Genomic DNA, 239,035 nt, shown 5'->3' with positions numbered 1-239,035 from the left:
CAATAACCCATCCCTTCCCCTCCCTTGCCCCTGCTGAGTGCTGTCGGTCAATCCCGGCATTCCAGAAGGGCACAGAGTGATTGGCAGAGTTCAAAGGATGCCCTTGACCCCGGGGGGCATTGGGCCATCCAGGTGTCCTTTGTCCCTCCCCTCCTGTCCCTGCCTGGTGGCTCCCGACCCCTTCCCTGCCCCTCTCCCCGGGGTTCAAAGGAGCAGCAGCCACGGGCTCAGGGAGTTCTGTTGGAGCTGCTGCTGCATTCAGAGGCCTGTGGGCCAGAATAAAGCTCTGGATCCAAACCCTGCATCAGAACCGACTCCTTGCCTTCACCATCGCCTTAAAGCTTCTCTGGCAAAGGTGAACCTGAGCTCCTGAAAGCCTGGACTTGTCTCCAAGCACCCAGCTACAGCACCCAGCCAGCCCAAAGTGTCTGTGGGGTGAAACACCACACACCAGCCAGCCAAAATTGTCTGTGGGGTGAAACCACCACAGTTGCCACCCTTGGTCAAGCAGCAAGGGCCAGACGAGCCCAGGCATGTTCCATCCAGTAATATTGGTATTTAATTCCAATATATTGGTGCTTCAACAGTGGTTTAATATCTCAACCGACCCCAAAGGTTCAGTACCCCTGTCTGATGTTGGAGCATCCCCATTGTGCCCACACCAAGAGCATCCAGGCAGGAATGACACCGTGGGCTCGCCCAGCAGCAGGGACAGAGAGCTGAAGCTGCCGGCCTGGGGTTGAGCTCCTCTGCCACTGCCTGTCACAGACATTTCTTTTATGAAAAATCCTCTCTCAGGATTTTTCCTGCTGAAGCTGAGAAGTTTCAGCAACAAGATGTAAACAATAGGTTATCTGCTGCTGTGGAATGCAACAGGTCAGTCTGGATTGGCCCAGTTTGGATGTTTAGAAATCATGGCCAATCCAGAACTGAGCTTGCTCGGACACAGTCCGAGAGAGCGGGGTTTGTTATCATTCTTTACTTTTCTATTCTTAGCTTACCAAGCTTCTGAAAAGCTCTCCTGCTTTTTCTTTGTAGTATAGTTATAGTATATGTATATATCATAAAATAATAAACCAAGCCTTCTGATCATGGAGTCAAAGATCTTGTCTCTTCCTTCACCCAAGAACCCTTGTGACCACCGTCACAACTCCCGGCGTTTATCCTGTGAAATATTGATGGGCTGTGATTCATCCCCGGCAGGGAGGAGGTGGCAGCCACGTGTGAGCGTCCCTGTGCCTGTCCCTGCACACACACACACACACAGATCCCCACAGGGATGTGCCCAAAGGCATCCCCAGCCCTCCAAAGCCGCTGTTAAAGCTGCTCTGGGGGATATTTTGGACATTTTTCTCTGTTCTGGTGCTGGCATCTCATTAACCACAGGCCAGGAGCGAGCTCAGCCTCACTGCACCGGGCTCTGCAGTGCCAGCAGCAGCCCTGTCCTGGAGCTGGGGTCACCAGGGCTGCCCAGTTCCACACCAGTGCCAACCAGTTCCACACCAGGGCCAACCAGTTCCACCCCAGTGTTAACCAGTTCCACACCAGCGCCCGTTCCACACCAGGGTGCAGTCCAACCCAGAGCCAGTTCCACACCAGTACCAGTTCCACCCCAGGCTGTTACCAGGGCCCCAGTTCCACACCAGGGCCAACCAGTCCACACCAGGGCCAACCAGTTCCACCCCAGTGTTAACCAGTTCCACCCCAGGGCTGCCCAGTTCCACACCAGGGCCACCAGTTCCACACCAGAGCCAACCAGTTCCACCCCAGTGCAGCATACAAGGGCCAACCAGTTCCACACCAGTGCCAGCCAGTTCCACACCAGGGCCAACCAGTTCCACCCCAGGCTGCCAGTTCCCAGGTGCCCAGTTCCACACCAGTGCCAGCCAGTTCCACACCAGGGCCAACCAGTTCCACCCCAGTGTTAACCAGTTCCACCCCAGGGCTGCCCAGTTCCACACCAGGGCCAACCAGTTCCACCCCAGGGCTGCCCAGTTCCACACCAGAGCCAACCAGTTCCACCCCAGTGCCAGCCAGTTCCACACCAGGGCTGCCCAGTTCCACACCAGTGCCAGCCAGCCACACCAGGGCCAACCAGTTCCACCCCAGGGCTGCCCAGTTACACCCCAGGGCTGCCCAGTTCCACACCAGAGCCAACAAGTTCCACACCAGTGCTGCCCAGTTCCACACCAGGGCTGCCCAGTTCCACACCAGTGCCAGCCAGTTCCACACCAGGGCCAACCAGTGCCACACCAGGCCAGCCAGTTCCACACCATGGCTGCCCAGTTCCACCCCAGTGCCAACCAGTTCCACACCAGGGCTGCCCAGTTCCACACCAGTGCCAACCAGTTCCTCTCCAGACTGGTGCAGCCCTCCATTTTTACCACCCTGCTCCTTGCACATCCAAGAGATGGTGACACCACCACGGTGAGCCCAGCGAGGGCGGCCTCGAGCGGCGCCTCTTCATCCCCAAATCCCTGATTTCTCCTGCTGGGAGAATCCACCAGAGCAGCCCCTTCCCCTCAAACCCCCCTGGTTGGCTCCATCCCCGCCCCCGCCCCAGCTCAGCCTGCTTTAATTGGTTCCAGCTCCTGCAGGCTTGGAAAGATGAAAAGCCCTCGACGGGAGAAGTGTGGAGCGTTCATGGTTTATTAATGGCCAGCCGTCATTATTTTACCTTTCAAGTGCTCGGGCCGTGGCGAGGAGGGAAGGAGAGGGGGGAAATCCGTGTGAACTTCCCCTGGGTGATTTTCTGCTCCTTCCCCTGGGTGCCCCCACGAGCCCGAGGGGCTGCGTGGCAGATGGATGGTGGCATCCCGGGAAAACAGCGTGGGAGAGGCAAACAAAGGGAGCAGCAGATGCCAGGAGCCTCCAGTGCTCCATCACCGGGCTCAGCCACCCCAGCCCATGCCGCAGACATCTCTTTGTGAAAAATCCTTTCTTTAGGATTTTTCCTTTCGAGAAGCTGTGGCCTCAGAAACAGACGTAAACAATAGGTTATCTGCTGCCGTGGAGCGCAACAGGTCAGTCTGGATTGGCCCAGCTTAGATGTTTATAATTAATGGCCAATCCAGAACTGAGCTCTCTCGAACAGAGTCTGAGAGAGCGGCTTTTGTTATCATTCTTTCTTTTCTATTCTTAGCTTAGCAGCTTCTGGAAACCTCTCCTTCTTTTTCCTTTTAGTATAGTTATAGTATATGTATATATACTATATATACATATACTATAACTATATATATGTATATAATAATAAATCAAGCCTTCTGAAATATGGAGTCAGATCTACGTCTCTTCCCTCATCCTGAAAACCCTTGTGGCCACTGTCACAAGCCCCTCTGCTGAGCACAGCTGGGTGGAAATCTATCTGCGTGCCCAATCCCCACGTTTGCTGTGCTGCTGCAGCTTCCATCCGAGTGCTGGGTGGGAATTATAATCCCCAAAGGGCTGGGCTGGGAGGGAAAAAGGGATTTGGAAGGGCTGGACCACTCTGAGATGCTCCCAAAGCTCTGATGGACTCATCCCAACCCCACCATGAATAAAAATCGAGGAGAGGACACAGAGCAGCACAGGGCAAGGTTTTTTCAAATGTGTTTTGTTTTTTTTTTTTTTTTTTTTCTTTTTATTGGCATAAATAATTCATACACTGTCACCTCACCAAACACTGCACGAGAAACCACGGGAACAAATGGCTATCCAGGTCTGCAGGTCCCAGAGATTCGCACCCAGCCAGACAGCGGAAATTAGAAATTACTTTCTTCAAGTGTAGAAAACGTTAGAAATGTTCCTGTACAAATTTACAGCGGGGAGAATCCATCGTGCCTTTCTCAGAAATTCCTTTTTTTATTGTTTTTTTGTTTTTTGTTTTTTTTTCCTCAGTGGTTTGTGGGGGTGATTTGTATTTTTATTTATTTCTCACCAGCTTCTTTTTTTCCGGAGGTGGTTTTTTTTTTTTTTTTTTTTTTGCAACGACGACAACAAAATATATATATATATATATATTTATATTTATATATATATTTATAAAAAGAAAAAAGGGGGTGGAGGGAGGAAAAGGGGAACTGAAAATCAGCTCATTCTGCAAACTACCACGGAGAAAACGAAGCAGGCCAGCGAGTTCAGTTGGAAACTGTACAAGATTGAGGTCTGTATATATCTATATACATACATATAGAGATATGTATATATATCCATATATACCTTATGTACAAGGCAATGGAACTTGGGAATTTACAGGGACCTGAAATTAAAGGCAGCGCTCGCAGCTGACCAAGCTTCCCCCCCAGCAAGAGTTTCTGTTGGCAACAAAAATAAATAAATTCAAATAAACTCACAGAAAGTCAAGTAAATTTAAATAAATTCATAGAAATTCAATTAAAGTCAAATAATTTAAAATAAATAAAGGGTGAAGAAAGGAGGAAGGGCTTGACCCAGGGCACTTGGGGGGCAGAGAGGGGCTCGGCACAGAGCCCTTCTCCTCACACAGCCAAAGAGGCCGAGTTCCAGGCACCAGCTCTTCCATAGAATCCTAAAATTGGCACAGGAGGGGTTGGACTGGGCGTTGGGAGGGAATTTTTCCTGGTGAGGGCAGGCACAGGGTGCCCAGAGCAGCTGTGGCTGTCCCTGGAGCCCCGGCAGTGCCCAAGGCCAGGGGCTGGGAGCAGCCTGGGATGTGGAAGTGTCCCTGCCATGGGGTCTGAGGTCCCTTCCAACCCAAACCATTCCACAGTTCCATGCTCTAGGAAAGGCTGAGCAGCTCCTCCACCTCCAAGACATTCAATTCTGCCTCCATCCATCCCAAATCTGCACCATCCCAGCTCCTGCCACGGCCAAAAGTCACGGGGGCCGAACTCTGAGCTCGTCATTCCCAGAAACTGCCTGGTCAGGGCTCAGCGAGGGTTTGGGAATTTGTGGGGAAAGGGAAATAGAAGGAAAAACCAGAGCAGGGAACATCCTTCAGCAGCCAAAGGGGGACACAGAGCTTTGGGGCCACCTCTTCCCCCTCTGGGAGAGCCCACACGGCCCAGCCCCAAACGTGGTGACCCCACCAGCACCAAAATGCTGGAAAAATCCTCGGGCAGCAGCAAAGTCAGGGAGCTCTGGGAACAGACGGGAGGCGATGGGAGGATGGAGCGGCAGGGCTGGGCCAGGAGCAGCCCCGGGGCTGGGGGCGGCTCCTGCATCCCAAAGGCGGCGCCCAGCTAAGCCTGGCTCGGCTGGAAACAGCCCCGGCTCTGGATGGACCCTGTCCCTCCTTCAGAGCTCCCATCAGAGCTCTTGTGGAGAGCTTCTCCTGCATCCCCTCCCTGCTGGAGCGCTGGGTGTTTATAAACTGGGCCAAAGGAAAAACAATTAAATATCCTTCACAAAGGCAGAGTCAAAAACCAAACCCCAACCAACAACAACAACAACAAAAATAAGATTTGTTGGTTTGGCGGGTGGGGTTTTGTTTAAATAATGAAGATTTTAAAAATAAGGAGGAATGGTGGGAATAACGTGGCAGCCTGAAGAACTGGGGTGGAAGGGAAGGAGCTGCTCCTCGGAGCTCCTTTGGGATAAGTCCAGGACAATCGATCCCATTGTGCTGTGCCTGTGGCTGAGACACCACAGCGAGGGGAGAGGGGAGGAGGAGGCTGGAGAGCAGGGAGAGGTTGGCTGTAGGAATATTTAGCTTCTTCTAGATGCCCAAAATTCAGTGGAGAAGGGTGTGGCCAAGGGGGAGTGAGACAGGATGAGGCTTGAAAGTGAAAGAGGGCAGAGTTAAATGGGATATTGGGCAGGGATGTAATTCCCAGAGCAGCTGGGGCTGCCCCTGGATCCCTGGCAGTGCCCAAGGGATCTGGATGGGTTTGGAGCACCTGGGACAGTGGGAGGTGTCCCTGCTATGGCAGGGGTGGCACTGGATGAGCTTTGAGGTCCTTCCCACCCAACCCATGCCATGGTTCTGTGGCTGAGGCTGCAGCCCAGCGAGGCCCTGACACCACAGGGGAGCCCACCCCACACCCAGCACTGCTCAGTTCATTGTTCCCTCCACTCCTGGCCACAAAATCCATCAGGAATCTGCCAGCAGCTGCGAGACCCCGCTGGGGACACCAAGGTGAGGGCTTGGGACACGGGGAGCAAACCCACAATGACCCCAAGAGAGACCTGGTCCCTTCCACCACAGATCCACACAACACCCATCACCCCAGTGATGAGCACCACCCTGGGGTCACCTTCCTCCTCCCTCCAACACCTTCCCCTGTCTGCTGCTCCCCTGGGAATCCACACCAGCTCAGAACCCAAACCCACAGAGCCAGCAGGACCCCGCTCCCTCTGGATGGGGTCTGGGGATGGTGACACCTCCCTGTGCCCCCCCCAGCACCCAAAACCTCTGGGAAGGGGATTTTGGGCCTCCCCCAGAGGGCAGGAGCAGCACAGGTGAAGGCATTGGTGAGAGCTCAGAGGGACCCCGGGGTTTTAGTGCAAGGTTGGTGGCACGTGTGTGCAGAGGGACACCTGGGGGGACAGGGACACCTGAGAGGGATCAGGGACAGCACAGGCTATGGGTGCTGCAGGCTGGGCTAGGGTGAAAGGCAGGGAAGAGCTGGGATGAGAAGCTGGGATGAGCCCTGACTCAGGAACCCCTGATTTGCCTGCATTAACCCAAATGAGGGCTCAGCCTGCCCATCCCACTCAGCCTCAGCCCCTAAAGCCATCCTGCCCCATCCCAGCCCCCTGCACTGCCTCCCATCCCGAAAACATCAGCAGGAGACTCCTCCAGATCCTTCTGGGGGCTGGATCCATCCCTCCCTGCTCCTGCCCGCCCTGGAATTTTTCACACGTGCACGCGTGGGGATTTTAATACCCCCACAATTAAAATCCCATCTCATCCCAGCTGCAATTAAGTTTCTAATGTTCATTTACTTATGCTAAAGCGCTCCCAACACCAGCGAGGAGGAGCTGGAGCAGCAGCCAGACAAACCAGGGCTGGCTGGGTTTGCAAAGCCTCGTCACGGCTCCAAATTAAAGCGAACTGAGACTACAATTGAATTATCTGGGATGGTTCCTGTCAAGCAATTATGCTGCATGAGAGCCTGGGAATGCAATTTGCTCTCATCTGACAGCTCATCCGAGGGGCTGGAGGGCCCACCCGAGCTGGGGGGGTGGAGAGGGAAACGCCAGCACGTGGAATTCAGGTGGAAACAGCAGCTCCCAGAGAGAATTTCTGGGGAAACTCTGGGATTTGGCTGATGGGAGATGAGGAAAATGGTCCTGGGCATGGCTGAGATGTCCCAGAGTGGGGCTGGGAGCTGTTCTGTACAACCAGAGCCTGCCTGCATGCCCAGCTGCGGGAATGAGCCGCAGGAGAGGGGATGGATCCCAATTCCAGCTGGTGCCCAGCCCCAGAGTGTCGCAAACATCTTTTATGGAAAATCCTTTCCTTAGGGTTTTTCCTCCTGAGAAGCTGAGAGGCCTCAGGAACAAAATGTAAACAATGGTTATCTGCTGCTGTGGAATGCAACAGGTGCATCTGTGATTGGTCTCGTGTGGTTGTTTCTAATTAATGGCCAATACAGTCAGCTGGCTCGGATTCTCTGTCCCAGACAGAAGCTTTGTTATCAATCTTTGCTATTGTATTCTTAGCCAGCCTTCTGATGAAACCTTTTCTTCTATTCTTTTAGTATAGATTTAATGCAATATATATCATAAAATAATAAATCAAGCCTTCTGTAACACGGAGTCAGATCCTCATCTCTTCCCCAATCTGAACCCCCTGTGAACACGGTCACACCAGAGCACCCCCAAACCCGGGATTTGGGGAATGAGGAGCAAAGGCAGGAGCGGGGCAGGGATGGAGAGCAAGGGGGCAGGGCCGGCTGATGAGACACACCCCGGGAGCAGCGGATAAATTAACAGGAATGAGGAGACGGATAAATTAACGGGAATGAGGAGACGGATAAATTAACGGGAATGCGGAGCCGTGTCCCGCCGGCAGGGAGACCCGCGGGGGGACACGTAAGTGGGAGAGGAGCCACTTGTGAAAGGTCAGCGCTGCCCGCGGAGGGGCTGCGGGGGCAGCGGGACAGATGCATTTCCCCGCGGGGAGCAGCTAATGGCAGCGGCACTCCCTGGCCCCGCAGGATCCGGGCATAAAACTCATGAATCAGAGACATTCCCCCTTTTTTCATGACAAAACCGCAAAGGAATAAATAAAGGGAATTAAAGAAACCCGCAGAGAACCGAGAACGAGCCCTCCCCAGCCGCGCATCGCCGTGAGCGCTGGATGGGGATCAGAGGAGCCCTGGGGATAAACTGAAGTCATTGTCCTGTGGGTCAGTCCTGCTCGGGGGGTTCTGTCCCCAGAGCCCCCGCTGTGCCCGGGGAGCCGCCCGCTGTCCCCATCCCAGCGCAGCCGGGGCTGCTCCGGCTCCCGGAGCATTCCCGGGATGCAGAAACGCCGCGGGGGAAGATCCCGGTCCCGGCTCGCTGTCGGCCCCGCTGCTCCTCCGTAGCGCGGGGTGGGAAGCGGAGAGGAAGAGGAGACCCGCTGGGGGAGGAAGGCACCGTCCCATAACTCCTCCCGTCACAGCCTGGAGGGGACACAAGGAGCAGAGTCAGCCCTGGGGAACGTGCGGGTTTGCGGGGAAGATCTTTGGGAAAATCCCCCTGGAAGGGCTTTGCCACGGAGCTGATCCCAAAAGCAGCGGGGGAAGCCCTTGTTAGGAAAATTAATCCACAAACAGCAGAGGTTTATGTCCAAAAAGGAGACAGAGGAGTCCCTTTCTGGCTTTATTTGAATAAAGGGAGAGGCCATGGGGCATTCCCCTGGGTTCTCTCAAATTTTTTCTCCCTTTTTATCCCAATTTCCCAGCCACATTTCCCTTCTCCCTTTCCCCATTTCTGAGGTACTTGAGAGGATCAGACCTCCCAAAACTCCTGATCCCAAAGATTTCCCTCTAAGGTATAACCCTCCCTTTTAATTTTTAATTCTTATGGAATTTAGGGGTTTTTCTTCCCCATTGTTTCTTTCAGCTCTCAATATCCAATTTCGTTTATCAGCAAATCTAAAGTTCATTTGTAAAAGCAAATCTCTTTTTCCATTTGTCAATCAGTGGAATCCTTCCCATTGTTTCTTTCCTCCTCCAGAGCTGGTTTTATCTGCCAGCAGGCCCACAGCTTGTTTGGAAAGACAAATCTGCTATTCCTCTCATCCTGTGCCTCCCTGCCATCCCTGCCCGGCTCCTGGAGCATCACCCAGAGTGAAAAGGGGCTCCTTGGGTACCACTCCCATCCCTGTGCATCCAGGATCCCACGGGGTTTGTGCCCCAATCCCTTGGATGCAGGGATGGCAGAGCCTGGGGTACCACAGCCAGCTCATCCCTGTACACAGCCGGCATTCCTGCACCTGACAGGACCCAACAGGAACCTTCCAGGACCTAACAAGAACAGCCAGAGCCGAGTCCCTGTGGAAGAAATCGGCTGCCGTGGAAAGCCGAGCTGGAACATCCTGATTAGCACAAGATTGGGCCGGTAATTAACAGGGAGCTGCGGGGCAGCCCCAGCCCGGGGCGGGCAGAGCGTGGCTCAGTGACTGCAAAAAACATTCCCAAAGCCAGCGGAGCGATTCCGCAGCTGCCTCGGGGCCCGGCATCCTCCAGCGTCCCCCGTCCGGCTGCCGGAGCCGCGCTGGTGCCTGCTTGGAGCGTGGCTTGGGAATTAACTCCGCTCCTGATTAGCATCTCCCGTTCCGGCTGCTTTGGGACCCTCCCGGCAGCGCCAGGGGACTGGGAGTGGCACCAGGGACATTCCAGACACTCTTGGAGCCGCCCAGATAAGGAAGAAGGGCAGTTTGTTATCAGGAGCGGGAGAAATCAGCATCTCCCACCCTCTGTAAGGACCAAGATCGGTCCTTGAAGCCCCCAAGATGTCCTCACTTCTCTCCCTGAGCTGACATCTCCTCCCCTCCATCCATTCCCATTTCCAGCCTCCGGGGATGCACGCTGGGAGCAAGAAAAATCCCCCCCCCCGTGAATGCCACCCCCGCACGGGCGAGGTTTTGGTTCTGTTTGTCACAACATGACAAATTCCGGGGAGGAAAATGAGTTTCTAAGTGATTGCTCTGCATTTTGCCTGCTGTTCCCAACAGGGCAGATTCCAAAATCCCAACTGGGGAGCCACTGCTGCCGTTTCCTGCAGCACAGGGATGTGACTAAGCCGAAGCAAGGGAACAGAGCAGGATTTGGCCATGGGAGAAGAAGGGATCAGGCTGGAAGCTGCCATGGCTGAGGGTCTGGGGAGGGTCCCTGGGCAGGGCATTCCCCCAATCCATGGAATGTGGGAATAGGGCAGGGATGGGGACTTACTCTGCCGACTTCCAGAAGTGCCCCGGGTGGGAAAGGCGGCGGTTGCGCTTTGGCAGTTTCTCCAGCATGTCCATGAGCTTGGTGAAGGTGGGCCTCTCCTCCTGCTCGTAGGCCCAGCAGAACAGCAGGATGTCCTGGAGCCACAGGGAGAGCACGTCAGGAAACCCAGCCAGGCCCTCTCCCAGCGGGAATTGGGACAGGCCCTCTCCCACCACAACCCTCGCCCCCAAGGAGCCCGTCTCCATCAGCACATCCTTGGGAAGGGCTGGCATGGAGGGAACGTGTCCATCCCATGAGGACCCACGTCCATCACTGAATTCTCATGAAGGGCTGGGATGGAGGAGACAAATTCATCCTATGAGGACCCACCTCCATCAGCACGTCCTTGCAAAGGGCTGGGATGGAGGAGATGTGTCCATCCCATGAGGAGCCATCTCCATCACTGGATCCTTGGGAAGGGATGAAATGGAAGGGATGTGTCCATCCCATGAGGAGCCATCTCCATCACCACATCCTTGGGAAGGGCTGGGATGGAGGGGATGTGTCCATCCCATGAGGAGCCATTTTGATCACTGGATCCTTGGGAAGACAATCCCGTTTCCATCACCGAATTCTCATGAAGGGCTGGGATGGAGGAGATGTGTCCATCCCACAAGGATCCCATTTCCATCACCAGATTCCTGGGAAGGGCTGGGATGGAGGGGATGTGCCCAGCCCATGAGGAATCATTTCCATCACTGGATTCTTGGGAAGGGCTGGGATGCAGGGGAGGTGCCCAGCCCATGAGGAGCTGTCTCCATCAGCACATCCTTGGGAAGGGCTGGCATGGAGGGGACGTGTCCATCCCATGAAGATCCCATTTCCATCACTGAATTCTCATGAAGGGCTGGGATGGAGGAGACATATTCATCCTATGAGGACCCATCTCCATCACCACATCCGTGTGAAGGGCTGGGATGGAGAGGATCTCTCCATCCCATGAGGAACCATCTCCATCACTGGATCCTTGGGAAGAGGATCCCATTTCCATCACTGAATTCTCATGAAAGGCTGGGATGGAGGAGATGAGTCCATCCCATGAGGATCCCATTTCCATTACCAGATTCCTGGCAAGGGCTGGGATGGAGGATATGTCCATCCCATGAGGATCCATTTCCATCACTGGATCCTTGGGAAGGGATGAAAGGTGCCCGAAGGACTGTCTCCATCAGCCCATCCTTGGGAAGGGCGGCATGGAGGAGTGTCCATCCCATGAAGATCCCATTTCCATCACTGAATTCTCATGAAGGGCTGGGATGGAGGGAACATATTCATCCCATGAGGACCCATCTCCATCACCACATCTTTGGGAAGGGCTGGGATGGAGGAGATGAGTTCCATCCCATGAGGACCCATCTCCAAACTGGTCTTGGAATGAATGGGATGGAATAGCACCATGAGGCTGTCTCCATTTCTGGGTTCTTGTCAAGGATTAGGATGGAGGAGATATGTCCATCCCATGAGGGTCCATTTCCATCACTGGGTCCTTGGGAAGGGATGAGATGGAAGGAATGTGCCCAGCCCATGAGCACATTCCACAAACCTGGGTGGGATGGGGGACTATCATCCCAGAGACACCCAACACATGGAGGGGGATGAGAGAACGTGAGGACCCACTCCAAACTGGTTTTTGTAGATTGGGAGGAAGTCCACCCAAGCCCATTTCAACTTGGGAACCTGATGTGCAGCGAAGATCGATTTCCATCACTGAATTCTCATGAAGGGCTGGGATGGAGGTGACGTTTCCATCCCATGAGGAGCCATTTCCATCACCACATCCTTGGGAAAGACTGGGATGGAGGGAATGTTTCCATCTCATGAGGAGACATTTCCATCACTGGATTCTCAGCAAGGATTGAGATGGAAGGGACGTTTCCATCCCATGAGGATCCCATTTCCGTCACTGAATTCTCGTGAAGGGCTGGGATGGAGGGGATGGAGATGAGTCCATCCCATGAGGATCTGTCTCCATCACAGGATTCTTGTTAAGGATTGGGATGAAAGGGATATGTCCATCCCATAAGGACCCATCTCCACCACTGGATTTTTGGGAAAGGCTGGGATGCAGGGGATGTGCCCAGCCCATGAGGACCCATCTCCATCATGGGATCCTTGTGAAGGGTTGAGATGAGGAAATGTCTCCATCCCATAAGGAGCCATTTCCATCACTGGGAAGGACTGGGATGGAAGGGATGTGTCCATCCCATGAGGATCCCATCTCCATCACTGGATTCTTGGGAAAGACTGGGATGGAGGGAATGTGCCCAACCCATGAGGCTCCCATTTGCACCCCCACATCCTCACAAAAGGCTGGGATGAAGGGGGGGTGTCCATCCCACGAGCACCCATCTCCATTCCCACATCCTTGGGAGGGGCTGGAGCAAAGGGAACGCTTGAGCTGAGCTCAGCAGCAGGACCAAGCCTGGCTGGGTGAGATCAGCAGACCCAGAGGGTTTTCCAAGGGCCCCACCAGCCATGTCCCAGTCCATGCACACCCCCCACAGGGCCCCACAGCACCTACCGAGATCTCCTTGCCCATCCCGATCTGGCTGAGGTTGGGCTTCATCCCCCTTCCCACCTGCCAGATGATTGCCTCCGCTGGCTGCGTCTTGAAGGGCCATTCCCGGGCGTGCAGCTCGTACCAGATGGTGCTGTTGGGAGACACTGGGAATCAGACATGGAGCAGCCAGCAGGGATTCGGGATGGGGTGTGACCGTGTTCACAGGGGTCTTAGGATGAGGGAAGAGACGAGGATCTGACTCCATGTTTCAGAAGGCTGATTTATTATTTTATGATATATATTACATTAAAACTATACTAAAAGAATAGAAGAAAATGCTTCATCAGAAGGCTAGCTAAGAATAGAAAAAGAAAGAATGATAACAAAGGTTTGTGTCTTGGACAGAGAGCCCAAGCCAGCTGACTGTGATTGGCCATTAATTAGACACAACTAACATGGGCCAATCAAAGATCTGCTTGTTGCATTCCACAGCAGCAGATAATCAATGTTTACATTTTGCTCTTGAGGCCTCTCAGCTTCTCAGGAAGAAAAAATCTTAAAGAAAAGATTTTTCATAAAAGATGTCTGTGACAATGGGGAGGTGTCCAGACACTGCGCCCACATCCAGCATCTTTCCCTGGTCCAGAACCATCCAGGAGACGCTTCATGCCAGAGGTGCTCCTTGATACAGAGGTGTCACCTCTCCCATTTTCCTGGAGCGAGCCCTGATTCCCACCAGGGGAGATCCCAGCCCGTGGGAAGGAGGACAGAGGCTGAGGGAGGCCCAGGCAGAGCCATCCTGTGCCATCAAGGGGGATTGTCCCACTCCCCATGGAGCAGCTGAAGAGAGGATGGTGGGGATGCAGTTGAAGAGAGGATGGTGGGGATGCAGTTGAAGAGAGGATGGTGGGGATGCAGTTGAAGAGAGGATGGTGGGGATGCAGCTGAAGAGAGGATGGTGGGGATGCAGTTGAAGAGAGGATGGTGGGGATGCAGTTGAAGAGAGGATGGTGGGGATGCAGCTGAAGAGAGGATGGTGGGGATGCAGCTGCCACTCCAGCAGAATTCCGGGAAGGGACGAGCCCAAGAATTCACTTTCACTCCAGCTTTTCCCTTTTTCTCCTCCAAAAATCTCTCCAAGCTCCAAAAACCCGTGCCATGACCCATCCCAGGTGTCCTCACCAGGTGATGGCCACGTGAAGCCCCGGCCATCTGCTCCTGCTCTCATTGCTAAGCCAAATCCTCTTTTCCATGAGGAATCCCAAATCCAAGGGAATATCCCAAAACAAGGGCATCACCGGTGGGCACCCCTGTGGTTTTCCGCCCCCGCTGCTGCCTGGAAGTTTTGCATCATCATTTTCTGGCACCTGGAGCCTGGATGAGCCTGGATTCCCACAATGCCAGCCCCATTGTCCAAGGCAAATTCCCTGGACCTGCTTTTCCCTCCCAGGGATGCCCTTGTGACCACTAAAAGTATCAAAACCCAGGGTTAAAATGACACCAGGGTGGAAAAAATCTGTCTGATAAATGAAAGATTCCTCCTGGTTAGGGAAGCTCCCCGATTTTGGGAATTGGAATTCTGATTTTGCACAGTCTGGCTGGAAATCTCAAGAAAAAAAAAAAAAAGAATAATGGGAGAATTGTGTGGGTGCAGAGGAATGGGGGGCTTGGGCACAGGACAAAATCCTCAGGAAGAACATCCAAGCACCCTCAGATTGGATTTAACACATCCAAGGCATTAATTCCAGTTTCTCACTGGGAGTTTTTGTCATCTTTAAAAGATTTTTTCCTCTTGCTCTCCCTGATCCCAAAATCCCTGGAGGGAAGCGACCCCTCAGGATCATCCCTGAGCCTCCCAGGCTTGATGGAGGGCAGCAGAAGCAAGAAGGAGGGAAAACGTGGGGAAACCTTTTCATCTTTTCAGGAAACTCACGCTTTCCATAAGGGCAGAGCTTACAACTGAGGGAAAAAAAGGGAAAATTACGTCTCCCCACCCACTCTCACTTAGTTGGATACGATCCTTTAATTACCTCTTTATTTCTGTGCTGAAGTTGTACCTCAGGGAGGGCACAAAATAAAAGAGCCAGACCCTTCCAGCTGTAATTAGTACGGGTTTGATGGGAATATTGCCTTGGATAACGGGCCCACGCTCCCTAATCCCACAGCCTTTGAGGTATCCATGAGAAAATTAATCCTCTGGGTAAAGAGGAAAGGTTTTGGGAAAGGTTTAGCGGGGTGGTATTGGGCTCGTGCCCTCAGGGAGGTTTGTGGGCAGAACAAGGGCAGGAGCAATGAGCTGGTTTGCTGAGGAAAACTTAGGAATTCTCATTTTCTTGGCTTTTGGCAACTGCTCGTAGAGCTGGCACCACCATCAGCTCCCTGCAGTGGCTGGAGGGGGACATTGGGGTGTCCAGGGGCTCCAGAGCTGTGTCCCCAACCTTTGACATCTCATCTCCATCATCCAAGCACCTTCTCATTGGCACCTGCCCCAGGAGGGCACAGGGGAGAGATGATGCCAGGCTGGCATTCCCAGGATGGTCTGGATCCCATTGCCTGGAGCCGTCCTGATTTGTGGCCAAAAGATGAAGATTTTGTAATTTAGAGAGAACTGGGGCTGCCAGAGCTGTGTCCCCAACCTTTGATATAACCATCATCCATCATCCAAGCGCCTTCTCATTGGCACCTGCCCCAGGAGGGTGCAGGGGAGAGGTGATGCCAGGCTGGCATTCCCAGGATACTCTGGATCCCATTGCCTGGAGCCACCATGGCCATGGCCAAAAAAGGAAGATTTGGTAATTTAGAGAGGATTGAAGTGTCCAGCCCCCAGAGCTGCATCCCCAACCTCTGACATCTCCATCATCATCATCCAAGCACCTTCTCATCAGTTCCCACCCCAGGAGGGTGCAGGGGAGAGGTGATGCCAGGCTGGCATTCCCAGGATACTCTGGATCCCATTGCCAAGCACCACTCTGGTGCAAAACAGGAGGATTTGGTAATTTGGGGAGAATTGGACTCTCCAGGGACTCCCAGACCTGTGTTCCCACCCCAGGCTGGCATCCTCAGGATACTCTGGATCCCATTACCCAGAGCCAGCCTGGTCTAAAACAGAAGGATTTGGTGATTTAGGGATGCTTTCACTCAGAATTTCTCAAAGCAGGAAGGTTCTCCCAGCCCAGCAATGGGAATTCAATCCAGCAGCGTCCCTTGGATTTGGGGCAAACCAGGACCACCCTCATCCCCTCCTGAGCCCAGAGCAGCTCCCACCTGACCCAACCCCGCCAGATCCCTGTCCCAGGACTCACCCCAGTGCAAAGACATCCGAGTGCTTGGAGAAGGGCAGCTTGTCCTCCTCGGTGTCGGGCGAGAGCTGCCGGATGATCTCGGGGGCCAGGTGGCACAGCCAGCCGTTCTGGATGCGCAGCTTGTTCTCCCTCCTGTGGGACACGGAGCCGTGGCTACAGCGGGGCACAGCACCACCACAGACACAGCTGCCCACCCTCCTCACAGGGATTTGAACCTGGTTTTAGCCACGTCAAGGTCAGGTTTTAACCATGCTCTGAGAAACGTCCCTGACAGGCAGCAGGACAAAATCCAGTGGTGGTTCCTGCCAGGACATGGAGCTGGAGCTGTGGGTACCTCGGGGAACAAGATCTCTACATGCTCAGTGAGCAGTCCCCAACTTCCCACACTTTTCCCAAGGTTTTTAAGCCTGGTTTTCCCCACGTCATCCTTGCAAAGTCAGGTTTTAACCCTGCTCTGAGAAATGTCCCTGCCCAGGCAGCAGGACAAAACTGGGGCTCAGGATGGTGCTTTAGGGGAACTTTGGCTCTCCCAGGCTGGTGATGGGGATTCAGGGTCTTGCTGGGGCTCCTGCTGTGCCCTTTGCACCAAAACCCCTTGAAGGAGCACAGGGGGATGAATTCCCCCAGGGCCCCACTGTGGCTGGAGCAGGAAGTTGCACTGGGCACCACAAAGTGCCTCTTCTGACCAAACCATCCTAAAGTAACAGCCTGGACAGTGGTGTTTTCAGCTGTTTGGCCCCAAAACAGCCCCTCCAAGTCCAAGCCTCCAATGGCACCTCCCAAGGGAGCAGCCTGGCTTTATAACAACCCCTCATTTCACCTCATCTGTCCTTCCTCCACATCCCCAGGCTCCCTCTGCCTGGGATAAATCCATTGGAATCCTTTGGCCAATGGCTGAGGATGGCATTGGTGACTTCTCCATCCTTTACATCCTCCAGCAGGCACCTGGGATACACTGCTGGCTTCAAAATCCCGGGATCATCGGGGGTGGTGACACCTGAGGCTGCTCCATGGTGTGTCTGAGCCCAGGCTCAGCAGCAGCAGGGAACAAACCTGTCCCACATCACCTTGGGCTGGCTCCTGCCAGGAATTTCTCCCTGTTTGTGCTTGGAACCCTCCCAAAGATGGGGATGAACAGGGCTAAGGGGTGGCTGTGGGGTCATCTGTCCTCCTGAATGTCAGCCTAGGGCTAAAATCCCACAGGAAACCATCCAGGGATGGGGTTCCACCTCAAAGCTGGCTCATAATCCCAAAATGGCACAATCCATCCAAAAAGCCATCCCCATTCCCAGTCACAGGTCTGGCTGTGACCAGAGGGACCCCCTCTCTATGGAGGGACACTGCCACTCCAGGAATCACTGATGAAGCCTCCTGGTCCCCTCTGGGGTGTCCCTGGCTCCTCTCCATCCTCTCTGTCCCCTCTGGGGTGTCCATGCCTCCTCTCCATTCTCCTTATCCCCTCTGGGGTGTCCATGGTTCCTCTCCATCCATGCCTTGTCCCCTCCTCTCCATCTCCTTCTTGTCCCCTCTGGGGTGTCCATGGCTCCTCCCCATCCATGCCTTGTCTCCTCTGGAGTGTCCATGGCCCCTCTCCACCCTCCTTGTCCCCACTGAGCCCAAGGACATTTAAATAAAGGAGGAATAAATCTGATTTGAGCAGGATGAGACCCCAAGTCACCAAATCTCTGCAGGAAGTGTTTTAACCCCAGCGAAACCAGTTGAAGAAATGTCACCATCCTTAACCTGACCTCCAAAAATTTGCTTCCTTCCCAAGAGATGTTTTTCCAAGCCTCTAAGGAACCAAAATTGGGATTTATCTCCTGTCTTCGTCTGAGAGACACCAAAACCAGCAAAACCCCACCCTGAAAAGGGGAGATCAGACCTGCAGACACTTCTTGTTCCAAAATTCATGGTGGCTGTGGATCCCTGCTCTCCTCTCAGCTCTCCTCCAGCAGAAAACATCTGCTACCAGCAGCCCAGGGCACAAATTTTCTCATTTTCTCCATTTTTCCCAGCAAAACTCTGCTCACTTCTCTCCAGCCTTGCTTTCCTGGCCATCTCCTGGATTCTAACCTCACAAGGGACATCCCAATCTTGGGCAGAGGTGGCCACACATCGGCCACCTCCTCAGAAACCCCATTCCCCCATTTCTCATTCCATCTCTGGAGCATCCCTGACCTTCACAGCAAAGATTCCTGGCAAAGCTTGGGTGGTTTTGCCCAAATCCTCATTCCCTGCTGGAATGAGCTGTCCCTTCCTCCTGGCAGGCCCTGAATCCCCAACTCTCCACCCAGCTGCCAAACCAGAGGCAAATCCCACTTTGGACCTCAGCAGGAGATCCTGATTTCCTGGCTTTCCAAAGTTTTTGTGCTGAAATCCGTTGATATTCATCCAGGCAGAGTGGAAAATCTGGGAGTGTGGGATGGAGAGAGGCGGCCACTGCCGTTTCCTTTAATCCTTTGAAATCATCACTGGGAAATTGGGGAAAAATTCATCATTTCCAAAGTGCTTTTTATCTCCTGAGCATCTTTGCCATGGAGATGGAAGGACCAGGAGAAAACTGCCCAAGCTTGGGCTGTGCTGCTCCCAACACAAAAGGGTTTAGAGGCAAATCCAACACAAAGGATTTAGTGGGAAAGGTGGAAAAGTCAGCAATGTTCTTATTCCCCACTTGAAAAAAAACCTAGAAAATATAATTTCTGTTCTTGCTTCCCCACTTCTGTTTCCTTTTTCCACCCCAGCTTTGCTTTTCCTCCATTCCACAGCAGCTGGAACTCTTTTCCTGCCATTCCTACAGCTGGAAAACCTTCCCAAAGCATCGGGAAAAGAAATTTAATAAGGAACATTTACCAAAACCTTCAGATTTAAGCCCTCCGAGACCCCAAAATGTCACAGTGTTGTGAAAGTCCCAAGCTTGGCTCTCATTGTCCGTGTCCTGCTCCATGCCCAGCACAGACACCATGGCCAGATGTCTGTGATTCCCAAAATGTCACTGGAGTGGGGACAGCACAGGGATGGCATCACTCGATCCAGGCAGGGGATGAAGCAGATGCCAGGGATTTATAACGATGGAAAGGGAAAAGCCAAGGCATGAACCAGCCCTGCTGCCACAGGAGCATCCCCTGGCTGGCTGCAGGGTGGTTTGGCCATGGAAATGATGCATCCCATGGGAAGAGGTTGGTCCAATCTGCCTCTCTGAGCCAAAATTCCAGAGGGTCGCACACTGCATCATGTCCATTCCTATGGATCAAAACCAACTCCCTTCAAACAGAGCAGCCCCACAACACTCAAAGGCCTCTTGAGCTCCTGTCTGCCGAGGCTGGGGACACAAAGAAGCACTCGGAGGGGGATTTTTTGGGATTGTTCCCCACTTTGGGGCACAGGGAGGAGCCCCAGTGTGTCCATGCCCTCCTACCTGCCTGCCTGGAGAACCCCGGAGATGCTGAAGAGCCCAAAGTCGGTGATCACCACCTTGCCATTGTCGTAGAAGACATTCTTGGACTTGAGGTCCTTGTGGAGGATGCCCTTGGCATGCAGGTATCCCATTCCCTGGTGTGGAACAGAGAGAGGAAAACACCCCGAGGTTACACGAGCAGCACAAACGGGCGGGATAACACCGGAGGGGCAGCATTCCCGTGGGATCCATAAGCCACCACAGCACATCCAGGTGGCATTCCCCTGGGATCCATGAGCCACCACAACACATCCAGGTGGCATTCCCATGGGATCCAGGAGCCACCACGCATTCCCATGGGATCCTGGAGCCACCATGGCACATCCAGGTGGCATTCCCATGGGATCCATGAGCCACCACGGCACATCCAGGCTGGACCACGTCCCCGAAGAGCCCTGCAGGAAGGGAAAGTGCCTGGAAGGGATGGGCTCCTGGAGGGAGATGGCACTGTGGAGTGAGTGTCCCAGCTGCCACAGCGCCCGCTCATCTTCCTGATTAATTGATTCCACAGGAAAAATGAGCGGCAAACCCACCCGGCAGCCACTTCCCTGGAACCCTCTGCTGGGAAATGGATGGTGATGATGTTTCTGCCTCTGTTTTTTCGGGGGCTGGCAGAGGAGGGTAATAAGTCACCGCTCCCCACAGCCCCACCGGCGCTTCCGACGGCCCCATCCGCCTGGAAACGGGCGCCTCGCAGGAGTCCTGCCTTAATTCCTTCCCCCCAGGAAAAACTGCTCGGCGGTTAATTAAAATTAGTGCTAATGAGGCACAAAAAGGCCATGGGTGGGAAATCCAAACTCTCCTGTTTAGCCTCGGCAAATCAAGCAGACTGCCGGCAGCTCCGCGTGGCGGATGTTCAGCTCCGCGGGATCATTCTGGGAACGGGGAGGGGGATAAAGCACATTTATCCCAACTTCAGCAGGGATTTTTATGCTGTCCCACTTTTCACTCTCCTAAGCAGACTCGGGGAAAACTTGATCTGCAGGATGCTGCTGAAGGATCAATGCCCAACAGGCTGGCAAACTGTTGCTTAAGAGGGAATATTGGTTGTCTGGCACTGGAAAAAGGGGGATTTATTAACTGGAATTCCATGGGGATCCATTCATCCTGTGTCTCATCTTTTCATCTATCATCATTAACCATGCAGGCTGTGCGAGAAGAATTTATTTTTAAGCTGGTGGCTGATGTGGAGCCAGAAGCCCAATCCATATTCCACCATCTGGAAAAAGTGGGAAAACAAACAGAAAAACACCCCAACCCAGCAAGATTTGGGAGTTTCACTGCACCCCGTGGGGAGAAAATCCTACAGAGCTTCTGCCAAGGGATGCTGGAGGAAGGAAAGGATTTGGGGCTGGATGCCAGGACCGTTCCAGGCACCGGGATTAATTAGGGGTCTCCAGTTCCCGGCACATGAAATAATGATGAGGTTTAAAAATCGGCTTTCAAAGTCACTGTCACCTCCAGAAAGTGCCAGGGTGGAGCAAGGAGCAGCATTCCAATGTTTCCTTGGCCAGGTGCAGTGCAGGGCCCTGAGCATCCATGGATGAGCCCCAGTGCCACGGGAATGCTCTGCAGCCCCTTCCCATTGTTTGAGGGTGATGGGACCCCAGAGCAGCACCAGGACCTTGCTCCCACCTGCTCCCACATCCATGGAGCTCATCCCCGTGGAATCACCAAACACAGCCCGGTCTTTGCTGAAGGAATTTCTCCGGGCAAACCGCAGTCCCTCACCTCGCTCCCTGCAGATCCCACTGCAAATTCCAGCCCTGCCACCTGGGATGATCCCAGAGGAAATGCTCTGTGCCTGGGAATGCCTTCCTTTGCTCGGCTGTGCGCAAAGCCAGCTCCCTCTGCCGGCACCGCTCCCGGCAGGAATCTTCCTCCCCCTCCCGAGGATTTCAGGATAACCTTGCACCCACTAATCCAATGAGCCGAGCAGCTCTCCCATCACATTCCAGGACTCAAAGGATAAAATCAAACAGCTGCTGTGACTGTGCAGCAAATCCAAAGCCTCCGGACCATGCAGCTCCAAGCTCGCCCCAACCAAGGTGTTGGGATTTCCCTTCCCGACACCCACCACTTCCAAGTCCCCCAAAACACCTGCTGGAGATTGGTGGGGAAAGGTGGGAAGGCTGGGAAGCTGCTGCTCCTCAGCAGGAATGGGCCCTGTGGTTGGGTCATGGCTTTGGGGCAGGGCTGGGCTCCTCCAGGAATTCCCTTTGGCACACAGGGAGAGCCTTTGGAGCTCTGTTAATTCCTCCAGGGATCTGGGGTGGGTACAAAACCCCTCTGCCTCTCAACACCACCGACTTGGAGGTTTCCAACCTGCTCCCAACAGGCACCAGCTGCAGAAAACAAGGATGTCTCAGCCTCATCCTCGAAACCCACACGGAGCAGGGAACCCACGCAGGGAAAGGGGCTGAACAGAGCTGTTATTCCTGCTGGGAACATCTGGAAGGCAAAAGCCCTGAGCACAAAAAGGGGGGGGAAATACAAGGCTAGACTGTGATGCTTCAAATGTTTGCTCAGCAGGAAAAAATCTGTGTCTAAAAGGTGGAAAACATGGATCAGAAGTAGGAATTCAGGAGGGAGAGGCTCTGGGCTGCCTCCGGCACCCCCAGCTCAGGCCATGGCTCCAAGGTGGATAAAGGTTCAGGCTGTGCTCACCTGGAGAGTCCAGGAGGATTGAAGGAATTTAGACATTAAAGTTAAAACTGGGTCTAAATAAACACAAACCAGGCAATTTATTAAGGACCATCCAGAGAAAATGCACCGCCCAGGAAATATTGCTGAACACAATCTGCTTTTAAACTGGGTTTGAATAATTAAGGGGGGGCTAAGAAGGTCTGCCAGAAAACCTGATTTTCTCCTGTCTTCCCACAGTTACACGTGGGATCAGCTCCAGGTTTGGGCTCCAGAGGGGAAATGTTGGCTGACCTTGAACAGGGCACGGGGGCACTGTCACAGCTCCCATGGCAGAGCACGTGCCAAATATTTCTGGTGATAAATCTGTTTGGAATCGCAGCACAACCCCGTTCTGGCAGGCAGCTCAACACCTCAGTGCTGCTGCTGACATCCCATGGGAAGCTGTGGGGGCTCAGGACCCGAATTCCCAGCCACTCCACCCTGCCACGGGAGGATCCTGCCCGGGATTGTTTGTAGGGACACGTCTGAAGTGTGGAAGATACACTTAGAGTCATCCCTGGGAAAGGAAAAGCGTTTTTACCTCTGGAAAATGTATGTGAGCTTGGCCTTGTGGCACAATGGCATGGATTTCTCAAGGAGCCTCGGCCCTGGGAATGTTTTATGGGAATACTGGGAATGCTGGAAGTGTCCAAGGCCAGGCTGGATGGGGCTTGGAGCAACGTGGGATAGTGGAAGGTGAAATGTAATGAGTTTTAAGCTCCCTTCCAACACAAACCATCGCATGATTATTCCTTTTTTTTTCCCAAGAGGAGAGGAATACCCCACCAGGAACTCCCCCACAGCAGCAATGCTGGATTTAAACACCTGAAATTCCAGCAGGAATTCCATCAGGAAGAGGAGCAGTGGCCAGGATGAGCCCCCAGGCATGGGGAGCCCATGGGATTTTAAAACCAAGGAGTTCTAACCTGCCCAGAATCCTTGGATTTTAAAACCAAGGAGTTCTATCCTGCCCAGAATCCTTGGATTTTAAAACCAAGGAGTTCTGTCCTGCCCAGAATCACCTTGGATTTTAAAACCAAGGAGCTCTATCCTGCCCAGAATCCTTGGATTTTAAAACCAAGTTCTGAACGAAAAAAATTGAATTTTAAAACCAAGTTCTGTCCTGCCCAGAATCCTTGGATTTTAAAACCAAGGAGTTCTATCCTGACCAGAATCACTGGATTTTAAAACCAAGGAGTTCTGTCCTGACCAGAATCCTTGGATTTTAAAACCAAGGAGCTCTAACCTGCCCAGAATCCTTGGCTGCTCCTCTCCTGCTCCCCAGAATGACTGGAGTGGGCTCTTGGCCGGGTTTTTTGCAGGATCCAGACCCCACCAGACCATACCTTCACAATTTCTTGTGCTATCTGCCTCGTCTTGTTGACATCGAGGACAATTTTGGCGTCCCTCACCACGGAGTAGAGAGTCCGTCCTTTACACAGGCTGGAAAAGGGAAAGAGAAGTTACAAACCCTCTTGGAGAAACAGCCCCAAATCATAAATAAATAAATAAATAAATAATCACAGGATTCGGGCCAGATTTTGGCCCCCTGGCTCGAGGCAGGTTGAGGATCCCGCAGGGAACCGGGGGCTCTCCCAGTTTGGCACTGGGAGGGAGCTCTCAGTGGTCCTGGTGTGACCTGGTGGCACCACTGTGGTGCCACAAGGGACAGTCTGGGCTGGCCCCTGGCTTTTCCCTGTGTCCCAGCCCAGAGCAAACCACCTGGGCCTCCCACCTCTGAGCTTTTGTGCAGAACTGGCCGTGGCTCCCCCTTCCTCCTCCTCCTCCTCCTCCCTCGGGATCCAAAGCTCACAGATGTAAAATGAGTCAAAAGAGGAAAGATAGGGAGGGGGAAAAAAATCCCCCAACCCAACCCCATGCACTGTACAATGTCCTCCAATTTTCCTTCTCGTACCAATTACAGTAAAATCTATTTACAGAGCCTTAATTACCAAAGGCAGCTGGATGGGGGGGGGGATGGATATAAACCAATTAAAAATATATTGACATTTGAATATCATAATGGAGGACGTGGGTGGCTGCTGCCTCGACTCCCGCCCACAAAAAAGAGCTTTTTTTTTGCTTTTCTCTATCCGCCCACGCTCATTCCAGGCAACTTTGGAAAGATGAGACTGGATACCTGTGCCTGGGAAATAAAACACTCAGCACACAGCTTGTTAAAGAGGTTTGGTGGCTGCAGATGTTGATTTGATTCTGTTCTGGTTAACAAATTTAAAATTCTAGGGTTTCATTCCACTGCTGTCCCCCAGCTCGGCTCCACTGCTTTCCCCTCTCCCAGTTCCTCCTGCCCTGGGAATTCCAGCATGCACTGGTTTGGATTCAACCCCTGGGAGAGGTTTTGTCCTTTTGGGGTGAAAATAATCACAGAATCATAAAAGAGAATCACAGAATGGTTTGGGTTGGAAGGGACTTGAGGGCCCATATAATTCCAGCCCTCTGCTATGGGCAGGGACACCTTGGATGGGGCTTGGAGCAACGTGGGATAATGGAAGTGTCCCTGCCCATGGCAGAGGGTGGAATGGGATGAGCTTTAAGGTCCCTTCCCACCCAAACCATTCCACGAGTCCATGAAACCCAGAAGAACCCCAAACTCCAGAAGCTCACGGATGCAAAGGATCCTTCTGCTCCACATCACTCCATGGGCAGAGAGCAGAATTTTCAGGACAAGCAGTGAAACAGGAACGGGATCAATCCCCACATCCCACAGGTTTTGGAAAGACAACAGCACCCTTGCAAATATTTCCTCACTGGGAGCATTAGGAATTGTCCTGCTGGACACAAGTGAGCTGCAGAGGGGATTTAGGGCAGCGAGTGCCTCCTCAGGGATGCCTTTCCTTGCTCAGGTGTCCCAGCACCTCCCTGAGCACCCCAGCTGGATTTATCCCCGAGGCAGCTGCACTCCCTCTGAACCATCTTCCCATCTCCTGCAACACTTGGACTGCAGTCAAATAAGAATTTGCTGGAGATCAGGATCCGAGCACTTGGAAATCAGCGATAAAATCCTCGGGTTTCTGTAACCGGAATGAATCAAAGTGTGCAGAATAATGACGGACATGAATTGTCCTTCCACCACCGCGTGTTTTCCGACACTAATTTGCCACATAAACCCACCAAGCCGTAAGCTCTGCCACACAAGAGCCTTTTGTCACCTCCATGACCTGCCTGCACACACAGGAGTTCCCCCAGCCCTTCCCAACCCCTGGAAAACATGTTTTCTCCCAGAGAAAACCTTTATACAGCCAGTTGCCTGTGATCTGAACTGGTCACAAATTGACACTGGAAATGCAGTGAGTGGATTAGCACTGGAATGGGGCTGGATTCCAGCCCTACGGTGAGTTAAGATCAGCTGTTTTCCTGGGAAAGGGTTGTTTAGAGGAAAATCCTCACATTTCTGCTTATCTGAACTGCTGATATAACCCCGAGAGCGGAGCTTGCAGCCCTTTGCTGGTGAGATTCCCATCTTTCCACTTCATTTACAGGATTTCCAAATCCTTCCCAGCGGATGGAGCCGCTGCAGGAGGACAGCCAGACCTGGGGTGGTGGCACCAGGACATGTCCCTGTCACCACTGCTCCTCAGACCCTGGCAGAGCCATCAAAGCAGCCCAGGTGCTTCTCCCCTCCCCTGGATGAATAAATCCAAATGAATTCACCGAGCACCCGCCACTGGCACATCCGATGTTTCTTGCTGGATAAGGAGCTGCCAACGTGGAGATAAAGCCTGGTTGATACCTTTTATGCAGCACCTGAGCCCATTCAGCCACCACCTGCAGAACCTTTTCATGGCACAGCTCCACAATTCCGCTTCTCCTCGTTCTTCAATCGCTCCCCATTCGGGCAGGACAAAGAGCGGCGCCCGGGGCACGCTCGGAGTCTTCTGCCTTTCCACTTGGAGAGGTCCCTGCTGAGCCCGGCTTTGAGGGACACGGCTGCGGATGACAAGGCCACAAAATGCCTACGCTCAACGCCAAAAACAAGGCAGATAATTTGCATCTTCAGATGGATCCTGGGTTATTCAGCACTGAAGTGAAAATTCATAAGAAATTCTCGTCTTCTTCTCCCAAACTTCTCCATCCCACCTGGCGGCAGAGCAGGTTGATGACACGTGCCTCGGTGCCACAAGGTGACCAAACAGCATCCAGAGTTGAGGGGTGGCTGGGACAGAGACACAGAGATCCTTCTGGGAGTCCTCAGGTGTGCACCTCATCCCATGGCATATCCATATCCACATCCCGGTGCCTCTCCCGGCATCAGGATGGGCCCAGCCCCATCCTGCTGCAGATGTCACTCTCAATTCAAAATGAGTTTTTGAAGTGTTCAGCCAAGCAAGCCAAATGCCAAATTGCTTTATAAACACTCTGCATTCCCAACGTGGGCTGGAGACATCAGCAGTGGGAGCAAAGCCAAGGCGGCTCGCAGAGGAACAATTTGGGATGAGGGAGGAAGAGCTGGAGCGCTGCCTCTGGGTGTTTGTGCTGTTCCGTGAGAAAACAGCCTCATCCCTCTTCCATCCCTGGGGGCTTTTTACCCCTCTCTGCAATATTGATAGTCATCAGCTCTGCACTGGTGGCCAACACCTCTACATTGGTGGTTATTGTCTCTACATGGATGGCCATTACTCCTGCACTGGTGGCCAACTGGTGGCAATCACCTCTACACTGATGGTCATCACGTCTACACTGATGGCCATCACCTTTACATTGACGGCCACCACCTCTATACTGATGGTCAATGTCCCTACACTGGTGGCCAACACCTCTACATTGGTGGTTCTTGTCTCTACATTGATGGCCATTACTCCTACACTGGCGGCCAACACCTCTGCTTTGACAGCCACCACCTCTGTACTGGTGACAATCACCTCTACACTGATGGTCATCAAGTCTACGCTGATAGCCACCACCTCTATACTGATGGTCGATGTCCCTACACTGGAGGCCAACGCCTCTACCTTGATGGCCACCACCTCTATCCTGGTGACCATCACCTCTACAGTGATGGTCATCACCTCTCCATTGATGGCCAACACCTCTACACTGGTGGACATTACCTCTACACTGATGGTCATCATCTCTACACTGATGGCCATCACCTCTTACCTTGATGGCCACCACCTCTACCCTGGTGGCCACCACCTCTACAGTGATAGTCATCACCTTTACATTCATGGCAATCAATAAATCAATGGCCAACACCTCTCTATTGATGGCCACCACCTCTACACTGGTGGTCATTGTCTCTACGCTGACGGTCATCACCTCTACATTGATGGCCACCACCTCTGTACTGGTGGCCATAACGCTGCATTGATGGCCAACACCTCTGCAAGGATGGAGATTCCATCCTGGCCCCTGCTCAGGAGCAGGGATCATCCCAAGCCAAGAGTTGCGGGGCACATTCCACCACTCCAGGAGCTTTGTGCTTCCCTTCCCTCTTCCCATCCACATAAACGCCCATTCAATTAAAGAGGTGATAAATGCCAGACCCCGGGAAGTTCATGCCGGGGTATGGATTTATAGGGAAGCAGCACGGATACCATGGAGACAGCCAGCACTATAGACCCAGGGGAGACACTGGAGAAGAGAGCGAGGTGGGGAATTAATAAAAAATGCTTTAATATAAAAATACCTCTGCTCCCAGGTTACATCTGTGCTGGAAGAAAAGACACGGCAAAGGACGCTTGGATGCTCCCACATTCCCCAGCAGTTTACCCACTTGGAGGTTTTCATGGAAAAAGGATCCTTTGGGGAATGTTAAGAAAGAAACAGCAACAGGAACCACTGAGCCAGGACTTATTTGATTTCATTTGAGCAGGACCAGAGAGGGAAAGAGGGAGCTCTGCACATTCTAGCATGTTCCTGACTTATTTAGGAAGTTTTCCAGCTGCTCCCATATATTGGCTTGTTTTTCTCTTTTCCCAGCATCTGGCAACGGTGCTTTTGGAACTCAACAGCTCCTGAGGTGTTTCACACAAAGGAAAGTTGAACGAGGCTCTAAGAGCAGCAATGGGAGAGCTTTAGGTTCATTGTTATCTCGAGGTTTTGTTTTCCTCTAAATGGATAAGGAATTTCACCCCCTTGATTCCCTGCCAATGCCAGAGCCAGCAGTGGCAGCATACAGGCTGAAATTCCTCAGCCCTCTACATCCAAACTCCACGACCACAACCAGGGAGGAAAAATTAGGATACGAGGGAAAATTTCTTCACTGAAAGGGTTGTCAAGCCCTGGCACATCCCTGGAGTCCCTATCTCTGGAGGATTTGACAGCTCTATGCGGTTGTGGCACCTGGGGACACGGATCAGTGGTGGCCTTGGCAGTGCTGGGGGAATGGTTGGAATTGACGATCTTAAAGATCTTTTCCAATCCAAACAATTCTGTGCTTCTATGGAAGCAGCAGCCAAAACTCAGTGCCAGAAAAGGCGTGACCTGAGCATCCAGCAGATCCCAGCCCCTCCAGGCTGGAAATACTCATCCCATCCAACCCCATTCCAACCGAACCCAACGGGAACCCAGGGAATTCAATTCCTGCCATGTCAAGCAGAGCCCATGTCCCCATCCCAGAGATGGGAGAGACCCTCCTGCTCCTCATGGAGGAGCCTCTGCAGAGCCAAACCAGCAGGAGGAAACAGAAAAGCCCTGAAGAGCCAATGCTCCCCTCATCCCGCTATCTCCAGCCGATGGACGCACCGGTTTTTGACGGATATTACTTAGGCAGCAAAATTTTCCTGCCGGCAGCTGGCACACGAGATAACTACAGCCAAACCACAAGGGCTGCAGGAGGAGGAGGAGGAGGAGGAAAAGGAGGAGGAGGGGGATCTGCCTCCCCGAAAAGTAGCTCCAACTCCATCGTCGCCTCGGAAAAAAACAAGTTCTTTGGAAAAAGCCAACTCCATGCATTTTTATTTGGAGGAAATAGAGGAGACGAGCTCTTCTCCAGCTGCGGGGAGAAGAGCTCGGAGCCAGGTGAATGCAAAGCAGCCCCTGGGGCTTAGCTAAAGCCAGGCTTGCAAACAAGTCATCCGAAAAAGCTCCATGCTCCAGGTGCCACTTGCTGCTTTTGGAACGGACGCGCTCGGAATCGGCTCCGAGAGGGAGGGTTGGGTGCACAGGGATGAGTGGAGGTGCCTCGGCCTCCTTGTCTCTGATATATTCTCTGCACCTTCTTTTCAGGAAGAAAAATAAATTGTTTTAAAAACCCTTTTGGAGAAAGGAAAGAAACTTTGGATTGAGCCGGCTGCTTCCCTGCAACCCGGCTCCACTTTGGAATAGTAATAATGATTATTATTAATAAAAAGTTAATGCTGCTGTGGCAGGAAGGATCTGTTTCTTTGGCTAGGCAGGGTGCCAGCACATGGATCCCCCACAGGCAGCCCTGCTCTGTCCCAAAGAGGATCCCAGACACTGAGGATGCTCAGAAAAAAATCAGGAATGATGCTGGGATGTCACTCAACAGGGATGGGAAGAGCTGGCACGAGCGGAAGGGCTTTTTGGGACCATCTCTCAGCGGGGCACTTAATCAAAGGCATTTCCTTAAATCCCTTCCTCTCCAGCACAGCGAATCCCGCTGTGTTAAGCACTTTCCCGGAGAAATCAGGGCCAAACCAGCAATACTTCCATGGCATTTGGAAACACTCTTAAAGCACAAAGGAAAACTTTCCCCCTGGAGCATCCTCCACGTTAAGGAGCCGCCGGCGGCGGGGATTTGATGCTCCAGTGGGTAAGGGAAGCTCAGCCAGCCCCGACGTTTCCACATCAAACACAGAGGATCAAGCTGCTGCTTTTCCCCATTCCCAACCGTCCTCCTGGCTCGGGATATTCCCTCCCCAAGCTGCTGCCTGCTGGTGGAAGATATATCCAGGTTTAATGTATATATTAATTCACATATCGACTTTGCCGTTGTCAGTCGTTATCAAGATTTATCCGGGCTGATGGCCTGGCATCGATTGGCAGGGAGTGCATTCCCACGGGTCAATCCATTCTGATCCACAGCCTGGCATGAAGTCGATCCCTATTTATTATATGATCTACGAGCTCCATTAACTGCCAGGGAAGGGAATGCGGCGGAAAAGCAGGAAAAGGGAAAACAACAGAGGCAGAGGAGAAGGGTCTGGCTCCCAAAGTGGGGGTTTGAATGTGGATGGGGTTAGGGGAGGCAGGAATCCACGGGTTCCCTTCCCAAAATACAGCTGGGGGCGGGGAGAGACGGGCAGGACCTGAAAGGCACTTTGGAAATGCTCCGGGATCAAAGCATGGAATGGGAAGGGAAGGGAAGGGAAGGGAAGGGAAGGGAAGGGAAGGGAAGGGAAGGGAAGGGAAGGGAAGGGAAGGGAAGGGAAGGGAAGGGAAGGGAAGGGAAGGGAAGGGAAGGGAAGGGAAGGGAAGGGAATTTGAGTGGGAAGGGACCTTACAGATGATCTCATCCCACCCCTGCCATGGGCAGGGACACCTTCCATTATCCCAGGGTGCTCCAAGCCCCACCCAGCCTGGCCTGGAATGCTTCCAGGGATGGGGCAGCCTGTGCCAAGGCTGCACAGGGATGAATCTGTTCCCAAAATCCCATCTAACCCTGCCCTCTGTCCATGGGAAGCCATTCCCTGTGTCCTGTCAGTGCATGGTTCCAGCCTGGCATGGAGGAAAACAAGGTGGCAACTCTGTGCCTCAGTTTCCCTCCCACTGAACAGGATTTAGAGCTTCTCCTTCAATTCCCAGCACAGGAAGGATGGATGGGAGGATTCACTTTAAGTCCACTGAGGAGGAAAATCCAATTTCATAGAAACCTGCAATGGTTTGGGTTGGAAGAGACCTTAAAAATCCTCTCAATTCCTACCCCTTGCCAGGGGCAGTGATGCCACTCAGGTTGCCCAGGGCTCCATCCCTCCTGACCTTGTTGTTCCTTCAATTTGTGGTTTGTTAAAGCTCAAAGGACAATTTGGATGCCCTGGAGGGGACAGGGAGCTGGCTGCAAGCACCACGGAGCATCCACAGGGACAAACCAGACCCCCCAATCTGTTCCATCTTAAGTGCCACGGCTTCCACTCTTCCCCTTTCCTCCCATCCTTGAAATCAGGTTAAATATCCCCAGCTTCCTGAGCATTAAGATTTACAAGCCCCAAATCCTTCCCAGCTGGGCTGTGCCTGGAAAGGTCAGGAGATCTGGCACTGGGAGAGGCTAAAGCTGAGCTTTGTCCAGAGCTCTTCCGTGCCCAGAGGGAACAAGGTCCAGGGATGGGAGAGCATCCCCTGTGAAGGGCTTCTTCCTCCCAGCAGCAGAGCCAAACATTAAATATTGGCAAAATCCAGTATGGAAATCTATTATAAAATCAAAGTAAACCCCAGTATTTGGTCCATGCACTGAAGTTATCCATGAATAAACAGCAGAAGTGCCTTGGATATTCTCCCCATCCCTCACCCTCATGTCTTCCCTATTAATTAGTGCCAGGGAATGTGTTCCTGTCATTAAAACCTGTTTTCCACAGAGAAAAAAGAGCAAACTCTCATTTCATCTTCAGTATCTCATGTAAGGACAGGGACTGGGTTTACCTCCACCCCCCCACCAGCAGCAGCTCCAGGGAAGGGTTTAGGAGCTGCTCTCTCTCCAGCAGAAACCTTCCAAGTTCCTCTGCTCCAAAGGCACTTTCAACACTTTTTTGATTTAAATTCTCTTTACACAGTTCTGCCAAGGTCAGGTTAATTCCTAATGCTCCTCAATGTTCTCCTTGGTCTCCCCAGCAGGGACATAAATCATGGCCACACGGCCCTGGTGGCATCACCAGTGGCACCCTGGGAAGTTGGAGTCACCCTGGTGTGACAAGAGAGGGGTCAAACCCCAGACTCTTTGCACAAGCTGTGAGAGCCACATTGGAGATTTTAACTAAAAACCCAAGGAGTCCTGAAAAAGCTGCCCCAAATCCCCCTCACAAGCCAGGGTGAGCTCAAAACCCAGGCAAACTCCAGCTCAAATCTTCTCCCAGCCTGGATAACCTCGCTCCCTTCTCCCGGACAGCATTCCCGACCACCAGGAGCCCCAGGGAGCTGCATGCAGTGTGCTGATCCCCTGCTTCCATTACAGACCCAAGGAAGCATCAATAACCATTCAAATCCCCCCTTTTTTCCATCAGGATGAACACGCAGAATCCTAAAATGTGGGAGTCTCTGCTTTCATGGGTGGCTGGAGCCATTTCATCAGGATTAGGAAAGGACTTTATCCTTGGAAGGCCCCTTGGGTTGCTGAGGCTTTACCTCTGCCCCTGCTCTGGGGGCCAGGAGCCCCAGGGAGCTGAGTTTACCCAGGCCTGGCTTTGTCACGCTCCCTAGCAGCAAAACCAACTCGTTATTCCAACAAAGGGAGTTTTTCCAGCCGAAGACTCCGCTGCCGTTTCCCGCTCAAAGCACCGAGGCTCAAAGCGCCCTCTCCTGCTCCAGACTAATTAAGATGGATGTTAATTGTCCCCAGTGCTCATTACCCAAGAGAAAACCCATTAGCAGCTCTGATGGAACCGTTCCTTGCGCTCGCCACCTCCCACTGCTGAAAAATGCTGGATTTCTGCTTTTCTGTCGCGTTAAGAGACAACTCAGGAGTCATGGAATGGTTGGAGAGACCTTAAAGCTCATCCAGTGTCACCCCTGCCATAGCAGGGACACCTTCCACCGTCCCAGGCTGCTCCAAGCCCTGTCCAACCTGGCCTTGGGCACTGCCAGGGATGTAATTCCAGGGAATTCCATTCCAGTTCCTCCCCACCCTGCCAGGGAACAATTCCTAATTCCCAATATCCCATCCAGCCCTGCCCTCTGGCAGTGGGAGCCATTCCCTGTGTCCTGTCCCTCCATCCCTTGTCCCCAGTCCCTCTGCAGCTCTCCTGGAGCCCCTTTGGGCCCTGCAAGGGGCTCTGAGCTCTCCCTGGAGCCTTCTGTTCTCCAGTCTCAATCCCACTGTTTTTATCATTGATGAATACATTAAACAGTGCTGGTCCTATTTATCCATAAAAATGATTAATATAGAGAAAATCAGATTTTTAACCCCAACAATCCCACCCTCAGCCAGCTGCTGCCTCAGTTTCCCCTTCCATTTTTTCCCCCGGTGGGCCGTGCTGTTTGGATGGGGAAATTTCTTTGTGCTAATGAGACGATCCCTGAATATCACAGGCAATCAGGAAGGAAAACGTCGGCATGGGGAAAAGTAAAAATAAACCCGGCTATAAATAACCAACCCCCTTCCGGCAGCGCCGGTGGCACGGCGTGGTGAAGCCCCTTCCCAGGGACACACAGCTGCTCCCAGACGTGCAGGGAAAGGGAGATTTCTGCAACAGCCACAAGGAATTGCTGGGATTTTGTGGAAAAAACGGCCTCGAGTGGCCACTTGTGGGCTCCCAGGGGAAAAGTGGTGGCCTTTTCCTCACACACACAGAAAGTCCTGCCCTGGGAATGGGCATGGGGAAGGTGAGGAAATCCTGATATCCTGGGTTCATAGCCATAATCCCCTCCTCAGACAGCTGGGAATGATTTTCCCCCACTCCAAGCAAAGCCTGGTTTAAAGTTATTCCCATAAACCCATGAGGAAATCTTGGGTTGCTTTGGGAATGTCCCATTGGAAGAGTGATGCTCCCCCAGTGGCACCTCCTGGACCATTCCCAATAACCTACACCATTCCCAGGATCCTGGACATTCCCACACTGTCCCCTTCCCACCTCATTCCCTACAACACCCCAGCAGCAGCTCTCATGGCAGAAAACCCCCCAGGGCTGTCACATCCCTTAGGAAAAACCTGAAATGTGGATGGGAGGGAAGGCTCCACATGGTGAGAAGGCTTTTCCCCACACCAGAGACTTCCCAAAAATGTTCAGCCAAGGATGGACCAGACAAGGAGTGCCAGCACAAGGGCAAGGAAGCGTCCTTGGATGTAGGGATTAGGTCAGACGTTAGGAAAAGTTTTCCCCTGTGAGGGTGGGCAGGCCCTGGCACAGGGTGCCCAGAGCAGCTGTGGCTGCTCCTGGATCCCTGGCAGTGCCCAAGGAATGCTGGACAGGGCTTGGAGCCCCCTGGAATAGTGGAAGGTGTCTCTGCCCATGGCAGGGATGAGCTTTAAATTCCCTTCCAACCCAAACTATCCCAAAATCCTGATTCCTGTGCTGTCACAGAACAGAGGAACAGAGCTCAACAGGAAGCTTCAAAGCAGGAAAATTGTGTTTGGAAGTGACTTCCAGGCTATGGGATATGTACTCACACCATCCCAGGCTTCCCAAAAACCCTCTGAGACTGAGCTGAGCCCCACTGATTTTCCTGCACCCCAGAAATCCCAGCAGGAGAAATCAAACAGGTTTCCAGTTCCAATTGTCAAATTCTCATGGAATGGTTTGGAATGGAAGGGACCTTAAAGCTCATCCCATTCCAGGTGGAAGGGACACTTTCCACTGTCCCAGGCTGCTCCCAGCCCCAATGTCCAGCCTGGCCTTGGGCACTGCCAGGGATCCAGGGACAGCCCCAGCTGCTCTGGGCACCCTGTGCCAGGGCCTGCCCACCTTCCCAGGGAACAATTCCTGCCCAAAATCCCATCTATCCCTACTGTCCTTTGGTTTAAAGCTGATACTGGTCCAACTTTCAAAGGATGCAGATAAAAGTGGGTTGCAGGAACAAGCAAATGATGCCTGGGAATGTTGTGAGCTTGGGTTATATTTTGGGCAATTTAATACATTTACATTTTGACCTTAAAAAACAAGACCAAGTGCAGCTGGAAGAGGAACAGGACGAGCAGAGCTCCACGTTCCTCACATTAATTCACCAGGTTGCAGCAGCACACAGACTGATTTTGTCCAGCTGTCAAAAATGGCACCTTTCTGCTTTTACAGAAAGACCCATTCGAATAGAAAACAGAAGAGAAAACATTCCAGGGCTCAAATTAAAAAAATAAAAGAATAAATTTTTTTTAAAAAATCAAGGAATAAATTTCCCAGGTTTTGCTATTGAATAGCCCTGAAAAGCCAAGCAAATGGGGGCTGCAGAGGGACGGGATGGCGGCGCCGCCTTTTCCTTCGGGAACGTGCTGTGACACACGGATGGGGGCTCTGACTCATCCATCAATACATGTGTTTGCACACTTTCCCAAAAGCTTTTGGCCTGGAGCTACCCAATAGATGGAAATGCTGTGGAATTTTCCCCAGATGGCTCCTTTTTGGTCCTTGAATAAAAGGCGTCGTTTTTTCCAGTCGCCAGCTGGGGAGAGCCGGCCCCGCTTTGGAGTCACCCTGATCCCAGAGGGTGAAACCCCCGAGGCAAACACCATCCATGAACCCACCCAAGCAGGGATGAGGTAACACGAATTTGGGGTGAAACCCTTTTGTTTTGGACAAAGAGGGAGCAGAGCACCTGCAGAACCACCCCGTCTGGGATTAGGGACTGGGAGGTGCCACTTTCAAGGGAAAATTAGGGACATTAGGAAAAGATGATGCAATATTTCATCACTGGTCGCTGTTGGAAGCGGTGCCATTCCATTGCTTTTTGAAACGCTGCCAGGAGGAAAATTCAACCTCACCTTGGAGAAACTTCTCTGGGAGAAAATAACCCGGGGTGGGATGAAAAGCAGGACTATGTCCAGTCCATGGCTGAAAACATGGTCAGGAGGTGAAGGAAATCACAGAATTCCCTGGAATAAATGCATTTCCCATGACAACAGCTGCTCTGGGAGCAGTTGCAGCCTCTTTGCCTCCAGGCCAGGTGGAATTTTTTGCCCAGCCAAGCATGGATTACACTGGGAGACTCTGTGCTGCATTCCCATTGGGATTGTGGGTGAGGGCAGGTATTTGGGAATGCCTTGAGACCAAGAAAGCTGTGGAGGTGTTGGGTGGTCTGGAAGCCCCCAAATCCCACCTCACTCCCCTGAAAGTTGTAAGGAGCCTCCCAGACTTCCAGTGACTAAAGGGGCTCCAGGAGAGCTGGAGAGGGACTGGGGACAAGGGATGGAGGGACAGGACACAGGGAATGGCTCCCACTGCCAGAGGGCAGGGATGGATGGGATATTGGGAATTAGGAATTGTTCCCTGGCAGGGTGGGCAGGCCCTGGCACAGGGTGCCCAGAGCAGCTGGGGCTGCCCCTGGATCCCTGGTAGTGCCCAAGGCCAGGCTGGAATAACCTGGGATAATGGAAGGTGTTAAAGCTCTGGATTGGCTTTAAGGTCTCTCCCAACCCAAGCCAAACCATTCCATTATTCCAATATGTTTCCTGTGCCTGGATAAACAAACCATTCCTGTCCGGAGCTCCCCTCCTACAGAAGAATGACCTGCCTGGCCATACCTTTGGATTTGCTGTGTCCTCCACACCACAAACCCCAGCACGTGGAGAACATGGAGAACATCCCTTCCTTAGGGGAGAGAAAACTCAACCTAATGGCAAAGTTGGACTGGAGGAAAAACAGACAGGGGAAAACGCATTTTTTGGACGGGGAAAACAAATTTTCGTCCAGAAACAAACGGCCCCAACCTGGTGATGATGGCGAGATGGGGAGGGCTCATGCAGGCCCCCATGAAGAGCACCACGTTCTCGTGCCGGGTCTGGCGGTAGGCCATGACCTCCCTCTTGAAGGCCTTGAGCTGGTCCTCGTTGTCGCGCTCGATGTCGATGAGGCGGATGGCCACCTCGCCGTGCCAGCGCCCGTGGAACACCTGCCCGAAGCGGCCCTTGCCGATGAGCTCGCCGATCTCCAGCTGCTCGAAGGGGATGTCCCACTCCTGCAGGAAGATGCTGGTCTGGCTGGCCTTGCGCGGGAAGTTGCGCGCGGAGAGCAGCGACAGGTTCATCTCCTCGAAGTCATCCTCGGACTCCTGCACCTCCTCGGCGCCTTCCTCGTTCTGTGGTGGGCAAAGGGCATGGGGAACAATAAACCAGGGAGGAAACTGAGGGAAAAACCCCACTGATCCAACTCAGACCCAGAGGAACCAGGCAGGGGCCTCCCAACACCAACAGAGCAGCCCCGTTCTGCACAAAGTTGGCAGAATCCCAGATTTCCATGGAATCCTTTAGGTTGGAAAAGCCATCTGGGATAGACTACAAGCCTTCCCCAGGATGGCCAAGGCCACCACAAGCCCATGTCCCCAAGTGCCACAGGCACAGGGCATTAAATCCCTCCAGAGCTGGAGACTCCACCGGTTCCCTGTGGAGACATTTAACCCTATCCTGGGGCTAAATTTAAGATTGTGACCCATCAGAGATCTAATTAATTTGTCTTAAAACAGTTTCATCCTCCCCCGGCTGAGCCGTGCTCTGTTAATTCCTATTATTCCCAGACCCCTTGATGGTCCATTTAGGCTTCGTACAGGATTTACAACACCCCTTTAAAAAGTTCCATCCTCATCTTCCCTCTCCCTTCCTTCCCTCCCACTGCATTTTTAATGCCTCCTAAAAAACCTCACTGAATTCCAAACTCGAAGCCCAGGAGGGTCCCTCTCCATGGGGTGGGGACACGGATGCCTGGACTTTAATTCAATTATCAGCAGTTCCACTGCACAGATGGGAAACGTCTCCATTTCCTAGGAAACGTGCCCCAAGATATCCTTAAAACCAAGGCCCATTAAGCACAGGAGCCATCTCACCTCCGAGGTGGGCTCCACTTCAATTTGAAGCAATGGGTTTCCTTCCAGGCTGTTAAAAGAATTATGGAATTAACACCGTGGAAAAACACTGGGATCTGGGGAGCAGTCCCTCTTCCTGCCCCGGGGATAAAGGGATCAGAGAGGAGAAGCTGTCACTAACCCAGGGAAAGGGACAGATTTATTCCCCCCCACTGACTCTGACCACACTCGAGGCGTTTTCAGGGATTTCTAAGAATTTTTGGCAACAAACTTCAGCCAAAGCAGAAGTGCAGAAGGAAAGGAAAGGAGTTTTTCAATCATTTTGGAGAAGTGGAGGGTTCAGAGATCCTTTTTCTGCAGTAAAGCACCCAAATCTGACTGGTTTTCCAGTTCTTTTCCTTCCCTGTTCACTCAGCACCTCCCACCCCCATGTCCATGATTGGGGGCTGCTTCTCCCGACAATTAACGGGGAATTAGGGAAATTCTGAATGAGGGATCAGCTGGAACAGCTCAGGTGCTTTCAAACTTCATACAAATATATTATAAATTATCATTATTAATCCCTTCCCAGGGGAATTATGCTCCCCAGGCCACTTAGACATGGCAACCCTACAAGTCCTACCCCACTCCACGGCCACTAAAGACTGTAAATCCCAGGATCCTACAGAAAAGGAGTCAATCCTGGTATTTTGGGCAGCTTGGGAAGCCCAAGTGGCTGCAAAACATCTCCATGGATGGGTGGTTTGCAGGAGCAGCCGGCTCCTCATCACTATCCCAGGCACGAATTCCTGTCTCCCAAGGATCCAGAGATGTTTAACCCAGCCAAGCCCAGGATGGCTCCCACGGGATGTTTTCAGTGGGGGAGAACCAGAGAGAATCACAGATTTTGGATATTGAAAGCTGTTCCTCCCCAAAAATCCTATGTCTTGACACCTTCATTTAGGCAGGGAAAAAAAAGGCTTTGGCTTCACCATTTTTCCATGAATTCCCAAAGGAGAGCGGTTCCATTCTTTGCTCCACTGGATCCCCGGTGGAATTTGGAGAGTGTGGATGAACCAGCCACAAACTGGGGCCAGACCTGGTCCCTTAAGCCCCTGGCTTGTGAATTTTTTCCAAAATGGCCTTTTGAGAAAGGATCAGGAGGGACAGAGAGGTGGAATGTTGCTGCTGGAGCAGCACAGGCTCCAGGACATCAAGGCATGATGGATTTGGGCTCAACCTGCTGGGGAGGGATGGTTCTAACACTGATAAGATGCTGCTTTTCCCAACTTTCAGCCTGAAGTTTATTTGGCTTGAAAATATTGGAAGTGGCGAAGATATGCTGGTTATCTCCTTTTAATTTCATTATAATCCAATTATAATTTAATTAATCGCTTGGGCTTTTTGGACTGAAATCCATTTTTTTCCCTAGCAGTGAAGAGCTGTGAGTTATAAATTAACCCTTTGCCCTCCCTCTCAACCTTCCAGAGCTCTGGGGTTTTTACCAGGACCACCTGAGCCCCCAAGGCCAGGGGAGCACCCCGGAGGATTTGGGGTGCAGAGGGAAGGGGATGGGAAGGGGGAGTCACTCACATGGGGTTGGAGGTGACGGGGTGCAGGACGACCTGTGGGGCTCGGGTCGGCGTCTCAGGCACCACATCTGGGAACAAGAGAGAGGAGTCAGAGACCTCTGGGGGCATCCAGGGGAGTTAAACCCCACCCTGCACCCCCAGGTCCCATTTAGTGACACCCTGAGGAGGGCTGGGGGTCACTTAGGGCCGCCCAACCCTGCAGCATCCACAGGCTTTGAGGAGAAATCCCACACCAGCACGACCTTCCCAGCACAAATCCAGGGGTTTGGAGAGCTGGCCATGCACCCATCCCCACCAGGAGAAACGCCAGCATCCAAGGAGAAACTTCCAGAGAGCCTTACCCATGCACCCATCCCCGCCAGGAGAAACCCCAGCATCCAAGGAGAAACTCCCAGAGAGCCTTACCTGGGAAAATGAACTGCTGCTTGTACTTGTAGTAATGGGAGGCTGCAAAAGAGGAACAAGGGTTCAACACTGACCTGTGGAGCTGGAAAAGCTCCAGCCTGTGCCCAGTTCTTCACCAGGAAACCTCAACCCCAGCTGTGTGAACCCCTCCTGCCTGTGTGATCCAACCTCTCCCACTTCCATATCCCCATATGGAATATTCCATACTCCAAAATGACACACAGGATGCCCAGGCCAAAAAATTAAGACTTTTGCTGGGTTATAACTTGAATTTTCCCTCCACATCTTCTCTTCTGCACCATTTGGAGAGCGTTGATGTCACCCATGAAGTCATTGGTGGGGTTTGGACACCAGTTAGCCAGCAGGGTTAGAGTCCTGGACCTCAGGTGGGGTTTGGGAACCTCTTGGCGTCATGGACATGCCAAGTGATGGGTTTGGAACTGCTGCCCGTTTGGGCCACATTCCACGCTTTTTTCCCTTGCTTTGAAGCCATGTCCTTCCTGGAAGGAGTTCCAGAAGCCATGGTCCAAAGCCAGAGCTCAGAGAGCCCCTGGGTGTTGGGAACTTCCACTGGCTCCCATCTCCAGCCCAAGGATTGATCCAATTCCATGGGAAGGCAGGTCATTAGTGTGAAGAACTCGGAGCTGCTGAGGCCACCAGAAGTTGGCAGCAGCTCAGAAGTCACCTTCTTATCTCCAAGACCCCAAGGGCAATGGCTCAGCTTCCCCCCTCCAGCTCAGAGACCCCAAAGCCCGACCTCAGCCCTGCAGCAGGACCTGAGCCAACATCAAAGGAGCCTGGGAGGTAATTCCAGCAGGAGGAGGTCACCATGTCACCATTTCCAAGCTCAAATCCTAATCCCTGAGATGATCATCCTGATGGGATAAACTTCCCAGCTGGGAAGATGAAAGCCGGGTAAGTCCTGCTTTGGATCCCATTCTGCTCCTGACAGGAATAAAACAGGGACCAAACACAGAGATGCCAGGGTCTGATCCTGCCCTGCTCTGGCTCTGCCAGCTGGGAATGTGTTCCAAGTCCCCCAGAGGGGGGTGAAATCCATGAAATAATGTCCCAACAAACCCCACAGGGAGAAGTGCTGCAGAAGTGACCTAGGATGGGGTTACCAGAGGCTGGATCCCCCCAGAGCCAGGCAGGGTCTGGGGCTGGCCCAGCAGGGGGATTGGGATGCTGAGACACCGGGACACTTCAGCTCTGGATGAACTCCTTGGGCTGGGTCACACAAACACGGAACTCACACCGTGTCCTCCCAGATCTTGGAGGCTCCACGGCTGTGCCTGGTGAAATCCTGACCCTCTGGATGGGTCACACCATTCCTGGGAGTGCTCAGGGCTTCCTCACACCATTCCAGGATCCTGCCTGAATCCCAGGCACTCTGGGACTGCCGCCTCTCCGTGCACACAGGACATGATGGGTTTGCTGGGGGGGTTTCCCAGCTTCTGGAAGCGTTTGTTGTTGCAGTGATGGATTCTGCCAGGCAACTTCCTCCTCATCTTCCTTCTTCTTCTCCTCTTCCTCTCTCGTTGAAGATCGCTCAAGATGGAGGCACACCACAGAGCATGAAGATTCTGCCTGGTTCCACTGGAGAAGCCATCCTGACCCTCCTTCCAACCACACCAGCTCATTAATCCTGGGATTTTGGGGGTGCAGGACCTCATCCTTCTGGCTGGTCCAGCAAGGAGGTCATGGACCAAGCAGGGCCACCGGGACAGCCAGGAGTGCCTCAGCATCCCAGAGATCTCCTCTTCCCTCACCAGCCCTATTTTGGGAGCAGGTGGACACACTTCCAGGAGTGATGCTGAGCCATTCCTTCCTGGAAGGGACCTTTCCTGGAGCAGCAGGACATCCCAAAGGAAGCCAGGAGGAGCTTTTTGGGCCATCTTCCGTAACTTCTGTGTCCTGCAGCCACCACAACCTCCCTACCTCTCCCACCATCCCTGAAGAGATGGAGCTCCTGGGGCAGATGGATCCCAGGTCCAGATTCCATGGGACAAACCACATCAGACATTCCCAGAATCATCTGTCACCCCACACACACTGCCAACCTGTTGGGGACCCATCACCCCAAAAACACGTCAGAGTCAAGTTGTCCTCATAGAGGGATCAGCCCCTGGGTTCTGTTTGCACCTGAGGTGAAGCGCCTGGAAATCCATGGGAGAATGGAAAATCCATGGAAAAATGCAAAATCGATGCCTGGAAAGGCTTTGTAGCCTCAAGAGCAGCAGAAGTTGGGCTGGCTCCAACCTTGGAGGATTCCAAGACTGGATCAAGCCTTGGGCTCTGACCCTTCTTCAAGCAGGAGGTTTGACCAGATACTCCCCATCTGAACTATCCAAAACTCACCTTTTCTCCTCATTTCTACTTCCACCTTCTCCCCAGCCCGGCGCAAACCGAGGAAGGGAATTAGGTTGAACTGTCCCACATCCCAAGGACACCCCAGGACATGAGTCCCCCCCGGTGGGGACACGGGGAAGGGGTGGCATTACCTGGCAGGTTGAACTGCTTCTGCTGGCGCGGGCACTGCGGGGAGGGGTGCAGCGGGGACGGGGGCGTGGCGCTGGGCGGCAGCGGCGGCGCCGGCGAGGACGGCGTGGACGACGTGGTGGACGAGGGGTTGCTGCTGGAATCTGGCTGGTAGGGCACCGGAATGTGGTCCTGAGGGACACGGGGAAGGAGGGAAAGGAGAGGAGGCGGTGAGAGCAGCGCTGGTCGGTGCCACCCTAAGGTGCAAAGGACCCCGGGTGACAAAGGACATTGTGGCATTCACGTTCTCTGAAAAATCCTTTCACCCAAGATTTTCCTCCTGGGAAGCTGAGAAGCCTCAGAGCAAAAGGAAAACAATTCTTATCTCATTTGCTTCTCCTGTGTTTTGCTCATGTGGAATGTGTTTGGGGATTGTTTGCCCACAGGCGATTGTTTCATTGGTTTCTGCTGTGAGTTGTTTTCACTCATTGGCCAATCAGGGCCAAGCTGTGTCAGGACTCTGGAAAGAGTCACGAGTTTTCATTATTATCTTTTCAGCATTCTGTAGGTATCCTTTCTGTATTCTTTAGTATAGTTAATTTAGTATTCTTTAATATAATATAGTATTATAAAGTAATCAATTAGCCTTCTGAGAACATGGAGTCAGATTCATCATTCCTGCCCGCAAATACAATACGACATCATCCCACCCATTTCTCCCAGAAATCCTAGAAAACACCCAGAGCTTTTTCCAAAGCTATTTGTATTCCTCAAGGCCATTTCCCACCATAAATTGGCTCCTTTCCCACCCAGCTGAGGGTGCCACAGATCTCCTGGCTCTGCACAGCCACGGCCACCAAAGTCAGAATTGGGACCACCACCTTGGGGCTCAGTCCCCGGGGACAACAAAGTCCTGGAAGTTCCTGATGAGGTCCTTGGAGCTGAAGCCCAGGGCCTTGCAGGGGGATCTGGAAGGAGCAGCCAACGCATCCCAAGACATTCCTCAGCATTCCTCGACTCTTCCCAGCCAAGGCCATCGCTTTTGGGTGCACACTGGGGTTTGTGGGAAGGGACCACAGAGAGCCAACAGGCAGGAAAACCTGCTTGGATGTCCTACATCCCAAAATGAAAATTGAGGCCAGAATTTCTCCCCTTGCTGCCCAACTTGGAGCCACTGAACAGGGTGTGAGCAGTGCTGAGCATTCCCATCCCCACAGAATTTCCCTCCAAGGTTAAAAAATCTGCACGAGCCTTCTCCGGCAGGTAATTTTGTCCTAATTAATTAATTCTTAAATGAGCTGGGCTTTCCAGGAAAGCCATATTGGTCATCAGTCCATGCTCAATAATCTTGGTCAGGTAAATTCTTTTTAAGCAACCAGTGAAGGTCAAAACAATAAGATTTCACAGGGGGCTGGAATTAGAGGAATTTAAGGTCTCTTCCAACCCAGGCCGTTCCATTATTTTATTCAGGATACCTTTAAAGAAATGCTTTTAGAAATACCAAAGTAAGAAGGGGGCCCTGCTGTAATAAGAATATTTATAGGAGAAATTTCAGCTGGAGTAGGAATGCTCAGGACAAAAGCACCACCCAAAAAAACCAAAACCAAAGCAGATCGCTACACCAAGAAACTCCTAAAAAGATTTAGGTTTAAAATCAATCTCCAGGAGTATCTTGGTACCCAGACTTTCCCCAGAGCCAGAAGATGCTGAGGGCTGGAGGAGCTCAGCCAGGCTTTGGGAATTCAGGATTTTGCTGATCCATTCCCCCATCAGGTCAGTGATATCCCTCTTTCTGAGCACTTCCAGCCTGCCAACCCCTCACCCTGCCCATCCTCCAAGGAATTTTCCACTGGAGGCCAACAGGCTTTAAATTCCATCAGCACCAGCCCTGTGATGGGTTTATTGTATCAAGGCAGAGCAGGAGTGAGCCGGGTGCTCTGTCAGGTCTGGCTTGAGCAGCTTCGCCGGGGACAATCCAATTCCAGGCTGGTTTTATTTGCAACAATAAATTTGTTATTTATTAAAGCCTCCACTGGGAGCAGAGACCTCAAACCACCCCAAATTCAGCTTGGACCTGGAGACAGAGAGGCCACAATGGAGCAGGAGTGGGACAGCAGGATCCAGGCTGTTCTGGAAGTGCTGATCCCATTTTATCTTTAAAAGAAATAACTTCATTGGATACATGTCCAGGGAAGGGGCTGGAGCCCCAGGAGAGGCTGAGGGAGCTGGGAAGGGGCTCAGCCTGGAGCAAAGGAGGCTCAGGGGGCCCTTGTGGCTCTGCACAGCTCCTGACAGGAGGGCACAGCCGGGGGGGTCGGGCTGTGCTCCAGGGAACAGGGACAGGAGCAGAGGGAACGGCCTCAGGCTGGGCCAGGGCAGGCTCAGGGTGGATTTTGGGAAAAATCCTTCACTGAAAGGGTGGTCAGGCACTGGCACAGCTGCCCTGGGCAGGGGTGAAGCCATTTAACAGCCATGTGGATGTGGCACTTGGGGACATGGAACAGCGATGGCATTGGCAGTGCAGGGGGAACAACCAAACTCAGTTTTCTTAAAAGGTCTTTTCCAGCCTGAAGAATTCCAAAGGTGTGGATTGCACAGAATGGAAATTTGTGGATATTTGGGCGCAGGAGGTCCTGTCCCTGTGGCAGGGTGTGCGCACGGGGGGGCTCGGGGCTCACCTTGTTGAGTTTGTTGGTTTTGGGGAGCGTTTGGCTGACGTGCAGGTCCGAGTAGCGCGGGGGCTTCCTCAGGGGGTTGTTGATGTCGCAGGGCACCGACTCTGTCCGGACTAACCTCGCTGGGTTCAGAAGGGACAGAGGGAAAAGGGGGTGGAGAGGAGGGGAAGAGAGAGGGAAGGACATCAAAGCTCAGCTCCCTGTCCCAGGGGTCGCCCCGTGCTTGCAAACCGCTCTCCAAAGCGATTCCCGCCGCACTTCCAGCCTGGGATGGCAGCTGAGCTTCGGGATCCTCCTGCACCCCGGCCACAGCCAACCCCCCCCGGGGTGTGAGGCAGCAATCTGGGGGCTCCAGCAGCTGCCACGGCCCCTCTGTGAGCCGGGGCTCAGCCAGCACAATCCTGTTCCTTGCTGGAGCTTTTTGGGGTGAAGGGAAGGAGCCGGCTCAGGACACTCCCAGCAGGGAGATTACTGGGGGAAAAGCCAGCCTGAAGTTTGGGGCGTTCAGGAACGGTTTAACTCCAAGATAATGGATTTAAGAGCTGGGTTTGGGGATTTTCTGGGGGAGTGGGGAGGTATTTCAGTGATGCTGAGGCCACCCCAAAGCCATGCTGCTCCTAAAACACACAGCGGGCAGCTCCGGCTCTTGCAACATCACAGCCCTAAATCCCAACTCCTGCCCATCGCAGGAGCCCCACTGCCCCTTCCCTGCCTCCCGGGCAGGGTTTGCAGCAGCTCCGAGCCTGACGAGGGGGGGTCTTCAACCGCTTCCACCCAAACTTGCTGCAAGCGAGGGCGTGGGGTGGGATGGGGGCTGTAAAATCGCCCCCTCTGAGGTGCCACCAGCACAATGCTTTTTCCCGGGATTAAACCAAGGAGCGGGTTTGGGGGGATATTTATCAATTTAACACAAAGGAACAGCTTTAAGAGCTCAAAATTCAAGGCAAGAGCGATTCCCTCAGGCAGTCGCGGTCCTCTGGCCAGCAAAGGGAGCCAAAATCTGGAAGAAAAGAGGTGGGGAAGCGCCGCCCCGCCGTCCTGCTGCAGGGTTCTGCCTGTCTCTGCGCGGATTTTAGGCCGGGCTCTGTATCCCGCAGGAGAGCGGGATAAGGCAGCTCCAAAAAGCACCACGAGCATCCGCAGGGCCACGGCCGCGTCCCCGGCGCGGGGACCCCGCATGCACCGGGGGGGTTCGGGGTCCCCCGTCCGCCCTGAGCTCTCGACAGAAGCAAAAAGGCGAAAACCTGGTTTGGACTTACCCCGTGCGGTGGGGAATCTGAAAAGAAAAGGAGGCAGGGGGAGGGTGGGTGGAAGTGGTTTGCAATGCAAATCTGCCTCGCCCCGACCGGCTCGTCTCCCTACAAGCGGAAAAAACGGTGGGTAACATTTCCCCGGAGAGCCCAAGCGGTTCGGGAGCCTCCGTCCCGCCGGGGACCCCGCCTGGGTGCGGCTCCCGAACCCCCGGGGAGCTTCCGAAAGTTTTACCCCAAAAAAAACCCCATCCCCGGAGGCTGGGCGCGGGGAGCGGGGGGGCCTCACCTCCGCGGTGGATGATCAGCAGGTGACACGGGGGGGCCTCTTTGGTGCATTTGTTGTGGCACTTGAGCCTGGCAGGGGACAGAGAGAAAGGAGTGAGGAGGGAACGTGGATGGATGGAGGGACAGGATAAAGGGGGAGCTTCTTCCCATTGCCAGAGGGCAGGGGTAGGTGGGATGTTGGGAAGGAATTGTTCCCTGAAGCTGTGGCTGCCCCTGGATTCTCGGAAGTGTCCAAGGCCTGGGACAGTGGAAGGTGTTCCTGCCCCTGACAGGGGTGGAATGGGATGGGCTTTAAGGTCCCTTCCCACCCAGGCCATTCTGGGATCCTGTGATGGAGTTTTTCCCTCCTTTTCCCCTTGGGAAAGTGGCTGGATGCAGGGCTTTGGTCCCTCACTCAGAGTGAGCCCTCCAGGCTCCCTGCTCCCCATCACTCCCAAGCAGCAGCTCAGGGATGGGGAACAGTGTGGGATGCACATCCTGGGCAGTCAGGAGGAGCTGCACACCCCTGGGAAACACCTCCATCCCAATGGAGCAGCACAGAGATTCCCAAACCTGGGGGCTCTGTCCCTTTCTGGGTCAGCCAGGCTTGAGGACACCCCAGATTGTCACTTCTGCCATGGCTGGCTGCAGTGAAAGGAGCAGAGTGCAGGGTGTGCTGAAGCTGGGACAGGATGAGCTTTAAGGTCCCTTCCAGCCCAAACCATTCCATGGTTCCATGGAATCCCCGTTCCCACCATCCTGCTGCTGGATGCTTAACTAAATTCAGGAGCAGCAGAGGGGGGAGAAGTGGCTGCCCTGCTCCCTGATGTGTCCCCCTGTCATTGTGCCCTCCTCTCCTGGCTTTATCAGGGACATTTAGCCAAAATCAAGGGACGATTTACAGCCTCTGGGTATTCTGCAGAGCTTTTCCCGGTTATTTTCCCATAGCCAGGGGCAGGAGTCTGGAGGGCTTCACCCCCGGGTCATGCATATAGGCATAGGCAGACTCCCAAATCCTTCCCATTCCTCCTTAATTAAGGATGGAAACGCATCCCCAGCTCACGCTCTGCCAGGCCGGCAGAAAGCCATGGGGGAAAAGGGAAAAGAGAGGAAAGGATTTATCAAAACAAGGGGAAATGATGGGGGAAAAAAAAAAAAAAGAACGGCAGCTTCAAGTCAATGAGCTGGGTAATGAAAATTCAGGAGCTGCCCGTGTTAGCTTTTATTACAAAGCTGTTCCTAGAGGGAAAGGCAGGAATTAATTTGGTATTTGAGGCTTGGGGGGTTTGGGGTCCGGTTGTTTGCTTTACCTGTTGGTTCCCCTCTGCTTTCTGGGGAAAGCAGCGCTGCGGCAAGGCTGGAAAAAAAACTAAATGCCTTGTGTTCACTGCCAACTTTGGACTGCCAGGAAATGGATTTGTTCTTTTCTGTGGGATTACAGGGAGCAGGATTTGCACAGCATCCCTGATCCTGGTCAGGGATCCCTCCTCCAGCACGGAGAGCTGGCAGGAAAAGCCTCCAGTTCCTTGAGCATGGATAGAACGGGAATCACCCCTTTAAAATCCCTGTGTTCGATAACATCCCTTCCAGAAAAGCCCCACCAGCTGCGGAGTAACCGAGCGCTTCTCGGCAGGTTTAAATCCCAATTTACCAACTCATCAGCGCTTAATCAGCGGCAGCAGCGATCGTTCCCGCTCCGTTACCCGCAGACAATCGCACATTCCCCAGCTCCCGGCCCCGGGAAAGGCAATCCCGGCCCCGGGAAAGGCAATCCCGGCTCCAGCAGCACTTCCCCAAACGCTGGTGGCCACATGGATCTGTCCAAGGCCGGGCTGTGGCGGATTTGGAGCAGCTGAAGCAGCCCCAGGCTCTGCCTCGCTCTTTCCCCACTCCTGTCCTGTTTTATCCCCTCTCTTTGCGCCATGGATTAATTGATTTGGCTCCTCGGCGTTACAAGCCTGGCAGGACTCAGAGGTGCCCAAAAGTCGGCAGAAATAGAGGTTACAGCCCAAAACTGTGGGCAAAACCCGCCTGGTGCCCAGAGCTATCCCTGCCTGGTCCTGCACATAATTCCACTGGGAATCTCCATAACGTGGGCATCCAAAGCCAGGCTTGGGGAAGGGGCACTGTCAGGATCTGACTCAGAGCTCTGGAGCGAGCAGAGCCGAGCTCTGGCGGGCACATCCTCCCCGAGGAACCTGATGCCATCCCAGACACCAGCCCAGCCCTGCTTTGGGGTGTTATTCACCCAATTTCACAGCTCATTAAAGCTTCCTGTGAGGATGAGCTGGCGAGAGCCTGGCTGGTCTCTCCATGCCCAAATCCCTGCTCGGCTCCCCCGGCAGAACCCCGATTGTCCCGTCCCGGTTTGAAGGAGTGACACAAACAGCTCCAGCACGGCGCCATACTTGCAGTTTTTGCATTTTAAGCCGAACAACATTCCCTTCCCGCAGACGGTGCAGGTCTGAGACATCCAGTACTTGGTGGAAAACCTGTGGAGAGAAACACAGAGGGAGAGCTGAAGCCTCACCCATCCCCTGAGCTCTGCTTCATCCTCTCTCTGCCGCCCTCAAACTCCGCTGCAGGTGTTGAGGAATTTTTCTAGGGATGCCAAAACACAACCCCGAGCCTTCCTTTGGTTCTGGAAGGTTGTTCCAAAGGGAATCCAACCCCAACTCCCTGTGATTCCCACCCCAGACACCCCCAAACCCCCTGCCTGTCCCGGGGACCAATGTTTCCAGCTCCCCATCAAACGGCAGCACTCTTCCCGCTGCTTTTCCCTCTTCAGGGAGATATGGAAGGGTTCTAATCCAGAGATGGGGAATTTGCTGAAGGCTGGCAAGGTCACAGATAACACACAGATTTATTGATAGCAGCTCGAGCCTTATCTAAACCAGATCTGAACTGAAATGGAATTGAAATGGGCTTGGAGGACAGCACAGCCCAGCACGGAAAAGAGGGGGAATGTCCCCAATTGCGGTGTCCTGGAGCGGAGATGGGAAGGGAGATGCCCATCCCTCATCCCCCAGCACGGGGAGGGGCCCACCTGTGTTTTATGGAGTTTCCTAAATCCCGCCGAGGGATCTGCGGGGACCAGCGAGGCACTGACAGCGTATCTGCAGGGAGAGACCAGGGAAAACAGCGCTGGTAACAACATCGAGAGCTGGCGTTTGAGGTTTTGGGAAGGGGAGCAAAGGATGTGCACAACAAATGGGATTTTCGTGCTATTTCCCCCTGGAATGCCTCTCTGAGCTCCCTGCAGGAAAGCAGGAGAGCTCTGGGATTTGTGGGGCTGTGGGAATTGGGGGTTTCCTGTCCCAGATCCCATTTGGGGTCTCCTGTCCCAGATCCCATCACCCAGTTTGGACCAGGGAGGGGAGAGGAGAGGGTGCACCCATGCGCAGGCAGGGCGGGATCGCAAAACTTCTGGAATCACGTCAGGATGCCCAAAGAGGAAAGGGAAAATGAAGCTGGAGCAGCCTCATGGTCAGTTTTTAATAAGACATCACGGCTTGAGGTGGCAGCTGAGGAAAAGCTGAGTGCCAGCCACTCCAAAGGTGATTCCATTCCTGTTCCAGGGGAAGAACAGAGTTAGAAGTGGTCCCACGGCTCTCCTTCCAAGGGAAAAACAGGGAGAGGGATAAGGACAAAGAGGGAAGTTCTCTGGCAGTGCTGGAGCAGGAAGGCAATCAGCAGCATGGCCATGCTTGGATTCCACAGTTCCACACCCTCCTTCAGCCTCGGCAAGGGTGGAAAAGCTGCTCCTGCTCCTGGCCACGGGAAAGGTCCTGCCCCGCAGGATGCCCAGCCCCGGGAGCGGATCCATGCCCGGATCCAAGGCTGGATTTTCACTCAGGGATTTGAGGTTTCCCGGGCACCGGTGGTGGCTCCCGGCTGTTTGCTCAGAGTGCCAGCAAATCCCTGGCTAAACAGGCGCTGGATATTAGCCCAGGGAGCGGGGAGAGCCGCTGTTTGCTTTCATATCCCATTTTAATATCGCGGCAGGCACTGGGCTCTAATTGCACTTGGCGGCTGAAGGTTACATTTACATCCCTCCCCCGGGTTAGAAATGCTGGGAGCAGCCCAGGCTGATCCTGCTCCAGCACCTCCGACCTGCAGCAGCTCTGGATCCTTCTCTCCTTCTGGTCATTCCCCAGGCAGAGGCAGCAATTGAGATGTCAGAACCACACCAGCATGGAATGGTTTGGGTGGGAAGGGACGTGAAAATCGTCTCGTTCCCATGGGCAGGGACAACTTCCACTGTCCCAGGCTGCTCCAAGCCCCAGTGTCCAGCCTGGCCTGGCACTGCCAGGGATCCAGGGGCAGCCATAGATTCTCTGGGAATTCCATCCCAGTCCCTCCCGACCCTCCCAGGGAACAATTCCTGCCCAATATCCCATCCATCCCTGCCCTCTGGCAGTGGGAAGCCATTCCCTGTGTCCTGGCTTTATCCACCCCTGTAAAAAGTCACTCTCCCTAATCTTTATAAGCTCCCTTCAAAGCCAAGGAGGGGAGTTCATGTCCCCAGCTCCACATTGCCAATATTTTGGATATTTTCTCACCACTCTTTGTGACAACTCACCCTCCACTACTTCCACCTCCACAACATCACAGGGATGAGAATTTGGGCCACAAATCCCAGAGGTGAGTGACCCCCTCCATGCCCAGCTTCCCTGAGCGTCATTCTCCCCTCACTCAATCCTGTTAGAAAACTGAGCTGTCATCACCCCTCCCTCCAACGCCGCTCCCTGAAGAGCCAAACATCCCTGGCCAGAGCAGCTCTTCTCCCGGAATTAAATTACAACCTCCACGTTATCAGCCACAATTTATTCCCACCAACTTTCGGCTGGCCTCAATTAAATCCTGCCAGCCCGGCGAGGGGGAGAGGGGATGGAGGCAGCGGCGGCTGCTGAGCCTTTTAATTACTTTCTAAATGGGCTCGCTGCAAAAATGTATTGAAGTGTAGCGGGGATTTTTGACCTCGTAACATAAATGAGCCCGACGTGACTCACAGCTAATTACCTTCATTAGCGGCAGCGAGCCACGTAGGATCGCGGCGTTTGACAATAGAGCCGCTGTGGGCAGGAGGGAAAAGCAGCGGAGCGGGGCAGGAGGGCAGGGAGAGGAGCCGGGGATCAGCCCCGAGGGGTCGGGGGGCTCTGGGGTTAATTGGGGAGCTCCCCCTTTACCCGGATTCCTGGCAGGGTTAACTCGGGAGGATGCTCAGGGGGAGAGGCAGCAGCCTCCCCCCAGGACGGGAGGAATATTCTCATTGAACCCCCCTACATTATCACAATTAGCGTTAATTACAAGGGGGAAACCCCCATGAGCAGGTCTTGGTTCAGGGCGGGACGGTCGGGCTTTGTTGTGGGGACCTTGTGATGGAGAAGTGGCCGCGGGATCGGATGATGCTCTCAAGCTTTGAGGCGTGACAGCGGCTGCGTCTCCCCCATCCTCCCTCTCTCCCTGTTCCCTCCCTCCAGCACCCCGGAGCTGCCCCCGTGCCAGTGATTATTTATTACCTTTATCACCAGCAGCCTCCTGCCTGCCTCAAAAACCCAAATTCTCCGGCCATAATTCCCCTCACCTCATTCCCCCCGCTCCGAGCTGGCATTTCACTGGGCACAAGCGGAATTTCTCAGGGGGGCACCCACTGAGCAGCCCCATGGAGACTTCCCCCGCTCACCCACCCCGTCCCTGCCTCCCGAGGCCTTCCCAAAAACCAAACCCCGCTTCCCGATGTGACAGCCCAGCCAGGGAGCGCCACCCTCCTTCCGCCACCGCCGTGTTTTCCTTCGCAAAGGTCAGGGCTCGGCTCATCCCAAAATCAACAGCCGCGCTTGATGGGATCAGCTGTGCCGGCAGCAGAGCCGGGAAGGGGAAAACCGACCGGGGGACAGGTGACAGCCACCTCCGGCGTGTCGCTGACAGGCGACACGGCAGCAGAGCCCGGGCTGCCCGCTCCCCGGCGGTGACAGGCAGCTGTGACAGCTCCTGAGTGGCACCCGGCGCCTCGGAGGTGACGGGGACGCGGCGGCGCTGCCCCCGCTGCTGTCCCCGCAGAGCCGGGCTGCAGCAGACCCCATGGAGCTTACGAGAGCTCCATGGAGCATTGAGACTTAACAGAAGGAGCTGTGAGTCATGGTGAGACAGCAAAATAAGTTCCTGTCTTCTACCCCTCTCCCCATAGCTTATCTCTGTAACCCCATAGGTCGCTTTTCCCCTAACCCTTACTATTGGACAAGTTTGGATCTCCCTATACCCCATAAAAAGGGGCTGGTTTAGCCCATCTGACAGACGAAGAGCTGTCGCTGGAACCCTTCACAGATCCCTCAATAAAGCATCGCTGTGGAACCACCAGGACTTCTCCTTCTCCTCTCTCACATCTGCTTCTGCCTCAGCCAGAGGTGCCCTAGTGAGCAAGCAAAGAGCTGGAATCCTGGGAGAGCTGGTGATCGCTAAAGAGCTGAAATCCTGGGAGAGCTGATGATCACTAAGGAGCTGGAATCACTGAGCTTGCTAAGGGTAGCCACAGCTGCGAGCTGACTGGGGATTCGGGCACTCTGTCTCCCAGAGGGACTGAGTTATCCGGACTGTCCTGCATCGCTCGGTGATAAGGCCAAGATCGGGGTCTTATCACCAGGTGAATTCCAGCTGGGCCCCAGCTGGGCTGCCTGGGAATGTCCTGCATGGAAAAAGCACCTGAGCTTCCCCATTTTGTTATTTTGGGGTTGCGCCTTCCTTGGGGTGGGTGGGGATGTCCTCAGAGAACCCCAAAGCCTCCCCAAGGGTGTTGTAAATCAAAGGTGACTCCAGCGAAGGGGAGAGAGAATGATGCATCTGACTCCATCATCATAAGGCTTGATTTATTATTTTATGATATATATTATATTAAAACTATACTAAAATAATAGAAGAAAGGATTTTATCAGAAGGCTAGCTCAGAATAGAAAAAGAAGGAATGATAAGAAAGGCTTGTGGCTCAGACAGAGAGTTCAAGCCAGCTGACTGTGATTGGCCATTAATTAGAAACAACCCCATGAGACCAATCACAGATGCACCTGTTGCATCCCACAGCAGCAGATAATCAATGTTTGCATTTTGTTCCTGAGGCCTCTCAGCTTCTCAGGAGGAAAAATCCTAAGGAAAGGATTTTTCATAAAAGATATCTGTGACACAAGGACACCTGGAGCATCTTCCAGGGGTGGCAGTGGTGCTGAACCCCAGGGTTGGGGACTCTTTTGTCACAATTGTCCCTTCCTCGTCTCATGGCCCCTGTCTGGATGGCAGGGAGCTGGTGGGAGCGTGTTATCCATCACAGAGACAGCCTGATCAACAAACCCTCCTTCTCCTACTATGTAGGAAATGGATTTGTAGAGTGCTCAGAAAAGACCATAATCCAACACTACTACAGCAAACACGTTCCCATTATGAATGGGACCGAGAAAATCAATGGAAGTGGACTTGGTAAGAATCCCAGGATGAGTCACTGCAAAGCCAAGAGATGGCCAGGAGGCTTTGCACTTATCCCAAACATCCCAAATGTCACCAAAATGCTCCCAAGGTGGGTGAGTCCCATGGAGAGATTAAGAGGAGACACCAGGGTGGAGCCTCTTCCCAAAAGACTTCAACAGCAGAAGAAATCCAGGATCAGGAATATCTCCACCACCAGGTGAAAATCCCAGTCCAGAGACAAATCATAATATCCATGGAATGGTTTGGGTGGGAAGGAATCCTAAAGATGATCCATTCCCACCCCTGCCATGGGCAGGGACACCTTCCACTGTCCCAGGCTGCTCCAAGTCCCATCCAGCCTGGCCTTGGGCACTGCCAGGGATCCAGAGGCAGCCCCAGCTGCTCTGGGCACCCTGTGCCAGCTGCAGTGACAGAGTTCCAGTGTCTCAGCCTGTGGCAGTTCCAGGGACACTGTCGCAGTGTCTCCCACCACCCTGGGTTTACTTCCCCATGGTCCCAGCCAAGCACCCCAGGGAGATGCTCTGCAGCAAAATCCCTTCATGAGACATCCCAGGCCTTGCTCGTGCTGCTTTTAGGGCCAAAATAGGATGGGAGAGATCCCAGAGCAGCTGCTCCAGCAGCTTTCCTTCCCCAGGACAGAAATCCGTGCAGGATTCAAGGTACAAAGGCATCACCTGCTCCCTCCATGAGTGCACATGGCAGATATTCCACATGGAATTTGGGACGTGTCCCTGTCTGTCACCATCACATTTTCTGAAAAATCCCTTTGCCCAGGAGTCTTCTCCTGAGAAGCTGAGAAGCCTCAGGGAAAAGGAAAACAATTCTTATCTCATTTGCTTCTCCTGTGTTGTGCTGGTGTGGAATGTGTTTGGGGATTGTTTACCCACAGGCGATTGTTCCATTGGATTCTGCTGTGAGTTGTTTTCACTCTTTGGCCAGTCAGGGCCCAGTTGTGTCAGGGCTCTGGAAAGAGTCACGAGTTTTCATTATTATCTTTTCAGCATTCTGTCTGCATCCTTTCTGTATTCTTTAGTATAGTTTAGTTTAGTACTCTTTAATATAATATAGTATCATAAAATAATAAATTAGCCTTCTGAGAACATGGAGTCAGTTCCTTCCTTCCTTCCTTCCTTCCTTCCTTCCTTCCTTCCTTCCTTCCTTCCTTCCTTCCTTCCTTCCTTCCTTCCTTCCTTCCTTCCTTCCTTCCTTCCTTCCTTCCTTCCTTCCTTCCTTCCTTCCTTCCTTCCTTCCTTCCTTCCTTCCTTCCTTCCTTCCTTCCTTCCTTCCTTCCTTCCTTCCTTCCTTCCTTCCTTCCTTCCTTCCTTCCTTCCTTCCTTCCTTCCTTCCTTCCTTCCTTCCTTCCTTCCTTCCTTCCTTCCTTCCTTCCTTCCTTCCTTCCTTCCTTCCTTCCTTCCTTCCTTCCTTCCTTCCTTCCCTCCTTCCTTCCCTCCTTCCCTCCCTCCCTCCCTCCCTCCCTCCAACACAAGACCTCTCCAAGTGGGCGGTTGGAATGGGATGGCCCTGGAGGTCCCCAAGAAAGGAGATTCCCTTTGGGAATTCCCCTCCTGGAGGTGGCTGGGGCTGGGACAGCGTTAGGGAGAAGTGTCCCCCCAAAACCCACCCCAGCACTGGCAACGGGGTGACCATGGAGAGGGGACATGGGTGGCACTGGCTGCTTCCCCATGTCACCTTCAACACCGCTGTCACGTCCTTGGGTCCAGCGTGGTGCTTTCCAAAGGAAAAGCTGGATTTAGGGCTCTGGGAATCCCACCCCAACCCACTGGACATTTTCCTGGATTCCACCAAACCTTCCTGAGGTCAGCCCTTCAGGGGCTCTTCCAGGAGCTGGGGGGCTCAAGGAGCCCTGGTGGCATCTCAGCACTTGTCACTTGGCCATGCCTGGCTGGGATCCTGCTCATGCTCAGCACCATAAACTGCAAATTCCTCACTCACAAAGCCAAGGGGAAGAGGCAGGACTGGGGTTCAGGAGAATCCCCCCAGGGCAGAGCAGCAGCACAGTGGGTGTGATGGAGGTGTCACACAGGACTGGGCAGGGAGGGGACATCCCTGGAGACCACATTAAACCAGTTCTACATCTTCTGAGGGGCAGCTCGGTCTCTGCTCCCTGTGACAGTGAGAGGGAATGGCTGGAGCTGTGCTGGGAGGTTTAGGTGGAGATCAGGGCAAGGTTCTTCCCCCAGAGGGTGCTGGCACTGCCCAGGCTGCCCAGGGAATGGGCACGGCCCCGAGGCTGCCAGAGCTCCAGGAGCCTTTGGGCAGCACTGCCAGGGATGGACAGGGTGGGGTTGTTGGGGGGTCTGGGCAGGGACAGGAGCTGGATCAACGATCCCTAAGGATCAACTCAGGATATTCCATGATCCTGAGATTCCCCCAGCCAGATTTGCTGGAGGAAGAGGCTCCTTCTGCAGCTCCCTCCAGCCCTCTGTGAAAATCCATTCCCATCAGGACAAAGGGATGTTAAAAATCAGAGGGAAGCATCCCAACCCTCTCCTGACCCGGGCCAGGGATGACTCAGATGGGGACGTGCTCCTGCCAGGAGCAGCAAGGCTGTGGAAAAGAAATCATGGAGAGGCAGCCAGGGAGGGACAGGGCCTGGCTGGGCTCCCCTCACCCATCTCCAGCTGACAACAACAACAATTTTTGTGTTTCCGTGCTTAGGGAAGTAATTCCACAGCAATCCAGAGCATCTGGGTGCTGCTGTGCTGCTCCCACAGGAGGAAAAGGGAATAGGGATTTTTAGAAAAAACCATAGGGATGGGATACTGTGGAGAGCTCAGCTGCTGAACCACCACAAGGATGGGGACAGGGAATCCTTGGGATGCAGGGAGGGCTTGGAGCAACCTGCTCCGGTGGGAGGTGTCCCTGCCCATGGACTGGGATGAGTTTCAAGCTCCCTTCCAGCCCAAATCATCCCATGATTCTGCTCCCTACAAACAAACAAACATCCACCCTGCTTGGTGTAACTCCCACACAGATGTTGATCCTGCATGCAAGGACCAGTGTGGAAGAGGTTTCACAGTGACTTCTGTGAGCCAGAGAGAAGTTTGGTAAGAGGATCCATGTTTACCCCTGAAAGAATTTCCTAACAAGGTCATTGACAAAGAAACCAAGAAAGAAAGAAGGATAAATAAGAGAAACCTGCAACTGCCCGTTCCAATGAGCATTTTGTCTGTCCTGACCAGTGAGTAAACTTGTGAGCTTTGTGAGAATGTATAAAAAAAGCATGCATGCTGTAATAAAAACAGGTTTGAAGCCCTGTTCATTCCATGATTCTGCTCCCTACAAACAAACAAACATCCACCCTGCTTGCTGTAACTCCCACATGGATGTTGATCCTGCAAGGACCAAACAGTGTGGAAGAGGTTTCGCAGTGACTTCTGTGAGCCAGAGAGAAGTTTGGTAAGATGTTTATCCCTGAAAGAATTTCCTAACAAGGTCCTTGACAAGGCAACCAAGAAAGAAAGAAGGATAAATAAGAGAAACCCGCAACTGCCTGTTCCAATGAACATTTTTTTTTGTCTTTCCTGACCAATGAGTAAAGTATAAACCTATGAGTTTTGTGAGAATGTAGAACAAGCATGCATGCTGCAATAAAAACAGGTTTGAAGCCTTCTGCAAACGGAGTGCGCTGCTTTGCATTGTCTCCATCTCAACCACGACAAAACAGCTCTGCTGATCCCCTCCCAGCAGGGATCAACCAGCTGGGGAAACCCAGCTCCCTTCCAGCCCAGAAAACATTCCCAGCAGCCAGGGAGGTTGGAGGGAATGAGAGGAGACACCTCTCTGGCAGGGTTAGTCACTGCCAGCCCATCACTGCCCATCGTGTCCCTGCCACGTCCCATCAGGATGTCACAGCACGGCACAGAATCCAACACTGAGCAAAACTAATCCAAGGAGACACTCCAGGGGGGCTGGCAATGGGGTTTGGTCCGTGCTTCCTGCTCTGTTGGTCTGGCTGTGAGCTGAGCACAGACAATTCCATGTGGGAAACAGCGAGGCAGAAATGTCCCTCAGTCACAGACATCTTTTATGGAAAATCCTTTCCTTAGGATTTTTCCTCCTGAGAAGCTGAGAGGCCTCAGGAACAAAATGTAAACATTGATTATCTGCTGCTGTGGAATGCAACAGGTGCATCTTTGATTGGCCCATGTTGGTTGTTTCTAATTAATGGCCAATCACAGTCCAGCTGGCTCGGACAGAGAGTCCAAGCCACAAGCCTTTGTTATCATTCTTTCTATTCTATTCTTAGCCAGCCTTCTGATGAAATCCTTTCTTCTATTCTTTTAGTATAGTTTTAATGTAATATATATCATAAAATAATAAATCAAGCCTTCTGAAACATGGAGTCAACATTCTTGTCTCTTCCCTCATCCTAAGACCCCTGTGAACACCATCACACCTCTCACTCCAGGCAAACCCAGAGCTGGGTGTTGGAAATCTCTGGGAACAGCATGGTCTGCATGCAGAGCTCCTGCCAGGTGCCACTGTCCCCAAAGGCAAAGGGACAGGGGGAAAAGGACAGCAGGACTGGCTGGATGAGCCCTCAGTGACCCCAGACTGCCGGGAAAGGGAAAGGGAAAGGGAAAGGGAAAGGGAAAGGGAAAGGGAAAGGGAAAGGGAAAGGAAAAGGAAAAGGGAAGGGAAAGGGAAAGGGAAAGGAAAAGGGAAAGGAAAAGGAAAAGGAAAAGGAAAAGGAAAAGGAAAAGGAAAAGGAAAAGGAAAAGGAAAAGGAAAAGGAAAAGGAAAAGGAAAAGGAAAAGGAAAAGGAAAAGGAAAAGGAAAAGGAAAAGGAAGGAAAAATATCTGGCTGTAAACCCTCTGGCTGCAAAACCTTCTCCAGCCTGCTTCTTGAGCAGAGGGAATGAGTGGAAGACCCCAAAACAAGCCAGGAAGACATTTCCAGAATGGAAACAGGGGAAAAATCCAGGGAAGGGAGGGTGACAGAAACCCAGCCTGGATGTGGAGTTGGAGGAAGTTTTAGCTGAGGAACAAGAGGCAAAGGGAACTTGGCAGGGAATCACACCCAGCAGCTGCCACGTGTTTCCTCCAGGGAAGTTCTTCTTGGGCCAAGAGCCACGCCTGGCTTGGAAAAGTTTCAATCCCTGTGGAATTAATCCCAGCACTGGTGTGGGACCAGGAAATGAGGGTCAGGCTGTTCCTTCCAGACCTGGGTGAGCTCATGGAGCCAAACCCAGCCGGTGAGTGCCACCACCAGCATCTCCTGGGAGAGGACAGAGCCCTGCCAGGTGGGATCAGGGCTGGCTGCTGGGATCAGCTCCATGGGGTTTGCGCCAGGACTGGCTTCCTAAAACTCCACATCCAGCAAGCGGGAGAGGTTTAAATACAGAGGGGAAACCACAAAGGTTTACAAAGCAGCCCTCAGATGGTGGCATCCAGGCAGCGCCACCAACCCAGACAGCACAAAAACCTCGTGGCCTTCCCAAAAAACCAGAAATAATCGAGTTTTTGGGGCTATCTTTGCCCAGAAGCACCCACAGATCTCTAAACACCAACACGAGGCACCTCCACGAGGCCTGGCCTCATTCCACAACGCTCAACCAACGTCCTCCAAACCATGGACTCTAAAACTCCCCAGTTCCCTCCTCTGCTCGGCATCTCCCACCCCTGGGCAGAGGGATCCGAGGGGCACTCACTTGCAGAGAAGGTGGCTTCGGTGTGGACGGGCGGGGTGGAGGGCAGGAAGGGCGGGTACCCCACGAAGAAGGAGCGCAGGGAGCGCTCGGAGAGCAGCGGGGAGCGCTGGGCTGGGATGTTCTCACAGCTCCCCACGCTGTTGTGGATCTTGAGGTTCAGGGGCTTGTTCTTCTTCTTGACTCTGGGAGGGAAAAGAGGAAAAAGGAGGGGAAAAGTGAAGGGAAAGGAGTTGGGGATGGGCTGGTGGCACCCGCAGGATGGGGGTGCTGCTGCATCATCTCACATGTGATAATTAATGCAATTTCCTCATGAGAATTCCCAATCCCTCCCCGCCATCAAACAAAGGCAATTTTCATCAAGGAACGTTCCAGAGCTTTTCCTCTTGAGAACCTGGGTGAGAAAAAAAAAATCATTGGGTCCAAAAGCTCGTCATCCTCAGCCTTGCTGGCCTTGTCAAATCCCCTGAATGGTCACATTTAAATGTCACTACATCAAATAAAGGGCCCAAGCAAGGGCGGGATGCAGTGAAGAATGTGAGGGAACCCAGGAGAGTCTCAGCTTGTCAAGGCACAGGGCCGTGGTGTGGACAACCCAGAAGTCCCTCAGAAATGAAACTCTGCAGAGCAGGGGGAGGAGTCGCCCGCCTCTCCCTCCTGTCCCATTTTTCCACACTGGGACAAGGCCCAGTGTTGTTCTGCTGGCTCAGATGGTCCCAAAGCTGCACCAGACTGGAAGGGTTTGGGATGCAGAGTGACTCTGGCAGCTCAGATGGGCCAGGCTGCAGGATCCTGGCACTCGGAGCTGCTCCGGCTCATCCACTCCCGCTCCGGCTGCCACGGAGTGAGGAGCAGAGAGAGCCCTGGGAAAGGCAGCTCAGCCCGCTGGGGATCTGCAGAATCTGGGACAGAGATCCTTGGAGAACATCCTGGCAGTGCAACACCTCAAGGATTCCTGGAATGCTCCGTCCATAATCCCTGCATCCCAACTGGAGCACTGCATCCAACTCTGTGTCCAGCACCGCGAGGACCTGGAGTTGCTGGAGCCAGACCAGAGGAGGGCATGGAGATGTTCCAAGGGCTGGAGCCAGGCTGGGAGACCTGGGGAGGAGAAGGCTCCAGGGAGAGCTCAGAGCCCCTTGCAGGGCCTAAAGGGGCTCCAGGAGAGCTGCAGAGGGACTGGGGACAAGGGATGGAGGGACAGGACCCAGGGAATGGCTCCCACTGCCAGAGGGCAGGGATGGATGGGATATTGGGAATTAGGAATTGTTCCCTGGCAGGGTGGGCAGGCCCTGGAGCTGAGCATGCCCCACCACTCCCAGCAGTGCCCGGGGGCATCTGGCCCTGCCAGGCAATAGGAAATGGCCTCTTAATGAAGAAAATTAAACCATCCTCTAATAAGTTAATTATTTCCTCACACAGGAAAGCTGCTGCTGTGTTTAGGGTGGCTGCAAGGACCTCTTTGGGTGCACTGGGCTCAGGATGGGGTGGGTGTTCCAGGCTGGTCCAGCTGAGCAGCTCTCCTGGCTTGGAGCTCCCTGGGGTCAGCCCCACAGCTGATGGTCATGGAGCCATGGAATGGGTTGGGTGGGAAGGGACATCAGAGCTCATTAAAGGACATGGGCAGGGACACCTCCCACTGTCCCAGGCTGCTCCCAGCCCCAATGTCCAGCCTGGCCTGGGGCACTGCCAGGGATCCAGGGGCAGCCCCAGCTGCTCTGGGCACCCTGTGCCAGGGCCTGCCCACCCTGCCAGGGAACAATTCCCAATTCCCAATATCCCATCCAGCCCTGCCTGGGGGCCCCAAATCCAGTCCATCCCCTCCACTGCTGCTCTTCAATCCCAACCCCACCACGGGGTCTCCACTAAAAATGCCAGTGCTGCTCCCCTGGCATGGCCCCAGCCCCCCTGAGCTCAACCCCGGCCCAAAGCCCTTCCTGAAAGGCAGTGATTAAGCACTAATCTCGTTTTTTTCCACCCATAAATCAGTTCCAGACCAAATATTTACTGTGAGCATCATTTCCTCGCCAAGCAGGGCTGCTGACAGCTCTCATTATTAGGAAGGATGAGTGATTTTGGACAGAGAGAGATTTTTTTTTCCTCTCTCTGTTTCTTCAGGAGAAGAAAAAATAATAAAGAATAATAAACACCAGGATCCAACTGGGTGACTGGGCTGGCTGCCCATCATGCCATGGCTTTGATCCCTATCCTGAGGGAAGGGGGGCAAGGACCAAAGCCTGGAGAGAAGCAGGAGCATCCTCACTCATGGAAAACCCCCTGGCACAGGGGGCTCACAGGGACAGGAGATCCTGTCCCCTGGTTTGGGGACAAGGAGTGTCTGAGGGACATCGAGCAAACCTTGTTTGGGGCTTCCTGGGCAATAAAGGGTCACAAATCATCCTTGGGACAGGGCTGGAGGGTGAGGCCAGTCATGGGCACCTCATAAAGGACTTGTTGCCATGAGGGGTCGTCCATCCATCCATCCATCCATCCATCCATCCATCCATCCATCCATCCATCCATCCATCCATCCATCCATCATCCATCCATCCATAATCCATCCATAATCCATCCATAATCCATCCATCCATCCATCCATCCATCCATCCATCCATCCATCCATCCATCCATCCATCCATCCATCCATCCATCCATCCATCCATCCATCCGTCATCCGTCCATCATCCATCCATCCGTCATCCATCCGTCCATCCATCCATCCATCCATCCATCCATCCATCCATCCATCCATCCATCATCCATCCATCCATCCATCCTTCCATCCATTCTCCTACACAGGTTGGAACGTGATGATCTCCAAGGTCTTTCCCAGCCCAAACCACTCCATGATTCCATAGATGGTGACAGGAAAAAGGGAAATGGTTTCAAACTAAAAGGGGGGAGATTTAGATGTAATTTGGGAAGGAATTCCTTCCTGTGAGTGTGGGCAAGCCCTGGCACAGGGTGCCCAGAGCAGCTGTGGGTGCCCCTGAATCCCTGGCAGTGCCCAAGGCAAACATTTCCATTCTCCTCTCATTTACCCAAAGTGGGGGAAAATGTGCTGGAAATGCATCCTAATCCTGCCAGCCTAAATTCCCCATCCCAGCTGGGCAGGAGGAACCCCATTCCCTGTGCCAGGCTCCCAATGCCACAAGGACAGCAGAGGCAAAAAAGGAGAATTAAAAAAACAAAAATAAAAAAAATGCAAACAAAAAAGCGAAACCAAACCCATAACAAAACAAAACAAACAAACAAACAAAATCCAAAAAAACAAGGGAAACCATCAGCCTAATTTCAATTTTCCATAGGGATAAGGCCCAAGACAGCCCTGCTTTGGGAAAGGGAGCCAGGATTATGGAGATATTTTTTATTTTGGCTCCAAAGGGTTTTGAGGGAGAAGAGAGAACCACACCTGGTCCATCTCGAGGCCTGGAGCTCCCCAAAATCTGGGGGATGCCCACAGCACCCTCCAGAGATGGCAGGAAAATGCCACCATGGGCCAAGGGCACCTTCCCTGCCAGATTTGGAGCAAATCCCAAAATCTGGACATCCCCACTATTTTTTTTTGCCTCTCTCCATGGTTGTTCCACCCTCTTCCCTGCTCCAGAAGGCTCCAAATCTGGGTATTCCCAGGATTCCACCCCTCACTGCAGTCCCCAGCAGCACATTGGGGTCAGCCCATGCTCCACACAGCCCTTGGCTTCCCAAACCCTTCCCAAAATCTCAGCTCTTGGCACATCATGAGCACCCCCAGAATCCCCCTCTCCTTCACCTCTCACCACCCCTAACCCTCTGCAGACCCAAATTCCTCATTTTTCCTCCTTTTTCCCATTTTTCCTCTTTTTCCTCCTTTTTCCCATGCATCCCTCGGTCAGGAGAGCCCAAACCAAGCCCCCAAGACAGAGCTCATGGAACACGGGGTTAATTCCTGCCTCGGGATGCTCGGGAAAATCAGTGCAGGGAGAGATTCCTTCTCAGATAGGCGAATGCCAATAATTGGGGCTGTAATTTCATGCAGGAATTTGCTAAATATATAATGATGGATGGGAAAAAAAAAAGAAAATGGGGAATAAAAAAATAATTAAAAAAAAAAAAGCAGCGAGCGAGTTTGAAGCGTTTAATGCAAATCCCTTGAGGTGTCAATCCCGCCTGAATGGCTCATCCCCGCCTGCTCGGTGGGATCAGTCAAACGCTTATCACCGGCTTGGGGAGGGGAAAAATAGAGGGTTTCAACAGGAGCTGAAAAACAGGAGCAGACAGCGGGACAAAGGGCCCGTCAGCGCTGCCAGGAGCGGGCAGGGAGTGACAGGGGGATGCTGCAGGGAGGGTGGGGATGTTTGTCTGGGATTTCCACAGAAAGGAGCCCGGGGAGGTTTTTCCCTGCTGGGATGTCCCAGGCTGGTTTGGTGGCTGGAAGAGCAGGAGGTGCTGGGAGAAGCTGGAATGTGAGGATGGGCACAGTGGGATCCGTGTGTTACAGGGAGTAAAAATCCATCACAGGGCTGTGGTGCTCCTGGAGTATGGCTGATCCCAAAAAACATCCCAAAGGGGACACCCCAACCATTCCCCAGCTCTGGCAGCACTCATCTCCATTCCCAGCTCTTAAAAATCCCAGAAATCGAGTCAATGTTCTCAGGGCTGTGGTGCTCCTGGAGTATGGCTGATCCCAAAAAGCATCCCAAAGGGAATGCCCCAATCAGTTCCTGTCAGTGCTCATCTCCATTCCCAACTCATAAAAAACCTGGGAATCCAGTCAATGTTCACTGTGATGCTGTGATGCCAAAAGCAGCCTCTGGAGTGCTCATCTCCATTCCCAACCTTAAAAACCCAGAAATAGTCAATGTTCTCAGGGCTGTGGTGCTCCTGGAGTATGGCTCATCCCAAAAAGCATCCCAAAAGCAATGCCCCAATCAGCCCCTGTCAGTGCTCATCTCCATTCCCAACTCATAAAAAACCTGGGAATCCAGTCAATGTTCACCGTGATGCTGTGATGCTCCTGGAAGATGGCTTATCCCAAAAAACATCCCAAAGAGGACACCCCAACCATTCCTCAGCTCTAGCAGCACTCACCCTCCATTCCCAACTCTTAAAAAACCCAGAAATTGAGTCAATGTTCACTGTGATGCTCCTGGGATATGGCTGATCCCAAAAAAGCATCCCAAAGGGAACACCCCAACCATTCCCCAGCCTCTGTCAGTGCTCACCCTCCATTCCCAACTCTTAAAAATCCCAGAAATTGAGTCAATGTTCACTGTGATGCTGTGATGCTCCTGGAAGATGGCTCATCCCAAAAAACATCCCAAAGGGAACACCGCAGCCATTCCCCAGCCTCTGGCAGTGCTCATCTCCATTCCCAACTCTTAAAAAACCTGGAAATCGAGTCAATGTTCTCAGGGCTGTGGTGCTCCTGGAGTATGGCTCATCCCAAAAAGCATCCCAAAAGGAATGCCCCAATCAGCTCCTGTCAGTGCTCATCTCCATTCTCAACTCATAAAAAACCTGGGAATCCAGTCAATGTTCACTGTGATGCTCCTGGGATATGGCTGACCCCAAAAAGCATCCCGAAGGGAACACTCCAATCAGCCCTGGGCAGGGCTCATCTCCATTTCCAACTCTTAAAAATCCCAGAAATTGAGTCAATGTTCACTGTGATGCTGTGATGCTCCTGAATATGGCTGATCCCAAAAAACATCCCAAAGGGAACACCCCAATCAGTCTCTGGCAGGGCTCATCCTCCATTCCCAACTCTTAAAAAACCTGGAAATCCAGTCAATATTCTCAGGGCTGTGATACTTCTGGAGTATGTCTAATCCCAAAAAGCATCCCAAAAGCAATGCCCCAATCAGCCCCTGCCAGTGCTCATCTCCATTCCCAACTCATAAAAAACCTGGGAATCCAGTCAATGTTCACTGTGATGCTGTGATGCTCCTGGAATATGGCTCATCCTGAAAAACATCCCAAAGAGGACATCCCAACCATTCCTCACCTCTGTCGGTGCTCATCCTCCATTCCCAACTCTTAAAAAACCTGGAAATCCAGTCAATGTTCACAGGGCTGTGATGCTGCTGGGAAATGGCTAATCCCAAATAACATCCCAAAGGGGACACCCCAACCATTCCCCAGCTCTGGCAGCACTCACCCTCCATTCCCAACTCTTAAAAAACCCCAAAATCGAGTAAGTAGCCACCTGCTCTGCAGGCATTTGTTGTCACTTCCATTCTTATTGCCATTTAACAGAATTAAAACGAGTTTAATTTAAAATTGAAGCGCAGGTAGGAGCTGCCCCTGCAGGAGCCAGGTGATGTTTTATTCACCACTTTGCTCCTCGTCAGCACACATCAATTTCCACACAAGCGTTGCTCTTAAAGGAAGGGAAATAGAGTGGGAGAAAAGAAAAATAAAAATCCTCTCCTTGGTATTTCAGCTGTAAAGGATTAAAGATCGCTGCAGCCTGGCCGGGATTCAGCCCCGAAGATTTGTGGCTTTTGGAGTGCTTGAATTGCACAATATTCCCGATTAAATCAGAGCAGGGAGCAGGGGAAGTGCTGCCCCCGTGCCTCCTCCACCAGCAGCATCCACTGGAATGGGAAAAAAGGGAAGAAAACACCCAGATTCAAACCACTCAGATTCACTCTGGAATTCTTTGGAATGGCAAAATAAAAAAAAGGAAGAAAAACCTTAGAGTCACTCTGGCATTCTTTGGAATGGCAAAAGGGGGAAGAAAAGCTTCAGATTCACTCTGGAATTCTTTGGAATGGCAAAAAAAGGGAAGAAAACATTCAGATTCAAACGCTCAGATTTACTCTGGCATTCTCTGGAATGGCAAAAAAAGAGGGAAGAAAACACTCAGATTCTCTCTGGCATTCTTTGGAATGGCAAAAAAAGGGGGGGAAAGCTTCAGATTCACTCTGGCATTCATTGAAATGGTAAAAAAAAATTAAAAAGGGGAAAAAACCACTCAGATTCACTCTGGCATTCTTTGGAATGGCAAAAAGGGGAAGAAAAGCTTCAGATTCACTCTGGAATTCTTTGGAATGGTAAAAAAAAGGAAGAAAAGCCTGAGATTCACTCTGGCATTCTTTGGAATGGCAAAAAGGGGAAGGAAAGCTTCAGATTCACTCTGGAATTCTTTGGAATGGTAAAAAAAAGGAGAAAATCCTTAGATTTACTCTGTCATTCTTTGGAATGGTAAATAAAGGAAGAAAACACTCAGATTTGCTCTGGCATTCTTTGGAATGGCAAAAAGGGGAAGAAAAGCTTCAGATTCACTCTGGCATTGTTTCATGCAGGAATGATTTGGTGGGCAGGGAGTTTGAAGAACATTTTATCCCAACCTTGCCATGGGCAGGGGCGCCTCCCACTGTCCCAGGGATCCAGGGGCAGCCACAGGTTCAATCTGTGCTCACAGGGAGCAATTCCTTCCCAATTTCCCATCCATCCCTGCAGTGGGAAGCCATTCCCTGTGTCCTGTCCCTCCTTAGCAAAGCCCCTCTCCAGAATTTCTGCCACTTCTCCCTTGCTGTTCCCATGTTGGCACACAGACGGCAAAATCTGACTTTTTCTCAAATAAACCTTTGAAAAACCCACCCTGGCTACGGAGTCTGAGCATTCCCACACAGCTTTGTGGAGTTGGGATCACAACCAGCCCAGCTGGAGCTGTCCCAGCCAGGAAAGGAGGCACCAGGTCACCTTTGGCACCAGATAAACACACAGCTCCGTGCCCAGTGCCATCCCAAATCCCCCTGGTGCACTCAGGGTGGCACCAGCTTCTGAAGGATTTTCAGCATTCGAGGTTGAGGATTTTTTTTGAACCTGCCTGAAAAGCTGAAATTCCTTCATTCTCCACCCAAACCTGAACAAGCTCCGCACAATGTTCACACTCCTGAACAAGCTGGGCTTGAGATAAAGAAATAAACACAGAATATCCTGCAGATGTTCCATTTATCCTCCTCATTCCCACAAAGAGGCAACAATCCCTCCCCTCCCTGGCCAGAGGAAAAGCAGCTCCTTCATATCAAAGCCTCAGCACTTAAATATTTATCCAAGTGCCTGTCCCCACTTCCCTGGATGCCTGAATTTCCAGGCTCGACTCTGACTGATCTATTATTCTCTTTTCCAAGCACAAAGTGGAACTTTTTTATTACAGCTGCAAATTATAAAGGCTGGAAATTCTTTGAAGGGAGTTTGAGCCAAACAGGTTTTCTCCCCCCTCCTCCTCCTCAGGGCTGCAGGAACAGCACTGGGAGCAGACAGGGGCAGGAAGGAGCTGCAAGAGGTAATTGCCAGGATTCTGGAGCTGGAGCTGTTTCTCATTAAGCCCCTTCTGTTTTCTTGGTTGCCACTATTACGTTGCTTTGAGGGCACTGGGGGTGAGCTGGGGCCAGCCAGGGCTGAGCCTCCCTCAGATGGAGAAGCTTCCACAGGGATTCAGCCCCTGAATGGGGCACCCTGAGGGGGGATCCCCCATCCCCAGACAGCACAACCTCAGCCAGGTGGGGCAGATCCACCCCAGACTGCACAATCCTGGAATGGTTTGGGTTGGAAGGGATCTTAAAGCTCATCCCATCCCACCCCTGCCATCCATAGCAGGGGCTGTCCCACGCTGCTCCAAGCCCTGTCCAACCTGGCCTGGGACATTCCAGGGATCCAGGGGCAGCCCCAGCTGCTCTGGGCACCCTGTGCCAGGGCCTGCCCACCCTGCCAGGGAACAATTCCTAATTCCCAATATCCCATCCAGCCCTGCCCTCTGGCAGTGGGAGCCATTCCCTGTGTCCTGTCCCTCCATCCCTTGTCCCCAGTCCCTCTCCAGCTCTCCTGGAGCCCCTTCAGGCCCTGCAAGGGGCTCTGAGCTCTCCCTGGAGCCTTCTCCTCTCCAGGTGAGCACCCCCAGCTCTCCCAGCCTGGCTCCAGAGCAGAGGGATGGGTGGCCTGAAGACCACAGAGATTCCCACAGGACCATCCAGTGCCACCCCTGCCATGGCAGGGACACCTCCCACTGTCCCAGGCTGCTCCAAGCCCCATCCAACCTGGCCTGGGACATTCCAGGGATGCAGAGGCAGCCACAGCTCCAGAGCAGAGGGGCTCCAGCCCTTGGATCGTCTCTGGTGCCTCCTCTGGGCTCTGAGGAGCACTCCCTGCTTTTGGTTTTCACCCCATTATTGCCAAGGAATCCCCTGGAGCTCTTGGCCAGCCTGGGCCACCACAGAGGGTCAGGGCAGGGACGGCAGGAGGGTCAGGAGGAGCTCCCACCAACCTCTTGAACCACAGAGGAGGGAACAGGGGAGCTGCTCCCTGACTGGAAGACAGAGCTGGGAAGAGCTCAGGCTCTGCCAAGTCCAGCAGTGGTCATTCCCCTCCTGGCCAGCACCGCCCACAGCCCCTGCCCTCTCGGTGCCGCCTCTCCCGGGATGTTCATCCTTATCGAAATTCATCCTCACGCCCGTCTGGCTTTGAAAGGAGCCTCAACTCCTCATTAAAGGACACGGTGAGAAGTTTCTCCTCTGAGCACGGTAAAGCTCCGGCGGCTCTGGATGGAATAGCAGGGCCGTAATTAACATTAATGACACTCCTAAGGAGCGCCGCAGCCCGGAGCAGCGGGATCGTTCCAGCACAGAGCCAGGTTGGAACAGGGGCCACTCATCACTGTCACCTCACGGTGTGCAAAGCATCCTTTGAGGGAGCTGGACACGGTCCAGGGGCTGTGCACAGCTCCACAGCCCAGCAGCAGCAGCGAGATTAATCAGGGGGATGATTTGGAAGCACAGGGAGAGATGCTGCTCGTTTTGCTCTCCAAATTCCTGCACTGCCCCTCGCTGGAGTTTCAGGCTGGGCTCTGGTTTCAGGATAAATAACAGAGATCATGAGATCCTTGGAAATCCTGGAGTCCCCAAGTGCCACATCCACCTGGCTGTTAAATCCCTTCAGGGATGGGAACTCCAACCCTGCTCTGGGCAGCTGTGCCAGTGCCTGACCTGAATCCCAGGCCTCCAAAAACCTGGGAGGAGAGGGCCCAGAGGTGAAAAATTGAATCCCAGACCCACAAAAACCTGAGACCAGAGGTCTTCTCCACCATCCCCACCTCACTGAGCAGCCCCTGCTTAGACTGGGCCTCAGATTTAATCATTTAAGCTGGTCCTAAACAGGCCCTGATGGATCGACCTGCCCTGTCCCTGCCCTGGCCCAGCCTGAGGCCGTTCCCTCTGCTCCTGTCCCTGTTCCCTGGAGCACAGCCCGACCCCCCGGCTGTCCCCTCCTGGCAGGAGCTGTGCAGAGCCACAAGGGCCCCTGAGCCTCCTTTGCTCCAGGCTGAGCCCCTTCCCAGCTCCCTCAGCCTCTCCTGGGGCTCCAGCCCCTTCCCAGCTCCGTTCCCTGCCCTGGACACGCTCCAGCCCCTCCATGTCCTTCTTGTCATGAGGGACCCAAAAGTGACCCCAGGACCTGAGGTGACTCACAGGGCACGGGCCCTGCCCTGCTCCTGCTGCCACTGCAGGGCTGGCACAGCCCAGGTGCCAGTGCCCACCTTGGGAAGAGGCTCCATATGGATCATTTCCACACGTTGGGCACGTCCTGCTGCATCCACCTGCTCTGCAAACATCCATCTCCTGCTCGTGCCCAGTGCCAGGAGCCCACCTGCCTTTCCAAAGCTGCCCAATGGCAGAGGAGCTGCCTGGATGCACTCCTGAATCCTGCCCATGCAGAACATCCAGCCATCGATCCGCCAGGTGGATGGGAATTGCTACAAGGGGAAACGTCGTTATCATCAAGGTTGAGGAGCAGCAGAGTTAATGATCCATCAGGGCCTGTTTAGGACCAGCTTAAATTATTAAATCTGAGGCACAGCCTAAGCAGGGGCTGCTCAGTGGGGTGGGGATGGTGGCGAAGACCTCTGCTCACAGGTTTTTAGAGGCCTGAGATTCAATTTTTCACCTCTGAGCCCTCACCTCCCAGGTTTTGGAGGTCTGGGATTCAATTTTTCACTTTTCTTCCCTCTGCTCCCAGGTTTCTGTGGGTCTGGGATTCATTTTTTCACCTCTGGGTCCTCAGCTCCCAGGTTTTTGGAGGCCTGAGATTCAATTTTTCACCTCTGGGTCCTCAGCTCCCAGGTTTTTGTGGGTCTGGGATTCAATTTTTCACCTCTGGGTCCTCTGCTCCCAGGTTTTTGGAGGTCTGGGTTTCAATTTTTCACCTCTGGGTCATGATGGCCCCAGTTGGGCAGCAGACTTGGCCAAGTGCCACAGGGAATATCCCATTGTCAGGAATTTGTAATGTGGGATGGAGAAAAAACACCTCCAGGACAGAAAGTGTCTGAAGTTAAAGTTGGAAATAATTCAAGGGAAAAGGAAAAGAAGAAGCTGGGGATGTGCTCTGTCACCAGGTCACATCTGAACTTCACATCTGACTTCCCCCAGCCAGGAAATCCTCATCCCAGTCTGGAAAAATCCCACCAAAATTCCACCTCAGCACCAATGGGGCAAAAGGGAAGGAAATGAACCCTCAGAAGGCTTTGCACCAACAGGTTTTTCCACCACACCCAGAATGTCACTGCAGCAACACAGGATAAGGAGAATTCATGGAAAATTCAGCCAAAATCCAGCTGCATTGAGCTGGAGGAGCCTGATCCCAGCCCAAACCTGACCTAGGTGCACCACAAAAATGCGATGTCCCATCCTGCCCAGCAGCTGCTGGAGCTCAGCAGGTCCCTGGGGCCGGGTCCTGCTCCCATCCTCCCTCTGCTTCCCAGAGCACGTTCCTTGGAGCTCATGGACCTGGCCACAGCAGCGTGGCAAAAGGAGCCACAGCTGGAGCTGAGGAGGGTTTGGGCTCAGCTCCCCTTCGCAAGGGTCAGGGATGAAGAGGGGGTCAGGGGATGGGTCTAAGGAGGGGTCCAAGGATGAAGGATGGGTCAAGGACAGGCCTGAAGGACAAAGGATGGGTCTAAGGAGGGCTCAGAGGAAGAAGGATGGGCTAATGAGGGGTCCAAAGATGAAGGATGGGTTAAAAGATGAAGGGTGGGTCTAAGGATAGGTCTAAGGATGAAGGATGGGTCAAAGGACAGGCCTGAAAGACAAAGGATGGGTCTAAGAATGTGCCCAAAGATGAAGGATGGGTTAAAAGGTGAAGGATGGGTCTAATGAGGAGTCCAAAGATGAAGGATGGGTCTAAGGACAGGCCTGAAAGACACAGATGGGTCTAAGAAGGGCTTAGAGGAAGAAGGATGGGTCTAAGAACAGGCTTGAAAGAAAAAGGATGAGTCTAAGGACGGGCCCAAAGATGAAGGATGGGCTAAAAGATGATGGGTGGGTCTAATAAGGGGTCCAAAGATGAAGGATGGGTCAAGGTGCAGGCCTGAAGAACAAAGGATGGGTCTAAGGAGGGCTGAGAGGAAGAAGGATGGGTCTAACATGGGGTCCAAGGATGAAGGATAGGTCTAAGGATGAGTCAAAGGACAAAGGGCGGGTCAGAGAAGGAAAGGCTGATCAAAGGCCGGGTCTAAGGAGGGGTCCAGGGATGAAGGACAGGCCCAAGGACAGGCCTAAAGATGAAGGAGGGGTCCAAATACAGGGGAAAGGATGAAGGATCTGTCTAAGGATGGGCCAAAGGACAAAGGATGGGTCTAATGTGGGGTCCCAGGATGAAAGGTGGGTTCAAGGACAGATCTAAAGATGAAGGACGGGTCTAAGGATGGGTCTAAACATGAAGAATGGTTCTAAGTACAAAGGAAAAGTCTAAGTATGGGCCTAAGGATGAAGGATGAATCTAATGAGGGATCCCAGGATGAGTCCAAGGACAGGTCTAAAGATGAAGGATGGGTCTAAAGATGGGCCCAAGGATGATGGATACGTCTAAGTACAAAGAAAAGGTTTAAGTACAGGTCAAAGGATAAAGGATGGGCCAAAGGAAAAAGGCCAGGTCTAATGAGGGCTCCAGAGATGAAGGATGGGTTCAAGGGCAGGTCTAAAGAGGAAGGATGGGTCTAAAGATGGGTCCAAGGATGAAGGATGGGTTCAAGGGGAGGCCTAAAGATGAAAGATAGGGTCTAGGACTACAGTCCAAGGAGGATGGGTGGATCTAGGTACAGGTCAAAGGATAAAGGATGGGCCAAAGGCCAGGTCTAAAGAGGGGTCTAAGGATGAAGGATGGGTTCAAGAAGAGGCCTAAAGATGAAGGACAGGTCAAAAGATGGGTCCAAGGATAATGGGTGGGTCTAGGTAGAGGTCAGAGGACAAAAGATGGGCCAAGGGATGGGTCTAAGGGTAAAGTCCACCCACTCCTTCCAAGGGTTAACATAAGGATAAAAAAGGATAAAGGATAAAGGATGGGCCAAAGGACAGGGCAAAGGCCAGGTCTAAAGAGGAGTCTAAGGATTAAGGATGGGTGCAAGGGGAGGCCTAAAGATGAAAGATAAGGTCTAAGGATGGGTCCAAGGATGATGGGTGCGCCTAGGTGGAGTCCAAAGGACAAAAGACAGGCCAAAGGATGGGTCTAAGGGTAAAGTCCACCCAGTCCTTCCAAGGGTTAACAAGCCCTTAACGAGCTGTTCTGTTCCCCAGCTAATGGATTTTTGAGACCTCCCATTCCGAGTTTGTTTCTTCCCTGGCTCCTGGCTGATGGATAATCATTAACTACCCATGAGAGACTCCAATGGCCCGTGGAATTCATGAGGTATTAAATGGGCATTATTTTATCAGCCACTCTCAATGTTTTGTTTGGGTTTGAGGACCGTTCCTGAGATGTTTATGGGCTGTGGATTTATGGAAGTCAGGGGATCTTTTCAGGAGTAATGTTCCGTACCTCGGAGTTACGCTCGACAGCTGGAGACTCCATGCGGGAAAATTGGAGGCTGGGAGCTCCAAAAAAAGAAAACCAATCAGACTTAACCCCTGCCTCAGAAGGTCTTGGCACGCAGAAATGATGGATTAAACACCGGGAATAAGATCCAAAACACAACATTCAAAGGAGTTTATGAGCTGTCATCGGGAATCAAGCAGTACAAGGTGGCCTTGCTCGGGAGGGACGCGGTCGCCGCCGCTGCTGTCACAAATAAATGGTGCTGGTTTATTTTCTGTCTGTGCCAAGGTGGAAAAATATGGGGGGAGCAGCCTCAGAGAACCCTGAGGGCTCCACTCCATCAATCCCAACCCACAGCTCATGGGGACAGAGATTCCTCCTTCTGCCAAAGTCATGCCAGAGCCCCTTTCACCCCATCCTGAGCTGGGGAGGAGATAAAGGGATTTTGGATAAGTGGCAGGACACAGGGAATGGCTCCCACTGCCAGAGGGCAGGGCTGGATGGGATATTGGGAATTAGGAATTGTTCCCTGGCAGGGTGGGCAGGCCCTGGCACAGGGTGCCCAGAGCAGCTGGGGCTGCCCCTGGATCCCTGGCAGTGCCCAAGGCCAGGCTGGACATTGGGGCTGGGAGCACCCTGGGACAGTGGGAGGTGTCCCTGCCATGGCAGGGGTGGCACAAGATGGTCCTTAATGTCCCTTCCCTCCCAAACCATTCCATAAATCAGCCTGAGGGACACCAACCTCCCTCCTGGGAGGGTCTCAGAAGGGTCCTTGCAGAGACCAGGCAGGATGGGGTTAAATCTCCACCCCAAATCACTCCAGGAGATCCCGCCCAGCACTTGGGATCCCCAGGAGTGTCCTCAAACTCTCAGCTCTCCATGTCCAGCCCCTCCTTCCATGCTGGAACAGGACAGAGAACAAAAAGCTCCAATCCAAAGCAACCCGAGGGCCCAGAGGCACAACTAAAACCAGGAGGGGTTGATCAGGGCAGGTTCCAAATCCTCCTCCAGGGATGAGCTCCCTCCTGCAGGAGGCACAGAGGACTCGGACTTCAGGGACACAGTAAAAGTGTGGCGTTAAAAAAACCCCATCCTCAAATTCCACGGCCATAAAATAACAATTAGCTGAGAAGAGCCAGAAAATATTTCAATTTTAATCCACTTTTTATCTGTGCCAGGCATTTTTTCCACCTCATCCAGGCTAATAAACAACTTCCACTCCAGCAGGGCTGTGTTGGAAAAAAAAGAGGGAAAAAAGAAGAAGCTGCCTCTTTAATGCACTAATTACAATCCCGAAGCACTAATGGGATTAGCAGGCAGGATTTAGTGGTTGTCTCCTGCAAAATCATTAAGTGCCATTAGAGAAAATGAAGTTCCCTGCTTCTCCAAGAGGTTTGCAGGAATCCGGATCCACCCCGGCGCAGCAGCCCCTGGAGCACAACGGGGCCCTGTCAATATTGGCTCTTCCCTTGATTAATTCCCTAATCAGGAGTTGAAATTGCCCAGCACCACTGGGAAGGGAGCACTGGAGGCACTGGGAGAACTGGCTGCAGTCAGGGAAAGGAATCATGGAATGGTTTGGGGTGGTGGGGACCTTAAATTCCACCCAGTGCCACCCTTGCCATGGCAGGGACACCTCCCACTGTCCCAGGCTGCTCCAAACCCCATCCAACCTGGCCTGGGACATTCCAGGGATCCAGGGGCAGCCCCGGCTGCTCTGGGCACCCTGTGCCAGGAATGTGGAGAGGGATGAAGGCAGAGGGGACATCACTGTGTGCTTGTGTCACCCCGTGTGACATTTCCATCTCCTTCCCTTCGCAGGGAATTCCAGGCACCCCCTCCCCTCCCTGGGGAATCAGTGGCCAGAAGATTCCACGGTGTCCAGCTCCAGGTCAGGGTGACCACGAGTGCTGGAAGGTGTCCCTGCCCTTGGAATGACACGAGCTTTAACTCCTTCCAGCCCAACCCTCGATTCCTGTGATCCCCGCCTGACTCCATCCAGCTTTCCCAGCGTCTCCAGCGCTCCCTTCCCGGTGCTGCCCGGCAATTTCAGCTCAGGATCATCAGGGAATACCCAGAGACCAACCCAGGGATCAAACAGGGCGAGCTCTGCCCTCGGTGAGACCCTCTCCAGCTGAGGGCAGAGCATGGATTGGGGCTGGAATGCCGAGAAAAGCGGGAGGAGGGAGAGGCGGCTCCAGGAACGCGGGGATGCTCCTGGGGACCCAGCAAAGCCAACACTTCTCCCGTGCCTGAGCACGAGGGCGAGGGTGGCCTTCCAGGAGGCATTTCCAGCTGAAACGGCTTTGTTCCCAAAAGCTAAAAGCCTTTGGAGACCAAAAATTCCCAGCTCAGGGGAAAAGGAGGGTGGATGATCACCCTCACCACAGCCCGGGGGACAACTGACACAGCCACGCTGAGGCCACCAGACACATCTGCCACCCCCAAACCCGCGCTGGTTCCCTCTACCCAACAAGGGCAGCTCCAGGTCGGGCACTGGGAGCGCCTCAGTGTGGATTTAACCCTTCCCGTGTCCCAGCTGGAGCTGCCCAAACACCGCAGAGAGCCCAGAGGGGCTGTGCTGTGCCAGGGCATCCCTGCTCCCTCACAGCCCTCAGGGGACCCTTCCCAGGATCCTTGTTATCCTCCAGAACCCCGAATTTGGGGACGAAAAGAGCAGTTTGTCCTGGGATCCTGCTTTGGACCAGCTCCATCCCGAAACACCCTCAGGGAGGGGAGGTGATGTCCCAAAGTGGCCACGAGTCCCCTCTGCCACCCCGTGCCGTGGCAGGAGAAAGGTTTTCCGAGCAGGGCCACCGAGAGGGGTGGAAAGGGATGGGGAGGGAATGTAGGGGTGCCAGGGAATCCTTTCCCTGCACAGCAGCAGCCTCTGCCGGCAGCGGAGCCGCAGAGCAGGAGCCGCGGATGCGGCAGAGGCTGGATGGAAAAGATCCCGAGGGGTCTCCAGAACACAAACTCCTCTCCATGAGGATTTATAAATCCACATATCCACTTTCCAGCTGGAAGGTGATCATTCCCGTCTCTCTCCGGCGTGCACTCATTCCCCCCACGCAGCTCTCACGGCCATTCCCGTGCAGCAGCTGGAAAATCCAGCCCTCCTCTCATCCCACATTGCCAGCAGCAATCCTGGAGCCCCTGGGTGCTCCCCACCCACCCCAAAATGAGGTCCCGGGGGAGCAGAACCCCATCCCACACCATCCCCGCTCCCCATCCCCGCAACCATCCCACAATCCCTAACCCCAAAAAACCACACCACAACCCCAAAGAACAAATGAGGTCCTGGGGAGTCAGAACCGACACCACTCCCAAAATGAGATCCCGGGGGAGCAGAACACCATCCCACAACATTCCCCTGCAAGGAGCTGCAAAAAGGAATTTCCACACAAAACCTCCAAATGAGACACATTATTTAGGGATAAATATCCCTTTCCTAAGGCGCTGGGATGAGGTTTATCCTCCCCAACACACAGCAGCAGCCGGGGCACTGCTTACTTGGTGGTGTGCGCCTCATCCACCCCAAAATGAGATCCCGGGGAGCAGATCCGACACCATCCCACAACACCCCACTACAAGGAGCTGCAAAAAGGAATTGCCACACAAAACCTCCAAACGAGACACATTATTTAGGGATAAAAGTCCTTTCCCCAAGGCGCTGGGATGAGGTTTCCCCCCCGCGCCCTTTTTTGTTGTGGGGTGGGACCCACCCAATGCCCCCCCCAGCATCCCGGCGGCACCAACAATGAACACATTATTTAGGGAAAAATTTTTTCCGGGCTGGGATGAGGGCCCCCCCAGAACCGAGGAAAAACTTCTTGGGGGTGTGCGCCTCATCCACGCGGTGCCCCAGCTGGAACTCGTGGGATTTGCTGCGGTGCAGCGCCGTGAACCCCGGGATGAGGTGGATCAGCTTCCGCGAGGAGGGCGGGGGCGTCCCGGGGGGCTTCAGTTTGTTCCTGCGGCGCACGGGGGGGGTCCCCGGCGGGGTCATGGTGGTGACGATGTTGGGGGTGCGCGGGGGGGTGTGCGCGGCGTGTCGCTGCCTCGGGGACGGCGGCAGCGAGCGGTGCCCGGACTCCAGCGGCGGGCACAGCCCCGGGTGCCCCTCCACGGTCAGGCGGTCCACGTGCGTGTACATGGGGCCGTGGGACGAGCCGGCGTGGCAGTGGTGCTGCCCGCACTTGGGTTGTACCTTGGGGCTCGGGTGCGTCCTGCCCCAGGGCACCGGCTCCGCGCTGGGGCAGCCCGGGCTGTTCTCCTTGCCCGGCTCCGTGCTCGGCCACTGGATGGTCCAGTCCTGCTTGGAGAGGCTCCCGCCTGGAGAGGGCACAGAGACACGGCCGTGAGGGGCGGCGGACGGTGGGGGTTTGTCGCAGACATCTTTTCATGAAAAATCCTTTCCTTAGGATTTTTCCTCCTGAGAAGCTGAGAGGCCTCAGGAACAAAATGTAAACATTGATTATCTGCTGCTGGGGAATGCAACAGGTGCATCTGTGATTGGCCCATGTTGGATGTTTGTAATTAATGGCCAATCACAGCCCAGCTGGCTCGGACAGAGAGTCCAAGCCACAAACCTTTGTTATCATTCTTTCCTATTCTATTCTTAGCTAACCTTCTGATGAGATCATTTTCTTCTATTCTTTTAGTATAGATTTAATATAATATATATCATAAAATAATAAATCAAGCCTTCTGAAACATGGAGTCAGATCCCCCTCTCTTCCCTCAGCCTGAGACCTCTGTGAACACCGTCACAGGGATTCTCTGATCAGCACTGCAGGGGTTAAAGGTCCCATCCCCGGGAGGGTTTGTGGGGTGGATGGGGCTGGGAGCAGCCTGGTTGGGTGGAAGGTGTCCCTGGCCATGGAATGGGATGATCCTAAAGGTTCCTTCCAACCCAACTGTTCCATGATTGATTCGATGCTGGCGCTGCATCCCAGCAAAAATCTTCTCTGTGTTACAGAATCTTGGAATGGTTTGGGTGGGAAAGGACCTTTAGGATCCTCTTATCTCTGGGCAGGGGCACCTCCCACTGTCCCAGGCTGCTCCCAGCCCCAGTGTCCAGCCTGGCCTTGGGCACTGCCAGGGATCCAGGGGCAGCCCCAGCTGCTCTGGGCACCCTGTGCCAGGGCCTGCCCACCCTGCCAGGGAACAATTCCCAATTCCCAATATCCCATCCATCCCTGCCCTCTGGCAGTGGGAGCCATTCCCTGTGTCCTGTCCCTCCATCCCTTGTCCCCAGTCCCTCTGCAGCTCTCCTGGAGCCCCTTTAGGCCCTGCAAGGGGCTCTGAGCTCTCCCTGGAGCCTTCTCCTCTCCAGGTGAGCACCCCCAGCTCTCCCAGCCTGGCTCCAGAGCAGAGGGATGGGTGACCTGAAGACCACAGAGATTCCCACAGGATCATCCAGTGCCACCCCTGCCATGGCAGGGACACCTCCCACTGTCCCAGGCTGCTCCAAGCCCTGTCCAACCTGGCCTGGGACATTCCAGGGATGCAGAGGCAGCCACAGCTGCTCTGGAGATCCCACTGTGGAGCCTCACCAGTCCAACAGAGGGATTTCCAGGGGTGGAGGTGTCCCCACGTGTCCCCACCATCACCATCTCCTGCTGCCACCCCAGATGGTGGCACTGGGATGGTGACACCCCTCACCTGGCCCAGGCTGAGCCCCCATCTCACTCCCATAACGAGGGGGCTGTAATTAACAGAGCCTCCTCTCCACTCCTAATTATCCATCAGCACCAGGAGCCAAGCAGCACCTTGGAGCACCCCGGGGATGATCCAGGAGGAATCTGGTCCTTGATCCCAGCTCAAGGCCCCTCGGCTGAGGCCTTTTGGTTGCCCCCACCAAGGAAAACCCAAATCTCATTTTCCAAATTCCTCCTTCCCCCTCCGTGCCTGGGTTGGGAATTGGATCCTCTCCCCTCACTCCAGGCTTTCCATGGGAATGTTCCAGTTCAGGCTCCAGCTTGAGAAATGAAAAGTTTGGGTTGAAAAAAAGCTTTGAGTCAAGGGGTGGAGGATGGAGCATGAGCAGTTTGCTGGAGTCATTTTCTCAGAGCACAACATCAAAATAACTGATAAAAAAGGCCAAAATAATTGTAAAATATGAAAAAATTACCAGGAAAAAAATTCCCAGATAATTGTAAAATATTTTTTAAACAACAATACACAATTCCTAAATAATTGTGAAATATTAAAAAATGTATCAACAGAAGAATAAAAATTAAAAGAATATTAAAAACCTTAAAAATTAAAATGAATTCATTAGAATGAATATAAAATTAAAGTAAACAAAATAATATTAATTAAAGTTTTCAAAATTAAAATAAATTGATCAGAATAAAATATAATTAAAACAATAATTAAAAGGTTTTAAATTAACTGAAAATAAAAATACATCAAAATAAATAAAGTTTAAAAATAATTTAAAACTCTAAAAAAAAAAAAAAATAATTAGAATGAATAAGAAGTACAAGAAATGAAAAGTAAGAAGTAAAAATGTTGTAAATTAAAATTAATTAAAAAATAAGAAGTTAAAAGAAATAAAAACTATCAATGCTTAAAAATAAAATAATTAATTAGAACGATGAATAAATAAAAAGAAATAAAACTAAAAATAAGAATGATAAAAATATTTGCAAAAAAGAATGCTGAAAAATATCAGCTATGCAAATGACCGCGCGCCTATGCAAATCCTGCCCTTCCCATTGGCCGCTTCCCTCTCCTTGATTTGCATAACTCCGAGCCGGCCGGGCGCTAATTAGCGGTGTTAATGAAGATGGGGAGAGGATCTCCCTGCGCCCCGGGAATAAAAACCACCCCGGGTCCGGACTGAAAACAACCGGGAGAACGTAATTCCAGAGGGGAAGGCGGCAAGTAGCGAGACGGGATCAGCTTAAACCGGGAATGCGCTTAAGGGAGGAAAAAACAACAAAAATATCCCAAAGCTGCTCGGGCTCCGAAGGCTGCTAGAGACGGGAGGATTCCGCTCCCCGCGGCTGCTGCCGCTCTGATTCCCGCCTGGAAAAGCGCTGGGAGGGAGGGAAAGTCCCCTCTGTCCCGTTTGTCCCCAGATTGGCCGCCTGAGTGCTCCCCAAAACTTCCTTGTTTTGTTTGGACCCCAAATATTATATATCATAATATTTTATTTAATAATATATTTAATAAATATCATTTATTAATTGTTATATATTCGAATATACAGTATTTCTTTAATATATTTTATACATATATTAAATATACATATATATTTACATATACATATATATTTACATATATATACATATATATTAAATATACATATATATATTTACATATATATTTACATATGTATATATATACACATATTTAATATATGTATTAAATATACATATATATTCAATATATTATATATATTAAATATATGGTATTTCTTTAATATATTATATATATGAATTATTTCTTTCTGTATTGTTTCTATATTTTTAATATATTTATTTATATATTTATATATTAAGACTATATATAATATAATTATATTTATTATACATATATAATTGTATATATGAATACATATAATATATATTATATATATTATATGTATATATATATACATATATAATAAATAATATTATTTATTATATATTATATATTGTAATATAATATTAGAGAATAGAGAAGAGATATGAGATAGTATATTATATACACTAGATAATATAATGTATATTTTATTATATAATTATATATAATATAATTATATAATATAATCGTATTTATTTAATAATAATTATATTCTTTTTTGGATATCAGCCACAGCCATCCCCCAATCCCAGGGGCCACCTCTCCTGTCCCTGTGGTTGCTCCCTTTGGGTGAATTTGGCTTCATTAATCCTCTCAGATCCCTCCTCTGCCCCATTGCAGCAGGGAAACTTTCCCCAAACCTCTCCATTCAAAACTGACATGAAAACAAACTCCTGGGAAGAGGAGGCAGCGCTGGGATGCAGCTCATGGATCCAAAATGGAAAAAATCCCACCTGTCCCAAACCACAAAGAGCAAGGTTTTCTTTGTTTTCCTAAAAATGAAAGGCTGGCAATAATTCCCACGGGAGCTGCCGAGGCAGCCCAGCTGCTCCTGGGGATGCTCCCAGTGCTCCTTCCCTTCCCAAAAGCAGCTCCAAACTGGACATTTTGGGATGCTCAGGGTTTTTTTGGGAACCCCCACAGCCCCAGCACCCACATGCCAGGATAGCAGGCTCTGGAATGGACTCTGGAATCCCCAGCTTGGCAGCACGGGGATATCAGGGAGGTCAACCCTTCCCTCCTGTCCACCACACCAGCACAGCCCCCAAATTCCCTCCAATCCGGGATTTTCCTGCTTTTCCCTCACTGCTCCCGACCCTGCCTGACCCCACGCTGTCCCCAAGCCACCCTCAGCCTTCCCAGGGCTCATCAAGATTCCATTCCAGCTCATTTTTCCCGGGAGGACACTTAAAAACCTGCGCACATCCCCCAGCAGTCACAGCCCATCAACTCCTGCAGCCACAGCTCCACTCTATTAATATTTTTAATATTCAATTAATCCCTCTCCGAGATCAAACCCCAAAACCAAACCCCATTGCCAAGGATCCCAGGAAAACCCAATCCTTGTTAACCCCACAAAGCAGGGGGGTGAATGTGGATTTGCCACACTCTGATTTAGGGGATGCTCCGGGTGTCACTGTGATATTTTATAAAAAATCCCTTCACCAGGATTTCTCCTCCTGGGAAGTTGGGAAGCTTCAGCTTCTCCCTGTTCTCCAGCTTTTCCCTGTTCTCCCTGCTGCTTTGGAATGTGATTTGGAGAATTGTTTCCCCAGCATGTGAATTGTTTTTAATTAATGACCAATCCCAGTCCGGCTGTGTCAGACTCTCTGAGTCTGTCAAGGGTTTTTATTATTCATTCTTGTCCAGCCTTCGGATGTCTCCTTTCTTTTTTTAGTATAGTTTTAATATATAATTTCTTTTAATATAATATCATAAAATAATCAATCAGCCTTCTGAGAGCTTGGAATCGAATTCTCATCTCTCACCTCATCCTGGGGACCCTGACAACACTGGGGTTTTCCCTGCTGCCCCCGGGATGCTCGGCTTGGGAAGCGCCTCCTTTTCCAAGCCCATCCCAGCCAAATCCATCTCCATGAAACAGCCTCCAGCTCCCTGCCCAGGCAAGGGCAGCCTGGGAAATTAAAGGCTTCTAATTAACGGCTCAATAAATAAAGATGGATGGGGAAGGTTAATGCTGAACCTCATTCCTGCTTTATGAATACAAATCTTGGCGACTCGGAATCGGCCGCTGCGGCTCCTGCCAAGGAATTCCAGCTTTTAAGGAGGATGCAACTTGTTCATTAATTACATTTTTGGGATGAGGACAATGTATTGATTCACAAGGAGATAAAATGCAGCTAAAATACAGATTTAAAGGTGTTTCTGAGGCAGTTGGTGCATCTGGCGCTTCTTTGGGGGGGTTGTCATATCTCAATGGATCTAAAATCCCAACACTGCATCCAAAAAGCATCACTGCTGTCCTGGGATGCTTTTCTATCCACATCCCAAAAACTGCCAGAGAGCTCCTCAGGGCTGGCCAACCTCACTGTCACAGAGCCATGGAGCCAGCCAGCAGCTCCAAATCCCTGGAATCCAGCAGATGGATGGATGGATGGATGGATGGATGGATGGATGGATGGATGGATGGATGGATGGATGGATGAGGGATGGATGGATGGATGGATGGATGGATGGATGGATGGATGGATGGATGGATGATGGATGGATGGATGAGGGATGGATGGATGGATGGATGGATGGGTGGATGAGGGATGGATGGATGGATGGATGGATGGATGGATGGATGGATGGATGGATGGATGGATGGGGATGGATGGATGCATGGGTGGATGGATGGATGGATGGATGGATGGATGGATGGATGGATGGATGGATGGATGGATGGATGGAGGGATGGACGGACGGACGGATGGATGGATGGATGGATGGATGGATGGATGGATGGATGGATGGATGGATGGATGGATGGATGGATGGATGGATGGATGGATGGATGGATGGATGGATGGAGGGATGGACGGACGGACGGACGGACGGATGGATGGATGGATGGATGGATGGATGGATGGATGGATGGATGGATGGATGGATAAAAGCAGCACAGCACCCCCTTAGTGCACCCCAGAGCCACAACCCCATCACTGCCCAGTCCCCAACAGCCCAGGGGGACATTGTGAAGGTCCCAGCAGTGCTGTCTGCCCATCCCAATCCCACACCCCACCAAAACACACTGCCTGGACCGTAGGGAATCTGGAGCTGGGTGGGATGATGGACTCCCACTGCCCACCCTGAGCCCAGGGCACCCAGGGAGCATCCTGCCCTTCCCTGGCCAGAAATCCCACTGTTCCCAACTCCCTGCAGGCAGGAGAGGGGTGGGGACTTTGCTCCTGCTCTCCCAGGGGGTGAAGAGGGGGAATTCCTGGGATGGAGCCGTTGGCTTGGCAGAGGCAGGGAACAGGGAGCCCATCTGGTGTCACAGGTGGAGCTTCCCACACCCAAATCCTCCAGAAATTCAGGGAGATTTGGTCTCCTCCACTGCCTGGGAGCTCCTGCATGCGCCCCTCAGGTCACCTCCCTGTCCCCAAGGTTGTGTCATCCATGGGACAATGCATGTCCAGCATGGCACAGACCCACAGCAGCTGGAATTTCCAAGGAACCAGATCCAGCTCTGGCAGAGCAGGAATGGCCAAGGCAGCATCCCAGCAATGCCGGAGGGACAGAGCAGCCAGAGCAGTGCGTGATGGATGGAGCTAAACGGGAAACACAAACACTCCCTGCCTGCCTGGCTCTCTCCTGCTGGGATCCAATGGACCACCAGGAATGCTGGCAGCCCCATCAGCTGCCCCATTAGGGAGCAAATGGAGCAGCAGCATCCCACAGACCTCCGGTACTTCCATCTCCTCCTCCTTCCATCTCCTCCTCCTTCCATCTCCTCCAGCCAGAAAACTCCAGAGGAACCAGAGTAGCTTCCTGCAGCTGCCCAGCCAAAGGCCAAGGTGGATTTTCCAAAGCAGGGAATTCCCTGGGCCGGGAGGGCAGAGGAGAGAGTGGAATTTGTGTGGAGCAGCCTTTAAAAGTCAGAGGTGTTTGGACAAAGAGTAGCTGAGAGCTCTCCCGGGGCTCCCAGGGAGGCACCGCCGCCCTCGCTCAAATAACAGGGAGAGCTCATGGAAATGCCAAGGGAAGGGAGGCAGGAGCTGGGTTTGGGGAGCTGGAGTGGGGGGATGCTCCCTAGGGAATGGCAGGCTGGGCTCAGACAGCCCCACCTCGCCCCAGTGCCACTGTCCCCAGCACGGGGTGGCACTGCCACTCTGCGCCACGCAGGAGAGGATCCAGAACTGGTGGATGTGGCCTGGGTCTCTCCATGCTGGAGCTGGGATCCCTCTCTGGGACATTCCGTGCTCTGAGGACACTGCTGGGCCCCCAAAGCTGCCCCTCCTTGAAACCGTGTCCCTTGCTGTCCCCAAGGGCTGCTCTGCACCTGCAAAGCCCAGCAGGGCTCATTCCCAGCCTCCCAAACCCTGGGGTGCAGCTGTGTTGGAGGAGCCCCTCTGGAGGGGACAGCAGCCAGACAGAGGGGTCTGGGGTCCCCAAATCTGGGGGTCTGGGGTCCCCAAATCACGGGGTTTGCTGCTGCCCCAGAGCCACCTCCTGTGCTGGCAGTGACCTTCCCGAGCTGGCACCACAGCACGGGTTCTGTGCTGCCCTCCACGGGGATGGGCTGTGCCAGAGGGGCTGGGAAATGCCCAGGGCAGGGAATGGAGCTGGGAAGGGGCTGGAGCCCCAGGAGAGGCTGAGGGAGCTGGGAAGGGGCTCAGCCTGGAGCAAAGGAGGCTCAGGGGGCCCTTGTGGCTCTGCACAGCTCCTGCCAGGAGGGCACAGCCGGGGGGGTCGGGCTGTGCTCCAGGGAACAGGGACAGGAGCAGAGGGAACGGCCTCAGGCTGGGCCAGGGCAGGGGCAGGGTGGATTTTGGGATAATTCCTTCATGGGAAGGGTGGTCAGGGCAGTGCTGGAGTCCCCTATCCCTGGAGGGATTGAACACCCGTGTGGATGTGGCACTCGGGGACGTGGGGCAGTGCTGGCCTTGGCAGTGCTGGGGATTGGCTGGACTCGCTCCAAAAGGTTCTTTCCCAACCCAAACGGTTCTGTTGTGACCCATCAAGGCTCGGCTGGGACACGGTGCCAGCACAGCCGGACCCTGCCCAGCCCCTGCCGCATCCCCCGAGCCCCGGCCCCGCTCTGCTCCCGGTACCGGCGCAGCTGCAGCCGGAGCGGCTCCGGCAGCGATTGAAGAGCGGAGCTCTGCTGCCACCGCCCGGGGAGCAGCAGCGCAGCTCGCACCGCACAGCACCGGGAACCGCACACACAGCGCCGGGAACCGCACACACAGCACCGGGAACAGCACAGACACCGGGAACCGCTCAGAACGGGGAACCGCACATCCAGCGCCGGGAACCGCACAGCACCGGGAACCGCACACACAGCACCGGGAACAGCACAGACACCGGGAACTGCATATCCAGCACTGGGAAGGGCGGGTGGGGCTGGGGCAGTCGCTGGGAAGGGGTCAGGGAATGGGGGCTCCGCTCCGAGCCAGCCGGGAGGCGATGCTGGAGCTGCCCCGAGCTTTTCTCCCCTGAGGCTCCTGACCGAGCTGCTGCAGGCACAGGGGGTCAGGGGACCCTGTAAGAGTCACAGAATGGACTGGGTTTGGAGAGGCCCCCACCCAGTGCCACCCCTGCCATGGCAGGGACACCTCCCACTGTCCCAGGTGCTCCCAGCCCCAATGTCCAGCCTGGCCTTGGGCACTGCCAGGGATCCAGGGGCAGCCCCAGCTGCTCTGGGCACCCTGTGCCAGGGCCTGCCCACCCTGCCAGGGAACAATTCCTAATTCCCAACATCCCATCCATCCCTGCCCTCTGGCAGTGGAAGCCATTCCCTGGGTCCTGTCCCTCCATCCCTTGTCCCCAGCCCCTCTCCAGCTCTCCTGGAGCCCCTTCAGGCCCTGCAAGGGGCTCTGAGCTCTCCCTGGAGCCTTCTCCTCTCCAGGTGAGCACCCCCAGCTCTCCCTGCCTGGCTCCAGCCCTTGGAGCATCTCCTCCTCTGGTCTCACTCCAGCAGCTCCAGGTCCCTCCTGATGTTGGGGACCCCACACTCAGGGGCAGCTCTGCAGGTGGGGTCTCACCTGAGCGGGGCAGAGGGGCACAATCCCCCCCTCCTTTCCTGGGCAGGGGGTTTTGGGGTCCCAGCTCTCGCCCATCAGCACCCCCAAATCCTTTTTCCAGATGTTCCCTGCAGGAAATGATTCCCAGCCAGCCCCAGGGATGCAGCAGCTCTGCCAACATTAAAATGACACTCCCGGTGCCCCCAGAGCAGGATGGTGGCACCCAGGCCGGGTAGGCTGAGGGGACAGGGGGCACTCACCGGACTTGTGGACGCTGCGGAGGCAGGACAGGGACGCGTTCAGCCGGGCGCACTCCTCGCTGTTGGCCCCAAACTTCTCCACGGTGGCACAGACCTGGTCATCGGTCATGTCCAGCAGATCCTCCAGGCTGAGCTGCCCTGGGGCGATCTCCTGAGGGAGGAATGGGTCAGGAACGAGGGAGGAGGAGCAAATCCCCTGGAGCATCCTCTGCACCTCAGGAACAACCCATTCTCTTCAGGCCATGGACACAAACCCCTCCATTTCCCGCCTGAATCTCCAAGAAAACCTGGAGGAACTGAAGTTTTATCTCCAGTTTTTCTACAATTTTAGGTAAATCCAGACCCAGTTCAGCCTCTGGGAGCACCAAAAAACCCATCCCTGAGTGGGAACACGCAGCACCTGAGCTTCACTCCAGAATTCCCTTTTCCCTGGAGGTGGGATGGCCTTTGGGTGCCACCCCCCCACTGCACCTGCAGGAGCCCGGGGTGTGGCGGGAGGACACTGATGGGGACATGGGGGATGTCCCCAGTGCAGAGGGGTCCGTGTGACACCCACTGGGGACAGCAGCAGGGCGTCCTCGCTGCTGGGTGGGGTCAAAAATCCACAGGAAAAAAAAGGGAAGGAAAGGGAAAATGGGAATGGGGAATGAAAGGGAAAATGGGAAGGGAGAATGGGAAAGGGGAAGGGAAAAGGGAGAAGGGGAAAGGGGAAAATGGGAAAAGGAGAAGGGGAAGTGGAGAAGGGGGAAAGGGGAAATGGGAAGAGGAAATGGTAAAGGGGAAGGGGAAAAGGAAAAAGGGGAAAAGGAGAAGGGGGGAAGGAAAAAGGGGGAAAGGAAAAAAAAGGGGGAAAGGGAAGGGAAGGGAAGGGAAGGGAAGGGAAGGGAAGGGAAGGGAAGGGAAGGGAAGGGAAGGGAAGGGAAGGGAAGGGAAGGGAAGGAAGGGAAGGAAGGGAAGGGAAGGGAAGGGAAGGGAAGGGAAGGAAGGGAAGGGAAGGGAAGGGAAGGGAAGGGAAGGGAAGGGAAGGAAGGGAAGGAAGGAAAGGAAAGGAAAGGAAAGGAAAGGAAAGGAAAGGAAAGGAAAGGAAAGGAAAGGAAAGGAAAGGAAAGGAAAGGAAAGGAAAGGAAAGGAAAGGAAAGGAAAGGAAAGGGGAATGGCCAGCCCTTACCTCCATCACCTCCTTGCGGATGTCGACGATGCGGAACCAGTGCAGGAGCTGGGGGAAGCCCTCCAGTTTGGCATTGCGCTCCTGCAGGGCCACCTTCCTCTTGCAGGACAGCTGCCGGCTGAAATACTTCACCAGTTTGCTCTGGGAAAGAAGGAGAAACCCTCATGGGATCCCCCACTGGCAGCTGGGGCTCAGCTCTCACTCTGCCCCATCCCAAGGCTCAAAATTCTGCCACAAAACGCTCCTGCAGCCAAGAGCATCGAGGTTTGGTGTCCAAGAGGGAATTTTCCCTCCCAAAAATCCCTTTATCAGCTCAACCCAGCGCTGGGCTCTCGTTCAGGGGGTGGGCAGCCCTTGGCACCCCTGGGGGTGTGAGGGGGACAGGGGGACAGGCCCCACTTTTCCCACAAACGCTGCCCCATCCCAGTGCTGCCCAGCCACCCACGGGACACTTTTCCCATTTCTGCTCTCAGCCTCAGGTCCAAGAGACCCCTAAAGGACACAGTCCCCACTCTTACACCCAGGTTTGATGCTGAGAACCCCAAAACCATCCCTCAAATGCCACATTCCCCTCTTGTACCCCGCACAAATACCCGGCAAGGGGAGCAGCCACAGCATCACATCCCAAGGCTGGAACGTGGCATTTTCTCCTCATTCCCTCCTCACCAACCCAAATCTTCCTCTCTCCTCGCTCCATCTCCCCTCTCTGCTCCTTTGCAGCCCCATCCCTGCTCGGATCATCCCCCAAATCCCCCCACCCCGAGGCCGGAGCTGTTCCCAACCACAGCCCAGCTCCCAGAATGAAGCTGCCCTCCTTTCCCGGGAATTCAGAGCAGGGCTGGGAAGCTGCTGGGATTTCCTGCTCCTGCTTTTCCAGCTGGGTGATTCCTCGTTGCCTGCAGCACTAGATGGTGCTGTGCCTCTGCTCCTGCACACCCCAAAAACAGCCGGGTGGAATATGGGCTGCTTTGGGATACAGGGATGAGGGGAGAACCCCCATGGTGGGATTTGGGACTTTCCCCATCTTTCCCGGCCCTTTCCTGGAAATTAAATTTCCTCCATTCCCCCCACTCTTCCCCATTCCCAGCTCACCTCTGCATGCTGGTGGTGGGGGCTGCCCTGTCCCCAGCCCCATTCCCACCCAGGACCCTGATTTTGGCACTGCTGATGCTCACAAATCGCCTTTATTCCCTTTGGGATCCCACCTGGAGAGGCTGAACGGGGAACAGGCTGGGGGCACGATGTGGATTTTTTAGGAATTTCTTTGCCTGGTGTTTTGTGTCCATGCAAGGGCGTTTTTTGGGAGACAGGAGCTGCCTCTGGGTGTGTTCAAAGTGCCTGGGGCTGCTCCAGCTCCAAAAGCCTGGAGTGTGTTTGGGATGTGAGATCCGGGATGATCCTTAAACCTTTGATTGTTTGTTTTGGGAATGTTTTTCCTTAAAAATCAGCCCAGGAAGTGGAGCAGAGCTCTGCAGAGCTGAGGGCTCCCTGCAGCCCCCCGGGTGTGGATTTGCCTCATTTTTGGGGGTTAATTTTCAGAAATTAATCACAGGTTGCCATCACCCCCAAAATCACCCCCCAGGTGGGTGAGGGCCCTGCCAGGAGCTCAGGACAGGGTTGTCACCCCCTGGCAGCTTCTCCCCATCCTCAGCTGGCTACCAAAGATTAATTCTTGAAAACTAACCGCCAAAAATGAGGCCAATCCACACCTGGGGGCTGCAGGGAGCCCTCAGCTCTGCAGAGCCCTGCTCCACTTCCAGGGCTGATTATTAAAGAAAAACATTCCCAAAACAAACAATCAAAGGTTTAAGGATCATCCCGGATCTCACATCCCAAACACACTCCAGGCTTTTGGAGCTGGAGCAGCCCCAGGCACTTTGAACACACCCAGAGGCAGCTCCTGTCTCCCAAAAAACGCCCTTGCATGGACACAAAACACCAGGCAAAGAAATTCCTAAAAAATCCACATCGTGCCCCCAGCCTGTTCCCCATTCTGCCTCTCCAGGTGGGATCCCAAAGGGAATAAAGGCGATTTGTGAGCATCAGCAGTGCCAAAATCAGGGTCCTGGGTGGGAATGGGGCTGGGGACAGGGCAGCCCCCACCACCAGCATGCAGAGGTGAGCTGGGAATGGGGGAAGAGGGGGGGGAATGGAGGAAATTTAATTTCCAGGTGGGGAAAACTCAGCCCCACAGAGCCCTTGAGTGACAGGAGGGGTCCTTTTTCCCCCAAAGAGGACCCCGCTGGGATCCCCAGGTGCTCTGCTCCGTGGATTTGCTCCAACCAGGGGAAAAGAAGCCCCAGACCCCCTCTGTAAAATCCAGAGGCTCTGGGGGTTTGTTGGGGATGCAAAGGGGAGGGAATTCCCTGCGGAGCTGCTCCGCCTCCCGCTCATCGCGGCACGGAGCAAATTTGGGAAATGCCGCGTTCCTGCCGCGGCACAGCCTCCTCCGTGCCTCAGTTTCCCCGCCTGGAAGAGGGCAGGGGGCACAAGGAGAGGGGCGGCAATCCCGCGGATCCCTCCCTTCCTGCGGGTGGAATTTGCGGCGGGTCCAGCTGCGGATGCTGGATTTTCCTGCGGAGCTGGCGTTGTTTTCCCACCTTCCCAGCGCCTCTCCCGGCTGCAGCTCTGCCCGGGGGGAAGGCAGGAGGGATGCTCTGGGATGAAGGAGTGAAACCGCCAGGATTCCCTTATCTTTGGGGGATCCTGGAACCCCGCAGCTCCTTGGAAACAGCGTCCCTGCCGCCCCGGGGGCGGCTGCGGGCACAGGAGCGATGTCCCCGCTCCGCGTCACTCCGCAGGACCGGATTTCCCAATCCCAATTCCCCGAGCGGGAATTTCCCTGGGCTCATCCCGACCCCAGCACGGCCGCGACCCCGGCAGGTTCCGAGCCGGTCTCCAAGGAGCCAGAGGGCGGCTGTTCCCCCCTGGAATGGGATCCTTGACATCAGCCGGGCTGGAGACAGCACCGGCCCTGTCTGGAGACCGGGATAGGCGCTGGAAAATCCAGGAGGGGGAAGTTCATTCATTCATCTGGCACCCAATGAGCTGTGGGGAATGCCCTGTCCATCCCACCCCATCCCATCCCATCCCATCCCATGGATCCCATCCCATCCCATCCCACCCCATCCCATCCCATCCCATCCCATCCCTCCCATCCCACCCACCCACCCATCCCGTCCCGTCGTCCATCCCATCCCATCCCATCCCATCCCATCCCATCCCATCCCATCCCATCCCATCCTTCATGCCACTTCTCACTTCACTTCTGCACCCCTAAAAATCCTTTTCCATGACAAGAAACACGACCAGAGCGGCTCCCTCCAAGGGGCTCGTTATTCCAGAGGCACCTGGAGCAGCCTGGGGCTGGAGAATTCCTTGCCATGGTTCAATTTTCTCTCTCAGGGCTCTCCCAAGGTCCTGTTGGGCTTGTGAGATGTTTCTGCCTCTGCTCATCCTTTATTTTAGGAGATGCTAAATGTTCCCTGGGGATTTTGCTGGGAATACAGGAGCCAAAATGTCTCCATCCAGCATCCTGAGAGGATCCAGCTCTGGGAGAAGTGCACTGTGCTTACCCATGGTGTGAGACAGCAGAGAATCCACATGTTCAGACAGTGAAAATCTCAAAATCATGGAATGGTTTGGGTTGGAAGGAGCTTGAAGCTCATCCAGTTCCACCCCATGGACAGGGACACCTTCCACTGTCCTAGGTTGCTCCATGCCCCATCCAACCTGGCCTTGGACACTGCCAGGGATCCAGGGGCCGCCACAGCTGCTCCAGGCAAATCCCAGTGCTGGAACAGCATCTCCAGAGCCTGTGGAGGTTTGGGAATGGCCACAGCTCTTTCCTCAGAGCCTCTTCCCATCCTCACCACACAGCAGCCAAAAGTATCCCGGGACAGTTCCCTGTTCCTGGCAGGAGCAGGGCAGCCCAGGGAGAGGGAAGTGTTGATCCTGGAGCCATCCACCAGTTCCTGGGAGCCCTGACCCTCATTTTGACACTGGGATGGGGTTTAACCCCACAGACAGAACGGTGCTGCGGGACAGTTGGGAATATCGCCCAGCTCTGAGCGAATTTTCCTTCTGTTGTTCCCAAACTCCACTGAACACACCTTCCCTATCCACATTTACACCCCAACCCCAAATTTAGAGCCATAAATCCCAGCTTCCACGCTTGGGCAGGGATAAAACTCCACAGCCCTGCCAGGGCTGAGGGATAAAAACTCAGCTCCTTCTGGATGCTGCCCCATAGGAAGCAGACCAGTCTCGATTCCCACTCCAGGTGTTTTATCCCAGCTGCTGCCTTGCTTCCCACTGGAACCTGTCCCAAGGCATAAGCCAGACCCAAAATGCCTCCCATCTCCAAGGATGGCCCCTGGAACCAGGCTGCAGCCGTGGTATCCATCCCAAAAACGCTGCATGGCAGGATTCAGGAGGATGGGACCTCAGCCTACCTTAAGGTGGCTTAAAACAAAAAAAGAAGGGAAAAATTTCTATTAATCCAGCAAAATCAATGTTTAGCCCATGAAGATGAACCAAAACCCCATGGATTCTCCTGTTTTATTCCAGGCTCGTGCTGACACAAGGGCTGGGCACTGTCTCCAGTGCCACATCCCAGGTCACCACCCCCTTTGCCATGGCACTGCCCGGCCCAGCTCTGCTGCCACCAGATGGGAAGGGAAGAGGCACCGAGCGAGGCCTCGGAGCCTGTGCCACGTCCTTGGGATGTGGTGGTGGCAGCAGGGACTCAGGGCCACAGAGACTCGGGGACTTGGGGACTCAGGGCCAAGCTGAGCTCCTGCTGACGCTGGTGGCAACCCAGGACAACGCCAGGAGCCAGCCCAGGGCTGGCATCGAGAATGTGGCCCTGGATTCACTCCCCCGCATGGGAATCACCCTGGGTTTGAGGTGAAAAACAACCAGAGAGTGTCAGCAGGGATGTCCTTGGCTGGAACACCCCAAACTCCTGGTTTGGGGGTGTTTTAGGGATGGCAATGCCAGGGTTCCCTGTGGCTGGCACTGAGTGATCCATATGGGCTGGAGAGGTGCTTCCCTGTGAGCATTTGTAGGATAACATCTCCCAAAAAACCTCCAGACCCTTCATCCAGCCCTTCATCCTTCCCTGGCACTGGGATGCTGGGAAGGAGCATCCCACCAGGATGGCATCCCCTAAAAACCTCCAAACCTTCATCCAGCCCATCTGAGCTGCTCCAGTGGCACTGGGATGCTGGGAAGGAGCTTCCCACCAGGATGGCATCCCCCAAAAACCTCCAAACCTTCATCCAGCCCCAGTTTGGCTGCTCCAGTGGCACTGGGATGCTGGGAAGGAGCATCCCACCAGGATTGCTCCACCACACTCCCCTGCTCCCCTCCATGTCCATAGGACACAGGGAATCCTCAGTGCTGATCTCAACAAGGCCAATCACTCCATGTGGGATGAGCTTCTGGAGTCCTGCACCTCCTGGCAGGTTCTCCTGGGGATTTGGAGCCTGGTGCATCCCAAAAAGTCTCCAGCACACCCCAAACCACTGTTATCCCTGCCCCAAGGTTGCTCCAGGACCAACAGCTCCCAGCCCCTCACACAGAGTTGGGATGAGGCAGGGCTGGGATCAAGGTGACAGCAGGATGAGAGTGGGAATGAGCACAAGCCGGGATGCAGAGCAGGGACCTGCGCCCCAAACCTGGGATCTCCCCACGAGTGGCACAGCAGTGACGTGGTGATGCCCCAATTGTTCCCACAGCGCTTGGGGAGCAGGAGCAGCAGGACAGGGTGCTCCAGTCCTGTCCAGAGCCAAGAGCTGCCCCACAGAGGGGCTGCAGGAGCAGCTGAAAGGCCTGAGAGGGATCAGGCTCTGACACCCCCCCACCCACAGCCCCAGCTCGGCGCCAGCCGCCCCCACAGCAGCAGCACAGCCCCGCTGGCATCTCCCCAGGGTCACGGCCTCGCTCCTCCTGCTCTGTGCCAGCTGCAGGGATCCCACTCAGCCCTGGGAATCCCTGGCTGTTCCCTGCCTGTCCCAGCCCACCGACCTCCTGCTGAACCACAGATTCACCCCAGCAGGGGCTCAGCACACTCGAAAAGGAGCCTTATCCCCTGGGAGGCAGGGGTGGGGAGGGGAGAAGGCAGCTGGGCCGGGGGCTGCTGCCTGGAGGGAGGGATGCAGGTGGGCCGGGGGATGCAGGTGGGCTGGGGGATGCAGGTGGGCCAGGGGGATGCAGGTGGGCCAGGGGGATGCAGCCAGCTGGGATAGCTGGAGCCTGCTGGAAGGGATTCAGGTGGGCTGAGGGGATGCAGCTCCAGGAAGGGGATTCAGCCAGGCCCAGGGGATGCAGCCCCGTGGAAGGGATGCAGATGGGCTGAGGGGATGCTGCCTGCTGGAAGGAATGCAGGTGGGCCGAAGGGATGCAGTCCAGGAAAGGGATGCAGGCAGGCTGGGGGGATGCAGGCAGGCAGCGGGGGGGCAGGTGGGCCGATGGGATGCAGCCCGGCTAGAGCAGGAGCCTGGAGGAAGGGATGGGGCCGGGCGGGGGATGCAGGAAGGGGGAGGGGATGTAGGTGGGCCGGGAGATCCAGGTGGGCCGGGGATGGATGCAGGTGGGCCGGGGATGGATGCAGGTGGGCCGGGGATGGATGCAGGTGGGCCGGGGGATGCCGCCTGCAGGGCGGTGGAAGCCGGGGGAGGGACGCGGCCGGGCCGGGGGATGCCGGGGGATACCGGGGGATGCCGGGGGATGCCGGGGGGCTGCGGCCGGGGCCGGGCGGCCCCGGTGGGTGCCGGCAGCCGGGTTCGGTGGTCCCGGACCCACCTCGGGGCCACCTGCAGAGCGCGCAGCCTCACTCGGGCGCACCGCAGCGCCGCGGGGGAACCCGCCGCGGCCCGGGGGGTGGGGGAGACTGATGGGGGGTGTTGATGTTGGGGGTCGGCGGGCCCGTACCTCCAGGGTGCGGATCTCCTTCTGCGTGAGGTCGTTGGAGGCGGCGCACTTGGTGCGGAGCCCCTCCAGGTTGGAGATGCTGATGTCGATCATGTTCTGGACCAGCTCGCACTGCTGCAGCGCCTTCTGCAGACTCAGCTCCTGCTCCTCGCTCCTCGTCATGTTGTCCTCATCCATCGCTCGCCGCCCCCCCGCCCGCCCGCCCTCCCCTCCGCCCGCCGCCGCCGCGGCCCCCCCTTCTCTCGGCTCCGCTCGCCGGCCCCCGCCGCCGCTCAGCCCCGCTCGGCCGCGGCCCGCAGCATCGCGGTGCCCACCGAGCCGTCAGCGCGGCGCCGCCGCCGCTACCCCCCGGGCGCGCGGGGGCGGGGGCGGGGGCGGCGCGCTCCGGCCCGCGGGGCCGCGCTCGCTGCGCGCCGCTCCGCCCGGGAACCCCCGCACACCCCCGGCCCGGCACCCCCGGGCCCGGCAGCGCCGCGGCGTCCGCATCGCCCCCACACACACACACATCAGCATCCTCATCAGCACCCCCACATCATCTTCAGCACCCCCCAAACCTTATCAACACCCCCATCGTCATCAACACACCCCACAAGCTTATCAACATCCCCCAACCTTATCACCCCCAGTCTCATCACCCCCACACCCACACCTCCCCATCCTCATAATCACCCCCCTCCTCAACATCCCCCAACCTTATCAACACCCCCATCGTCATCAACACCCCCCCAAACTTATCAACATCCTTCCAGCCTCATCACCCCAGCCCCATCAACCCCACACCCACAGCTCTCCATCCTTATCATCATCCCCCCATCAACATCCCCCCAACCTTATCAATACCCCCAGCCCCATCACCCCAACACGCACACCTCCCCATCCTCATCAACATCCCCCCAACCTTATCATCACCCCCAACCCCATCACCCCCATCCCATCACCTTCCCATATCCCCATCCCACCCTTGCCCACACCCCCATCCTCATCAACACCCCCAACCTTATCAACACCCCCATCGCCATCAACACACCCCCCCAACCTTATCAACATCCCTCCAGCCTCATCACCCCCAGCCCCATCACCCCAACACCTCCCCATCCTCATCACTACCCCCCCTCCTCATCAACATCCCCCCAACCTTATCAATACCCCCAGCCCCATCACCCCAACACTCACACCTCCCCATCCTCCTCAACACCCCCATCACCATCAACACACCCCTCCAAGCTTATCAACATCCCCCCAACCTTATCATCACCCCTGGCCCCATCACTCCCACACCTCCCCATCCTCATCATCACCCCCCTCATCATTCCCCCAACATTATCATCACCCCCAACCCCATCACCCCCAGCCCATCACCTTCCCATATCCCCATGCCCCCCTTGCCCACACCCTCATCCTCCTCAACACCCTCATACCTTATCAACACCCCCATCCTCTCAACACCCCCCTACTTTATCAATCCTCATCACCCCCAGCCCCCAGCCCCAGCACTTTCCCTCCATCCCCCATCTCATCCTCATCAGCACCCCCATTCTCATCACCACCCATTCCCTATCCCCATCCACCCCATGCCCCAAACCCCCACATCACCACCCCCCCATCCCCATCCCCCATCCCCACAGCTCCTCATCCTCATAGGAATTCCCCCATTCCCATCCCATCCCATCCCCATCCCCCCATGCTCATCCCGGTCCCTCTGATCCCCAGAATGGGACAGGAGGGGAGCACCAGGGGGGAAGGGGGCAGGGAGGATGAGGGGGATTGAAATGGGGGTCTGGGGTAATGGGAGCGGCTGGAAATGGGGGTCTGGGATAATGGGGGTGGAAATGGGGATCTGGGATAATTAGGGGGTCTGGGGCAATGGGGAGTAAATGAAGAAGGGGGGGCTTGGACATTGGGGGGCTGGTGCAATAGGGGGACCTGGGGAAATGAGAGGGGATTGGAAATGGAGGGCTGGGGTATTGGGGGAAAATGGGGGCTGGGGAATGTGGGGGACCTGAGGTAATGGGAGAAAATGGGGCATTGTGGGGGCTGGGGCAGAGAGGGAGAATGGAAATGGGGGGCTCTGGGGAAATGGGAAGGTCTAGGGCACTGGGGGGGGGTTAGGGCATTGGAGGGGCCTGGGGTGTTTGGGGGTGTCTGGAGAAATGGGGGGATCTGGGGCAATGGAGGATCTGGGGCATTGGAGTGGTGTGGGGCATTTGGGGGTGTCTGGGACATTGGGGGATCTGGGGTACTGGGGGGGATCTGGGGCATTGGAGGGGTCTGGGGCACTGGGATGGGCATTGGAGGGGTCTGGGGCACTGGAGGGGTCTGGGGCATTTGGGGATCTGGGGCACTGGGGGGGTCTGGGGCATTGGAGGGGTCTGGGGCACTGGAGGGGTCTGGGGCTGGAGGGGTTGGGCCATTTGGGATCTGGGGCACTGTCTGGAGTGTTTTGGGGGTGTCTGGGGCATTGGGGGATCTGGGGCATTGGAGGGGTCTGGGGCATTTGGGGATCTGGGGCACTGGGAGGGATCTGGGACATTGGAGGGGTCTGGGGTGTTTGGGGGTGTCTGGGGCATTGGAGGGTCTGGGGCAGTGGAGGGGTCTGGGGCATTTGGGGATCTGGGGCACTGGGAGGGATCTGGGGCATTGGAGGGGTCTGGGGTGTTTGGGGGTGTCTGGGGCATTGGGGGATCTGGGGCACTGGGGATTCCTGCTCTGGGGCAATGGAGGCCAAGCCTGGCCAACACTCGGGAATTATTCTGGAGACACAGAGCCAGGATGATGCTCCCAGAGCCTTCACCTGCTCCAGGCACAGCGTCCTCAGAGCTGTGACCTCCCTGCCTCTGGATGTGTGACTTCATTCCCAGCTGGCATCCCCATGGCAGTCCCTCCCAGCTCTGGGGAGCACAAGCCAAATTCCCAATGGCTTTATCTGTGCCACAGTGGTCAACTCCCTCCGAGTTGGCATGTGGCTAAAAAAAAAGCTGGAAATCTGCTGGGTTTTGCCTTTTTTTTTTCAAATTTTTAAATCAAGACTTTTAATTTCCAGGCTGACCCCTGAGATGGGATGTCCCTTTTCTGTCCTGTCCCCAAGGCTGGCTGTGAAGGGAGCTCAGAGGGACCCCCGGGGTGGGAAATGACATCAAATACTGCCAGGGATGGGATGGGATGGGATGGGATGGGATGGGATGGGAAGGGAAGGGAAATATGAAATAAATTGCAATCAGGGAGACTGCACTGGGATAAAAGCACCCATCCCAAAAGCCTGCAGCTGCAGGGATTTTGGGTGTTCACCAAACCTCATCCTTCCCAAAAATCCCTCCAGCAGCCTGTGGGATAGCTCCCATGCTTGGAGCTGGCCATGGTCTGAGAGGTGGATGAACATTCTAGACATTGGGAATGGCACAATAGGTCCATATAAAACATATCTGCTAATATTTTAATTGACTTCTGTGGGTTTTCTCCATGAGAAAAGGGTTTGGAGTGACTCAGAGTCTCTAAACTGGGTTAATGTTCCCTCAGTGCCAAAGGTGCTCTTCCAGGCACGACATCCTGCTGGGAATGGAGAGGGAATGCCCTGGCATGGCCACTCCACCCTGGCAACCCAACACCACTGCACCACACCAGGGGTTTCCCGCCTCATTCTCCCAAAACCCCCCCACGAGGGTTCATTGCTCCAGCTCGGGGTGAGCTGCTCCACAGGAGCCTTTGGGTATCAGCACTGGGATTTCCTGGTTATTACTATGGCAAAGAACTTCTTCAGCTCACATGGGGTGGGGGCATCCCCGGGATTTCAGCTCTCAGGGAGCACTTGTTTAATCCTCTGTGGAAGAGCATCTCTGTCCCATCACCTCTGTCCTGTCATCCCTGTCACCATCATCCATGCCACCGTCATCTCTGTCCCATCACCTCTGTCCTGTCATCCCTGTCACCATCATCCATGCCACCATCATCCCTGCCACCATCATCCCTGCCACTATCATCTCTGTCCTGTCATCCCTGTCACCATCATCCATGCCATCATCATCCCTGCCACCATCATCTCTGTCCCTTCAACCCTGTCACCATCATCCTTGTCCTCATCATCCCTGTCACCATCATCTCTGTCCCATCACCCCTGTCCTGTCATCCCTGTCACCATCATCTCTGGCATCATCACCTCTGTCATCATCCCTGTCACCATCATCCATGCCACCATCATCCCTGTCACCATCATCTCTGTCCCATCACCTCTGTCCAGTCATCCCTGTCACCATCATCCCTGTGCCCATCATCTCTGTCCCATCACCTCTGTCATCATCTCTGTGCCCCTGTCACCATCAACCCTGTCACCATCATCCCTGTCACCATCATCTCTGTTGCCACCATCCTGTCCCATCATCCCTGTCCCATCAACCCTGTCACCACTTCTGTCACCATCATGCCTGCCCCATCATCTGTCTTCTCATCTCCATCACCATTATTCCTGTCACCATCCCCCTGTCCCATCATCCCTGTCCCATCATCCCTGTCCCATCACCTCTGTCCCATCACCTCTGTCCCATCATCCTTGTCCCCATCACCTCTGTCCCACCTTCCCCATCCCATCATCTCCATTCCATCACCTCTGTCCCATCATCCCTGTCCCCATCACCTCTGTCCTATCACCTCTGTCCCACCTTCCCTATCCCATCATCCCTGTCCCATCACCTCTGTCCCACCACCTCAGTCCCCTCATCCCCAGCCAGGAGGGAAATCAGAGCCATCCCAGGGGCACGCACCCATCAGTTTAACCCCATTAAACAACACCCCAAAGATTTTCCCTGCTCTGGAGCCTGGGATTTATTAATGATGGGGAAAACACCTGGAAAAATCCATGTAGGAGGACAAGAGCCTGCCCTAGGCGAGGGCAGATGCAGGGGGAGAGCAGCAGCTCTGGATCCAGGACGAGCAGGAAAATCCCAGCTCCCGGCTGTTCCCAGGTGCCCGGGAAGGACCTGGAGGCTCCGAAGGGAAGGGCCATCTGTCACGGCTGTCACATGCCCAGAGGGACAGCTGAGGCTGCTGAGCTCAGCCTCCAGCTCCTGCTTTCCTTTATGGGGCTGCAGGGGAAAAAAAGGGGGGAAAAACCCCAGGAAAGCAGCTGGCCTCCAGCAGATTTTTGGGGTTTTATAGGATCCAGCCTGGAGCTCTTGATGTTTTCTCTTCCCTTGTCAGCAATAGCATTTTTCTAGGGATTTTTTTGCCTGCCCTGTACCTCTACTTCGCAATGGATTGCTCCCCATCCTCACTCCACCTGTGTTTTCCAAGCCAGTGCCTCTCACTCCTGCCTGCTTTCCTTTCTGGGATCAGAGCAGCACTGGAGCATCACTCCAACAGCCTGGGCTGATTCTGCCCTCTAAGCTCCTTCTCTAAAGGAGGCTCCAGGGCTTTTCCAGAAGCACTGGGAAGCAGCAGGGACAGGGATAAAGGTGCTTCTTGCTGGCAGCCACCTCTGGAATTTGCTGCTCCTGTCACACTGGGAGGATCCCAGATCTTCTCTCCTCAATTATCTCTGCACCCAAAGGTGCCCCTCTCATCCCATCAGTGTTCCAGGGGCAGGTGCACTGTGCTTTCCCAAAACCTTGATCCAGCAATTCCTGCTGCCGTGATTTCCCCAGGATCGCCGGCATCCCCCTGCTCTGGTGAGCACCAGCACCGTGCTCTTCCCACAATCACAGAATCATGGAATGCCTTGGGTTGGAAGGGACCTTAAAGGTCACCTCGCTCCACGCCCTGCCATGGGCAGGGACAGCAGCATGGGGGGATTCTCCCTCTCCACTCAGGTGAGATCCCAGTGGGAACACTGGGGCACAGCACAGCAGGGACCTGGAGCTGCTGGAGAGAGCCCAGAGGAGGCCATGGGGATGCTGCAAGGGCTGGAGCCAGGCTGGGAGAGCTGGGGGTGCTCACCTGGAGAGGAGAAGGCTCCAGGGAGAGCTCAGAGCCCCTGGCAGGGCCTAAAGGGGCTCCAGGAGAGCTGGAGAGGGACTGGGGACAAGGGATGGAGGCACAGGACACAGGGAATGGCTCCCAGTGCCAGAGGGCAGGGCTGGGTGGGATATTGGGAATTAGGAATTGTTCCCTGTGAGGGTGGGCAGGCCCTGGCACAGGGTGCCCAGAGCAGCTGGGGCTGCCCCTGGATCCCTGGCAGTGCCCAAGGCCAGGCTGGACACTGGGGCTGGGAGCACCTGGGACAGTGGGAGGTGTCCCTGCCATGGCAGGGGTGGCACTGGATGATCCTGTGGGAATCTCTGTGGCTTTCAGGCCACCCATCCCTCTGCTCTGGAGCCAGGCTGGGAGAGCTGGGGTGCTCACCTGGAGAGGAGAAGGCTCCAGGGAGAGCTCAGAGCCCCTTGCAGGGCCTGAAGGGGCTCCAGGAGAGCTGGAGAGGGACTGGGGACAAGGGATGGAGGGACAGGACACAGGGAATGGCTTCCACTGCCAGAGGGCAGGGCTGGATGGGATATTGGGCAGGGATTGTTGCCTGGCAGGGTGGGGAGGGGCTGGCTGGCATTCCCAGCGCAGTTACCCCGGCATCCCGGGATTCGGGCAGGGGCCGGGATTTCCCCGCCCGTCCCCTCAGGCCGGCCCCGCCCCGCAGCTCTCGCGCGCTTGGCGGCGCTCTCGCGAGACTTCCCAAGATGGCGCCGGCGGGCAGCGCGAACCTGCCGTGGTACGGCCGGGAGCGGGGGGATACCGGGATAACGGGATACCGGGATAACGCGGCGGGAGCTGCCCCGGGGCTCACTCCCCTCTCCTTTCCTTCCCCGCTGCAGGGTGGAGAAGTACCGTCCGCAGGCGCTGTCCGAGCTGGTGTCTCACCGGGACATCCTCAGCACCGGTAGTTAATCCCTCCCCCCCGCGCGGTGACCCCCCCGCCGGTCCGGCTGTCCCCCAGCTCCGTTATCCCGCTGTTATCCCGTTGTTATCCCGTTGTTATCCCATTATCCCGTTATCCCGCAGTGCAGCGCTTCATCAGCGAGGACCGGCTGCCCCATCTGCTCCTCTATGGGCCGCCCGGTACCGGGAAGACATCGACCATCCTGGCCTGTGCCCGGCAGCTCTACCGGGAACGGGAGTTCGGCTCCATGGTGCTGGAGGTGAGCGGGAGCACGGTGGGATGGGGTGGGATGGGATTCATGGGATGGGATGGGATCCATGGGATGGGATGGGATGGGATCCATGGGATGGGATGAGGTTGTATGGGATCCATGGGATGGGATGGGGTGGGATCCATGGAGTGGGATGGGATGGGATGGGATGGGATGGGGTGGGATCCATGGGATGGGATGGGATGGGATCCATGGAGTGGGATGGGATGGGATGGGGTGGGATCCATGGGATGGGAGCCATGGAATGGGATGGGGTGGGACCATGGGGTGGGATGGGATGGGATGGGATCCATGAGATGGGATCCATGGGATGGGATGGGATCCATGGGATGGGATGGGGTGGGATGGAATGGGATGCAGGGATGTGGATCCACACCATTCCCTTCCAGCTCAACGCCTCCGATGACCGGGGCATCGACATCGTCCGAGGGCCCATCCTGAGCTTTGCCAGCACCAGGACCATCTTTAAGTACGTGGTGGGTCTGTGCTTCCCAAAGTTCCCTATCTCTTTGGCACCCTCCTGTCCTGGCACTTGGATGGGAAGGGGATTTGGGAGGGCAGGAACATGCCCAGCAAGCAGGGAGGGTGAAAATGCAAGAAAGGCTTCCCAGGAACAAACATCCCAGCTCCCCATTCTGCAGCACCAAACGTCCCTTTTCCTAGGAAAGGCTTCAAGCTGGTCATCCTGGATGAAGCCGATGCCATGACCCAGGATGCTCAGAACGCCCTGAGGAGAGGTGAGGGGCACTGGGAATCCCACACCGTGGGAATCGCACACTGTGGGCAGCCATGGCCTCATCCAGCCTGGCACAGGACGAGGCAGCCCAAGGACCCTCCTCCCCTCCCTCCTTTTTGCAGTGATCGAGAAGTTCACAGAGAACACCCGGTTCTGCCTCATCTGCAACTACCTCTCCAAGATCATTCCCGCCCTGCAGTCCCGCTGCACCCGCTTCCGCTTCGGGCCCCTGACCCCCGAGCTGATGGTGCCGCGGCTCCAGCACGTCATCCAGGAGGAGGGGTGAGTGGGGATCCCCCCTCTGCCCCATTCCCTGCCAGGGAGGAGCAGCAGGCTGGATTCCCATGGTTCCACTTGCCCGGGTGTTGTTTTCCAGGGTGGACGTGACCGAGGACGGGATGAAGGCTCTGGTGACCCTCTCGAGCGGGGACATGCGCAGGGCCCTCAATATCTTGCAGGTGGGACTGTGGCCATCAGCCCCTGGCCAGCTGAGCTGGAGGGGCTTCTTCATCCTTCCCGTTCCCTCCTCTTCCTCAGAGCACCTCCATGGCCTTTGGGAAGGTGACAGAGGAGAACGTTTACACCTGCACGGGACATCCCCTCAAGTCTGACATCGCCAACATCCTCGACTGGATGCTGAACCAGGATTTTTCCACTGCCTACCGCAGTATCCTCTATCCTGGGGGTTATTCCCAGCTGGGATAAATCCTGCTCCTCCCCAGGGACCTCTGTGGCCTCTGGGGGTGGGTGCTGCTCGCTGGGGAGGCTCTTGGGATTGCTGTAAAGATGAGCAGTGGGATGTGGCAGGGAAACGCCTGGAAGCAAGGCCTTGACTCGCTCTCATCCCAGAAATCATGGAGCTGAAGACGCTGAAGGGCCTGGCCCTGCAGGACATCCTCACTGAGATCCATCTCTTCGTGCACAGAGGTGGGGAAAGGCTCCAGATGATCCTGGAGAGGCCAAACTCCCCCCTGCCCTTCACTGAGTGTTCCCTTCTCTCCACAGTCGACTTTCCCCCCTCCATCCGCATCCAGCTGCTGATCAAGCTGGCAGACATCGAGTAAGTGACCCTGGGGTGGCTCCTGGTGGTCACTGGGCACTGCTGGCACACAGCCCGTGGCTTTGGGGGCACCCACAGTGATGGAAACCCCCACATTTTCCCTTGGCCCTCTCCAGGTACCGCCTGGCTGCTGGCACCAGCGAGAAGATCCAGCTGAGCTCCCTCATTGCTGCCTTCCAGGTCACCAGGGACCTGGTGGTGGCTGAAGCCTGATCCTGCCAGGTGGATCTGCTGCTGGATTTGGGAAGGACCATCATCCCCATGCCTGGAGCTGCTTTCTGCAGCTTCCCAGATCCTTTTTGGAAGCCTTGAGTGCACAATCAGGGTAAAAAGGCTGTTAAAAAGTAGCATTATTCCCAATGGGAAAATACAGGTGCCTCCAAAGCCCAGCAGGTTGCACTGGTCTTTGCTTTCCCTCCTGAAAGGAGCTGGGGGTTAGGGGTGCACCAGCTTTCTGTGTTCAGCTGTTCCCAAGGGAAAAACAACATCCTGGCGATGTTTGGAGGAGAATTCCCTCCACAAAGTCTGCCAGCACACAAGGGAACGTGCTGTTGCTCCAGCCACCAGCTAAGCTGGAGGATGGGGACAAACAAAACACTTCTGCATGCTCAGCATGTCTGGGAATTTGGCTGATTGAGTGCCACGCTCCAGCACGGAGAGAAAACAACAGAGGAATGGGAGCAGGGGGTGGAGTGAAGCCACCTCTCCCCACAGATGGACACCCCTGCCACCCCTCCCTGGCAGCCAGGGCGGTGCCAGGCACTCCCAGGTCACCTGAGCGAGCCAGGAGGGAAATCATGAGGAATCAATTTTTATTTATTGAGACCTGCTCGGGCTTGTCCCACTCCTGCCCACGCTCCAGCGGGATGGAGGGACATTCCCAGGGGGGTGTTTTGGGGGGGGTTCACCCCATATTTGTGCAGGTGACAACAGCTCTGCTCCCACAGCAGCTGTTCCACCATCATCCCACACCATTGCACTCAGAAGCAGAAGCACCTGACCCAACCCAGCAGGCAGCAGGGGACAGGGGGAACCTGTGTCCCACCCGTGTCCCCTGCGGGGCCACCACAGCTCTCTGTGTGGGATTTTGCTGGGTTTTTGTATTATGACACCAAAAAAAGCCCTCCACAGCCCCAAAACCACGGAGCAGCAGCGCTCCTGGCTCGCGGCTCGGCGTTCCTGCGGCGCCGCCGGCCCGGGCCGAGCCCCAGGGCTCACCTCCGTGCCTCTGCTCTCCCTGCTGCCTTAAAAAGTCCTGTAAGTGAGGAATTCCTTCAGCTTCCTGGGAATGGGCAGCGCCAGCACCTGGTAGGTTGTGAGGAAGGTGCGCAGGGCTTTGCGGCACAAGTGCTTGAGCGACGAGAGGACCCTCGGGGCTGTCCAGAACTGCACGTGGCCATCCCTGGTCCTGCAATGGGATCCAAACAACCCTGAGCTCAGGGCAGAGGGGACACGAGGAATTCCAGCTGTCCCCAAATATTCCCAAGCTTGCCAGGAGCATGTGTTCCCCAGCCCAGGAAAACTATGCCCAGGGAAGCCCAGAATTTGCTGAGCTGCAGGAGGAAGGAGGAACCCTGTGTTTCTCCACCCTCTTCTCCTGTTTACTCACCCTGTGGCAATGAATCCTCCATGTGGGAAGTACATGCAGCACAGACCGTTGGTCATGGGGGCAAAGGCCACTGGAGACCGCAGCTCCAAGGCCCAGATCCTCAGGAGCCTGTAGAGAAAGTGAGAGGACACAGTGCAGTGCCTGCTGCCAAAATAAAGCCTCTGGGATCACCCAAAGACAGAAAAAAAGATTTGCTTCCCATAGGAGTGTTCCAGGGAGGACTGTCCCCTGCTGAGTGAGTGACATGCTGAGGGTGGCACAGCACCCAGGAGGACATGGACCTCAGCTCAGGGTGACAGGGCCATGACCCTGCTACCCCTTGTCACAGCCCAGCCATGGTGTTCCCGCAGGCCTGACCTTTCCACTTATTCCAGGAATTTGTGGGGAGCTGGAGCATTTATTCCCCACCTCCGGAGCTCCTGCTTCTTTCTGGTCTCCTCTGGGTCTCCACAGGGGTTCACTCACCTGTCATCTGCCACCGTGGCCAGGTACAGCCCCTCAGGGGAGAAGCAGACGGAGCGCAGGGAGCTGGTGTGGATTTCACTGCTGGAGTCCAGCGTGGAGTGCAATGGGACGTGGCTGTGGGTGGGGACAACATCCCAGCATCAGCTCTGAGCTGCCACCAGCCCCTTCCCCAGCTGAGGCTGGCAGAGCCACCAAACCTGGCAAGCCAGACCCCCATCCTGCCTCTGGAAGCAGAGGAGTGGTGATGGCTGTGCCCATTCAATGGGGAAAGCCACATCCAGCCCAAAAACCTCCCTGGCATTGCTCTGTCCTGTCCCCATGGTCCACACCACAGTGTAGATGTGGTGATGGCTGTGCCCATCCCATGGGGAAAGCCACATCCAGCCCTAAAATCCTCCCTGGCATTGCTCTGTCCTGTCCCCATGGTCCACACCACAGTGTAGATGTGGTGGCTGTGCCCATCCCATGGGGAAAGCCACATCCAGCCCAAAAACCCCCCTGGCATTGCTCTGTCCTGTCCCACAGTGTCCCACATCACAGTGTAGACATGGTGGCTGTGCCCATCCAGCAGGGAAAGCCACATCCAACCCTAAAATCCTCCCTGGCATTGGTGTGTCCCCTCCCAGGTGGTACCGCAGTGTCCTGAGCTGCTCCCCGGTGTAGGGGTCCCACATGATGACACAGGCGTCGTAGGACGCGGTGACAAGGAGCGCAGAGTCCGGGGAGAAGTCACAGGACACCACGCTGCTCTGGTGGCCCTCCAGCCTCCGGATGAGGGTGTAGGATCTCATGCTCCACAGCAGTGCCTGTGGGATTTGGGATGGGGATCAGGCTGGGAGCATCCCAAGGTTTAAACCACATGGGCTCTGCTCCCAGCTTCCAGCTCCTGAGGATCCTGGGCAGCATGGCCTGGCCCTTCTCCAGGGGGGTTTCTGGGGGCACAGAGGGCTGGATTCAGCAGGCACAGGGATGGCTCCCGTCCTGCAGGACTCACCGACTTCTCACCAGCAGCAGAGCAGAGCATGCTGCAGTCTGGGGAGATGGAGCAGCAGTACACCCACTGCACGTGGCCCGACAGCACCTGCACCTGCCGCCCTGGGGACAGCAGAAATATGTCACCAGAGGAGAACAGGACTCCTTGGCTCTGCTCTCCCTCCTTTTCCCCAGTGGGAATTCACATTGGGCTGGGGATTCCCTGGGTAAATCCCAAGGCAATGCCCTCCTGCATCTCCCAGGTTACACTCTGCCCCAGTCACATGGCTGTCTCCTTCTGCCTCAAATGTTGTCCCCTAAGGCCCCCTCCCACCACCTTCCCTCCCAAGATGGGTTTCTCCCCCTTCCCTGACCCAGCACAAGGATATCCCTGCACGTTCCTACCATCCCTGCTCAAGTCCCACACACGCAGGGTCTTGTCCCGTGAGGCCGACACGAGGATGGGGCTTCCATTAGGAGCGAAGCTCAGGTCCCTGACAACATCCTGGTGTCCCAAGAGGCTGAAGAGGAGGTGTCCTGCAGAGAGGAGCCAGGCTCAGTGCCATCCATCCACAGGGAATGAGGCAGAGCATTCATGCAGCCCTGCTTGGGACAGGGCAGGTATTGGGGAAGGGAAGAGATGGGACCTCCTTCCACAGGGGAACAAGGGGACAGCCAGCCTGAAACCACAACAGCGAGGGCTGCTCACCTGTCTGCACCTCCCACACCTTGATCTGCCCATTGTTGAGCCCGGTGGCCAGGACCAGGCAGGGAAGCCCCACGGCACAGGCAGGATCTGTGTCCCCATCCTCAGCTGCTGGCCAGGCACTGAAGGCCAGGCCCCACACGATCTGCCCACACTCCAGAGTCTTCTCCTTGGCTGCCCCACGGCTCCAGGTCTCCGCTTTGCCGCCCCGGCTCTTGCGCTCCGAGGTTTTGCAGCCGCTGGAGGGAGGCAGGGATGGGTGGAGTGTTCACCCCAAGATCCCCAGCTCCATGCACCCATCCTCACCCCACACTGGGCAACCCCTGGGATCAATCCAAGCTGGGGAATGAATGGATGGAGAGCAGCACTGGGAGGACTTGGGTGCTGGGGGTGAGGGCTGAAACACCCTGGGCTGAGCGCCCAGCAGGGGCAGCAGGAAAGGAGGGGGGGATTCTGGCCCTCTGCCCCACTCAGGTGAGACCCCTCCTGCAGAGCTGCCCCAGCCCTGGGGTTCCCAGCATCAGAAGGATATGGAGGTGATGGAGTGACATCACAGGAGGAGATGCTCCAAGTGCTGGAGCCAGGCTGGGAGAGCTGGGGGTGCTCACCTGGAGAGGAGAAGGCTCCAGGGAGAGCTCAGAGCCCCTTGCAGGGCCTAAAGGGGCTCCAGGAGAGCTGCAGAGGGACTGGGGACAAGGGATGGAGGGACAGGACACAGGGAATGGCTCCCAGTGCCAGAGGGCAGGGCTGGGATGGGATATTGGGAATTAGGAATTGTTCCCTGGCAGGGTGGGCAGGCCCTGGCACAGGGTGCCCAGAGCAGCTGGGGCTGTCCCTGGATCCCTGGCAGTGCCCAAGGCCAGGCTGGACTTTAGGGTCCCTTTTAACCCAACCCATTGCATGACTCCGCACTCACAGCTCGGCCTCCCCCAGGGGCCAGGGGATCAGCTTGACCACGCAGTGTCCCTGGGACCAGGCGAACCAGGCCCCGTCGGGGGAGAAGGCGACGCTCCAGGTCTCGCAGCTGGATTTCCAATCGTAGCGCTGGGGCCGGCCCGGCTTCAGCTCCGCCAGCAGCACCGGCTCCTCTGCGGCGGGACAGCCCCGTTACCCCCAGAGCCCCCCAAAGCCCCGTCACCCTCACAGCCCCCCGTGTCCCCGCCCGGCTCCCGCTCACCTCCGCTCGGCTTCATGGTGGCCCCGCCGCCCGCTCGGCCCCGCCGGGCCCGCCCGGCCCAGGGCGGCGGCGGCGGCGGAAGCGGCGGCGCGGGGAGGGAACCTGGAGCCGCCTCCTCCGGCCCCGCCGCCACCGGCACCGCCCCGCGACCGGCATGGGGCGGGAGAGGGCGGGAGAGGGCCTGGAACGGCCTCCATGAGGGAGAAACGGCGGGAACCGGGCCGGGGCCCGCCCGCCGGGCCCGGGGCAGCGACACCCTCAGGGACACACGCCGGGACACCTCCCGGCAGGGACACACACCGGGACACACACCGGGACACACACCGGCAGGGACACACACCGGGACACACACCGGGACACACACCGGCAGTGACACACACCGGGACACCTCCCGGCAGTGACAGCCTCGCAACACCCACACGGGGACACCCCCTGACAGTGACAGCCCCCAGAACCCACAAGGTGACACCCCTTGGCAATGACACCTCCCCAGCACTCACACCGGGACACCTCCCGGCTGTGACACCCTCAGGGACCCAACACCGTCACGGGGACACCCCCTGGCAGTGACATTCCCCCCCAACCCACACGGGGACACCCCCTGGCAGTGACAACCCCCGGGACCCACAGAGTGACACCCCCCACCAGTGACACCCCCCAGCAGTGACATCTCCTCCCTTAGCACTCACACAGGGAATTCCCCTGGCAGTGACACCCCCAGAACCCAGCACCCGCTGGGTGACACCCCCCAATTCAGCAGCCCCCAAAAATCAGCACCCCCATATTCATCCCCCTCCAGCAGCCCCCAAGGATCTGATTGAGCCCCCCAAGGAGCAGCACCCCATCATCAGCCCCCCAAGAGCCAGAGCCCCTCCTCTGACCCCTCCAGCACCCCCTGGGTGACACCCACCCTGGCAGCACCCACTGGGTGACACAGCTGGCCAGCACCCCAAATTCCGCAGCCCCTCCAAGCCCCCGCAGAGCTGGGGTGTCCCCCCTCGCCCCCCAGTGCCCCTCATCCTCTCTGGCTCAGGGTCCCTGGTGCAGGGAGCGGTGGGATTGGGGTGCTGCATCCACAGACACCCCAAGACCCGCTGGAGTCCCCCCGGTTGGGCTCAGGGTGTCCCCTCTGAGGACTGGGGTCACCCGGAGGTCCCTTGGGGGGGTCCCATGCACCTCCTTCCTCCCCTCATCCCCAAATCCAGCGTTCACCCATTCCCCCCCCCTACTCTGGCACTTTGGGGTCCAGACCGAACCCCCCATCCCTGTCACCCCTTGTGACATGACAGAAGCCCCTCACCACAGGTGCCACCGCTCTGCCGTGCCCCCGTGCCTCAGTTTCCCCGCCTCTCGGACGGAGGGTGGCTTTGCTGCCCGGTCGCTGGCTGGCGATGGGACCCCCGCGGTGGGCACTGTGCCCCCTTCCCCGCGCTCGCCCTCCGCCCTGTGCCTGCCTGGCGCAGGTGGGAGCGAAGCGGCAGCAAAAACAACCGAGGAGAGGAAAGAGGAAGAAGCGGCGGTGAGAAGCGGCGGCGGCGGCGGCGGAGGAGGAGGAGGAGGAGGAGGAGGAGGAGGAGGAGGAGGAGGAAGGGGGGTGGGCGGCAGCCCAGCGGCGCTTTGGGGGGCTCAGGGCACCCCTGGGCACCCATCGCAGCCCCGCGGGTGCCCACCCCGAAGTTTGAAGTTCGCCGGCATGGCCAAAACCGCCTGGCTGCGCTGCCGGGTGCTGGAGGGGAAGGACCTGCCCGCCAAGGACCTGTGAGTGGCTCGGGGGGGCTCAGCGCCCCCCTATTTCCCCCAGACCCACCGCGGGAGATGTGGCGGGGCGGGGGCTCTGGGTGCTCTGCCCTCCCTGGGTGTTCTCTCCGTACAGTTTTGGGGGTGTCTGCTTGCACTCATTACCCCCGAAGTGGGGGTCTGGGGTGTGCAGGCACTGCCAGCCCCCCATCCCCCAGGGGTGTATGAGCCCCCAGTCCCTTTAGCACCCCTTTCGTGCCCCCCACCCAGCAGGGTGGGCACAGAGGATCCCCCCAAGCCCGGGGGTGACACTGGGGGGGCGCAGCCCCTGCATCCCCACGCCTTTAGGGGTGTGGGGTGGTGAGTCGGCGGAGCTGGCAGTCCCGGGCACCCCCGGATGTGCCAGCTTGGCACCGGCGGCCGCTCCCAGGGCCGGGCAGCCGGGAGCGGGGCCGTGCCCCTGCCTCGGGGGGTTCTGCCCCCGAGGGCTGCCCCACGGCGGGGCTCTGGGCACAGCTGCACAATGATGGGGTGCCCGGTGCTGCTCCCAGCACCCCCAAACCCAGCTTGGGGCTGTCGTGGGGCTGCAGAGGGGGTCGGGGGGAGCCACTCCCACTTCCCGTCCTGTGGCAGGGACAGAGACTGGGGTCACGTCCCTCATCCGTCTCGGGGTCCCAGTCCTTGCACCTCCTGGGGATTTGGGGTTCCAGCAGCGCCCCAGGGCTGGCACCCCTAGGTGCTGCTCCAGCTGCCACAATCCAGCAGAAAGGGGCTTTGCAGGGAGCCGGGCGGATGGTCCCTGGATCCGTCCCTCATCCCTCCCTCCTGTTCTCCCGGTGGAAAGAGCCAGACCGGTGTCACCCTGGCACCGTGGGGTGTCACAGAGCCTCGGGCTGGGCTGTGCTGCTGGACACACAGCGGTGCCCGTGGGTGGGTGGCACAGGGACACTGCCATGCCTCGAGGTGACCCACCGCAGGTCCCTCAGCTCAAGGAGAAAAGGGGATATCCCCATCCCGGGTTCAGCAGGGCCAGGCTGAGACCGAGCAGCTCAGCTCAGCCCCCGGGGCTGATGCCTCACTGCTGGGGTCTGAGGCCCCCAGGATGGGGGGGATTCCCGGGTGGGGGCTGACCCTGGGCACCCCCATCCCCTGCCCAGCTCTGGCTCCAGCGATCCCTACTGTGGGGTCAAGGTGGACAACGAGGTGGTGGCCAGGTACAGGGACACTGTCCCACACTGCGAGGGGACACACAGGAGGGGGGATCCTCCCTGGGGGGACAGCCACCCCTGCCATCCTGACAGGGCGGCCACGGTGTGGAAGAGCCTGAACCCTTTTTGGGGTGAGGAAATCACGCTGCTTCTGCCCCGTGGATTCCACAGCCGCGTGTGAGCGTGCACAGGGACACACGCACGGTGACACACACACGGTGACACACGCACACAGCTGACAGATGGAGCAGCCAGCAGAGGCAGCATCCCGCTGCCATGGCAACCAAAGCGGCTACCAAGGCAACAGGATGGCCATGGGGACAGGGTGGCCATGGGGACAGCCAGGAGGGATGGCAGCACCGCACTAGGGACTGGAGGAGGAAGGGCTCCCTGGAAATGGGGACACGATCTCCCCAGCATGCCCTGGCTCCTGCGGGCTGCCCCATGTGCACAGGCGAGCTGGCACAAAGCGGGCACGTGGGGCTGCAGGGACCGTGACGGTGGGGACAAACCCTGCTGACCCCACGTCCTCACAGCGACCTGGTCCCCTCGGGACGCCTCGGGCGCCTCGGACCCCTTTGGCCGGGTGTCGTGCTGCGGGCACACGCTGGGGACAGCCGTGAGTCACTGCGGGCTGCTGGGTGTGGCACCGGGTCCCGCACGGAGCCAGGAGGCTCGGGCACCCTCGGGCACCGTCGGGCACCATTGGAGACACCAGTCCCGGTGCCCCGCAGGTGGTGAAGAAAACGCGGCTCCCGAGCTGGGATGAGGTGCTGGAGTTCGAGCTGCCGGAGGGGGAGCTGGGAGAGGCCGTGCTGAGCGTGGAGCTTTGGGACTGGGACATCGTGGGCAAGAACGACTCCCTGGGGCGGGTGAGGAGCTCGGGGCACACCCCAATGGGGCCTGGGGGCGCCTCTGCACCCCTCGGTGCGGGGTCTGGGTGACCACGGGTTAGGACCCACCGGGATGGGGGCAGTGCCACGTGCAGACCCTGCGTGTCCTGGGCTGTGCCCCAAGGGAGGTGTGGCACAGGGGACTGGCACATGTCCCCTCACCCATCCAGACCCTGCGTGTCCTGGGCTGTGCCCCAAGGGAGGTGTGGCACAAGGGACTGGCACATGTCCCCTCACCCATCCAGACCCTGCGTGTCCTGGGCTGTGCCCCAAGGGAGGTGCGGCACAAGGGACTGGCACATGTCCCCTCACCCATCCAGACCCTGCCTGTGTCCCCCAGGTCGAGTTTTTCTTGGACACCCTCTGCCCGGGCCTCACCAGGGGCTGGTTCCATCTCCTGCCCCTCCCCAGCACCACCGGGGACCACGGGTGATGCAGGCAGAGGGGACAGGGGGTTGTGACCAGGGCAGCACGAGGTGGCCCCCATGGAGGGCACAGGACCCACGTGAGCCCCTGTGTCACTGCAGGGGACAGCTGGGTGCCCTGAGGCTGGCAGTGAGGCTGCTGGAGGACACAGTCCTGCCCTCCCACCACTACCAGCCCCTCATCCAGCTCCTCACCGAGCCCATCCTCTGCCCGGCCCAGGTGGGTGCTGGGGCTGCGGGGAACTTTGGGGTGACCACCCCAGTGTGGAGGCCCTGCTGTGCCCACCCTGCCCTCCCCACAGTCCCCTGAGGGCACAGCCCTGGCTGTCCTGGAGGAGGTGACCTCAGGGGAGAGCCAGCAGGACGTGGCCTCCAAGTTGGTGAAGCTCTTCTCGGGCCAAGGGCTGGCTGTGCTCCTCCTGGACTACCTCACCAGCCACGAGCTGGCCAGGACCAGTAAGTGCCCAGGGCCACCTCAAGAAACCCCAAGCCAGATTGCTCCAGATGACCATGGAGAAAGAGTGAGGACACCAAGGGAGAGGCAGGAAAGGTGCCACGTGTCCCTGGGGCTGGGCACACCAGAGACAGCTGGGATGTCACCCTGTGCCCACCCTGCCACAGCCTCTGTGCTCTTCCAGCTGATCCCAACACCCTGCTCCGCTCCAACTCACTGGCCTCCAAATCCACGGAGCAGTTCATGAAGGTGAGCACGGGAAGGGACACCTCCATGATGTTCCAGCAGGGCATTTGGGGTCAAGCACAGTGCCTTCCCACCCCTTGCAGGTGGTGGGGCTGCCCTACCTGCACGAGCTCCTGAAGCCAGTGCTGAACCGCATCTTTGAGGAGAAGAAACATGTGGAGCTGGACCCCGGCAAGATGGAGCTGAGCCGGGGCAGGTGGGCACAGGTGGATGTCTGGGAGGGGCACGGGCACCTGGCATGTCCCTGTGTCCCCTGCAGGAAGGGGCCACTTCTGGCCAGCTCAGTGCCCCCGTTCCTGGTGTCCCTGACCCAGAGTATCCCCACAGAAGGATCTCCTTCAGGGGGTCCCTGTCGGAGGCACAGGTGCAGGAGAGCAGCCTGGAGCTGCTGAAGGGCTACCTGGGGGACATCGTCCATGCCATCGTGGGCTTGGTGGACAAGTGTCCCCTCCCCATGAGGGTGGCATTCCAGCAGCTCCGCAGGCGGGTGGAGCAGCGATTCCCCTCGGCACAGCACGAGGTGGGACCCACGGCGGGGCTGGGGGTCTGCCCAGCCCCAGGAGCACCACGCCAAGCTCTGAGCTGTGCCTGTCCCCTGGGCTGTGCCTGTCCCCTGAGCTGTCCCTGTCCCCCGGGCTGTGCCTGTCCCCTGAGCTGTGCCTGTCCCCTGGGCTGTCCCTGTCCCCATCCAGGAGGTGCGGTACTTCTCCATCATGGGTTCCTCTTCCTTCACTTCTTCGCTCCCACTGTGCTCACCCCGAAGCTCTTCGGGCTGCGGGAGCAGTGCACAGAGCCCGGCACCGGCCCCACGCTCCTGCTGCTCGCCAAGGTGGGGACAGCACGGGGACACCACGGAGGGGAGGGACACCGGGGAAGGGTGGGGACATCAGGGAGGGATGGGGACACTGCAGAGAGATAGGGACACCAGGGAGGTATGGGGACATTGGGGAGGGATGGGGACATTGGGGAGGGATGGGGACCCCAGGGAGGGATGGGGACACCAGGGAGAGGTGGGGACACTAGGGAAGGATGAGGACACCAGGGAAGGATGGGGACATTGGGGAAGGGTGGGGACACCGGGGAGAAATGGGGACATTGGGGAAGGGTGGGGACACGAGGGAAGGGTGGGGACCTTGGAGAATGATGGGGACCTTGGAGAGAGATGGGGACACCAGGGAGGGGTGGGGACATTGGGGAGGTGTGCCCCGTCCCTGCTGTCCCCTCAGAGCGCCCCGGAGCTGTGGCAGTGGCTGTGGGCGCTGTGCCAGGCCACCAGTGCCAACCGGGACATGCTGCCCACGTTCCACCCCGGCACCTTCCACCCGTGCCGCTAGGACTGGGGGTGCCCTGGCCTCGGCGTGCCCGCCAGGGGGGTGTGGCTGTCGCCGTGTCCCCACTCTGTGCTTGGCAGTGCCCGGGTGCAGCCGTGCCCACGGCCCGCGGTGGCAGCGCAGAGCCTCTGCGGGCACCTGCGGTGAGCACGGGGACTTTGGGGCGCTGGTGGGCAGTGGGGGAAGCTGCTGAGGGTCCCTGTGCCACAGGCTGGTGGGGTTTGGGGGTCCTGAGGGTGAATATGGGGGCCTGAGTGTCCTTTAGGGGGTGGTGGGCACGGTGGCAGCGTGCGGAGGGTCCTTGTCCCCAAGGACAGTGGGAATCGGGGGTCCTGAGGTCCTTTGGGTGCTGACAGCCATGGTGGCACCCTGCCGTGGGTCCCTTCCTGCAGGGTGGTGGCAACCAGGGGTCCAGAGGGCGGCACAGGGGTCCGGGGGGCAGAGTGGGGGTGTCCTGAGGTCCCTGTCCCCCAGCACGGTGGGGGCTGGGGGTGCCGGGGTCCTTTGGGTGCTGGAGGGCGGGGGGTGTCCTGAGGGTCCCTGTCCTGCAGGGCAGCGCTGGCCGGGGGTCCCGAGGGCAGCGCGGTGGCCGGGCCCCCCTGCCCGGGCCAGGCAGGTATGGGAGCCCCGGGGGCACCGGGGGGACATGGGGACCCGGGGTGGGGGCTGGCACAGGCTGGCACAGCCCTGCGGGCACCACAGGGCACTGCTCCGGCTCCCTCCGCGAGGGGACAGCAGACACACGCGGACACGGGGACACGGGGACACACGCAGTCCGGGGGGCTGGCGGGTGCTGGGGCACGGGACGGGGGATGTGAGGGGACGGGGGGACCGGGAAGGGCTGTGGGGACACCACGGGTGGGTGTCGGGGGTGGACGCGGGGCTGTGGGGGGGAAATGCCCGCGGGACTGGCAGGGGGGTGGGTGGCACTGGTGGCATTGACCCCACCCTGGCGTGCAGCGGGACCCGCTGGGGACAGGCTGCAGGAGGTGCTGCGAGACCTGCACATCGCCCACGACGCCTTCGCCCGCCGCGACGAGACCCCGGAGCCACCCCCAGGTCCCCTCCCTGTCCCCAAGCCCCGGCGCGCCCCAGCGTCCCCCCCTCAGGCCAGCCCGGGGGGGCACAGAGGGGACGCGGGGCCAGCAGCCCGGCACGGGGTGTATTCTGTAACACAGAGATGTACACGGCACCGGCTGTGCGCGGCTCCTGGGGCAGCGGCGGGCGACACGGGTGCACGGGTGACACGGGTGACACGGGTGGCACAGACGCGCAAAGAGGCCACGGGTAGAAAAAGACCACGACGCTATCGCCACGAGAGCGGGGCGAGCCGGGACGGGACAGACAGACAGACAGACACGGGGACACGCGGTGGGTGGCACCGGGCGGCCCGGGACGGGGGACGAGCTCGCCGGGCGGGGCTGCGGTGAAGCGGCGCAGGCGGCGGCGGCACGGGCGGGGCACGGGGCCGAGGGCAGCCGCAGCCCGCCTCAGTCCTTCAGGGTGGCCTCGGACACGCCCTGGGCCAGCAGCTCGGCCAGCACGTTGTCCAGGTAGTTGGGGTCGGGGTAGCCGTGCCCCGTCAGGTTGGATCCGAACTCGGTCTTGTGGTGGATCTCGTTCCACACCACCGTGTCCGACTCGCCCGTGGTGTTGGAGGTGCCGATGGTGAAGATGAGCCGCCGGTCCCAGGCCACGATCAGCAGCTTCAGCACCTGCGGCGGGCACGGCCATGGCTCACCCACCCGGCACCCCTGGCACGGCCTGGCATGGACTGGCACAGCCACCCGGCACCCCTGGCACGGCCTGGCACCTCCTCCCCTGGCACAGCACAGCCTCAGCCCTCCAGAGTGGGATTCAGCACAGTGCCCACAAGATGCCACCCTTCCTTGTGGTATCCCCCACTTCGTTCAGCTGAGGAGTGCAGCTGCAGCCTCCCCATCCCATCCCATCCCATCCCATCCCATCCCATCCCATCCCATCCCATCCCATCCCATCCCATCCCATCCCATCCCATTCTCTCCCTTCCCATTCTACCCTATCCCATCCCATCCCATCCCATCCCATCCCTTTTCTTCCTCATCCCATCCCATTCCTTCCCATCCCATCGCATCCATTCTCCTCCCATCCCTTCCCATTCTATTGCCCCCATTCCTTCTCTTCCCATCTCATCCCATCCTTTCTCTTCTCATTCCATCCCACCCCATTCCTAACCATCCCATCCCACCCCACCCCATCCCATACCTTCCCTTCCCCACCCCATCCCCACTCTCCATCCCATCCATCCTCTTTCCACCTCTTCCCTTCCCATTTTGTGCCATCCTCTCATTCCATCCCCTCCCATTCCTTCCATCCCATTCCATCCCATCCCACCCCATCCCACCCCACCCCAGTCCCACCTTCCTGCCCTTCTCGTTGTCGGGCAGGTAGCAGTGCCGTGGGAAGCCTCGTGCCGTGAATTTCTTGCCGGGGTTGGGATGCTCCGGGCCCTGGGTGGGTGTGGGGACAGGGGGTGAGCGGGGACACGGGGACACGGGGACACGGGGTGGGGTCACTACCCCACGGGGGTCCCCCCTCACCTGGATGCCGGTGGGGATGTCGTAGACGATCCGGATGGTTTTGGAGTCGGTGTATCCCGGGAGGGAGTGGGGGATGAGGTGGAACTCCATCTTCCCGGGGGGCTGCGTGCCCGTCTTCTCCCCATAAATGGCCTTGCAGGTGGGGCACTGCAGGCTCCCGTCCTGGGGGCACCGCGGGCATCAGGGGTGGCACCTCCCAGCACGCACCTGGACCCCCCAGCACCCACCCTGCACCCACCTGGAGCCCACCCAGAACTCACCCAACACCCACCCTGCACCACCTGGACCCTCCAGCACCCACCTGGGCCACCCAGCACCCCCCAGCACCAACCCAGTACCCACCTGGAACTGCCCAGCACCCACCCAGCACCACCTGGACCACCCAGCACTCCCCAATACCCACCTGGAGCCCCCAGCACCCGCCTGGAACTGCCCAGCACCCACCCCTGCCTCCACCTGGACCCCACCCAACACCCACCCAGCACCCATCCAATGCCCACACCCACTCCAGCACCCACTCAACCCCCCAAATCCACCCAGCACCCAGCCAGCACCTAGCTGGAACATTCCAGAACTCCCCAGCACCCACCCAGAAGCCCTCAAACCCACCCAGCACCCACCTGGACCCCCTCAGCACTCACCCAACACCCAGTACCCACCCAGAACCCACTCAACACTCCCCAGTACCCACCCAACAACCCACCCAGCTCCCTCCAACACCCACCCAGTAGTCACCCAGCACCCACCTGGAACCTCTCAGCCCCTCCAGCGCCCACCCAGCACCCCTGACACCCACCAAGCACCCACCCAACACCCACCTGGATCCCCCCAGCACACAACCAACACCCACTTGGACCCACCCAACACCCACCTGGAACTGCCCAGCATCCACCCAGCACCCACCTGGACCCCCCAGCACTCCCCCAACACCCAGTACCCACCCACAACCCACCCAGCCCCCCCCAACACCCACCTGGACCCCCCCAGCACCCACCTGGAACTGCTCAGCACCCACCCAACACCCACCTGGATCCCCCAGCACCCACCCAGCACCACCTGGACTACGCCACCACCCGCCTGGATCCCCCAGCACTCACCCAACACCCACCCAGCACCCACCTGGAACTGCTCAGCACCCACCTAACACTCATCTGGACCTCCCAGCACCCACCTGGATTCCCCCAGCACTCCCCAACACCTACGTGGACCTCCCCAGCACCCACCCAACACTCCCCAGCACCCCTCAGCACCCATCTGGACCCATCCAGCGCCTCTCAGCACCCACCTGGATCCCCCCACCACTCCCCAACACCCAGAACCCATTCAACATTCTCCAGTACCCACCCAACACCCACCCAGCACCCATCTGGACCCAACCAGCGCCCACCCAGCACCCACCTGGGCCCCTTCAGCACTCACCCAACACCCAGTACCCACCCAGAACCCATTCAACACCCACCCAGCATCCACCCAATAACCCCTCAGCACCCACCCAGCACCCAACTGGAATCCCCCAGCCCCCTCCAACACCCCCCCAGCGCCTCCCCCCCGAGCTCAGCCAGCCCCGGGGCGCGCTCTGACCTTGTTGCCGTTGTTGTACATGGCCAGCAGGCACAGCAGGTGGTACATGTGCCCGCACTTGCCCAGCTTGCCCACCAGCTCCGGCTTGATGCCCCTGGGGCTCAGCACGCCCTCGTAGCCAGAGGAGGTCACCAGCCGCTCCATGCAGATGGTGCAATCCTGCCGGCAGCGCCATCAGCACCCGGGGGGATGATGAGGGGTCACCCCCGGCCCTCCCGGAGCCCCCCGAGCCCCCCACTCACCTCATCCGGGGGGTTCTTCACCTTCTGGATGTAGCGGCGCACCACGTCCTCGGGGGTCTTACCTGAGGGCAATGCCATCATCAGAGCCCGCCCGCGGTGCCACCGCCCCCTGGCACGGCACACGGGACGGGGACAGCCCTGCCACCCCCGCCACACGCGACGGGCATCATCCCACGCAAAGCCGGGGGTCCCTCACTTCCCCCTCCGTGTCCCCCTGGCCCCGCAGGGACATCGGTGGCTCCTTACTCTTCTTGAGCTGCTTCTTCTTGGTTTTCCTGCAGATGCCGTTGACGCCGGGGACGGGTTTGATGTCGCTCTTGCTGACGGGCGGGGGGTGCAGGATGGGTTTGGGGGCGCGGGTCAGGCACACGGGCAGCCCGGCGGCGCACATGAGGATCCCCGTCATGCCTGCGCCGGGAGAGCGCCTCTGGCTGTCCGTCTGTCCGTCCTGCCCACCCCCTGGTGCCATCCCCCGCTCCCCGCGCACGGTGGCACCCCGCGGTGGCAGCCGGTGCTCACCTGCGAGCGCGGGATGCACGGGGCCGGTGCCGTTCAGGTTCTTCACCGGCAGCGCTGGGACCCTGCAGGGGACAGGGGACACGGAGGGGCTCAGCAGGGCTGGCAGCGATGGCACTGTCCCCTCCCCGCATGGCATGGCCCCGGGCAGTGTCCTCCCCTGGGACACAGGGCAGTGTCACCTGGGGGCTGCTGGCACTGTCCCCAAGCAGTGTCCTCCCCACAGGACACAGGGCAAGGTGTCCCCTCCCCAGCTTGGATGGCTGCTGTCCCATCCCAGGGGACGGTCACCCAGTGCCACCTGCCCATCTCTGGGCACCCAATGGCACTGGTGGCATCACGTCCTCCTCGACCCGGGGTGGGGGCCTTGTCACGGCATCCCGACGGTGACACCCGTGTTCCCCACCCCCCCGGGGAGGTGGCACCACTCGTGTGCCCCCCAGGGACCCCCACCCTGCTGGGTGGCAGCAGCAGGTGGCACCGGTGGCACCGTGCCCAGGACAGCGTGGGGAAGGGAAGGGAAGGGAAGGGAAGGGAAGGGAAGGGAAGGGAAGGGAAGGGAAGGGAAGGGAAGGGAAGGGAAGGGAAGGGAAGGGAAGGGAAGGGAAGGGAAGGGAAGGGAAGGGAAGGGAAGGATCACAGGGATCAGTTCAGCAGCTCTCAGCCCCACACGAGGGCGTTTTCCCTCATTCCCAAAGCTCCTGTACCCACGCCAAGGCCAGGACAGCGATGGGAGCCCAGTCCCTCCTCCCTGTGCATAGGTGTGTGCCAGGACAGGGACAGCGATGGGGACAGGGACAAGGACTGCTCACAGGAGCAAAAGCAGGAGGTCAGCAGGGGAAGGAAATGTGCCAGGAGTTGCTGGGGGCTCAGAGAAGCCACCTGTCCCCTCAGCCCAGCACTGCCAGCCCCGAGGGGACACCAGGCCAACCCACCATGGGGCACAGCCATGGAGATGTGGGTGCCAGGACAGGGACACCCAGCAGGACACAATTCCAGGGGTCTGCTCGCCCACCTGGACCCTCTGGTGAATCATCCCCAGCAGGGAGGGGACACAGGGGCTGCGGCCCCTCCCCACGGCTGTGCCCTCCAAGGTGGCATCAGGCCCGGAGCTGGGTCACAGAGCCCGTGCTGGCCTTGGGGACACCATTCCCCTGGGGCCAGGCACTCCCTGTGCTTCAGCTGCCATGGATAGCATGGCACGGCCTGGCGCATGGCACGGCCTGGCACAGCATGGCACGGATCACCACATCCCCTCTGCACGGATCCCAGCACCGCCAGCACCACCCAGGGTGGGGACCCCAGGGCTGGAGGTGACACAGCGCCACAAGAGCTGGGGCTGCCCGCAAGGCGACAGCAGGGTCCGAGCCACCCCCATCACCCCCTTCGCCCCTCTGTGTGCCCATCCCCGCCTCGGTGACACCCCGCTTGTCCCCTCCCCAGCCACCACCCATCTTACCCGGGGGGCACGGCAGCCCTGGCGCCCAGCCCAGCCCCGCGCTGCGGCCCGGGCCGGTTGAGGTTGTTGAGCCCGGGCAGCGCCGCGCTGGGCACGCCCTGCCCGGGGCCGAACCCCGCTGCGGCCACCCGCAGCCCTTCCCCCTTGGCCGCCACCACGGCCGGTGTCGCGGTCCCCGGCGGCCACAGCGCGGCCCCGGCGAAGGTGCTGCTCTGGCGGACGGCGCCCGGGTAGAGCTTGCGGCGCTGGGACGCCAGGATGGCGTTGGAGGCGGCGCGGGTGCTGTTCACCAGCAGGCACTGGGGGCACGAGCAGGACGGGGTGCCCGTGCTGGCGCCCACGGGCCAGGACTGCGATTTGGGGATGGAGCCCATGGTGAGCGGGTAGGCCAGGTCCATGCGGCGCCGCAGCCGCCGCTTGCGCTGCGTCTGCCGGTTCATTTGGGACATGCTGCTGAAGTAGATGAGGTAGCAGAAGCCCAGGGAGGAGAGGTCCAGCCAGGGGTGCTGCTTCTCGTAGGCGTTCTGGATGGTGATGCAGATGTCCATGTCGTAGGGGGTCCAGGAGTTGTTATCGTTCTCCCATTCCCACACGATTCCCTTCCCCGGAGCCGAGGAGGGGTCGTAGAAGTTCCTGCGGACGGGGCGCATGGTCCCTGGGGACACAAACACGGGGGTGACACCACTAGGGGGACCTTCAGACATCCCTGCGTCCAGCTTCCAGCCCGGCATCCCGCAGGGAATGAGATACAGAGGCGCCTTGGGGTGCAACAGCTGCTCTGCCCCTTCGCTAAAATCCCCATTGCACCCCAAAAGCGCTTCCCTAGGGATGAATCCAACCCTCACCCCAACACTGGGGACAGTGGCTCGGGCTGCCACCGGACAGAGCCTCAGACCCCTCAGGATCATCCTCCTGGATGTCCTGGGAAGGGCAATGCTGCTCAGCCAGGTGTAGAGAATTCTCCGAGGTGAGAATTCAAAATTTGCAGAGAATTCTCTCACCCTTCACATGAGACTGAAAATCGAATAAAAGTGTTTTTTAAAAGCCTCTCAGTTACCCCATCTCTGGGTCAGGAAAGGGCAGAATCCAACAAATCCTTGTGCTTTTCCCAGCTTTTTTCCATCCCTCTGGTCCAAGCCCTTCCCCACCCTCCCATCCCGGTGGCCATCCCGGGGCAGGGGAAGCATTTCCCGGTCAGGAGAGGTTTCCTGACAGCTGCTGGCTCTGGCAGTGACACAGCCAGGGATTGTCCCACACGGCCGCATCCCGGCCGCTCGCCGCTTGTTTGGGATGGGACTGGATCCCGCAGCCCCCCCCGGAGCTCTGCAGTGAGGGGAGGTATCACAGCCTCTCCTCGAGTGCCCCCCCGGCACGGGGCCTGCCTATCCCCTGGCCGGCACCGTTTGCCCAGCTCGATTAACGGCACTAATTAGCGGTCATTAATCATGGGCCGCATCAGGCAGCAGAGCCAGGCCCCAGCTGCGGCCGTGTGCTGAGGCAGCTCCGCCGGGAGGGGAGCGGGGGGGGGCCCTGCTACCCGCCCTGCCCAAATCCCAAATCCCAAATCCCAAATCCCACTGCTGGCTCCAGGCCACCCACACTGCACTGCCCTCCAACCCCTCTGCCCACTGCCCTCTGCCCACTGCCCACTGCCCATTGCCCACTGCCCTCTGCCCACTGCCCTCTGCCCACTGCCCATTGCCCACTGCCCACTGCCCTCTGCCCACTGCCCACTGCCCTCTGCCCACTGCCCACTGCCCTTTGCCCACTGCCCATTGCTCACTGCCCTCTGCCCACTGCCCTCTGCCCACTGCCCTCTGCCCTCTGCCCTCCAGCCCCACTGCCCACTCCCCTCCACATTCCCCCACATCCATGTCCTGTATCCCACCCCAGTTCCCAGCCCTGCCTCCTTGCCTCCATGTCCCCCATCCTGCTGCTCGCTCTTGTCCAAATCCCACATCCCACCCATAAGCACATCCCAGATCCACTGGTCCTTGCAAATGCATCCCACATCCCCCTGCACCTCACATCCCCATCCCAAATCCCACATCCCATACCCCACATCCCCCTGCCCCTCACATCCCCATCCCAAACCTCACATCCCCATCCCAAACTCCATATCCCCATCCCAAATCCCGCTGCCCCTCCCTCCCACTTCCCAAATCCCACATCCCCCTGCCACTCACACCCCCATTCTAAATCCCACATCCCCCATCCCAAACCTGACATCCCCCATCCCAAATCCCATATCCCATACCCCACATCCCCATCCCAAACCCCACATCCCCCATCCCAAATCCCACATCCCATACCCCACATCGCCATCCCAAACCCCACATCCCCCATCCCAAATCCCCCTGCCCCTCACATCCCCATCCCAAACCTCACATCCCCCATCCCATATCCCCCTGCCCCTCACATCCCCATCCCACATCCCCTGCCCCTCACATCCCGCATCCCCCAGAGGATGAAGGACCATCCCAAATCCCCTTGGCACACACAGCTCCCAGTCCCCAAGGGCCGCCAGCTGTCCCCAGCTGTCCCCAGTCCCTGTCCCCTCTGCCAGCCATGCCAGAGCCACAGGGCCAAGCCAGTGTCCCCAGGGCCACCGGGAGGGGCTGCACGTCCCCGCTCTCGGAACGGGGTCACCTCATTTCGCTCGTCACTGGGTTTGTCTGTCCCCAGGCACTGCGCAGCCCCCCGAGCCCCCAACCTCCTGCCAACCTTCCCCGTGTCCCCATGTCACAGCAGGCACCAGGAGCACCCTCAGCTCAGGGGACCCTCTTGTCCCCAAGCGCCACGAGCCATGTGGCAGCCTCCAAACCCACAGGGGAGGGATGATGGATACAGATGGACACAGGGATGGGGCACACAGGGACCACAATGCTGGGGACGATGGCTGCGTCCCCTGCCATGACAAGCCATTGAGGTCCCTCTCTCAGCATCCCTGTCCCCAAGTCCTGCTGGTGCAGGGACTGTGGCACCAGGGACACCCTGGCAAGCCTTGCTTTGTCACCCCAAATCCATTCGTGGCCCCACCATGGGCACAAGTCCCCAAGGGTTACCCTGCACCGCGGCCATGGGATGTGATGCCAGCTGCTGTCAGAGGATGGGTCCTGGCCAGAGCTGGCAGGAGGTGGCACGGGGACAGCCAGGGTGTCCCGGTGGCTCCCACAGCTCTGAGTCAGCACAGACCCCGCGGGTCGGGCCGTGTCCTCGCTGACTCAGGGCTGCAGGTGCCAAGCTGCCCTTTGCCAAGTCCGGGACCAGCTGGGGATGGATTCAGAGCCAGGCTGGATGGCAGGGGCAGGTGGCACGTCCCTGCTTCTGTCCCATCTCAGTCCCTATCCCCACACCAGGGTCACCCTGCATCACTGGGGACTGGGAGTGGTGGCATCAGTGGCCAGGGGAGGTGCCACAACCACGGGGGTCCTGCTGTGGGTGTCCCCAGGCAGGGCCGCGGGTGTCACCTGAGGTGTGGCAGGTCCCCTGCCCGCTCTGCCTGGCCTGGAGCGGATCCTGCCCTGGGCAGGGATGCAGGGACGGGCAGGAATGCACCCAAGACAGCACATCCCCCACAGCACAGGCAGCACGTGCTGGTTTAATGGGTCACACCGTGACAGGGACACATCTAACAGGGTCTGGGCTCGGTCCCAGTGTGGGATCAGCTCTGATTTCCCACGGGATTCCTGGCCTGGATGCGCTGCAGCAGCACCAACCAGCAGAGCTGCAGCCATCCCAGTGCCCAGCGCTGCTCCCAGGGCCCAGCTGGGGCCTCCCCACTGCCCTGGGCATGGAGCAGCTTGGAGGGGAACAGGAGGGGACAGCGGGATAGTGGGACACAGCACAGCACCCACGGAGGGGACAGGACATGCAGGGATGTGGGGACACGTCCCTCTGGGATGGGGATCCGTGGTGGATGGGAAAGGAAAGGGATGGAGGAGCCTGGAGAGGCCCATGGGGGCACTGGAGCCCTGGAGAGTGAGGGAACAGATGGATGGACAGATGGAGGGAGGGATAGAGGGATGGAGGGATAGAGGAATGAAGGGACAGACAAGCAGAGATACAGAGGCAAGGAGAGAAGGAAGGAAGGAAGGAAGGAAGGAAGGAAGGAAGGAAGGAAGGAAGGAAGGAAGGAAGGAAGGAAGGAAGGAAGGAAGGAAGGAAGGAAGGAAGGAAGGAAGGAAGGAAGGAAGGAAGGAAGGAAGGAAGGAAGGAAGGAATTGATGAATAAGTTGCGATACACTGAATAAGGAGCGAGGGGAAGATGGATGGATGGATGGATGGATGGATGGATGGATGGATGGATGGATGGATGGATGGATGGATGGATGGATGGATGGAATGACAGACAAACAGATACACACAGGGACAGGGGGAGGGATGAAGGGATGGAGGCAAGGAAGGAGGGAGGGAAAGATGGAAGGACAGATGGAAATACGGCGGGATGGAAGGATAGAGGGAGGAGGGAGGAATGTGCCAATGGATGGATGGATGGATAATGGATGGAGAGAGAGGGGGAGCGAAGGCTGTGTGGATGGATGGCTGCACGGACGGACAGATGGACAGACGGAAGGACGGACGTGTGGCTGGATGTCCCTGGCTCGACGCCATCCCCTTACCCGTGTCCTGCCGGAACTGATGCATGGACTGGAGGTCGATGACGTAGGGCGCCAGCTGGACATCGACCTGTCCCAGCACCACGCTGCCGCGGGCGTCCTCCTTCAGCACGTTCTCGATGTGGTGGCACACGGCGGCCGAGTAGGGCCGCCAGCGCCCGTGCTCGTTCAGCCACTCCCACACCACCACGCGGGCCACGTTCTGCGGGGGGAACCCCAGGCCCCCCGAGGCTAGCATGGCCCCCGAGCCCTGCCGCGCCATGCCCGGGGCACAGCGGCTCGGCGCCGCGCTGTGTCCCCGCGCGGGGACGCGGGGGTCACCCGGGGCCCCTCCGGATGCTCCTGCGGGGCTCAGCGGGGCCGGCGCTGCGCGGCTCTGCAGGGCCGGGTGCTGCCAGCCGCGTCCCCGAGGGCCCCGAGCCGCCCGGTGCCGCTGCCCCGGGGCCGCCGCGCGGGGCTGGGCCCATCCATCACCCGGCACGGCCTCGCCGGCTCTTCCTCCTCCCCGCGGAGCTGCTGGCAGGGCTCGGGCTCCAAAAAGCCACACCGGGACCTCGCAGAACGCGTCGGCTCGAGGATGGCGGTGTTTGTGAGCGGCGATGGGCACGCACAGCCCCGAGACGCCCACTCCTCCTCTTCCTCCTCGCGTCCTGCTGCTCAGCCCACGTCCTCGGTGGCTCCACGGCTGTCCCCGCCGCCCTGCGCGTCACCGGTGGCAAGCGACGGGGGTGTCACCTGCAAAACAGGGCCAGGGCGCGGGTCACGCCGGGTACCGCCGGGCGGGTGGCAGCTGGGGGACCGTCCCCACCGCCCCGCCGAGCCGGAGGGCAGCGAGGCCGCGGTGCCCGCAGCCCTGGCAGCGCGGGCTGCTTGCCAACCCCGGCCGGCTGCCGGCCTCCAGCGTGACAGAGGGGACAACGGGGACAGGGGGGGACGGGCCAGCCTGCCCACGGCCCTGGGGGGCTGCCGGGGGTCCCAGGAGCCCGGGGAGCTTCATCGCTCCCCGCGCCGGGGCTTTGGGTGCCGGGGAGCCCGCGGGCCCTGGATCCCGCTCCAGCCGCCGCTGATTTATGATCTGCACTGCAGGCATCGGGCTGGGGGTGCTCCCGGCCCCCCCGAGCCCACCCAGGGCAGCCCCCGGCCCCACGGCGGCGGGCGGGGGGCCCGCGCGAGGGGGGATTCGCCGCACAAACAGGCGGCAGACAGAGGGACGGCCACGGCCGGGCGCACACAGACACACTGACACGGAGAGACACGGGCACACGCGCTGGCACACGCACAGCCGGGGACACGGACAGACAGCGGGACCGACAGGGGGGAGCCACGGCAGCACAACAACCCCCCCGCGGGCACACGCGCGGCCCCGGCTGGGCTGTGCTCACACGCACCGCGCTCCCCACACGCGTGTGCGCCCGCCGTGACCCCGAGCACCGCGCACGGGGGGGACCCTCACCCCAGCCCTGAGCCCCCCCGGACCGCGCGGTGGGGACGATCCCCGGGGCCAACAGCCCCCCCAAAGCGGGCCCCGGCTGCTCTTACTGGAGGGGGGGGTTGAGAGACCAGGCCTGGCCCCGGTGCAGGGTGTCCCCCCCCCGCCACACGGCAGCCCCCCGGTGAGGGCGCCCCGCCGGTGCCCGGTCCCCCGGCATGCCCGGCAGCCCCAGGATGGATGCACGGCCCCGCGGCGCACGGCATCCCCGGGCACGGCAGGCTCTCCCGCTCGGTGCCTGTTGTGTGCCCCCCCGGCGCACGGTCCCCCCCATGCACGGCAGCCCCCATCCCTCCGGGGCACGGTGCCCCCAAGGCACGGCAGCCCCCCCGGTGCCCCGTCCCCCTATCCCGGTGCCCGGTTCCCCGCCATGCACGGCATCCCCCAGCCCGCCGGTGCCCGGTCCCGCCGCCCCCCGAGCCGCCCCCCCGCCCCGCCATGGCCGCCGCCGCCCCGGCCGCGGCCCCCGCCCGTTACCTCCGGCGGCCGCAGCCGCACCGGGACCCGCGGCCGCACCGGGAGCGGCGGCGGCGGCGGGAGCGGGAGCGGCGGGCGCGGGGCCGGGCGGCGGCAGCGCTCAGGCAGCGCCAGGCAGCAGCCACCGACACCGGCACCGGCGGCGCGCACGGCCGCGGGCACACGAGCCGGGAACGCGCGCCGGGAACGCTCGCCGGGGAGCGGGGGCGCGCACGGGGGAGCGGCATCGGCACCGGATCGGTACACCGAAACGGGGCATCGGGAATATGCACGGGAAACTGGGCATCGGGAATATGCACGGGGGAGCGGGCATCGGCACCGGGGTCACGATCGGAGAAGCCGGACACGCAGCGGGGACATGCACGGGGACCGGGTGTCTGCCCCGGGGACACGCACGGGGTTGGGGTCGCTGCACCGGGAGCCCGCCCTGGGATCGGGCTCCCCCACCGGGGCCAGGCACTCACAGCTGGGACACACACTGGGCACTGTGGGGACATCATTGGGACGCATAGGGGACCAGGTGTCTGCACTGGGGACCTGAACTGGGTGTGGGCAGCCACAGAGGGGACACAGCAGGACCAGGGACACCCACCATGGCAGGGCATGGGGGACCAGGGACACACACTGGGGACTGGGCATCTGCACTGGGGCCAGGCACCCCCCTTGGGGACACACACTGGATGTCCCCATGGGCGGCTGTCCCCCAGGTGTACCACCCTGCTTGAGGGGACACTTTGTCCCCGCTTAGGACAGGTGTTTCCCACAGCCTTGCGGGGAAACTGAGGCAAAGGAGGTGGCAGGAGGCCCTGAAGCACAAAGGCACCCCAATATCTGTCACCTTCAGCCCAAGGGCTCGTGGCTCTGCCTGCCAAGGGACAGATGTGGGGACAGATGTGGGGATGGGAGCTGTCACTCTGGCTGACACCATGAAGGGACACACCTGGAGTTGTCATGGCTGTGCCCGTGGCAGGACAGATTTGGGAACAGGGGAGTTGACATTGGGGTTGTACCCATGGAGAGACATCTGGGGACAGATCTGGGGACAGGAGAGCTGTCCCTCTGGTTGTGCCCATGGAGAGACAGATTTGGGGACAGATCTAGGGACAGGAGAGCTGTCACTATGGCTGTGCCCATGGAGGGGCACATCTGGGGACAGATCTGGGAATGGGGGAGTTGTCACTATGGCTGTGCCCATGGAGGGACAGGTTTGGGGACAGGGTTAAGGTTGGGTTAGGGCTTGGGTTGGGGGCCGGGCAGCGGTGGCCGCGGTGGCCTCGCAGTGCCACCTGGTGGCTTCGGGCACGGGGGGTCCCGGGTCGGGCATGGGGACACCCACCCGTCCCCGTTCTTGTCCCCACCGTGGGGGACTCGCCCCGTGCCAGCCCGCAATGAGGTGTGCTCGGGTCTCCTGTGGGGCTGGCACGGGGCAGGGACATGGCACGGGGACATGGAGATGGCATGGGGACACGGAGACAGGACAGAGATCCCGACATGGGACGTGGCAGAAGGACCTGGAGCTGGGGTGGGGACACAACATGGGGACAGAGCTGGGGACACAAATCCAGGGCAGGAGGCAGAGCAGGGACACGGATCTGGGGTGTGATAAGGGGACATGAAGCTGTGACGGGAACACAGAGGTGGGGACAGGGCCGTGGCACAGGGACCTGAAGCCACCCCGAGGAGCCCTGAGGGGGCTCCAGCCATCAGACAGGGGGTGAACCCAGGGCCGGTGGGTGTCACTGAGGGCCTTGGGGACAGGGCCCTGTGCACCGGGGCTGGGCCCTCCACCCGTGTGGGGACACACCCGGTGCAAGCCCCTGTCCCCCCCCAGGTCCCCCCAGCCCCGGCGCCGCCGCTGCCGTGTTTAGTCTGAGCAGGAGCGTGGGTGACCTCCGGCTCGAGGGTAAACAGCCCCAAGGACACCGGGGGGGCCGCAGGGTGGGGGTGACCCATGGGTGGGGGTCCCTGGGGGGAGTGGGGTGCTCCTGTGGGCAGGGTGGGGGACACGCTGGGGACACCCCCACCCACAGCCCACAGAGGACAAGGGTGGGGGGTCCCGGGGTGCTGCCACTGCAGGGAGGTGTCCCCAGACAGACAGACAGACAGACAGACAGACAGTCTGTAGGGCCTCCCCCGGGGCGGGGACCACCCGCCAACACACACACACACACACACACACACGCGGTCTTCTTGCACGCCCCGACACGGGGACCACACACACGCACACGCACATGGCAGAGGCAGCTGGAAGAACAGCAGGAGACAGACAGACAGACGGACGGACGGACAAAGAGGCAGGCAGACAGACAGACAGGAGGGTGGGTGAGCACACACCCGGGCCGTGCTCACACACACGCAGGCACAAACGCACCCGGGTGTGCACACGCGTGGGTTCTGCGCGTGCAAAAGTGTGTAAGGCAACGGACAAATGCGAATTTTGTGCGCACACGGGTGTGTAAACCCACGCACACGCGCAGGGATGCACACCAGGGTCCCGCACACACGTGTGTCCCCAATCGCTCCCACGGGGACCGGGGTCCCGCAGCCGGGCCCGGCCCCGCATCGCGCCCCCTCCCCGCGCCCCCACCTCCCCCGGCCCCCGTTCCTGCCCCTCCCGGGCCGGTTCGCCCCCCGTACCCCGTGTCCGCCCCGGCCGCGGGACCCCGGTGCCGGCGGGGCGGAAGGCGGGCGAGCAGGCGGGGGGGCAGGCGGGGGTCCCTCCTCCATCCCTCCTCCTCCCTCCTCCATCCCTCCTCCTCCTCCTCCATCCCTCCTCCTTCCTCCTCCCCTCCCCCGCCGCCCGCTCGGTGCCGGTGCCGGTGCCGGTGGCCGGGCAGCGCCGAGCCCCGCGGAGCGGCATGGCCGGGGCCCGGGGGTGCCGCCGCCGCCCGGCGCTGCCCGCAGCCCTGCCCGCAGCCCTGGGGCTCTGCGGGACCCTCTGCCTGCTGCTGCTGCCGCCCGCCGCCGCCTGGAGCCCGGCCCTGCTGCCGCCCCCCGCCCGCAGGTACCGGCACCGGTACACGGGGGCTCCGGTACACCGGGGACATGGGGATCGGGGCATCGGGCAGCATCGCCTGCTGCGGGCACCGGGGCTATGGGTACCGGGTACCGGGGGCTGTGGGTACCGGGTAACGGGCTGGGTACCGGACAGGGTGTGTACCGGTACCGGGGAGCACCGGGGGGGTACCGGGGGCCACCAGGCACCGACAGCTGCGGGTACTCGGCACCAGGGGCGTCAGGGAGCTCCGGGCACGGGGGACACCGGGGATGTGGGGATGTGGGCACCTGGGAGACTCCGGGGATCTGTGGGTACCGGGGGTATCAGCCATGGGGGCATCACACACGGGGTTCTGTGGGTACCGGGGGGCTCTGTACCAGGCGTGGGGGCACCACGGACCGGGGGCACCGGCGGCTGGGCACTGCAGGGAGGGGCTCTGTGGGCTGTGGTGCTGGGGGTGCTGGGGAGGGGGAGGCTGGGGGCACTGGGAGATACTGGGGCTAGCTGGACTGGCTGGGGCTGGGGGCTGCTGGGGCCAGCAGGACTGGCTGGGAATATCAGAGCTGCCAGGCTTAGCAGGGTGCTGGGAGCTGCTGGGGCTACTGGGGCTGCCTGGGCATTTTGGGATCCTGGGGCTGCTGGGCATACTGGGGCTGAGGCTGCTGGGTTTACTGGGATTACTGGGATGGATTATTGGGGCTGCTGGGCATACTGGCACTCCTGGGGCTGCCTGGGCATACAGGGACATGCTGAGGCTCCTGGGTTTGCCTGGGCATATTGGGATCCTGGGGCTGCCTTGGCATGCTGAGAATGCTGGGCATGGTGGGGGTGCCTGGGCATACTGGGGGGGCTGGAGCTGCTGGGAGGGCTGGAGTTGGTGAAGAGTGAATGTCCCCAGCCCCAGGGTCCCCAGCCCCAGGGTCCCGCCCGTCCCTTGGAATTGGCCCAGTCCGGGGGTCTGCGGGTGCTGTGGGGGGCTGTGGTCCCTGTCCCGCCGCAGCGCTGGGGGGGTGCCGGCAGAAGGGGGGGTTGTTTACAGGAAACCCTCGGCTCTGGCCGTGTCTCCGGCACCGGATTGCCGGGACCTCCCGGTTCCGCTCGGCTCGGTGAGGCGACGGGCAGAAGCCGCCTCATTTCCCCTTCCCCTCCCGGCCAAGCCCAGGAAGCCCCCGGCGCCTTGGCACAGCCCTGCCGTGTCCCCCCGGGACCCCCAGGCCAGCACCCAGGAGTCCCTATCCCATCCCACCCCATCCCTCCCTGAGGCATTGCTGGGATCCCACGTGCCCCAGCCGGGGGCACAAAGCCAAGGGCTGATTTGGGGAACGGGAGTGGGATTGGGAGCCAAACCTGGTGTGGGCTTTGTCCCGGGTGGGCACAAGCCCTGGCAGCAGAGCCCGGAGCCCCTGGGTGCCAGCGCAGTGCCGGGTGGGCCGGGGTCACGCCGGGCCAGGCGGGAGCTCACATGCCAAAGCCTGCCAGCTCCTGCCCCGCTTCTGGGAGGGCATTCCCCTGGGAAACGAGCCGGGACCCGTCCCCATCCCATCCCATCCCATCCCATCCCATCCCATCCCATCCCATCCCATCCCATCCCAACAGGCATTTCCACAGCTGGAGAGCTGGCACCGCCCAGCAGCTGTCTGTCCCCGCAAGGGGGACAATGCCACCCGGGAACCCCTTGGCACGGCAGGGTGGCCGCGGGAACGCGGTGACAGCCCCGGCGGGCTCTGTGCCTCCCCAGCCCTGGCACGGCGCCCGCCTGGGACGCTGCCCAGCCGGAAAGCCCTGTGCCACCCCGCTGTCCCCCCCGCCTCCGGCACCTCCCAGACAATTGTCCCCCCGCGGCGCCCGCTTGTCCCTGCTGCCACCGCCTCCCTCCTTGCAGCACTGCAGCGGGCCCAAAAAGCTCGTTTTTTGACCCAAATTGTGCAGCCTTTGAATTTAGAGCTGCCGAGGGTACGGCGAGTCCTTCTGTGTGCTCGGTGTCACGGCACCGGTGCGTCCCCCTCTGCAGGGGGAAACTGAGGCTGGGTGCCCGGGGAGGGGGTGGGCAGAGCCTGGCATGTGGGGCAGAAGAAAGGAGCCTTTGTATGGGGTGGGCTGGGGGCACGGGGGGGCTCTGGGCCTGCTGCAGGCCGGGCGGCGCCAGCGCTGCTGGGAATGCAGCAGGAATGTGCCACCCCACGTGTGTCACAGCAGGGCTCCCCATGGGCACCCCAAAAACCGGGCATGGGCGACAGTTTGGGTGGCAGCACCATCGTGGTGTCCCCACGGAAGGGCTGGTGACATCGGTGGTTTCCCTTCCAGCAACTGGTGCTCCTACACGGTGACACGGACAGTGTCGTGCCACGTCCAGAACGGGACCTTCCTGCAGAGGGTGTTCCAGGGCTGCCGCTGGCCCCTGGCCTGCAGCGGGGGCAGGTGAGCGGGGCCACCGGGCTCCCCTGGCAGCAGGGACAGCCGGGATGTCCCCAGGCCGGGTGTGAGCTGCCCCTGTGTGCCGCAGCTACCGCGCCGTGGTGAGGCCGCTCTACAGGGTGACCTACAGGACACTGACGGCGCTGGAGTGGCGCTGCTGCCCCGGACACGCCGGAGCCAACTGCGAGGAAGGTGGGACATGGACGGGATGGGGAGCTGGGCAGGGAGGGGAGGGGGCACCCAGGGGCTGTGGGACACAGCTTCAGTGTCACTGGGGGGTGAGGAGAGGGATGGATGGATGGATGGATGGATGGATGGATGGATGGATGGATGGATGGATGGATGGATGGATGGATGGATGGATGGATGGATGGATGGATGGATGGATGGATGGATGGAGATCCCTGGGTGGGATGGTGGATGGACAGTCAGGGGGACAGGGATGGGTGGGCACTGGGACGTGCCTGGGATGGGGAACTGAAACAGCCAATGGACGAGGTGTGGGTGGATGGACAGATGGACAGATGGACAGATGGACTTTCCTCGGCATGGCAGTGCCCACGAGGGCATGCAGCCCCCCAGCCACGAGGGCCCGGCTGTGGGTGGGCAGTGGATGAATGGGTGCGAGGCTGTGCCGTGTGTGGGAGGACGGGCGCTGCCAGCTCTGACAGGGGGGTCTTTGTCCCCATTGTCACTGCATCCTCCTCCTCCTCCTCCTCCTCCTCCTCCTCCTCCTCCCTCTCCCCCAGGACCCCACCGTGGGTCCCAGCCCGGCCCTGGCTCCATGGGGGCTGTGAGGGCAGCGGGTGGCACCCAGGGGTGGGGACACCCAGGGGTGGGGACACCCAAGGGTGGCACGGGGGCTCTGCAGGGCAGCGGGTGGCACGGGGGGGCCGGAGGCAGCTGGGTGGGCGCAGTGCTGGTGGAGGCGGGGGGTTCTTCCTCCTCCTCCTCCTCCTCCTCCTCCCTGCGTGCTTGGCCGCCTGCCCCACATCTGGCCCCACTTAGGGCTGTCCCCTGCAGCACGGCGGTGGCCGTGCCGGGGCGGGGTGACAGCGTGGGGGGGCTCGGGGGCCACCTCTGCTGCAGACACCCCTTTGCTGCCGTGCTGGGTGGCCCCGAGCCGCTGTCCCCGGGATCCCTCGGTGGGGACAGGGGACTGGGACACCCCCGTGGGGGGTGGGCAGTGTCCCCAGGACTGTGCCCCCCCTCCAAAGCCACCCCCGGAATGGGGCTGGGGGCCGTGGGGTGTTTGGGGGGTGGCTTCAGGGCTGAGGGGGGAATTGGGGGGCTGGGGCTGAGATTGAGGGGTGATCATGGGGAGATTTGGGGGGTCTGGTTAAGCACCGTGGGTGGGTTTGGAGGTTGTGGGGTGGGGGCACCTGGTGGGGGGGTTTGGGGTCTCGTTCAGGACCACGGGTGGGTTTGGGGGATCCCAACTCAGGGTTATGGGTGGGATGGGGGGTCTGAGGCTCACCCCGAGCAAGGATGGGCCCCACAGCCCCCAGTGTGTCGGAGGGAGGTACAACAGGAAGGTGTGCCCCCCGGGCTGACCCCCCTTTCCTCGGCAGAGCCTCGCCCCTCCCTCACCCTGCGGGACCCCAGCGCCGCCCCCCGCCGGCCGCCCCTGCACCCCGCGGCCTTCTCAGGTGGGTCCCTCCCTCCCCAGCCCCGCTGGGGGGGCACAGAGGGCCGGGTGCCCCCCACCCACCGCCCGTGCCCCCCATTCCCCGCAGGGTGCCTGAACTGCAGCCGGGTCGGGGAGCTGACGGCGCGGCTCGCCACCCTCGAGGCGCAGGCAAGTCCCGTTTGGGCTCTGGCCGCTTCCCCTGCTCCCCCCGAGGGGCACTGGGGGGTCACTTTGCGTCCCCTGCGCTGCCACCCAGCCCGTGTCTTTGGCAGGTGGCCCGGCTGGCGGTGGCCGAGCCCCCCAGGGGCAGCAGCCCGGGCAGGGGAGCCGAGGCCGGGCAGCTCTGGGGGTCCCCGGCCGCCCGCGGGAGCCCCGGCGATGACGGTAAGGCAGGGTGACAGTGGTGACAGTGGTGACAGTGACAGTGCCACCCGGCAGCACCCGCAGCACCACACTGGGTGCTGTCAATATTTTGGGGACTCCTCACTTTGGGGCAAAGCAAAGCTGTCCCAGGGCAGTGGTGACACTGAGCCGGCCCCCCTGACAGGGGGGTCTTTGTCCCCATTGTCACCACATCCCCATTGTCACCACATCCCCACTGTCACCACATCCCCATTGTCACCACATCCTCCTCCTCCTCCCTCAGGACCCCACCGCGGGTCCCAGCCCGCCCTGGCTCCCTGGGGGCTGTGAGGGGCCAGCCCAGCCCAGGGAGGGGCTGGGGGGCCGGGTGTGGGTGGGGGGCGCCCCGAGGGGCTGTCGCGGGGTCCCCCCCGCTCAGGGCGCCGCTGTGCCACAGGGACACCCGGCTGGAGGGGCCCCCCCGGGCCCAAGGGCGACGCGGGAGGACGGGGAGCGAAGGGGCCAGTGGGGCCACCAGGTACGGGGGACACCGTGGGGGGACCCCAGCCGGGTGCCTGGCCCAGCCGAGCCCCCCCTTTCCAGATTTAGGGGGTCCAAGCAGCACTTTGGGGGCTCGGAAGGGCTCCAGCGCTGCACAGCCCCGATCCTCACCCTCCTCTTCCTCCCTGCAGGTCCCCCCGGCCCCCCAGGACCGCCCGGCCGCGATGGGGCCCGGGGGCTCCCCGGAGAGAAGGGGTCCCCCGGGCCCCCCGGCCCCCCGGGCCCCCCTGCCCCGCTGGGACCGGCGATCCCCCGGCTGGCCGAGCCCGGTAAGGGGGGCTGGGCTGGGGTCCCCCCCAGAGTGACCCCAAAAATGGGGCTGGGCTGGGGCAGGGCTGGGCTGGGGGGGGTCTGAGCCTCTCCGGGGCTGGGGGTGGTGTGGGGACATCCTGGGGGGCACTGGGGATGAGATGTGGGACACTGAGCAGCACTGGGGTCCCCCCTGCCATCACTGGGGTTCACAGATGAAGTGTGGGGCACTGAGCAGTAGTGGGGACCCTGAGACATCATTGGGGTGCCATGGATGAGATGTGGGGCACTGGGCAGCATTGGGGACATCCTGGGGGGCACTGGGGTCCTGGGGATGAGATGTGGGACATTGGCCAGCACTGGGGACCCTGGGGACATCATTGGGGTGACATGGATGAGCTGTGGGGCACGGGGCAGTACTGGGGACATCCAGAACATCCCTGGGGTGACATGGCGAGGTGTGGGGCACTGAGCAGTACTGGGGACCCCCAGGCCATCTCTGGGGTTCAGAGATGAGCTGTGGGGCACAGGGCAGTACTGGGGACCCTGAGGACATCATTGGGGTGACATGGGTGAGCTGTGGGGCACTGGGAAGTACTGGGGTCCCCCCTGCCATCACTGGGGTTCACAGACGAAGTGTGGGGCACTGAGCTGCACTGGGGACATCCTGGGGGTCACTGGGGTCCCACGGATGAGATGTGGGGCATTGGCCAGCACTGGGGACCCTGGGGACATCACTGGGGTCCTGAGGATGAGCTGTGGGGTACTGAGCAGCACTGGGGACCCCCAGGCCATCTGTGGGGTTCACAGATGAAGTGTGGGGCACTGGGCACAGCCGGGCACCCCTGACACCCCCAGGATTCCAGGCATGAGGAATGGGGGGCACTGGGCACTGCAGGGCACCCCCTGCCATCATTGGGGTCACAGGGATGAGTTGTGGGGTGCTGTGAAGTGCTGGGCACCCCCTGCCATCATTGGGGTGACAAGGATGAGACACACGGGGCAGGGCAATGTGGTCCCCCCATGTCCCCAGACGGGGGTCACAGGGTCCCTGCCCCAAACACTCCCCCCCCATTGTCCCCTCTAGGGGACCCTGTCCTGTCCAACACCTTCACCGAAGCCACCAGGAGCATCGTGGGTCCCGTGGGCCCCCCCGGACCCGTGGGGCCAATGGGTGAGGGTGTCCCCTCGCCCTGTCCTTTGTCACCCCCCGATGTTTTCGGGTGCCCCAGGGCAGGGCTGAGCCGTGTCCCCCCCTGTCCTTGCAGGTCCTCCCGGCCCCCCGGGGCCCCCCGGACCCCCAGGACCCGATGTAAGTGCTGGGGGGGGTGGGACAGGGCAGGGCTGAGCCCCCGTGTCCCCCCAGCGCTGATGTCCCCACCGTGTCCCCGCAGGGCAGGGCAGGAGCGCCCGGAGCCGCGGGGCCCCCGGGGGACAAGGGGGACACGGTGAGTGCCGCAGGGACACGGTGACACCGCCCGGGCGGGTCTGGCAGCCTCCGTGTCCCCCGCAGTGTCACCAGGGCCACCCGGGCAGCTCTGGTGGCCCCCGTGGTGGCCGTGTCAGGGTGGGGGACACAGGGGGTGCTTTGGGGTCACCTCTGCTCCGCACAGCCCGTCCCTGCTGGGTGGCCCCGAGCCATTGTCCCCATTGGGGACAGGGGAGCCCGCCATGGGGTGGGGATGTGGGCAGTGTCCCCAGGATTGTCCCCACGCCCTCCAAAGGCGTCCCCAGAGTGGGGCTGGGGGCCGTGGGGGGGTTTGGGGGGTGGGCTCAGGGCTGGGGGGAGCGTTTGGGGTGAAATGGGGGGAACTGGTGTGGGGGCATGGGGAGATTGGGGGGGTTCAAGACCATGGGGGGGTTTGGGGGTGTGGGGTGGGGGGGCTTGGTGTGCGGTAATGGGGGGTTTGGGGTTTGCTGTGGGGTCATGGAGGAGTTGGGGGTTTGGTGTGGGGTTATGGGGGGATTTGGGGTTTGGTGTGGGGTAATGGGGGATTTGGGGTCTTTAGTGGGGTCATGGGGGGGTTTGGGGGTCTGGTGGGGGTAATGGGAGAGTTGGGGGCTGGTTTGGGGTCGTGGGGGTCTGGAGGGGTGAGGGGGGGTTTGGTGTAGGGTGATGGGGTGGTTGGGGATCTGCTGTGGGGTCACGGGCCAATTTGGTGTGCAGTAATGGGGGATTTGGGGTCTGCTGTGGGGTTATGGGGGGGTTGGTGTGCACTAATGGGGGATTTGGGGTCTGCTGTGGGGTTATGGGGGGTTGGTGTGCACTAATGGGGGATTTGGGTTCTGCTGTGGGGTTATGGGGGGTTGGTGTGCACTAATGGGGGATTTGGGGTCTGCTGTGGGGTTATGGGGGGTTGGTGTGCACTAATGGGGGATTTGGGGTCTGCTGTGGGGTTATGGGGGGTTGGTGTGCACTAATGGGGGATTTGGGGTCTGCTGTGGGGTCTCAGCCCGGGCTCTGCCGGCCCCTCCCCTGCCGTGGCTCCGGCCGTGCCCCCGGTGCTGAGGGCTCTGTCCCCGCAGGGTCCCCAGGGCCCCCCGGGCAGCCGCGGGCAGGACGGGGCTCAGGTACGTGGGGGGGTGGATGTGGGGGGTGTGCGGGGACCCCCCCGGCCGCAGCCCCCTGCCAGCCCCTCTGCTCTCTGTGTTCCAGGGCGAGCCGGGCCCCCGGGGCCAGCCGGGCCACAGGGGCACGTGGGTGAGTGACACCGGGGACACCGGGGAGGGACACGGGACTGACGGGGCGGCTGCGCTGGGAGGAGCCCGACACCCTCCCTGCTGTCCCCTGACACCCTCCCTGCTGTCCCCTGACACCCTCCCTGCTGTCCTCTGCAGCTCTGGGACCCCGGGGATGTCCTCAGGGTCCCCACTTGTTCCCTCTACCCCACAGCTTGTCCCTGGGTCCCCAGGGTTGGCAGGGGCATCCCCAGCTCTGCCCAGTGCCCCACAGCTCATCCATGGCACCCCAGTGACGTCCTGGGTACCCCAGTGACATCCTGGGTGTCCCCAGCCCTGCCCAGTGTCCCTCAGCTCATCCCTGGCACCCCAGTGACATCCCTGGCACCCCAGTGACATCCTGGGTACCCCAGTGACGTCCTGGGTGTCAGCAGCTCTTCCCAGCGTCCCATAACCATCCATGGCACCCCAGTGACATCCATGGCACCCCAGTGGCATCCTGGGTGTCCCCAACCCTGCCCAGTGCCATGCCTCATTCCCAAAGGTGGCTCTGGGGTCCCTGGCCAATGTCACCCGCACAGGCTGATGGGCACAGGGTGGGCTCAGACCCCCGGGGGTTCCCCCTCTCCTTCCCCTGGTGTCCCGGTGATTCGGGGGGTCCCCGTGTCCCCCCCCCCGGGGGTGGCCTGGGCCCATGTGGGGTGCAGCCCCCCCTGAGCCCTCTCTCTGTCCCCAGGGGGAGGGTTTGCACCAGCTCCGCGAGGCGCTGAAGATTTTAGCGGAGAGGGTTTTAATCTTGGAAACAATGATCGGGCTCTACGGTGAGTAGGGGCACGGGGACCCCCGGGGTGACCCCCACCCCTGCCAGCAGGTCACCAGGCCCCCGTGACATCACGGTGGCCCTTGGCATGCATGATGTCATCACCCACATGGTGCCATCGTGGCCAGCACTGGGACCCCCAAAGGAAGGGCCACCAGGGTCCCGCCACCCTCACCCCCAGCTGGGCACCCCAGAGACCCCCCCAGGCACTGCAGGGACACCTGTGGCAGTCTCAGTGTTGGGGACAAGCTGGTGGCCCTCTGAGACGGTTGGGGACGTGTCCCCCCCACGTTTTGGAGAGCTCAGTGTGCTGGGGGTGGCAGAGGGAGCACCCCCAGCTGGGGACATCAGTGTCCCCATCAGGGCACTGCCAGGGACATCAAGCCAGCACAAGGGGCCTCCCCTGTCCCCATGGACCCACAGGGATGGGGACCCCCGGCACCCTCTGAGACTGGGAAGACCCTCCTAGGAGACCTGGCACCCCTCCTCGTGCCCCAGCACCCCCATCCTGCTGGGGCTGCACCCCTGCCATGCTGTGCCACCCCTGCCATGCCGTGTCCCCGTGCCGTGTCCCCACGCTGTGCCCGCCGCGGGGCCAACGCGCTCTGCTCTGCTCTGCTCTGCTCTCTCCCTCTCCCCCAGGCCAGTAGCTTCCAAACCCTCCTGCGGCAGCAGGCCCGGCTGGAGGTCCTGGCTAGAAGGGTCACCTTGCTGGAAGCCATCATCTGGCCAGGTAACCACGCCCTGCCCCGCCCTGCCCCGCCCCGCACGCGCCCAGAGCCGCGGCACCCCCGGGAGCGGGCACGGGGCACGGGGGGTGCAGCGCCCACGGGAACGGGCACCCGAGAGCCCCGGGGCCACGGGAGAGCTCGGAGACCTGCTTGGATTGAGGGGGCAACCGTGGGGATCCTCCTGGATTGAGAGGTGACCATGGAAATACCCTTGGATTGAGAGAGGCAACTGTAAAAATACCCTTGGATTGAGAGGGGCAACCATGGAGATCCTCCTGGATTGAGAGGGGCAACCATGGAAATACCCTTGGATTGAGAGAGGTGACCATGGAGATCCTCCTGGATTGAGAGAGGTGACCATGGAAATACCCCTGGATTGAGAGGGGCAACCATGGAGATCCTCCTGGATTGAGAGGAGCAAACATGGAGATCCTCCTGGATTGAGAGGTGACCATGGAGATCTGCCTGGATTGAGAGGAGGAACCATGGAGATCCTCCTGGATTGAGAGAGGTGACAATGGAGATCCCTGGATTGAGAGGGGCAACTGTAAAAATACCCTTGGAGTGAGAGGGGCAACCATGGAGATCCTCCTGGATTGAGAGGGGCAACCATGGAAATACCCTTGGATTGAGAGGGGCAACCATGGAGATCCTCCTGGATTGAGAGAGGTGACAATGGAGATCCTCCTGGATTGAGAGAGGTGACCATGGAAATACTCTTGGAGAGGTGACCATGGAGATCCTCTGGGATTGAGAGGCGCAACCATGGAGATCTGCTTGGATTGGAGAGGCAAACATGGAATACTCTTGGACTGAGAGATTGAGAGAGGATCGGAGAGGCAAACCTGGAAATAATATTGGATTGAGATGGGCAACCATGGAGATCCGTTTGGATTGAGAGGGGCAACTGTGGAGATCCATTTGGATTGAGAAGTGACCATGGAGATCCTCCTGGACTGAGAAGGGCAACCATGGAGATCTGCTTGGATTGGAGAGGCAAACATGGAATACTCTTGGACTGAGAGATTGAGAGAGGTGACCATGGAGATCCTCTGGGACTGAGAGGGACAACCATGGATATCTCTTGGATTGAGAGGGGTCACCATGGAGATCTCTTGGATTTAGCCATGCAACCATGGAGAACCTCTTGGACTGAGAGAGGCAAACATGGAAATTCCCTTGGATTGACAGGCGACCATGGAGATCCTCGTGGGCCAAGGGAAACTCTGGAGATCCCCAAGGTTTAAGGGAGACCATGGAAAGACCCTCTCACTCCAAAGGAATCCATGGAGACCCCTCTTGGAACAAGAGGAACCCTGGAGCTCCTTAGGGTTCAAGGGAGACCATGGAGAGACTCAAAGGAGATCATGGAAACCCCTCTTGGATCAAGGGGACCCATGGAGGTCCCCCAAGGCCAAGGCAAGCTCCAGATCCCCTGTGGAACCATGGGAGACCATGGAGCCCCTCTTGGATTGGGAGAGACAACCACAGAGCCCCTCTGGGGCCAAGGGGAAACCCTGGAGCTCCCCGAGGGCTCCAGGAAATCCTTGGAGAAGGGAGACCATGGAGACCCCCTCAAGCCAAGGGAGGCTCACAGAGCCCCCCAGGCCCCCACGGGGACCCTCTCGGGCTGAAGCAGCTCCCAGAGCTCCCGTTGTCCCCAGGGATCCCCCGGTGCCACCCCCACCCCATGCCAGGGTGCCCCCCACCCTCCTCCCGCCTCCCTCTCCCCATTCCAGCTGTGCTTTCCCACCGGGCTCACACCGGGGGTGCCAGGCAGGGGTGCCAGCTTGGGGGTCCTCGGGCGGGCGTCCCCAGGGCTTGGGGACACCCCGAGCCACCACCGTGGGGCAGTGACCCCCATTTCTGCGGGGCAGAACACACACAGACAGCCCCCAGCGCTGATCTGGGGGCTTTGGAGCGGGGGGTGACATCCCTCCCCCTGACACCCCCTTTCTCCTCTTTTCCCACAGAGCCAGAGCCCGGCTCGGGCAGCGGCGCCCCCGGCACGGCGACCCCCGGGGTGCCCCGTGCCAAGCGTGGCGGCGGCCGGCCCCCGTACCGCATCATCATCGCGCGCGCCCCGCCCCCCGGGCCGTGACAGGGCCACCCCGGCCACCCCCGGGGTCACCCCGCCGTGCCACCCTGGGGAGCAGGACGGGGACACCCCCGTCCCCCCTCTTGGTGCTACTGGTGGCACGGCACCGCCCCCCCCGCCACGCTTCACCCCCATCGCCGCTGCCAGGGCCCCCCAGGGCCAGGGGTGTCCCCAACGCCATCGCTGTCCCCTCCCCGCCATGGGGCAGCTCTGGGGGAGGGGTTCATCTCATCCCAGCCTGGGGAGGGGATTGGGGGGCTCAGTGGGGACCCCCAGGGTGGGGACCTCGCTGTGCCGCGCGCTTCGCTGCTTTGGGACACGCCAGGGCATTAAATGTCCCCAAATCCACGTCCTGTGGGGTGGCTTGGTGTGCCAGGGACATCCCAGGGGACATGGGCACCTGTGGGATGGGATGGGATGGGATGGGATGGGGTGGGATGGGATGGGATGGGATGGGATGGGATGGGAGAAAGGATGAGGAGGATAGAATGGGAAGGGATGGAGTGGGATGGAAGGAGAATGGATAGGAAGTAATGGGATGGGGTGAGGAAGAAAAGGGATGGGATGCAATAGGATAGAATGGGATGGGATGCGTTGGGATCCATGGGATGGGATCCATGGGATGGGATGGGATGGGATGGGATCCATGGGAAAGGATGGGATACATGGGATGGGATCCATGGAATGGGATGGGTTGGGACAGAATGGGATCTATGGGATGGGATAGGATGAGTTGGGATCCATGGGATGGAATCCATGGAATGGGATGGGATCCATGGGATGGGATGGGTTGGGTTGGGATGGGATGGGATGGGATCCATGGGATGGGATGGGTTGGGTTGGGATGGGATGGGATGGGATCCATGGGATGGGATGGGTTGGGATGGGATGGGATGACACTCAGGGACACCCAAGGGACACGTGGCTGTGCCATAGGACACCCATACCCACTGTGACACCAATCCATCAATGTCACCATTGGGACACCCACCCGTGTCACAGCACCCATGGGACACCCAGCTGTGCCACCACACACCGGGACACCCTCAAGTCCACGCAGGACACGTGGTACCTGCACCCCATCCCGTGTCCTCATGGGCATGATGACGTCACACAGCGATGTCACACAGTGATGTCACTTGGCCACGCACACCATGTGGGCAGCGTGCAATGCCAGGCACAGCATGGGGACCGCAACCGGCACCCGCGGTGTCGCTTCTTGCCACGTGACCTGTGACGCCTGGTGACGTCACACACAGCCCATGGGTCACCCGCTGGCAGGTGACACCGAGTGACCTCACGTGCCGGGAGGCGCCGTCAGGCGACCGCGTGCCACCCAGGGCTCACTGCGTGCCGCCGGGCACGGTGCGTGACGTCACAGCGGCCCCGCGCCGCCCGTTACGCCGCAATGACATCACTACGCCGACCATGACGTCACGCCCCCGCCGCACTCCCCGCTCCGCCTCGCGGCCCGAGCGCCTCTTGCGCGACGGTCCCTAACGGCCGCGGGCCGTACCATCCCGCCGCCCGCCGGGGGGGGCAAACGCCCAGCGAGGCGGCAGAACCGCGCTCCGGAGCGGCGGCCGCTGCCCGCGCGGCCATCCCGGTTCTCCGCGGCCGGTACAACCGGTGGGCGGGCGGCGGAGCGGGGCGGGCCGAGCCCCCGGAGCGCGTTCTGCCGCCGGTCCCCCCGGCCGCGGGGTGGTGCGCGCGGCGGGGCCGGGCGAGCGCATGCGCGGCGCGGGGCGGGGCCGGGCGGGCAGCGCGGGAGGAGGAAGGCGAGAAAATGGCGTCGACGGGTGAGCGGGGCCGGGCCGGCCCGGGCCGGGCCCGGGGCGGGGGCGAGACGGGACGGGGCCCCCGGCAGCGCCGTCGCCCCCGGCACGGGGTGGCCGGAGGGGCGCTGGGGCGGTGCCGCCGGCCCGTACGCGCCGCGCTCGGGGGCCGCTGGGGTCGGGCCGTGCAGGGCCCGTCTCGGCCGTGTCCCCCCGCGCCGCCCGCCGGGGCCGCCCCGGGGCCGCGGGAGTTTCCCCTCAGCGTCCCGGGGGTCACTTGCGGCCTCTCGGTGCTGCGGCCCCGCGGGATTGCCGGAGCTCCGCGCTCCCCGGAGCCAGGGCTCCCTCCGCGCCCTCGGCCCTGCCGGGCGGGTCTGGGAGCGGGTTTGGGATCGCGGAGCGCTTTGGGTGGGAAGGAGCTGAGCGCTCATCCCGTGGCAGGGACACCTCCCGCTGCCCCAGCGAGCTCCCAGCCCCGGCCAGCCCGGCTCTGGACACTGCCAGGCGTGGAGCGTCCTCTGGGATCTCCATTCCAGCGCCTCCCAGCCAGGAATTCCTGCCCAATATCCCATCCAGCGCTGCCCTCTGGCAGTGGGAGCCATTCCCTGTGTGCTGTCCCTCCATCCCTTGTCCCTCTCCAGCTCTCCTGGAGCTCCTTTAAGCACTGAAAGAAGCTCTGAGCTCTCCCTGGAGCCTTCTCCTCTCCCAGCTTTTCCCCATAGGGAGGTAAGATGTTCCACCATCTCCATGGCTCCAAATTTTTCTGAATGAAAAGTTTTTCCACGAGGGCTCCAGCTGGATACAAATAGTTGGAAACTGAGACTCCCCAGCTCAGTCCACCTTTAAAGTACTTTAAAGCCCAACATCTGACTCTCCTTAAAGCAGGAGGATTTTCCTTTTTTCCAGCAAGGAAAATCTCCCAGGCCATGGAGTGTGAGGGAATATCACCAACAGCACCTTGGGGAGCTTGAAAGAGAAAAGTCAGTAAAGGAACATCTGCCAATGGAATTGTCAGGACGGGGGTTAAAACCACAGCTGTGTTTTCCCTTAATTCATGGAATTGTTCCTCCTGGGAGCTGCTATTTCCAGCCTCTTGTGTGCTCCTGAGCCTTGTGAAATAAAAGGATGAAGATTAATTTCCCCCTGGAAATAAAAGCCAGGAGATGGGTTTAACTAAATGAACCATAATGTTATTTTTTATTAATGTTCCATGTTCCTCTAAATCCCAGCAAATTAAAAGAGAGGCATCACCACAGGCAAACTGCAAATTGCACACCTGGAATCAAAGCCTACAGAGGCTGAAATGTTGGGTTTAGGTGGGACTGGGGGAGGGCTGTGAGGAGAGGGGTTAATTGATATCCCTGTGTGGAGCTGGAGGCCAAAATGGAGAATTAAATGAGCTTTTGGTGGCTGGAGGGTGAGCAGGGAAAAGAGTGGAGTGGTAGGAAAGGAAAGCTGGATGAGGGGGGACCAGGCATTAATTAACACTCAGGATTTAGCAGAACCACGTGTAAAGTGAATGTAAAAAAAAAAAAAAAACAAACCCAGAACTCTGAACTGAACAAGGAAAATGTTCCAATATCCCATGTGCCAACCTGAGAGGGAAGTGGGAATGCTGCCAGAGGAGTTTAACAACTTGTGCCTTGTGTCCTGGGAGCAGGGAAAGCTTTGGAGAACTCCAAGTGTCTTCTTTCTCCCTGTGAGGTGTTCTGGGCAAGGTCAGAGGAATGAATAAGTGCCAGGAATTCCTGCTGGGATCCCAGCAGGGCTGTTCCTGCCTCCAGCAGGGATCCTGGGGCTCTGCTCCTGCACAGGGAGCACACCTGGAGGCTGGGCAGGGAGGGTTTGGTAGGGATGGATGCACAAGCTGAGGAGCAGGAGGCTGTGCTGGATGGAAGTTGTGTTTTCCCAGTGATTCCTGGGGCTCCATGGCCTTGGGAATAGTGGGGTGATGGCATCAGAGCCAGGCAGAATTTGCTTCCTCAAATTCTCCAGTGCAGGAGTTGAATTTGTTCCGTGTGGGTCTCTCCCACCTCAGGATATTCCATGGTTTTGGGATAAACTTGGATTTCTGACAGGCTGTGGTGGTGATGGGAGCAGTGGGAGCTCTTCCCACACAGGGGTGGCTGGGAGCAGCTGCCCCAGCTCCTGGCTGTGGGAACCTCCACCAGCAGGAAAATTCTGGGCTCATTCCTGCTCCCAGCCCTGCTGGGAATGGTGAATTCATCCCTGCTCCACACCTTGGGATGGGAGCTGGAGCTGTTGCTGCCTGTGAGGGACCTGGGAGCTGCAGTCCTTTCAAATTTAGCCTCCTAATTGCCATGTGGATTCGTTTTCCATCCCTGCCAGCAAATCAGTTCAGCACAGGCTTTGCTGCTGGCATTTTCAGGGTTCTGGTTCTCCTCCCAGTCAGCTGCTGCCATGGATTTTGGATGTGGGGAGGGAATCACTCCCATCTTCCCAGCTCCAGCCTTTCCAGGGGACAAGTGGCTTTCCAGCCATCCATTTGTGTCCTAGGAAGGAGTGAAGGTGGTGAAACCTTCCAGGCCAGCCCTTTCAAAGCAGCCTGGTGGGTTTGTAAGGCTCAAATCCCTGCTTTTCCTTTGTTCCAACCCAAATCCCCCTCCCCTGGCAGCCCCCTGGGATCCATCCAAGGTGGCAGTTAAATTGAACCGGGGTCATTTGAGATCAAAGTGGCTGCTGCAAACAGCAGGAACAATGAGGGGAAGGGAGGTTTTGTTCCCCTCAAAAAGGAGGACTGAAAATGTGCATTTACCTTCCACCCATGGGAAACTGGAATTCCAGTGGTTTATAGCAAGCTGCAGGAGGAAATTCCAGCTGCTGTGCTCTTGGATTCTTTAATTTTATTACGCTTTTATCAACGTTTTTATTCTTTTTTTCTTCTCCTTCTCTTTTAGATTACAGTACCTATAGCCAAGCTGCAGCTCAGCAGGGGTAAGTAGCTTATCCTCCCTGTTTTAAAAAGATGTAATAAAAGTAAATCATAATTATGGTTTGGGCTTAACTCAGGTATGTTTGGGAATCCTGAGGGTTTTCCTGGAGCTTTGTATTCCCATAGAATTTCAGCAAGAAACCGTTGGGCTGCATGAAAATTTGTCTGGTGATGCAGATTTGGGGCAAGATTGTAAATGTCTTTACATTCATTCCACAGCTACAGCGCCTATGCACCTCAGCCAGCCCAAGGATATGCACAGACCACCCAGGTAAAACATGGGGAGGGGGTGCAATTCCTGCTCAGTCACCTGTTTTCCAGGAAAACTGGAAATTCCAAGCAGCAGCATCAAAGTCCGTGGTTAAAAGTTGTCTTGGAGCTTCTCCCCCAGCCCAAAGTGCTTTTTAAAAGTGGAAATAACTTCAACAATCCCCCTTTTTTTTTGGTAATTTATTCAATCTTGATCCCAGAAAAGCCAAATTCTTGGTGTGTGTTTGACACCACCACGTTGGTGGGTGTTGTAAAAGAGAAAAAAAACTGGGGGAAAAGGGGGGGAATTGCCTGTTGGGAAATGGCAGAATTGGACAAAGGAGGAGGAGGGAATCTGCTTTTTCCTGGAGTTTTTGCTATAAAAACTGTTCATACTCTCAGTTGGCTGGACTGCAAAATAATGATGGTCTTTAAGAGATTAACTTAATGCTTATTTTTAACCTTTAGAATCCAAGTTACTACAACCACATTTGTCTGCAAACTCCAAGTATGTTTCCAAAGGTAAATTCTTGTCCTCACAAAGTGCTGTAGGCTTAATTTTCCTTCCCAAGAGGAAGAAGGCAGGCTCAGTGTGGGCTGAGAGGAAGGTGATGGTGACTTATTTAGAATCAAAGTCTTTGGAGACCACAACTGGAAGAGCTGCTCCCAGTTGTAGGTGAGGTGAAAGGTGGGAGCAGGATAAGGGTAGGATCAGGAGGCCTCAGCAACTAAAACCAGCTAATTAAACACCTAACCAGCTAATTGAACACCTAACCAGCTAATTAAACCCCTAACCAGCTAATCTCAGCTGTAGGCACATGTCCATGGGAAGTTTGCAGTGTTCCCTGCCTCTTGGTGGAGGGAACTTTCAGGGCCAGGGATGTGCTCACGTGCTCAAAGCTTTCCTGCTCCTGGTTCAGACCTGTCCCCTGACTTCAGGAAGGCTGAATATCCCCCAAAAAAAGTCCAGAGAAATCTGAATTCTTTCAGAATCTGGAGGCTAAAGCTGTCTCCATGTCACTCCTCGAGCTGTACCCAGAGTTTTATCCTAAGCCAGGAGCTGTGGGAAGCTTGCTGGTGCCTGCAGCATGAGCTGGTAGGGCATGGCTTGGGCAGCTGGTGGCACTGCTGGGCACAGCTGCTCCTCTCCTTTCCTCAGTGATTTTCAAGCTGGATTTGGAAACGAAATCAGGGAATGGGTGAGGTGAGAGCTGATCCCTCACTGAGCACAGGCACCGGAACGGGAGCAGCACACTGGAATGCTTTGGGTGTTCCATGGATCCCATCCTTCCATGCCTGCACCAGCTCCCATTTTTCAAATTAATGGCTGATGGGCATGAAAAATACTCCAAATAATTTAACTGAAACCTTCCTCAGGTTTCTTTTAGCCAGCACCAAAGCAGTTTGACACTGAAGTGACTTTTCCTTGGTGCAGTTCTGCCCTCAGAGCGCTCCCATTCCCGTGTTCCAGGTTAAGCCTGGGATGGTGCCTGTGGGTGCTGGTGGCAGCTGTGAGCAGCTGGGAGCTTTCCTGTTTGCTTTCCACAGAGCTGAGGTGTGTGGTGCCAATGTCAAGAGCCTGTCCCTTCAGTCTTGGCAGGGAAAAACCACTCCATAACCTCCTTGCAGAGCTGACCCGGAATTCCCCGCAGCACCTAAACTTTCACAGCAGCCTTGGCTTTGGGAGTGCTCAGCAGCTGCAATTCCTGGGGGTCCCTTGTGCTCATGGATTGAATCTGTGTCCTTTTGGAGCAGACCTACGGGCAGCAGAGCTACGGGACCTACGGGCAGCCCAGCGACGTCAGCTACACACAGCCGCAGACCACGGCCACGTACGGACAGACGGCCTACGCCACCTCCTACGGGCAGCCCCCCACAGGTGAGAGCCCTGCTGGGCTGGGCTCAGCCTGCAGCTCTGCTGGGCTTGGGACAGGCCTTAATGTCACCTAGGCCATGGGCAGGGACAGCTTCCACAGGTTGCTGCAAATTCTGGGCAAACTGGGACACTTGGGGATGTGGCAGGCACAGCTGTGGGTAACTCGTGTGACTGCCCTGCCAGGGAACAATCCTGCCCAATATCCCATCCAGCCCTGCCCAGTATCCCATCCAGCCCTGCCCAGTATCCCATCCAGCCCTGCCCAGTATCCCATCCAGCCCTGCCCAGTATCCCATCCAGCCCTGCCCCATATCCCATCCAGCCCTGCTTTCTGGCAGGGGGAAGCCATCTCCTCCCAGGGAACAATTCCTGACCAATATCCCATCCATCCCTGCCCTCTGGCAGTGGGAGCCATTCCCTGTGTCCTGTCCCTCCAGCCCTTGTCCCCAGTCCCTCTCCAGCTCTCCTGGAGCCCCTTTAGGCCCTGCAAGGGGCTCTGAGCTCTCCCTGGAGCCTTCTCCTCTCCAGGTGAGCACCCCCAGCTCTCCCAGCCTGGCTCCAGCCCTCCATGGCCTCCTCTGGACTGGCTCCAGCAGCTCCAGGTCCCTCATGGAATGGTTTTGGCTGGAAGAGACCTTAAAGCCCATCCAGTGCCACCCCCTGCCATGGCAAGGACACCTCCCACTATCCCAGGCTGCTCCAAGCCCCATCCAGCCTGGCCTTGGGCACCTCCAGGGCTGTGGCAGCCATGCATAAACAGGAATAAATGCACTGTTGAGTTTTCAGGGCAGAGTTTGGGTGCTGTGGGACCCAGCAGGACGTGCTGTGCTCAGAGCAAAGGGAGCAGTGTCCCTGGCTGCTCCTCAGCCCTTCCCTTCCCTGCCTGTCCTGTCACTGGCAGTGACATGTGCCTGTTCTGATCCTGTACCTTCTCCTCCTCATCTTGTGCTTCCCACAGTGGAAGGAGCCAGCCCAGGTTGGCCTGTCCTGCTCACTCTTGCATGGAAAATTCTGTCTCATCCTGTCAGGACCTGAGGTCCCCTTTGGTGGAACCCTGGAGGTGTCACTTGGTTTTAGTGCCAAACCCTGGAGTGTCAGAGCTCACCCAGGCAAGGCTGCAGTGCTCTTTGCCATCTCCAAACCCTCCCAAGTGCCATCTCCATGGATAAAATCCTGACCACTAAGACATTTTAGGTGACTCCAACCCCATTTCCTAAAGGATAAACAGCATCCTGCCCTCCACCTTTGCATGCCCCGTGGTGGTTTTGCATTTCCAGAGCATGTACTTGTTCCTTAATGCTCCATAAACTCTCCCAACGTGTTCTTGGAGCTGGAATTTCCTCCAGATGAGTGTCTGAGTGTTTAAAACTATTGAGACAATGTTTAATTCATGTATATTCATGTTTAGTTAATGTATGTTTGGGCTGAATATTCAGGAGTTTTAGGAAGCAGATTTTCCTCCCAGTGATCCCTTGGGTGCCGTGTCCTGCACATTCCTGGGAGAGACATTATAAACATTTTGTAGTTGGAATTAAACACTTCCCAAAGCAAGGGAATTCCAGGACAGACAGACACTGAGATATCTGGCTGTAGAAGCCATTGAGGAATTCTTCACAGGGAGGAGCTGGAGAGAAAATATTAACCAAAATGAAAATATTTACCCTCTTTACATGTATCAGGAAAATTCCTGCTCCTGAGATCCATATCCATTAGCCAGTGTCACTGGGGGTTATCTGCAGGGCTTTTTCCTTTCATTTAAGGCTACCTAGAGAAAGGTTGGCAGCAAAAAATGATTTGTGAACTTCCAAAATTCCTTTCTTAGAAATATTTACATCCCTGTGACTCCTGTGGACTCCAGTCCCACAGGGGTCACAGGAAACTGCTCTGTTGATGTTTTTCCTTCTCCCTTAAGAGGAGATTTGCTGGAATAATAATAATAATAATATCAGGCTCTTTTTTTCTGCACAGCTGCACTTTTTGTTTTCTTGGTAGGCAAAAAAAAAAACAAAAACAAAAAACTTCATTTTCTTTTCATCCATGAAAAAACCACCAACTTAGAAAGTGGTCAAGCAAAAGATCCTATCAGCCCACAGAGCAGGGCTGGGGCAGCTCTGGGCATGGAGCCAGGCTGGATTTATCCTTCCTCCACCTGCCTCTCCTTGAGGAGCCAGAGCTGTGGAAAGGAGACTGCAGCCTCTCTCTCCCTGCCTTGCTGCCTTTCATGCTCAATAAACCCCTGGGGCAGACATTGTCATGCCCTGAGACACGTGCAGTTCTTCGAGTTGGATCCCAGTCCTGTTCTCCTGTGAATCACCTTTTTGTACTGCAGTTCCTTAAAGCAATTTTTTGTTGTTGTTGCCTGCACAGCCTGGGGTTTTGGTGAGGTCAAGGAAATCCAAGGGGTGTGTGGATGCAGCCTTTCAGGATGGGTGGGAATGGCAGGCATGGATTTTTCCTTGCCCTGCCTCCAGGAAAGAGTTGGCACCCTCCTCCCCTCCCTGGGGATGTGGAAAAAGGTGTCTTGGAGAAAAAAGGATTTGGGAGCAGCTCCCTCAGGTTAGGGATCACTGGGCACCCTCAGACCTGTGGCTCATTAATCAGTGCAGGGTGTTGGCAGGAATTACAGGAGTAAATAAATAAAGAGCATTTTGGTGTCCAGGTGTGGATCTCTTGGAGTGGGAATTGCTCTCTAAAGCCAGCCAGCCCCTGCTTCCCTTTACCTGGGGAATTTGAGGTATGGATATTGATATTTCTAAAGGATTTGGAATTAATGAGCACACAGCTGCCATAACAACCCCAAAATATCCCAAAACAGGCTGGAGAGAGAGTCAGCTCTGCAGCCCTTCTCCAGCCCCTCACTGGTGGGATAGACACAAGCAGGAGGCAGCTCTCTTCCTAAGGAAATCCCTCTGGAAAAAAGGAATCCCTCTGGAAAGAAGAAATCTCTCTGAGTCCAGCCTTTTCCAGTTGATATTCTCTGTGGGTCAAATCCTGCAAGCTTCTCCACCACCTGAGGAATTCCTGGCCTTCAGTGAGGGGTTTCTTTGAGGGAAATTTAGGCACTTTATTCCTTCTGTCACCTTTTTCTTTCACCAGCTTTTCTGCTCTCTCAACTTTTATCTTCCTTAGCTGGGATGGGAGGAGAGAGAGGTGATGTAATAGGAATGCCACTTTCAAAACAGCAGCTCTTGAGGGTTCCCAGAGTGTCCAAACTGGGCTTGATTTGTGATTTAGACCAGTGGGATGGGAAATCACTGCCTTTCCTTTGGGACAAACCCTTCCTGCTGAGCACACTGTTCCATGAGGGAAATGCTCCATCTAGAGCTGAAGCTTTAAAATTCAACATTTTTTTTTCCTCCCTTTTATCCTGCTGCCTGTGCAGAGCCAGCAAAGCTTTTTGCTCCCAGTAAGAGCACTGGGAAAGAGGGCCCAGCTGTGGGAGGAGCACCCTGGAACTCCAAATCCAGGGGGAACAGCCTGACCACACACTAAAAAAAGGCCCTGTGCTGCAGCCAGAGCCCTGCTATTGAGGAATTCTTCACAGGGAGGAGCTGGAGAGAAAATATTAACCAAAAAATATTTACCATCTTTACGTGGATCAGGAAAATTCCTGCTCCTGAGATCCATATCCATTAGCCAGTGTCACTGGGGGTTATCTGCAGGGCTTTTTCCTTTCATTTAAGGCTACCTAGAGAAAAGTTGGCAGCAAAAAAGGATTTGAGAACTTCCAAAATTCCTTTCTTAGGCTGAACTTAGCCTTTTTTAGTGTGTGGTCAGGCTTTGGCCAGTTAAAATAAAGGTTTATTTAACTCCTGGGATTGCCGCTCCCTGTGGAATTGCTGTCTAGCCTCACATTTAAGTCTTCGGGCTGCTCAAATTTGTCCAAGGCTTTAAAAATCCTCCCATTGGGCATCATCCCCTTCACAGCACCACTTTCCAGAGAACAGCAGACAGGAATAATAACCTTAAAAACTGATTTTCTGGTGATTCCTACAAGTTATTTCCCAGTGGGAGTGCAGTTTACATTCCCAGCTTGGGAATGCCCTGGGATGGGGTTGGGTTGGGGGCCAGGGGTAGGAAGAATGAGGAGTGGGCAGAGGGTCCAGGCTGGCATTGTGTCTTCACCAGGCTCCTGAGGGTCACCAAAAAGCTGAACTTTGGGGGTGTTTTTAATGAATTTGCTGTGCAAACTTCCTGCCCTCGTGGTGTGGGGGGCAGCAGTGGAGCTGTGGCAGTGCCACGGTGCTCTGGGAGGGCACAGCGTGTTCTGCTGCTGCAAGTGCTGTTTGCTTTGCAAATGAGGCACTTGGAATAAAATGCTGCAGCCCAATTTGCCTAAAGGAAACGTGTCACAAGCCTCCCATGTTTATTAAAAATCAAAAGTGATGGGAGAAGCTGTTGCCTTCGCTGATCCCAGCCATGAGAGCATTTGGCTGCTCTTTTTGCTCTTTTTTAATGTTTAACGACGTTTTTATTGCTGTTTTTCCATCTAAGTCTCATAATCTTAATTTGAAAACTTGCTAGAAAGGTTGTTAGGAGCACAAACCCAGTGTGTTAATGCCAGTTCACCTTTGAGACAAGGCAAATGCCACTAAATTATACAGGAGCTGTTTGGGGATCTTGGATATTGTAAAACTGTTGAAAAGGAACTCTGTGAGCTCTCAGCTTTTTCTCTAAACTGAACTGAAATTCTGAGAAAAGGCAAGGTACATAAAACATCAGGAGCTGCCTCATGTGTCTCTTTTGACCTTTTTCTCATGTGAAAGCAAATGGAAAGTGCTTTGCTTTTGTTTCCAGCTTTACTGATTTAAAATAAGCCTTCAGAAATGTCTCTGAAAGACTTCCCAGGCCAGGTTTTGTGCCTTTATTTTTCAGAAAAGCTAAAAGGATGGGACTGTACTTGCTAAATCAGTTGGATTTATTTTATTTTGGAGCTCAGGGGGGTTTGTTACCCTGCCTTTGTTGAGGAGATGCTCCATGTCTCAGCTTGCCCTGCCTGAGCTCTGCTTGCTGTAAACAATCCTGAGTGCTGGTCCAGGGGTGGCTTCCAGAAAGTTCCTGGGAATGGGATTTTGGGATGCTATGATATCCCAGTGTCTGTCTGTCCTGGAATTCCCTTGCTTTGGGAAGTGTTTAATTCCAACTACAAAATGTTTATAAAATGTCTCTCCCAGGAATGTGCAGGACACGGCACCCAAGGAATCACTGGGAGGAAAATCTGCTTCCTAAAACTCCTGAATATTCAGCCCAAACATACATTAAATAAACATGAATATACATGAATTAAACATTGTCTTAATAGTTTTAAACATTCAGACACTCATCTGGAGGGGCTGAGGCTTCCCAAGGTGGGTTCTGTGAGGAAAGCAGAGGGGCAGGGTGGGGTAATTGCTGATTTTTGGGTTGTCTGAGGTGGTTTTGTGGTGTGTCTGTGATGAGTCCCAGGAGCACCACAAGGACCAGAGATATTTGGGAAAAGTCCTTGAGATATTGCTGGGGACTGACTTGGGACAAGGGTCTGCAGGGACAGGATAAGGGGCAATAGCTTAGGATTAGATGGGATACTGGGAACGTGAGGGGGCGACACAGAGAAGCTGTGGCCGCCCCTGGATGTGTCCAAGGCCAGGCTGGGCAGGGCTTGCAGCAGCCTGGTCTGGTGGAAGGTGTCCCGTGGGAGGGGGATGGAGGGAGATGAGCTTTAAGCTGCCCTGCAGGCCGGGCCAGGCTGGAATTGCGCGGTGCCTGGCCGGGCCGTGGGGCTGAGCCGTGCTGTGTTGCAGGTTACAGCGCCCCGACTGCCCCCCCTGCCTACAGCCAGCCCGTGCAGGGCTACGGCAGCGCCGCCTACGACACCAACACGGCCACGGTCACCAGCAGCCAGAGCTCGTACGCAGCCCCGGCCGCCTACGGCACCCAGCCCGCCTACCCCGCCTACGGGCAGCAGCCGGCGCCGGCCGCCCCCGCCAGGTACCGCCCTCATCCTCCTCCTCCTCCTCCTCATGGCACCGCCCTCATCTTCCCCCCCCTCCTCCTCCTCATGGCAGCACCTTCATCTTCCTCCCCCTCCTCCTCCTCATGGCACCGCCCTCATCTTCCTCCCCCTCCTCCTCCTCATGGCACCGCCCTCATCTTCCTCCCCCTCCTCCTCCTCATGGCACTGCCCTCATCTTCCTCCCCCTCCTCATCTGTACCATCCTCATCTCCTTTCTCCTTCTCCTTCTTTTCCTTCTTCTCCTCTGTCTCTTCCTCTTTCTCCTCCGCCTTTTCTTCCTTCTCCTTCTCATCATCTTTCTCCACCCCTTCCTCATTGGCACCATCCTCATTATCCTCCTCCTCCTTTTCTTCCTCCTGCTCCTTCCTCTTTCTCCTTCTTTTCCTTCTCCTTCTCCTCTATCTTTTCTTCCTCCTCCTTTTCCTTCTCTTCTTCCTCCTTCTTCTCATCATCCTTCTACTGCACATCTTCCTCATTGTCACCATCCTCATCATCCTCTTCCTTCTCCGTCTTTTCCTTCTTCTTCTCCTCTGTCTCTTCTTCCTTCTCCTCCTCTGTCTCTTCTTCCTCTTCCTTTTCCTTCTCTTCTCCTTCCCCCTTTTTTCTCTTCATCCTTCTCTTCTATTCCCTCCTCATCCTTATCTTCCTCCTCCTTTTTTTCTTCTTCCTCATCCTTCTCTTCCTCCTCCTCCTTTTTGTCATTCTCCTCCCTTCTTCTCCTCCTCTTGTTCCTCCTGCTCCTCCTTCTCTTCTTCTCCATCTGCCACTACTCCTCTTCCTCCTCCTTCTCTTCTTCCTCTGTCTCCTCTTCCTCGTTTCTCCTTCTCCATCTCTAGTCACTTTTTCTCTTCTTCCTTCTCCTCCTCCCCATTCTCCTTCTCATTGCCCTTCTCTTCCTCCTTCTCACTCCTCCTCCTCCTCCCATTTCTCCCCATCACCCCCAGGCAGCCACAGCAGGCTCTGGCCTCTCAGGCTGCAGCAGAGGCTGAGTCCTGCCTGCTCTGAGGCCCGGGCTCAGGCAGGATGCTGGGTGGATGCACAGGCTGAAAAACATTTCCTCTTCAAGTCTCACCCCTCTGGGCACGGCCTGTCAGCTATTGAGTTGAATTGTTTGCTCAGAGGATATGGAAAGTTTAGAATACAGAATGGAAACTTGTTTGGGAGTGAGTAAAAGCTGATTTATTCCCTTACCTGGTGTCTGTAGCAAGCAGTGAGGGAAGGAAAGGCAGAGCCTGGCACAGCTCTGGCAGGTTACATTTTAAAGGAATGTAAATCTGCTGGATGAATCCTGACGCTGTGTATAATTTTTCCCAGCTTCTACAGCAAAAGCAGCTCAACTCTGAGAAACAAATAGAAATTAAAGACTCATAGAATCGTTGGAGTTAGAAAAGCCCTCTGAGATCATGGAGGCCACCACCAATCGTCTCCCCAAGTGCCACATTCACATGGCTTTTAAACTTTAGGGCAAACAGAAGGGGATGTGTGAATCACATGCAGAGGGTTCTCAAATTTCAGGCCTTGAGAGTTAATTCTAAACACACAACTGTGAGTGGTTTGGGTTGGAGGGGACCTTTAAAGGTCACCCAGTCCAAGCCCAGCATCCTTTCTTCTCTGTGGGATCATTGGGGATAACGTGTATGAGGCAATATCTGCCTGAGCTGGATTCTGAACCAAACAATGGGGCATTTCACTGCCTGCTTCAGCTCCTGCTTCAGCTCCTGCTTCCCCAGGGCTCTGCAGGAGCAGCCCCCCTTGCTGGCATTCCACATCCTCCACTCAGCCCCACAGCCCGGGTCTGAGCCCCGTGGCTTTGGGATGGACAGGAGCTGTGGTGTTCCATGCTCTCTGTTCAGGACACTGCCTGGGCCTTTGTGGAGTGTGCAAATAGCCAGGCAGTGAGTGCTGAAATTGTGTTCATTACCTATTTATTGGCTGTCACCAATCAAGGCCAGCTTTAATGCTGCCCCAAAAAAGAGCTCACAACCCTCAGACCTGGGGGATCTGAGCCCTTCCCTGCTGCCAGCTGTGGTGCTGGGCACCAATGTTGTTCCATGTTTCTCCCCAGACCCCAGGATGGCAGCAAACCAGCAGAGACCAGCCAGCCTCAGTCCAGCACGACAGGCTACAGCCAGCCCAGCCTGGGCTACGGGCAGAGCAACTACAGCTACCCCCAGGTGCCTGCCAGCTACCCCATGCAGCCTGTCACTGCTCCACCCTCCTACCCTCCAACCAGGTAATGGCAGTGCTCGGGTTAGGGGCCTTTCTGGGGGGATTTTATGGAAAAGGAGCTTTGGTGGCCTGGGAGGAGGAGCTGTGCTTCTTGTAGTTGTTGTGGTGGGGATGGGGAGGCTGTGGCTGAGTGTAGAAGTGTCTCTGTGCACATCTGAGCAGGAAAATTATGACAAATGGGTTGAAGACATTTTCTTCATTTCTTTAAACATTTTAATACTTGAGGATTTTAAGAGTTTTCCTGGAGTGACCTTTTGCTGCCTCCTTCCACGTGCAGCTTAGCCCAGGAGCTCCCTTGTCCCTTCAGGTGTCTTTAATGTGACTTCTAAAACATACACTTTGAAATTCTCAAAGCCCCAGCTGCATGAGAGGAGTTTCTTTTACCCAAGGCCTTTTACCTCCATTACCACTGAGTTTTGCCCTGGCACTTGTTCCTTTTCCTAGAGGTGTGCATAAACTGGGATTAGCCACATGGTTTTTGTTTTCACAGCCCTTTAGACTGGCCTCCACAGGATGACTTCAGCTTTTAAAGTGATTTACAGCACTAAATAAAGCCTCTAATTGCATTGCCTTCCAGCATGAGCCATTCCATGCACGCTGCCAGGGAATTGCCTCACCATCCCACCTTTCCCAACGTTTTTCTCTTCCAGCTATTCCTCCACACAGCCAAGCAGTTACGATCAGAGCACTTACTCCCAGCAGAGCAGCTACGGGCAGCAGAGCTCCTATGGCCAGCAGACCAGCTATGGGCAGCAGAGCAGCTATGGCCAGCAGCCACCTCCCACCAGTTACCCACCTCCCACTGGATCCTACAGCCAGGCCCCCAGCCAGTACAGCCAGCAGAGCAGCAGCTACGGCCAGCAGAGTGAGTGGGAGCTCTGGGAAGGAGCCCTGGCCTTCGTTTGGATCTAAAACTCAGAGCTGGGTTGAAGGCAGAGGGGGTTGGAGCTGGGGTTTGGCCTCTCTTGGTGAAAAATGGCACCAAGAGGTGTTGCCATCTCTGGAGGCAGTGGTGGGTTGGGCTGGGGAAAGGGAAGGTTCCTCACCTCAGGGAAAGGGAACACAGAGGCACAAAATGTTTGTGGGGAGGAGTTGAGGGGGCTCAGCTGGAGAAAAGGAGGCTCAGGGAACCTTGTGGCTCTGCTCAGAGCAGGAGTGGCAGGGTCAGGCCCTGCTCCCAGGGAACAGGCACAGAATGAGAGGGAACAGCCTCAGGCTGGGCCACGGTGGATATTGGGAACATTTCTTCATGTTGGTGAGGCCCTGGGCAGTAGTGGATCCCCATCCCTGGAGGGATTTAACAGCCACGTGGATGTGGCCCTTGGGGACATGGCACAGTGGTGACCTTGACTGGGGGAACAGCTGAAATCAACACCATCAGAGGGATTTTCCCAAACTGAACAGCTCCAGCGTGGCTGGAGCTGAGGGCAGGGGAAGGGGCTGCCTCTCCCTGACCTGTTTGCCCCCTTCCCCAGGCTCCTTCCGCCAGGACCATCCCAGCAGCATGAACATGTACGGGCAGGAATCCGGAGGCTTCTCCGGCCCCGGGGAGAGCCGGAACCTGAGCGGCCCCGAGAGCCGGGGCAGGGGACGAGGGGGATATGAGCGAGGAGGAGGCATGAGCAGAGGTGGGCGGGGAGGAGGACGCGGTGGAATGGGGTAAGAGCAAAGCTTTTCTCCTTTTCTCTAATTCTGGTTTACCCATAGGATTTGAAACTCAAAAAGAAGGGACTGAAAGGTTGACGTTCCCAGCTGTGTTTCCATGGAGGACATGTGTGTGTGTAGCAGCATTCCTTGTCATCCATGGAAACATTATCCTAAGGGAAATAGGAGCAGGATGGTTGGTTTGTCCTGCAGCTGGTTGGGCCCCCAGGGAGGGGGAAACTGGGGGTAACGCTGGCCCTGGCACTTTCAGCTCCCTTCACGGTCGCCCAGAGGTGGAATCCTCTGTGGGGTTTAACAGTAACTCTGGGTGGAACACACACAAACCTCCAAGCAGCTCCAGGGGATGCTCCCTGGGCCTCAGGAGCGGGGATTTTGGCCGGGCAGGAGCCTTGTGTCAGCCTCCTCCCACGGAGCCTGCGAGCTCAGAGTGCCACGAGGAGAAGGAGCCCGAGGACGGAGAGAAGGAAGTGCTTTGGCTCCCAGGCCTGCTCCCCCTTGGAGCATTCAGGTGCTCTGAATCAGTTTGGCCATTTCACCTGATGGCACAACCTGGTTTGGTGCCACCTGTGCCTTCAGGTGTGTCCCCATCCGTGGAGGTCATTCTGATGGAGGCGAGGGAGGAGAACCAATCCCAAAGGCTCCTCCGAGAGAGAACTCACAGCTTTGTGTGTGTTCCATCCCCTCACCCCGTTGCTCAGAGCTATGCAGAGTGTCCCCAGGTGTGGCACAGGACACGCTGTGCCCACCCTGGTGCTGGCAGGGGGGCTGTGATGGCAGCTGCCCTCCAGAGGCCACTTCTTCCCGTGTGGCACAGCCCCAGTTTGGCAGTGGGTGGCCCCATTCTGCATAGCTCTGTTGCAGCCCATTGACGTGGCATGAAATCTTTATCAGAGAAATCCAAGAAAGAATGGAAAGGGCTGGTTTGTGTGGGAACACATCCAGCTTGGAATTGGCACGGGTGGAACAGAGTTCCAGGGATCTGCATAAAGATTTCAGCCGTGCTGTATTGATCTCTTAACGATGAAAGTAGATGTAGACACCTGAAATGTCTATCATCACATCTTCAAATTTCTAGCCCCTTCCGAGCTTCTCATTGCCAAAGATTTGTCACCTGTCTCTGATCTCACACCTTAATCCCAGCTCAAATTTGCCTCCTGAGCGATTTCCCACCTGGCCAGACCCTTACAAAGGGTCCCCCCCTGCCCCAGCCTTATGGACGTAGAGTTTGTGATGTCCATAGAACAGGTGGCTTCAGGGGACACCCAGGGCAGGTAGGGGAACTCGGCCCACCTTAGCATGCTGTGGTGATGGATTTCAGTGTCTCCAGCAGGTAAGGAGCTCGATGTTATTAACATGCCCTTTTTCATTGCCTCGATGATTTGATATTTTTATGAAAATGGAAAACTTTTTAACATGCTTTGTCGCATTTATATGCTACAGGTTACAAAGTGAGAGCCTTGTAAACACCTCAATACTTAAAAAGTACCCGTACTCAGTACTCAGCCGGCAGCATAATGAAAAGTGGGACTAGACACGGTGTCCATATGGAGAGGAAAAATATACATAGAATATTTTTAACCCAATGTATTGATTGTATAAACGGAATCCTTCTGTAACTTTGGTAACTGCATACTTGTTGTTTGGTAATAAAACCAGAGGAGGGTATACTACTACTTTAGAATTGTGTAACGTTAAAGAAAAAAAAAAGTGTAAAAATCTTATGTTTAAAAAGAGAGACATTACGTAAATGGTGTGTACTTTAACGAGAGGAGGCAAAGCTGCATGCAACAGCTCGAAATTCTGTATTGACTTTTTTTTTCCCAGTATTAGAGGTGCAATACTTGCTAGAAAAATTCACGGTGCTCTCCCTCCTCCGCTCGGCTCCTTCCAAAGAGCTTGCTGGCTCACCCAAAAAAAGAGCAAGAAGCAGCCCAAATCCTTTCTAAAGGTGGCATTTTCCTACTTCACCACCACGCTCCAAAGCAGTTTTAGCTGTGAATGCTTCAGCCAAAGCTTTTGGTGAAAGCTGCGGCCCTGTTTGCATTGGCACCTGCCCAAAAGTGAGTGTGTCCACAAAGCTGCACCCCAGGCCTTGGAGCCCCCGCTGTACTCTGTAAGTTCTCCCTCCAGAGAGTTGTTAAATTCAGTAGTGACCTGAATGTATGGCTTTATTTTGAGGGTTTTAGGGGCGATGTCAGCTGAACTGTGTTGTAGGTCTCGCGTGTGGTTTGTCTCCTTTTACACTGTTAAATGTCAGGGACCCGCGGGCCCGCGCTGCCACAGGCTGAGGGTGCACCTTGGTGGACACACCGAGGGGAGGGAGTTGACCGCTGAAACACCCCCAAATTGCTCTTCAACAACAACAACAACAACAAAAAAAACCCGACTTTGATTACAAACAACCCCCATTTCTCAGCCAAGTATTGCACTGATGATACCCAAGTAATGACACCAGGGCACCGACAGCAAAGCGGTGCCTCAAACCACACCAAGGTTGCTTTATATGTAAAGAAAATTTGAGCGAGCTGCCCTGAAGAAAGGCCTAGTGCCGAGATGAGAGAGAGACAGAGAGATGTTTGGAGATGTTTAGCCAGTGCCCTTCTCCCCTGTGAGCCGCAGAGGCTCAGAGCGGTGCTGGCTTTGTAAAGGGAAAGGCCTTCATTTCTTCGTTTATCCCCCCAGCAGCGCTGGAGAGCGAGGTGGCTTCAATAAGCCTGGTGGTAAGTTTTTGAGCATTACAATGGATAGTGTTAAAAAAAAATTGCAGTCAGTTTTTTTTTTTTAGCACGAAGTGTAATTTTTTATTCGTTTAAGTGGTTTAAAAATGACAATATGCAACCAGACTGTAATGGGTACTGCCGGCGATGCCCAGGGGTGTCGCGGACACAGTGGAAGAGTTGAGCAACCACTCCTGTAATTTTGGGGAAAAGAAATGGTTTGGATGTAATAAATTTTTTTTTTTAATATATGTAGATATATTAAGTAACTTTTATTAATGAACTTAAAACTGATTGGCTTGGTAAAATCTTGTAAAAAATCAGCGTTAATAGTGGTTAACGGTTTGAAACCTGCTAAAAAAAAAGAAATCAGTGTAATAGTGGTTAACGGTTTGAAAGCTGCTAAAAAAAATCAGTGTAATAGTGGTTATTGGTTGGAAAAAATGCTTAAAACCAGTGTAATAGTGGTTTTTGGTTGGAAGAAGTGCTAAAAGAGCCACCTGATGGCCCAGTAAGGTGCAGTGCTGCTGCTTGTGCGGCGCAGGTCGTAGCTAGTGTTGTGTGTGTTGGTTCTCCAGCCCGCAGGGCCCCCACTAACACCCTTCCCTGTGCTTCTCTCCCGCCTGGCAGGACACATGGAGGAAGGACCCGACCTGGATTTAGGTAATTCCCACCTAACTCCTTCCTGAGGTTGTGAAACCGATGTTTGTGTCCTCGCTCCGAGGGCTGCGGCCACCACGGTGTCACCCCACCCCACTTCCAGCCTTTCTGGCTGTTCCCATCATTTCTTCATTCCCAAACAGCTGGAAAACCACCAGATGTGGTTGGGAGATGCTGCCCCTTCTCTGCAGGAATTCAGGGGGTTGGGGGCTGCTCTGGAGCTCTTCCAGGGAGCCTGCAGCACCCCCAGAGCCTCGTCCGTGGCTTGTCCCTTCCTGTCACACAAGCGTGTCTGGAAGTTCTGCGTCAGCCTCCCGGCATCGGAAAAGGGGGGTGGATATCCTTGTGTGGGAGCCCATGGGCACCAAGGTCTTCCTCATCTCTTCTCTGGGATGTGTCCTGAAATAACCTGGGGGTTCCTCCCACGTGGGTGGGTGTGGGCTCTGTCTGTGGCACTCGGGAGGTGAGGTGGGGACAGTCCCCTCCCTGGGGCCCGGCGTTTCCTGTCACTCCCAGAGAGCAAAGCTGCGGCCGTGGAGGGGATGAGGGGATGGAAAGAACTCGGCCCTGGGGTATCCCTGCCCTTCCTCTGACCCCAGGAATTGTCTCCTAGGCCCCCCTATGGACCCGGAGGAGGACTCGGACAGCACTGCAGTCTATGTGCAGGGACTCAATGATAATGTGACCCTGGAGGATCTGGCAGATTTCTTCAAACAGTGCGGTGTTGTCAAGGTGAGGGGACACCAGTGGCCCCGTGCTGGCAGAGGGAAAAGGGTCACCCACCTCCTCCTCTTTCTCCTCCTCCTCTCTGCCCATTGCTCACATCCTTCTGGCCCCTCATGTCCAGGCTCTGGGAGAGTCCTGGCAGTGCTGTTTAGGGCCTGTCCCTTCATTTTTGGGGTGTCCAGGCAGTTGCTGTCATCCATGGTAGGCCTGGGCCTCCTTCTTTCCTGGAGTCCTGGAATGGGTTTCTGCTGGAAAGCAGAACAGTGAATCCCTGCTGGGCTGTGGGGAGACAGCACTGGGGTGACATTGCACTGTCCCTTAGATGAACAAGAGGACGGGGCAGCCCATGATAAACCTCTACATCGACAAGGAAACGGGCAAGCCCAAGGGCGATGCCACCGTGTCCTACGATGACCCGTCCACTGCCAAAACTGCCGTGGAATGGTTCGATGGTGAGTGCTGGGGGGCGTTCTGGGGTGGAATTCCAAAATCTCCCAAGTGTGGGAAGCACCTGGGTGCAGGTGTGTGAATCAGGATTCACCGATGCTGCTGCCATTGTGTCCCTCCCAGGGAAGGATTTCCAGGGCAGCAAGCTGAAGGTGACCCTGGCCCGGAAGAAGGGCCCGATGAACAGCCTGAGGGGCGGGATGCCCCCCCGGGAGCAGCGGGGGATGCCCCCACCCCTCCGTGGAGGTACCGTGCAGCCCCCCCGAGCTCTGCCCGCCCTTCCCGTGGCTCCCGGCACTAACAGGGCTCCTTCCCGCAGGTCCAGGGGGCCCCGGTGGCCCAGGGGGGCCCAGCGGGCCCAGCGGCCCCATGGGCAGGATGGGGGGCAGAGGTGGAGACAGGGGTGGCTTCTCCTCGAGAGGACCGCGGGGATCCCGGGGAAACCCGTCCGGAGGGAGCGTCCAGCACCGCGCCGGGGACTGGCAGTGCCCCAACCCGTGAGTACCCCACAGCCCCGGGCCATCCTGCAGCTGGCCAGGGCAGGATCATCCCAATCATCCCAAAATCACTGGCTGGGCCTTCCCGGGAAGCAGCTTCGAGCTGGCACAGAGGGAGGGACGGGGGCACTCCTGGGGGCTGTGGGTGAACCACGGCTCCTGTGGGCAGCCAGACCCCCACCCCACTGCAGGAGCTGTGCCCCACGTCCTGCCCTTGTGTCCCCTTGCCACGTGCTCTCCTGCTCGTGCTTCCCAATGTCACCCCAGCTGGAATGCTGTCCCGCTCTGGCCTAACTGGAATTTGTACCCAGGGGCTGTGGAAACCAGAACTTTGCCTGGAGAACGGAGTGCAACCAGTGCAAGGCACCCAAACCGGAGGGGTTCCTCCCACCCCCCTTCCCTCCTCCAGGTACGTTTGGGGGGTTCACAGCCCCACTTCCCAGCAGGACACCCCAGGCCTGGCCTCGGGCTCCTTGGGGAATGGCTGGGCCAGCTCCAGGAGCTGCCAGGCCTTCATCCCTCTGTGAGCCTTGACATGGAGACTGGGATTTCTCCTGGGCTTCCTGGGTTTGGGGGGCTGTCAGCTTAAACCTTAATGAACCCCGAATCCCCTCGGGTACCCAGCAGCTCCCAGCCCTGCTCCTGGCCGTGCTGGGATGCTGGGGTGGGGAGCAGGGGCCGGGCTGTGCTCCCTCGGGCTCACTGCCGGTCTCTGCTCCTCCCGCAGGCGGTGACCGCGGCCGAGGCGGCCCCGGAGGGATGCGGGGCGGGCGCGGCGGGGGCCTCATGGACCGAGGCGGGCCCGGAGGGATGTTCCGAGGCGGCCGCGGTGGAGACCGAGGCGGATTCCGAGGAGGCCGGGGCATGGACCGAGGCGGATACGGAGGAGGCGGCCGGAGAGGAGGAGGAGGAGGAGGCGGCCCCGGGGGACCCCCCGGACCCCTCATGGAGCAGATGGGAGGAGGAGGCAGAGGACGGCGCGGAGGGCCGGGAAAGATGGACAAGTATGGATGGAGGGCGGGACAGGGAGCGATGGGAGGGGGAGACCCTGATGGGGACAAGGTGGGGGCGGCTGGGGTGGGACAAATGGGGTGAATGGTGGGGGGTGGGATGGGTGGCAGGGTGTCTGGGTGAGGGGTTAAGGAGCCTCCCCGACCCGGGGAGGGCTCCTGGACCCCACGACTGACGCCTGTCCCCCCGGCCCACAGGGGCGAACACCGCCAGGATCGCCGAGACCGGCCCTACTAACGCCGCCCCCCCAGAGCCGCATTTACTACCAGATTTATTTTTTAAACCAGAAAAAAAAATGTTTTAAATTTATAATTCCATATTTATAATGTTGGCCACAACATTATGAGTCCTCCTTGTCTGTACTTTAGTATTTTTCACCGTTTGTGGAGAAACATTAAAACCAAGTTCAACGGTAGCGTGATGAATTCTTTCTTCCTCCCCCTCCCCCAAAATAAAACCGGTTGTTTAACGCGCCCCCGCCCTCCCCTCCCCGCCTGTAACGCTGTGAACGGTTGTGACGGTTGTTTTTTTAAATAAAATTCCCGCTGTTTGTAACCGCACCATTGCTGGCTTTTCTTGAGACCACGCGGGGGGGGCGCGGCCCCCGGGCCCGGGCCGGGGTAGGAGGGGATGGAAGGGAGGGACGGAGCCGCCCGGTGCATCCCGCTGTGCCTCAGTTTCCCCAGCGGGTGTGAGTTCCGGGGAAGGGAGGGAGGGTGGGGGCGGGAGGAGGATGCGGATCAATGGAAGCGGGGAGCCACACCCGGGCGGGGGTGGGGGAATGTCACCGAGTGTCGCTATGTGTCACCCCCGTGCCCCTCCCGTGTCCGTGCCGCCCCCCCAAATCACGCCCGTGCCCCCTCCCCCCATGTCTCTCTGTGCTGCTCCCCCCGCCCGTGTCCGTGTCCGTGTCCCCCCCTCCGGGCCATGTCCCCGTCCCCCCCCGTGTCCGTGTCCCCCCCGCTCCCGTCCCCGCCCGCCGCCGCCGCCGCCCCCGTCCCGGCCCTTTCTGGGCCGCCTCCAACTTCCCGGCCCGGGCGCGGCGGCGGCGGCGGCGGCGGCTCCGCGGGGCTGCGGCGGCCGAGCCTCGTTGGGCGCCCCCCGGGCCCCCGGCTCCCCGGGCCGCTGCGGGCGGCCGATGGCGGCGGGGGGCCGCGGCGGGGCCCCCGGCGCTGGGAGCCGCGGCCCGGCCCGGAGCGGGGAGCGGGCCCGGCCCGGCCGTAGCGGAGCGCGGAGCGGCGGCGGTGAGTGCGGCCGGGGGGGTCGGCGGGTGGCCCCGGGCCCTGTGTCCCCCGTGTCCCCGCAGGTGCGGATCCCCTCCCGCCGCCCCCGCTGGATCGGCCCGGAATAGGGACCGCAGCGGCAAAAGGGACCCCCCCAGGCCGAGACAGAGACACCCCAGGGATGGACAGACGGCCCCCAAGGGACAGGGGGACCCCCGATACCGACACCCCCGAGCACGGACACCCCCTCCCAGGGTAGGGACCCCCCCGGCAGAGACAGCCCCCCCACGGGAAAGGGACCCTCCATCCCCGCGGGAAGGACGCCCCGCGACAGGGACACCCCCTCGCCGAGGGAAAGGGACACCCCCCGAGGGGATCCCCCACTCTGGAGAGATGGGGACCACCCCCCAACAGGGCCCCCCCATTCCCGAGGGCAGCAGTGCCACCCCCCCCAGGTGAGGGGACCCTCCCCAGCAGGGACACCCCTCCGAGGGTAGGGGACATCCCCTGGGCAGTGGGGACACCCCAGGGGCAGGACCCCCCTGCCAGGGTGTGGGGCTGGGCTGGGGGTGGCAGTGGAGGGGGTGACCCCCCTGCTGAGCCATCCCTGGCTCTTGTACCCCCACCCCAGGGCAGGGACAGCCGGGGCCTCCCCCAGGTGCAGCCCCCAGCCCATGGCTGAGTGCTGGGGACCCCAATTCCCCATTCCCCCCCCTTTCGGCAGCCCCTCGGGGTTGAACCCCACCAGGGTAAAGGGGGGGGCTCCCTGCCCCTGGCACTGCCATCCCTCCGGTGTCACCTGCTCCAGGGTGGGGACACTGGGCAGAGGACACCCACCATGACTGGGCAGCTTTTTGGGGGGTTGGGGAGGGATGTCCCCTCTGTGCCACAGCCCCCCCAGGGGTGGGTATGGGTGACAAGGGACTCATTAACCTGGGGGGGTCACAGGAGGAGGGGACACAGAGTGGGGGACGTGGAGAATGGGAACAAACAAGGTGGGGGGACATGAGGGGAGGGGACATGGGCTGTGGGGGGGACACGGAGGGTGGAGGGACAGGGAATGGGGGGGGCTGCAGGTCCTGGCAGGGATCAGGAAGGTCCCAGAGGGGTGGTGGCGGCAGTGATGGTGGTAATATGGGGGAAACTGAGGCACAGAGGGGTCACTGAGGTTGGTGAGTGGTTTGGGGGGGCTTTGGGGGGTTTCCTGCCCATGACAGCCCCCGTTGTCCCCCCGCAGGCACCTGGCCATGGCCGACCCCAGCCACATCCAGTCGGCCGCCTCCAAGAGCATCCGCCCCTTCCGCTCCAGCGAGGAGTACCTGGAGGCCATGAAGGAGGACCTGGCCGAGTGGTTCAACACCCTCTACGACCTGGACATCCAGGTGGACACCTTCCTGGAGAGCCTGGAGACCGGCTGTCACCTCTGCCGCCACGCCAACAACGTCAACCGCACCGCCCTGGACTTCCAGGAGCGGCACCCCGAGGCGGCCGCCCGCATGCGAGTGCCCCAGAACGAGGTGGTGTTCCAGGCCAAGAACGTGGTGCCCGGCTCCTTCATCGCCAGGGACAACGTCTCCAACTTCATCCAGTGGTGCCGCCAGGACCTGGGCATCCAGGACGTGCTCATGTTCGAGACCAACGACTTGGTGCTGAAGAAGAACGAGAAGAACTTTGTGCTCTGCCTGCTGGAGGTGGCCAGGAGGGGCTCCAAGTTCGGCATGCTGGCCCCCATGCTGATCCAAATGGAGGAGGAGATCGAGGAGGAGATGAGGGACCAAATGGCCGAGGGCGCGCTGGGCGCGCGCCGGGAGAGCCGGGAGCCCCGGGCGGGCGCCTTCCCCAGCCGGGCCCGGCCCGTGGCCCTGTGCGACCTCAGGAACCTGGACGAGCTGGTGAGACACGCGCTGCCCGCGGAGCCCTGCGCCTGGGTGAGGGCCCTGCGGCCGCCCAGGCCGGGCCTCGCCCGGCGCTCAGGGGGAGCCGCCCACGGGCAGCTCTGTGCTTCATGGGAACTGCTCTCTGTCCGCCCAACAGGGTGCCCTCTGTCTCCTGGGGGGAGGTCCTGTCTGTCCACACAGTGGTCACTATGAGGTCCCACCACCATATGGCCTGTGGGAGAACCTCTCTGTCCATCCAATGGTCACTCTGTGGTCACTACAAGGTCCCACCTATCTATGGTCCATGGGAGAACCTCTCTGACCACCCAGTGGTCACTCTGTAGTCACCAGGAGGTCCCACCTGTCTCTGTCCCCCCAGCAGGGTCCATGGGGGGTCCCACCCATCTCTCTGGTCCCCTGGAGTCCTCTGTGTCTCTGTGGCCCCTGGCAGGTCCTGTCTGTGTGCCCCATGAGGTGCTCCATGACCCACGGGAGCTCCCCCCTGTCCCCCCAGCGGGGCATCCTCTGGTCCCCGGCAGGTCCCACCTGTCCCTGTGACCCCCAGGAAGTCACAGGCCATCCAGAGGGCACTCGGTGGTCCAGGGGAGGTCCCCCGTGTCCCTGTGACCCCTGGCAGGTCCTTCTGCCCACCGCTGTGGTCCGTAGGATGTGCTCCACCCCCCATCCCAGCTCTCCATGGCTACGGCAGCTCCTCCGCACCCGCCCCGGCTCCCGTGGAGCCTCCTTGGCTCTGTTTCGGTGCCCGTGACCAGAATCACAGCGGGGACACAGGTGCCACCTGTGCCACCTGCTCCCGGTCAGGGGTGACCCCCAGCGATCCCACCCAGGACCGCTCCTGTCCCCTCGGGGCTGCTGTCCCCAGGGAGGACGTGGGGACATCCCAGCCACAATTTGGGGTGTCAGGAGGGGGTGCGGGGGCTCAGGATGGATTAAAGGCGGGTGCGGGATCCGTCCCGCGGGTGAGCAGCGGATTAACCCGGCCCGGGGGGGACACGGGGGGGACAGGGGGGCTCTGCCCTCCCCCGCCTCCCTAAGCCTTTTTTTAATTGAAACCCCAATTCCTCATTAAGTCCCTCATTAAAGAGCATCCCGACCCCCCCGCTCCGCCCGGGGCCGTTTCGCGGGGGGCTCCCCCGTGGCTGTTGCCCCCCCAAGCCCCCCTGGCCGGGCGCTGCGTTTTTCCGGGCTGCGCAATTCTCGCCATCGGCTTTTATGGGCAGCGCCAGCGCCGGGGAGGAGCCTGGCGGGGCAGGACCCGGCCCGCTCGTCCCCAGGTGCCCCCCCGGGGGTGACAGCAGGGTCACGACCCCTCCTCACTGCACCCCCCCGCCCCCACTCCGTGACTCAGTTTCCCATCCGTGTCACCCGGATGGGAAGCGGAGCGGCCACATCCTTCCTTCCTCTCACCGCTGCCATGGGCACAGCCGCGGGAGGACCCCCCCCCTCCCCAAAATCACGGAATTATCAAAGAAACCCCAAATTTGGGGGCTCGGCGGCGCCGTGTCCCCCCCGCAGCCCCCGGGGCAGGAGGCGGCCGCGTCCCCGCGTCCCCCCGCGGCTCCCGGTTAATCCCTGACGTCAGCCCGGGGACAGAGGCGGCAGCTGGCACTGCCCGGCCGCCCCGCGGCCCCGGGGGTGCCCTGCCCGGCCCCCCAAACCCTCCCGCTCCGCTTCTCCCAGTGCCGCAGCCTCGAGTGTGGAGGGAGGCAGAACCGCCCCGGGATTTGCCCCATTTCTGTGGGTCCTGCCCCATGGGGGGGGTCTGGGGTGAATCCGCCGTGGTTCAGGGATGGGGGATGTTGTGTGTGTGCACCCCAAATGAAGCGAGCTGTGCCCGTTCTCAGCCCGCCGGGGGTGCCCGGCCATGGGAGGAGACCCCGGCCCCGCTGCCCCCGAGCCCCCCCAGGTGCTCCCCACGGAGCCCTCCATGTGTGCCCACCTGAGGGGCTGCCCCTATGGTGGGCATCCACACTGAGCCTACATGGGGGTCTACCGACCCTCTAGTGGAGGTCCAGCCCTATAACAGGGGGTTTCATGCCCCACCGACCCTATAGCAGGGTTCCTGTGCCTACCAGCCCTATAGTGGAGTGTCCATGCCTCACTGGCCCTATAACGGGGTTTGTGCTCACTGACCCTATAAGTGAACATCTGTGCCCACCTGCCCTATAATGGCGGGTCTGTGCCCCACTGACCCTATAGTGGGGGTTCTGTGCCCACCTGCCCTATAACCGGGGGGTCTGCACCCCACCAGCCCTATAACTGGTTTGTACTGGCCCTATAGCAGGGGGTCTGTACCTACTGATCCTATAACAGGGAGTCTGTGCCCCACTGACCCTATAGGGGGGTTTCTATGCCCACCAGCCCTATAGTGGGGGATCTATGCCCTGCTTGCCCCATAATGGGGGGTGTGTGTGCCCCAGCAGCTCTGTAACGGGGGTCTGTGCCCCACCGGCCCTATAGGGGGGTTCTGGACCCCGCTGACCCTACAGCAGGGCGTCCACGCCCCGCTGACCGCGCCCCTGTGTGGCCGCAGGTGCGGGAGATCCTGGGCTGCTGCTCCTGCCCCTCGCAATTCCCCATGGTCAAGGTCTCGGAGGGGAAGTACAAAGTGGGCGACTCCAACACGCTCATCTTCGTCCGAGTAAGAGCCACACCCTCACCCCATTGTCCCCTCACTCACCCCATTGTCCCCCTCACCCCATTGTCCCCCTCACCCCATTGTCCCCCCTCCCCCATTGTCCCCCTCACCCCATTGTCCCCCTCACCCCATTGTCCCCTCCTTACCCCATTGTCCCTCTCACCCCATTGCCCCCTGCCCCCCATTGGCCCCTCCTTACCCCATTGTCCCTCTCACCCCATTGTCCCTCTCACCCCATTGTCCCCCTCCCCCCATTGTCCCCCCTCACCCCATTTTCCCCCTCACCCCATTGTCCCCCCTCACCCCACTGTCCCCCATTACACCCGGCCCCTCTGCCCTCTCCTTGCCCCGCTCCCGGGCAGGGTGTGTGGGCTCCCCCATTGCCCTCACCCCTGTCCCCATACGCCCTCTGGGGGGCTCGGGGTGGGCTTTGGTGGCCTTTGGGGCCCGGCAGGTGACAGCGCTGCCCGCAGGTGCTGCGGAGCCACGTCATGGTGCGCGTGGGCGGCGGCTGGGACACCCTGGAGCATTACCTGGACAAGCACGACCCGTGTCGCTGCGCTGCCCTCTGTGAGTGTCACCCCGCGGCCGGTGCCATCCCCCGGCACGCTCCTGGCTTCTGGGGGCTTCCAGGCCCTGGCTCTGCAAGGGATCCGTGCCTGGATTCTCCCTGGGACCCCTTTCCCTGGTTCTTTATGGGGCCCCTTTCCCTGGTTCTCTGTGGGGTTTTGTTCCCTGATCTTCTGTGGGGTTCCATTCCCTGGTTCTCCATTCTCCATGGGTTCCATTTCCCGATTCTCCTTGGGGCTCCATTCTCTGTGGGACTCTTCTCCCTGGTTCTCTATGGGGTTTTGTTCCCTGATTTTCTATTGGGGTTCCATTCCCTGGTTCTCCGTGGGTTCTGTTCCCAGATTCTCCCTGGGGCTCTTCTCCTGGTTCTCTGTGGGGTTTTGTTCTCTGGTTTTCTGTGAGGTTCCATTCTCTGGTTCTCCATGGGTTCTGTTCCCAAATTCTCCCTGGACTCTGTTCTCTGGCTCTCCCTGGGGCCCCTTTCCCTGGTTCTCTATGGGGTTTTGTTCCCTGATCTTCTGTGAGGTTCCATTCCCTGGTTCTCTACTATGGTTCTGTTCCCAGATTCTCCCTGGGGCTCCATTCTCTGTGGGGCTCTTCTCCCTGGTTCTCTCTGGGGTTTTGTTCCCTGATTTTTTATGGGGTTCCATCCCCTGGCTCTCCATGGGTTTCATTCCTTTCCCTGGTTCTCTATGGGATTTTGTTCCCTGATCTTCTGTGGGGTTCCATTCCCTGGTTCTCCATTCTCCATGGGTTCCATTTCCAGATTCTCCTTGGGGCTCCATTCTCTGTGGGACTCTTCTCCCTGGTTCTCTATGGGGTTTTGTTCCCTGATTTTCTATGTGATTTTTTTGTTTTTTGGGTTTTAATTTTGGGGGGGTTGGGGGGGTTTTGTTCCCTGATTTTCTATGGGGTTCCATTCCTGGTTCTCTGTGGGTTCTGTTCCTGAATTCTCCCTGGGCTCCATTCTCTGGCTCTCCATGGGGCCCCTTTCCCTGGTTCTCTCTGGGGTTTTGTTCCCTGATTTTTATGGGGTTCCATCCCCTGGCTCTCCATGGGTTTCATTCCTTTCCCTGGTTCTCTATGAGGTTTTGTTCCCTGATTTTCTGTGAGGTTCCATTCCCTGGTTCCCTATAGGGCTCCAGTCCCTGCTTCTCTGTGGGGTTTTCTTCCCTAATCCTCTATGGGGTTCAATTCCCTGGCTCTCTTTGGGACACTGTTGCTGATTTTCCATGGGGCTCCATTCCCTGGTTCTCCATGGGGCTCTGTTCTGTGGGGCTCCATTCCCTGATTTTCTGTGGGGTTCTGTTCCCTGTTTCCCCATGGGGCTCCATCCCCTGCCTCTCTGTAGGTTCCAGTCCCTGTTTCCCCATGGGTTCCCTTCCTTGGTTCTCCATGGGTTCCATTCCCTGATTTTCTGTGGGGTTCTGTTCCCTGTTTCCCCACGGATTCCCTTCCTTGGTTCTCCATGGTTCTCCCTGATTTTCTCTGGGGTTCTGTTCCCTGTTTCCCCGTGGGTTCCCTTCCTTGGTTCTCCCTGATTTTCTCTGGGCTTCCCTTCCCTGGGGCTGGGTTTCTCAGGGCACCGATCCTGCTGGAAGGGGGAAAAGGGGAGTGACAAAAGTGGGGTTTTTCCCCAAATTCCCGAGGTGTCACCACCTCCGGGAGTAGCCCGGCTGGAAAATCGGGATGCGGGGAGGGGAGGGCCTGCTGAGCGCTGTCCCGCTGACCTCCCCACCCCGTCCCTTCCAGCGCACCGCCTGCCCCAGCCCCGCACCCCGGGCATGTCCCCCCAAAAAGCGGCTCCCGGCCCCTCCTCCTCGTCCCGCGCCTCCAGCCCCAGCGTCCCCCGGCGCCCCCGGCCCGCCGGGCCCCCCCAGCCCCGGGGGGAACCCCCGAAGCCCCCCCGGCAGGAGGGTTTGCCCCCCCGAGGGGGAGCCGCGCCCTGCCCCGGCAGCCCCTCCCGGAGCCCCGCCGAGCCGCGGGCAGCGGGCACGCTCAGGTACGGCCCCCCCGGGAATGGGGGGGACCCCAAAAGTGCGCCGAGACCCCCGGAGGGGATGGGGGAACGGGGGCGGTGATGGGGAAAGCGTTGGGGGGCGGTGGGGGGACAATGGGAGGTACTGGGGGGGAATGGGGTAACTGGGCTGAACTGGGAGATGCAATGGGGAACACTGGGGGGATCGTGGGGGCAGTGAGGGGGAAATGGAATCATTGGGGGGCAGTGGGAGGTACGAGAGGGTGAAATGGGGGTGCAATGGGAAATCATGGGGGAGAATGGGGGGCAGTGAGCGGTACTGAGGGGGCAGTGGGGTGGATTTGGGGTGAAATGGGGGTGCAGCAGGAAAGAATGGGGAATGGGGGGTGCAGCTAGGGAAGGCAGGGGAGGGGAAATGGAGGAGGACAGTGGGGGTTTGGTGGGGGGCTGTGGGGGCTAGGGCACAGACAATGGTGCACTGGGAGGTGATGGGGGCAGTGGGGTCTGTGGGGGCAGTGGGAGGGGGGAAATGGGGAAAGCATTGGGGATCAATGAAGGGGAATAGTGGGGTCAGCAGGGGGAAGGGGGCTGCAAGGGGAAATGGGGTGTGCAGTGGGGGGATGTGGGATTTTGTGGGGGTTCAGTGGAGGGGGGCAGGGGGGCAATAGGGGTTCACTGGGGTGCAATGGGGAAACAAGGGGGGATGGAATGAAGAGGCAATAGGGGAAATGGGGGTCCAGTGGGGTGTGAAATGGAGGGGGATGGGATTGGCAGGGGGGGAATGTGGGGGCCATGGGGGAGCTCAGAGCAGGGAGGCAGTGGGTGTGCAGTGGGGGAAATGGGGTGCAAGGGAGGGAATGTGGGGTGCAGTGGGGGCTGAGGGGGGGAATGAGGGTGGAATGGGAGGATTCAGTGGGGGTCTAATGGAGGGGGAAAATGGGGGGCGGTGGGGAGGGAAATGGGGTTCGGGGGGTGCAAGTGAGGAGGAATGGGCAGTGAAGGGGGAGAACGGGGGGGTTTAATGGGGGCGCAAGGGGAAGGGAAATGGGGTTCAATAGTGGGAATATGGGGTTCAGTGGGGGTGCAGTGAGGAGGAATGGGGATAAAAGGGGAAGAATGAACGGGTGCCGTGGCGAGGGAAATGGGGTGCAATGGAAGGAACGTGGGGTGCCATGGGGGAGATTGGGCAGGGTTGGGTGGGGAGGGGTGCAATGGGGGGGGGCACTGGGGTGGGTTCCACGAGGAGGGGCGCAAGGGGGATTTTTAATGAGGGAGTGCAATGGGGGGTCACGGGGGGGCTCCACCAGGAGGGGTACAAGGGGGGGCACTGGGGGCTCCATGAGGAGGAGTGCAAGGAGGGATTTTAATGGGGGAGTGCAATGGGGGGCACCGGGGGTTCCATGAGGGGCGGTGCAATGGGAGTACCAATGGGGGGTCAATGGAGGCTGTGCAATCGGGGGGGTGCCCTGGGGGGACACCAGTGCTCTCACTCCCCCCTCTGGCCCCTGCCGCCCCCAGGCCGCGCGCCCCCGCGCGTTCCCGGCGCTGCTCGGGTGACAGCGACTCCTCGGCCGCCTCGGCGCAGAGCGGCCCCCGCCGCCCCCCGGCCCGCCGGGACCCCCGGACCCGCCCGCCCCGGGCTCCCCCGCGCCTCCCGCAGCCCCGGGCGCGGCTCCGCGCCGCTGCTGCTCATCCGCCGCCGGCCCGACGGGCAGCACTCGTGGGCACGGGCGGAGCCGGCCGGGAGCCCCGGGGGGCGGCGCGACCCCCGGCCCGGCCCCGGGGACCCCGAGGAGCTGGCGCGGAGGCTGCGGGCCCCGCGCTGGCTGGAGCCCGGGCAGGAGCAGCGGCTGTTCCAGCGGCTGGAGGAGGAATTCCTGGCCAACACGCGGCTGCTGGAGCAGCTGGGGGACACGGAGAGCGCCCCCGCCGCGCCCCCCGCCCCCGCCGCTGCTGACTCGGCCTATTGCTCCTCGTCATCCTCATCTTCCTCCCTGAACGTCTTCGCCAAGCACGGGCTGCCCGCCGAGGAGGGGCGGCGGGGCGGGAACGGCGACGGGAACAACAACGGGAACAACAACGGGAACAGCAACGGGAACCACGGCGGGTGCCCCCCGCTGCCGCCCAACCCCAGCCTGGCGGATGCGAGGCGCCGCTCCACCTTCTCCAGCTCCTCCGACGAGAGCTGCTGCTTCCCGGCCTCCTGGGACAACAGCCGGGACACCCCGGGGAACCCCGGCTCCGACACCGACTGGGCCGCCGGGGAGGACGAGCTGATGGAGACGGAGGAGAGCCCCGGGCCGGGGGTCCCCGCGGCCCCGCCGCGGCCCTGGGCCAAGCCCCGGCTGGACACGCAGCCCCACAGGGCGCCCTCCCGGATCCCCACGCCCCGGGGCTGCGGGGAACGGCCCCAGCGGGCCCCGAACGGCAGCGCCAGGGCCTGGGGGGCTCTGCAGAGCGTCCCCTCCTCCCTCCTGGAGCCCCCCTGGGCCCCGCGGGAGCGTCAGGGCCTGGAGGAGAACGCGTGGCCATGAGGGGGCCCTGAGGGGGCGGTGGCAGCTGCTGGCAGCCCCGGGGACATCCCCGAGCTGCTGGGGAGGGTGGAGGTGGCACCCGGGCGGGCGATGGCCGCGGAGCTGGGGGGGCCAGGAGCGCTTCACTTGGTGACTGTCGGCGTTGGGGTGGGCCCTGCGAGGAGCCCCCAGCCCCAGAGGGTGCCAGGGCTGTCCCCAGGCCCTGGGGAGCAGCTCCGGGGGGGGCAGGCGTGTGGGCAGGGCAGGGGTGGCCAGAGCAGAGCTGGGAATGGGGCTGGAGAGCACCCGGTTCTCTTCATCTCCTCACTCTTCTCCACTTGCTTTCCTTATCTTGACGTGCTCTTCTTATCTTCTCCTCTTCTTGCTATTCTTGTCATCCTCCTCCTCCTCAGCTCATCTTCTCCCTCTTCTTTTGGGCTGCCTCCTCCTTCTCGTCTTCTCCTCTTGGCCTTCACATCCTTCTCCCTCATCATCTTCTCCTCTTGGCCTTCCCCTCGTCTCCTCTTGGCCTCATCATCACCTCTGCAGTCTCTCCTCTCCACCCTGAGATGACTTGGGGACATGCAGTTTGGCACCACAAGCCCTGTTTCAGGGCAGGACGGGTCACTGTTCCCTCTCCAGCCCCCCGCTGGCCACAGCACTGCCCCCCAGCTCGTGTTGATGTCCCCAGGGTGGGACAGGGCTGTGTCCCCAGCCCAGGCCACCGAGGCCCCCACCCCTGCATGTCCTCTGCAGCCAGTAAAGACCAACGGAGCTGAGCCCACCATGTCTGCTCATCTGTCCAGGGGCATTCAGAGCCCCAGGCCCGAGGGAGGGAGGGAGGGAGGCTCTGGGGGTGCCAGCAGGGGTGGGAGCAGTGAAGAGCTGGGCTGAGGCTGAGTCCCAATGTCCTGGACCCCCCGACAGCCACTGGGACCTCTCCAGAGGTGCCCCATGGCCAGGGACCTGCACCCCAGGGCTGCTGGCCCAGGGGGACACAGCAGGTGTGGGTCACCAGGAGGGTCCAGACCTCTGGTGGTGACCTCCCCGCTGTGACTTTCCAAAGCAGGGTGCCCACTGTGGTCCCTGCTGTGGCAGTGGGGCTGGTGTCCAGCCCCAGAGTGGTGCTGGTGGCCCGTGGGGTGTCCCAGAGCAGCACCAATGATTTGTGGGGTATCCCAGAGCAGGACTGGCTGGTGCTGCTCATCACCCACCTCACAGGGACCTCCTGGGGACGCCACACTTGTCCCCAACCCCAGGAGGGGCTCGGGGCACCCAGACTGGACACCATGGACAGTGCAGGGCCCCTTGGTGGATCCCTGAGAGGCTCCAGGAGCAGAGCCACGAGCTCTCCATGCCCTTCTGTCCCCAAGGGGTGACTGGCCCCGTGTCCCTGTCCCAGCCCTGCCCATCTGCTGTGTCAGGCCTTGCTGTGCCAGAGGCCACTGGCCCCAGGGAGGGTTTATCTGGCCCTGCAGGGCTGGCAGGAAGCTCCCAGGATCCTGCTTCCCTCGGGGTCACCGGGCCATGGCCACCCCAGCAGTGTCCCCATGGGCTGGTGTCATCTTTATTCAACATTCCCTCAAACCAGTGAACATTACAATATATTTATCTTTCATATATTAGAGATTTCCTGCTTCCAGGGAGGGGGGGACCCATGGCTTGATTTGGGGAGCAAAGGAGCAGTGGGAGCCCCAGGGGAGCACCCAGGGGTGCCAGGGGGGAGCAGAGGGAGCCGTGGGGCTGGGCTGGGGGAGAGGGGACACTGAGAGCCCTCCTGGCCCCGTGGCAGGGGCTGGAGGGGGCTGCAAAAGCCCTTTTTAACCTGCACCTTGAGTACAGCCTCAAGTGTGGGATCCTCGAGCCCTTCTGGGAGCTTTGGGAAGGGCTCCCATGGGCAGGAGATCCTCTGTGAAGGGCTCAGCCCCAGCTCTGCTGAACCAGGGCACAAAAGCAGGGAGAGCCAAAGCTGTTTCCCACCTGCTCCAGCCCCAAATCCCAGGGCTCCAGGGGGATCTGCAGCCAATCCCACAGCACTCTGGCCCCCCCCCCCAGCCACTATTCCCAGGGTTTGGAATGCTGAACCCACCACCAGACAGCACTCCATGAGAGCCAGGAGCAGGAGCTGGGGTTGCTGGGATGGGGAGGGAGCAGCACCAGGAGGAGGACAGGGCATCACTCACACATGGATTGCTGCAGGGATGCAGGACTGGGGACAGCCCCCTGCCCCCTCTGCTGCCCCCAGGAGAGGGAGAACCCAGGGGCTGGGTCCTGGGCAGGGGACAAAGGGGACATGCACACGGATCCAGCCCTGCTCCCTCGGGCGGGAAAGGGACGGGAGGAGGAAGAGGAGGAGGAGGAGGAGGAGGAGGAGGGGCTGCAGCAGCACCTCAGTTCTTCAGGATGGTCTCATAGGCTTGGTAGATGTACTGGGACACCTCTGGTGCTCGGCATTTCAGGGATAACTGTGGGGAGAGAGGGAAGAGCGGGGTCATGGCATCCCACCCCACGCTGGAGAGCCCCCAGCCCCAAAGCAGAGCCCTGCATGCTGCAGCTCCCTCCCTCCCACGGGCCACTCCAGCTCCTGATTTCAGCTGGGAAAAGGTTATTAAAGCCCTGCAAGCCCTCCCAGGGCAGAGCCATCCACATGCAGCACAGGCAGGGAACAGGCAAGGGCAACACTCCAGCTTTTGGGATTGCATTCAGTGCCTGGCACTCCAGGGAAGTGAAAGGTTCCCCAAAAACATCCTCCTTTCCAAAGAGGAATGAGCCCCTTCAGGTGTTTGCATATATATTACATCATTCCCAAATCAATTAGCTCCTCAAGCAGGGAAAGCTCATGGAGAATCCTCTGGGATAAGGATTTTCAGCTATCCTCATCCCCAGTGAAACCAGCAGGGCGATGGGGACATCCCAACCCTCAGAAATATCCCCCTCCTTGTGCCAGCCCTGCTGGGAAGGAGAGGCAGGAGGCACCAGGAGACTGGCAGGGCAGGGAAAAACATCAGGGGAGGGAGGAATATCCAGGCAGCAGCCAGGGAGAACCCAAAGCCAGGGAAAAACCAATCTCTAACCTCCAAATCCTGCAAGAGCGGGCAGGCCGGCGAGGGCGGGCGGCGGGACAGACACAGAGAGAGGAGTCAGGGTGACACAGCTGGCCCCACCCCACCCCAAAGGCTGCCAGGGACGTGGGGAGGGGACAGGGAGAGCAGGACACCGGGGTGGCTCTTGGGTGAGGTGTGGAGAGATCCCTGCTCAGGGAATGCTCCGAGGACAGGGTTTTATGGAGCTGGGTGGGTTGGGAGCCCTCTGTGTCCCTCAGCTGTCCCCAGAGGAGCAGTGCCACCCTCCCCACGAGACAGGGACAGCGGGGCTGGCTGGACCAGCAGCTGGGGAGGTCCCAGAGCAGGGATGTGCCCTCAGCCCCGGGGGTGGAGCAGGCAGGGGATGGGATGTACCGTGAAGCTGGGGTTGCTGGGCTGGATCCGCAGCTCGGCCAGCACCCAGATGCCGTTGGTGAGCTTCAGCGACTGGTAGAGCATGTCCTGGCCCTCTACGTTCCTCTTGGCAATGGTGAAGATGTTGCTGCCTTGGAGTTTGCTGCTCACAGCATCTGGGATGGGAGAGAGAGGCTGAGGGGCTGGGCTGACCCCCTGCTCCCCTTGGACCTGCTCCTGCCCCACCTCCTCCCCTCCTCGTCATGGAAGAGGCTTAGGTTGGGTTTTAGGGAATTAGGGGAAATTTCTTCATGGAAAGGGTGGCACAGCTGCCCAGGGCAGTGCTGGAGTCCCCTCCCCTGCAGGGATTGAACAGCCACGTGGATGTGGCACCTGGGGACAGGGTGAGTTAAGTGTGACCCGAGCCCCTTGCGACCCACCTGCGTTGAGGGAACAGTCTTTGATCTGGAACTGGGTCTCGTTCTCGTTGGGAATGTCCTTCCAGGTGGCCAGGAACGTCTGCCTCTCTGCAGGGAGGGAGGACAGCAGCGCTGAGGGAGCTGCCAGACTGGCCAACCCCAAAGGTGACACAACACAGGTGACATGGCAGCCCAGGTATGTCACCCTGCCACCCGCTGCAGCAGGCTCAGGGCAGCCACCTGCCTTTGGGGGCTCACCCAATGTGACCAAGAAGGTTCCAGGGGCTGGGATGGCACCTAGAGACAGGTGACAGAGCACACCTTGCTGGTGCCATGGTCACCTCACTCACCCATCTTGCCATCCTCCACGAACAGGATGTGCAGGGGGTACAGGGTGCTGAAGTAGAAGACGTCAATGTTGTTCTTCACTGCCACCTGGGGTGGAACGACGTGGAGATTTGAACACCTCTGACCCACAGCACGTTCCCAAAATGTCCCATCCCATCTCAAAATGTCCCATCCCATCCCCATCTCCATCCACATCCCCATCCCCATCCCAATCCCATCCCCACCCCATCCCCATCCCCATCCCCATCCCCATCCCTCTGGAGCCAGGTGTCACTGCACAAGCACCTGGCTCCTGCTGTCACGCCTCCCTCTGGATCTCTCCAAGGGCCCCTGCCCTGGCCCCAGCTCCCCAGGAGGGGACAGCCCCGTGTTCCCCACCTGGAGGTTGTTGAGGGGCTCCATCTTCATGACGGAGCCCACGGTGTTGAGGGGCAGGGAGATCTCCACGGACTGGTTGGGAGCCAGAGGTGCATGCACCTGCAGAGGAGCTGCTGGGGCCAGGCCGAAGCTGGGGGACACCAGGGAGGGCAGGGGTCAGGGTGGGGACAGCAGGGGATGGCACAAGGCGCTGTCCATCCAAGCCTGGTGCTCCCTGCCTTCCTCCATGGGCATCCCAGGAATCCCCTCACTGCCCTGCACTGTCCAGGACGGGGCTGGTTCCTGCCCTGCCCACCCTGGGGCAACCCCAAATCTCCCCCCTTCCTCCTGCAGCCATGTGTGGCCTTCCTGCAGCATTCCCTCAGTGCCTTGGAGGGAAAAGGAAGCATTGGTTCCCCAGGACAACCAACAGGACCCTGAGGAACAGCCTCTTCAGCCAACTTCTTAGAGGCTTTGGTTTGATGCTCATCACCACCACAGCCATCAGAGAGAGAAGGGTCATCACCAGAGGCTGCTCCCAGCCCTTGCAGCTCCTTTCTCACACCCTTTTCTGCTCCAGGCAGTGTCTCCATGGGTCACAGGTAAGTCAGCCTGTCACCTTAGTTTTTTAAGATTTTCTAAACCTTCTGATGTTGACATTCTTGTAGTGAACTTTCTCACACACTTTCTGTAAATAACTCATTGTTTTGCATTGCTTTATAAAAAAAAGAGAAAGTTGATGGACTGTTGGTTTGACCAGTGTCATTGGAGAGGTGGCACTGTCACCCTCCAATCCACTGTCACTCTTAAAAAACTAAATGTTAAAGTCAAAAAATAAACTTCCCTTTTTCCTTCACCTTAAGAACAACAGTGTGTGCTTGTGTTTTTTCATGTCCTACTGGAACACCAGCCCAGTGGGACTCACCTGTTGCGGTTGAACTGGATGGCAAAGTCAGACATGACCTGCAGGGCTTTGTTGGTCAGCACAAGGTCCATGGAGATGGAGCCCACCTGGCGGCTGAAGGTGCCAGAGATCTCCAGCCCCTTGGCTTTCATGGCAGGGAGCCAGACCTGGGCCAGGGAGACAAGAAACCCTCGGGGTGTCACCCACAGCAGAGCCTCTGGCGCTCCCCCACCTCCTCCAGGGGGCTCTGCTGTGGGGGGTGGGCACGGGGGTCTGTGCCCCCTTAACCCTGCCCCACTCACCGTCTTGGGGGCCACGTAGGATCCTGAGAGGGTCCCCACGCCACCGGTGAGGTCGAAGAGGTCGCCCAGGCCGCTGCCAAGCGGTGCCCCCATGTTTGCGGGTGCCGTGGTGCTGGGGGCTGCTGTGAAGCTGCCACCGCTGCCACCCATCTGTGGGGACAAGGGAGGGGTTACAGGGGGCACCAGGGGACGGGGACAGGAGGAGGAAGAAGAGGAAGAGGAGGAGGATGCAGAGAATGAGAGGGTTGGGTGTGAGGGCACACTCACAGCAGGGCTGCCTCCCACATCGCTGCGCAGCTGCAAGAGAAGACAGGGGCATCAGCAGGGGCAGGGCTGAGGGCACAGGGGTCCCCAAAATGTCCCCTCGGGGCACTCCCTGGAAGCAGCAGTGTGGGGCAGCAAGTTGGGATGCTCCAGTGGTCCCAGACCAGGAGCTGTGAGGGCACAGGGCTGTCCCCAGAGGTGTCCCTGGGCTGGGGGAGCAGGGGCAGCCAGGGTGGGCACGGGGTGGGCACAGGGTGATCCAGGATCCATACCCCTTCCGACTCGTCCCCCATCTCCAAGCAGAAGCAGGCAAGGTGGAGAGAAGAGCCAGCCACATGCAGAGAGAAGCCAGGAGAGAGGAGACAAAAAGAGAGAGAGAAGAGAAGGGGAGGAGAGGACAGAGGTTAGTCCTGACACATCTGTCTGTCTGTCCATGGCTGTCGTGGGGACAGAGCCAGATCTCATTCCCAGCCTCAGTGCCAGCCCATCACCAGTCCCTGGGAGCCACAAGGTGCCAGGGCAGCACTTGCAGGGTTACAAAACAGGAAAGGCAGCAGTGCTGCCTCCCCTTGGGGTAAATGGGCTGGATTTCATAGAGGAAACTCCAAACTCTATTCCTTCAGGGAGCCTGGCCCATGTCCAGCACCCACAGGACAGGTGTTCCCACACAGGGAGAGCTTTCCATCCTGCCTCACCCCGAGGCCAAACCCCTGCTTGGCCTGCATTGCCAGGAGGACACACTGTCACCTCTGGATCTCCTGGCACAGGGGACACCCCACGGGCTGGGAGTGGCCACATCCTGGCCCAGCCCTGCAGCACTTTGGGGGTCAGAGAGGGGCCCCCAAGAGCAGCCACTCCCACAGCACAGCACATGGAATGGGAACATCCACACCAGCAGAGAGAAAAGGCGCAGGGAGGTGGTGGTGGGTGGGACCCCTCCCCTCCACGGGATAATGGCAGGACAAAGGAGGGGTCAGTGCCCTCTGTCCTCACCCACTGCAGGAAAGCACCAGCCCAGATGTCCCCAGGCTGACAAGTCTGTGCTGTGACAGAGCAGAGCCAGCATCAAGCCCAGCAGGATGCCCATGGGATAGCCTGGAATTAAGGAAGGAGCAGGGGAGCTCTGGGACGTACCAGCCTGTCCAGGCCACCCCCGAGGAGATCCACGGCGCCCATCTGCACGGCGGACGTGGCCATGGGGGGCCCGCTCACTGGGGGGCCCAGGTCCAGGTTGAGCAGGTCCCCCAGCAGGTCCCCCTGGGTGGGGATGACAGAGGGCTGATCTCCTGCTGGCCCCCCCGACGGGGCTGTGTCCGGGCTCTCAGGACTCTCACCCCTGAAGGGAATGATGGGAGAGGGTGAGCAGCTCCAGCTGGGACAGGAGGTCCCACTGCAGACAGGGCTTGGTCCAGTTGAACCCTCCATCCCATCCTGGCTCCCAACACTTCAATGGCAAGCCAGCCCCCCTCCCATGCCATCCTGGCTCCCAACACATTCCCACAGAGATCACTGGGAATCTCTACAATCCCAGTGGAGATCACCTCCACTGGGATCACTCCTTCAGCTTTTCAAGGCCAGGGCTGAACCCACACAGCCCTGCTCCTACAAAACCTCCCTTGAGGATGGGGGCTCAGCTCTGAGCCCAGTGGCCCCACAGCAGCCCCACAACCACCCCCTCCATCCACTGTTGAGGTGTGATGTCAAGGTTTGCCTCAGATACCCCGGGTTCCTCCCTGATAATTCCCTGCCAGGTGTGTCAGTCATCCCTCCTTTCCACACCCTGACCCTGCTCAGCACTGCCTGTCAGTCCTGGCATTCCAGAAGGGCACAGAGTGATTGGCAGATCCAAATGTACCCCTGGGGGACATTGGGCCATCCAGGTGTCCTTTGTCCCTTTGTCCCTCCCCTCCTGTCCCTGCTTGGTGGCTCCCTGACCCTTCCCTGCCCCTCTCCCTGGGGTTCAAAGGAGCAGCAGCCACGGGCTCAGGGAGTTCTGTTGGAGCTGGTGCTGCATTCAGAGGCCTGTGGGCCAGAATAAAGCTCTGGATCCAAACCCTCCATCAGAACCGACTCCTTTCCTTCACCATCGCCTTAAAGCTTCTGCAACAGAGGGAAACCTGAGCTCCTGAAAGCCTGCACTTGTCTCCATGTGCCCAGCTGCAGCACCCAGCCAGCCCAAAAGTGTCTCTGGGGTGAAACACCACACACCCAGCTAGCCCAAAGTGTCTGTGGGGTGAAACACCACACACCCATATAGCCAAAAGTGTCTGTGGGGTGAAACACCACACACCAGCCAGCCAAAAGTGTCTGTGGGGTGAAACACCACACACCCAGCCAGCCAAAAGTGTCTGTGGGGTGAAACACCACACACCCAGCCAGCCCAAAGTGTCTGTGGGGTGAAACACCACAGTGCTGCTATTTGGTTCAGCAGCAAGGGCCAGACAAGCTCAGGCACGTCCTGTCCAGCTATACTGGTAATTATTCCAATAACCCACAGCCCTGGGAATCCCAGCCCGGGGTGGGGACACGGGAGCACTCACGAGTCCGTGCGTGGGGGCAAACTCTTGTGCACGACGCCCCTGCTGCCCTCCACGAAGGCGCTGGGGGGTTTGTGGTACACCGAGGCCAGGGTGCCGATGTAGCAGATGAGCTCGTCCAGCAGCGTGGGCTCGATCAGATCCGTCTCCTCCGAGATCAGCGGCTTCTCGGCCAGCACCACCTCCTTGGCGGCCACGGGGTCCGTGGAGAGCAGGCGCCAGTAGATGTAGCCGCGATCCCGCAGGTCGGGGTTGTCCGAGTCCTTTGGGAAGCCATGGGGAGCTGCAGCTGCTACAGAGATACTCGGAGCAACTGCAGCTGCTACAGAGATACTCGGAGCAACTGCAGCTGCTACGGAGCTACTCAGAGCAACTGCAGCTACTACAGAGCTACTCAGAGCAACTGCAGCTACGCGGAGCAACTGCAGCTACTACAGAGATACTCACAGCAACTGCAGCTACTCAGAGCTGCTGCAGCTAGTACAGAGCTGCTCAGAGCAACTGAGGCTACTACAGAGCTACTCGGAGCAGCTACTACAGTGATACTTGGAGCAACTGCAGCTACTACGGATCTACTCGGAGCAACTGAGCTGCTACAGAGCTGCACGGAGCAACTGCAGCTACTACAGAACTGCTCGGAGGAACTGCAGCTGCTACAGAGATACTCGGAGCAACTGCAGCTACTACAGAGCTACTTGGAGCAGCTGCAGCTACTAAAGAGCTACTCAGAGCAACTGCAACTACCACGGAGCTACTTGGAGCAACTGCAGCTACCATGGAACTACTTGGAGCAACTGCAGGTACTACAGAGCTGCTCAGAGCAACTGCAGCTACTATGGAGCTACTCAGAGCAAGTGCAGCCACTACAGAGCTGCTTGGAGGAGCTGCAGCTACCACAGAGATACTCAGAGCAACTGCAGTTACTACAGAGATACTCAGAGCTGCTTTCCCCACCTAAGCCTTGCCAGGAGGCCAAAGGTGCCTCCATGGGAGTGCCCCCACTCCCCAGGCTCCCAAATGTCCCTGTTCCAGAGGGACTGCACCAAGGGATGGAGGGACAGAACACAGGGAATGGCTCCCACTGCCAGAGGGCAGGCATGGATGGGATATTGGGAATTAGGAATTGTTCCCTGGCAGGGTGGGCAGGCCCTGGCACAGGGTGCCCAGAGCAGCTGGGGCTGCCCCTGGATCCCTGGCAGTGCCCCAGGCCAGGCTGGATGGGGCAATCTGGGACACTGGAATGTGTCCCTGCAGGCTGGAACAAGGGCATCCTTAAGGTTCCTCCCAACCCACTCTAAGCTCCAATTACCTGCCTGCTGTCACATGACCAGGCCATTCCCATTTCCCAGGGGATGGGAGGCCCTGGGAAGCTCTCCCAGGTGTCACCCACCTGTGTGGCCAAGCTCAGCACCTGCTGCACCAACTCCTGTGTCTCCGTGGGCTTCTTCAGGAACAGCTTCACGATGGCTGTCAGCAGCTGCAGCTGGACCTGTGGGTGACAGACAGACAGACAGGTCACACTGTGTTCATGCAGGAACACGTGGACTTGCCCCAGGACCTAACCCCAACCTGCCTTTCAAGGGAGCACAGGGATGGTGACCATGTCAGTGGCAGTGACACATCAGGGCACCTCACCAGCCCCTTTCCATACCCTCAGACACCGGCTGACCCCAAAACCATGGGCAGGATCTTGGGAGCAGCTTCATGGTCCCACAGGACACAGGCCAGAGCATCCTTTGACTTCCACATGGATAAGCAGCAGGAATTCCCCTCCCAGCCTCTCAGGGAGCCTGGATCTCTGCCTTTGCTACTCAGCATTTGTAGACTTTGCCCTGTTCACTGTCACTTGGTTACAGGGTGTTTTGCAGAGTTTTCCAGAGTTGGAAACCCTCCACAATTCCACAGGCAAACCCACTGGCCTCGGTTGCCCTGGGAGACAGGACAGGCACTGCTCCCCCTGCTCCTTTTCCAGCTCCACAGGGATCCTGTGCTGGCACAGTGGGATAACCAGGTCCCTGCCTGGTGCCTCCCAACCATGGAACAGAGAAGGCACGTGGGACAACGCCATGGTGGCATTTTACAGAACCATGGAACAGCTTGGGCTGCGAGGGACCTCAAATCCCAACTCATTCCCCCCCTTTGCCATGGGCAGGAACACCTTCCACTCTGCCAGCTTACTCCAAGCCTGGACCACATCCTACACCCAAACCTGCCCCAAGAACCTGCACAAACAATCCCTTCAGAGCAAACTGTGCCCTGCTCGACCAATGAGCTCTGTCCCAGTGCCACCCCGAGGCAGCAGGTCCCCTGGCACACCTGGGTGCTCTCATCATGGAAGCCCTCCAGGAAGCTCTCCAGCAGCTCGTCGGCGTTGTCGATGCGCTCGGCGTATTCCCCCACGATCCAGATCATGGCAGCCCTGGCCTCGGGCTCGTCCAGGGAATCCAGGTTCTCACAGAGCGTGGCAATCACGCTCTCGTACCTTCCCAAGGGGAGGAGAGCAGGACACAGCTCAGCCAGAGCAGGAGACACGAATCCTGATCCACCCAAACTCCAAACCACGTCCCACCCTGCCTGGGGCCGGCCCCTCACCCCATGGGCAGTGCCCACACTGATCCCAGAGTACATTCCCTGCTCCTGAACGAGCCTGGAGCCACGGGCTACTCCAGCAGAGCTCTGCTCGTTACCAATTCAGTTCATTAGTATTTATTACCACTATTAGTGTCCAACTTCCTGATTACAGAGTTGCCTATTCATCCTGGCTCAGCTGGAACATTCCCTCCCCTCTCCTCTCCTCCTGCTGCCCTTGCTCCAGCACCAGGAGCTGGACTGAGAGCCAAGGACAGTTTCTGCTGACACAAGGGGACCTGCACATCCCTGGCAGCTCCTCTCCATTTCAGTGCCTGGATCTGGGACTGCCACCATCCTGGGGCTGGGGACAAAACAAACCCAAAGCCACCTGTGCTGGGGGGAGGCTCTGGGGGCTTCACCCCACCAAGAGCTTGTGGCCCCCCAAGCACAGAGGGGAGGGAAGAGCTCAGGGAGGAGCAGGAGCACCCTGGAGAAGCCACACCCCAGGGAGTCCCCACGCACTTGTTGGGGTACTTGCGGAAGATGTCCTTGATGACCACGATGGCCTCCTGCACCACGTAGTTCACCTTGGTCTGGATGAGGTCCAGCAGGGTGCTGACACAGCGCTCGGCCGATTGCTGCCAGAGGGACTGGGTCACACAGGGACAGCCCCCCCTCCCATCCCAAACCTGCCACTGCCTCTTATCCCCCCCCAAATCCAACCCACAGCACAACGGGGGACACTGAGTGTGATCTGCCCTTCGCATCCTGGTGTGCCTCCTCCTCATCCTCTCTGCACATCCCCACAGGCTCCTCTCTCCCCATGGGAAGTGTTCCAGCCATGCAGAGCCACCTTTCCAGGGAGGTTTTTAACAATCCCCTTTGGAAAATTATCCCCACAGGGAAGCAAAGCCTCTGAGTGGCCCCTCAGGAAGGGATGGATTCCCTCCCAGCCCCTTGGGAAGGGATTGGCTCCTTCCAGCCTCTTGCAAAATGACTGGGACCTTCCCAGGGGTCCCAGCCCTGGGATCAGCTCCCTCCCAGCCCCCAGGAAGGGATCAGCTCCCTCCCAGCCCCTCAGGAAGGGATCAGCTCCCTCCCAGCCCCTCAGGGAGGGATCAGCTCCCTCCCAGCCCTCAGGGAGGGATCAGCTCCCTCCCAGCCCTCAGGGAAAGGATCAGCTCCCTCCCAGCCCTCAGGGAAGGGATCAGCTCCCTCCCAGCCCTCAGGGAAAGGATCAGCTCCCTCCCAGCCCCACTCTGGTCCCCAACAAGCCACTGGTATCACCCACTGCGTTCCTGGCCCTGTTCTAGGCAGGGATCCTAAAGCAGCTCCAGTTGCAAAGGATAAGGGGATGGAAGACCCTCCTGCCACCCCAATGAACCCTGTGGAACAACCATGGCTCATCCCCATGCCTGGCAAGGCTCCAACTTGCAAATTCCTGAGATGAGATGGCCACCATGTGCTGGGAAGTGCCACTCTGCCCACCCACAGGTGCCACAAGGCCCCACCATGTCCCAGCCCTCACCTCCACCTTGATGGCACAGCGGCCGATGGCTCTCACCGCCTTCCTGACAAAATCCACATCCACCTCCGTGGCGTATTCCTTCAGCTCTGCCAGCACCTGAGGGGGGACACAGCACAGTGAGGGGCTGGCAGCAGGGCACAGCCACCAGGAGAGCAGGACACAGCACAGTGAGGGGCTGGCAGCAGGGCACAGCCACCAGGGGAGAGGGACACAGCCACCAGGAGAGAGGGGCACAGCCACCAGGAGAGCAGGACACAGCATAGTGAGGGGTTGGCAGCAGGGCACAGCCACCAGCAGAGAGGGACACAGCACAGTGACAGCCTGGCAGCAAGGCACAGCCACCAGGAGAGAGGGGCAGTGACCCAGCATGAGCAGCAGGGTGGGACAGCTGCTCCCAGCAGAGTTGGGGCTGGCACTGGGGTGGGACAGCTGCTCCCAGCAGAGCTGGGGCTGGCACTGGGGTGGCCCTGGGTGCCCCAGCCCAGCTGCTGACCTGAGCTATGTTGGCCTGGGAGGCCAGGCGGATCATGATGTCCAGTTTCTCCAGTTTGACGTAGATGGGGTCGTTGTACTTGACAAAGAACACCTTCATCTCGTGCTTCAGGATCTCGGGCCTGGGGCAGTGAGAGGCAGCGTTAGGGGGGACAGGCACTCACTCCCACCCCAGTCCCAAGGTTTTGGGGGCCTATTCAATGCCAAGGAATCCAAGTCACTGTGGTTATCCCCCAGGATTCTGTCCCCTGGCTCCCCTTTGCTGGCACACAGGGGACAGAGCACAACCTTGTCACAAACACGGGCCAGACGTGAGGCAACGGGGGACGTTTGTCCTGCCAAGGCTGGAGGGACGTTTTAGTGGGAGCAGGGACACAAATCCAGACCCCAGGGCTAGGCTGGACCTTTCTCACCAGCTCACCCTCTCTCTAAGCTGGGAAAGAGCTAGGCCAGGTCCAGCTCCAAGCTGCCTTCCACATTCCCACTCCCAGGGACACTAATTGCTTTCCACTTCTCCCAGAAATTGCTGCTATTTTTAAGAGACGACCACGGCGCTGACTGGGAGGAGAACAAATCATCTGACTGGGCTGGGGCTCTCCAGCTGCCACTCCTGCTCCAGGCACACGTGTGGGGCCTCAGCCACCTCCAGGATTTTAGATCAGCAAAGGGACAAAAGGACTCTGAGCACTTGTTCAAAGAGGACAACTGTGGAGAAAGCAGCTGGCAGCACAAAAATCCCTCCCTAGACAGAGAGGGACTACTCCACAGTTTCACAGCTTCTGGCTTTGCCATCCTTTGCTGCCCCAAATAAAGATTAAATTAAACTAAAGGATACATTAAACTGGAGATCCCAGCTTAGCTCCCTGCTCATTCCCTCACCTGACTGACTCAAGGCCTGGCCTTGGAGCAACCTGCTCTAGTGGAAGGTGTCCATGGCAGGGGATGGGATGAGATGAGCTTTAAGATCCCTCCCACCCAAACCATTCCATGACTCTCCTTGGATTTTAAATAACAGAGAAGAAACCACCCTACAGGATGTGTTGTGACACTGCTGCAGCCAGAGGAACTGAAGCACCTGTGGCTAAGAGGGGACACCTGGACACCCACCTCTTCTGCACGATGAGGTTGATGTTGCGGAGGGCCACGTACTGCAGCTCGGGCTCTGCAGACAGCAGAGTGACCAGTGGTGGGGCCAGCTTCTTCAGGAGAGTGCCATAATAATCCAGGTCCTTGGACAGCATCTCCATGAACTTCATCAGCACCTTGACAGCCGACAGCACCACGGCAGAGTTGGCGTGGGACAGCCGCGGCGTCACCCGCTCGCAGATGCTGCCGGGGCGAGGAGGAGGGAAAGGAAATGATCCCAGCCCTTCCTCCTGCTGAAAAACTCCTGCCAGCATGGAGGAAGGACTTGCAGGAAAGCTGAGTGGCACTTGGGACCTTCCCAAAGAGGCTGAACTGGCTCCTGAATGCCCCAGTGAAGGTTATTCCCCAGGCCCTGCAGAACTCTCTGGCAGTGACCCCGTTTTGGGGCTCCCCGGTGCCCGTTGTCCCCTGCAGCCACATTTTAAGCAGCTCAAGGAGCACAATCCCAGTGCCAGGGCTCGCTACAGGACCAGGGCAGGCTCCAGATGGCCATGCCCAAGGCACAGGTCCAGCAGATGCCTGCTGTCCCACCTCCTGCAGCAGGGTCAGGAGGATGAAGACTCTCCTCAGAGGAGAAGGGGCAGTGCCAAGCCCTGCCTGTCCCCTCACCTCTGTGCTTCCCGGTCATCCTTGGGCATGTAGTTTGCCAGGCAGTCCAGGATGAAGATCTGGCCCCACTCAGTGCACTCGTTGAGGGCTGTGAGCAGCTTGTTGATGGACTGGGGGTTGAGGTCCAGGAGGTTGCTGCTGGGATGAGACTCCGCGATTTCCGACAGCGCCGCCACCGCGTTGGCCACCACCTGCCAGGGGGACAGGACACGGATTGGTGACACCAAATGTGGTGTGAGGGGATGAGCTGCCTCCTCACTACGAACCCCTCACATGCCACCTACATCTGGGCTCCAGCTTCTCCCTCCCCACAGCGGATCTGAGGGGGATGGATGAGCCATCCCCACCGCACGCTCCCACCACCCACGCCGCATCTCCAACGGCTCCCACGTGTTCCACGGAGTCAGCCTTGGCTTCCTGCCCAGCTCCCTTCCCAGGCAGTTCTGAGGAGCCCCAGAGCTTTCCACATAGCCCCTGGGCTCAACACTACACCCAGGGTAAGACTGGAAAAGCAGGAAAGGATGTGGGAAGAGAAACCCTGGGGAAAGATGGTTTTAAAGTTCTGCATGCCCGGGGAAAGGGAGGGAAGTCAAAGCCCAGCTGCCAGGAAAACCAGAGGCAAAAACCACTGGCTCTGTGGTATCAGAACCAAGCAGCAGCCTCCCTCTGCCCTGAGCCACCTGGGGCAGCCTCCTTCCCACTGGGAACAGAGGAATAACACACAGCCACGGGATGGGAGAAACCCTCTGTCCAGGACACAGGGTTACGGGGCAGGGAACACAACCTGCAGTCCTGATAAGCAAAGTCTGTTAAAAGTGGTTTGTTAACCCCAAAAAGAGTCTGGAAGGAAGGGAGTTTGTGGGGTTTTCCTGTAATCTGATCCTAAGACTCCTCCCATGGGACACCTGATTATACCCCCAGGTCCCAGGGCTGCTCTCTCTCTGCTCTCAGCTCTCTGGAGCCCTGCTTGGGCTCCCAGGCCTCTTCCTCCTGCCCCCTCCTCCCCGTGGCACGGGGTGGGGGGGAAATAAAATGAACCCTTGTGCTAAACAACGAAGACATTTTAAAAAAATTTTAGAGCAAAAAAAAAAAAAAGGCAAGAAAAAAAAGGCAAGAAAAAAAGCAAGAAAAAAGGCAAGAAGAAAGGCAAGAAGAAAGGAAGGCAAGAAAGAAGGCAAGAAAGAAGGCAAGAAAAAGGCAAGAAAAAGGCAAGAAAAAGGCAAGAAAAAGGCAAGAAAGAGGCAAGAAAGAGGCAAGAAAGAGGCAAGAAAGAGGCAAGAAAAAGGCAAGAAAAAGGCAAGAATTTTCTTGTTTGCTTCTCCTGCCATTGGCTGTGGCCTCCCTGGACACGATCTCATCACTGTAGCCGCACACTGCTACAGGAGCTGGATGTGAACGCGATGGCAGAGCGGCAACTGCCATTTGGACAAAGAGGAGGCAGAGAAAGCAAAAACCAATCACCATGGGGTTGGAGTCTGAGATGAGATCCTTGAGGGTGTCCAGGAAGCCCTGGTCCTCCACCAGCTGGGCGTTGATGTCGTGCAGCTTGGCCACGCAGACGGCGGCCGTCTTGCGCACGTAGGGGTCCTCGTCCTTGAGGCACTTGCGCAGGGGCTCGCACAGGTACTCCGTGATCTTGTCCACGCGGATGCAGCCCATGGTGCGCACGGCCAGCGCCCGGATCAGCGGGTTCGGGTCCTCACAGTCCTGCAGGCATGTCAGAGGAACTTTGAGATAGGGCTAATGAGCTCTAGGAGGCCTGTAACACACCCAGTGCTGCGGTGTGATCGCAGGGTTTACCCCAGAACCTCGGATCCCTCCCTGAAGATTCCCTGCCAGGTGTGTCAGTCACCTCTCCTTTCCCCTCCCTGACCCCTCCCAGCACTGCCTGTCACTCCTGGCATTCTAGAAGGGCACAGAGTGATTGGCAGATCCAAAGGATGCCCTCTACCCCTGGGGGGCATTGGGCCATCCAGGTGTCCTTTGTCCCTTTGTCCCTCCCCTCCTGTCCCTGCTTGGTGGCTCCCTGACCCCTTCCCTGCCCCTCTCCCCGGGGTTCAAAGGAGCAGCAGCCACGGGCTCAGGGAGTTCTGTTGGAGCTGCTGCTGCATTCAGAGGCCTGTGGGCCAGAATAAAGCTCTGGATCCAAACCCTCCATCAGAACCGACTCCTTTCCTTCACCATCGCCTTAAAGCTTCTGCACAGAGGGAAACCTGAGCTCCTGAAAGCCTGGACTTGTCTCCATGTGCCCAGCTACAGCACCCAGCCAGCCCAAAGTGTCTGTGGGGTGAAACACCACACACCCATATAGCCAAAAGTGTCTGTGGGGTGAAACACCACACACCAGCCAGCCCAAAGTGTCTGTGGGGTGAAACACCACACACCCAGCCAGCCAAAAGTGTCTGTGGGGTGAAACACCACAGTTGCTGCTATTTGATTCAGCAGCAAGGGCCAGACAAGCTCAGGCACCTCCTGTCCAGCTATATTGGTAATTATTCCAATAACCCAAGATAGCTCAGCTACTTTTGGAGGAACGATAATCAGCAGGATGGCTTCTGTTGTTGCAGTGTTAGAAACAAAAAATTTTAAAAATTTTTAAAAAGAGAAATAACAAACAGAAAAGCTAAGCTAAGTGCCAGATGGTTTTCCTCTTAGTAAAATACTTTACGAAAGTGTTTAATTTCTTTGTGCACTCCTTTTCCTAGTTAATTGTCTAAGCAAGATTTTTTAGCTTTTCTCTAATTAGCTATCTTTAAGTTTGAGGTGAAGTCTCTTAAGTCTTATGAGGTGTCTTTTCACTTAAATGACGAGAGAAACTTCTAGACTTCCTTTGAAAGAGACAAAAGATAGTTTTGTCACTCCATTAACAGAGAACAGACTCCTACACAAGGAGGACAGGGGAGGGCGGGTATTATTGTAATAATTTTACAATAATTTACAATAATTTATTAGTGTAATCAAGGAGCCCTGACGAAGGCAGGAATGATGCATCTGACTCCATGTTCTCAGAAGGCTAAATAATTACTTTATTATGCTATATTATATTGAAGGATACTATACTACACTACAGAATACAGAAAGGATACTTACTGAATGCTAAAAAGATAATAATGAAAACTCCTGACTCTTTCCAGAGTCCTGACACAGCTTGGCCCTGATTGGCCAATGAGTGAAAACAACTCACAGCAGAATCCAATGGAACAATCACCTGTGGGCAAACAATCCCCAAACACATTCCACACCAGCACAACACAGGAGAAGCAAATGAGATCAGAATTGTTTTCCTTTTCCCTGAGGCCTCTCTCACTGCCTTTCACTTTCCCAGGAGAAAAACCCTGGCTGAAGGAATTTTTTCAGAGAATGTGAATGCCACAGGATATCCTGGGCTCCTCAGCTATCTCCAGGGGGTTCAGGTCCTCCAGGAGGATTTGGGTTCAAATCCTGAGGTTTTCATGTTCTGCTCTTGAGAATAAGTCACCCAAGAGAAGTTTCTCTCTTGTTCTGCACCCACTGAGTTCCAACACCATCAATCCTCACTCCCACAGCTCCTCAATCCATCCAGGAATCTCATGTCCTCATCACTTACACCAGGTACCTGAACCAACCTGATGCTGGAAACAGATACTGGGATTATTATGAGGGGTTTATCCTCCCTGAAAAGCCTGAACACCCTCTAAAGCCCACCAGGCCTTTTCACAGAGTGCTTTGGCAACATCCTGGTTCCTAACACACTCTTCAGTTCCCAGCTCCAAGGGGAAGATCACGAGGGATTTCTCAGCCCATGAATTCACATGACAGCTCTCGATCACGGGAGCTGCCCACACCCCTCACAGAGCAAGTGGCACAGGACAGCTGCCAAAAACTGACTTGCTGCATTACTGGACAAATTCAATCCGTGTTCTAGAGCTTGCAGAGCCCCTCCTCCAGAAGGGAGAGGCTTTGGGAAGCTGCCCACGCTCCCTGATTTGCAGCCTGGCGCGGTGAGCTGGCACCTGGCGTCCCCTGTGGCCCCAGGACACAGAGCCCTGTCCCCTCACCTTCACAAAGGTGTTCACAGCCATGATGGCCATGTCTGGCTGGCTCTTGGCATAGTTCATCAGGTAGAGGTAGACCAGCTTCTTCAGCTCCAGGTTGTCTGTCTGCATGCAGTTCACCACGTCCGGGAAGAGAGCGCTGGAACACAGAGAGCTCGGTGAAGGCAGGGCACGGCCAGGCTGCCCATGGATCCCCTTCCAATGGATAACCCGCTCCCAAGGCCAGGAGAACCCAACTCTCTCCTGGGAGGAAACACTGGGGGTGCTCACCTGGAGAGGAGAAGGCTCCAGGGAGAGCTCAGAGCCCCTTGCAGGGCCTAAAGGGGCTCCAGGAGAGCTGCAGAGGGACTGGGGACAAGGGATGGAGGGACAGGACACAGGGAATGGCTCCCACTGCCAGAGGGATATTGGGAATTAGGAATTGTTCCCTGGCAGGGTGGGCAGGCCCTGGCACAGGGTGCCCAGAGCAGCTGGGGCTGCCCCTGGATCCCTGGCAGTGCCCAAGGCCAGGCTGGACACTGGGGCTGGGAGCACCTGGGACAGTGGGAGGTGTCCCTGCCATGGCAGGGGGTTGGATGAGCTGGGCTTTAAGGACCTTTTCCCATCCAAACCATTCCATGATTCTATGATTCCATGACCTGAGCCCACCCTGCAGCAGACACAGCTAAAATGCCCATCCCCAGTGGATTTTTTTAATGGGTCTGTATCAAAACCAGCCCTTGATGGACCAAAACTGAGCTCTCCCACATGGCTCTGCTGCATCCCCACTCCAGGGCACATCCACTGCCCCAGGAGAAGGTGCTGCACAATTCTCTCAGGCACAGGTGGGGCTGTTGGGGTGTCTGTGCAGGGCCAGGATGACTCTTGTGGATCCCTTCCAACTCAGGATATTCCAGGATTTTATGCATCCTCACAGGATGGTACCCAAAGGAAGAGCCCCCCTCCCCTGGGTGAGTCTGGAGCACCAGAGACTCTGCTGGGATGGAGGGAATGCACTGGATCTGCCTGCACAGGGCTGGGGCTGCCCAACATCCTGGAGCTCTGGGGTACCAGAGATGCTGCTTCATCCAAAGACAGACCAATTAGACAATTAAACCACCCCAGGGGAGGCAATCGAGATCCCAGGGCTAACACAGGGGTTATTCCACCCTGACAGATGTCCCAAGGCTCCTGGAAGCTTCTGCACCTCCACAAACCAGCCAGGATCAAACCCAGGGCTCCCCTAAATCCAGGGAATTGGGTTTTGCAAAGCTGCTGCCCACCTGGGCTGGTCTCACCCCGGGTTAAACCAGGCTTTGCTGGCACCTCCTGGGGAGCAGTGAGCTCAGCAAACTGCTTCCCTGCAGCCTGAAACAGGCACACACCAAAGCAATGGGCTGACACAGCCACAGCATCATGGAATGGCTCGGGAATCATGGAATCTCTAAACTTAGCAAGTTCTACCCCCTGCCACAGCAGGGACACCTCCCACTGTCCCAGGCTGCTCCCAGCCCCAGTGTCCAGCCTGGCCTTGGGCACTGCCAGGGATCCAGGGGCAGCCCCAGCTGCTCTGGGCACCCTGTGCCAGGGCCTGCCCAGCCCTGCCAGGGAACAATTCCTAATTCCCAATATCCCAGCTAAATCTCTTTTAGTTTAAAGCCATTCTCCTTTGTTCTGTCACTATTTGTCCATGTAAAAATCTGCTCTCCCTCCTTTTTTAAGCCCCTTCAAGCCCTGGAAGCTCCTGCCATTTCCATGTGATTTCCACAGTGCTCTCAAGATGGACACTCCCTGCTGCTGCTGCTGCTGCTCTGGGAGCCAGGGATGCCCCAGTTCTCCCAATCCTGAGTGTGTTTTCCCTCCATTTACTCTCAAATGCACCATGAAAATCAAATTGCTGATGCTGCCTGTGCTGGGACAGGTCTGTGCAGGACAAGGCACGGAAGGAGCCACGTGCAGCTCAGCCAGATGGAAAAGGAAGCAGGAACAGCAGCAGCTGCCTGACCTTTTGGACTGGAGAGGCTGTAAAGGGTTTATCAGCATCCAGGCACTGCCACCAACCCTCCAAGGGGGTCCTGCTTGTTTTTAGTAACACACAAAGGAAGTGGGAATAATCCCAACAAACTGATCTGGCAGCCAGACCAATCCTCTTTTAGCCAGATTACAACAAAAGCCAGGAGAGCCCCCACCTGCCAGGTGGCCACGTGGACACAAACTGCACTCCAGGAGGCAGAGCTGCAGCCAGGGTGCACCTGGGTGAACCCCCAGGGGAAAAGCAGCATGGAAATCCCCCTGGAAGCAACAGGGGGAAAAGGAAACCTAAAAACCAGCTGGGTTTGGCTTGGGCACATGGGAGAACAGCATGAAGGAGAGGTTTAGGGTTTATTTCAGGGCAAGATTCTTCCCCCAGAGGGTGCTGGCACTGCCCAGGCTGCCCAGGGAATGGGCACGGCCCCGAGGCTGCCAGAGCTCCAGGAGCCTTTGGACAGCACTGCCAGGGATGGACAGGGTGGGGTTGTTGGGGGTCTGGGCAGGGCCAGGAGTGGGACTGGATGATCCTGGGGGTTCCTTCTCACTCAGGAGATTCCAGGCTGCAGCCCCAGCACACACCTGACATCCTTGCCCACAGTCATGGAGGCAATCACCTTCTTCACAGCCTCCTTCTTCTTCTCCTTCTTGTCACTGTTCAGCTCAGCCTTCAGCTCAAATATCTCCCCTGGAGAAATGGGAAAAGTGGCAGCTCAGGGATTAGAGCAAGGGGTCCCCCACCCCTCTGCTGGCTGAGCACAGGGTTCCTCTGCCACCCCTGAAAAGAGGGATTTAATTCCCCAAACACCCCCCTGAGGCGGGGGCTGCTCTGGGGGCTCAGCTCTCATCCATGGGAATGGAATATTCACCTCCTGCTGAACCCTTGGGGCTCCTCCAGCCCCACAGGGATGGGAGAAGCTGCAGGAGCCAAGAGCATCCCACAGGGTTATCCAGAGGGTATTTCTGGCTGTGGGGTGATTATCCCAGCCCCACGAGGCCCTACCCTTCCCAGGGATGATGCCAGGTGGATTTTGGGCACTGCTCCTCAAGGCCATAGGAGGAAGGGTGGCTCCCAAATCCCTCCCTGCCTGTGGCAGCAGCCCCCCAGGCCAGGGCAGCATCTCCTGCCCTCCTGAAGCCACGCTGAGCTCCTTACTCCCTCCTGGGCTGGCAGATTGAAGAGGAAGATGCCACATGGCTTCTCTCCACATTAATTCCTTGGTCTGAAGAGTGCTTAAGGCCCTGAGTGCTGCCCAGGGGAGCTCCTGAGCTGCTAAAGCCGATCACCAGCTGCCACCAGCCCTGGCTGGGCTCAGGGGGCTGGGGACAAGGTGCCCTGACCCCACAGCAGCCCAGGAGCTGCTCCAGAGCAAGGAGCAGGGTGGGGTGTCAGCCACAGCATGCCAGGGGGACTCAGGGCATTCCCACAGGAGCTTCCCAGCCCTCCCCACCTGGGTTATACAGGAGTGAGAACCAGCAGGTGATTTTGGGATGAACTGTGACATTCCTGCTCCTTCCCTTACCTTTCTTGGTGGTGGTGAAGTACTTGGAGTCTGTCATGGTGGTCTCCAGCCAGCAGCACGGCCCTGCAGGAGAGGCAGAGCACAGAGAGGCAGGGCTGATAATCTCCTTGCAGGGATTGTTAGGGAGAGCTCCAGGAAGGAAAAACACCAGGGGAAGGGAAAGAGTTTGGGATCTCATGGGAAGAGTCACAAGGAGGAGCCCAATCCCCAAGGGAGGGTGAGCACCTCACAGCAGTGTGATGATGGAGAATCAGCTGTTCCCTGATGGGGAATCAGGGCTCTCCAAAGAGGATGTGGAGGAGGAAAGGAACCACTGAAGATTGCAGGGCTGCAGCCCTGACTTTGCTCATCCCATCCTGCACAGAGCCAGGCAGCAGGGGCTCAGTGATCCCCCCTGGATCGGCTTTTCCTCATCCAAAAAATGCTTTCTTAAGGAAAACTCACAGCCAGCCCTCCCTCTCACCTACCCAGGGAACAGCTCAGGGCTGGGGACAGGAACTGAGCCAAACCCAAGGCTCAGCTCAGTGGGACAGCACAGCCAAGGGGCACAGATCTGCCAGATCAAAGGGAGCCTCTCCCACAAACCAGCCCTGCTCCAGCAGGGTTGCTTTAAATTGCAAGGGTGTGAGGTTTCAGCCCAGCACTTGAGGCTCCATTATATAATTCAGGCAGTTTAGGGCAGATTTAGGGCTTGGCAGGCTGAGGAAGGAGATGTGCAGCCCTTCAGAAAGGTCAGCAGGGATTTGGCTTTTATGGCTGGTTTTCCCATCTTTGCTTCAACAGGGAAGGAACCAGAGGCTCGTCCTTGAAAGCCTGCAGTGGCCTTGCTGTTTTGGAGGGGCAGGAATACAGGAAGCAAAGCCAAGTGGAAAAAAAAAAAAGAGATTTAAAAAAAAAGAGCTTGCGGATGGGTTTAAAATGCAAATGAGCATCTTGAAAGCCAAATGCAGCAGGAGCACAGAGAAACTGTGTCCTCTGTTCCCTGTCCAAGCTGGAGAGGGATCCCCAGCAGGGATAAAAAGAAAATCTGGATGAAATCTGGGGGTTGAGCAGGCTGGGCAGAGCACACAGCTTGGCAGGGAGGGAGAGGGAAGGAGTTTGCGTGGGTTTGGGGCTGCTCTGGGGGCTGGCAGCAGCACCCTGGTGCTATTCCAGAGGGTGAAACCTGGCACCACACTCCCACAGGCCTGCCCCTGGTGAGCCAGGACACTCCTCCCTGCCTCAGTTACCTGGGATTGATTCAGAGCCTTTTTTATCCCACTAAGTCGATGGCTCTCCAGGGACCAGCGGGAGCTCCGGGCTGCACCGCAGCTCTCTGCACCTCACTGCAGATCCCGTCCTGCCAGGCTGGGAGGAAGGAAGGAAGGGAAGAAACGGGATTCACTGCAGTCCCTCCGACTCCAGGACCTGGCTCACACTCAGCCCTGCTCTGCAGAAGTGCCTGGAAAGCAAACTTGAAGCTGAGCAGGGAATTTGTGCAGGCAGCTCGCAGACATGAATCACACGGCCGCTTCCTGCAGCTCCCTGCTCTCCCAGAGCCAGGGAAAGCACAGCCTGTGCTCTTCCCATCCACAACCCCACTGAAACAACCCCACTGATTCCAGAGGCTGACACAACCACCCTTTCCCCAGCCCTTTAAGCCCTGCAGCAGCCCCAAGAAGGAAAGTGGCTCCTCCAGCTCGGGAATGAAGGCGCAGCCCTCGACTCCTCACACAGCACAACCCTCCCCAGGGCAGAAAGCACTTCAGGGCCTGCAGCAGGGTGATGAGGGGACCCAGAAAAACAGTGCTCAGCATCCTGCACCCTGTGTGTCCCCCAGGCTGTGCCAGGGTGACAAGGCAGGGCTGCCTGCCAGCTGCAGGTGAATTCCCACAGCTCAGCCCTTGGGCAGGGGCCAGCGCTGCTGCCTGGCTCTGCTCTGAAGGATGCAGAGGGAAGGGGTTTGCTCCCTCAGCTCCAGCAATCCTCATCCAGATCTTTTCCACACTGTGCAATCCTCATCCAGATCTTTTCCACACTGTGCAATCCTCATCCAGATCTTTTCCACACTGAGCAATTCCCACCCAGATCTTTTCCACACTGGGCAATTCCCACCCAGCTCCTTTCCACACTGAGCAATTCCCACCCAGATCTTTTCCACGCTGAGCAATTCCCACCCAGCTCCTTTCCCAGTGAGAGGCTGAGGGGAGCAGCCCCTCACTCACAAAAAGCAGGATGCAAGCAGCAAAGCAAAGGACACAGACCACCCCTGACCTTGTGGTGGCTCAGATTTTACCCCATCTTCACTTATTTTAAGCTGGTCTAGCAAAAATCCACAGGATTGAAGGAGTTAAGTGTCCATAAGGATCTGCTGGAGAGGAGCACCCAGAGCCTCCTCCCCAGCCAGTTTGGGCTCCTCAGGACTGGTTTTGGGACAGGTTTTGGCAGTGGCACAAACCCAAAGCTTTTTATTCCTGATTTTATTCACTGCAGGGGACTCAATTCCACAGCTCCACACAAACCAGAGCACTGCTGCTCTCCTGAGCCTCTCAGGCCCCAGGGCAGGCACACAGCAGAGCTCAGCCACCCCGTTTTCCCACTGCCATGCCAGCACCTCCCAAATTCAGCTACCTTGGGAAAACAGGAGGCTCCTAAACCCAAAATACAACAACAAACACATCACTGGGCTTCCCACTGAGGTGGCTGCTGCCAGGGGGGTCCTGGGAATGACTCCAGTGCCAAATGAGCCATTGCTGGTGCTGCTCGTTTCCTCTTATGGAGAGTGCAGGAAAACTCATTTCTTCTGCTACTTTCACCACCCTGTTTTAGGATAATTCCTCCATCCTTGAAGGCTGACATGCTGCTGACCAAAGACTTTCACCATGGAATGGTTTGGGTGGGAAGGGACCTTAAAGCCCACCCAGTGCCACCCCTGCCATGGCAGGGACACCTCCCACTGTCCCAGGCTGCTCCAAACGCTGATCTGGGACATCTCCAGGGATCCAGGGGCAGCCCCAGCTGCTCTGGGAGTTCCATCCCAGCCCCTCACCACCCTCCCAGGGAACAATTCCTCATTCCCAATATCCCATCCATCCCTGCCCTCTGGCAGTAGGAGCCATTCCCTGTGTCCTGTCCCTCCATCCCTTGTCCCCAGTCCCTCTCCAGTTCTCCTGGAGCCCCTTCAGGCCCTGCAAGGGGCTCTGAGCTCTCCCTGGAGCCTTCTCCTCTCCAGGTGAGCACCCCCAGCTCTCCCAGCCTGGCTCCAGCCCTTGGAGCATCTCCATGGATTCCTCTAGACTCACTTTCAGCTTCCCCCAGCACAGAGCCACTGCCAGGACTGGGATGCAGCCCTAAACCTGTGCCCAAGACATCCCAAATCCCTGCTTATCCCAGCCCAGCACAGCTCTCCTGGAGCCTGGAAAGGGAAAGGGAAAGGGAAAGGGAAAGGCAAAGGCAAAGGGAAAGGCAAAGGCAAAGGCAAAGGCAAAGGCAAAGGCAAAGGCAAAGGCAAAGGCAAAGGGAAGGTTCATCCCTGCACACACATTCCTGCTGCTCTGGAAGGACAGGCTGGCACCAAAAGCCAGGGAGAGCAGAAAGGAGCAGGAATTCCAAGGACAAGCCCCTAGGAAAGGGCTCTCCTGGCAAACAGAGGGGCAGCTGCAGGTTAGTGGGGAAAGACAACTCTCACAGGCAAACAGCTCAGCTGGCAATGCAGCACCTGAGGGCCAAGGGGGCATAATTAGGGAAATGAAGGAAGACTCTAAAAATTTAATGGGTAACTGGAGCTGTGGGGAATCCCATAACTGCTCCCTGCTGGTGTGAGGCAGCTGCAGGGCACTGCAGGGGCCAGGCAGGGCTGAGGGGGTGATGGCTCCCTGTGGCAATCAGGAAAGGTGAGAAGGCTTCCAGAAAGCTGCAAAAGCAGGCCCAGAAACAGAAAGACAAAAACCTCAGAGCTAAGTTGTGGCTAGAAAGTCTGAAAGTAGAAATGTTATAATAGTACAGCAACGAAACAATAGCTTAAGTCTCAAGCTTGGCTAAGACAGACCTGAAGACTACAAGAAAATAAATATGCTTAGCAAGACAGTAGAAGGTTTAAACTCAATAATAATGTGTATTAGCCATAGAAAAAAAACAAGCAAACATTGTGTGAAACAAGTATAAATGTACTTTTAGTAATTAGCTAGAACAATTGTCTATAAACTTTAGCAATATGCTATTAGCTAAAAGTTTTTAAAGTGTTCTGTAACAAAGAAACCTTTAGCTGCTACTGGCTGTACATAAGCTTTACCACCTTCCCATTGTCTCAACCATGTAATAAAGGTAATACAGCAAATAAAACTCAAGAAATGCACCCAACAGTCCCATCCCACTCATGAATAAAAAATAAAAATAAAATAACCACACCAAGACGGCTCTGAGCACACCCCTGCCCCATGGACAAACCCCAGGAGCTGCCACAGGCATCAGCCAAGGGGGAGAAACACCCCAGGGTGCAAGAACAGAGCCACAGGCTGAGGATACCCAGCCAACAGCTCCAGAGCCTCGTGCTGCTCCCAGTTATCTCCCTCCTTACTCACAGCTTTTCCCATCCTACAGCCACACAGTGTTTCCCATCCTACAGCCATGGGCACAGCTCCCATCCCTGTGCTCACCCCACAGCTCCCATCCCTGTGCTCATCCCAAATCCCACACCTCCCATCCCTGTGCTCATCCCAAATCCCACAGCTCCCATCCCAGTGATCATCCCACAGCTCCCATCCCTGTGCTCACCCCACAACCCACAGCTCCCATCCCTGTGCTCATCCCAAATCCCACAGCTCCCATCCCTGTGCTCACCCCACAGCTCCCATCCCTGTGCCCATCCCACATCCCACAGCTCCCATCCCTGTGCTCATCCCAAATCCCACAGCTCCCATCCCTGTGCCCATCCCACATCCCACAGCTCCCATCCCTGTGCTCATCCCACATCCCACAGCTCCCATCCCTGTGCCCATCCCACATCCCACAGCTCCCATCCCTGTGCTCATCCCACATCCCACAGCTCCCATCCCACCACAAGCCCTCCCAGCAGGCCCACACACATTCCCAGTGGGATATTTTTCCCCTGTCTGCCCTAACTGGAGCCAGTTTTTGCTCCAGCAGCTCAGGGCTGTGATTCTGCTGGATCCCACCAGCACCATCCCCATCCTCTCACCAACCTGTCACTGACCAAGCCACGGGCATTCCAAAAGGCTCCATCCCCACCAAACAAGGGATAACTTGGATAACTCAGGGCTGGGAGCCAAACTCACTGTGCCATCAGCAAGGTGCCCAAAGCAAACCCAAAAAAGCTTCAGCAGAACCAAAGCAGGGGCAGCAGCAAATGAGCTGCAAGCAATAGATCCCATCAACCAATAACTGGGGAATAAACTCAAGGAAAAAGGGAAAAGGAGAATGCTGGGGCACACACTGCCAGGATCCCACTGCCACAGAGCCCAGAGCCCCCTGCTCTGAGAGCTGGGGGGATTTTAATCACCTTGAACTGGGATGGCACCCCCCAAACTCAGCTGAGGTCCTCAGGGACACCAAGGACCTTGTCCTGGCCACAGCACCAGGTTCCTGTGGCACAGGGGGTGTTCTCCTCCTGGGACAGCCAGGTTCTGCAGGGTGGACACCTCCTGCCGTGTAATTCCCAGCCTGGCTCGATCCCAGCAAGGCCCAACACCTCTGGAAAGACGCTTGGGGTGCCAAAGGCTGTCCAGCCCGGCAGCCTGACCCCACAAATGGCTGTGGGAGCCACAAACCACATCAGTGCCGCTGCTCATCCAAGGCTTACCCCGTTTCCTGTCACCCCAGGAGAGAGCAGACACAAAACCCCACTGAGCCCCCGCTGCTGCTGGGGATGGGACCCTGACAGGTGTCAGAACTCCCCAAAACACCTGCAACAACAACAGCAACACCTCCAACACGGCTCCCTCGGGCTGGAGCTGTCTCACAGCTCCTTTTTATCCACTTTGGGGCTTTTTCCCCCCAAAATCTCCCTGGAGGAGGCAGCGGGACTGGGGAGGGGAGGGGGACACGGCCCGGGACACGGGAGGGGAGCATGGGGACACAGCCCGGGACACGGGAGGGGAGCATGGGGACACAGCCCGGGACACGCGAGGGGAGCATGGGGACACAGCCCGGACTGAGGAGCGGAGCATGGGGACACAGCCCGGACTGAGGAGCGGAGCATGGGGACACAGCCCGGGACACGGGAGGGGAGCATGGGGACACAGCCCGGGACAGGGGAGCGGAGCATGGGGACACAGCCCGGACTGAGGAGCGGAGCATGGGGACACAGCCCGGGACACGCGAGGGGACACGGGGTCAGAACAGGGACACGGCCCGGGGACACGGCCCGGGGCGAGGCGGAGGCCGGGCCAGGGGTCACAGCGGGGACACCGCCGGTCCCTGAGGGGCACAGAGGGCGCGGCTCAGGCCGGGGGGCGGGAGGGGCCCGGGCCCAGAAGGACGCGGCGCGGCCCGAGCCCCGGCGGGGCGCCCGTCCCGGGTGCGCACGGGCGGAGCTCGGGGGAGGCGGCCGGGGCAGGAGCGGCTGCGGGGCCCGGCTCTGGCCCTGCCCTGCCCTGCCCCTGCCCTGTCCGTCGGTCCCTGCCCGGCCCGGCCCGGTCCGTACCGTACCTGCTGCCGCCGCCGCCGCCGCCACCGGAACTGAGGAGCGGGGAGCGCTTCCGGGGCGGGGCGGGGCCTCCGCGGGTGGGCGGGGAAAGGGGCGGGGCCATGGCGAGAGGGGCGGGGCTGGGAACGGGAGCGGGAATGGGGGAACTGGGATGGGATGGGGGAGAGGGAATGGGGCAGGGATAGGGATGGGATGGGGGAGAGGGAATGGGGGAACAGGGATGGGATAGGGGAGAGGGAATGGGGGAACTGGGATGGGGACGGGGAATGGGAACAGGGGGTAGGGATGGGGACATGGGATGGGAACAGGGGATAGGGGATGGGGACATGGGATAGGGACAGGGATAGGGATAGGGGATGGGGACAGAGAATGGGGATAGGGGATGGGGACATGGGATAGGGACAGGGATAGGGATAGGGGATGGGGACAGGGATAGGGATAGGGGATGGGGACAGGGATAGGGATAGGGGATGGGGACATGGGATGAGAACATGGGATGGGAACGGGGATTGGGAAAGACATGGGGACAGGAGACAGGGGCATGGTATGGGGACAGGGATGGGGATAGAGGATGGGGACATGGGATGGGGACATGGGATGAGGACATGGATGGGGACAGGGATGGAGACACGGGATGGGAATATGGGATGGAGCAGAGAGATATGGGGACAGGGGACACCCCAGGGGTTGGGATGGAAACGGGAAAAGGGCTTGGAGGCAGGGTTTGGGAGCAGGGGTGACACAGGGTGTGGGGACAGCGTCACCCCTCCACAGGCTGTGTCCCCGTGCTCAGCCGGGTGTCCCCAGGGTGGGAAGGACCCTCAGGGCCCCGCCTGTCCCCACCCGCAGGTCCCCACGGCCCCGGGCTGGTGACATATGGCCGGGAGCGGGTCAGCGGGGTGGCAGCGGGAGCAGGGCGGGCACAGCTGCTCGGGGTGGCCCGTGCCTGCTGTCCCCGTGTCCCCAACACTCCCGGGGATGTGTCACCGGCTGGGGCTGCTCAGCCTCCTGCTCCTTCCTGGCGCATCCCGGCTGCTCCCGGCCCTGCTGCCATGGATCTGGGCGAGAAGGGACAGGGTGGGACACAGGGGACAGCTGTGGGGACAGCGGGGACACCAGGGCTGCTCCTGGGAACCATGGAGCTGCCTGATGATTGGCTGGGATCTGTGCTCCAGTCTGCTGATTGGCTGGGATCTGTGGTCCTGTCTGCTGATTGGCTGGGATCTGTGGCCCTGTGTTCTACTTGGCTGGGATCTGTGCCCCTGTCTGCTGATTGGCTGGGATCTGTGACCCTGTGTGCTCATTGGCTGGGATCTGTAGCCCTCTGTGCTGATTGGCTGGGATCTATGAACCTGCCTGATGATTGGCTGGGATCTGTGCTCCTGTCTGATGATTGGCTGGGACAATGTCTATGGATATGGTTGCTGATTGGCTGGGATCTAGGAACCTGTGTGTTGATTGGCTGAGATCTCCAGGCCTGACTTCTGATTGGCTGAGCTGTCAGTACCTACCCACATCTTGAGCTCTTTGTGTGCTGATTGGCTGGGTAGCAAGTGCGCTGATTGGCTGGGTGGTCTGTGACTGCTGATTGGCCATTGGTCCATATGGGCTGACTGGCCGGGCTATCCGTGAGCACTGATTGGTTGGGTGGTACCCGAGTGCTGATTAGCTGGATGGTACCTGAATGCTGATTGGTTCTATGGTACCCGAGTGCTGATTGGCTGGATTGTACGCGAGTGCTGATTGGCTGAGTGGCCCGTGCATCCCCGGGTCCCAAGGGCAGCTTTTGGGGGTCACATCCCCCCACCCCACCCCTGACTCCATCCCCTTCCCCATCCCCATTCCAGCCGGGGTGGCAGACCTGGCCCTCCCATCCCTCCCTGCCAGGAGGTCCCCAGCATCCCGCAGGGCTGTCCCCTGTCCCCGAGGGGACCCCCCCGGCACCACCCCCCTGCCAGCAGGAACCCCCAGTCAGTGCCTGGCCCGGGGGGACACCGAGTGGGGGCCCCACCCCAGGGTCGCTGCCCCACCCTTGGAGGGGGTGTCTGTGCCACCGGGGGTCCCCCCTTTCTCCTTCACACCGGGGTGGGGTCCTGCTCTGTACTGGGGGGTCCCAGCTCCCTCCCCAGGGTCCCACTCTCTATTCCTGGGCACCCCACTCTATTCCCAGGTGTTCCTCTCTCTGCCCACGGGCTCCACAGCCACACAGGAGCTCCCCACTCCCTTTCTGTGGGGTCCTCGCCCTGTCCTCGGGGGTCCCACCGCCCTCTCTGAAGGTCCCACCCTCTATTCCTCTTTCCCCCCTCTCTGCTCCGAGGGTCCCTTCTCGCTTCGGGGGCTCACTCTGTCCTGGGGTGTCCCTGCTCCTTTCCCGGGGCTCCCATTCTCTGTTCCCGGTGATCCTGCTCCCTGCCCGCGGATGTGTTCTCCCTCAAGGAGCTCCCTCCTCCCTTCCCGGGGTTCTCACTCTCTATTCCCGGGGGTCCCGCTATCTGCCCGGGGTGTTCCGTGCTCCCTGCGGGATCTCTCCCCGGTGGTCCTGTTTGCTGCTCCCGGGATCCCGCTGTGCCCCGGGGTCCCCGTTCTCCTGCCGGGGACAATCCGCTCCTTTCTGGTGCGGCTCCCGCTCCCCACCTGGGCGTGGCAGCGGGGTCCCCCCGCACCCGCGGGGCTGCGGCGGCGGCGCGGGGCGGTGCCGCTGCCGGGGCCGGTGCCCACCCCCGCTGCCGGTGGCGGGGCGGAGCGGCCGCCCCGAGCGCTATAAAGCGGGCGGCCGCGCCGGTGCCGCAGCGAGGGCGGGGGTCGCCATGAGCCTGATGCTGGAGACGCTGCTGGGCCCCGGGGCTCCGCAAGGAGCCGGGCCGCGCCGCCCCGCGCTCCGCCGCCTCCAGCGGCTTCTACTCGTGGCCGGCCCCGGTGGTGGGACGGGCGCGGGGCGCGGGGGGCGGCGGCGGCAGCGCGGCCGCGTCCTCCACCGAGAGCCTGGACTCGCTGAACGGCGAACCGCGGGCGCGCAACGAGAAGGAGCTGCTGCAGGTGCTGAACGACCGCTTCGCCGGCTACATCGAGCGGGTGCGGGCGCTGGAGCAGCAGAACCGGGCGCTGGCGGCCGAGGCGGCGGCGCTGCGGCAGCAGCAGGCGGGGCGCTCGGCCATGGGCGAGCTGTACGCGCGGGAGCTGCGGGACATGCGGGGCACCGTGCTGCGCCTGGGCGCCGAGAAGGGCCAGCTGCGGCTGGAGCGGGCGCGCCTGGCCGAGGACGTGGCGGCGCTGCGGGGAAGGCTGGAGGACGAGGCTCGGCAGCGCTCGGAGCTGGAGGCGGCGGCCCGCGGGCTGGCGCAGCGCTCGGCGCAGGAGGAGCGGGCGCGGGCGCCGCTGGAGGAGCGAGCCCGGGCGCTGCGGGAGGAGGCGGAGCAGCTGCGGAGGCAGCACCGCGCCGAGGTGGGAGCGCTGCTGCGCGGGGCGCGCCCCGAGCTGCCCGCGGAGCCGCCCGCCTCCCTGCGGCCCGGAGTCACCGCCGCGCTCCGCGACCTGCGCGCACAGCTGGAGGGCACGGCGGCCCGCAGCACCCTGCAGGCCGAGGAGTGGTTCCGCGGTGAGTGCGAGGGTGTGGCCGCTGAGCCCGCCGGCGGCATCCCGGGACCTCCCCCGGGACACCCGGGGCTGCCGCGCTCCGGGATGGGCTTGGAGCAAAGGGAGCGAGGGAGGCCCAAGGGATGCGGGGACCCCCCGCTCTCTGTATCGTGTTAGTTACCCCCACCCCGGGAGGTGCAGGGACCTCTCCCACCTTTACTGTGCTCCTGGAGGGTGTTGGGATAGCGAGCCCCCCTATATTGTGCTCGGGGAGGGCGTTAGTGCCCCCCATCGTAGCGGTGTGCAGGGACCTCCCCTACATCCAGCACCTGGGAGGGCTTCAGGGTGACCCCATCCCTGCCACCAGAGCCCCAGTGCCTGCCCGACTCCCCTCTGCCCCGCAGTGAGTTTCCAGGAGGGTTCCAGCATCACTGGCCCGGCACCCCGCAAGTTTTTGGGGTGCCGGATCCCTCCAACGTTGCAGGGAATTGCGCTGGTCCCTCTGAGCCGGGGCGAGGCCAGGGGTGTTTGCAGTGCTGAGAGGGCGGTACCGCATCCCTGACGCGGGAGGGGAGGACAGAGAATGGCCTTTTTTGGCGGGGGGGACAGTACGGTGCGGAGGGTGGGGTCGGCGCCCCAAAAGCCGCTCGGTAGCCCAGGTTGAGCCCCCGGGCGCGCAGGGCGGGTCCAGCACCGCGGACAGCGGCGCTTCAGCACCGCGGGCAGCGGCAGCGCCGACCCCGGGCGCCCGTCCCGCGGGGCGGGGGCTGCCCCGGGAGCCGCAGGATCGCTGCTCCCCATTCCTGTCCCCTCATTCTGTGCCCCCCTCCGTCCCCTGGGGTGTCCGCAGGGCGCTGCGGCAAAACCCTCCCGCTCGGGCCAGGGCTGGCGTGTCTGGGATGCGGCGGGGGGGCAGCGCTGTGGGGCAGATGTGGCACAGCTGGATCTGCACTGGCTGCAGTCCAGGATGGCAGAAACAGCCCCGAGCTCGTCTTGCCCGTCCTCCTTCACTTCCCGGCAGAGATGGAGGGAGGGGTGGGGAAGGCAGAGCGCTCAGGGAGCCCGGGGTGGCTCTGCAGAGGACAGGGATGTGTGACAGGGACAGGTTTGAGTTTCCCCAAGGAGGGGAGGCTGCAGCCTCCTTCCCTCCCGCCCTGCAGCTTCCCTTTCCCCTCGCAGTGAGGCTGGACAAGCTCTCGGAGGTGGCCAAGGTGAACACGGACGCCATGCGCTTGGCCCAGGAGGAGATCTCCGAGTACCGCCGGCAGCTCCAGGCCAAGACCACCGAGCTGGAAGCCCTCAAAGGGACCCAGGAGTCGCTGGAGAGGCAGAGGCAGGACTCGGAGGAGCGCCATCATGCAGATGTCCTGTCCTACCAGGTGCCCTGGCGCAGTGGGCAGTGGGCCAGGCTGGGGAGGGACCATCCTGCTGCTGGGGAGGGGCAGCGCTGGGACTTCGGCTTCAGGGATGGGAAGGAGTTGTGGGACATGCTCGGGGCTGTGTCAGAACTGGCCTTCCCCACCCCACAGGGATCAGGAACCCAGAGCCTGAGGTGGTGTCTGGGCTGTTGTGTCCCTCAGCCCCCCTGGAGCTGCCCCATGGCTCTGCCTGGCACTGAGCTGCCTGTGAGCATGGTCACAAACGCCATGGAAGTGTGTCCAGACTTTGGGCCACATCCTGTACCCCAGATCTGAAGTGAAGGCTGCCACGGTGGCCTTGGAATGAAGTGCTGTCCCCAAGGTGGTGCCACCAGCCTCCAGCTGGAGTTCAGCTGCTATTGGACTCACCCAAGTCCTAGAAGCATTCCTACAGCATGTCCCTGCTGGAGGCGGTGCTGGGAGCGGGCCAGGGGCTCAGCTGGAGTGCAGCTCCTTGCTCAGGGCATGCAGGGCTCCTGCCAGGTCCCCCAAGGCAGCTGGACACCCTGGGACCACCCTGCCTGTGTCCCCTTCCCTGTGTGTCTGCAGGAGGAGGTGGCTGCAGACGCCTCCGTGAGGACACCTTTCACTGACCAGGGGACAGTTTAGGGGTGCTCTTGTGTCCCCCTGCTCTGGGGACTGTGCCATGTGTCCCCCCCCTCATTATTGCTCTGTCTGCCCACAGGAAACCATCCAGCAGCTTGACAACGAGCTGAGGAACACCAAGTGGGAGATGGCAGCTCAGCTCCGCGAGTACCAGGATCTGCTCAACGTCAAAATGGCCCTGGACATCGAAATTGCTGCCTACAGGTACAGGGGGGCAGGGGAAGGTGTGGGGGGTCTCAGCCAGGTCTGCTCAAGGTCCCTTGTTAACACCTGGGCTCCTTTTGGTGAGCAAATCATCTCACCATGGTGGGCAATGTCCAATTGGGTGACCCAGTGGTGTGTGGAGGGATGGGCAAGGAAACCTGTTCATCCCAAGCCACAGGAGCAGGAGGATCATCCAGGATGGGGCAGGGAGGGACATGGAGCTGCAGGACATTGCTGGCAGCTCCTGGCCACGGGAGGAGAGGAGAAGCCATCACTGAGTGCCCTGCCCTGGTCTCTCCCTGGCAGAAAGCTCCTGGAAGGGGAGGAGTATCGGCTCGAGACTGGCATTGGGATGCTCTCCTACCCCGAGGTGATCCCCAAACCTCCCAGCATCACCACCAGCATCAAGGTGAAGAGCGAGGAGAAGATCAAGGTGGTGGAAAAATCAGAGAAGGAGACAGTGATTGTGGAGGAGCAGACAGAGGAAATCCAGGTGACCGAGGAGGTCACAGAGGAGGAGGAGGCTGAGAAAGAGGCTGAAGAGGAAAAAGCTGAAGAGAAGGAGGAAGAGGGGGAGGAAGGAAGAAGAAGAAGAAGAAGAGGAGAAAGCTGAAGAAGAGGGTGAAGAAAAGGCCAAGTCTCCTGCAAAGGAGGAGGCCAAGTCCCCAGAGAAACCTGAGTCCCCCTCAAAGGAGGAGGCCAAGAGCCCAGCAGTCAAGTCCCCTGAAAAGCTCCCATCCCCTCAAAGGAGGGGGCCAAGACCCCAGTTGTGAAATCCCCAGAAAAGCCTGCAACCCCCTCAAAGGAGGAGGCCAAGAGCCCGGCTGTGAAGTCCCCAGAGAAACCCTCAACCCCATCAAAGGAGGAAGCCAAGACTCCAGCTGTCAAATCCCCTGAAAAGCCATCAAAGCCCTCTAAGGAGGAGGCCAAGACCCCGACAGTGAAGTCCCCAGAGAAACCCACACCTCCCTCAAAGGATGAGGCCAAGACCCCAACAGTGAAATCCCCAGAGAAACCCACACCTCCCTCAAAAGAGGAGGCCAAGACCCCGACTGTCAAGTCCCCAGAGAAACCCCCAGCCCCTTCTAAAGAGGAGGCCAAGCCCCCAGCTGTGAAATCCCCAGAGCCACCTGCAACTCCCTTAAAGGAGGAAGCCAAACTCCCAGCTGTGAAATCCCCAGAGAAGCCCCCAAGCCCCTCTAAGGAGGAGGCCAAGCCCCCAGCTGTGAAGTCCCCAGAGAAGCCCCCAAGCCCATCAAAGGAAGAAGCCAAACCCCCAGCTGTGAAGTCCCCAGAGAAAGCCAAATCTCCCGTGAAGGAGGAGGCCAAGTCTCCACAGAAGGAGGTGGCTCCAGCCAAGGAGCCAAGCCCTGCTCCAAAGGCCCCGGCCAAGGAGGAGCAGCCCAAGGAGGTGAAGGCTCCCTCCAAGCCTGAGGAGGGTAAGAAGGAGGACGCTCCCAAGAAGGACGTCCCAGCCAAGGCAGAGGAGAAACCCAAGGAGAAGGCGGCTGCTGTGCCAGAGCCTCCAGCTCCACAGGCCAAAGAGACCAAGCCAAGCCCCAAACCTGCCGAAGAGGGAAAAGCTGAGGAGGCTCCAGCAAAACCTCAGCAGGAGGTCAGCAAAGCGGCCACCAAGGAGGCTGAAAAGCCAAAGGCTGAGGAGCCCAAGAAGAAAGTAGAAGAACCCAAGAAGGAAAAGGTGGAGGAGCCCAAGAAGGCAGAGGAACCCAAGAAGGAGAAGGCAGAAGAGCCCAAGAAGGAGAAGGCAGAGGAGCCTAAGAAGGTGGAGGAACCCAAGAAAGTGGAGGAACCCAAAGCTAAAGCAAAACCCAAAGATGAGCCCAAAGCCAGTAAGGAACCCCCCAAAGCTGAGGCTCCCTCCAGCAAGGAGGGCACGGCCCCAGAGCCGGGGAAGAAGTGACGGAAGAGTCCCGGGAGCCGCAGGCACCTCCGGGCACGGGAGCTGCTCCGCTCCCGGCCATGGCTGGGCCCGGGGTGGGAGCCCAGGGACCCCCAGGACCCCCAGGCCAGGCTTTCCCTTAGCAATAGGCCCGTGAGAGCCCCTCGGGTGGGCGATTGCTTCCCTTGCAGAACGTGATATTCGCCGAGCGCCACATTTAAACACTTGAATTATAACCCAGGAGAAGAGGGGGGACCCCCAGGGGGAACCCCACCACCCTTCTCCTCTAAGTGCATTTATTTAATGTATGTGCAATGGATGGATGAGTGCAATGCAGAGCTGTAGCTGCTTGGGGGGGCTGGCGGGGTCCTGCCCTGCCCTGGGGGGTGACAGTCCCTCTGGGCAGAGGTGGGAGAGGCTGGGAGCTGCTGGAATGCTCACAGACACACACAGTGCACCAGGAACCTCAGCCCACTGATCTTTGCTTTCTGTGCAATAACCAAATAAAAGTGCTTACAGAGAAACCCTGGCTCTGCTGGTTTGTCCTGGGATTAGACAGGGAAGGGAGGTGGGAATGTGGGGCTGGGATCTGTCACCCAGGGCTGGGGTGGGTGACACGGGGCTTTCCAGAGGGGAAACACCCCACAGCAGGCACGAGGGCCCTGTGTCCTGAGCATGGAAACAGGGTCAGCCCTGCCATGCCTTCCAAAGGATTTCAGTGTGTTTTTTCCCTTCCTTCTTTTTTTAAAGCCTGGCTCCCAAGGGACTGGGAGAGCCTGGTTTAACCCAAGGGCTGCGGCACAGCCCGGCACTGCAGCACTGCACCGAGGGCAGGGCTGGGGGGAGCAGGAGAGGGGCTCTCAGCCCTGCTGGGGGAGAAATCACTGCCAGGGGAGACACAGAGAGGCTGGGATGAAGGAGGGACAGTGACCTTGGGAGGGGGGATGGAACCCCAGCTCTGCCAGTCTGGGACCCCCACACAGAGTGGTGCAGGGGAGGGGGCACACCCCAACTCCCTGAGGCCAAGCAGGACAAGCCAAGCCAGGATGTCCCACCCCTCTCCTGCCTATCCCAGGACCCCACTGTGCTCCCCTCCAAGGCCAGGGAGCAGAGAAGCCCCCCAGGATGCAGGGATTGTGCTGAGTGGGATGGCAGCCAGCCGGCAAGGACAGGCTGGGGCTGCAGTGCGGGCTCTGGAAAAGGGCTATTTTTAGCCACCTCAGTTTTTAGCCATCTCAGCTCCCCAGTCCCTGTGGTGGGGAGGGAAGTCAGGAGGCAGGGAGCATCCCTGGAAAGGCTGTCAGAGCCCAGGGCTGGGACACAAGGCTTGCTGCAGCCCTCACAGGTCCCTCATCCCAGCCCCTCAAGGCACCCACACAATTTTTTTCTTTAGCTCAGTTTAATCCCTTTGACTACAAAACCATCAAACAAACCCCAAAATATTGTAAAAGGAGCAGAAACGTCAGGATGGGAACACTCTTGCCACAGAGTGAACGAGTCCCATCCCAGAATGAGGCCCAGGGCTGCTCAGCGATGGCTGAAGAAGCCCTGGGGGTAGTTGAACTTGAAGGGTTTCAGGCGCAGGGGACCCCTGGAAGAGGAGAAGAGGGAGAGGCTGTGACCACAGGGATCAGGAACATCCCATGGCACCCACAGAAAAGGCCCAGCTCTGGGGCTACTATGAGGGCTGATCCCTCTAGGACAGTCTCCCAGGAACAGCAGTGCCACCAGAGTCCCTGGCAGCACCCTCAGCCCCCAGGCAGCTCCCACCTGACCAGGCGCAGACACATCTTCTCCTGGGGGAATTCCTTGGGCCCCTCCACGCTGGGATCGTGGGGCTCTGTCTCCAGGTACACGTCCAGCACCATGCACAGGCGCTGCAGCTGGTTGGTGAGCAGCTGGTAGCCGGGTTTGGGCCCCCACAGCTCCTTGTAGTAGACATTGACCTCGCTCTCCATGGCCTGGAAAACAGGGATGAGGTTGGCACAGGCTTGGATCTCTACTCTGCATTCCCAGGAGTGTCCAGCCACCAGCTCAGCCCAACATTCCCTTGTTATGGACACAGAACTGCTGGGGACACCCCCAAAATGCAGCCCCCACCCCACAGTACCCGAATGTTGTCGTCGTTGCTGCTGTTCCTCTCTCCCTTCCAGTTCAGGCACAGGCTGAAGACAGGAGGCAGCGTGGAATAACCAGGGTTCAGCACCACAGCTGCCTGGAGCTTGGCTGAGCAGGAAAAAGGTGTCACTCACAGGGCCTCCAGCCACGTGGGTTACCCATGAGGCTGCCCTGGGATGAGGATTGGGAATTCCCAAAGGAAGGAAAGGTGCCTACCTGTTCCCCTCTCTATCAGGGCCATGTAGTAGAGGTGAGTGTCTTCAGCCAAGCCAGCCTCTATCACATCCTTAGTGTAGGGCAGCTCCTGAGAGGAGAAGGAGGAGTGATGGCTGCAGTGCCACCTGGGAGCTGGAAGGGAGGGATTCAGCCTCGTGCTCAGCACTTACAGCATAATCCTCATAGGGAATGGCAGTCCACTTCACCAGGCGGGAGACGATTTTGGTTGGGAAGAGCTGCTGGCACTCGCTGGACACCGGCACAACGCCGTGCTCTGAAAGCAAGGACAGGGCTGGGGACACTGCTCTGCCACTGTCCTGCAGTGGGGACACTCCCAAAGCAGGACCTGGGCACGATGTTATCCTTCAGCAGCTCCATCAGGTGCCCAGCAGAGCCCAGGCTGTGATCCCATGGGAACCCTGAGCTGTGATCCCACTGGACCCCTGGGCTGTGATCCCACTGGACCCCTGGGCTGTGATCCCACAGGACCCCTGGGCTGTGATCCCACTGGACCCCTGGGCTGTGATCCCACAGGACCCCTGGGCTGTGATCCCACAGGACCCCTGGGCTGTGATCCCACAGGACCCCTGGGCTGCCTGACAGGCACACAACATGCATGGTGTGCAGTTCACCTCCCACCACGTCCCAGATCACCTCCCAGCACTGGGATGGCCATTCCCAAAGAGGTGCTGGGCACTGGGAAGGGCAGAGCCTTCCTCTGCCGCCCAAAATAGAGCAGTTCCTTCATTCTTACAACTCCCAAGGGCTGAGGGAACAACTGAGAATGCTGAGGGTGGCACTGTCACCCATCAAATGTGACATCAGCCAGCTGATGGCTCCTCTCCTGTGATTGCTGTTGTTCCACTCTCCCTGCCAGTTCAGGCACTGGCTGAAGATGGGCAGCAGCTTGGAATAACTGGCATTCAGGACCATGGCCACCTGGAGCTTGGCTGAGCAGGGACAAGATGCTTCCCTGCATGAGGATCCAGCCACTGCACCCCTGCCCTCAGGGAAGGGCACAGAGCCTGGCAGGACCCTGCCACTGCATCCCTGTCCCCATGGAATGGGCAGGACCCTGCCACTGCATCCCTGTCCCCAGGGAAGGGTGGGGAGCCTGGCAGGCCCTGCCACTGTACCCATGTCCCCAAGAAATGGGCAGGGAGCCTGGCAGGACCTTGCTATTACATCCCTGTCCCCACGGAAGGACAGGGAGCCTGGCAGGACCTTGCTACTACATCCCTGTCCCCAGGGAAGGGCTGGGAGTCCAGCACTCACCAAGGGATGCAAATTGCTTGTGCAGGGCCAGGCGGGACTGCAGGCGGCTCCGGAGCAGCTTCACTGTCAGCTCCATGTGGCTGGCACTCAGGGAATTGTCAGCAGCCACCGTGTGCTGTGGGCAGGAGGGATGTCAGGCCAGGAGCCACATCCCCACAGGGACAGGCACCCATCATTCAGGCACTAAAAGGGCTTGGACTATCACATGTGTGACAGGAGATACATCAGCGTGGCCCCACACACAGATCCAGCCCAGCTCAGCCTGTCCCAGCCATGGTTTGGGGGCAGCTGGTGCCAGCAGGGGGACAGGACAGGACCCCAAAGCTCAGCCCAATGTTGTGGGGGAGAGGGGAGGGGTTTGTGCCATGCCTGAGGCTGATCCTTGGGGAAATGCAGGCCACCCAGCTTCTGCACCCACACGTAGGGGTGTCCCAGCTCTGTCACGTAGTCACTCAGGGTCAGGATGCTGTGGGGACAATGAGGAAGGGTCACATCAAGCAGGGAGGATTTGCTGTGCTGGAGCAAGGAACTAACGGCAATGGCCTGGGTGACACTCACCCCACTTTATCGAACTGGAACTGGTTGGCTGGGTTGGGTGTTTTTCTCCCGTGGTCCCCTGGATAGAGGCAGTTGAGGAGGGAGTCTGGGGAGAGCAGGTCCCTGGCAGAAAGAGGAGAGAGGTCAATCAGCAGCAGTCTGGGCTCTTCATCTCTTCATGACCAGGCTCCAAGCCCAGAGAAGGGGATTATGAGCTTCATGAGTTCAAGAGCAGAATGACTTTCCCCTGATTCCACTCCAAAGTGAGAGCTGTCTCCCTGCCTGGAGCAGGATGGAAATCACAGGGCACCAGCTCCTGCTCTTCCAGGAAGCTGCTCCCTCTAGTGCCATGAAATTCCTCACGTCTGACTCTACTCACAGGACTGACCAGGCACAACGGGCTGCAGGATCGGGGGTCTGGCTCAAGGCACAGCCTCCCTGGTTTGGGGTAACACAGCCAAGGGCAGCAGGAGGGAGGGAACACCCTGCACAGGACCTCCAGCAGAGGGTTTGGGGTGTCTGCAGCAAGAAGAGAACCCCAAGAGGATGAGGAGGCTGCATATGGGACAGGCTGGGAGGCAGCACTTGCTCCCAGGCAAGCCCAGATCAGCTTCTCCCACCTCTCTCCCTCCTCAGGCACCTCCTGTGCCAGGGAGAGCCACCAGAGAGCTGGCAGCTCCCTGGGCAGGCTCCCAAAGCTGCCACTTCAGCTTTTCCTCACACCAATCAGGCCCCTGCAGGCTCTGGGGAGCACAGGCAGAGGCAGCTGCATCTATGGAGCTCAGGACAAGGTGACCTCAGGAACAGTCAGGTGAGGGAGCTGCCAGGCTCTGCCTGTGGGAGGGAGGCTCAATGTGTCAGCAGGAGAGACTTTCCCTCAGCTCCTGACAGCTCTGGCACTGCTGAGAGCTTCCCAGAGTCTGGCTTGTCATGGCAGAGGAGAGGGGGAGGAAGGTGCTTGGGCTGTGCAGGGCTCCCAGACCCACAGGGGCAGAGGGGTCCCTGCTTGATGAGCTCTGGGCTGTGTAAGGTTCCTGGATCCCACAGAGTCACTGCCCAATGATCTCCAGGCTCTGCAGGGCTCCCAAATCCCATGGAATCACTGCCTGGTGATCTCCAGGCTCTGCAGGGCCCCCAAATCCCATGGAGTCACTGTCTGGTGATCTCCAGGCTCTGCAAGGCTCCCAAATCCCATGGAGTCACTGTCTGGTGATCTCCAGGCTCTGCAGGGCCCCCAAATCCCATGGAGTCACTGCCCGGTGATCTCCAGGCTCTGCAGGGCCCCCAAATCCCATGGAGTCACTGCCCAATGATCTCCAGGCTCTGCAGGGCTCCCAAACCCCATGGAATCACTGCCCAATGATCTCCAGGCTCTGCAGGGCTCCCAAACCCCATGGAATCACTGCCCAATGATCTCCAGGCTCTGCAGGGCTCCCAAACCCCATGGAATCACTGCCCAATGATCTCCAGGCTCTGCAGGGCTCTAAAATCCCACGAAGTCACTGCCTGGTGATCTCCAGGCTTGCTGCCCACAGGGCTCTACTTACCCAGCACTGATGGCCGTGGTCATCTCCATGGCAGTGGTCACCTTGGCTTTCACTGTCATGACATTGAGGTTCATCAGGTAGTGGAAGGTCAGGTGAAGCACGTTCTCATCTGCCCACACAGAAGGGGTGACATTGGTGCCTGCTCTAGCTCAGAGAAACCCCTCCACACTTCCAGCTCCCCACAAGGTCCCCAGGTGCTGCTGGAGACAGTCCCTGAGCTGCTGTCCCACCCCAGAGCCCCTCACCTTTGCACTTCAGGTCCAGAGTGACAGACAAGGGGTGTCTCTTCAGCATCTCCTTGCGTTTGTCGTCCAGCTGCACACCCAGGGTGGGCCTGCGCCGCTTCTGGGGGGGCAAAACAGCTGTCAGAGCCTTCTCCTGCTCCTCACCAACCCATGGACCTCCCCAGCACACAGCTCTTTCCCTCCAGTCCAGCTCCACAATGCCCCAGCACCACGGCCACACTGTCCTGGGGAGGGAGAGGAGCAGGAGACCCTCACTCAGCTCCAGTTCCTGTCATTCCTTCAGCTCCAGGGAATGTCTCCACTCCTGGGAGACAAAGCCAAGGACCTGCTGGCCCAAAAGCTTTCCCACTGCAAGAGGCAGAACTTGGAATCACTGAATCCTTTAGGTTGCAAAAGCCCTCTGAGAGCACCAAGTCCAAGCACCCCTGCAGTACTGCCAAGGCCACCACTGCCCCATGTCCTCCTGTGCTACAACCACATGGCTGTTCAATCCCTCCAGGGATAGGGACTCCCCCACTGCCCTGGGCAGCTGTGCCAGGTTGGACAGCCCTTTCTGTGAAGAAATTTTCCCAGTATCCTCCTCTGGCACGCTCTTGTTCCCCCTCCTCCTGTCCCTGTTCCCTGGGAGCACAGCCCCGACCCCCGGCTGTCCCCTCCTGGCAGGAGCTGTGCAGAGCCACAAGGGCCCCCTGAGCCTCCTTTGCTCCAGGCTGAGCCCCTTCCCAGCTCCCTCAGCCTCTCCTGGGGCTCCAGCCCCTTCCCAGCTCCATTCCCTTCTCTGGACATGAGACCCTTCCCTTTACCCTTCCCCACAGAACATCCCCATACACATGGCTCTGCTGCTGGTGGTGGGAGTGGAGGCCCAGAGCCCCTTCAGGCTTTGCTGCTGGGAGCAACCAGCACCTCCAGTCTCCCCTCAGCATCCAGCAGGAATTATCTGTAGGAGAAACACTTCCTCCAAGGAGTGCTGAACAAGCCCTGGCGCAGAGAACGCTTTTGGCACGGGATGGACACAGATCCCTCCCTGTTGGACACAGCTCCCTGCCCTCAGGCTATTTATACAAAGTGGAGCAGCTCCAGCCGGAGAGCTGCAGGGATGGGACACGAGAGGAGCAGCTCTGTACCCTGCCTGCTCCTGCATTTGGGACACCAGCTGGAAATGGCAGCTCCCTCCTCCCAGGAAAGGTCAGCATCTGCCATCACTGCAGTTCCACACACACTCAGAGCATGCAGGGGCAGCTCCCAGCCCCAGCCAGCCCCAGCTCTCCCCAGAGCAGGACAGCACTGTCCCTTACCGTGGTTTGCTCCTCCTCTGCGTCAGAATCGCTCTCATCATCTGTGCAGAGAGAGAGGGGTGTCAGCAGGGACCACCCAGGGCTCAGCTCTCCCACCACCAGCAGGACCACCAGGGCTTTTTCCAAGCCCTGACACCCCTCTCCCAACAGAAGCAGGGTCCCAGGAGCTGCAGGCACAGAGGAACAAGTTCCCAGGGCAACACCATAACTCACCCTGTGAGTCCTCAGGTGGTTTATAAAGGGCCTTGGCTTCCTCCACACTCCCTTCAATGGCCACCACCAGCTTCTTATCTGCACAGGAGACAGGAAAACTGAGTTAGCAATCCCATTCCTGCTGCAAAGGCAGTGAGCAGAGCAGCCCTGCCCCTAAAGCTCCTGGTTCCTGCTGAAGGAAGCTCCAGCAAAAGGCCAGTGGGAGGAGAGGTTGTCTGGAAGGTTCTGGGCGGCCACCACTGGGCTGGATCTCCTGGGCAGGATGGGGTGAGAGGATGGAAAACAATGGGTTTTGAGGAACTCTCCCTGGAAACCATAAGGGCCAAATCTTTATTAAGAGCCAAGGGAGGTTGGGATCTGGCTGGGACAAGCAGGAACCTGGTGTGGCCAAGCACCACCATGTCCTTCCATGCTCCTCTGGCACTGAGAGAAACAGGTCACACCACAGCCTTCACCACACAGGAGGTGTGCACAGGCCAGTAGGATTCCTGACCTCTTCCAGGAAATCCCTCCCAGCTCAGGGAGGCTCCAGAAATCCCCTCAAAATACAAAGGGATGAAGCTTTCCAGGTGAGCTGTGGGAATGGCCTCTACAAGGCCTAGGGTCCCCAGGTGGCACAAGGCAGGGGGTGACAGCTCTGGGGAAGCTGTGACAGAACTGAGCCAGCTCACAGCCTGCAAGGACATCCCTGCTGACCTTGGGAAGGGGGGAAGGGGTGGGAAGGGAGCTTCCCAAGCACTTCTTCCAGCGAGGCAGCTGAGCAAACAAGGTTTCAAATGCTGCTGCCTCACCGCGCCGTGGGGCCACCCCGCTGCTCTGCGCTCAGCAGAATCTGACAGCAGAGCAGACAGTGGGGAAACACCCCCAAAAAGTGGTGATTACTGCAGGCAGGAGTGAAATCTGGCCCGTGGGGGGCACTGGCCCCTCGGTGCTCACCACAGGCCTGTCCATAGGCACTGGCTTGGACGAAGAGGACGTAGAGAGGCGGCGGGAGGTGCCGGGCGGTCTCGTACTGCTTGTGAGCCTGGTCGAAGGGCATGAACAGGTACTCCTGCACAGGCAGGGAGGCCTGGGAATGACAGGGAGAGCCTTCATCACTGGGAAGGGAACAGCTCATCCTTCTCACCCTGAGAGAGCAGGAGATGAAGCTGGCACAGCAGTGGTGGTGCAGGGTTAAACATGGAGAGCCCCAGGACAGGGCTGGCAGCCGCCTCTGCTGGGAAAGTTTTGGATCTGGAAATAACCCAGTTCCTCCTCCTGTTCTTCCCTCCCAAGGGAGCCACAGGGGGCTGGAACTGCGTGGGGCTCTCCAGGGAAAGGCCCATTTAGCAGCTCCTGCAGCTGCAGTTCTGCAGGAATTGCTGCATAAATAAAAAAGGAGACTCTGGAGAGGTCTCAGATCTGCCCCTTGCCCACCCCGAGTGGGAATGAAACATCTCCAAACCCAAACCAGCCCAGGAGCTGCCCCTCGGAGTGTGACCTCCTGCAGGGCTCAGGTACCTGCATGATGCTGTTGAGTCGAGGCTGGAGGCTGCTCAGATATTCCTTCTTCACCTCAATCTCCTTCAGGATCTTCTCCTTGCTGGTCAGGCACTCCTTGTATTTCTCTGCCAGCCTAGGGGTGAGAATTCTGTCACTGCCACGCACCACAGCTCTAAACCTTCTGGGGTCCACCTGGATGATGAGCCCCAGCATTCTCCTGCCCTAAGGAACCAGGAGAGCTCAGACATGGGGCAAACACAGAGCTCCTAACACCAAGGGCAAGTAGAAGCAGGAAGGAACTGATTGGAGATGGAAAGCAAACAAAGCAAAGGGGAAGCTCAGCCTTGTGCTGTGCTCCACAAAGGGGCAGCGACTGGCTCTTCCCTCAGGAGATCTGCTCCCACACCAAGCTCTGCTGCCAGCAGCCATGACCCCTCTGAGCTCCCTAAGAGGCTTTGTCCCTTCATATCCCCAGAGCCACTTCATGTTACATAGCCAAGGTTCATGGAAAATGCAAGCCCACCACGATGCTCTGAGCCCTGGATACACTTGTATTTAGGGAGAACACACCAAATCCCCTCACTGCTGCTGCCTGCAAGCCCTTTCCCAGCAGGAGCAGGGAACTGGGCATGGAAGTGACCTGCCCAGGACAAGGGTTCTCCAAGGGGGAACAGACCTGGCCTTGCAGAACTTGGATTCTGTTTCCAAGCAAAACTGTATTTGTGGGGGTCAATGCACATCCCAAGAGGCTCCTGCACAAGTTCCAGTGTTCACACACCTTCCCAAAACAGAGCTATGAAATCCCTGCACTCCACTCCAGAGGCACCTCACACAAGGTGGAGAAGAATCCAAAGCCAATCCAATGGGGTTGCACAGCTAAAAACACCAACACAAATTATGGATGGATGTCAACAACCCAACAACATCAGAAAATGCCCAGAGCACCACTGGCATCTGCTTGTGAGCAGCTGAACAGGCCACGTTCCACCTCAGCAGTGGTGGGAGATGGAGAGGGGCATTCCTTAGACACCACAGAGTGAGGACTGGGAATTCCAAGGCCTCTCAGCAATTTAATGAGCAGCTGAGGGTCTCCATGAGGTTTGCAGTGATCAGAGATCTGCAGGTGAACACTCCTCTGCTTGTGCCACAGGCAGAGCCAGCTGGAGGATCCTGCCTGTGCCTTCCACCAGATAAAAGCAGCCAGGTTTTAGGGAAAGGCTTTGGGAAAAGGGAAGCATGAAGGGTTGGAGGCACCCAGCACCTCTTGCTGCCTGCTCTGCTGAGCTGCCCTCAGGCTGCACCCACCAGCACATTCCAACTGATCCTTCCAGAAGGTGTTCCTGGACACTGCCTGACTGTTATCCGAACACAGGAATGCTGTGTCATGTTTGCTTTTCCCAGGGGGCAAGAGTCAGGGAGCAGCTGAGCCCTGGGACAGCGGTGACGCCAGCAGCAGGACACGGGGCTGTCCCAGCCCGGCGTGGTTGGCAGCCCCACACCATGGCATGGAATGGCAGCAGCTCCAGCCAGGATGGGCTCCCTTTGCTCCTTGGATCACCAGGCAGTGCCAGAGAACTCCCTGACCTATGGAACAAGGATCCCAGCAAGCCCAGCTTGGCACAGAGGCAATCTCCCAGCCACACAAGAGGGTGTGAAAAACTTCATCCCTACATCTGCTCTCCCAGCAGCTCTGGGGGTCTGCCCAGATCCCTGGAGCTGGGACATGGAGTGGGGACACCTGAACTGCAGGTGTGTGCCCAGATCCCTGGAGCAGGAGCACAGAATGGGAACACCCCTGACCCACCTCTTGCGCTGCTCCAGCTCCCAGTCCAGGCGGGCCAGGGTCTGCTGGTGGGGCTCATTTAGGGTGATGGCAGGGCGGCTGATCTCAGGGGGGGCCTCTTTGTAGAACTCCTCCAGGCTCACCAGCTCAATCTCCTCGTGTTTGGATCTGCCAGGACACATGGATCAGACCAGGGAAAAGCGGGAAGTGCTCAAGGTGTCCCACAGGAGTGTCCCACTGGCTCTGCCTGCCCTGCTGCTGAGCCACCACCATCAGTGAGCTGAACTTGTTTTGACATCCACTGTCTGTGCCTAAAGGGGCTCCAGGAGAGCTACAGAGGGACTGGGGACAAGGGATGGAGGGACAGGACACAGGGAATGGCTTCCACTGCCAGAGGGCAGGGCTGGATGGGATATTGGGAATTAGGAATTGCTCCCTGGCAGGGTGGGCAGGCCCTGGCACAGGGTGCCCAGAGCAGCTGGGGCTGCCCCTGGATCCCTGGCAGTGCCCAAGGCCAGGCTGGACATTGGGGCTGGGAGCACCTGGGACAGTGGGAGGTGTTCCTGCCATGGCAGGGGTGGCACTGGATGGGCTTTAATGTCCCTTCCAACACAAACTATTCCATGATTACAACCACCTGGAGCACCCACTCTGCTCCCACAGTAAACGTGGGAAGAGTTCCCCCACCCATCCCAGACACACCAATGCTCCCTCTGCTCCCTGGCCATGCTCACTTGAATTCCAGGCACTTGGTGATCTCTTTCTGCAGGTGCATCACCTCATAGAGTAGGTTCTGGAGCTGCAGGTGATAGGCATCAACCTTCTGCTTTGCCTGAAACACAGACACAGCCAGAGCAGGGATGGAGCAGGAAAAGCAGTCACCAAGAGAGAGTCACCAAGACCCCGTCACTACAGCAGCTTGGGACAGCAGGTTTTAGGGTATGCAACAGTTTTTTGGGGGAAGAATGACATTTTTAAGGACTGGAGGAGCAAAGGATTGTGACAGGAGACTGATCCTGCTCCTTCCTGCCCATTTCAAAGCTAAGTCACAGGACAGGGCTCATTTGCTGGGGCACACAAAATTCCCTCTCTGAGAACTCTGGGTATGGAGCTTCCAGGCCAACCATCCCCCCATTGATACACTTGCCCAACACCAGACCCTTGAAACAGAGTTTCTGACCTCCTGCTACACTTGAGACAAAAGCAGATACTGTTCCTCCATTATTCATCTTATTACAGCTGCCCTGCACCAGCAGGAGTTTATCAGGATCAGAGCCTGTCTCAGGTTGAAAGATTTAGCTGGGGCTGTGTGTTCTGTCCCCATCTGTCAGAGCTGGGGCAGTTCTCTGCTGTCCATGGGGCAGTTTTTTCTTTATCTCTCCCACAGCCAACCCTCCCTCCAGGAGATCTCTGCTGTCCATGGCCACTGAGTGTCCCTGCAGGGCTGATCCAATTCCAGCATCCCATGGGGAGATGCTGCGCCCAGGGGAGGAGCCAAGCATTCCTACCTGGATCCAATCTGAGCCTGGAGCAGCACAGCAGCCTTTGCCCACTGCATTGCCAGAGGAGCAGCTTTCTGCTGCCCTGCATTGCCAGAGGGAGCCCAGGCCCATCTGCAGCAGCCCTGGAGCTGCAGAGGAAAACTCCCCCCTTGTGCAGGATCCCTGCTCCAGCAGCAGCACAGCTGGCACTGCAGGAGGGCTGAGCCCCCATGGGATGGGGCTGTGCCACCCCCTGACACACAGGGGGCAGGGCATGGTCTCACTCTGGCAGTGGTTTGTTTTGTTTGTACTATTGCATTTGTATTTTTAATTTTCCTAGTAAAGAACTGTTATTCCTGCTCCCATATCTTTGCCTGAGAGCCTCTTAAATTCAAAATTATAATAATTTGTAGGGAGAGGGTTTGAATTTTCCATTTCAAAGCAGGCTCCTGCCTTCCTTAGCAGACACCTGGCTCTTCAAACCAAGACAGAGCCTCCCAACAAACCCTCAACTCAAACCCCACAACCTGGCCGAGGTGTAACTCCTCACACCACGCACACAGAGCAGGCAGCACCTGCCCCATCTCTGGCCCCCCTAAACCCCAAGCTGCATTCCTCCCTCCCAGCTCCTCCTGGCACCTCGTGGGTCTGGTCCCTGCCTTTCTTCAGCCGGATGTGGGCCAGGCGGTTCAGCTTCTTCAGGGTCATGAAGTGCACGCAGCTCTGCACGCGCCGCTCGTCGATCTCCGAGGCCTGAGGGCAGGAGACAGGGGGTGGAAGCAGGAGGGATGGCTGGCACCACCTCTGCAGGGAGTTCCTGCCACAAACAGGGCTCCACGCTTTGCTACGGAGCCACACTTATGTCCCTGGGGCTTCTGAGGGAGCCTCCTGCTGTCAGACCACAGGGCTGTGCTGGGAATAACTGAGAGGGGTGCAGGCTCCTCAAAGAATCACTGCAGCCATCTTCCTCAGCAGCAGGAACAGGGGTGGCTCAGCCTGGAGCACCTGACGTGTCCCAGGAGCCTGACGTGTCCCAGGAGCCTGGGAAAGGGAGGCTGTTCCATTTCCAGAGCTAAATCCCTGCCCCAGGAGCCCAATACAAAGGAAATGGTTCCATTTCCAGAGCTCAGTTCCTGCCCCACCAGCCCAAGACAAGGAAGGCTGCTCCATTTCCAGAGCTAAATCCCTGTCCCAGCAGCCTGGGAAAGGGAGGTTACTCCATTTCCAGAGCTAAATCCCTGCCCCAGCAGCCCAGGACAAGGAAGGCTGTTGCATTTCCAGAGCTAAATCCCTGCCCCAGCAGCCCTGGCCAGGGAAGGTTGCTCCATTTCCAGAGCTCAATTCCTGCCTCAGCAGCCTGGGAAAGGGAGGTTATTCGATTTTCAGAGCTAAATCCCTGCCCCAGGAGCCCAAGACAAGGCAAACTGTTCTATTTCGAGGGTCTCATTTCCTGCCCCAGCAGCCTGGACAAGGGAGGTTATTCCACTTCCAGAGCTCAATTCCTACCCCTGGAGCCCAAGACAAGGGAAATGTTCATTTCAGGCTCATTTCCTCCAGCAGCCCAAGAGGTTATTCCCTGCCCAATTCCGCAGCCCAGGACAAGGAAGGCTGCTCCATTTCCAGAGCTAAATCCCTGCCCCAGCAGCCTTGGACAAGGAAGACTGCTCCATTTTCCAGAGCCCAATTCCTGCCCCACAGCCTGGCAAAGGGAGGCTGCTCCATTTCCAGAGCCCAATTCCTGCCCCACAGCCTGGCAAAGGGAGGCTGCTCCATTTCCAGAGCCCAATTCCTGCCCCACAGCCTGGCAAAGGGAGGCTGCTCCATTTCCAGAGCCCAATTCCTGCCCCACAGCCTGGCAATTGGAGGCTGCTCCACTTCCCTGTGATGTCCAAGGCATCACAGCTCCTGCTGCCTTTCCCCTGGGATTAATGGGAAACATCAAATGACAGACATGTTACACCCCACGTGGAGGCCTCTCCTCACATTTTCCTTGATGCCCCGGCTCTTCAGCTCCTGGATCTCTGCCATGAGCCTCTGGAGCTCCTGGCAGGTCTCCCTGTAGAGCTCGTAGTCCTTGATGGGGTCCCGCAGATCCACCTCGCTCTCCTCGCTGTAGTACCTGGCATCCTGCCAAGGCAAGAACACCTCCTGTGGCTCATCCCTCCCTCTGGAAAGGGCTCTGGGGGACGAGCTGCCACTTCTGCCTCTGCCCGTGAATCCCATGGCTTTACACAGGGAGAGGACTCAGTTCCAACAATCCCAAACCCAGCAGTCACTAAAACACCTGGCAAAGTCAGGCTGTCTTTAATTGTTATCAATTTGAATTGGCACTGTTGGGGTGTCCTGTGCAGGGCCAGGAGTTGGACTGGAGGATCCTTGTGGATCCCTTCCAACTCAGGATATTCCATGATCTCCATGACCACAGAGGACAATCCAGAAAGGTGATTCCTCCTCCTCCTCCACCCCGCTCCCCACTCTGGCTGATCCTACACTATCCTGCTGCTCACGGGAGGGTTTGAAGGCACCATGCAAATCCCTGAGGGATCTTCCAGCTTTGTGCTCACTCTCCAGAGGAGTGTTTGTGTCTCCTGAAAGAGATGGAAGCAGGTTTAGGAATTCACAGTGGGAGTTTAGGAGGCATTGGAAGCTGGGGGAACTGGATCTCACAATTCATGGACTTCCAGAATGGTTTGGGTGGGAAGGGAGGACTTTAAAGCCCATCCAGTCCCATAGGCAGGGACACCTTCCACCAGCCCAGTTTTCTCCAAGGCCCATCCAACCTGGCCTGGGATGCTGCCAGGATGGGGCAGGCACAGCTTCTCTGGGATTGTTTTCCAGGAGGGAAAGCCAGGCCAGCACAGAGGGGTGTGGGCAGGGCCCTGGGCACGTCTGTACCTGCTCCGTGTCGCCCTTGCCCCGCTTGCCCTCGGCTGGGACCCCGTCCGTGCGGATCACCTTGGGCTTCCTCTTCTTGCTGGACTCGGAGGACATGGTGCTGCCGGCAGGGCTGGGGAGGGAGCACGGGCTGAGTCTGTGGGGGACAAACCTGCCCGCTTCGGGGCTAAACTGGGCTCCTCCCGCCAGCCCCGCCTGGGCTCTGCAGTGTGCCCTGGGCCTCCCCCCATCGTGCACCTCCCAGCCCTTCCCAGCCCCCTCCAGCGCGGCGGGCCCGGGCTCTGCTCCACCACAGTGAGCCCGGGCTCTGCTCCACCACAGCGAGCCCGGGCTCTGCTCCACCACAGCGAGCCCGGGCTCTGCTCCACCACAGCCCCCCGGCCCCCCAGTGCCACTGAGCTCCCTTGGGACCCCGGCCCCGAGCGCTCAGCCCCTCCCCGAGCCCCCGGACTGCGGCTTCTGCCTCAGCAGAGCCCCCAGAGCCTTCACAGACCCGGCGTCAGACTCCTCCAGAACACCCCAGACCCCCGCACATCCATCCCGGCGCATCCTCTCCTGCGAGCCCCCCCAGATCCAGGACACTCCACCTCTCCAGAGCCCCGCACACGGAGCCCAGAGCCCGTCACTCCTTCAGAGCCACCCCAGGCCCTCACGCCGGGGTCTCTCCGCTCCTCCTGAGCCCCCACAGCCCTGCACATGGGCCCGAGGCCTCAGAGCTCCCCCAGCACGGAGTCTTCACCCCTCCAGAGCAGGACCCTCCGCTTGCACCGAGCCCCTGGCACAGCGGGGCACGGACCGCCCGGCCCTGCGGAGCCCAAGGGCCGGGGCCGCTCCCCCATCCCCGGCCGGGGGTCCCGGCTCAGCCCGGCACTCACCGCGGCCTCCCCTCCGCGCCTCCGGAAGTGACGTCACGGAGCGCAGAGCGCGGCGCGGAGCGGCGGCCGCTGCTCCGGGCGCCCCCTGGCGGACACGGCACCCTGGAGGACCCGCAGGGCGCGCGGGGGCGTGGCTTCGGGAATGGGCGTGGCTTAACAAAGGGGCGTGGCCACACGTCAGACCTTCACACTAGGGGCACTGGTGGGACTGGGGGGTTCCTGGTGCAGAAGGGCACCCATAGGAATGGGGGGAGCTTGGAGAGGGGTCCCAAGGAACTTAGGGGTGTCCATGGGCTGGGGATGGGGTGCCCAGTGGCTCTGGGGGTACCCATTGGTCAGGGGGGTATGGAATGGGGTCCCTGATGGCACTGGGGGTACCCATGGGCTTGGGATGGGATCCTCAGTGGGGTGGGGGGCACACAGGGGCTTGGCAGGGGCAGAGAATGGAGTCATTGGTGGTGGTGAGAGGATCCATGGGCTTAGGGGAGGCTGGGGATGGGGTCCCCAATGGCACTGGGGGGATCCTTGTGCTCAGAATGGCACGAGAAGAGGTCCCCAGTGGCACTGGGAGCATCCATAGGCTTGGAGGGTCATGGGATGGTGTCCACTTTAGCACTGGGGGGTTTGAGGGGCCTGGCACGGGGTCCTCAACAGCCCTGGGGGGTCCCATGGGGTGGGCTGGGCCTTGCCTTGGGGTGCCCAGTGGTGCTTGGGGGGGATCCAGGAGCTTGGGGGGGCATTGGATGGGATCCCTGGTGGTGCTGGGTGTATCCATGAGCTTGAGGGGAGCATGGGATGGGGTCCCTGAGGGCACTGGGGGGTATCCATGGGCTTGGCAAGCGGTCCCTGCTGGGACCAGCCTTGGGGGGGGGTCACACCAAGCACCCCCAGTCCCGCCCTCCCCGCCCCGAGAGAGGCTTTAGCATATTAAATATTTAATTGGCAGCAAAGGCACCCGCTGGGCTCATCAGGAGCAATTAAGCCCCTCCCGCCTCCACAGCCCCCCCAGCAGCACCATCCTGGGGACCCCCAGAGCATGGGGGGCTCCCACCTCCCCCTCCCTGCTCTCAACCCCCCCAACGGGCTGGGGGACAGAGCTGGGGGGGAGCAGAACCCCCCAGCGCTTGCCCAGCAGGGCCAGAGAGCCCCTGGGGGTGCAGGGAGCCCCCCCTGGCACGGCCCCCCGTCACTGCAGGGGGGAGATCTTCAGGGGAATCATTATCCGGGATTCCATGGTCCGGATCAGCGGCACTGGGGGAGCAAAGGACACAGAGGTGAGGCCAGGGGGGTCCCCAGCACGGCCAGGGGGGGTCCCCAAAGCGGGCGGGGGTCCCACTCACCGGTGTAATAAACGTTCTCATCCCAGCCCCTCTTCCTCCAGGCCGCATTCCTGGTCTCCTCCCGGGACTGCAGATCCCTGTAGGCTGTGGGGGGAGCACGGGGGGCACCCTGAGCCCCCCAGCACAGCCCCCAGGCCGGGGGTGCCCCAGGGTGACTCCCCCTTACCCCAGAGGTGGTGCACCACGTAGAGCTCCCCGATCTGGGAGAAGAAGCCCCCGACTGCCTCCTGGTTCTCCTGGCGGTACTTGATGGCCCGAGCCCTGCAGGGAGCAGGGGCACACGTGGGGGGGCTGCCCCAGGGCCCTCCCCTTCTCCAGAGGGAGCTTTATCCCTTCCACACAGGGAAAGCATCACCTTACCAGTTGTTGCCCCACTCGATCATGGTGCCTGGCTGGAAACAGGGGAGGAAAACCAGTCAGAACCCCCCTGCCCACCCAGCCTGGGATGGGGTCCCCAGGGGCACTGGGGGTACCCATTGGTTGGGGGGGGCTTGGGATGGGGTCCCTGATGGCACTGGGGGTGCCCATGGGCTTGGGATGGGGTCCTCAATGGGGTGGGGGGCGCACAGGGACTTGGCAGGGGCACAGGATGGAGTCATTGGTGGTAGTGGGAGGATCCACGGGCTTGGGATGGGGTCCCCAATGGCACTGGGGGGATCCTTGGGCTCAGAATGGCACGAGAAGAGGTCCCCAGTGGCACCGGGAGCATCCATAGGCTTGGAGGGTCATGGGATGGTGTCCACTTTAGCACTGGGGGGTTTCAGGGCCTTGGCATGGGGTCCTCAATGGCCCTGGGGGGTCCAATGGGGTGGGTTGGGCCTTGTTTTGGGGTGCCCAGTGGTGCTTGGGGATCCAGGAGCTTGGGAGGGGACATTGGATGGGGTCCCTGGTGGTGCTGGGTGTATCCATGAGCTTGAGGGGAGCATGGGATGGGGTCTCTTTGGGGGGCTGCCCCCCAAAGCTGGGGTACACCAGCCTGAAGACCCCCACCCCGAGGCACAGGCTGATCCTCACCTTCAGCTTGTAGGTCCTGAGCTCGTAGATGTTGGGTCCCTGGCGGGGCTGGGGCTCGTTCCAGAAGCTGAACTCCAGGAGCAGCTGGTTCCTGCGGGACAGCAGCATCCGGCTCCTCTCCTTGCGGAACTCCAGGTACTCCTGGGGACAGCCCCGGCCGGGTTTGGGGTGACAGCGGTGACAGGGACAGGGGCTGGGGGGCACGGGGGGGGTCCGCACCCCGGCGGTACCTTGTTCTGCCTGAGCTTGTTCATGCAGTCCATGAGCGCCGGGTACCCGCCCGAGAAGCGCCACAGGTGCACTGCAAAGAGGGGCTGCGGTGGGCAAGGGGGTTCTGGTCCCTCGGAGTGCCACCGAGTGCCCCTGAGTGCCACTGAGCCCCTCTGAGTGCCACTGAGTGTCACTGAGTGCCACCGAGTGCCCCTGAGTGCCACTGAGCCCCTCTGAGTGCCACTGAGGGAACCCCAGCCAGCCCCAACATGGTGAACAATGAGGGGGGCACTCTCCTGTGTCCTGGGGGTACAGAAGGACAGAAGGACAGAAGGACAGCCAGGCTGATCCCTGGGGTACAGAAGGACAGAAGGACAGAAGGACAGCCAGGCTGATCCCTGGGGTACAGAAGGACAGAAGGACAGCCAGGCTGATCCCCAGGGGTACAGAAGGACAGAAGGACAGCCAGGCTGATCCCTGGAGTGCAGAAGGACAGAAGGACAGAAGGACAGCCAGGCTGATCCCTGGAGTGCAGAAGGACAGAAGGACAGAAGGACAGCCAGGCTGATCGCCTGCAGCAGAGGAGACGCTGGAACAAGGGCAGAAGATAAAAGGGCCGACTCTGAGCAGGGGTTAATCCAAGGTTTATTCAGGAGTCCCCAAGGAGCCCCTACAGCTCAGGGGGCTCCTGCCCAGAGCCCCGGGAGAGGTGCCAAGGTTACATTTAAAGGGAGGTGGGAACCTAAACTAGGGAACATTCACTGACCAGTGAGTGACCCTGAGGGATGGGTGCTGGGATGGACATTTAGGACAGAGCATGGGGTAACACTGGGGGGCTGACCCCTGGCCTCTGGCCCATCACTCGACGTCCTGGACAGAAAGTTCTGGATGGAGGGGATGGGATGGTGAGAGACAGACAGAGAGCCAGGGTGGGGGTTTGGGGGTGATCTCAGCAAAGGAGAGGGATTACACAGGTACAGGGAGGGGGTACAATCTGGGATAAACCATTTGGGAAAAATACAAAACCCAACCTGTTACAAAGTATTACAAAGTATAAAACCACACTGCAACAGAAGGGGAGCAGCGCCCCAAAACCCCACCAGGAGCTCTGCCTGTGGCAGCAGGGGCTGCCTGGCCTCACCTGCCTGGTCCTGCTCGCCATACCACGTGTTCCAGTTGCCCACCAGGTCACAGGGGTAGTCGGGGTCCGAATGGAGCTTGGGCAGCACCTCCTCTCTGTGGGGGCACAGAGGGGTGGGGGGCAGCACCCCAAACCCCCCCAGTGCCCCTCTGTGCCCTCCCAAACAGGACCTGGCACAGCCTGGGCTGTGCATCCATTGCACAGGGAGGGAAACTGAGGCACAGAACGGGGACACAGATCCACCCAGGAGCTCCAGGAGCTCTCCCACCCCTGGCAGTCCAGAACAGCACCCCAAAACCCCGCTGGGAGGCTGGGAAGGCCCCTCAGTGTGCTCACGTCAGCTTGTTGTAGGCTTCCAGGCACTCCGGCTTCACGTTGTGAACTGCAGGGACAGGAGAGAGGGGCTGGGAACAGGGGCAGGGACCCGGGAATGGGGGTCCCGGGGGGGGGTGAGGCACACCCCAGCTGTGCCTGCCTTCCTCCGGGCAGCAGCACTCACACTGGATCTTGTAGAGGTTGCTGGTCTCCTTCTTGGAGAGGAGGTTGGAATGTGCGTCCTTGCGGGGATCCACCTTGTGCACGAACAGGGAGCGGAACCAGCTGCCCTCCACATCCCTGGAGTAACCCCTGCAGCGGGGACAGCGGGACAGCGGGGGACACCGGCAATCACCGGGATTGGCCGGGAATCACCGGCAAAGCAGGATCCCGAGGCCTCGCTGCCGGTCCTGCGGGCAGCTGCCTCTGTCGTTCGGGCCCCAGAGAGCCCCGGAGCTCCACGGGCTCCTGCTCAGTTCGCACCGGGAGCGCCGCCCCAGTCTGGGCTGGGTCTGCCCCCAGTTCCAGTCTGTCCCCTGCATCCAGAGGGGTTTGGCCATGCTGCCCAGCAGAGCAAGGACGCTGCTGTGGGGGTGTGGGACAAAGGGGGCACCCCCATGGGAGCCCCACTGCAGTGACAGTGACCCCTCCACGGGCAAGGGGACATGGGGACACCCGCCATGGGATCCGCTGTACCCAGGGGCTGCTCCAGGGCTGGCGACCCTTCCACGGGCAAGGGGACAAGGGGACGTGGGGCGACGGGAGCAGCCCCCAGCCTGTCCCCCAGCGGTGGAGAAGGTCGGGCAGTGGCGGGGGGGGAACGGGGCCCCTCGGCCCCGGGTCCGAGCTGCGGCCAGACCTTTGTCCCCAGCGAGGCAACGACCGTGGGGCCACTGCGGGGGCCGCCCGCCGGCTCGGGGAGGGCTCAGGGGTCCGGGGAGGGCTCGGGGGGGTGCGGGGTCCCCTCCCGGGGCGATGCGGGGCCAGGGGTGGGGCTCAGGGGTCTCAGAAGGGGGGATACGGGTGTCCCGGCCCGGGGGGATGCGGGGAGCTGAGGGGAATGGGAGGGCTCAGGGGAGAGGGATGCGGGTGATGCGAAGAGCGGGGAAGATCTGGGCCGCAAGGGCTCAGAGGTGGGGTCTCCACCCGGGGGGATGCGGGGAGCAGCAGGGATGCGGGGGCCGGGGGAGCTGCAGGGTGCGGGGGGAGGATGCGGGGCGTCCCCGCCGGGGGAGATGCGGGGAGCGGGATGGAAGGATGAGGGACCCGGGGGTGCTGCGGGGGCTCTCAGGGCGGGGGGTTCCAGGGGTCCCCGCCCGGGGGGGTCCCCACTCACCGCGTGCCCCGCGGGGCCGCGCCCGCGCCCCCGCCCCGCAGCCGCCGCAGCGCCGCGCTCCCGCCGCGCGCTCCCGCCGCCATCTTCCGCACCGCGGCGGGGCCGCGCGCCGCGCGTGCACACCGCGCCCCGCCCCCTCGGCCCGGCCACGCCCCCTCAGAAGCTGGCCTGCAGCAGCGTGATCCTGATTGGCCGCCCGGCCACACCTTCGCGCGCCCGGCCACGCCCCCCCGGCCCCTCCCGCCGCCGTCGCGACGCCTCATTGGATGCCGGAGCGGGGGCGGTGCCCGTGGGGCCGGCGGCGCTCGGCAACCAATCAGAAGAGGCGGTTGGAGAGGCCGGTGGCTGATTGGTCCCGATGTCTCGCTCCGGCGGGGGCTCAGGTGCTGCCCCAGGGGGGCGGGGCTTCCTCGGGCTCCGCTCTGGGGAGGCGGGGCCAGAATGGGCGGGGCCGCTCGGCCAAGGGGTGCGGCGGGGGCGTGCTCGGGTCTCACCTGCGGGCGCGTTCTCGGGGTGTCCCCGCGGCCCCCCCGGCGTGTCCCCGGTCTTGGAGGGACATCCCCGCGCCAGGGGCTCCTCCTGGGCTTGGGGCACCTGCGGGAGGGCACAGGGAGCGCTGCTCCGGCCGGCCCCGGGGCCGCTCCTGCCCCAGAGCCCCCTCTGCCCCCCCAGCCCCGCCCTGCCCAATTGCCCCTTCTCTCTGCCCCCCCAGCCCCCCTCCAGGCCGATAGCCCCCCCTCTGCCCCACAGCGCCCCCATTTTGCCCCATAACCCCCTCCCATCTCTCAGTCTCCCCGCTCCGCCCCACAACCCCCCGTCCCCACACGGATCTGCACCACAATCACCCCAGTACTTGCCCCGCTCTTTTTTCCCCCCATTTCAGTTCTCCCCCAGCCCAGACCTCACCTCGCTGTGGGGCAGTGGAGGCGCTGGGGGGCAGCCCGGAGGGGACACGGGTGGGTCCCCGAGCCCCTCCCCCGGGCAGTGCGTGGGCAATGGGGGCGAGGGAGGATCCGCGCCCCGCGGTTCCTGGAGCGCCCGCTGGGAGAGCGAGCGGGCCGAGCTGGGAAGGGGGGAGAAAACAGCAGCTAAAGGGTTAACTGCCCCCCAAAACCCCGCCAAACGCTCTGTGACACCCACAAACCCTCCCGAGATTCCTCAAACCCTCTCTGGCCTTCCCTAAACTCTCCAACCTCTTCCTGCCGCCTGGGACCCCCCAAACCCCTCCAAACCCAGCCCTTCCCTGCGCGCCCATGGACCCGGTGGAGATCGCCCGGTGCCGCCCGTGCCCCAATCCCCCGGGTGGGGTCAATGCCCCCCGTGCCCCCCGTGCCCCAATCCCCCGGATGGGGTCAATGCCCCCCGTGCCCCCCGTGCCCCAATCCCCCGGGTGGGGCCAATACCCCCCGTGCCCCCCGTGCCCCAATCCCCCGGGTGGGGTCAATGTCCCCCGTGCCCCCCGTGTCCCAATCCCCCGGGTGGGGCCAATACTCCCCAGTGCCCCTCGGTGTCCCCCGTGCCCCCCGTGCCCCCCGTGCCCCACTGACCCGGGCAGGGCCGATGCCCCCCGGCGCAGGGCGCAGACCCAGGCGCGCAGCTCCTCGGCGCTCTCGGTGCCCAGGCAGTACGTTCGCATCCCGGCGTGTTCAGCCTGGCCATGGGGGAATCCTTGCTAGAGCGGGCTCAGGTGTCGGGGTCCCGTTCCCCCCCCTCGATTTGGGGAGCCGGGGCTGACCGTGAACAGGAACTGGGGGGCGCGGGGGCCGCGGGGGGCGGCGGGCAGGACGCGGATCTCGTAGCCCGGCAGGGGGAGGCCGCCCCGCACCTGCTGCTCGCTGCTGTCTGGGGGCACAGGAAGGGCACCATGGGGGGCACCAGAGACCCCATGTGCACCCCGAGACCTCCAGCACCATCAGGGGTATGCCGGGGACCTCCTCTGAGTCCCATCAGATGCCCCCAAACGTCCCGAGGTCTCCCAGACCTTAGAACCCCACCAAGGACCTGTTCAAGCCCCCAGGGAGCCCCGATCCTGGGGAATCCCTGATCCATCCAGAGACCCCCAATCCCCAGGAATTCCCAATGCTCCAGAGACCCCAAATCCCCGGGGGATCCCTGACTTCCCCAGAGACCCCCAAATGCCCCAGAGATCCTTGATCCCACTGGGATCCCTGATTGCCCCAGGAACCTCCAACACCCCAGAGACCCCGAATCCCCCGGGATTCCTGCTCCTCCAAGGGCTGCCCAGCACCCCAGGACCCCCGAGCCCCCCCAGTGACCCAGGGACGCCCCGGGATCGCTGCCCCCCAGGCCCCCCGGGTGTCCCAGCCCCCGGTGCCCCCTCACCCCGGTAGTAGTAGAGGCACAGATCCACCAGCACAAACCAGCGGCGCTTCCAGAGCCGCAGCCCCGAGCTGTCCTGGGAAGGGATGGAGGGCGGGGAACGGGAGCTGAGCCCCCGCAGCCCATCCCCGCCGGGACCCTCTGCTGCCCCAGACCCCTCAATCCCTTCCAATCCTCCCCCATTCTCCTCACTCCCCCAGGCCCACAAACCCCATAACCCCCGGCACCCTCTTCCCTCCCACACCCCACAACTGCCCCACACTGCCCGGTCTGACTGTGTGTGCCTGATCTCCCCAAACCCCATAACCCTCCCTCACCACCCACTGACCCCCCAAGCCCCACATCCACCCCCATAACCCCCTGACACTCCAGACCCTCCCAACCCCCTACACCCTCCCCAGCGCCCCAGGTCCCCCCAAAACCCACAAACCCCCCCAGAATCCCGCACCTCCAACCCCACACAGCCCCTGCGCCCCCTCCCCAGGCCCCCCTCCTCACCTGCTTGTGCAGCCAGCCCTGCATGGCGGGGGGGGTGCGGGGGTCCCTCCGCAGCGCCTGCTCCCCCTTTCCAAAGGCGTGGACCCTCGGCACGGGCCGGCAGGGCTGGGCAGGGCAGGGGGGTCACCCATGGCGGGGGGACAAGGAAGGGCCCCCCAGAAGCCCTACAGCCCCCCCAGCCCTCCTATTTATCTTTCTAGCCCACAATGCCCCCCCAGCTGCCCAGAGCTCCCCCCTTGTGCCCCACAAGTCCCTACGGATTCTTGGGCTCCCCCGTGCACCCCAATGCTCCACATGCCCCCCTCGGGTGCCAAGGGTTCCCCAAAATCTCCCCCCCCAACCCCTACAACCCCCTCACCCCCCGTGGTTCCCCAGTTCCCCCTCATGCCCCCATTCCCTTCGCCCACCTGGGTGCGGGGACCAGCGGGGCCGGGGTCCCGGCGGGCGGGGTCGGCGCTTTCTGCCATGGGGGGTCCTGCGGAGGCAGCGGGGGGCCGGGGGGGTCCCCATCAATGTCCCCATTGTCCCCGCGGGGACAGAGGCCCCGTTCTTCCCGCTGCGGGGGCGGGGGCTGCTCCCGGACGCTTGGGTCCCGCCGGGGGTGTCGGGGGGGATTCTCGGCTCCCGCTGCTCCCTTCCCCCTCCTGCTCCTGCCGGATTTAGGTCCGGCCCGTCCCCCTGTGCTGCTCCCGGTTTCGGTCCCAGTAACCCTGAACTGGTCCCAGTTCCCATCCCAGTAACCCTGAAGTAGTCCCAGTTCCATCCCAGTAACCCTGAACTGGTCCCAGTTCCATCCCAGTAACCCTGAACTGGTCCCAGTCCCTCCCGTGCCGGACTCAGTTTCCATCCCTGTAACTCTGAGCGGGTCCCAGTTTCTGTTCCATTCCCCGTGCTCGTCCCCGTTCCCAGCCCGTTATCCCACAGTGATCGGGGTGGCGATCCCGTCCCCTTGCGCTGGTGACGGGTTCCAGCCACCGTCCCATCACCGCAGTGCCGGTGCCAGCTCCGTTACCGCGGCTGGTTGCGCTCCCAGCCCCGGCCGGTGTCCCGCTGTCGGTGCCAGTCCCGTCCCGCTGCGCCGCGCTGCTCCCGCTCCCGGTCCCGGTCCCAATCCCAGTCCCAGCCGCAGTCCCGGTCCCAATCCCAGCCCCAGTCCCGGTCCTGCCCCGTGTCCCCGCCCGCCCCGGGCGCTGGTCCCAGTCTCTGCCCCCACCCACGAGCCCGGACACCCGGGTGCCCCCGGGACCGCGTGGGTCCCCTCGCCCCGGCAACCACCGAGCGGGCAGCACCCCGTGTGACCCAGGGAACCCCGTCCTGCGGGGACACCCACGGCCCCGGGACACCCACGGCACCGGGACACCCGTGACACGGGGACACCCACGGCACCGGGGACACTCCAAGGACCTCACGGCCCCACCGAGCCCTCACATCTCAGCGATCCCTACCACCCCAAGGACCCTTATACCCCACGGACCGTACGCACCCCCGGACACCCCAGGGGCTCCTGACACTTCATGGACCCCAGACATCCCAGGGACCCCGGATCCACCCCACAGACCCTGGACACCCCACTGACCCTCCAGAGAACCCGGACTCTCCACGAACCACGCAGGGACGCCGGACATCCCCGGATCCCGGACACCCCGCGGACCCCTGACACCTCACGGGCCCCGGACACGCCAGGATCCCCTGACACCCT

The 239,035-nt window shown here is 58.3% G+C and overlaps 13 protein-coding genes and 1 non-coding gene across 37 annotated transcripts; 6 read left to right on the top strand and 8 right to left on the bottom strand.

Moving 5' to 3' along the window:
* Positions 1-8,439: 8,439 nt before the first annotated feature.
* Positions 8,440-95,290, bottom strand: KSR2 (kinase suppressor of ras 2). 3 transcript variants are annotated; one of them, XM_030958929.1, is made up of 21 exons: positions 95,114-95,290; positions 88,178-88,318; positions 87,010-87,160; positions 77,318-77,819; positions 59,700-59,881; positions 49,595-49,664; positions 48,957-49,040; positions 46,571-46,638; positions 46,291-46,389; positions 45,035-45,153; positions 42,380-42,548; positions 39,876-39,917; positions 39,472-39,538; positions 37,921-37,969; positions 36,812-37,179; positions 23,670-23,766; positions 19,600-19,733; positions 16,185-16,316; positions 12,904-13,033; positions 10,344-10,477; positions 8,440-8,570 (listed from the first exon to the last, which is right to left on the bottom strand). In XM_030958929.1, exons 1-21 carry the CDS (start codon positions 95,288-95,290, stop codon positions 8,564-8,566), a joined length of 2,922 nt encoding a protein of 973 aa, XP_030814789.1. In that variant the 3' UTR covers positions 8,440-8,563. The 3 variants fall into 3 exon arrangements, with proteins under 3 accessions (XP_030814789.1, XP_030814790.1, XP_030814791.1); XM_030958930.1 differs by lacking the exon at positions 8,440-8,570 and having other exon boundaries at positions 10,340-10,477; XM_030958931.1 differs by lacking the exons at positions 8,440-8,570; positions 46,291-46,389 and having other exon boundaries at positions 10,340-10,477.
* A 6,432-nt stretch (positions 95,291-101,722) lies between these two features.
* On the top strand, positions 101,723-104,422 carry RFC5 (replication factor C subunit 5). 2 transcript variants are annotated; one of them, XM_030959110.1, is made up of 11 exons: positions 101,723-101,798; positions 101,902-101,966; positions 102,089-102,225; positions 102,627-102,706; positions 102,901-102,974; positions 103,096-103,255; positions 103,350-103,431; positions 103,511-103,640; positions 103,823-103,900; positions 103,979-104,033; positions 104,150-104,422. In XM_030959110.1, the coding sequence occupies exons 1-11, from the start codon at positions 101,767-101,769 to the stop codon at positions 104,244-104,246; spliced, it is 990 nt and encodes a 329-aa protein (XP_030814970.1). In that variant the 5' UTR covers positions 101,723-101,766; the 3' UTR covers positions 104,247-104,422. The 2 variants fall into 2 exon arrangements, with proteins under 2 accessions (XP_030814970.1, XP_030814969.1); XM_030959109.1 differs by having other exon boundaries at positions 103,823-104,033.
* Positions 104,423-104,828: 406 nt separating this feature from the next.
* Positions 104,829-109,067, bottom strand: WSB2 (WD repeat and SOCS box containing 2). The gene is made up of 9 exons (XM_030959108.1): positions 108,963-109,067; positions 108,702-108,873; positions 107,789-108,024; positions 107,485-107,616; positions 107,102-107,202; positions 106,741-106,913; positions 106,108-106,221; positions 105,643-105,750; positions 104,829-105,441 (listed from the first exon to the last, which is right to left on the bottom strand). Exons 1-9 carry the CDS (start codon positions 108,976-108,978, stop codon positions 105,279-105,281), a joined length of 1,215 nt encoding a protein of 404 aa, XP_030814968.1. The 5' UTR covers positions 108,979-109,067; the 3' UTR covers positions 104,829-105,278.
* Positions 109,068-110,655: 1,588 nt separating this feature from the next.
* On the top strand, positions 110,656-116,429 carry LOC115909618 (rasGAP-activating-like protein 1). The gene is given in 17 exon segments (XM_030959100.1): positions 110,656-110,720; positions 111,857-111,913; positions 112,001-112,080; positions 112,444-112,526; positions 112,642-112,779; positions 113,141-113,229; positions 113,328-113,445; positions 113,528-113,681; positions 113,864-113,928; positions 114,009-114,121; positions 114,253-114,445; positions 114,618-114,636; positions 114,639-114,754; positions 115,124-115,399; positions 115,808-115,872; positions 116,236-116,344; positions 116,346-116,429. Coding segments are annotated over 17 exon segments (1,824 nt in total).
* Positions 116,430-116,439: 10 nt separating this feature from the next.
* DTX1 (deltex E3 ubiquitin ligase 1) lies at positions 116,440-130,919 on the bottom strand. 2 transcript variants are annotated; one of them, XM_030958775.1, is made up of 10 exons: positions 130,856-130,919; positions 126,256-126,987; positions 121,634-122,288; positions 120,178-120,239; positions 119,905-120,066; positions 119,659-119,720; positions 119,417-119,575; positions 117,836-117,997; positions 117,656-117,745; positions 116,440-116,971 (listed from the first exon to the last, which is right to left on the bottom strand). In XM_030958775.1, the coding sequence occupies exons 2-10, from the start codon at positions 126,512-126,514 to the stop codon at positions 116,747-116,749; spliced, it is 1,836 nt and encodes a 611-aa protein (XP_030814635.1). In that variant the 5' UTR covers positions 126,515-126,987; positions 130,856-130,919; the 3' UTR covers positions 116,440-116,746. The 2 variants fall into 2 exon arrangements, with proteins under 2 accessions (XP_030814635.1, XP_030814636.1); XM_030958776.1 differs by lacking the exon at positions 130,856-130,919 and adding an exon at positions 128,219-128,279.
* A 344-nt stretch (positions 130,920-131,263) lies between these two features.
* On the top strand, positions 131,264-143,058 carry EMID1 (EMI domain containing 1). Its single transcript, XM_030959093.1, has 15 exons — positions 131,264-131,346; positions 133,521-133,634; positions 133,720-133,823; positions 135,203-135,280; positions 135,368-135,429; positions 135,534-135,645; positions 136,061-136,141; positions 136,296-136,433; positions 137,501-137,587; positions 137,682-137,725; positions 137,808-137,861; positions 138,940-138,984; positions 139,070-139,114; positions 140,555-140,645; positions 142,617-143,058. Exons 1-15 carry the CDS (start codon positions 131,264-131,266, stop codon positions 142,742-142,744), a joined length of 1,266 nt encoding a protein of 421 aa, XP_030814953.1. The 3' UTR covers positions 142,745-143,058.
* Positions 143,059-144,481: 1,423 nt separating this feature from the next.
* Positions 144,482-166,098, top strand: EWSR1 (EWS RNA binding protein 1). 5 transcript variants are annotated; one of them, XM_030958912.1, is made up of 18 exons: positions 144,482-144,540; positions 147,435-147,471; positions 147,689-147,740; positions 148,187-148,240; positions 149,474-149,597; positions 155,375-155,561; positions 157,652-157,819; positions 158,466-158,680; positions 159,291-159,474; positions 162,166-162,200; positions 162,828-162,860; positions 163,471-163,589; positions 163,906-164,035; positions 164,154-164,276; positions 164,350-164,527; positions 164,839-164,936; positions 165,255-165,531; positions 165,736-166,098. In XM_030958912.1, the coding sequence occupies exons 1-18, from the start codon at positions 144,528-144,530 to the stop codon at positions 165,773-165,775; spliced, it is 2,067 nt and encodes a 688-aa protein (XP_030814772.1). In that variant the 5' UTR covers positions 144,482-144,527; the 3' UTR covers positions 165,776-166,098. The 5 variants fall into 5 exon arrangements, with proteins under 5 accessions (XP_030814772.1, XP_030814771.1, XP_030814774.1 ...); XM_030958911.1 differs by having other exon boundaries at positions 162,163-162,200; XM_030958914.1 differs by lacking the exon at positions 148,187-148,240.
* A 626-nt stretch (positions 166,099-166,724) lies between these two features.
* GAS2L1 (growth arrest specific 2 like 1) lies at positions 166,725-177,169 on the top strand. Its single transcript, XM_030959092.1, is given in 7 exon segments — positions 166,725-166,782; positions 167,999-168,653; positions 171,193-171,300; positions 171,771-171,867; positions 173,620-173,869; positions 175,364-175,451; positions 175,453-177,169. Coding segments are annotated over 6 exon segments (2,115 nt in total). The 5' UTR covers positions 166,725-166,782; positions 167,999-168,008; the 3' UTR covers positions 176,380-177,169.
* Positions 177,170-177,743: 574 nt separating this feature from the next.
* Positions 177,744-205,541, bottom strand: AP1B1 (adaptor related protein complex 1 subunit beta 1). 10 transcript variants are annotated; one of them, XM_030958871.1, is made up of 25 exons: positions 205,482-205,541; positions 200,066-200,277; positions 198,837-198,899; positions 197,896-198,001; positions 195,310-195,445; positions 192,734-192,979; positions 191,273-191,463; positions 190,625-190,846; positions 189,519-189,639; positions 189,026-189,121; positions 188,020-188,135; positions 187,243-187,408; positions 186,317-186,415; positions 184,930-185,189; positions 183,524-183,725; positions 182,662-182,682; positions 182,393-182,422; positions 182,126-182,275; positions 181,845-181,990; positions 180,941-181,070; positions 180,565-180,649; positions 180,236-180,322; positions 179,817-179,971; positions 179,433-179,441; positions 177,744-178,823 (listed from the first exon to the last, which is right to left on the bottom strand). In XM_030958871.1, the coding sequence occupies exons 3-25, from the start codon at positions 198,871-198,873 to the stop codon at positions 178,749-178,751; spliced, it is 2,886 nt and encodes a 961-aa protein (XP_030814731.1). In that variant the 5' UTR covers positions 198,874-198,899; positions 200,066-200,277; positions 205,482-205,541; the 3' UTR covers positions 177,744-178,748. The 10 variants fall into 10 exon arrangements, with proteins under 10 accessions (XP_030814731.1, XP_030814735.1, XP_030814734.1 ...); XM_030958875.1 differs by having other exon boundaries at positions 200,066-200,183; positions 205,482-205,513; XM_030958874.1 differs by having other exon boundaries at positions 205,477-205,492.
* LOC115909747 lies at positions 181,358-181,462 on the bottom strand. The gene has a single exon (XR_004061170.1). It is a non-coding gene; the product is annotated as a small nucleolar RNA SNORD125 (small nucleolar RNA).
* A 2,745-nt stretch (positions 205,542-208,286) lies between the features above and the next one.
* Positions 208,287-213,415, top strand: NEFH (neurofilament heavy). The gene is given in 7 exon segments (XM_030958904.1): positions 208,287-208,318; positions 208,320-209,074; positions 210,232-210,431; positions 211,156-211,280; positions 211,587-211,866; positions 211,868-212,009; positions 212,012-213,415. Coding segments are annotated over 7 exon segments (2,724 nt in total). The 3' UTR covers positions 213,202-213,415.
* A 1,150-nt stretch (positions 213,416-214,565) lies between these two features.
* On the bottom strand, positions 214,566-229,222 carry THOC5 (THO complex 5). Of its 7 annotated transcripts, none has more exons than XM_030959200.1 (21): positions 229,143-229,222; positions 228,268-228,379; positions 227,880-227,960; positions 227,356-227,499; positions 226,012-226,125; positions 224,626-224,723; positions 223,913-224,059; positions 222,127-222,241; positions 221,563-221,695; positions 220,627-220,704; positions 220,414-220,454; positions 219,119-219,218; positions 218,874-218,982; positions 217,348-217,449; positions 217,159-217,255; positions 216,790-216,904; positions 215,685-215,788; positions 215,515-215,602; positions 215,291-215,406; positions 214,951-215,141; positions 214,566-214,771 (listed from the first exon to the last, which is right to left on the bottom strand). In XM_030959200.1, the coding sequence occupies exons 2-21, from the start codon at positions 228,361-228,363 to the stop codon at positions 214,708-214,710; spliced, it is 2,133 nt and encodes a 710-aa protein (XP_030815060.1). In that variant the 5' UTR covers positions 228,364-228,379; positions 229,143-229,222; the 3' UTR covers positions 214,566-214,707. The 7 variants fall into 7 exon arrangements, with proteins under 7 accessions (XP_030815060.1, XP_030815063.1, XP_030815061.1 ...); XM_030959203.1 differs by having other exon boundaries at positions 228,328-228,379; positions 229,143-229,153; XM_030959201.1 differs by lacking the exon at positions 229,143-229,222 and adding an exon at positions 228,855-229,132.
* Positions 229,223-230,070: 848 nt separating this feature from the next.
* On the bottom strand, positions 230,071-233,553 carry NIPSNAP1 (nipsnap homolog 1). The gene is given in 10 exon segments (XM_030958870.1): positions 230,071-230,393; positions 230,483-230,566; positions 230,649-230,743; positions 230,843-230,874; positions 231,497-231,637; positions 231,727-231,797; positions 232,848-232,942; positions 233,184-233,229; positions 233,347-233,391; positions 233,394-233,553. Coding segments are annotated over 10 exon segments (741 nt in total). The 5' UTR covers positions 233,461-233,553; the 3' UTR covers positions 230,071-230,328.
* A 1,101-nt stretch (positions 233,554-234,654) lies between these two features.
* On the bottom strand, positions 234,655-237,803 carry LOC115909613 (pleckstrin homology domain-containing family A member 4-like). The gene is made up of 8 exons (XM_030959091.1): positions 237,744-237,803; positions 237,337-237,441; positions 236,842-236,914; positions 236,234-236,340; positions 236,046-236,149; positions 235,405-235,561; positions 234,993-235,092; positions 234,655-234,920 (listed from the first exon to the last, which is right to left on the bottom strand). Exons 1-8 carry the CDS (start codon positions 237,801-237,803, stop codon positions 234,655-234,657), a joined length of 972 nt encoding a protein of 323 aa, XP_030814951.1.
* Between the last annotated feature and the right edge of the window lie 1,232 nt (positions 237,804-239,035).

This window comes from Camarhynchus parvulus, chromosome 15 (assembly GCF_901933205.1).
Source record: "Camarhynchus parvulus chromosome 15, STF_HiC, whole genome shotgun sequence".
NCBI classification, from domain to species: Eukaryota; Metazoa; Chordata; class Aves; order Passeriformes; family Thraupidae; genus Camarhynchus; species Camarhynchus parvulus.
The sequence above is the reverse complement of the archived record's forward strand: the minus strand, read 5'-3'. Positions and strand labels throughout refer to the sequence as shown.

Bases quoted from the DNA above. Each gene is read 5' to 3' on its own strand.
- KSR2 (XM_030958929.1), bottom strand. From the start codon at position 95,290: ATGGATGAGGACAACATGACGAGGAGCGAGGAGCAGGAGCTGAGTCTG. The intron at 49,665-59,699 runs GTGAGTGCCCCT...CTCTCCCTGCAG, and splicing joins CGAAGCCACCTTCTCTGCAA to ATACGCTGTCAGTGCCTCGC. The intron at 42,549-45,034 runs GTGAGCCCCGAG...CGTGTCCCTCAG, and splicing joins AAACCAACAAACTCAACAAG to GACCACATTCCGGTGCCCTA.
- RFC5 (XM_030959109.1), top strand. From the start codon at position 101,767: ATGGCGCCGGCGGGCAGCGCGAACCTGCCGTG. The intron at 102,226-102,626 runs GTGAGCGGGAGC...ATTCCCTTCCAG, and splicing joins TCGGCTCCATGGTGCTGGAG to CTCAACGCCTCCGATGACCG. The intron at 102,707-102,900 runs GTACGTGGTGGG...CCCTTTTCCTAG, and splicing joins AGCACCAGGACCATCTTTAA to GAAAGGCTTCAAGCTGGTCA.
- WSB2 (XM_030959108.1), bottom strand. The intron at 107,203-107,484 runs GTAGGAACGTGC...TGCTGTCCCCAG, and splicing joins GTGGGACTTGAGCAGGGATG to GGCGGCAGGTGCAGGTGCTG. The intron at 105,751-106,107 runs GTGAGTGAACCC...CTTTCTCTACAG, and splicing joins GCCACGGTGGCAGATGACAG to GCTCCTGAGGATCTGGGCCT.
- DTX1 (XM_030958775.1), bottom strand. From the start codon at position 126,514: ATGGCGCGGCAGGGCTCGGGGGCCATGCTAGCCTCGGGGGGCCTGGGG. The intron at 119,576-119,658 runs GTGAGTGGGGGG...CGCTGCCGGCAG, and splicing joins TGAAGAACCCCCCGGATGAG to GATTGCACCATCTGCATGGA. The intron at 117,746-117,835 runs GTGAGGGGGGAC...ACACCCACCCAG, and splicing joins ACATCCCCACCGGCATCCAG to GGCCCGGAGCATCCCAACCC.
- EMID1 (XM_030959093.1), top strand. From the start codon at position 131,264: ATGGGGATCGGGGCATCGGGCAGCATCGCCTGCTGCGGGCACCGGGGC. The intron at 133,635-133,719 runs GTGAGCGGGGCC...TGTGTGCCGCAG, and splicing joins CTGGCCTGCAGCGGGGGCAG to CTACCGCGCCGTGGTGAGGC. The intron at 133,824-135,202 runs GTGGGACATGGA...TTTCCTCGGCAG, and splicing joins CGGAGCCAACTGCGAGGAAG to AGCCTCGCCCCTCCCTCACC.
- EWSR1 (XM_030958911.1), top strand. The intron at 164,528-164,838 runs GTGAGTACCCCA...ATTTGTACCCAG, and splicing joins GACTGGCAGTGCCCCAACCC to GGGCTGTGGAAACCAGAACT. The intron at 165,532-165,735 runs GTATGGATGGAG...CCCGGCCCACAG, and splicing joins GGGCCGGGAAAGATGGACAA to GGGCGAACACCGCCAGGATC.
- AP1B1 (XM_030958871.1), bottom strand. From the start codon at position 198,873: ATGACAGACTCCAAGTACTTCACCACCACCAAGAAAG. The intron at 181,991-182,125 runs GTGAGTGGGGCA...TCCCTGGCCCAG, and splicing joins CCTACGTGGCCCCCAAGACG to GTCTGGCTCCCTGCCATGAA. The intron at 179,972-180,235 runs GTGGGTCGCAAG...CTCCCATCCCAG, and splicing joins AGACTGTTCCCTCAACGCAG to ATGCTGTGAGCAGCAAACTC.
- THOC5 (XM_030959200.1), bottom strand. From the start codon at position 228,363: ATGTCCTCCGAGTCCAGCAAGAAGAGGAAGCCCAAGGTGATCCGCACG. The intron at 222,242-223,912 runs GTGGGTCAGGGG...TCTCACCCCTAG, and splicing joins GAGCTGGAGCAGCGCAAGAG to GCTGGCAGAGAAATACAAGG. The intron at 220,705-221,562 runs GTGAGCACCGAG...TCTCCTGTGCAG, and splicing joins TGCCTATGGACAGGCCTGTG to ATAAGAAGCTGGTGGTGGCC.
- LOC115909613 (XM_030959091.1), bottom strand. From the start codon at position 237,803: ATGGCAGAAAGCGCCGACCCCGCCCGCCGGGACCCCGGCCCCGCTGGT. The intron at 236,150-236,233 runs GTCAGCCCCGGC...CCCCATGGCCAG, and splicing joins CCCCCCAGTTCCTGTTCACG to GCTGAACACGCCGGGATGCG. The intron at 234,921-234,992 runs GTGAGACCCGAG...CCGCCTCCCCAG, and splicing joins CCCCGAGAACGCGCCCGCAG to AGCGGAGCCCGAGGAAGCCC.